The 287,100-nt window shown below is 47.7% G+C and overlaps 6 protein-coding genes across 16 annotated transcripts in view; 4 read left to right on the forward strand and 2 right to left on the reverse strand.

Annotated features, from left to right (window-relative positions):
* The first annotated feature begins 26,884 nt into the window (after window positions 1-26,884).
* Window positions 26,885-73,947, forward strand: GALM (galactose mutarotase). 3 transcript variants are annotated; one of them, XR_012667903.1, is made up of 8 exons: window positions 26,885-27,083; window positions 31,692-31,846; window positions 36,684-36,890; window positions 45,179-45,260; window positions 59,253-59,394; window positions 60,429-60,603; window positions 62,010-62,294; window positions 71,347-73,947. XR_012667903.1 is itself a non-coding variant. In XM_048842233.2 (7 exons), exons 1-7 carry the CDS (start codon window positions 26,885-26,887, stop codon window positions 62,085-62,087), a joined length of 1,038 nt encoding a protein of 345 aa, XP_048698190.1. In that variant the 3' UTR covers window positions 62,088-64,359. The 3 variants fall into 3 exon arrangements, 1 of the variants encoding a protein (XP_048698190.1); XR_012667904.1 differs by having other exon boundaries at window positions 62,010-62,218; XM_048842233.2 differs by lacking the exon at window positions 71,347-73,947 and having other exon boundaries at window positions 62,010-64,359.
* On the reverse strand, window positions 64,642-81,799 carry LOC125633232 (serine/arginine-rich splicing factor 7). 9 transcript variants are annotated; one of them, XR_007355540.2, is made up of 11 exons: window positions 81,463-81,798; window positions 75,605-75,785; window positions 74,019-74,195; window positions 73,074-73,148; window positions 72,889-72,990; window positions 72,194-72,247; window positions 68,699-68,743; window positions 68,305-68,340; window positions 67,595-67,882; window positions 67,446-67,480; window positions 66,441-66,495 (listed from the first exon to the last, which is right to left on the reverse strand). XR_007355540.2 is itself a non-coding variant. In XM_048842240.2 (10 exons), the coding sequence occupies exons 1-10, from the start codon at window positions 81,488-81,490 to the stop codon at window positions 66,449-66,451; spliced, it is 801 nt and encodes a 266-aa protein (XP_048698197.1). In that variant the 5' UTR covers window positions 81,491-81,799; the 3' UTR covers window positions 64,642-66,448. The 9 variants fall into 9 exon arrangements, 7 of the variants coding, with proteins under 7 accessions (XP_048698197.1, XP_048698194.1, XP_048698196.1 ...); XM_048842240.2 differs by lacking the exons at window positions 67,446-67,480; window positions 67,595-67,882 and adding an exon at window positions 71,932-71,987 and having other exon boundaries at window positions 64,642-66,495; window positions 81,463-81,799; XM_048842237.2 differs by lacking the exon at window positions 67,595-67,882 and having other exon boundaries at window positions 64,642-66,495; window positions 81,463-81,797.
* A 274-nt stretch (window positions 81,800-82,073) lies between these two features.
* On the forward strand, window positions 82,074-94,421 carry GEMIN6 (gem nuclear organelle associated protein 6). Its single transcript, XM_048842232.2, has 3 exons — window positions 82,074-83,515; window positions 86,676-86,821; window positions 93,685-94,421. Exons 2-3 carry the CDS (start codon window positions 86,694-86,696, stop codon window positions 94,055-94,057), a joined length of 501 nt encoding a protein of 166 aa, XP_048698189.1. The 5' UTR covers window positions 82,074-83,515; window positions 86,676-86,693; the 3' UTR covers window positions 94,058-94,421.
* A 4,673-nt stretch (window positions 94,422-99,094) lies between these two features.
* Window positions 99,095-106,028, forward strand: LOC125633229 (serine/arginine-rich splicing factor 7). Its single transcript, XM_048842227.2, has 8 exons — window positions 99,095-99,220; window positions 99,540-99,720; window positions 99,815-99,991; window positions 100,867-100,941; window positions 101,056-101,157; window positions 101,802-101,849; window positions 103,410-103,445; window positions 104,864-106,028. The coding sequence occupies exons 1-8, from the start codon at window positions 99,193-99,195 to the stop codon at window positions 104,919-104,921; spliced, it is 705 nt and encodes a 234-aa protein (XP_048698184.1). The 5' UTR covers window positions 99,095-99,192; the 3' UTR covers window positions 104,922-106,028.
* Window positions 106,029-119,681: 13,653 nt separating this feature from the next.
* MAL (mal, T cell differentiation protein (MAL blood group)) lies at window positions 119,682-147,020 on the forward strand. The gene is made up of 4 exons (XM_048842225.2): window positions 119,682-119,945; window positions 141,273-141,440; window positions 144,156-144,281; window positions 145,261-147,020. Exons 1-4 carry the CDS (start codon window positions 119,859-119,861, stop codon window positions 145,333-145,335), a joined length of 456 nt encoding a protein of 151 aa, XP_048698182.1. The 5' UTR covers window positions 119,682-119,858; the 3' UTR covers window positions 145,336-147,020.
* Window positions 147,021-197,650: 50,630 nt separating this feature from the next.
* Window positions 197,651-287,100, reverse strand: part of MRPS5 (mitochondrial ribosomal protein S5) — a 95,724-nt gene continuing 6,274 nt past the window's right edge. Inside the window, exons 2-11 of the mRNA XM_048842224.2 lie at window positions 276,778-276,915; window positions 254,365-254,490; window positions 253,149-253,382; window positions 244,840-244,874; window positions 227,887-227,977; window positions 223,191-223,237; window positions 222,236-222,293; window positions 215,520-215,582; window positions 203,314-203,450; window positions 197,651-198,227 (exon numbers count right to left, since the gene is read on the reverse strand). Of these exons, the coding sequence (XP_048698181.2) occupies window positions 198,003-198,227; window positions 203,314-203,450; window positions 215,520-215,582; window positions 222,236-222,293; window positions 223,191-223,237; window positions 227,887-227,977; window positions 244,840-244,874; window positions 253,149-253,382; window positions 254,365-254,490; window positions 276,778-276,915 (1,154 nt within the window). The 3' untranslated portion in view covers window positions 197,651-198,002. The remainder of the gene's footprint in view (window positions 198,228-203,313; window positions 203,451-215,519; window positions 215,583-222,235; window positions 222,294-223,190; window positions 223,238-227,886; window positions 227,978-244,839; window positions 244,875-253,148; window positions 253,383-254,364; window positions 254,491-276,777; window positions 276,916-287,100) is intronic.

Consider the following 287,100-nt stretch of genomic DNA (forward strand, 5'->3'; position numbering starts at 1 on the left):
TAGCCACAAACAACCCTTCCTCTTTGCATGTTGCTTTTCTTTTCTCACCCCTCAGTGTCCTGGGACAGATGCTTTCTAAATGGCTTAGATTAAAAATGAGCTAGAATGGAAAATAAGGAAAATTCTGATGCTGAGGAATATGTAACAAAAAAGAATAAGTGAGGAGGCACAGGCTCAACACAGCCACACAAAAGCAAACTACAAGAATTTTAAGCTAGTATAAAGAACAGGAGGACTTGTGGCACCTCAGAGACTAACAAATTTATTTGAGCATAAGCTTTCGTGAGCTACAGCTCCCTTCATCGGATGCATACAGTGGAAAATACAGTGGGGAGATTTTATATATACAGAGAACATGAAACAATGGGTCTTACCACACACTGTAAGGAGAGTGATCAGGTAAGGTGAGCTATTACCAGCGGGAGAGGAAAAAAACCTTTTGTAGTGATAATCAAGGTGGGCCATTTCCAGCAGTTGACAAGAATGAGTGAGGAACAGTGGGGCGGGAAGTAAACGTGGGGAAATAGTTTTACTTTGTGTAATGACACATCCACTCCCAATCTTTATTCAAGCCTAATGTAATTAATTCCAATTCAGCAGTCTCTCCTTGGAGTCTGTTTTTGAAGTTTTTTTGTTGTAGAATTGCGACAGTGAGCAGAGCAGTGATGGCTGGCATTGTGGGACTGGTTTTTGAATGCTATAATTCCTGACGTCTGATTTGTGTCCATTTATTCTTTTACGTAGAGACTGTCCAGTTTGGCCAGTGTCTCCTAAGATCCGTGAGAGTGATGGGTCGTCCTTAAGGATAGGTTGTAGATAACTTCTACAGGACAGGCCCAACAAAGAAAATAACAGAACGCCACTAGCCATCACCTTCAGCCCCCAACCTAACCCTCTCCAGTGCATCATCAAGGATCTACAACCTATCGTGAAGGACGACCCATCACTCTCACAGATCTTGGGAGACAGGCCAGTCCTTGCTGACAGACAGCCCCCCAACCTGAAGCAAATACTCACCAGCAACCACACATCACACAACAAAAACACTAACCCAGGAACCTATCCTAGCAACAAAGCACATTGCCAACTGAGTCCACATATCTATTCAGGGGACGCCATCCTAGGGCCTAATCACATCAGCCGCATGATCAGAGGCTCATTCATCTGCACATCTACCAATGTGATATATGCCATCATGTGCCAGCAATGCCCCTCTGCCATGTACATTGGCCAAACTGGACAGTCTCTACGTAAAAGAATAAATGGACACAAATCAGACGTCAAGAATTATAACATTCAAAAACCAGTCAGAGAACACTTCAATCTCTCTGGTCACTCGATTACAGACCTAAAAGTGGCAATTCTTCAACAAAAAAGCTTCAAAAACAGACTCCAACGAGAGACTGCTGAATTGGAATTAATGTGCAAACTGGACACCATTAAATTAGGCTTGAATAAAGACTGGGAGTGGATGTGTCATTACACAAAGTAAAACTATTTCCCCATGTTTATTCCCCCCCCCCCCCCCCCCCCAGTTCCTCACACATTCTTGTCAACTGCTGGAAATGGCCCACCTAGATTATCACTACAAAAGGTTTTCTTTCTCTCCTGCTGGTAATAGCTCACCTTACCTGATCACTCTCGTTAGTGTGTATGGTAACACTCATTGTTTCATGTTCTCTGTGTATATAAAATCTCCCCACTGTATTTTCCACTGCATGCATCCGATGAAGTGAACTGTAGCTCACGAAAGGTTATGCTCAAATAAATTGGTTAGTCTCTAAGGTGCCACAAGTACTCCTTTTCTTTTTGCGAATACAGACTAACATGACTGCTACTCTGAAACCTGTCTTTAAGCTAGTATGTAGCTCAAAAGAAAAGTAATTCCTATAGCAACTGGGGGCTGGTCTACACGACACAGCTAGGTCGACATAAGATGCCTTATGTCAACCTAATTATGTCAGATTTTGTCTACATTGCAGAGTTTTCTCACCAAGAGGTGGATTTTGGCAATGAAACAGTGGAGGTGTACAAACTGCAATGACACTTTTTTGGTGACAAAACTCTTCAGTTTTGGCAACAAAATGTAACCACCTCGACGAGAGGCACAGGGCTTTTTGCAGCAAACTTAAAGTGACAAAGTGTCAGTGTAGACGCTGCCATTCGTTATATTGCCATCACTGGCCTCCCACAATGCCCGCCATGACTGCTCTGCTCACTGTTTTGAACTTGGCTGCCCTGCATTCCTGCTACACAAGCATGCGCCTCTTCCCTTTCAAAGCTCTGTGAAGTTCTGAGAGCTGACCATGCTGCTCAGCTCTGGCAACAAAGGGCAAATCATTAATGTGGAATGCTGCTCTCTCCCACACTAGGAACACAGAGGGGGTGTGTGTGTGTGTGTGTGTGAGTGAGAGAGAGACTGCTGTGCTGTGCTGTGCTGTGCAGAGCCAGGGAGGGAGGTGGGGGCTGATGTCGGGGATGTCCCCCTCCCCCTGCCTCAGGGGCTGGTTGCTTCCAGCGGCTGTGTGAACTTAGAGACATCCTGTCTACACACCCACTCTCTCACACACTCCCCCGACAGACAGACGCTCTGTCTCTCATTCGCACACATATGCACGCTCCCTGTCACACACTCTCCCCCGCCCCCCTTCAGTTGAAAAGGGTCTGGCAATCTAGTAGGATACCCATGGAACCAAGGGATAGAGAAATCTGCATCATGTGGGGCTGTACCTGCCCCATGAGGCATTGCAAATCCTTCCCAAAGCACCCTGCAGCCAGTTGCGCAGTGGGGTAGCTATCTATAGTGCGCTGCTCCCTGTGTCAAGGCAGGAGCTGCTAGTGTGGTGACTCTGCTGACACAAGGAGCATAGCGTGGACATGCAGTAGCGCTTCAGTTAAAGTGTCATAATTTTTAGTGACAACATTCTGTAGTGTAGACAAGGCCTCGGTGTCTACACTACAGCCTTCCTCCTGCCCATGTAAGTGCCCTACTACACTGACATACTAACTCCTCCTCCATGAGAGGCGTCATGCTTATGTTGGTGTAGTTAGGGCGACACAGTGTCTGTGTAGACACTGCCTCCCTTACATGGGCTGTTGGCTGTCCTGTCAATTTCCTGGCAGGAGCTGTGAAATTGACAAGAAAGCCAGGCAGCTAGAGCCTAGTTGCTGCCCTGGAGAGCTGGGCAGCTTCCTTCCTGCTCTATGGTTGCCAACTTTCTAATTCCAGAAAAACTTGCCCCACCCACGGCGCCACCCCTTCCCTGAGGCCCCACTCCTGCTCACTGCATCCCCCCTCCCTCCATCGCTTGCTCTCCCCCACCCTCTCTCAAGTGCTCATTTTCACTGCAAGGCCCAAACAGGCGCATTTCTTGTTTTGACAGATGTATTATGCTCAGTTCAGGTTTTACTTGTTACAGGACGCAAGAGCTGGCAGCAAAATAATCAAAAAAGGTAATTTTTTAAAAAATGAAGTTTCACAAAGGTTTTCATGATTCTTTCCCTCCCCTCTTCCCATTTTTCGTAACCAGCTCCATGTTTTTTGTTCACTAAAGTTATTGTAATTTTATGTGTGGAATTAGGACCACACGTTATCACAGCTGCAATGGGTCCATTAAAAGCCCACTCCTGAAGCCCAAATACAAATCCATAGAGCACAACCACAGAGATGCACAGCTGTCCAGATACCTATATAAATAAATCTGTCAAAACTGTCTCCCACACCTACATGCAGTTACACACGTGTATTCATCTGTACACATCTAGCATGCACTAACTCATAGACTTCCACATTATTTTAATATTACAATTGTTGTTTAGTGTCTAGAAACCCCAACTCAGATGAGGGCTCCAGGGTGGTCAGTGCTGGACATATACATAAAAAGAGAGAGTCTGCAACAAAGACAGGTTTCAGAGTAGAAACCGTGTTAGTCTGTATTCGCAAAAAGAAAAGGAGTACTTGTGGCATCTTAGAGACTAACAAATTTATTTGAGCATAAGCTTTCGTGAGCTACAGTGAGAGCTCACGAAAGCTTATGCTCAAATAAATTTGTTAGTCTCTAAGATGCCACAAGTACTCCTTTTCTTTCTGCAACAAAGAGTTTATAATGTAGCTAGACAAAGGTGGGGAGAAATGTATGATATATAGAACCATAGAATATCAGGGTTGGACAGGACCTCAGGAGGTCATCTAGTCCAACTCCCTGCTCAAAGCAGGAGCAATCCCCAATTTTTGCCCCAGATCCCTAAATGGCACCCTCAAGGATTGAACTCACAACCCAGGTTTTAGCAGGCCAATGCTCAAACCACTGAGCTATCCCTCCCCCTGACACATTGGCTCTTCTGCAATTACTAGTCAACAACATTCACTTTTTAAGAAATAATACATTTCTTTTAGAGTTCCCTTCTCTTTTAAAAGCTTGTTATGAAATGAATACAGACATATTTTATATCATCAATTTTTTTGCGTGCAAGCCAGCAAAAGGAATAAAAGTCAAAGAATTAGGCTGCAAATTTTATTCACACAGGTAGACACACATGCAGCAATACACGCACCTCCCTACGCAAAGAGAGACCGTCTTACATACATACAATGCATGCACACACTTGCTGTTAAGGCTGATTCCCCACTCTGGCACTTCGACTGTGCTCGCAAGGATTTTAAAAATTAATACTGGCCAGATCAGTCTTGTATTAAACTTCCAAGGTTACAGCTTTTTTTTGACCTTGGATTGGTAGATGCTGCCACCCCCCAAGTGCAGAACCCCTTTGAGAGCCCAGGAAGGCGCACGTGGGAATTTCTTTCTGTGGGGTACCCTCAAGCCTTTTCACACACACCCCTCCGGGAAAGAGCTGAGAAAGAAAAAAAGGGGGAAATTAGCGTTGCCACCAGCTAACTAAACAACATGTGCACAAACCTTTTAAGACACAAAAATTCTGTTTTTAAAAAAGATAAGCTTTATTTAAAAAAAAAAGAAAGAAAATACATCTGGAAACATAGGCTATTGCTAAATCTTAAAAGAATAACTAAAAGGATTAAGCACTAAGAATAGCTTTCTAGGGGTCCTACTTAAAGGTTACAAGCAAAACGAAAGCACCTGGGGTTAGCACAGAGGAGTTCACAAGCCATAAAGAAATAAAAAGAAATAAACCTAATCACATCTTTTTAGACATTTTCTGATCTACTTACATATTTGGGGTTTTAAATGGGTAGTTTTTATGTATGATACTGAGGATTTTTCATGGGATTTTTTAGTTACTGGCTGGCTGGGTGTCCATAAAAGGGAGGTACCCCCCCCCTTCATTTATTACAGCCCCCCCCAAATTACAGACAGTGTTGGGCAGCCTGGTTTAGGTCAGGTCCACACCGTCTGGGATTTCTTCCTGGAGGTTTAGGAAAACAGAGTTAATAAGATACATGCACCTTTAATTTTACTACTAATTATATGAAGAACTAAACAGTATTTTTCACATTTTAAGGACTACAGTGACATAGAATGCAGGAACATTTTTACCCGGCTGATTTTGGGAAACCTTCCTGGGAGAGTGCATTAGCCACTTTGTTAGAGGCTTCTGAAATGTGTTATATTTTAAAATTAAAGTTTTGAAGAGCTAAACTCCACCAAAGAAGTATTTTGTTAGTTTTTTTGACTGTATGAAGACACTTCAGTGTAGCATGGTCAGTCTGCAGGTGGAAATGCCATGCCCAAATGTATGGGTGTAGCTTCTCTAGAGCATACACAATGTTTTTTTGAGACTGACTAGTGGCTTTTCCTTTTAGAAAGTTTTTTGCTGAGAAACACAACAGGATGGAATTGTTGATTTGGTTCTTCCTGCATTAAAATTGCTTCTACACCACACTCAGACACATTTGTGGTTATGACAAAAGTTTGGTTGAAGTTCGGGGCCCTTAGTACAGGGTCAAATGTAAGGGCCACCTTAAGCTGGTTAAAGGCTTTTTGACACTTTTTAGTCAATTGAACTGCATTTGGTTGTTTTTTCCTGATTAGGTTGGTTAGTGGGGTGGCAATTTGACTGTAGTGTGGTACAAATTGTTTGTAATACCCAGCCAAGCCCAAGAAGGATTGGACCTGCTTCTTTGACTTAGGGACAGGCCAATTTTGGATAGCATTTACTTTAGCCTGTAGGGGGTTAATAGTTTCTTGACCCACCTGGTGTTCAAGGTATGTTACCCTGTTTAGGCCTATTTGAAAATTTTTGGCCTTAACGGTTAATCCTGCCTCCCTTATGTGCTAGAAGACAGCTTAGAGGTGTTTTAGGTGTTCTGCCCATGAATCTGAGAATATGGCCACATGGTTAAGGTAGGCGACTGTAAATTTCCCAAATTCAGCCAGAAGGTTATTTACCAGTCTTTGGAAGGTGGTGGGTGCATTTTGCAGTCCGAAAGGGAGCACAGTAAATTCATACAGCCCTACATGGGTGATGAAGGCTAACCTTTCCTTGGCTGGGTTATTTAGCGGCACTTGCCAGTATGCCTTAGTTAAGTCTAAGGTGGAGATGGATTGGGCACATTTTAGTTTTTTCAACAGCTTATTTGTGTGTGGCATTAGATAGTTCTTTGGGCGAGTTACAGCATTTAGCTTATGGTAGTTTACGCAAAAGTGGATTTCCACATCTGGTTTGGGAACCAGAACCACTGGAGAGGCCCATGCACTCTCAGAGGGGCAGATTACACCCATTTGTAACATGTCCTTGATTTTCTTTTTTATTGTGGTTTTGGCTTGAGGAGCCATCCTGTAGGGTTGGGCTTTAATTGGGCGAGGATCACCTGTGTTAATGGAGTGGTATGCCTGTTCTGTCCATCCTGGGGTGGCTGAAAACATTGTCGCGAAGCTGGTGCACAGCTCCTGGATTTGCTGTTGCTGCTTACACCCAAGGGTTGTGGAAAGGCTTAGCTCTTCTACGCCACCGTTGCTTTTCCCTTCATAGTAGACTTTTTAAGGCCACTTAGCGTCATCTCTTTCCTGGGCTGTAAACTGGAGAACCTTGATTTTTTGGTAATAAAAGGGCCTTAGAGAATTAACATGGTATACTTTAGGTTTTAGGGTAGGGTTTGGGAACACTATGAGGTAATTAACAGCTTCCAGGCGCTTTTGGACCATAAATGGTCCCTCCCACAACACTTTCATTTTATTGGCCTGGAGTCCTTTCAGGATCATGACTTGGTTACCTACTCTGAAGGAACGCTCTCTGGCATGTTTATCATACCAAGCCTTTTGCTTTTGATGAGCATTTTGTAGATTTTTTTCGAGCAAGGGCTAGAGAGTTTTTGAGGGTGTTTTGCAGGTTGGTTACAAAGTTCAAAATGTTAATTCCTGGAGAAGATGTAACCCCTTCCCATTGCTGCTTCACCAACTGTAATGGCCCCTTAACTTCGTGGCCATAAACGAGTTCATAGGGTGAAAACCCCAAACTGGGATGATGTACAGCCTTGTAAGCAAAGAGCAACTGCTGCAAGACTAGGTTCTAATCATTGGAGTGCTCATTTATGAATTTATGTATTATGGCCCCCAAAGTTCCATTAAACTTCTTCACTAGGCCATTCATTTGATGGTGGTAAGGGGGGGCAACCAAGTGGTTCACCCCATGAGCTTTCCAAAAACGTTTTATAGTCCCTGCCAGGAAGTTAGTTCCCGAATCCGTAAGGATGTCGGAGGGCCAACCTACCCTGGCAAAAATGTTTGCCAATGCTTGGCTCATGCTTTTAGCCCTGGTGTTGCTTAGACCTACTGTTTCAGGCCATCAGGTGGCAAAATTCATGCAGGTCAGTATGTACAGCTTTCCTTTGAGTGTTTTCCTAGGGAAAGGACCCAGAATATTCACAGCTACACACTGAAATGGAACCTCAATTATGGGGAGTGGCTGGAGAGGGGCCTTGACCTGGTCTTGGGGCTTTTGCACCCTCTGGCACACCTCACAAGACCGGACATAGGTAGAAACGTTTTTGCCCATTTCCTTCCAGTGGAATGACTTTTTCAAATGGTTTTTGGTCCTATTTACCCCAGCATGGCCACTAGGGTGATCATGGGCTAAGCTCAAGAGCTTTTCCCTATACTTAGTTGGAACTAGCAACTGTCTCTGAAGATGCCAGTCCTCCTTGTGGTCACCAGAAAGGGTTTTTTTGTATAAGAGTTCTTCTTCTACAACAAACCTGGACCTATTAGAAGAGCTGAGAAGCGATGGGTTGCTCTGTGCTGCTGTCCAAACTCCCTTGAGGCTTTCATCTGCTTTCTGGTCTGCCTGGAACTGCTCCCTTGATGCTGGAGACATTAGTTCCTCGCTGGATTGTGGACTTGGGCTTGGTTTCACTGGAAGCGATGCAGGTGATGGGGATGTCTTCGTCGACTGTGAACCGCTTTCTACTGGTACACTAGATTGTATTTCAGGCTCCAGTTGAGCTTTTTGCACCAGTTGAGCGGCTGCTGTGGGTGCAGGCTTTGTGGTGCCCTTTGGTGCTGGCTCCCCTGACTTGGGTGAGGTTGCAAGCATGGGCTCTGGTGCTGACTGCTTCCTGGATCTGGCTGGGTCCCTGGAACTGGATTTACAATCACTGCCATAGACTCTGGTCTGGTTCTACCACCACTGGCTGGGTTCCTAGGCCTGTGGTATTAGGGGACACAGACTGGGTTCTTGTAGGAGGAGTTAGGTGTGGAGGCCTGTTTACCTGGCTGTGGGTGACCATCCCCACCCTTTTTGTTAGCCTCATGGTTGGCTGTCTTTTCCCAGCAGCATGGGAACAGGATAATTGTCATAGACTGCAAAAGTCCATGTTCCAGACCAGCCCTTGTACTGGACAGGCAGCTTGGCTGTAGGCAAGTTAAAAGAGTTGGTCTTAAAGAGTTGCACTGTCACTTGGGCCTTTGAGTTGATGAATTTGGGGTCCACCAGGGATTGGTGGATAGCTGACACCTGTGCTCCAGTGTTTCTCCATGCAGTAATCTTCCTCCCACCCACACTCACAGTTTTTCTTTGCTCTGGGGATATTTGCGAGGCATCTGGGCCTGAAGGCTTTTGGTTGGATCCCGGGGTGATGAGTTGCAGTTGGCTGGTGATCTTGGGGCAGTTGGCCTTTACATGCCCCAGCTCACTCCATTTAAAGCATCACCCAGCTGACTGGGCTGGGGCGAGGTGGGTGGTTGGAGAGTAGGGTGGTGGGACGAGAGGGCATTTGGGGTCTTCCTCGCTGTGTAGAGGGCTCCTCCTTGTGAGGTGGGGCCTTGGGGTGACTTTGATGGTGGGGTGTTGTTTCAGGTTGCCCATTCTGGTATTCCCACCAACTGCTACTAGCTTTCTTTTTTTACGCCACCTTCACCCATTTGGCTCCGATCTTCCCCGCCTTGATTACAGTTTTGGGCTTTTCATTTAGGGTGTACCTTTTTATTTTCTCAGGAACACCCTCTAAGACAGGGATGGGCAAACTACGGCCTGCGGGCGGGATCCGGCCCGCGGGATTGCCCCCCGTGGTGCTGCAGGCTCCGCACTGTGTCCCTGCGGGAGGGGAGGGCAGAGGGCTCTGTGCGTTGCCCTTGCCTCCAGGCTCCGCACCCCACAGCTCCCATTGGCCTCCCATATCCTGCACTCCCTCCCACACCCCAACCTCCTGCCCCAGCCCTGCATACAATTTCCCCACCCAGATGTGGCCCTCGGCCCAAAAAAGTTTGCCCATCTCCCTGCTCTAAGAACTGCTCCATTTGTATTAGGAGAGACAGCTCTTTCAGAAACTTAACGCTTGCTCCTGATATCCAGGCATCCCAATGTTTTACAGTGTGATCGGCATGTTGGGAAAATGCCACGTCTGGTTTCCACCTTAGGGCTTTGAACTGCCGACGAGCATGCTTGGGTGTTAGCCCCATCCTAATTCTGGCCTTTTGTTTAAAAAGTTCGTACTTGTTTATGTGTTTTTTAGGCATTTTAGCTGCCACCTTTGCTAAGGGTCCACTGAGTTGTGGCTTCAGCTCCACCCTATAATGGTTTGGAGGGATGTTGTACCCAAGGCCAGCCCTTTCAAAAATTTCTAAGAAGGCCTTTGTATTATCACCTGTGACGGGTTGGATCACAGAGAACCCCTTGGGAACTGCCACCTGATGTGCCAAGACTACTTCTGTCCCTGCCTTCCCTGCTAGCTTGGGACTCCAGAACCCTGCCTGGTTGTGCCAGACCTGCTTGCCGGCTACAAACACAGACCCAGGTCTGAACCACGTCCCACAAACTGCAGGCTTAACTGAAAGCACTGTAAGAAGTGTTCCTGTTTCTAACACTCAGATGCCCAACTCCCAATGGTGTCCAAACCCAAAATAAATCTGTTTTACCCTGTACAAAGCTTATATAGGGTAAACTCATAAATTGTTCGCTCTCTATAACAGTGATAGAGAGATATGCCCAGCTGTCCCCCACCCACCCCCCCGGTATTAATACATCCTCTGGGTTAACTAATAAGTAAAAAGTGATTTTATTAAATACAGAGAGTAGGATGTAAGTGGTTCCAAGTAGTAACAGACAGAACAAAGTGAATTACCAAGCAAAATAAAATAGAACATGCAAGTCTATGCCTAATACAGTAAGAAAACTGAATACAGATACTGGAACACCTCTGAGGGTGAGGTTTTCCAGTAAGCTTCCTTTTACAGACTAGTCTCCTTCTAGTCTGGGTCCAGCAATCACTCACACCCCCTGTAGTTACTGTCCTTTGTTCCAGTTTCTTTCAGGTATCCTTGGGGGTGGAGAGGCTCTCTCTTTAGTGAGCTGAAGACAAGATGGAGGGGTCTCCCAGGGGTTTAAATAGACTTTCTCTTGTGGGTGGACACTCCTCCTTCCCCCTGTGTAGAATCCCAGCTACAAGATGGAGTTTTGGAGTCACATGGGCAAGTCACATGTCCATGCATGACTCAGAACTTACAGGTAGCAGCCATGGTTCACATGCTACCTTGAATGTCCTCAAGTAGACTTCTTACATGGATTGGAGCCTTCCAAGATCCATTGTCCGTTAACTGTTTCTTGATTGGGCACTTAACTTGCACATTCCTTTCTCAAGAAGCTGACCAAATGCTTTACTAAGGCTTCTTAAAATCAAGCAAGTTCACAGCCAATATTAATAATTTTGAATACAAAAATGATACATGTTACATGGCATATGTAGCATAAAACATATTCCAGTTATGTCATATATACATTCATAAGCATATTTTCATAAAGCCGTATGCGGTGCAACGTCACATCACCTACCTTGTATGTGGGGAATTTCTTGGAATGGGTAGCGGGACCTGAAGGAGGACTGTTAGGGTGAGCTGGTTGACCCAACTTAGCCCTTTCCAGCTTGAAGCACTTCAGCTCTGTTTCTGCTTCCAAGTGCTTCACCTCTGTCTCCAAGCACTTCTCCTCCGCTTCCGCCTCCAAGCGCTTCATCTGCAGGAAGAAATTTCTGTCTTCTGCAGTTAGAACTTGATCTGGATTAAGGGCATCCCTCCATCTTGGCATCTGGATCCCGGGTAGGGGAGGGCTGACCATTCCCTCCGGGGGGGATCTCCAGTCGCCCATCCCCTCCCTGCATTTCTGTCATGGAGCTGGATGTCTGGGCTTGATCCGGGTCTGTTTTCTCTGTGGTGTGCTGCTTTGGGAAGACTGGTTGCTCTAGGGTTTCAGTGCCTAACCATAACCTCATGCACAGGGCTGCCCTACTCTAGCCTAGCTATTTCATTGCCACGAAGCTAGAAAAAAAAAGTAAACTGCTTGTTGGACTCCTTGGCTTTGCAGGCTGAACCCTTTGCAGGCCTGATCCCCCTCAGGCAGCAAAGAAAATGAGAGAGAGAAGAAAAAACCTCCCTGGCTTTGCAGGCTGCCAAAAGGGAAAATGTGTCCTTTTAAAACCCTGAGCTCTGGGCCTCTGGTTTAAAATGATCCCACCTCTGCCACTATGTTAAGGCTGATTCCCCACTCTGGCACTTCGAGCGCAGAAGGTGGGGGCCCGCAAGGATTCTAAAAATTAATACTGGCCAGATCAGTCTTGTATTAAACTTCTAAGGTTACAGTTTTTTTTGACCTTGGATTGGTAGATGCTGCCTCCACCCAAGTGCAGAACCCCTTTGAGAGCCCAGGAAGGTGCACTTGGGAATTTCTTTCTGTGGGGTACCCTCCAGCCCTTTCACCCCCCTCCAGGGAAGAGCTAAGAAAGGGGGGGAAAAAAGGGGAAATTAGCTGTTGCCACCAGCTAATTAAACAACGTGCACAAACCTTTTAAGACACACAAATCCAATTCTGTTTTTAAAAAAGATATATTTCTTTTTTTAAAAAAGAAAGAAAACACATCTGGAAACTCAGGCTATTGCTAGATTTTAAAAGAAGAACTACAAGGATTAAGCACTAAGAATAGCTTTCTTGGGGTCCTGCTTAAAGATTACAAGCAAAACGAAAGCACGTGGGTTTAGCACAGAGGAGTTCACAAGCCATAAAAAAATAAAAAGAGATAAACCTAATCACATCTTTTTAGACATTTTCTGATCTACTTACATATTTGGGGTTTTTAATGAGTAGTTTTTAGGTATGATACTGAGGATTTTTCATACCTGGCCCCAAGCTGTTTACAGCATAACTGCCTTGTCCGACTCTCCCCGGAGAACAATAACAGACAGACAAAAGGGAAGTCTTTTTTTAATTTTAAAAAGTTCTAGCCTTCCCATTCATTGGCTCTTTTGGCCAGGTGCCCACTCACTTCCTTTTACCTATGCATCGCAGTGAGACTTTTTAACCCTTTACAGGTAGAGCAAGTAGAAAACAGCTACCAAGAGGGATTTTATAGCTGCTGGCTGGCTGGGTGTCCATAAAAGGGAGCTCCCCCCATCCCTTTGTTTATTACACTTGCCTACACAGAGACATTTTTTCATACAGTTTTCCAGGGGCTGCCTAAATCACCCAGCTGGGAAGGGAGGAGGATTGGCTGGAGGCGAAAAGATGGGGGTGGTGGTGGAGGAGCGGGGATGGGGAGGGAAAGAGGCCAAGGACGAGAGCAGGGTGGGGGTGAGAGGGGGCAGTGAAAGAGAGAGGGGACGGTGTGGGGGGTATGTGGGGTGGTTGGGGATGCAGGGGGAGGCAGAAGGCTACAGGTGCATGAGGATGGTGGGGCACAGGTATATAGGGACATAATGGGAGTGTAGGAGTGTATGGAGGTGAATGGGATGCAGGGAGTGAGGGACACTGGGGTGGCGGCTCTGGGAGGGGGAGAGGATGAGTGGGAGAGGGTACCGGGCTGGGATGGGTAGGTGTCGGGAGAAGGATGGGATGGGACAGGGGAGGGATGCAATGACGGGGGGGTGGAGGTGCAGGGGGGTTGGGACGGGGAAGGATGCAGTGAGGGGGGATGGAGGTGCAGCCCCATTCCCAGCACTCGGAGACGGGGATACACATAGATTGAACTCCTGGGTGCTGGCGATGGGGCAACAGATAGACCGTGTTTCGCTGCAGGGCACGCTCCACAGCTCGAGCCTAGCTACGCGAGGAGGAGAAGGCCGGGCAGCAGCGGGAGAGGTGCGTGCCACGTGACCCCTCAACAGCTGCCTGCTGAGCCCTCGCAAGTTGCGCTCACACCGTTCCTCCCCTTCTCTGACCCAGCCAATAGGAGATGCAATTGTGGGCGGGGGATGGGGCAGCTGGCGGACCCCCCTGGCCACCCCTAAGGCTAGGAGCCGGACATGCCGGCTGCTTCCCGGCCTGGGAGCCACGTGGCGCGGTGGCAAGCAGGGAGCCTGCCAGCCCCGCTGCGCAGCACTGCAAGCCGGACAGTCAAGGGCCCAGTCAGTGGTGCTGACCAGAGCCGCCAGGATCCCTTTTTGACCAGGTGTTCTGGTCCAAAACTGGATACCTGGTCCCCCTACCATGCTCCCAAGCAGCTCGTCAAAGTTCAGGGCCCTGGGGATGGTCCAGTGGGAAATAGAAATTGGGGATAAAACTGCATCAGTGAAATACCTGACTTATTTACAAAGAACATACGAAGTCCTGTCTCTCTGAACTCTGAAGGAACCAGGAACAAAGGGAGCAGTCTCTCCCTCAGTCTCCATGTGACTGAGTGGTAGGAGTGAGCTGGCAGGTTACTTCCCATTCTGATTAACTTGTAACCAGAAGACGCTTGAAAATTGTAAATTGCTAATTTATGGTATTTGATCAAATAAAGTACAATGGTGTTGCCACCCACTCACTCCTTTGAGCATCACTGTGGGTCCCTGTACGTATGGGTGGGGAACACAAAGAGCATGAATGAATTACTGACGATAATGTTAGATAAGCAGATGAACCCAGACCCTCCTCAAAACGAATCATAGAACTAAATCAGAATATCAACTCCTTTAATGTTACAAAAGCCACAGTCTCCATCACCACTTCCTCGCCAACCTACAGATCAGAGCACATTTGCTAATCACAAACAGTTCTCTTAGTGTCAGCAGTGTAGAACAGAACGTTAGAATTCTCTATGACATTCTATAGGATGGATCCAAAAATCTAGAGAAAGGTTATCATTTTCTATTAAATTGGAAAAGTTTTGAGAGTAATTTCTATAGAATGGTGTTACATTTCTATAGAACCTTATTGATTTAATCCCTATGCAATGATATAGGACTTTTCCATAAGGGTTGTCCCGAATACGGGCCCTGATTTAATAAAGCGCTTAAACCCCACTGGAGTCTATGGCATTTAAGGATGTGCACAGGGGCTCTGCTGAATAGGGATGGAATTACTGTGATTGTTCCCAGGAGGCAGGGGGTGCCCAGGATGTGAGGCACCTCACTACCACCTGCCCTTAGTGTGAGAAAATCTTGTCTGTGCCTTCTGGGGGTCAGTTCCCTGACTCCATCAGCCATGGGCAACTCAAGCACTCCCCTCTCAGCCCACGTGGGCACTACTGTCCCTCCTGCAGGTCAGTGATAGGCACAGTCCAACTCCTGAGCCCTCCAAGCATCCTCCTACAGTGCCCAGCCCCCGTGCCACTCCCAGCATTGCCAGACCCGCTGTTCCCCCAGGAATGGCACACCCCAGCTTATCAGTGTCACCTCAGTATTGTGACCCTTAGCTCCATTTCACGCACAGCACTTACAATCATTTTTAGTGAAAACAAGAATAAGTTTATTTAACAAAGTATGGAGATGGGAGAAGAAGCAAGTCAGATTAATAGAAAGAAAGGGTTACATATAAAATAAAATCATAACATCCATTCTAGAGCCTAAGCTTAACTAACAAGAGGCCCTCTTGTCTGTAATAAGGTCCTGCTTCCCCATAGCCCTTCTCACAGCATTTGTCAGACAGGATGGCTCAGACCCTCCTTTCATAAGAACAAACCTTGTTCTGGCAGCATGTCTCCCTAGATGAAGGATGCCCAGGCATCTCTCTGCACCTCTAGATCTATTAGACCAGTCCTTTGTTCTTCACTTGTAAACAGGGTTCCCAAACCCCCAGCTGTTCATCTCTTCCTGTTAACTTTCCTCCTAAAGTCCCCCACAGTCTCTTCATTAGCATTTGACTTAGTATGGAAACAGATTTCTGTTGCAAGACACACTACACAATGATTGGCCAGGGAGTTAAGTGTCTTGCACCTCCTGTATGGTGGAATCTATCTCAAGCCACACTACCTCTGGGTGACCTGCCTTTAACTTTAAGGCTCCAAAAATATCATTTTGAATGTATGCACATCTCCTTCCATATAACCGCACACACGTTTCTCATGATGACCAGCGTGACACAGACCTCAGCAGAGCCCTGACATGACGCTCTTTGGTGAACTAGACTGTAAATACGAGGCCCAGGGGATCCCTGTAGCCCTGATGTACCCTTGTGCCCTCTGCCTGTGTCAGGGTTCCTTCCCCTGAACTCTACAGGGGGACCCGCATGAAAGACCCCCTAAGCTTATTCTTACCAGCTTAGGTTAAAAACTTCCCCAAGGTACAAACTTTGCCTTGTCCTTGAACAGTATGCAGCCACCACCAAGTGTTTTAAACAAAGAGCAGGGAAAGAGACCGCTTGGAGACGTCTTCCCCCAAAATATCCCCCCAAGCCCTACACACCCCCTTTCCTGGGGAGGCTTGAGAATAATATCCTAACCAATTGGTTACAAAATCATCACAGACCCAAACCCCCGGATCTTGGAACCATGGAAAAATCAGTCAGGTTCTTAAAAGAAGGATTTTATTAAAAAAAAAAAGAAAGGTAAAAATCATCTCTGTAAAATCAGGATGGAAAATACTTTACAGGGATTCAGATTCAAAACACAGAGGATCCCCCTCTGGGCAAAACCTTCAAGTTACAGAAAACAGGAATAAACTTCCCTCTTAACACAGGGAAAATTCACATAAAACAAAAGATAAACAATCCGCCTTGCCCAGCTTACCTATACTGGTTGCAATATTGGAGACTTGGATTAGGATGGGTTGGAGAAGATGGATTTCTGTCTGGCCGCTCTCAGTCCCAAGCGAGAACAACCACTAAGCCCTGGTCTACACTAGGAGTTGAGGTTGAATTTAGCTGCGTTAAATTGATTTAACCCTGCATCCATCCACACGACGAAGCACTTTTTTTCGACTTAAAGAGCTCTTAAAATCGATTTCCTTACTCCACCCCCGACAAGGGGATTAGCGCTGAAATCAGCCTTGCCGGGTCGAATTTGATGGACTGTGGACGCAATTAGATGGTATTGGCCTCCGGGAGCTATACCAGAGTGCTCCATTGTGACCGCTCTGGGCAGCACTCTCAACTCAGATGCACTGGCCAGGTAGACAGGAAAAAGCCCACGAACTTTTGAATTTCAATTTCCTGTTTGGCCAGCGTGGCAAGCTGCAGGTGACCATGCAGAGCTCATCAGCAGAGGTGACCATGATGGAGTCCCAGAATCGCAAAAGAGCTCCAGCATGGACCGAACGGGAGGTACGGGATCTGATCGCTGTATGGGGAGAGGAATCCGTTCTATCAGAACTCCATTCCAGTTTTCGAAATGCCAAAACCTTTGTCAAAATCTCCCAGGGCATGAAGGACAGAGGCCATAACAGGGACCCGAAGCAGTGCTGCGTGAAACTGAAGGAGCTGAGGCAAGCCTACCAGCAAACCAGAGAGGCGAACGGCCGCTCCGGGTCAGAGCCCCAAGCATGCCGCTTCTATGATGAGCTGCATGCCATTTTAGGGGGTTCAGCCACCACTACCCCAGCTGTGTTATTTGACTCCTTCAATGGAGATGGAGGCAACACGGAAGCAGGTTTTGGGGATGAGGAAGATGATGATGATGAGGTTGTAGATAGCTCACAGCAAGCAAGCGGAGAAACTGGTTTTCCCGACAGCCAGGAACTGTTTCTCACCCTGGACCTGGAGCCAGTACCCCCCGAACCCACCCAAGGCTGCCTCCCGGACCCGCCAGGCGGAGAAGGGACCTCTGGTGAGTGTACATTTTAAAATACTATACATGATTTAAAAGCAAGCATGTTTAATAATTAATTTGCCCTGGCATTCGCGGCTCTTCTGGATGTACTCCCAAAGCCTTTGCAAAAGGTTTCTGGGAAGGGCAGCCTTATTCCGTCCTCCATGGTAGGACACTTTACCACTCCAGGCCAGTAGCATGTACTCGGGAATCATTGTAGAACAAAGCATTGCAGTGTATGTTTGCTGGCGTTCAAACAACATCCGTTGTTTATCTCTGTTTTATCCTCAGGAGAGTGATATCATTCATGGTCACCTGGTTGAAATAGGGTGCTTTTCTTAAGGGGACATTCAGAGGTGCCCATTCCTGCTGGGCTGTTTGCCTGTGGCTGAACAGAAATGTTCCCCGCTGTTAGCCATGGGGAGGGGTGAGGGGCTAGCCACATGGTGGGGGGAGGCAAAATGTGACCTTGGAATGAAAGCATATGTGCTATGTATGTAATGTTAACAGCAAGGTTTACCGTGAAAGAGTGTACCCATTGTTCTATAAAATGTGTGTGAACTCAAAACCCTGGGTTTAGCAGGCCAATGCTCAACCCACTGATCTATCCCTCCCTCTGGTATTTCAGGCAGGACTGAATCTCCATTCAAGGTGCCCCTGACAGACCTCACCAAAACGATTGTCGGCCATTGATTTCATGGAGGAAGGGAGGGGGGAAGCAAATGAATACAAAACAAATCTGGTCTATTTCTTGTTTTGATCCACTCCATCTATCTTTTACATCTTTGGCTGGCAGCAGACGGTGCAGTAGGACTGCAAGCCATCCACATCTCCTGCCTGCCCTGCAGAAGATGGTACAATAGGACTGCCGGCAGGACTAAAGAGAATGACCTGGTCGAGTCACTCCTATTTTAGGTTTCAGAGTAAGTGAGCTGTAGCTCATGAAAGCTTATGCTCAAATAAATTGAATAGTCTCTAAGGTGCCACAAGTCCTCCTTTTCTTTTTACTCCTATTTTAGTCCCTGCACCCATGTCTGCCCAGGCGCTCCTGACCGACCTTACTGAGGCGGCCAGGAGCACCTCGGACATGATGAGGATGGTTTTCAGGCCTATTGTACCGTCTGCCGGCACAAGGCAATGGGTTGCTGCTGCTGTGTAGCAATGCCGTACCGCGTCTGCCAGCACCCAGGAGACATATGGTGACGGTTACCTGAGTGGGCTCCATGCTTGCCATGGTATGGCGTCTGCACAGGTAACTCAGGAAAAAAGGCGTGAAACGATTGTCTGCCATTGCTTTCACAGAGGGAGGGAGGGCCTGATGACATGTACCCAGAACCACCCGAGACAATGTTTTAGCCCCATCAGGCGTTGGGATCTCAACCCAGAATTCCAGTGGGCAGCAGAGACTGCGGGAACTGTGGGATAGCTACCCACAGTGCAACACTCCGGAAGTCGATGCTTGCCTCGGTACTGTGGAAGCACTCCGCCGAGTGAATGCACTTAGAGCATTTTGTGTGGGGACACACACAATCGACTATATAAAAACGATTTCTAAAAAAAGACTTCTATAAATTCGACCTAATTCCGTAGTGTAGACATACAACAAAGAGCACAAACAAAAGCCTTCCCCCCACACAAGATTTGAAAGTACCTTGACCCCTTATTGGTCATTTAGGTCAGGTGCCACCCAGGTTAGTTGAGCTTCTTAACCCTTTACAGGTAACAGGATGTTGCCTCTGGGCAGGAGGGATTTTATAGCACTGTATACAGAAAGGTGGTTACCCTTCCCTTTATATTTATGACACCTGTTGTCATGAAGAGCTCCTTAGGTCACAGTTACTCACATGTTTATGGTTAACCTCACACTTACATGCTTTGTTGAATTGGGACCTTGGTGTGTGGAGGTGGAGTGGGGAGCTGAGCAAACACTGGCTGAGCTCTGTCGGTCTCCTGCTGCCAGTCCACATCCCTTGGCTGTGGACACCCAGCCACAGCCCTTGACTAATCCCAATTCAGTGCTGGCCTCAAACCTGCCCCCACTGTGTAACTCTCATCTCCCATGGAGCCCACTCAAGCTTCATCCCCCTTCTTAGTGCCTGACTCGGGGAAAGACTCCCATTGATTTAATGGGCTCTGGTTCAGGTCCTTCATGAGGAAGGGCCGGGTCTCAGAATGGGATAACAAGAACAAATCCCCAGTTATGCCAGCCATACTGCTAACACCATCCTCTGGAAACAACCCACACCCCAGAGCTGAGCTACCTCCTCCCACATACTCCCCAAATGCCTACCGCATCAAAGCCAACAGCCTTCTCGTTCCAGGGTATCCAAACAAATAGCCTCACAACCCCCCCTTCTGCACAAACAACCCAAACGAGCAGGTCTCTGTGGTAGGGCGTATACCTACCTTTCAGTGCACTCCCAAGGGGACCCCACAGCCCTGCCTTCTGCTGCCCCACTCAGAGGCCCCACCCTGAGCCAGGCAGTCTGTTCAGAATCAGATCAGGGAGACAGTCAGCCGCGAGGGGCTGTCAGTCACAAGGGAGTGAGAGGCAGGGGCTTTGCCAGCAGCCAGGACAGGGAGCTCTGGGGAAACAGGAGCTGCCCTGGTTATTGGTGTGGAGTTCACTGACGGGACGCTGCATGGCCAAGGACTGTGGGTGAGTTTGAGTTTTGAGGGGTAAAGCAGAGCTTCCTAATACCCAGAGAGGGATGTTTGTGTTTGATCCGGTGCCTCTTGTGACCAGTCTTTTTAATCACTTGGGCCATGGTTCTGCCACCATTATAAATAAACAGAGAGCAGGATCTTCTCCACAGTCTGCTGTGCAGACGCTACGCCCCTCCCTTCCCAGAAACACAGCCTGCTCACCCGCACACGGCACCTCACGAACCGGAACACAGCACTTCCCCTTCCCGGCCGAGTGCTGGGGCCTGACGTGAGCGCTACCCAGGCGGGGATGGGCTGCCCCAGACAGGGGCCTGTGGGTTTGAAAGGGTTCTCTTCCCACCTGCTTGTTGGAGATAAATGGCAGGAAGTCTGCAGCCTCAGGTTGTGATGTTAATGAAATTAGGGGACGATCTGCTGGCTGCCATAATAATACCCTGCACACATTGCTCTTCCTCCAGCATCACCACTCAGTGAATCTCTGTTTGTGTTACCATAGCGACTGCAGCAGCAACATCTGCAGCCCACTCCTGATCATGGGGCTGCCTGTCATCACGGTTACATTGGCCAGCTGGCCACCATGCCCGCTCCCCAGAGGCTTCTCCTGCCTGCAGGAGGATCCCTTGCTTCTGCAGTTTTGCTTTTGCCTGGTTACCTAGTTGCTCCAGCCAACATGCTTGATTGTTCTCATCTATATCAGCTCACAGCCCAACCCATTGGTTCCTCTCCCCTACCTGTGTTTTGCCAGTATCTGTCCTCATCTCTCAGCACACAGCTCTTCTCTGTACCACTTTCTCCTCCTCCCTCCATCCCTTTCCCCCCTCTCCTTCCAAATCTCCTTCTCTCTTGCCCAAACAAATCTACAGCCCCCTCCCTTTCTCCTACTGTCAGGGACCCAGGGCTGAACAGACCCAGCTCATTGCCCTCAGCTGATTCAGCTAATAAACCTGGCCTCCTGATTGGCTGAAGGCTCCTGCCGGCACATTCTCAAACCCTGCAGCAGGCCTGGCTTCTCAGTAGCATTTCATACCTGTGGCTATGGCCTTGGTCCTGATCCAGCTGATGCTCTGTTCTGACCCTTGGCTCTGACTCATTCGCTGGACTTGGTAACTTGACTCTTGAACTGGGCTCTGGTCACTAGGCCTGGCTGCCCTTGTTCCAACCAGCAGACCAGCTTCCTCTCCAGTCCTAACAAGGCCACGCACAGCCCCATCCATAATACTTCTGAGTCCTGGAAGTAGGACCTGTCCTTTTCTTTCTGTTCATAGAGCTAAATCTATCTCTTTCACACACAGACATGCACCCCAGCTCCCTTCACCTTCCAGTGCATTCAAGATACTGCTGCTCGGGTTGTTTCCCTGGCTCATTGCTTGTCTGTGCAACTCAGCACCAATTACTGCCTCACCGTCACCTTAGACTCTAGCCCTCCCCAGGGATCTGCAAGTCTTTGATTGGTGAAGTGACAGAGTCAGTGCAATGGGGCCGGCCTTTAAGGCCCAGATGTCTGTCTGTGTTGCAACCAGCTCCATACTTCCTTCCATGCTGTGTACTATGCATGGGATGTCCTCCTGGAATTAACCCGTGAGGCTACTGCCCTCTTTCTTCAAACCCCAGACTTCTGTTATGTTTACAGGCAATAGGTAGGGTTAGTAGGATATTTTCCATCACAACTGGTTTTTGACAGAAAATGAAACAACCTTTTTCCCCCTGCAAAAAGTGTCTTTCCCATGGAAAATTTTGACTTTTCATCAAGAAACCAAATCCCCACACTTTTCAGTTTCAATGAGAAGTTGAAGATTTCTATGGAAAATTTCAGCAAAAACTATTTTCTTTTAACTCTTTTCAAAATTCTCTATGAACACTCTTTCCCCCATCTTCTGTCCAGCTCTAGTAATACGGCAAGTGGGGAAAGCTGTATTTATTTCATATTCTTCTAATGCTCCTCTAGGTATATGGGGCCATCATGCTGCAAAGTAGTGACCTATGTAACTACATGATCTTAGTTTTGTATCCTTGTTAGGGGGCTTATTCCTTCACCCACTTACTTCCCTGGTCCTTCTCGCATGAACAGAGAGCAACAATACCTGAAGTCCAAAGGTGCAAACAATTCAATGTTTATTGGGGTGAACTTCCAGCAGGCATGATTCCAGTTTCCTTCCTTAGTGTCCCCCTTCCCAGCTCTGACACCACAGGGTCTTACCTGTGGCCCTGTTCCCATTCCCCCCCTTAGCAAAACATGATTCCAGTTTCCCCACCCCCATTCCCTGTTCCCATTCCCGCCCTTAGCAAAACATAATTTCAAGTCCCCCCGCACACTTCCTGATTGACTGCAGATATAGTAAAACTTGAGTTCTGCTTAGCTATACCTTAACCAGTCATTTTACTGAAATTTAACTAACCAATCTTAACATATTGTAACATGATTATTTAACCAATTATATCCCACCACCTTAATTAGTTGACACCCAGCAAAATTAATTATACAGCAGGCAGAAACAATCACAGAATCAGACAGAGATTATACAGACAAACAATAGGGAAATGGGGACTACAGTGATAGAACAAACACAGAAATGAGGATTTCACATCCCAGCTATTGATAAGTGAGTTCTTGCCAGACAGGATGCTATCAAACTAGGTTTCCTTTTACATCTTCTAGGCTCTTCCCTTTCTCTGAAGGTGATAGGAATACAGTCCTGTTCTGATAATGCCTAACAGCCCAATAGCACCTGATTTCAATGTGACTAGTTTGGAATGTGAGGAGGTGACGGGTCGCTTCCCAGTTTATGGCTGCTTCTGGTGCTTACCCAGAGGCCTTACCTAAGAACAGGGCCTCAGACTGTCACAGTGAGAAAATGCCTTATACAGGCAGTAATTTTGATTCTTTCTTTTATACTTCTGTAACTATCTAAATGATAAACATACACCTAAATTCTTAAAGTATAGGCCTTTGCAGACAGGCCTGAATATCTATATCCTAACAGGTTTCAGAGGTTTCAGCCGTGTTAGTCTGTATTCGCAAAAAGAAAAGGAGTACTTGTGGCACCTTAGAGACTAACCAATTTATTTGAGCATGAGCTTTCGTGAGCTACAGCTCACTTCATCGGATGCATACCGTGGAAACTGCAGCAGACTTTATATATACACAGAGAATATGAAACAATACCTCCTCCCACCCCACTGTCCTGCTGGTAATAGCTTATCTAAAGTGATCATCAAGTTGGGCCATTTCCAGCACAAATCCAGGTTTTCTCGCCCTCCACCCCCCCACACAAATTCACTCTCCTCATTGTCCTTCCCTCCTCTTGTTAAAGACACAAGTGAATGTGACAGGCAAGTTAGGTGTTTGGGGCAGGAACTGTCTACCTGTGCACTGATACAGCACCTAGCACAATGGGACCTCCATCCTGACTGGGACCACAAGGCATCTCCTATTACAAAGGATAAATCATCATGATAATGTAAATGCAAAAATATCAACACTGTGACTTACAAAAATCGTCTCTCCCATCCATTTCCAAATGTGTAGCAGATGTTGCTGCTTGTTATAAAGACTGTCAGTGTCCATGCTTCACAGATAATCAAGTTTATAAATTTAATAAAATCAATAACAAGACATTAATTGCCAAAAGCCTCTGTTTTTCATACTGATTTTATTTTGATTTACTCAATGCTACAATCCAGCCACACCTGCTTGACTTTAAGTTGGGACTGCACAAGTGATATTTTAAAGAACACAAATGCTGAAAACAATGGAATCTACTAGCTAAGGTCCTGATCCTGCAACCCGTGTGAATGGCCCTTTTGCTTTACTCCCATGCATAGCCCCATTGAACTCAGAGGAGCTACTCATGTGAGTAAAGTGATGCAGGTGTTACAGGATTGGGACCTAGGGATATTTGAACACTTATTTTACTCCCTTAATGTCATACTTCCTAGAAATACCAAGCTGTTGACCTGCATGGTACTTAAATAATGCATGGCAAATACTGCCATGATATGGGAGAAGAGTATATCTTGTCTCTCCAGAGATCTCAACTTCAAAGGAGTTAAAAGCACGGTTGCCAATTCTTGTGGTTTTATTGTGAGACTCATGATATTTAGTATGTTTCTTAATTTCCAGGTCCTGGAGTCCTGTGATTAAATGGGAAATTCAGCTTTCATTTAAAAATTAAGTTTCCAGCCTTTAATGGTGGAGAATACCTTGAGAATGTGACCCTTTAAAGGCACAAACCCAGAAGGCAAACAAAAAACCCCCCTAAACATTTATTATCTTAATAAAACTCATGATTCTGAGGCCCTGACTCGTGATTTAGCATGAATGGGGGTTGGCAGTACTGAAGGAAAGTGTCTCCAATGTGATTTCTAGTACATATAACTTCCAGGTCATAGTAGGTGACATGCAGCGGATACAGATTGCCTTTCTTCTCCAGCACAGACAAGTTATAATTGTTGCCAATGCTCACAATTCTACTGTGAAAAGGAGGACTTGTGGCACCTTAGAGACTAACAAATTTATTTGAGCATAAGCTTTCGTGAGCTACAGCTCACTTTATTGGATGCACTGTAACGAGAGTGATCAGGTAAGGTGAGCTGTTACCAGCAGGAGAGAAAAAAAACCTTTTGTAGGGATAATCAAGGTGGGCCATTTCCAGCAGTTGACAAGAACGTGTGAGGAACAGTGGTGGGGGGGGGGGGGGAGGGGAATAAACATGGGGAGATAGTTTTACTTTGTGTAATGGCACATCCACTCCCAGTCTTTATTCAAGCCTAATTTAATGGTGTCCAGTTTGCAAATTAATTCCAATTCAGCAGTCTCTCCTTGGAGTCTGTTTTTGAAGTTTTTTTGTTGAAGAATTGCCACTTTTAGGTCTGTAATCGAGTGACCAGAGAGGTTGAAGTGTTCCCCGACTGGTTTTTGAATGTTATAATTTTTGACGTCTGATTTGTGTCCATTTATTCTTTTACGTAGAGACTGTCCAGTTTGGCCAATGTACATGGCAGAGGGGCATTGCTGGCACATGATGGCATAGATCACATTGGTAGATGTGCAGGTGAACGAACCTCTGATAGTGTGGCTGATGTTATTAGGCCCCAGGATGGCGTCCCCTGAATAGATATGTGGACACAGTTGGCAATGTGCTTTGTTGCTAGGATAGGTTCCTGGGTTAGTGGTTCTGTTGTGTGGTGTGTGGTTGCTGGTGAGTATTTGCTTCAGGTTGGGGGGCTGTCTGTAGGCAAGGACTGGCCTGTCTCCCAAGATCTGTGAGAGTGATGGGTCGTCCTTCAGGATAGGTTGTAGATCCTTGATGATGCGTTGGAGAGGTTTTAGTTGGGGGCTGAAGGTGACGGCTAGTGGCGTTCTGTTATTTTCCTTGTTAGGCCTGTCCTGTAGTAGGTGACTTCTGGGTACTCTTCTGGCTCTGTCAGTTTGTTTCTTCACTTCAGCAGGTGGGTATTGTAGTTGTAAGAATGCTTGATAGAGATCTTATAGGTGTTTGTCTCTGCCTGAGGGGTTGGAGCAAATGCGATTGTATTGTAGAGCTTGGCTGTAGACAATTTATTGTAGATAAGTTTCTCCCCCCCACCCCGCTGTTCCTCACACATTCTTGTCAACTGCTGGAAATGGCCCACCTTGATTATCACTACAAAATGTCTTCCCCCCCCCCCCCCGTCTTCTTCTGCTGCTGCTAATAGCTCACCTTAAGTGATCACTCTCCTTACAGTGTGTATGGTAACACCCATTGTTGCATGTTCTCGGTGTATATAAATCTCCCTACTGTATTTTCTACTGCATGCATCCGATGAAGTGAGCTGTAGCTCATGAAAGCTTATGTTCAAATAAATTAGTTAGTCTCTAAGGTGCCACAAGTCCTCCTTTTCTTTTTGCAAATACAGACTAACACGGCTGTTACTCTGAATTCTATTGTGGGTCTTGCCATATTTGGTGATTGTCTTAAATCCCCCAGCTGCCAGAGTCAGGTGCTTATGGGAGAATCTCAGCTTCCTTTTAAAGCAACAGTAAGTTTCTAAAAAGAAAAGGAGTACTTGTGGCACCTTAGAGACTAACCAATTTATTTGAGCATGAGCCGTATTGAGTAAGTTTCTAGTCCTCCTGATTGCAGAAAAAAACTTTGAAATGTGATCTCAGTGTATCATAAAAACTCAAACACCAGAAGGGAAATAAAATGAGCCCACAATGTATTATTTTTTAAATCTAATGATTTTTAAGCCAGTCTGGTGATTTTGGGGGTCTGTGTCCAGATTTTTGAACCCTGGGGGTTGGCAATCCTGCATTTTGAAAGTCTCTCTTCCCTTTTATTCTAGCTCAGGTCTCAAAACTACAGGCCACAGCGTACAGCGCTCCCCCTCTTGGGGCCAGAAGCGTGGACTGTATATCCCAGCATGCAATCCTCCACCTGGAGCTGAACGGCTGGCTGCTCGTATGTCATATCAAAATCCAGCCTTGCGTGCTGGGCCCTGCAGTGTTCATCTGCTCTCTGAAACGGGATGGAGCAGCTGATAGTCGGCTGTAGCTGAGGTTGCAGCTCAGTTTCTGATTAGCAGATTACTGGCTGGCTCCTTGCTTCAGAGGGGGGCCAGGAAAGGGTGCGGGGCAGGTTATCCCTGCCTGCTTCTCTGGCTTGGCCTGCTTGGGGGAGGATCATGTGATTTCCTGGCTCCAAGCCCTGCCCTGTTTGCAGTGTGTGTTTTCTTGCTGCTGTCTCTGCTCTCTGGATTTCCCCTCCTCAGCCCTCTGCTTACCTTGCTGTTGTGGTTTCTTGCTTGTGTTCCAGAGACGTCCGGCTGTGGGGAGCAATGACAGAGGTGACCAGAGAGGTGTTTGGACACTTGCCTCAGAAGGGAGGAAGAGGAGGGGCTGTTGAAAAGTTCCTGCTGAAATCAGACAGTGTTAAAGTGGAGATTATCTCCTTAGGCTGTATAATCACTGCACTGGAAACCAAAGGCAGGGATGGGAACCTCTCCGACATTGTCCTGGGCTTTGATCGCTTGGAAGGTGGGTTTAAATCCATTTTTTCAAAGAAATATGCATTGACCTAGTTTCTTGGTTATTTTCTTTCTGATCCTTTTCTAAGGTACTTCTCACTAGGCCCCTGGTTCTCCATGGCCCTGCCCCCAGCGTAGTCCTCTGCTGTAGTCCAAACACTACCATATCCGAGTGGTGCTGTGTTCCATCCACCCACTCTGCTGTGAGTGACTACCTTATGTTCAAGGCAATGGAGAGGCTTCTATTTCAGTGAGTGTGTGTGTGTGTGTGTGGGGGGGGGGGGGTTTGCAGGTTGCCATTTGCTTCCGTGGAAGCAAGATCAGACTCATATTACACAAGAAGCCCAACCACAAGAGAAGAAAAACTTCCTTCCCCAGCCCAGAAGGACTTTTGCTTCTTAGAACAAAGACTTTCAACACAGCACAGCATCTGGGTCTGTACAATTAGGAAAGAGACGACTAAGGGGGGGATATGACAGAGGTCTATAAAATCACAAAAAGAAAAGGAGTACTTGTGGCACCTTAGAGACTAACCAATTTATTTGAGCATCCGCGAATCAGTGGATTTGCGGATGCTCAAATAAATTGGTTAGTCTCTAAGGTGCCACAAGTACTCCTTTTCTTTTTGCGAATACAGACTAACACGGCTGTTACTCTGAAACCTATAAAATCACACTGGATTTTATAGACCTGGACACCTCCCAGCTGCTGTCAGTTTTGTTTGATCTGGTGTACTTGCAGAAGCAATGGTGGCAATCAGGTCCACAGAAAACATGTCCCAAGACTGTAAACATACAAATACTCCTTCTAGAGCAAAAGTACAGTTTTAATGTCCTTTAACTCTTTTTGCTTTACCAACCATACCACTTCCTAGCCAGTAAGGAAGAGTTATTTACCCCTTCACATAACACAAGAACCAAGGATTGCCAATGAAATTAACAGGCAGCAGGTTTAAAGCAAACATAAGGAAGTATTTCTTTAAACAACACACAGTCATCCCATTGAACTGGGTTCAAAAAAGAATTAGATAAATTCCTGGAGAACAGGTCCAGATGGTCAGGGTTGTAACCCCATGCTCTGGGTGTACCTAAATCTCCAACTGCCGGAAGCTGAGACTGGACAATAGAGGTGGAGGATTCAAAATTGCCCTGTTCTGTGCATTCCCTCTGAAGCTTCTGACACTGGCCAATGTCAGGGACAGGACACTGGGCTACATGGACCGCTGGCCTGACCCAGTAGAGTCATTCTTATGGCAATGATATACATTATTATAGTTTTGGTTACTATAGCAGCTAGAGGCCCCAATCAAGAATGAAGCCTTGAGAAGAAGGATGATCCGATGGTTAGGGAACCAAGCTGGCACTTAAGAGATCCTGGGTTAAGTTACCTGCTCTGCCACAAACTCCTTTTGTGACCTTGGGAAGTCACTTAGCCTCTCTGTGCCTCAATTCCCCAACTGTACAAGGGGATAATCGTCCTGCCCTGCAGAGCTGTGAGAATAAATGCAATAGCATGTGAAGTGCTCAGATATGGTGATGGGAGCCATAGGAGGACCTTAGATAAATTTTGCTAGGTGTGTACAACCACAAAATGGGATAGTCCCTGCCCAGTGTGTAACCTTTACCTCTAAGCACCCAAGTGTCTCTCTGTCGGTTGCACTGGGGGAGTTGCTCCTGATTTACACACCTATGCAAGCGAGATCAGAGTCAGGCTTGCGAAACTTGAAAATGGAGCAGGGGCCATGTTTTTGTTCTGTTTGTACAGCATGCAGCACAGAAGGGTTCTGGTCCATGGCTAGGGCTCCTAGGCACTAGGGTCATACAGATAATTAATAACACTGTGAATGTTGCAAAAAGAAAAGGTGGACTTGTGGCACCTTAGAGACTAACCAATTTATTTGAGCATAAGCTTTCGTGAGCTACAGCTCACTTCATCAGATGCAGCTCACGAAAGCTTATGCTCAAATAAATTGGTTAGTCTTTGAGGTGCCACAAGTCCTCCTTTTCTTTTTGCGAATACAGACTAACACGGCTGCGACTCTGAAACCTGTCAGTGTTGTCAATCCCCGGCTGCAGAGCGGGGTGCTGGGGATGGAGAGGCTGGGGACTTATGGATCAGTTCAGGGCGGGTGTGCGCAGGGCGGTCTGTGTGAGAACTGACAAGGGGGTGGAGGAGGCTGGCAACCTTGGTGCAGCCGAGCAGGCGGGGTTGGTGGACAAGAGGCGGGAATGGGCATGCAGTGAGTGCAGAGTCAGGAAGACCCATGAAGTGAAGAGAAGTAGCTTGACCCCAATGTGGAGAAAGAGGGGAACAGGTGAAGAGGCTTGGGGGGGGGGGAGGGCAGACAGAGTAAGTGATCCAAGCAGTTGTGCTTTGTATGGAGAGGAGGGACAGCGATGTCGATGGTAGGGGCCTGAGAGGACAAGCCTGTATGTTCAGGGCTCCAGGAGCGAGGGATGTGAGTGGACCTTTCTGACTAGCACCTTACTAGAGGGGAGCTAACAGGCCCGTCTGTTACTCTGCTGAGTCTAGTTCTTAAAACCATTTAGTTCCTGATTCTGCCCATCTTGGCCACTGAAATGGATGGGATTCCTCAGGCTAGGGGTTACTCTGCGTTACGCTGAGCTGGGCCTTTGGAAAGCCCATAAAATAAGGCTTGATGGGGAATGGCTGCCTTGAGGTCATTGTATCCCTAGACAGATCTGAGCGAGGCACGCAGCATGGATGAGTGCCCTGAGTCCTGCAACAAGCAGCCGCTCAGTTACCGCCTGACTGCAAATAGGTGCTTTCTTCTTGTTTTTAAGGCAAATTATATGAGCCACTTGGAGCACCATGGGGTGACAGTTGAGAGTAGAATGCCCCAGCTGTCACATTGGGACCATGTTCCTGCCTCTTCCGAAGACTGAGGAAGCACTCCGAATGCTCGCTTAGCTCCAGAAGGGAACACAGACTTGCTGGCAGCTCTGTGGCAGACACACATCAGACTGCTTTTATTTCATGCATTCCCTCCTTGCTATCTCACAAATTTGCATGAAAGTAGGCATCCAAATTCTGCTTTCCATTCTCAATGGAGAATCTGAGAGCAGAGCAGAGACCATGTATTAATCTGGCCTTTTGCCCGAGGAATGGAGTTGATTTGGATGGATGGGTTTGGTGTCTCTGGTTAATAGGGTGCGTGTGTTGCTATCGTACAGCACTAATTTGTTTCTGTGTAGGCTGTAATTTTCAAACCTCTCTAAAATCCACATGCCTAGTTAGAATGGCTCAAAAATTGGCCTGTCAGTTCAGAGTCTGGGTAAAGTCTGGGGTGAAAATTTGGTGACCGTGAATGACCGTGTTCTCTAGACTAGAGTACAGACCCTCCCAGCCCTTCACCAAAAGGAAAAAGACCTGTTTTTTAAGTGTCAGCCATCTCATAATGCACAGATATGGACCAGACAGGGGGCTCTATCCCCATGAAGCCCCCATCGCTGCACTGCCCTTGCTGAGACCTAGCATCAGAACTCCTGCAAGCTATTGGAGTTTGCTTTGTGAGCTCAGCTGCTGTGAGCCGTGTTCTTCTCCTGCAGCAGTGAGAGATTGTTAGGGAGACCATCCCACGTAATATACCACAGGGGAAGGGGAACTGAATTGGGAGCTAGAAACCGTGAATTAAAATTTCTTCCTGTGACTGTGGGGAATATTTCTATGCATTTCATCGCTCTTAATAGTAACCCAGGCTGCCTATATCCCTGTCCTGATGGGAGATGACAGTCCTTCCTCTATTTAGCAAATAAGCAGCTGCTCAAGGGCCTTTCAGCCAAAGCCAGGAATAGATCCAGTCTCTAAAGACTGGCCCAAGACTCCTCTCCTCAGAAATGCCGCCCTTTTAAGTGACTCTGCCAAGGTGACTTGCCCTAGGCAGCAACAGAGTGTACATATATTGATGGTGACTAGGGCAGGGCCTGCAAGCAGCAAAAAGACAGTCTTGTGGCTGTGGCAGTGTACTGGGGCTCAGGAGATCTAGTGTCTGTCCTGGGCTCTCCCACAGCCTGCCTCTGGGATGCTGAGCAAGCCTCTTACAGCAGCATGGTTTGGAGGTGACCGCCTGGCTGAGATCTGCATAGAGAATGCCTCACCTCCATTTAGCAGGAAGGATTGCCTTGTGGCTAATGCATCAGCCTAGTGCTGCAGGTGGCTACAGTGGATGGGGAGTGTCACCTTAGCTCTCCATTTCCTGGCTTTTTAACATGTACATCTTGTTTAGATAACTGTTCTTGTAAAGGGACCGTAAATTCCACAGTTCCCTGTTCTGCAGCCATGAGTTTTGAAACTCCTGAGGAATGAAACTCTCCCATTCTGGAAGGGCACGAGGAGTGCAGGGTAGTTGTTAGGTGTGATGGAAATGGTCGTGCACCTCCAAAATGCGCAACTGGGGATGCCTTCTAGAACTCAAATCAGTAAACAAATGGAGACTTGCAGACACCTTCTATGTTCTCATCTTAAATTAGGATCCTTGTCTTATTGCCAGGACTGTTTTTCCCCTCCCAACCCTACTTTCTGAGCTCCATCTGCCTGGCCCTAGGGATCACAGTAAAACTGAACTTTGTTTTGAATGGTGACTCATTTATTTTGTTAGGTTATGTCAACAAACACCCCTATTTTGGAGCCACTATTGGGCGAGTTGCTAACAGAATTGCTAACGGGAAATTCACAGTGGAAGGAAAAGAGTATCAGTTGGCCCTCAACAACCCACCCAACAGCCTGCATGGAGGGAACAAAGGGTTTGACAAGGTAAATCTGATCATCATCAAACTGATTCTGATCTCCCTTGTTTTCAATCAGGGGCATCCTGTTAAAGCAAGAGGTTGATTTTAGTATGCTTTAGCCCTGTGTTATTGATGTTTGAGGACAAGCTTTCTGTACCTTGAAAGTTGACACTCTTTCCAAATGGCTTCCTTATCACGCTAATATCTCCTTGTTTTAGAATGATCCTTCAGCTCTGTACAATTAAAACACCCAATCCCTGCAATTTGCACCAAGCAGCTTTTACAGCTGGTAAGCTGCCCCTAATTAGGAATATTGTCTGCTGCAGAATTGGCCACTACAGCTAGTCTGGGGCTGGACTCTACCTGCTGGATGACTGTGGAAAGCCATTTCTCCTTCCTGTGGTTCTGTTTCCCCTTGCTGTGGCAGGGACCTCTTCAGTTTTAATTTTAGCAAAGACATCTCTTATCCCAAATACTCATTATACGCTGGAGTCAAATGGACTCTAAAAAAACTAAACAAGGAGTTTTCAACAGTGTAAGTCTCTTTCTCAGTACTTGTCTACATTTGAAAACTGCCCAGTGTTTAAACTCAGTTGGATGTGCTCAAGTTAAGAGTGCTGAGTAGACAAGTTCTGGATGTGTCAGCCGTGTAATAGCTGTTAGCCATGACTAGCTGAGTGGTGTTGAGCAGAACCATTTGTCATCTAGCTGGCCGCAGTGTTGTGGTCAGCATGAAGTCATCCTAGTCACAGGTTCCCAGGCAGGTTACTGTATAGCATTATGTCCTTTCTGGTTGGAGAGATGAATGGACTTTATGATAAGCCTGAGATATTTTCCTGAAATATCTTCCAAATATTTTCTATGAAACCCATTTTTTTCACACTTACAAATTTTGATTTTGTTGGCTCTGTTCTTTTCAGTTAGCTACAGAAAAACCTGTATATAGCATTAACAAAGTCTGCTGTCAGAGCTGGCTCATGTCCTCCAAAGTGCAGGAATTGCAGCTTTGCATTGGGGACCCATGTTTAAAGATCAAGATAAAGTTTAATGCCAGGTATCCCCTTTTTTAAAAACACTCTTTGCCATTTTACCATACTTCCCATAGAAGTATCAGTGTCTTTTTTGTGACCTGTATTGGCTGCCTTTTAAAAGAACCATTTGTGTTTGATCACAACCTTGTTTTGTTATCTGTATATGTATTTTGTTCAGTTTCTAAAAATAAGTATACAAAACTTGGACTGTAAGCTCCTTGGGGCAGAGACTGTCTTTTTGTTCTGTGTCTGTACAGTGCCCGGCACAGTGGAGGCCTGATCTATCACCAGGGTTCCTAGGTGCAGTGGCAATGCAGATAGTATCATTTCCCGATATACACATGACCTCAATCACTCAGGCCCAGCCTCTTGTCTTTTGGGATGTTAGTAGAGGCTCGATCCTGCAGGGTGCCCAGCACTCTGGTCCTGATCCAGCAAAGTCCCTAAGCACCAACTTAACTTAAAGCACATGAGCTGTCCCATTGAATTCAGCAGGACAACTTATATGCTTGAAGTTAAGTATGTGCTTAAGTGCCTGGCTAAATCAGGAATAGAGTACTCAGCGCCTTGCAGGATCAAGTCCAATTTCCCTAGGGCTTCACAGTGGTGCTGGAACAGTTTTTAGAGTGGGAGTACTGAGCTGTGCCTCCCCTCACCTGTGCCTGCGTCCCTCACCGCCCCCTTGAGCTGGGGCCAGGAGCAGGGCTGTGGCTTCGGGAGGGGAGAACGCAGACACGGTAAGAGGGCTGTGGCTGGAGTCACAGCTTTGGTGTGGAACCCCGGGCTGGAGTCAGGAGCAGAGCCCCACAGCCTGGACCCTGGGTGCCGGGCCGGGTGCGGGGCCAGGTGGCCAGGCGCGGGGCCTGGCGGCTGGGACCCCAGGTCAGCAGCCGAGAGCCCAGGTGCAGTGCCAGTGGCTGGGACTGGGGCCAGCAGCAGAGCCCCCCGGGTGCGGGGCTGGCAGCCGGGACCCTGTGCAAAGCCTGTGCACCCCCTGCACCTGTAGTTCCCGCAGCTATGGGGCTCCAGCTGCCTTACAGCCGTCATGGGTGGAAAAAACACAATATTTAATTTAAAAAACGAAGTAGAAGCGTGTGTTCATTTAATAGCAAATCTCTGAGACAGCTGGTTTTGTCCATGAAGCTGCTGTTCTGGGCTTGGATGGCTGTTAATGGCTGGTGGGGTTTTGTGTGCTTGTGCTGTTCTTTTAATCCTGGGTGACAACATTCAAAAAAATTGTCAGTTTTTGCAGGAATAGAATGCTGATTTTGGGGGCCCTAAAACCTTAATGATGCTTCTTTGAATGGTCACGTCAATGATCTCCCCTTCAGCTAGTTAGCGTGTCTAGACAGGCTCTAACAGGAAGGCCTTTAATCACCCGAGAAGTGCTCTTACCACAGTGCAGTAGATGTCATGTTACTGAATAGTCATGTTATCAAAGCCGTTCTGGTATAACCAAAGGCCAGATCCTCAGCTGGGGTAAATCAGGATAATTCCACTGAACTACACATTTACATCAGTGAAGGATGTGGGCCAAAAATGTGTAACATTTTTTTTTCTATGGTTTCTCCTACTGCACAAAGAAAATGTCATCACTGAAGCCTTGGCTGCAGTAGTAGTAACTGTAAACATGTAGATTATTTCTTTTTAAACATTCTCTGAAGATTATTTTAAAGAGTAAAGAAGAGATTTCTTTAGGTGAGAGGTTTTTCGCAGGAGTGGGTGGGTGAGCTTCTGTGGCCTGCATCGTGCAGGAGGTCGGACTAGATGATCATAATGGTCCCTTCTGACCTTAGGATCGGACAGAATGTCCTGTGCTGTTGTTAAACTGACAGCTGGGAGAAGGGAGAGAGTAACAATAATTTTTGTGACTACATCTCCTACCACACAGACCATATGGTAAATAATGTTTGGCACTCCAGAAAGCTGGTAAGAAACTGATCTTGCCTTCCGGGTCTGAGTTATATGAAATAGGTCAGGGTTACATAAAATTACACCCTTGTCATGTGACAAGGAGTTAGTAACCACTGACTGGAGCAGCTGTTTTTACACTCTGGGCCAGACTCTCACTTCACCACTAGCTAGATTTGTCTACCTCCTTCCTTCTCTGGATGCTCGCTGTGGTATAGCCGCTTAGAGCCCAGGGTCAGCACTTACAGCAGTCCCACTTGCAGAAAGGCACATTACAATTGACCTGATTATTTGATTTCTATGTCTGGGTCAAGACCACACACATCTGCAAAGAGAAGAGCATGTGAAGGTCTGTTCAGCATGGCAAATAGAGAGCAGGCTGATGTAACTTCATTCCAATTAGAAGGAAGCTGACTAGGGAACTTGGAGGATGAAACTCTAGGGGGTATGAGAATACTGCGATTCAACTAGTTATTGATCCTGCTGTCTGTGTGTCCAGAGAGCTGAGGAAATCCCAGAGTCTGTGCCGTCCTGACCCAAACCCAGAAAGCAAATACATAAGATTATAATTTGCCTAGGATTTCCCCTTTTAGAGCACGTTCCTGCCATGGAGCTCAAAGCACTTTCCAAGCGTGAATTAATTAATACTCAGGATAACACTGTAAGGCGGGTAAAGTGGTTATTAGCCCTGTTTCAGGGGTAGGTAACGTGAGGTACGCAGAGATGTGAAGCGGCGTGCGAGAGTTCTCCTCACAATGCAGCTTGCTGCATTGCTGCCTCTCTTGCTCAGCTTGATGGTGCTATAAAAGACGAAAGCAAGGAAAAGAGGGAAGAAAGGGGTAAGCAACATGTGTGTGACTTTGCATCTCACAAGCTAAGCAGGATTGGGCCTGCTTGTGACCCCAAAGGACATGCTTCAGCATGGACGATATTCCTTGCTCTGTGTTGGTCACGTACCTGTGCTTCCGCATGGTGCTGTGGGAGCATGGCGCCTTTCTGATGCGATCCTAACTGTTTGTGGTCATTCTGGGTATGTCTGCACTGCAAAAAAAGACCCATGTCAGCGAGTCTGAGTCCAGGTCAACTGACTTAGCTTGTGGGGCTCACACTGCATCGCTGAAAATAGCCAGGTGGATGTTGCCTCTTGGGCTGGAGCCTGGGCTCTGAAACCTGGCAGGGTGTGTGTGAGTCTCAGAGCCTGAGCTCCAGCCTGAACAGGAATATCTACCCGGCGGTTTTTAGCCTCATTGCCTGATCCTGAGTCGGTCGACCTGGGCTCTGAGACTCGCTGCCGGGTGGGTTTTTTTGCAGTGTAGATGTACCCTAAAGATCCTAATCAGACACTTATCAGAGGGGTTTGAGAGTTATCCCTAGTGCTCCGATTGGACTCCAGCTTCAGTTGTTCTGTTCCTCCAACTTCTCCTAGTCATTTCAGTTGGATACAGTGTTTGTTTTCACTTCCTGTTTTAAGCTGTGTGCAGCTGAAGAGCTCCCACCCCAGGAGTGGGCTAAGTGATCCCTGAATGTAGATTGTAGGACCTCAAGATAAAATGCAGTATATACATCTGTTTTTAGATTATGTATCTGAAATATATAGGACCTTGAGGAAGTGGGAAATAATACTGATTGGCAGCCTCTTCTTCCTGTGTTTAAATCCAACATGTAGCACAAGAGAAGGATGTTACTCAGTAAAATATTATGATTTATATTACAGTGTCACTTAGGAGCCTCAGTCATGGATCAGGACCTTATTGTGGTAAGCACTGTACAAGCACGGAACAAAAAAGGCCCCTGCCCTAAGAAGTTTACTGTCTCACAATGGTTTCTATGTCACTGCAGCTGTAAACAAGAATTCTGTTTGCCTCTGGGTTTCAACGGGGTAGAGAAATGAAATGAGTGTCAACAAAATTGTTGTTGCAGGTTCTCTGGACCCCGGAGGTGCTGCTAAATGGCATACGCTTCTCCAGAATGAGCCCAGATGGCGAGGAAGGGTATCCTGGGGAACTAAAAGCCTGGGTGACCTACACGCTCGATGGTGGGGAACTAGTGATAAACTACCGAGCTCAAAGCAGCAACACTACCCCTGTTAGCCTGACAAACCATGCCTACTTCAATCTAGCAGGCCAGGTAAGATAATCATCCTTGGTACTTCTCCTGCTTTGGAAGCGTGACCGGATTCATCTCACTGAGCTCAGATGGTGGGCTCGTAACTCTCATAATGCCTCGTAACTCCCTCATGAGCTACGCTGTCCAGTGATCTTACTCTGCTTGCTACAGCATTGGAACAGCTAATACTTTAATACATCGTGAGGGGCGGGGAACCAAGAGCCATATGCAAGTTGCTGCACGATGAGAGAGGGAAACTCTGGGGCTGTTCGTGGAGTAGGTGGTCAGAAAAGCTCAGTCCAAGGGGGTTCAGGGCAATCAGGGACATGGCGTGCTCAGGGAAGCTAATTTGGCACCAGGAGAAGCTACTTGCATAATGACAGGTTTCAGAGTAGCAGCCATGTTAGTCTGTATCCGCAAAAAGAAAAGGAGGACTTGTAGCACCTTAGAGACTAACCAATTTATTTGAGCATGAGCTTTCGTGAGCTACAGCTCACTTCATCGGATGTATACCGTGGAAACTGCAGCAGACTCTCTGTGTGTATATAAAGTCTGCTGCAGTTTCCACGGTATACATCCGATGAAGTGAGCTGTAGCTCACGAAAGCTCATGCTCAAATAAATTGGTTAGTCTCTAAGGTGCTACAAGTACTCCTTTTCTTTTTGGAGAAGCTACTGTAACTCTTTCAGTCTGTTTGGATTCCCAAGCAAGTGCAGAAGGGACTGCGTACAGGATAGTGGCCTGTGATGTACAGAGCAGACTGGATGATCACCTGGTCTTTTCTGGCCTTAAACTCCCTGACTCTGAGAAAAAATGAAGCTTGTTGGGGTCATAGAATCATAGAATATCAGAGTTGGAAAGGACCTCAGGAGGTCATCTAGTCCAACCCCCTGCTCAAAGCAGGACCAATCCCCAACTAAATCATCCCAGCCAGGGCTTTGTCAAGCCTGACCTTAAAAACTTCTAAGGAAGGAGATTCCACCACTTCCCTAGGTAACCCATTCCAGTGTTTCACCACCCTCCTAGTGAAAAAGTTTTTCCTAATATCCAACCTAAACCTCCCCCACTGCAACTTGAGACCAGTACTCCTTGTTCTGTCATCTGCTACCACTGAGAACAGTCTAGATCCATCCTCTTTGAACCCCCTTTCAGGTAGTTGAAAGCAGCTATCAAATCCTCCCTCATTCTTCTCTTCCGCAGACTAAACAATCCCAGTTCCCTCAGCCTCTCCTCATAACTCATGTGCTCCAGCCCCCTAATCATTTTTGTTGCCCTTCGCTGGACGCTTTCCAATTTTTCCACATCGTTCTTGTAGTGTGGGGGCCAAAACTGGACACAATACTCCAGATGAGGCCTCACCAATGTCGAAAAGAGGGGAACAATCACGTCCCTCGATCTGCTGGCAATGCCCCTACTTATACAGCCCAAAATGCCATTGGCCTTCTTGGCAACAAGGGCACACTGTTGACTCATATCCAGCTTCTCGTCCACTGTAACCCCTAGGTCCTTTTCTGCAGAACTGCTGCCGAGCTATTCGGTCCCTAGTCTGTAGCAGGTGCATGGGATTCTTCCATCCTAAGTACAGGACTCTGCACTTGTCCTTGTTGAACCTCATCAGATTTCTTTTGGCCCAATCCTCTAATTTGTCTAAGGCCCTCTGTATCCTCTCTCTACCCTCCAGCGTATCTACCTTTCCTCCCAGTTTAGTGTCATCTGCAAACTTGCTGAGGGTGCAGTCCACACCATCCTCCAGATCATTTATGAAGATATTGAACAAAACCAGCTCGAGGAACAACCCTTGGGGCACTCCACTTGATACCGGCTGCCTACTAGACATGGAGCCATTGATCACTACCTGTTGAGCCCGACAATCTAGCCAACTTTCTATCCACCTTATAGTCCATTCATCCAGCCCATACTTCTTTAACTTACTGGCAAGAATACTGTGGGACACCGTGTCAAAAGCTTTGCTAAAGTCAAGGAACAACACGTCCGCTGCTTTCACCTCATCCACAGAGCCAGTTATCTCATCATAGAAGGCAATTAGATTAGTCAGGCATGACTTTCCCTTGGTGAATCCATGCTGACTCTTCCTGATCACTTTCCTCTCCTCTAAGTGCTTCAGAATTGATTCCTGGAGGACCTGCTCCATGATTTTTCCAGGGACTGAGGTGAGGTTGACTGGCCTGTAGTTCCCAGGATCCTCCTTCTTCCCTTTTTTAAAGATGGGCATGACATCAGCCTTTTTCCAGTCGTCTGGGACTTCCCCCGATCGCCATGAGTTTTCAAAGATAATGGCCAATGTCTCTGCAATCACATCCGCCAACTCCTTTAGCACTCTTGGATGCAGCACATCCGGCCCCATGGACTTGTGCTCATCCAGCTTTTCTAAATAGTCCCAAACCACTTCTTTCTCCACAGAGGGCTGGTCACCTCCTCTCCATTCTGTGCTGCCCAGTGCAGCAGTCTGGGAGTTCACATTGTTCGTGAAGACAGAGGCAAAAAAAGCATTGAGTACATTAGCTTTTTCTACATCCTCTGTCACTCGGTTGCCTCCCTCATTTAGTAAGGGGCCCACACTTTCCTTCACTACCACTCATGACTTTTGGGAAAATGGCTCTTTAATTCTACTCCCCATTGTTTCTGTGCCAGGAGACCCAGAACAACCCAACCAGCTAACAAAGCGTTAAATAACCTCTGCTTCAATGATACAAGTTTCAGAGTAACAGCCGTGTTAGTCTGTATCCGCAAAAAGAAAAGGAGAACTTGTGGCACCTTAGAGACTAACCAATTTATTTGAGCATAAGCTTTCGTGAGCTACAGCTCACTTCATCAGATGCATGCAGTGGAAAATACAGTGGGGAGATTTTACATACACAGAGAACATGAAACAATGGGTATTACCATACACACTGTAAGGAGAGTGATCAGGTAAGATGAGCTATTACCAGCAGGAGAGAAAAAAAACCTTTTGTAGGGTTAATCAAGGTGGGCCATTTCCAGCAGTTGACAAGAACATGTGAGGAACGGTGGGGGGGAATAAACATGGGGAAAAAGTTTTACTTTGTGTAATGACACATCCACTCCCAGTCTTTATTCAAGCCTAAGTTAATTGTATCCAGTTTGCAAATTAATTCCAATTCAGCAGTCTCTCATTGGAGTCTGTTTTTGAAGTTTCTTTGTTGAAGAATTGCCACTTTTAGGTCTGTAATCGAGTGACCAAAGAGATTGAAGTGTTCTCCCACTGGTTTTTGAATGTTATAATTTTTGACGTCTGATTTGTGTCCATTTATTCTTTTATGTAGAGACTGTCCAGTTTGGCCAATGTACATGGCAGAGGGGCATTGCTGGCACATGATGGCATATATCACATTGGTAGATGTGCAGATGAACGAGCCTCTGATAGTGGGGCTGATGTGATTAGGCCCTATGATGGTGTCCCCTGAATAGATATGTGGACACAGTTGGCAACTGGCTTTGTTGCAAGGATAGGTTCCTGGGTTAGTGGTTTTGTTGTGTGGTGTGTGGTTACTGGTGAGTATTTGCTTCAGGTTGGGGGGCTGTCTGTAAGCAAGGACTGGCCTGTCTCCCAAGATCTGTGAGAGTGAGGGGTCGTCCTTGATGATGCGTTGGAGACGTTTTAGTTGGGGGCTGAAGGTGACGGCTAGTGGCGTTCTGTTATTTTCCTTGTTAGGCCTGTCCTGTAGTAGGTGACTTCTGGGTACTCTTCTGGCTCTGTCAGTTTGTTTCTTCACTTCAGCAGGTGGATATTGTAGTTGTAAGAATGCTTGATAGAGATCTTGTAGGTGTTTGTCTCTGCCTGAGGGGTTGGAGCAAATGCGGTTGTATCGCAGAGCTTGGCTGTAGACGATGGATCGTGTGGTGTGGTCTGGGTGAAAGCTGTAGGCATGTAGGTAGGAATAGCGGTCGGTAGGTTTCCAGTATAGGGTGGTGTTTATGTGACCATCGCTTATTAGCACCATAGTGTCCAGGAAGTGGATCTCTTGTGTGGACTGGACCAGGCTGAGGTTGGTGGTGGGATGGAAATTGTTGAAATCATGGTGGAATTCCTCAAGGGCTTCTTTTCCATGGGTCCAGATGATGAAGATGTCATCAGTATAGCGCAAGTAGAGTAGGGGCATTAGGGGACGAGAGCTGAGGAAGCGTTGTTCTAAGTCAGCCATACAAATGTTGGCATACTGTGGGGCCATGCGGGTACCCATAGCAGTGCCGCTGATCTGAAGGTATACATTGTCCCCAAATGTAAAATAGTTATGGGTGAGGACAAAGTCACAAAGTTCAGCCACCAGGTTAGCCGTGACATTATCGGGGATAGTGTTCTTGACGGCTTGTAGTCCATCTTTGTGTGGAATGTTGGTGTAGAGGGCTTCTACATCCATAGTGGCCAGGATGGTGTTATCAGGAAGATCACCGATGGATTGTAGTTTCCTCAGGAAGTCAGTGGTGTCTCGAAGATAGCTGGGAGTGCTGGTAGCGTAGGGCCTGAGGAGAGAGTCTACATAGCCAGACAATCCTGCTGTCAGGGTGCGAATGCCTGAGATGATGGGGCGTCCAGGATTTCCAGGTTTATGGATCTTGGGTAGTAGATAGAATATCCCCGGTCGGGGTTCCAGGGGTGTGTCTGTATGGATTTGTTCTTGTGCTTTTTCAGGGAGTTTCTTGAGCAAATGGTGTAGTTTCTTTTGGTAACCCTCAGTGGAATCAGAGGGTAATGGCTTGTAGAAAGTGGTGTTGGAGAGCTGCCGAGCAGCCTCTTGTTCATATTCCGACCTATTCATGATGACAACAGCACCTCCTTTGTCAGCCTTTTTGATTATGATGTCAGAGTTGTTTCTGAGGCTGTGGATGGCATTGTGTTCTGCACGGCTGAGGTTATGGGGCAAGTGATGCTGCTTTTCCACAATTTCAGCCCGTGCACGTCGGCAGAAGGACTCTATGTAGAAGTCAAGTCTGTCGTTTCGACCTTCAGGAGGAGTCCACCCAGAATCCTTCTTTTTATAGTGTTGGTAGGAAGGTCTCTGTGGGTTAGTATGCTGTTCAGAGGTGTGTAAGAAATATTCCTTGAGTCGGAGACGTCGAAAATAGGATTCTAGGTCAACACCAAACTGTATCATGTTCGTGGGGGTGGAAGGGCAGAAGGAGAGGCCCCGAGATAGGACAGATTCTTCTGCTGGGCTAAGAGTATAGCTGGATAGATTAACAATATTGCTGGGTGGTTTAAGGGAACCACTGTTGTGGCCCCTTGTGGCATGTAGTAGTTTAGATAGTTTAGTGTCCTTTTTCTTTTGTAGAGAAGCAAAGTGTATGTTGTAAATGGCTTGTCTAGTTTTTGTAAAGTCCAGCCACGGGGAAATTTGTGTGGAAGGTTGGTTTTTTATGAGAATATCCAGTTTTGAGAGCTCATTCTTAATCTTTCCCTGTTTGCTGTATAGGATGTTGATCAGGTGGGACTGGGAGTGGATGTGTCATTACACAAAGTAAAACTATTTCCTCATGTTTATTTCCCCCCCCCCCCACCCGTTCCTCACAGGTTCTTGTCAACTGCTGGAAATGGCCCACCTTGATTATCACTACAAAAGGTTTTTTTTCTCCCCTGCTAGTAATAGCTCACCTTACCTGATCACTCTCGTTACAGTGTGTATGGTAACACCCATTGTTTCATGTTCTCTGTGTATATAAAATCTCTCCACTGTATTTTCCACTGCATGCATCCGATGAAGTGAGCTGTAGCTCACAAAAGCTTATGCTCAAATAAAAATGATATAAGTGTATCCCAGTGTCATAGGCACTTCACTTTGTACTGACACATCCCTTGGTCTGACCTCATTCTACTAGAGCCTAGAGCCCCAGCTGAGATAAGGCCCCCACACTAGGAGCTGTAGACAAATGTAGTGAGAAAGTCCCGGCTCACAGTCTAACTAGACAAGACAGAAAACAGCTGGAAGGAGAGAAAAACAAAGGCACAGAAAGGGAAGGGGAATTGTCTAAGGTCACCCAATTAGTGGACTGCAGAGCTGGGAGTAGAGCCCATGTCTCTTGAAAAAAGAAAAGGAGGACTTGTGGCACCTTAGAGAGTAACAAATTTATTAGAGCATAAGCTTTTGTGGGCTACAGCCCACTTCATCAGATGCATAGAATGGAACATATAGTAAGATATATACCACGAAAGCTTATGCTCAAATAAATTTTTTAGTCTGTAAGGTGCCACAAGTACTTCTGTTCTTTTTGTGGATACAGACGAACACGGCTGCTACTCTGAAACATGTCTCTTGAGTCACCGTGCCCTGCCACGTGGACCATACTGCCTCTCAGTTACAATTTACTCTCATTACATTTATAATCAGGCATGAAGGCAAAGATTTAGAAAATAATTCCCCCAGGTACTGCTGTGCAGTGAGGATAGCGTCTGATAGCATTGTTACATCCTTACACTTAGATAACAAGGCTCTTTGAAACATGCTTGATAGAAAGAGATATTTTAGAATGTCTGTGTAATTTAACTATATCAATGCCATTGTTTTAACAACTGCAGTGTAATCATCAGTGTATAGTTAATTGGTTAATGATAAGGCCAAGTAAACAAGTATAATTTTCAGCATAATCACATTTTGTGGAGCAGACATAACACCTTCAGTGTGTGTGTCTCTGCGTGAGAAGATATTATGCTGATTAGAAAGTGACACAAATATTTAAGGGCTTGATCTTGCTCCTATTTCAGTCGGGGGTATGGTGGGGAGGGAGTTTGCAGGTTGCCATTCGCTTCAGAGGAAGCAGGATCAGACCCGTACTTACACAGAATACCAGCCACAAGAGAAGAAAACCTTCCTTTTCCAAACCAGAAGGACTTTTGCCCTCTAGAACAAAGACTTCCAAACACAACATGCAGCATTTGTGACCCTAACACCTTCTGATCTACTTTAGTGCCAAAATGGCTTGTGGCCTTTGTTGGGTTACACTTTGCTGTTAGTTTTGCTTTTCTGATGATTTTTAAAAGCTTATTTAGGCACTTTAGATTTTTTGTTTTTGTTGCTAAACAAATGTTGTTTACATACTGAAATAAAACAGATGGTTTGTAAACCCTAGACAGAAGGTTCTTTATTTGTTTATGAAAGATAGCTGGGCTTTTACGGAATTATGAGGGTAAAACTTGGAAAGTGTGCTGAACCCCCTTCACTGGGAAAGCTAGATAGTGTTGACTTTTCTTACAAACAGGTATTGACCAATAGCCATTGACAATATCAATGGTAAAAAAGCATTTTGCTTTGGGATTTACAGATTTAATTGGGTTAGGCATTTTGGATACAACAGCTGCACAAGCTAGAGTTACTTAATTTAATTTTTGATAATTAATAATAAGATGCCATGACCCATTTGGCTTTCGTACTGGCCAAATTAGAGAATTGCATACTGAAGAAGATTTATGGATGATTTTTTGTTGCAGCAAAGATTTAATGGTTTCAGCAGTATGAGGTTTGGCATGATTTGGAAAAGGATTTGGGGGATTTTTTTTTTTCAATTTTAGCAGTTACTTTTACTTTTTTTACACTTATGCGTGTGTTTGGCAAAAGCATTAACATGTTTAGCCACAGTTGCCTGCATCTTTGCTTTCTTTTTTTTATTTTACAATTTTTTTAGGGTACAAACACAGAACAAAAAGACAGTCCTTGTCCCAGAAATCTTTCAGTCAAAGACCCAGATCCTCAAAAAAAACCAGTGGGAGTTAGGTGCCTAAATACCTCTGAGGATCCGGGCTCAAGAAAGTGTCTACCTTAGGTTTTATATGGTACCTTCTACCCTAGTAACGTCCCTGTGTGCACTAGGGGAAAAAGCAATAAGGAAGTGCAGGACAGGCAGACAGAGGGGAGTGCTGTGGGTGCGGAAATTACCGGCTCAGTCCAGTTGACAAGGCTTTTCAGTATACCCGCTGTTCTAGCAGTACATACAAGCTGTCATCCTGACAAGTATTCTGTTCTTGAGTGTGTATAGAAAATGGATTAGGCTGCGAGTGTATCGAGCAGTGGAGTGGGATTAAAGCCTTGGGATTATGAGGGTTGCTTTTGCTTCTCTCTGTTTACTGGGTAATGTGGAGACTGACTGTGCCAGTTGTAGGGAAGCTCAGAGTCACTAATGTTTGAACGCTGCAGTCCAGTGACATGGGCTCTGCTGGAGTTTGTGGTCAGTGTCCATGTGGTTTGATAACTGCCAGTGGAAAACACCCTGCACAGGTACCTGGACACATGTAAGGGGTACAGTGTAAGTATAAACATTTCTTTCATTGTCTCTCCTAGGGATCACATGATATCTACGACCATGAGGTCTCCATAGAAGCAGACTCTTACTTGCCTGTGGATGACACCCTGATCCCTACTGGTTGGTGACTTTGAGAATTGCATTTGTTTGAGGGAGGGGATTTCATAGCTCAGCTGGAGCGGGACTGGCTTTAAGGCAAGGAAAGTCATTCTTAAACATAAGTGAAGTCTCTTATTCCATTAGAGTAATGGACTGATTTTTCTGTTAGCAAACAGGAGTAACGTGGCATGAAATGGGGTCCAAAGCGACATGACAATAGCTCTTCTTGCTTGAGGCAGCTCCGCAGTTTGCACAGAACTGACCCTTGTCTCACCCAGACATAGCTGGAGAGCGATTCCCTAAGCCCTAGTGTGACTGATTGCTTTGCCTTGCAGCCCCCATTATGGTGCTGGTACCTGCTCCATGGTTAATTGAGGTTTCAACAGATGAGCCTGATGTTTGGCCTCCATTTAAAATCCCCCCAAAAGCTGCATGTGTCTCCAAATTGAGAGGTTATATCTGGGTCCCACCTGGGATCCTTCCATCAAATCTGAAGAGATCGGACAAAGTTCTGAGGGGATCAGTGGCATTCTAAAAGTCTAACACTTTTTGCCATGTACCGCACAGGAGAGGGATCTGTGACCTCATGTGTATGCCAGCTAGTGAGTCACATGTCATCTGTACAGCGACACACTAGCTCTGTGTCTAAAGATCTCATGTGCCTAGACCATGCAAAGAGCAGTTGGTGAGGTAACACATCATTCTGCTTTGTTTCAGAGATACGGGTGTGAAACAAATTACACAGCCATGTGTTCTGACATGGACATTTCCCATATGCCACATGCAAGGAAGAAAGTTGAGAGGTTGCTTTCACCACAGAGGCAGAGTTAAGGGGATTTGGCTGCCTTAACTGTGAATTTCTCTCCTTTCAGAGGTTTGGCTATTTTGGGAACTCAATTCAGAACTTCCAGGATTTCTGTCCTTTTTTTTTTTTTTTTTAAATCTAGCACCCTTGAAACGCAATTTACATTCTAACGTTCAAATGTGATTTACATTTACATTCAAACCACTGACAGTGCCTGCAGCGTTCCTCAGTGGATAAAGCACAGTGTGAGTAGCCACAGGCTGACTCACCACTCTCGGCATGTGGTGAGCGTTCCCACATGGGGCAAATAAATGAGGCAATTAACCAGTAAACAAGGTGAGTGATTCAGCTTGTCATCAGAGGACAGTTACTGGAGAGACAGGAAGGGGGAGGCTGGAAGGAAGGGCAAGAGAAGCCCCGGATCTCCAGGAGGTGAGATCTCTTCCCCGCATCGTGTGTCTGGGGAGAAGGGGAAAGCCTCATGTTGTGGGGAACAAGCCCTCATATAGCACCTTGTGAATGAAGCACGCAGGGTTGAACTTGCCATGGGAGCGTGTGAGGAGTGTTTGCAGAGAGGAATCCAGGGTGAGGGACTTCACTCTGCTACACATAGGTATGAGTAACTTCATCAGATCATCTCGGGGCATCATGGGTCTCCATGCCTCCATTGCGTAAATGAGTGGGGAGGGGAAGCCAGTGTAACCCTTTTTGCCTGCGGTTTTTGGTCTCTCTGGGTACTTGTAGGTATGTCTATGCTGCAGCTGGGAGTGAGCCCCCAGCCTGGGTAGACAGACTTGCACTAGAAGGCTAAAAACAGGTGTGTGGGCGTTGCAGCTCTGGCAGAGGCTTAGGCTCGCCGCCCCCCTAGGCTTGAGTTCGGGTGGCCAGTCCAAGTCTCCACCGAAGCCGCAGGGCCAAAGTCCCGCAGCTGTTTTGAGCGCTCTAGCCCGAGCCACGCCAGCGCAAGTCTGTCTCTCTGGCCTGTGAGACTTGCTCCCAGCTGCCTCTCATGCCCTTCTCCCCGTCTTATCCCCACCTCCTTCCTCCAGCCCGGCTGCTGGTGCTGTTGCGAGCTGAGCAGCTCCTAGTGCTAGCACCTGGTTCCTTTTCCCCTTTCCATCCTCCTGCAATGCCTGGCTTACTCAGGCTCATCTAGCAGAGTTTTCCACATGATCTTGAGGTCCTACTATCCCCATAAGCTGTGCCTGGATAATCTGTCCCTCAAAGCCTGGTCATATTACATGATGGGAATCCCTGTTATAGTCTGATTGCTTTGTTTCACATGCGATGGGTTAGATCGTCAACTACCATAAATCAGCATAACTCGATTGCTGTCTCCCTGGGGCGACACCGACTGACACCAGCCGAGGAGTGGGCCTAGCAGCTTGTACTATGAATGACTGCCTTGGTGATGAGCCGTGGCGGCTGGGAGCCCCAGGATCTTTTAAATCACGCAGGTGGGCCGCAGGGCTCCTAGGCATGCACAGGGTGGTACCGGCAAAGGCCGCCAGTTTGGCATGTGGAAGCCCTGGCTGTGCCCATTGACTATTCTGCCCTGGGGCCTGGAATTGCTGTTGGTGGGCCTGCTGCCAGCAAAGCACTGGCAGCTAAACCTCAGTGGAAACCACCAGAGCCCTCCCCGTCTAACCTCAGAGACGCTTAAATACAATGAGCGCTGGTGGGTGATGTTCACACACTGTATGGGTAACTATGTACAAGAGGAAAGGCGAATCCTTCAAAGTTTTTGGCGAGGTCTTTCCCGGTGTGGAAGTCTCCGTGTTCCAGGGTTTCTCCGTCAGTCTGTTGATTTCAACGGCGTTGTGCTGAAGTGAATCAGAGTTGAGCCAGGCCCCATGTTTCTAGGCCTTAAGGTTTTCGTTGCAAGCATAAACACCCGACTCGAGTGTAAGCTGTGCTGCAGGTTTCACCAGGAGGGCACACCCATCGCGGGTGCGCCGCTCACCCTGGCTAAGGTCCGCAGCATGGAGAAGGGAGAAAGAGTTGCAAAGGCCCTGAGTGAGTTGTCCAGGCTCCTTACTCCTCTTGGCTGAGGGAGAGAAGGAGTTAAATTTAACGGGTTCTCTGTGCCTGTGTCCTCTCCACTTGACACCAGCTGAGGCCAGACCGAGAGCACTCCTGCTGTACCAGCTGTTCCCAGAACTGGCCTTATACCCGCCACCCACCCGGCAGCCGAGGCCCCTTCCCAAGAGCTAGGATGGGCAGGAGCCAAAGATCCCAGCAGTCCTCGTAGAACACCAGTGCCTCCCTAGGGACTGGGGAGCTGGCGCTGTTCGTGAGCTCTGAGGAGCAGCGGGGAGGCCCCTGCCCAGCTAGGGCAGAGATGGCTGCTCCCGCACTGAAGAGCTAACAGGTTTGGGTGCGGGGAAGCAGAAAACTGATTAATTTGTGCAGCTGAGGTGGAAGAGACCACAGAACTGATGAGCTGGGGGTGGGAGGAAATGGAGGGGGCATGGCGTTATGGGCATATGGAGGATGAATGAGGGAAAGTTGGGGTGTCTGACATGCAGGGAGGGGTGAAGCAGTGATGGAATAGCAGGGTCTGACAGGTGTGCGCATGTTTGTGTGTCCCTCTGTCCACACAGAGATCTGACAAGGGTGTGTGTGTGTGTCCCCCTCTGTCAGCCAGGGCTTTGACCTGTGTCTGTGTCCCTCTCTGTCCATCCAGGGGTTTGATGGGTGTGTGCATGAGTGTGTCCCTCTGTCATCCAGGGGTCTGATGTGTGTGTCTGTCTGTCTGTCCCTCTGTCCACCCAGGGACCTGACGGGTGTGTGTGTCCCTCTGTCTACCTGGGGGTCTGAAGGGTGTGTCTGTGTGTCTGTCCAGGAGTGTGTGTCTATGGCTGTATGAGTGTGTGGGGTGGGAGTGTTGTGTGCGTTGGTGTTTCTGGTAAGCCTCGGCTAGCAAAATTTTGCTGGAGCTGGTAGGTTTTATTTCCTTGACGTTTTTGCAAGTCTGTATTACCATATGCCTTCCGGCTCCGCTGTGGGCAAGTCACATTGATTTGCTCCTGGGGGAGGGGGAGTGAGTAGATCTAGGTGAATCTTCATTATTAAGCCTCATGCATCTCCTCCGGATCCAGGACCCAATTCAGCAAGAGACTGAATGTAGGCACATCAGTATTCCCCTGGGCTTCAGAATGCAAAATGGCATTGACTTCAGTGGGACTGATGACATGCTTAGAGTTAAGCCCATGCTAAGTACAAGGCACTTACTTACCTTGCTGAATTGGGACCTTAGTATAATGTTTCAATGGATGCTCATGCATTTTAAGTAACATCTGTTCTTGAAAGTTAGCAATTACCTGGCTGGTTATTTAAGTTTTTAATGGTGCCTTGGCTTGATAGTCCTGTTTTCTGTATCTATTTGCCTTTTAACATTTTGGATAAGTGAATACGTTAAGGCAAAAAACTAGAGGGATAGTCTGTGCTGAGTGGGTTAGGCGGAGGTTGTGTATATTTTAAAAACCATTTTGTGCGGGGCTGTCTCTCTCTCTCTCTCTTTTTTTTCAGCACAAGTAGCAGACGCTTGAATAAAACAGTTTCTCTTTTTAAAGTGATTCTTCCTCCACTCCGATGTATTCAGTAGAATTCTACATTTAGATTGGATTGAAAGCCACAAAAATGCATGACTTGTAAGATAAAGAGTGATTCTGAGCATTTGCAAAGAAAAACTGGTGCAGAGCAACTGATGAGTTCAAAGTGAGTAGATCTGAAAAGCCAGGGCAGTCGGCAGCGAGGTGAGGCTGTGACTGCTGATGTGAGAAGAGAAATGTCTCCAAACAGAGACTTCGGAGTAACAAAAAGGTGAACTGTTTGATGGGAAGTTTGTCATTCCATTCAAAGTTACCCGCATTGGCGATAAATCCGAGCAAATAAAAACCTGGCAATGGCCAGGAAAATAGTTCATACAAAACTTGGTCACAGACGGCAGCACTGCGCCAGAGAACCGGTGGCTGTGATCCGTGGCCCTGATCTTACGCTGCCTGTCACTTACACCTGTGCTTCCAAATCTGGCTGGCAGCATGTGGCACCTGCTGTGTGGCATAATTTCCTATTGTCAAGGACTGTGCCGAGTGGAGGAAGAGTCACTTTAAAGAGAGAAACTGTTTTGCTCAGGTGTCTACTTGTGCTTAAAAAAACAACAACACAGTGCCACACACAATGGTCTTAAAAATATGCGCAACCTCCACCTCACCCACCAAGCACAGAATATCCATCTGATATCTTTGGCAGCATTTGACACCTGCTCTGTGGTATTGTTTCCTATTGTAAAGGTCTGTGCAGGGAGTGGGAAATGACGGCCCTGTGTGACTGTGAAGAAGGGGATGATTTTCAAAGGGCAGCTAGGCACCAAATTCCCATCTGTGCCTCTGAAAATCTCCCCTCAAGTTACAACTTTTTGTTAATGGGTTTGAATGCTTTGGGCTCAAACAATTCTTAAGGTCCACCAGAAGTGGAGAGATCACAGTCTGTGACCTTGTTCTCTCTATGGGCTTTATTATTAGCATATCAGGTCACTATTACAGTCTTCTCTAGCTTCTCTCTACTTCTTCCATTTGCATTTACTTATTACATATTCATGTGCTGAAGTGTGTGTTAGGGCTTCTAAAGAGTGATTATTTGGGTATGTTCTTCTACACTTTATTTGCCGATTGTCACTTGTTATGGCACTTAAATACTAATAACGTAAGAGTATGGCAGGCCCTGGTGGGGTACGGAGTGCACACTGGAGACCCCTGGTTCAATCTGCCATGAATAGCCTGCTCTGTACTCTGAATGCAGCATGTGAGATATGTTTAATTCCACCCACAGTCCTGGTGGAGTTTGGTCCATTACTCTCCCTACACTTTTCCTTGGTTACATAACCCTTGGCAGTATTCGTTGCCATATGGGTATAACTCGATGTGCAGAACAAACCATTCAGAAGTTTCTTGTTAATTTCAGAGGGTTTGATGATGCCTGTAAGGCCCAGTCTTGTGTCCCAGAGTTCCATGGTCCACAGCGTGCGGGGTGCATAAACCGCTCTCTCTCTTTAATGAGGGCATATGCCGCTCCTCACATGGCTAGCCATCTCTGCTGATTGGTAGTTAGAGATGGAGTCATGGCTCTGCCCACTCCCTGCCTCTCTGGTGGGAGCCCCTTCTCAGCAGCCCCTGCACTCGAACACACTCACTATGTGATCACATAAGGCCCCAGTCTAGCAGCTGACAGTGATTTTTAGCAAAGCCAAGTGATCTGCAATAGACATTACCTCACTGCAGCAATCGGTGACACCACACAGCCACGTGTGCAGATCCGGCACTATTCATAGCCAGCTTGTGACTTGTACACCGATGGTGCTTGAGGGTAAGCCATGAGCTGCCATCAGCAGCTGAGGAAATGCTGGTGATGATGTGACTGAGAGTATTGCACAATACCAGCATGTTCATGAAAACGCTGGGTGCTGGGAAACTCAACCACAGAGAAATATGAAGTTGGATCCTGAGTCAGCCTAGATAATTTTATGTTTCTAGAATAACTAGCTGCAGTTGGAGGTGGCGCTCATCCAGCCTTGGCCCTCATCCATTTCCCCAGTCAACTAATCACTGTGTGTGTTCTGCGTAGCAATAAGGTGATGGAGGAAATCAATGGCAGCTAAGGTCAGTTTGTGCTCACCAGTGGAGTGACAAATATCTAGCAACTCTTTGGGAACCATGGGCCAGATCCTGAGCGCAAGCTAAGCTGTGCAGGACACAGAGGGAGTAGGGAAAGGTGGCTCTAGGCAACATCTCTGTTCCCCTAATCCTGGGGCTGTGAGGTGCTTCAGGGGCGGGACAGGAGCCTGGGTCTGCAAGAGGGCAGACGCACAACCGGCAGCCGTGGTAGGGCTGCGTGCATTACCGTATGGACCCTGTGGGAATAAATACCACAGGACGTACTGCCTCAGGAGGAGGAGTCCAGGAAGTGTCTGTACAACAAGATGGACTCCCCTGTTGGCTGTAAGGGTGGACATGCCTCTTGGCTTGCTCTGGGACTCCTGACTCCAGCACTGACTTTCAGAGCTGTTCCTAGTCTCTGACTGCCACTGCTCTGACCACTAGGTATGACTGCCCAAGCCCCAGTCATGACTGACTGACTGGCTAGGCAGTAGTTTGTCTCTGGTGGAATTTACAGCAACCTCAGGGATGCTCTAAATTTTGCCAGCAATAATGTTCCCATAGGGACTGTTCTACCAAGGATCACCGGGGTCTCCAAGATGCTTCTGGCCCACCCCAGTGCCTAAGGGGATGCTGGAACAGGTAGTCAAAACTGGCTACACCTACTTTATATGCCACACAGGGACTCTCCTACAGTAGGGTAATCTACCCATAAAGCGAGCTAATTGTCCTGTCTGAGAAGCACCAAGCAGTTGGACGGGGGCCTGAAGATCTGCTGTATCCATGCTAAAAAGCTGAGGTGCTCTGATCTGAATGTTCTTCCTCTTCTCTTTCCTTTCAGTAGGAGGTTAAATCATGGGTTGGTCTCAGTTACCTTTCCAGCCTCCTTTAAGTCATTGTCTCTTGTTCCAAACCATTGGTCGTCCGGCTTGCTGCGTGGTGGAGGGATGTTATACTGCCATGATGCAGGACATCCCGCTAGAGGAGCTCTCTGAAGCAGAGGAGAGAAGGGATGTGGAGGAAGTGGTTGTGGGATATGACTAAGAAAATTTGCAGTGAGTGGGCTTGTATCAGCTTCAGTACACGAGAAATGAGCGTGGTTCACACAGGCACAAGCCAGGAGGTGCCGGTCTCGGGCGGCTTGCAGCAGCTACTCCTGCTGGAAAGAGGCAGCAGCTGACAGTGGTGGAATTGAGCAGGGGGTGATTGGAGGATGTGGCACTTGAAGTTTATGAGGATTGGCCTGGAGATTATCCCTGATTTACAGCTGGGGACACACAGAGGGGAAGTGGCTTGCCCCAGGTCACCCTGCCTCTTGTGCATGTGGGAGAAGGGAAAGAGACACCACAGATAACACCAATAGCCCTCTGTGTTGGGAACTGGCTGTCACCTAGGTCTAGCAAGCTATTAAGGCTGTGCACCTCACACCCCTCCTTGTTTAATTATCCTTTTAATCTGAGCTAAGGGGCCCAGACTAAATGTACGTTTGCACTTTGTGGGAAAACATGCAGACTCACAATGTATCAGTCACCGAATCACTGGAGATCCCAGACCTTATGGCATGGCAGGCTTAGCCTCCAGAGATGTGGAAGGAGGGATCTGCTCACTTAGTGCATAGGCCTTCTCTCCCCTGACTGAGGGCCTGAGCCAGACCCCACTGAAGTGTGTGGGAAGACTCCCATTGAATTCAGCAGGCTTTGGGTGAGGCCCTGACACTGAGCAGCGTGATGTGAAGTAGAAAGGCCCCAAGGCAGGGAGCAGTTTGTCACCTTCGAGCGCTGTGAGGAAGTTCTTGTGGTGCAAAGTTGTCATGAGTTGCTCATCTGAGAAGAGCGCGCTGCGGTTACTGGGATCACAGACACTTTAGAGCACAGGCAGGCAAACTTTTTGGCCCGAGGGCCACATCCGCGTTGGAAACCTGTACGGAGGGCTGGGTAGGGAAGGCTGTGCCTCCCCAAACAGCCTGGCCCCCGCCCCCTATCCGCCCCCTCCCACTTCCCAACCCCCTGAGAACCCCCGACCCATCCGACCCCCCGGGCTCCTTGTCCCCTAACTGCCCCCTGGCCCCCACCCTCTATCCAACCCTCCCTGTTCCCTGAGTGCCCCGACCCTTATCCACACCCCCGCCCCCAGACAGGCCCCCACAGGACTCCCATGCCTATCCAAACCCCCCTGTCCCCTGACAACTCGCCCCCCAAGAACTTCTTCCCCATCCAACCTCCCCGTGTTCCCTGTCCCCTGACTGACCCGACCCCTATCCAAACCCCTGCCCCTAACCGTCCCCGGGACCCTCTGCCCCTTATCCAACCCCCCCTGCTCCCCGCCCCCTTACCATGCTGCTCAGAGCAGCAGGAGCTCACAGCCCCACTGCCTGGACAGAGCCAGCCACATTTCCGCGCTGCCTGGCAGGAGCGGCGGGCCAGAGCGCTGGCAGCGTGGCGTGCTGAGGCTGCGGGGGAGGTGGGACAGCAGGGGAGAAGTCAGGGGCTGGCCTCCCCAGCCGGGAGCTCAGGGGCCAGGTAGGACGGTCCTGTGGACCGGCTGTGGCCTGCAGGCCATAGTTTGCCCACCTCTGTCTTAGAGAGAAGCAGTCTGAGCAAAGGGACAAAATGCAAGATTCAGCATAGAGCTTTTCAATGGCTCTTGTAGAGCTGTGACATCGAAGCAGCTCTGGGCCTGGAGGGGGTGCAGCATTTTCTACTGGGATCCCCACCAAAGCAGAATTTCCCATTGCAGTGCAGAGCCTAAAACAACACCGGAGTAAAGACAGACCGGACTCACAGTGCTCCGAATGTGAAATAACACCAGTGAGGTCAAGGACATTACACCCGTGGGAGTGGGTGGAGAATCAGGCCCTCGGTTTCAGAAGTTTAGCTCCCTAAGGCTAGAGCATTAGAAAAGTGGCTACTGAGTTTGCGTGTCTCAGTTTTTGGGTACCCAATCTGAGATCCTTGGGGCCAAACTTTCAGAGGGGCTGCCCCCCCCACAACTCCAGCCAAAGTGAATGGAAACCTGTGGGTACTTGGCACTTCAGAAAAAACAGCCTTAGGTATCACAAGCTGAGTTCCCAGCGTTTGAGGTATCCTGAAGTTAGTGTACTCATTTGAAAATGTTGGACACAAACAGTTACCAGTAGCCCGCGTTGGCTTTGCTGTCCAGATCCGTTGTAGCAGGCTTGGGGCCCAATTTACTCTTGAGGTGCTACTGATAAAAATGTAGGACCCTATCCGATGGCAATGGAGATGCGTCACTGAGCACTGGATCATCCCGTCAGTCAGGTATTGGCGCATGCACACTGAACCTGCCCCATGTGAAACCAGTGCCACAGGGCCACGAGAACAGCTTCGCTATTGAACGTGGCTTGCTCCAAAAAGTCATGTCTCTGAGTCAGCCGTGGAAGTTTTGATATCAAATTCCCCTTGCTTTGAAGCAAAATGACTTGATTCTGAGTGTCAATGTGTGTTTGCAGCACCAGGAGGAGGAGGGAGGAAGTAGATGTTCCATCTGCTTAATTATTTTACTGTTGACTGAGTTTAGAAAAATCCCCGTGTGCTCTTCCTTAGCATGAGCCGCACTTTGCTTGTTGAGAGAGCCACCTGCTGTTTTCAGTAACCAGTTCTAAGATTGCTGTTTCTTAGAGCCCTAGCTAGAGACACCACATACAACAGTCGTCTTGTCGAAGCAGGTGTGCTTGCATGTTAGCATCTTTCTACTTCTTCCAAGGGTGTTGCTCAATGGGCCTTCTGCGATAACCGAGGAGAATTGCAGAACATCAGGCCGTGCCTTGGTGGGTTTACTCTGGAAGTGTGGGGAGCTGGGGAATGTTGTGTGCACTTCATGCTGACTTGCTGCCTCATGTCTTACATTTTAAACCCCGTCCATTATGATCAGGGAATATACACAGAGAGTTGGGGGGAAACAATTCTCACACTGTCTGAAAGGCTGCAACATAACACGACTTTATTTCTTAGAATCCAGAAATCTAACACACACAAACCAAATGGAGCCAGAGACAAAGCAGGCTGCTCCCTAAGGCAGAGAAGCACAATTCATCCTACTGTAGGCTGGGTCACTGCAGACTGACTGCTGGCACACTTCCCTCAGAGCCCCCTAACCTGTCAGCAAGACCGGGAAGCCTCTTGGAACTTAATCGCTTGTAATTTCAATAGGTATAATTTTCAGTACCCTAGCCCCAAGGGAGTAGGGAGTTATCCTGGTTGTTCTGAGCTTCTGCAGAATCTCTGCTTTCACATAAAAAGAAGAGTAGGTTTCTAGCCTTTATGGTGGTGAGGGAAACTTGATAAATCTGAACTGAGTGTAACCAATGTTGTATTGATCAGGGGTTGTGAGCATCTCTCTGGCCAGGGGGTTGCATTGTGTATGTCTGCCTAGAGCAGGGGGTGTGAGGGTGGGTGAGCGTGCCTCCATTTATCCAGGGGTGTGGAATGGGTATAAGTATGTGTCTCCATCCAGAAGGGTGATGGGGAAGGGTCGGTGTGTTCATCCCAGGGTTTGAGAGCGTGTACGTAAAAAGCCCAAGTGAATGAAAATGGGTGAAGTCAGTGCGCCCACAGGAGATTTCCCTCTCAAGAATAAACCTGGATCAGTTCGTTTCTTGCTGGGAGTTTCTACAGGATACCCTAGAGAACAGCCCATTGATCTCCCCTGCCGAGCTGTAGCTACACACCTCCTGCCTCAGCCATGCACACTGCTACTTAGGCCAGAATGTACAGTGGCACAGCTAGGTTGGTTAGAAGTGTGAAAGACTCCTCACCTCCTAGCTACAGAGCCTGGTTGGCAAAACCTGCAGGAGAGAGGCAGCTACGCTGACACCCGGGCAGCCAGAAGCCATCTGGTAACGTCGGTCAGGAGGGTGGTGTCCCTCTGCCATCAGAAAAACTCTTGTCAGCGGAGCTGTCTGTACTCGTGGCTCTGCCAGCGTCACTCTACTGCCATGGGCTCTGTAGCATGGACACGGCCTCAACTGCCTTCTTCTTTTACTAAGTCTCTTTGTCTCTTCCATTTTTCTCTCCTCTCTGTCTCTCTCCCACTTTTTAGATTCTGAGAGGCTGCTGAAGTGACCCACCACGCAGTAACACTGAGCACAGCGTTCAGACTATGCCTCGTCCCGTGCGTTTGTAGCAGCCCTCTTGCATTTGCATACACAGTGCGTTGCAAGCTAAGCTATCTTTTGCCTTCCTTGCAGCTGGCTCTGGTTCCTCACCTGCCCCATTTCTTACTGTAAAGCTTAAAAGCAGGGCATGCTTCTCCCTGCCCTGCATGTCTGAGACGGCCATAGCTCAGCAGCGTGAGCTGGCTCACCTCAGCCAGCAGTGCCCCCGCAGAGCCGTGGTTAAGGGTGCATTTTGAAAGAGCTGGTGAAGCCTGAATCTGCTGCTCAGCTGAACCCTGTCACCAGATTAATGGTGTCTCAAGCAGAGGGGCATGGGTGTGGAGCGGACAGTGCCTGTTCATTGTGTGATGTCACAATACAGCAATGCCGAGCGGGATGCTGCTTCCCCCTCCCGCTCCGGCTCTGCGCTGCTCGTGTTTCTTGAACAGAGCCCCTGCGCTCACAAGCTTTGTCACTTTGCAGATCACACTGGAGTGGATCTGACCTGGCCCAGATCCTGAGGTTCTTACTCAGGCAAACATCAATGAGTGGGAATGACCCCTGTGAATTAGGCCTCGGAACGAGAGGGTCGCACATTCCATGGCTTCGGTAGGCTGAGCTCGGTGCAGCCCTCCATTCCCCCCGCACGCTCCCTGTGGGCCACCCACCAAGGGCCTCTGTTTCGGGGGTTCCCTGCAGCTCTGTGTGCCCCCTTTTATTTTCTCCTTCCCACATACTAGAGCCTCCCAGCCACCTTGCCAGGGGTTCGGTGTGCTACCCGTTCTTCCCGCCCCCAGGACAGGAGCTGGGTGCACACCCTCATTCCCCTCACCATTATTCCCTGTCTTCAGCCTGTCTGGGAGGTCAGTGACTCGGGGTGTCAACATGCCAACTCCACTGGGTTGAGGGGCAGCACTGCATTAGTATTATGGTTATGTCGGCAGGGCCGCCAGCCAGCTCTTAGGGCTCTAGACAACTGCAGAGTGCTTAAAGCTGTGGCTTTGCTAATCAGTGGCAAGGGCTCCCTGTGTGTCTCCTTCCCCCTTCTCATTTTCCAGTTTCCCCCCAGATCAATAGGGTTCTGCCTGGTGATGCCTAGGACATCCCCTGCAGGTGTGGAAGTGATCGGATGAGGTGTTCACAGACATGCAGAAAATGCCGGGAAGTGCAGTTGTGCTGAGTGTAAAGCCTTGTACGTTTGGCCAACTGTTCTGCATAGCTGGGTGGTGTTGCGTACAGCAGGATGTGAAGCATTGACTGTATTAATGCATTAGGGGCTGATCATAGAATCCTAGAATATCAGGGTTGGAAGGGACCTCAGGAGGTCACCTCGTCCAACCCCCTGCTCATCAGATTGTGCCATTCGGACGCCCGTTTGCTAGTCTGCATGAAATGAGCCTGTGAGCTCGGTCCAGGTCACTGCGGGCAGCACAGACCCCTCCTTCACAGTGTCCTTGTTGGCGTTGCTACTAAAAGCACCAAGGCGTCAATGGGAGACTAGTCTGTCATCCCTACAAGTGGTCCCTTCAGCGCCAGGTTGAGCCGTATTGACTCTGTCCTGTGGGGAAGTCTGTACACAGTGCCTGTACGGTAACTCGTTCTGTAGCTCAACAAAGGGCTTCCATCTCTCAGGCTATCCGCTTTTCTGAAGCATGAAATGCTTACTTTAAAAAGTGGTGTAAGGAGTTCTAAGAACACCCAGATGGTAAGGCCCTTATTCAGCAGATTCACTACTTAGAACATCAGCTCTTTGGGACAGGAACTGTCATTTTGTTCCGTGTTTGCACAGCGCCTGGTGCAGGGGGGCCTGGGCCACGATGGGGCTCCTACGTACTGCGGCAATGTTAATAATAATAAAACACTCAAGCACATGCTTAACTTTACGTTCCCGGGACTACTTTTGTGCTTAAAGATATGAATGGCCTTAATTGCTTTGCTGGGTTGGTAATACAATATGGGGTGTAACAGTCTTCAAGTACATAAAAAGTTGTTACAAGGAGGAGGGAGAAACATTGTTTTCCTTAACCTCTGAGGACAGGACAAGAAGCAATGGGCTTAAATTGCAGCGAGGGAGGTTTAGGTTGAACATTAGGAAAAACTTCCTAGCTGTCAGGGTGGTTGAGCACTGGAATAACTTGCCCAGGGAGGTGGTGGAATCTCCAGCATGGGAGGTTGTTAAGAGCAGGTTAGATAAACACCTGTCAGGGATGGTCTCTAATGTTTAGTCCTGCCTCAGTGCAGGGGACTGGACTAGATGACCTGTTGAGGTCCCATCTAGTCCTACATTTCTGTGATTTCTATCGCAGGGTTATCACTGACATCCTTCAGTATTTCAGAGCTGCAGTGTCCTTCTCTTTATGGTTCCTGGAGCCTCTCTGTGAGCTGCCAAAACAGGCTGTGTGCTCACAGAGAGCCTCTCTGTGCTATTTCCCCCCCAGGAGAGGTGGCTGCGGTGCAGGACACCGCTTTTGATCTGAGGAAGCCGGTGGAGCTTGGAAGACACATGCAGCAGTTTCAGCTCCCTGGCTTTGACCATAACTTCTGTTTGGAACGGTCGGAGGCTCGACGCTACTGTGCAAGGTGAGAACTCGATCGCCTCAGCTGTGTAAAGCCGTGGTGGTTCCCTGGCTTCAGGTCTTTCTGGTTTGTACCAGTTGTGCTTGAAGCACAGAGGGCATCGACTGGGGACTCCGAAGGAAGGTCCCAATTTTCTGTCCCTTCAATCTACAGGCCACCCATTACCAGGGTATTTGAGCCTCACGGTCTTTAATGTATTCTCCCTCACAAGAGGCCCGTGAGGCAGGGCCGGGCTGCCGTCCCCATGCTGCAGATGGGGAAATAAGGCACAGAGAGATTGAGTTGTTAAGGTCACAGTGGGAGCCTTGGGCAGGGAATTGAACCTCTCTCCTGAGCACTGGGCCGGCACCCTGACCACTGGACCATCCGTCTCCCCTCTCCTTGCCCTGCTGGCTCCTGTTTTTCCTGGCTCCCTGCCCCTCACTCTGTCTGGCTTACGCCTCCCCGGTCTATGCATTGCAGGGCCCTTTCCCTCCCCCACACCCTGCCTTGCTGCTCCCATCCTCTCCACTCCTGTCCCATAGGCCATCCACTGCCATCAGCCTCCTGTCAGTGGTGCTCCACGCCCTGCCCACCACTTTGTCTTCTTGGCCTTCTCCTTGCCTGGGCATTCAGACTGCACTAATTGCCAGGGAGGCCGAGTGCCCTATGAAATTGCATGAGCTGCAGGCTGATCTTCTGGTTCCTCTAGCAGGCTTCTCGTTAATGTGTCCTGAAGTGCTGGTCAGTTCTTCTCAGCCTGTCTTCTTTCCTTGCTCTCCAGCTTCCGTTCCTTTCCCCTCTTGCTTTCTGTCCTTGCTCCCTGGGTACAAAACTGCCTCTGGTCACCCCCCCCCCCCCCGCTGGTAATAGCTCACCTTAAGTGATCACTCTGGTTACAGTGTGTATGGTAACACCCATTGTTTCATGTTCTCTGTGTATATAAATCCCCCCACTGTATTTTCCACTGCATGCGTCCGATGACGTCAGCTGTAGCTTGCTCAAATAAGCTGGTTAGTCTCTAAGGTGCCACAAGTCCTCCTGGTCTCTTTGTACAGAGCTCACCATCCCCCTAGTGGCAGGACGATGGAAGTTTATACCTCTCAGCCTGGGATCCAGTTCTACACTGGAAATTTCCTGGACGGCTCGCTGGAGGGCAAAGGGGGCTCTGTGTATCCCAAGCATTCAGCCTTCTGCCTTGAAACACAGAACTGGCCAGATGCGGTTAATAAGGTAACTATTGCTGTCCTGGAAATGCGTACCAGCGCTGCGGGGAAGGGCTCCTCTCCGCTAATGGCAGTTACACACACGCTCACGGAGACGCAACAGCTCCTTAGGTCGGGCCTACACGGCTTCGTACCAGTAGATCCATGTTGGTTGGGTGTGCGCCTCCTAATGTAGGTGCAGTAACTCCAGTACAAGGGGCCTTCTACCAGCGTGGCTTGGTCCCCTGCCTGTGTGGGACTAGCGATACCCGCACAAAGCACCGTTACACCAATATAACTGGGTCTGTACCTGGGGGGGATGGTGCATCCCTTTGACTTTACAAGTGGAATTAGGGTAGTACAACTCATGTGTGTAGACAAGCCTTTAAGAAACTGCATCTCTCGGGCCTTAATTCTGGAGGCTGTAGTTAGGCAAACACCCACTGAAGTCAACCCCCCCAACTCTTATGAAGAGTGTCCTGGGATCTTTCACAGCTGCTTTTCCGGTCACGCCCTCACCTGAGCAGGAATCTCAAGCCATGCATTGATTGCGGGGTCGTGACAAAATGCCACTAAGAGCACCACAAATAACCTCCCCTTCCTGGATCTCAGTTTGGACTCAGGTTTCCAGGAATGTATTAACCAAATGCACCACCAGCCCCGCTGTGTAACAGCCCTATCAAATGCCAGAAGCTGGGTGTGTAAGGAGGTAGCTGAATGCTTTCCTTGTAGGAGGAGGAGATATTTTCACTTGCTGAATGATTGTATCTTAGCAACCAGGGGGTCGCACACTTTGTTCCTTTTGTCAGGTGAGCTCATTGCACCCACCAGGGGCTCCCTGTAGCCCTCCATTCCCCCCAACAAGCTCTCTGTGAACCACCTCCCATCCCCCTCCATTTCAGGGACTCCCTGCCATCCCTTCCCTCATGCCAGGGGTTCTGAACTGTGTCTTAGCAATGAACGCTTCCTACAGTACTCAGCCCTGGCATCCCTTCGCCCATGCCCTGCTCCCGTTCTTGCAGGTATGTGAGAGCCCGTGAAAACACACGTGGCACCCTGCAGCCAAACTGTGAACAGCAATGTACAACTCATTTCACAATGTTCCCCTCCCTCGGGAGAGCTGCGCCTGGAACAGAACAGCTGTTTTAAATGCACAAAACAACGCTGAAGCTGAGGCTTAAAACAAACGTTAAACTAAGCAGTCTGAAGTAGCTTATTTGGTCCTAGCATTTTAACGTGTCCGTAGCTAGCTAACAATAAGCTGTATCGGGTTAAACCACCTTGCCTTAGAAGGCTACTATGAAAGTTCAAAGGAGCACGAGGGTTTTAGATCTTTTTACCAAAGCTAAAAATGGCTCTTGTTGAGCAGTGATCGCACTCAGCACCAAGCTGTGAGACTGTCAGATTGAAGAGACTGTGTTTTTCTTTCCACAGCCCCATTTCCCCAGTGCGCTGCTGCGGCCAGGAGAGGAGTATAACCACACAACTTGGCTCAAGTTTACTGCAGCTTGAGGAGTCACCTCTGCAGCCACAAGGAGAAATTCATCACAAAGTGCTCTGAGTATTGGGGAGGGGAGCAGGGGAAATCACTGAAAACAGCAGCAGGAGCTTTCAAACTTCTCCAGCACAGGCAGAGGTGACAGGTGCGGGGACATCTCCTAAGGACGGAGTTTGTAAAAGCTCTCAACTCTGGCTTGACGGCTCCCATTGGAATCACTGGTAAATCTCCCCTTGATGTCAACAGAGGAAGAGTTAGGCCAGTGCTGAGGCCCTGATCCCCAAAGGGACGTGCACACCTAACTGCCATTGATTTCAATAGGAGTTAGGACCCTAAATACCTTTGAAACCTGCCCCTTAGTCCATACAAAACTTGTCTTCCTCATCTATCAATTGGACCGTGTCAAGGCCTCTTTTAAACTCCTCTCCCCTTTTTCCTTCCCCATGGAATCAAGTTTAAACCTTTTGTCCTGTCTTCCTTCCCGGCCATGCACTCTTCACTCATGGGACAAGCTTATCTTTGAGTGAGTCATTCCCACTTGCCCTGTCAATTCTGTCATGTTTGTCTCTTCCCACTCCCCCATCAGTGCTGCTTTCTGCACCATCCCTTTTGCCATTCAAGTGCTAACTAAAACCTCACTTCTGTAAACCAAAAATAAATCTACCCACTATTCCTTCTTTCTCTGTATCTGTATTTTAGGCCTGGTCTACACCAGAAACTGTTACCTGTGTATCGGTTAGGGGTGTGATGTTTTACCAGTAGTTATACCAGGAAAGGCACTAGTGTGGATGCAGGTAAACCGACATAACACAGATGTACTTATTTCCCTCTCATCTAGGTATAAAACAGTCCAACTTACTAGTGTAGAGAAGCCCCCAGAGAAAGAACTGCCTTTGTAAGGGTAGCTCATACTCATACAAGTAGGGACTGAAGCCAGGGGGTCTATGGCCTACATCCTCAAAAGCATTCAGCCACTTAACTCCCGTGGGCCTATGTGCAGGACTAAGGCCAGGTCTCCACAAGAAGCTTTAGCCAGTGTAGCTATGTTGGGCGGGGTATCTGTTCCCTATACTGGTACTTACAGACTGATCAAATTACTCCATCTTCTCTTCCGTAAACTAAACAGATTGAGCATCTTGAGTCTTTGACTATAAGGCATGTTTTTTAATCATTCTCACCGCTCTTCTCTGCACGCGCTCCAATTTTTCAATATTCTTGAATTGTGGAGACAGACCTGGACAGACTCTTCCTGTAATAGTTACATCAGTGCCAAACACAGTGATAATATAACCTCTCTAAATCTATAGTCCCATTTATACACTCAAGGATCACATTAGCCCTTTGGCAACAGCATCATGCTGGAACCTCATGTTCAGCTGATTATCCACTGTAACCCCAAATCTTTGCTTCCTAGGAGAATCCCCCATCTTGTGAGCATGGCCTTGGTTCTTTGTTCCTAGATGTATGACTTTAGATTTGGCTATGCTGAAATGCATAGTTTGCTTGTGCCCCGTTAACCAAGCAATCCAGAACGCACTCTATCAATGTCCTCTTCATTATTACCACAGTGCTCCCATCTTTGTGTCATCTGTAAAACGATCAGTAATGATGATGATTCCCACTCAGCCCCTACTTCTTACTATAATTGTTGCCTGGTTCTCTCCCACTGAACATTCTCCTCCCAGCTCTAAGCCTGCAGGTTTTCATGGGCAGTTAGTTTCCTCTTGAACTTGGTCTACATGCACAAGTTACACTACCAAAAAAAAAAAAAGTGTTAAACTCGTGCAGCAAAACTCTGTGCTGACTTGTTTCAATTTAAGGGTTTGTCATTCCAGTTTAGTTCAGACCTGTTCCCAACCAATTAACCCCAAACCAGAATCAAGGAGCATCCACATAGGAGTTTGCACAGGTCTGACTAGATTTAAATTCACACATCTTAAACCCATGCAACTTTTCATGTACACAAGCCCTTAAACAGCTGTGGTTGTTAACAGCAATAACTAGACTGGCATCATTTCCAGCTGCTCACACCACCAGATGCTCTTAAGGTTTTCCACTACTTGCCAGTTTTTGTTTGCGGAAGAGATGCACTGTTGATAATAGCCCACTTTAATCGAATTGTCTCGACCCTCCACTTGGTAAGGCAACTCCCATCTTTTCGTGTACTGTTATATATATACATACACATCTTCCTTCTGTATTTTCCATCCATGCATCTGATGACTTGGGTTTTAGCCCACGAAAGCTTATGCCCAAATAAATTTGTTAGTTTCTAAGGTTACACAAGTAGTCCTTGTTCTTTTTACTGTATTACAACACATCACTGGCCACAGCTCCTTTACAGTCTGCGCTGCCCACTGTTTGGGCACTATGCCCCCTACCACAGAAGGAGGGACCCTTCCCTTTGAAACAGTTCTGCCCGCATATACCCTGATTCCTTACGTACTCCCATGACAGACCGTTAGCTGTGCACCAAACTGTTAAATCCTAAGGAAATGCAGTCCCAGCTGCTCCGTTTTCTGTGCTGCTCTGGAGGAGTGGAGAGACAGAAGAGATGGACCAATACAGTAATTTTAGAGTCTGCGTGTTTATTGTGGAGTAGGTTTGTCTTAACAGTACAGAAGAGAAAGCGCTCATTAAATGCAATAGCATCATTCCATGTGGCACTTTTACTAGTTATACTGTAAAACTGCCAGACAACGGACAGTCTATACTGATGAATGTCATCCTAAGCAATGGCTTCTGGGTATATTTGCTAAATTATTCTAGGAGAATGTTGTCATTTCCTGCTCCTCATTTTGCAGTCTGGTTTTATGGATATTAGCAGAATATTAATCACAGCATAATTAGGATTGGGAGTGATACTTCTGTTGCTAAGCAACAATGCACTGAATGTATGGAAATTAGACACCAGAAAAATCAAGACTAGGCATAAAAGCTAGGAAAGTGGCTAGTACACTTCAGAAATAAAGCTGCCAAGTGGAATATCTTCAGAGTGTAGGGAGTACTTAGGGGTTTTAACATCTACCAGACATAAGTGGAGTCTAACATTAAATGAGAAGTCTGTTATCTGAAAATTATGGGTTACCCAAAATTTGTCTTTTGGTCCAAAAGGTCATTTTGCTATTTAAGGTACTACATTAATAACTTCTTTTAATCTGCCATTAGCCATTTCGTTAGGAGCCCAAACAAGTCTGCTCTTTCCAATTCAGTGGATGTTTAGAAAACCCTAACAGTTCTTCTTAAATGTTGAAACTGACATCTAGCGACATTACATAAAGTAGTCCAGAATAAAAATATAACCTGGAGATTTTTAATATCTATTAAGAAGGATGCTGGCAGTCTAACCCTATTTTTGCCAATCAGGAAAGACCTATCTGGACAGCCAGTCTCAGTTTCAACGTGAAATGCCGTATCCCCATGCAACTCCTGCCTACAGACCAACAAGGCTTTCAGGAGTTTCACATAAGATTCATTTTAAGCTCTTCAACCACATTTTTCCTGTGTGCGCTATAGAGTTTATCTTACCAATGTCTAAACAGGTTTTGTCTACCAGCGATACAGGCTGCTTTTATGATTGTAAAGTGTAGCAGAACAGTTCTCAACTGCACAAGTTCACTCAGTTTCGTTCAGGTTTTCTCAGGTTAGACTAACTGACCATAAATAGGTTGTTGTAGAGAGAGCAACCCAGCTGCCTTTTCTCTCGGGACATGAACCGTTATTTAAAGGTGACCTGCAGTGCAAATACTGTGCTTGTGCCCTTCTGCTTTGTGATAAGAAAGGCTTTACTTTTTGTAAACAAACTTTAGACATTAGAAATTCATACTCTCTCTACACTGAAAGATTACAATGAATAGAGAGCTCATGTAAATGGTATTACAGGAAGTTATGGCAACTGAGCGATCAAGCATTTTTAGTCAGTGTTTAAAATTTTGTCATCATCCATTTAACATCAATAACAAGTTCACATAACTAGAGACTACTTAAAATAAACTGGGATGATTACGATTGGTTTGGGGTAGGCTAATGGTAGCCACCTTTTTTCTTGTTAAGCAGTAGGGCACCACAAGGAGGGTTTTAGTTAGAAATACACATTTTATTTCAATGCCTCAATAAAAAAACTTGTCAATAAAAGAGCCCCACATTTTCAGATCACAGGATGTTAATACATACAACAAAACAAGTTGTGCACTAGTCTACTGATGTGACTTTGCAGAATTTAAAAGATCAAAATCCATGCCAATAATCAGATTGAAATACCCTTCTAGAACTAAGCCCTTACCATTTACATCAAAGACACCACAAAATCCCTTATAATAATGTAAACAAAATAACGTTCTTCCCAGAAGGTTAACTTTGAAATTTCAGTCCATTCTTACAGGACTTGCACTCCTTCTTCGAGGGCTTCCTGACGGTGAATGACTGAAAGTGAAAAGAAAACAGGAGTCAGTTGGAGTAACTTCAGTATTCATCTGGAACTGCAGATTCAACACCACCCACCATACCCAGAAAGCCCTTTCCTCCCAGCACTGATCAGCTTAGCGAGTTAGTTTTACACCTCTACCCCGATATAACGCGGTCCTCGGGAGCCAAAAAACCTTACCGCGTTATAGGTGAAACCGTGTTATATCGAACTTGCTTTGGCCTCGAGCATTTCCATTAATGGTCACTTCCCGCCCCCTGACTGACTCCTCAGAACCCCCGCCCCATCCAACCCACCCCCTATCGACACCCCCATCCCCTGACAGGCCCCCAGGATTCCAACGCCCCTGCTCCCCGTCCCCTGACCGCCCCGCCCCCAGAACCTCCGAACCATCCAACTCCCCCTGCTCTCTGTCCCCTGACTGCCCCCCAAGACTCTCTGCCCCTTATCCAACCCCTTGGCCTCGGCCCAGCACCCTTAACACGCCGCTCAGAGCGGCGTGTCGGAGCCAGACAAGCGGACGTGCTGATCCACCGGAGCGTGCAACCCCACCGCCCAGAGCACTGCTTTACCGCGTTATATCTGAATTTGTGTTATATCGGGTCACGTTATATTGAGGTAGAGGTGTACTTTTAAAACAGACCTTGCATACATACATTGTTAGACGATACCCTCAAGGATGTAAGAAATCTCAAGTTTGCTATAGTCATTAGTAGGATTTTAAAGTTTTTAATTAATAAACAATGCACCTTCAAGATTTGACAGTCATTTCTAAAGTGTCCAAAAGAACAGCAGGAAAAGAACAGAGTAAGGAGGAAAAGGAAGGCTACAAACAAGGTCTCAGTGTGGCATGTTACAAGCGACTCCCGTTCCCATGTACTCCTTCCCTCAGGAGATTTTTACCAAGCTTGGAAGAGCTGTCTCCAAGTGTTCAGAAGAGCATACTTACCCGAGTTAATGGAGAATGGTTATAAATGGCTCAGACTAAAATTGAAAAAACAAGGCTAGTGATTAATTACATAAAAACATACAGAAGTTCAAATAAGAACCGATCTGGGCTACACAAGGGAAATGTAGAGAATTTTATCCTGCTCTTACCGTGTAGGAACAGCAGACTGCGCAGCTATTTGTTAAAGTAGAGCCAGCAGCAAGGATGACAGCAGTTTGAGTCCATTCAGCCAGATGGGTGTTTGTTACAAGAAGTCTTTAGTTTATGTTTTGTTTCACACATTTAATCTGTTCCAGCTTTACTCTGAGCCATTTCCATTTCCCACTATTCTTAGTATTATTCAGATTTTTCCTCTGGCTACAAACATCACTTGAGAAACTGGGTTCAGTCCTTCTGAAGAAGGTTTAACCTTAAGCCAAAAGTAGCCACTGCACCTTCTACAAAAGAAGTTAGTCTCATTATAGTCACTGGAGTTTTTAAACAGACTGTTTAAAATGGATTCTCCCTGTGGCTATTTTCCCATAGGTTTCATGTATTTTTGCTTATCCTCTTGCATGGATCTCAGTTCAATGAAACCTTTACAGAGGATGGAAGTCCAACAGAAATAGCCCAAGACAAGCTCTTCATAGTGCACCATGTTCCCACTTTCTTCTGAGCGCCTCATTTTAGTAATCAGTGTCATATGCATTAAGGAAGCCCAGTCTCTCCAAAATATTCCTTTTAGTGCTTACAGTTAAGTAAAGGAAAAAGTTCCGGTAACTTCAGTGTTGGCAAATGCTGACTTTTCAGTAGTGATGACAGGACTAACACTGTCATATGTGCTACACCCAGTAGTCTTTAGTAGCAAGTTTCAACTTACCTTCTCTTTGGAGAGGGGGATCTGGACTTTGATCGGCTGCAAAACAGAAAGAAATACTAAGTGACAACTTAATAAAGTTACATTACATTATAACAAAACAATTTCTCCCGTACTTAAAAATAGTGAGAAAATCTCCAGAACCTTAGTCAGCATTATATATAGGTATCATTGACAACACGTCCAAAATCTTTTACAAGGATTTGTAGGGGCATCAAATTAATCCTCACCATCCCTACTAGAGCTGGAGCTAGATATGACTTTGCAGCAAACCCTTTTAGGTGTTTCAAGAACAATTTTTCTTAACTGTCACAACAATTCCGTGATATAGGGGTGGAGGAGAGGAACAAGTTGAAGTAAGAGGAATCTAGTGCAGGTTTCAGCATTACATGCTCACCTTTTAGCAGGTGAGCCAGATTTAGATCTACCATGGGACCCAGACCTACAATGGGAGAGAAATAAGGCTCAGCAAGGCACAAGTGGGATGTATGTACAGTGACGTTACCTAAACCAGTGATAATGAAATTCATACCACGTGCCAAGAAAACTGTGGAGGGCTAGTAACCAACAGGCAGAAATCCATCCGTGTGGGGGGCTTTTGCAGTTAAGTTTCAGAAGACAGCTTTTTAATTCAGTGCCACACATGCCGCAGTCATCATTCATCAACCTATTCTAGACATTACTTGAGACAGTTCGTATGAGTACATTGTCCAATCGAAGCTATGACTAGTATTTTCACAAAAACAATTGAGTGCTGTATTCCAAACTGGCAAGATTCCATTGGGATCTTCCACCTAAAAGCCAAGCTGTTTTCCAGACAGTACTCTCCTGCAACTCAACCATCATCATTTCAATGTTAACACCTTCGCCACTTGAAATCTTCAACCTTGGTTAAAAGTGTCTGCTGAAAGTGTGACATGTTTTCTAGCTATGAAAAGTTAACTGTTCTGAAAAGACTTCCAAAGGTGTCAGCTACATTGGAACAAGTTTGAAGTGCACCTCAATGTTACCAATGTTGTCCATAAAAGTAGATTAATTTTCATTTTCTAGATAGTTTAATCAACAAATAGTATTTTAGTTTTCCAGTATTCAAGCCTTTCCTCAACTATTTCAGCATTTCATAAGCTTTGATGTTGTCAGGATTGTGATCACTATGTTTAGGTAAACCTTGAACTATTACATTGAGTTCAGTCAGAAGAACACATCAAGTCATTCAACCACTGCACCCCTTAATGTCCTTTCTGAACCAAGAACTTGGTTTCTTTGAAACAAATACTGCCTTAGCCAAGTGACACTGCTGTACCTCAGTCCTAATATTAATTCTTGTAAGAATCTAGAGCTCTCAATCATCTAAAGTCACTATGATCAAGAAATTCACAATCTTCCTTCCTTACCAGCTTCACCACACCAAGTGTTGCTCAATTGCTTTTGCATAGACTTTCTTGACACACAAGACAATGAAATTTCACTCATATGGCCAATTAGTTTATGAAGATAATGCATGAAGCCTGCTACAGTAAACCATACTCTGAACTTTACTAGGGTTGCCACTTCCAGGTATTTTCAGAAGCAGAAACCTTGAAACAGGGCACTGATATTCTTTACTTATAGCAATTCCCAGTAGTGTCAGCAGTTAGTTTCTGCATTCCATCTCATGTGATGCACATCTTGCAGTGACTGCTGACCATTCCCAGGAGCATGCATCAATACTCGTGTAATGAGATATACCAGCATGTTTTCAAGGCAGATATAAGTTGCTCACTCATATTCATTTGTGTTTGATTCCCCCCAACTATTTCTGCGGTATGGCAACACTTGTGCCATTTTCTTTGCTCAGAAAATCTTTCAACAACAAGAATTAGCATGAGAGCAGTGCCTCCTTAATATAACCACCATCAGAAAAAAGCTGCTGTGTGATTCTGTGACATTTTAAAACTAGCAGCAGGATGAGAATGTTTAACTGGTTCTAGAACTTTTATAGCTCTAATGCCAAGCCTTCCCTTTGTTCTTCTGTAAAGAAGCCATGAGAATCGTCTGCTTACTTGAAAGTCTAATAGTGAATATTCTGAAACCATGCACAGTGAACAATATCAATGCTTCACTACTTTTCAGTTACTCGAGTCCTGAAATGGCCACTTAACTGCACACTTACAGTGAAACAGGTATGCTGTGAATAAGTTTAATGTTAAAATGGGAATTCTAGGTGTAATCCCTTCATCTGAGAACAAACTGCTGACTCCAAGAACACAATCCCAGTGCTAAAATTCAGTAGACAATGGTATGCAGGGTTATTCAAGAGTCTCCCTCGCTGACACGTAAACTGAGCTTGATTAGTTGTTCTCTGCACATCACTGGCATATGCCAATTAAAGTCTGGGCAGATTCAATGACGATGAAAAGAATGGCCAAGTGGAAAAGTGAACTTAGAGGAACAAATGTTAAGGCTCACTGTGGCACTTATGAGGTAACAGGTAGAAAGAGCCCACCTTAGCAGCAAGAGAAAGCACACCACACTTCTCCTCCCTCCAGCCTCCCCCACACTAGGCAGGGCTTCTCACCTCACTTCCTCCTGCATCTTACTGCACCCATGTCAGTATTTCTCCTCTCTTATCCACCGCCTCCTCCTTTGGTCCTTCCAGTTAGGATTCACCTCTCCTGCCCCACTACCAAGCAGGGCTTCCCCTCCTCTTCATCCTCCCCTTCCCAGAGAAAGTTCTCACCCTCTCTCCCACTTGTAACAGAGATCCTGTCTCTTGCCATCACCAGTACCAGGCTCTTCCTCCCCTCTAGGCAGGGGGCTGTCCCACCTACTCCCTCTAGGTGCTGCTTCCTTTACTTTCTCTAGGCATGCCCCACAACCCCACCCCAAACAGCAGGAACTACTGTTGCTGCTAGAAGAAATGGAAGAGATGCAGCTAGGAGAGAGCTCGTCTTTAATTCTGCAGCCCTTCGAGAGAGGGAGCAAAACCAACGGATGTAGTCAAGAGCAGAGAATGGAACAGAATCATCCGTAATCCTAAATTTTAATTCTATCTTTACATAACAGACAGCAGGAGACCTGGTCCACGAATGCCAGCTTTGCTGTCCATCGCACACCCATGCACGGACTGCAGCTTAGACCTACTCATTACAGAAGTATGAATGAGAACTCAGGCATGAAACATTTTACACACAATTCTTTAAATCTGGTTTGAGACATTTAATTCCTATGATCCGTTCTGTGCAAAACAATCCTCCACACTATTATGCCACCTTTTAATCTAATTCAGCTACCACAACTGACAATTGCTGCCCTGTACCGTTCAGAGATCAGCATTCAGACAGTCTGAATCAGCAGTAACCAAGAATTTGGGCACTAGTGAGTCTTTCATGCACTTGTCCCAGACACATACCCAGGATGCTACAGAATACCGAGAATCTGGCATGGAGAACCCTTGGGAGAGGAATGCTTTAAGGAGTAGCACAACAGTACACTTTGACTTCCTGCAGGTTAGAAGCAGGAAGGAATTATGATCTCAAATGGGCAAGGTGCATTTAAGTACTAGGACTTACTTCAGTTTTAGGTGACTTATGTGTTTCTCATACATATTAACTGGCATACATGCATATTAGTCAAAAGTGGTTTATGTACCGAAGGTTTGCCTATTGTTCACCATCACAGCTCTAGACTTAAGGTGTCCTGTAAAACTGCAGGTAAAGTAATAAAATATATTATAAATAAGACTATGATGTACAGTTTTAGAATACTTCATACCCCAAACTTGCTGGAAAAGCAGTTTAGACAGCACCCAGCATTTACTTAGAATTGAAAAAAACTAATGCATTTGACCACAAGTTAATTCAGCCTGCAGCTATTAGTTAGTTGCTTTAATCAATTCTGTCAAAGATCTTACCTGCTTCTTGGCCATGTAACGGACCTGGATCTTGAACGTGATCTGGATCTAGATCTAAGTTTGAAAAGAAACTAATAAAAACCAATCAAGCTCCAGGAGAAAGTATTAAAGTCACCTATCAAAGTAGCCTTGTTGCCGATTGGTGCTAAGGTAACTGTCAAGATCACAGGACCTACAGGGTGCATAGGACAATCAGAACAGACACCTAGCTTACACAGAATAAGGCTATAGGTTTAACCATGTAGTCCCAAAAGCTCAGTGCTTGCCTAAATGGTGGGGTAATGTGCTGCACATTAATTTGTCTGTGTAGCCCGTTTTTGTTTGAAACAGCACTATGTTAAAGCACACCAGGGAACCTTTGTGCGCACCAGCAGGGTCTACCCAGATCAATTAACGCACAAGCATATTAATGCTCTTTAGAGATCACATCGCAGTACTGCACATTTCTGCTCTGTGTAAACAAGCCCTCAGAAAACTATTTTTTCACTATCTACTTTAGTTCAAGAGGAACTAAAGTTAATGTATTCCCCAATAGCCCTTTTAAAGGAATTATAGTTCGGTCTTGAGGGTTGTCAGGCCCTTTTCAAAGAGTCTGCTCTGCAAACACGTAAAGTTACACTTCCCACAAATATGTTCTGAATCTACCACCTTAATAAAAACATTATCGGGTAGTCATTGTGCATAATAACAATTACCTTGATCTTTTTAAAGAACCAGACCGGGACCTGCGGGGTGAGGCTGATCTAGATCTACGAGGAGAGACAGATCTGGATCTGCGAAGGGAAGCTGACCTGGACCTGCAGGGAAAAATTTAAAAATATAATTATGCAATGTTTGATTTCTCTTAAAAAAGGGAAGCACAAGACAGTCTGAAACGCACCTCCTACCACGGCTTCGGCTGCGTGACCGAGAATACCTTCTTCCTCTGGACCTTGAATGAGATCTAGACCGTGACCTAATGTTAGGTTAGAAAAAATAAGTATTAGAAAAGAACTTTAGCAATTAGTGCACTTGAGCCTCTGCTGAAGTCAAAATTTCAGACAACTAAAAATTAGTGTCTGTCAGTTGGAAAAAACTCAGGGCCTATTTGTTTTGAGTATTTTTACTACCTAGAAAAGATGTTAAGCTGAATTACATTTAGAATTACATTATAATATAAAACACTGTAATGTGTATTTAAAATAAACCTTGCAAGTTTGCAGGTCGACCCTCTTTGGCCCAAGGTCTAGCAGATCTAGACGATCTAGAAGTATCTATAGCCGATCGCTGCATCTAGGTGTTCTCTTCAATCTAACGACGATCAAACTGACAGCCAAATGAGCCAGGGTGAGGCTTGATTGACGCAAGAAGATTTTTCTAGGTGGGAATGTGGTCAATCTGGTGTTCCTCTTTCTAAACCGGAGGGGGGGGGGCCCCAATTGAAAGCCAAATTTACTGTTACGGCGATCACCGTCTCAAATTTTCTGCCCTTTAAAGAATATGGTGAAGCTAGGTGTAGATGGCTCGAGGGGATCTGGCCTCTTATGCTGATCACCTCAAGGTCTAGGAGGATCTTAATTGTCGGATTTTGCAAGGCGCCTCAGCATGATATCTTAAGGCTCGTGACATTCTGAATCAAGGCGACTGACTCAAACGAAGAAACCTGAAAGGTTTTGACCAGGTTGATTATTAATATATTAACATTTATATGAAATAACAAATTGTAATATATACCTGTATAATTACAGCATTAAAGTTAAATTAAACTGGCATAACATTCTCTCCTTGGCTAATGACTACACCAGTTACTGGTGAAAAGAACCAATCACTCCTTTCACACGCATACCTGCTCCTCCGTCGACGACTATAGCGATGACAGTCATAAGCATAATGGCCTTTCTCGCCACATTCATAACATCGGTCATTAGGATCAAATGGTCGCCGCGCAGGAGGTCTATCGTAGCGGGAGCGACGGGGCATGCCTGTTGACAGCTCAACTCTCACTCTGGAGCCACAAATCACCCTGTAATTTGATATATGCAAAATATCAATTAATAATCTGGTATTTTTCCTTATCTAATGCCTATTAAATAAGAAAGCCAATCTCTAAAGAATCACTAAAATTTGAGAATCCCATTTCTGTAAAAGAGTACATCTTTTAAGCTCTGGTCTACACCTAACACTTCGGTCAACCTAGTTATGTCGCTCAGGGTTCTGAAAAATTCTCACCTGAGAGATGTAGTTAAGCCTACACAAGCCCTGTTGTAGACACTAGGGATGTAAAATATTAAACGATCAAATGGTTAACCGATATTAGTCTTACCGTTACTATATTGCAGTTTACATTTAAAACAGATTGCCCCTGCCCCCACGTGCGAGCACACCATGTGCATTAACAAATCCGCCTCTTCCCTATCCTCCTCCTGCTCCCCACTCAGTGGCAGCGCCCAGGCAGGACAAGCCAGGCTGCCCTTGCACGGTGATGGCTCGAGAGCCCGTAACACCAGGGAGCGGGGGCGGATGAAACGCGTTGTGCTCTCGGGCTATCAATGCCGGTTCCCAGGGTTGGGTGCCTCACTCCCCACCAGGAGCCAGCACAGCAACCCCAGCCGCGCACATGCTCTTCCACACAAACATGGGCCCCCTGCCTGGGGAGCAGCCACCACCCCCCGTTGGCCCAGCCCCTCGAGAGACCCCTCACCATCTCGGGAGACTATGCGGAGGCCCTGGACACCGTCCAGACCCCTACTGTGTGGGCGGCTACTCAGGGCGCCGCTCACTGCTGCCACGTGATGTGGGTGCGGCGGGCTGAGGGGGCAGGTGGCGCTGGGCACTAAGTCTGGCAGTGCCGCTACTAGGGAGATCTCGCCACCTCCTGGCCTGGCCCATGGGGTGGCCAGGAAGCTGGGAAGCAAGGGGAACGTGACCGGAACTAGCCAAAGTCCCGCAATGCACCAAGGGAGACCAGACCACGTGAGAGGGGAGACTGGTGTTGCCATGACACCTCCCAGTCACTTGACAGGTTCTCCCTGCCACCATAATACTCCCAGATTACGTGATGGTCTCTCCCTCTCCCCCCACCTCCCATCGCCATGACAGTGTGTGGGGCGGGGAGGGGGGGAATATGACGGGGTGCGAACTGGGGATGTAAAATATTAAACAGTTAACCGATAAAATTTTTAGTTGCTTAAATGGGTATTTTTTAAAATGATATTTACATCCCTAGTAGACACCATGAGGTTTATGGAAGAATTCTACCGTCCTTGTCTCTCAAGTCCTGGATTTACTGCAGTGATGGAGATACTGTTTCCATCCCTGCAGCAGCAAGTGTCTACACTACAGCGGGACGGTGGCAATGCTGCTGTAGCACTTATAGGTCAGACACATCCTTAGTAAGAAGTTAAGGCCACCAGAAATACAATACATTCGTACTTTCCATCCAAACCTCGAACTGCGTCTTCAGCATCTCTTGGGTCTTCAAACTCCACAAAGGCGAAGCCCGGCGGGTTCCGCGCGATCCACACAGTGCGCAGGGGGCCATAGTAGCTGAAGGCTCGCTCCAGTTCTCCCTTCCCGGCCCCAGTGCCCAGGTTCCCCACGTACACCTTGGTCTCTGCAAGAGCAAATCACACAATCATTGAGTAACTGAGTAGCCCTTTCCCTCCCTCCCCCAAGACCTGCAGGGTCGCCCCAGTTAAGCAAGGCGGCTGGTGTAAAGTTACAAACTGCTGATCATCACAATTTGCTACTGGCAGAAGTTACTGACATCTAGGTGTTCTTTTTGCTGCCCTGTCACAATCTGCTGCCTCTGACTTTCCCATACTCCCATCCCAGGTAGCAAATTATGACAGATGGGGTAGACCCATCACAACTTTCTGTGGGGGGGTGGAGGGCGAGAAAACCTGGATTTGTGCTGGAAATGGCCCAACTTGATGATCACTTTAGATAAGCTATTACCAGCAGGACAGTGGGGTGGGAGGAGGTATTGTTTCATATTCTGTGTGTGTATATAAAGTCTGCTGCAGTTTCCACGGTATGCATCCGATGAAGTGAGCTGTAGCTCACGAAAGCTCATGCTCAAATAAATTGGTTAGTCTCTAAGGTGCCACAAGTACTCCTTTTCTTTTTGCGAATACAGACTAACACGGCTGTTACTCTGAAAACTTTCTACCTCTCACCTTCCCCGTCCCCGTCAAACTGGTGGGCGCAGAATGTATTCGGGGGTATGGGGGGTTGAGACGCTTTATGGGGAAAAAAATAACTGCACACATTTTACCCACAGCAATGAACAACTAGCAAAGCGGATTCCTCCAGACATGTCAGGTCCTCAGACGGCGCTGTGCCCTTGACTCTAGATGGCGCTGTGCGCTTGACAGATTTCTGTTTAGCTTGCACAGCATTATCCAAAGTTGTTGCCATCTGTACATTCGATGCCATACTGTTTTTAATATTTAGTGAGAGTTGCATGTTGATGTTTTAAAAATTGGCATATGTACTAGTGTGGCAGGGGTGTGGGGCAAATTACTACAGACACAAAGAAGGCGGCATGATCAGGGGTTAGAGCAGTGGCTTTCAACCTTTCCAGACAACTGTACTCCTTTCAGGCATCTGATTTGTCTTGTGTATCCCCAAGTTTCACCTCACTTAAAAATTATTTGCCTACAAAAATCAAATAAAAATACAAAAGTATCACAGCTCACTGTTACTGAAATAGTGCTGACTTTCTCATTTTTACCATATAATTATAAAATAAATCAACTGGAATATAAATATTGTCCTTACATTTCAGTGTATAAAGCAGTATAAACAAGTCATTGTCTGTATGAAATTTTAGTTTGCACTGACTTCACTAGTGCTTTTTCCGTGGCCTGTTGTAAAACTAGGCAAATACCTAGATGAGTATACCCCCTGGTTGAGAACTACTTGGTTAGAGCACTCAGCTGAGATGTGGGAAACACTGTTCAAATAATTTTTCCTCCCTTCTGCCTAAGGGAAAATGAACTTGGGTACCCCACATCCCAGGCAAGTGTACTAACCACTAGGCTAGAAGTGATAAGGTAAATGGTAACCACATCTAATAGGCAGCCTCTGAGCACAACCACAGGATCAGGCCCACATGCAAAATAAGCATTGCCTCCCACCATCTTCCCTGGTTTGTGAATTGCTCTGCGTCTTGGGTGGGATACAGGTAACCAGATGCCTAGAGTAAGGCAGCAGTGTGCATGCTTAAAAGTAGACACTTAGGCACCTAAGGAACTTTTACCCTTAGAATATAAAAACCGAGTGCTTAAAGGGTTTGGTGAGATTTTTGGGAATTTCAGTGGAACTTAAAATTGGGACACAGGCATCTAAATCTTTGTGAATCTCTTTATAGAGGAAAAAGAGGACCCAGGAATTACAGGCCAGTCAGCTGAACTTTGATACCGAGAAAGATACTGGAAATAATTATTAAACAGTCCATTGGTTAAAACCTAGAGGATATAGGGGGTTATAAGGAATAGCCAACATGGACCTGTCAAGAACAAATCATGCCAAATAAACCTGATTTCCTTCTCTGGTAGGATTACTGTCTAACTGGATGGGGGAAAGCAGTAGATGTGACATATCTTGATTTTAGTAAGGCTTCTGACACAGTCCCACACGACATTCTCATAAGAAAACTAGGGAAATATGTTCTAAATGAAACTACTATAAGGCAAGGGCATAACAGGTTAAAGATGATACTCAAAGAATAATTATCAATGGTCAAATTGGGAGGGTATATCTAGTGTGGACTTGCAAAGGTCAATCCTGGGTCCAGTACTATTCAATATTTTCCTTAATTACTTGGATAATGAATTGGAGATTAGGCTCATAAAATGTGCTGATGACAGCAAACTGGGAGGGGTTGCCAGCACTTTGGAGAACAGGAGTAGAATTCAAAAGGACCTTGACAAATTGGAGGCCAGCAACTGGCTGATTAGCCCCACTCACTGCACCTGGGAAAAACACCTGTGGCTTAACTGGTTGATCCTCATAAAAGGAAGAGCAGCTCCTGGAACAGAGGAGCTGTAATACCAACCAGAGGCTAGAACAGCTATGCTAAGGAACAAGTGGATAGAGGGCAAACTGTGGGTAAATCCTTTTATCACAAAGGCTCTGAGGTAAGAACCAGGAACTTTTGGGTTGAAGAACTTATGGGTTTGAGGGACAGACTTGAAGTTTAGATCTTGTTTTGTTGAGGAGATTTGAAATAACAGAAAGAAACCACAACTAACCCTGCTAGAAACTACCTCCCTGGGCTCTGAGATGGTTCCAGGCAGAATTCCCCCAGGGAAGGGGCTATCTGAGCAAGTCTACACCCAGCTGGAAGAGGGTGCTATAAAACAGCCTCCAATCCCTTACGCTTCCACTCTATTTAAGGATGATTCTGGCCAGGTGATCAACTCTGCATTCTGTACAGGTGCTAAGACACAACATCTATGTTAGCTGAAAGGATGCAACAAAAATATCATACTGACCCACAAAGGGATGAGGGCAACCACAGTAATAGACTCATTAACATTACCATCATAATGTAAGACATTTGTATGTGTATGCAGTATTGTTGAAAACTTTCCTGGGATAAGATATGGTTTATAGTTGGGTAGCAAGCAGGTAGAGGCAGAAATTAAAGAGGAATCTTCACAGTTAAAGCACTAAACATGTGAACCAATTGGCTAATTCTAATGGGATAATAGTACCACCACTTTACATGCATTGCTCAGAGATGGAAACACTGTACACGTATGCCACCACTCTCTGCATGCACAGCATCATCTAGCACGATGCTATCAGGCCTTCATTCTCCAGCTCATGAAAGATGCCCTGATCAGGACAGGAAGGAAGAGCAAGGTAACCTGAAATGTTAAGGTTAAAATTTAAGTAAGTGGCTTAGCAGACTTAAATTGATACCACTGAAATAGTGCAAAGGCTTTTCTGTAAACTAAGACAAGTATTCCAGTACTACATGCCTACTCTTTGGATACAAAATGTGGCTAAACCTGGACTGGTTCAAATTTTAACTATTCAAAACCAGCCAACAGTCTGATTATTAATAGCTTGTTGGGGAAGGACTCCTGCAAGCATCTTTGATTGCGACAGTTAACACTGGCCACTTTACTTTTGAGTGAAAACATTCACACAGGATATATATACACACACTAATTTCACACCCTCTAGACATTCCCTTAATAAAAGCCAATAAGGCAAATTGAGGCAAACTATTAAAGCATTTTGAACTAAAGGAATTATCTGGTTTTCCATGACACCCACACAAATGGAGAGCTGAAGACCTATAGACGCAAGTACCTCTGATGGCAAAGAAGCAGAACTAACCACACAATTGGTATCTGTCAAGCTATGAATGTTTAATTTAACGGCCTAGCCAGAATCAAAGTCTGTACCTTCACTGTTACAAATGTGGGTTTTTAAGTTTGGGGTTTTAGGGTTTTTTAAACCGATTAGCTATCCTCTCCAAAAACCTACTGGAAACACAGCATTCTAATTTAACCAAAAGACAACCAATACAAAAGAGTAATGGCTTTTTTTTTTAAAAGCCTTCATTTCTGGCAGAACATTAAAATTGTCAGAATGAAGAACATCTCTGAAATGTAGCATACAGAAGGCTATCAGAAATATAAACAATGCAGTAGAAAACATTTATGCATGCAACAAATGAAATAACAAGTGTGCATTTCAGCATTTGCAGAATGGGGAATTACTTGGAGAAATAAGGAATTTTTTAAAGCGTTTTCAATAAGGGGGGAGGGAATCTCATTACTGGATGTCCAAAACTGTATTAATGTTACAGGAATGTACAACTGTTCTAGATATGAATTTTTTGGGAGAGGCAACAGGAAAAAGTATAAAACTAGTGTGCCTTACCTCAAACAAAAAGGCAAACTAAAATAACCCCTATTTTTAATTTCATTACTTTTGTGGGTGTATGACTCATGATGTTTGAATACTTGTCCGTCTTGGGGTTGTATTCTTAACTTTTTTAAAAAAAGCGGAAATTTTCCTTTGAGAATTATTTCATACAAGATAGTACAGTGCCCTGAGGGCCAAAGTGTGTTTGTGGTTTTTTTTTAAAGGTATTTAGGAAAATAGTGAGATTCTCAAAAGCATCTAGGGGCTTTCAACCTTTGCAAATCTGGCCTGTAGTGAATATTGTGGAACCAGGTTCCACACAACTGTTGATCTGAAAAAGCATAAGGGTCCTGGAGAAAGTGGCAAAACGGCACCTGACGAATGCAATCCCCATGCGTGGATTAAAGGAAACTGAAGAAGCTGATACCAACCCAGGAAATCTGTCAGCCTTGATGTCATAGGATCCTAAAGAATAAACTTAGTTCTGAATTTCCCCCTTCTCCCCCCCTTCTTTTAAAGAACAAACTGCTAATGCCACCATACAAACACAGTGCTGTCGGAGGAACCGTGAGAGGTGATTAGAAATATTGGGGTTAGGAGTTTCCGCAATGATTATTTGCTCTTAAAAATATGCACCAGGTCAAGGCCGTGCTCAGAGTAATAAGTCACCTTTAAAATGAAGTGAAAGGCAGGAATTTACACCCACAACACGCCTCAACCCCTGGGGTGCGCACAGCTTTACGCAGACCCCCCCAGCTGAGGGGGGTTTCTCGCCAACACTAAAAAGGGACCCCCCCCCCTTAGCACGGGGGGGGGGGGCAGCGACTAGGCCCAGGTTCCACCCGAACCTCCCTGCAGCAGGGGCCGCCCTGAGCGGGGGGAGGATCCGGCCCCGGGCAACGGCTGCTGAGCGGTACAACCCTGCGGGGGGGGGGGGGGGAGAGACCCCCTCGGCGACCCCCCCCCCCCTCCGGGCGGGTCACCACTGCAGCTACCTCGCGCCCCCCGCTGCGGGACTCGCCTCTGCAGCCGTGTGCGCCCAGCCCCCCCCGGCTCGCACGCGCATGCTCCCTGGCAGCCGGGGGCGCCCCTCCCCCCCCGAGGCGCCCAGGGGGAGGCGCTGCGCGCGCCGGCGCTCGCGGACAGGCCCCGCCCCGCTCTGAGGCGCCGCCATGTTTGTTGACGCCGCGTCCGTTTCGCTCCCCCGCACCCCTCCCGCAGCCCGGCGCTCCCGCCGCAGCCCGGCCCCGCACCGCCCCTACGCGCGGGGAGCCGCGGCCCTGGCCCGGCGCGCGCCCGACCTGCGCAAAATGGCGCCGCCCCAGCGACCCCCGCGCAGGCCACTCCCCCGAGGAGCGGAAAGGCGGGGGCGGCCCCTCCACAGCCAGCCCGGCACCTACCGCCGCCATAGCGCCCGTAGCGAGACATCGTCGCGGCTCCGGCCGTAGCTCCGCGCCGGGCCGTTCGTGCGCATGCGCCGGGAGCCCCTAAAGGAGCGACTGCTCTCGCGCATGCGCACGGCACCCCCCCGCCCGTTTCTGCGCGCCGGCTGAGGCAAAGCGGGAAGTGGAAGCTTGGTTTCTATAGCAACGCGCCGTCGTGCCGTCCGCCATGTTCTCGAAGGCGGCGGCGGGCGAGCGCCCGGAACTTCCGGCCCGGGGTGTCACGGGCCGCGCCGCAAGGGTGGGGGCCAGGCCCCTGAAGAGCCCCTCTGGGGGCAGGGCCCATAACCCCAGAGGGCGGGGCCCCAGTGCAGCGGGGGGGAAGGGGGTGGTAGGGCGGGGCCTGTAGCCCCAGGGGGCGGGGCCCTAGTGCCGCGGGGGCGAAGGGGGTGGTGGGGCGGGGCCTGTAGCCCCAGGGGGCGGGGCCCTAGTGCCGCGGGTTGTGGGGCGGGGCCGGACAGGGCCCCCGGGTGGGGGGCTGCGCCTAAAGCCCTAGAGGGGCGGTTCCCTAGGGCGGGAGCGGGGGCCGGGGTCGTGGGATTTAGTGTGACTCATATAACGTTACTGGGCCTTGATAATCTTCTCCCCTCGGCCTACTGCTGTCCACACCTCCAGGGGTAGGTCGGCTGAAGGGCATCGCTAAGGGCGGGGGGTTTTCACCCCGCTGAGCGACAGTTGTACTGTGGGATTACTCGTGGCTGTAAAGTTAAGCATGTGCATGTTTTCAGGACCTTGTCTGGGAAGTGGCGGTCCTAACCATACCAAAACAGGAGTGTGCATGGGGGGGGGGGGTAAGCAGGGGTACAACCCCTTCCCCCCCCAGTCAGGGGCACAGAACTCTGGGGCAGGGGAGAGCATCCTCCTCCGGCCTGGGGCTGCACAGCAAGGGTAGGAAATGGCAGCTCCTCCAGAGCTGTGAGAGGAGGGAGGGAGAGCTAGCTCCTCTGGGCTCCGGCCACGGCGAGCACAGACATTTTTTATTCCTGTGCACGCTGCTGGGAACTCACATCTTATTCAGACGCACAGAAATTGAGAGAGAATAATGACTGACTTCCCATCAAAAATCAAGTACCATATTCAGTATTGCTGCTCATAATATTTGAGGTTTTCCTTAAATACCCAGCTCCTGGAGGCAGGTGATTAGGGAAGAATCTCAGCTTTTTAATTAAAAAAAAAGTGTGCGTCTAGCTCTCATAGTTACAGAGAAACATTTGTAAATGTGACCCATATGCAGAGAGCAAACAATATCATCTAGCTCTTATATAGCCCTTTTCATGAGTAGATCTCAATAAAATAGGTTATTTTTATTGAGATAACTTTAAAAACCCCCAAAACTCATGATTATTAAGCCAAACTAATGCTTTTTCTGGCCTTGACTTGTGATTTGTTAATATTCTGGGTTGGCAACACTGTCTACACCTAAAATACTGGGTTTCCTTTAAATCTCACGGAAATTGGAAATAAAAAGCATAATGATTTAAATATATTTCATGCAGCCCACCCCCCCGTTTATTGGTAATATGCGTCCAATCCATTTTGTAAAACGCCCCAAATATATGCATGTTTTTGTGAGATACGGTTTTGTAGCCAAACGTTTCCAAGCTATTGAAACCGAAATTTACAGTTGAAAAAACCCCAGGGGGCTGGAATGCGTGGAGTTTTTTAGGAAGACAGATGCTGAGCACGTTACTATTTTAGTACAGATCCCTGTAATTTATTAAATTTTCAATTGCATATGAGCTAACAGAAGCACGTGAGCCACTCCAACAACGCAACACCGGTAGCAATGAGGAAAGCGAGAGTACTCTCGGAGGATCACTGGAAAACTACAGAACAGGGTCTTCTGGGGCCAGGAAATGAGGTCTCTGAGCAAAGCGTGCTGGGTTGCACGGTTGGCCATGCGTTTCCGGGCGCGGGGATGGTGTTGCTGGAGGCGAAGGCTGCTGGCAGACAATCTATCCAACGGGAGCTTGTGAGTGTGAGCCAGCTGTTCGCTTCGGCACTGTTGCATGTAAGTCAACAAAAGCGTGGTTGTCTGGGTGGTTTCAAGGGGTTTTTAGTGCTGCAGAGTACACTGGCCTAGATCATGCTGGCTGTCTACTGCAGGAAGCGCAATTCAGTGCCAATAAAGATTTGAGCAGGGGTCTCAGACAGTCTGCTTTTTCTGTTGGCCTGTGGTGGCGAGCAGGCTCATGGAAACAAGCTTGGTTTAAGTGAGCATGAGTGCATGAACAGAGCAGAATAGCAAGGACACTTTGCAACCAGCGGAATGTGCAGTGTAGAGACATTAAGAGGCCGGGATCCTGTAAACAATTCCACACTGGCTTAGTTTTGAATAGTCCTATTGAATATAGCGTCTGCCTAAAGTTAAAAACAAATGTCTTTGCGAGACTGAGGGCCTTAGATTGTAAACGTAGATTGTAGGGCAGGGACAATTTCTTCCTCTGTGTTTGTACAGCATCAAGTACAAATCCTGAGTGGGGCTCTGCACTCTACATGCTGGATAATGGGCATCGTTAGGAAAGGGAGAGATAGTAAGACAGAAAATATCATGTTGCCTCTATATAAATCCATGGTATGCCCACATCTTGAATACTACATGCAGAGGTGGTCACCCATTTCAAAAAAGATATATTGGAATTGGAAAAGGTTCAGAAAAGGCCAACAAGAATTATTAGGGGTATGGAACGGCTTCCATATGAGGAGAGATTAATAAGACTTTTCAGCTTGGAAAAGAGATGACTAATGGGGAGTATGATGGAGGTCTACAAAATCATGACTGGTGTGGAGAAAGTAAATAAGGATGTGTCATGTACTCCTCATAACGCAAGAACTAGGGGTCACCAAAAGAAATTAATAGGCAGCAGGTTTAAAACAAACAAAAGGAAGTATTTCTTCACACAACACACAGTCAACCTGTGGAACTCTTTTCCAGAGGATGTTGTGAAGGCCAAAAATATAACAGGGTTCAAAAAAGAGCTAGATAAATTAATGGAGGATAGGTCCATCAATGGCTATTAGCCAGCATAGGCAGGGATGGTGTCCCTAGCCTCTGATTGCCAGAAGCTGGGAATGGGCGGCAGGGGATAGATCACTCGATAATTGCCCTGTTCTGTTCATTCCCTCTGGGGCACCTGGCATTGGCCACTGTCGGAAGACAGGATCCTGGGCTAGATGGATCTTTGGTCAGACCCAGTATGTCCGTTCTTATGTTTTAATAGAACAATGGTTCAGAAAAGCAGAGGGTGAACTGCAGGTTCCATGATCCATGCAGAGGGGTCTAGGAAGTGAAGGACTCTCCCTGCCTGCTGGTGCTTTCCTCTCCCCAAATACAGTGGACAGGAAGTGGAAGAGACTCCCAGTGCTCCCTGCCTCTGCGCAATGAAGAAATGGGCTTCTCCTGGCTCTTTTGGACTCAGCCCTGTACACTCCTCTCCCTCTTCCACCCTGCACTCAGTTCCGTGGAGGGGTCCTGAGAAAAGGAGATGCCTTCCTGCCCCAAACTGAGAAACAGAAGAAGCTGTGCTGCTGTTACTGATCAATAAGCCTTTGGGAAGGCTTGAGGGAGGAGTATGTATCTGAGCTCCCCCCATGGCAGGGCACAGGAATGATGTGATAAGAACAGACATACTGGGTCAGACCAAAGGTCCATCTAGCCCAGTATCCTGTCTTCAAACAGTGGCCAATGCCAGGTGCTTCAGAGGGAATGAACAGAACAGGTTTCAGAGTGGTAGCTGTGTTAGTCTGTATCAGCAAAAACAATGAGGAGTCCTTGTGGCACCTTAGAGACTAACACGTTTATTTGGGCATAAGCTTTCGTGGGCTAGAACCCACTTCATCGGATGCATGGTGTGAAAATAAAGGAGCTGGTATAAATACATGAAAGGATGGGGGGTTGCTTTACCGAGATTAAATCAATTAACAGCAGGATACCAGGGGAGGGAAAATAACTTTTGAAGTGGTAAGAGAGTGGCCAATTACAGACGGTTGGCAAGAAGGTGTGAGTAACAGTAGGGAGAAATTAGTATTGGGGAAGTTAAGTTTAGGTTTTGTAATGACCCAACCATTCCCAGTCTCTATTCAGGCCTAATCTGATGGTATCTAGTTTGGAAATGAATTCCAGTTCTGCAGCTTCATGTTGGAGTCTGTTTTTGAAGTTTTTTTTGTTGAAGAATGGCCACTTTTAGGTCTGTTATTGAGTGACCAGAGAAATTGAAGTGTTCTCCTACTGGTTTTTGAATGTTATGATTCCTGATATCAGATTTGTGTCCATTTAGTCTTTTGCGTAGAGACTGTCCGGTTTGGCCAATGTACATGGCAGAGGGGCATTGCTATCACATGATGGCATAGATCACATTGGTAGATATGCAGGTGAACGAGCCCTTTATGGTGTGGCTGATGTAGTTTATCTCGTTAGACTGACCTCACACTTGGTAAAGCAACCCCCCATCCTTTCTTTTGTATTTACACCTACTCCTGTATTTTCACGCCATGCATCCAATGAAGTGGGTTCTAGCCCACGAAAGCTTATGCCCAAATAAATTTGTTAGCCTCTAAGGTGCCACAAGGACTCCTCGTTGTTTTTGCTGAACAGAACAGGTAATCCTCAAGTCATCCATCCATGTCATCAGCTAGCACATGAGGCTGGAAGGCAAATGCACTGCCCACAGTAGTGAGAGTGACCATGCACAAAGGGTGCTCAAATGTCCACTGTAAACTGACAAATCTTTTTCTGCTCTTCTCAGTGACCGTGATGGTAAGATTTCAGAGTAGAAGCCGTGTTAGTGTGTATATGCAAAAAGAACAGGAGTACTTGTGTTAGTCTCTAAGGTGCCACAAGTACTCCTGTTCTTTTTAGTGATGGTAAGAGTTACTTGGGCCAATAGTAGAAGGTACATAGTCATCTCAGTGGTTACATGTGCCAATAGAAGGTACACATTTTTGTGTGTTAGAAATATGTGTGTTGGTTTTTGTGTTTTTAGCTGTGTGTGCCTTTAAAAACAACAAATGAAGGAAGAAATGGAAGTGTTTTTATTTTAATGAAGAAGTCAATTTTGATGTAAAAAGTGACTAAGCTGATTAAACAGAAAAGGGAGGCAAACTCAATGCTGTGCAAAGGGTTGGAGTAGAGGCATCTGCTGTTGCTAATAACTACACTGATTGCTCTTTAGGTTCAGTGAGTGGGAAATATGAGTGAATGGCAGAGGAAAAGTCCTTTAGAGTGGCAGACTTATGTGAACAAAGAAGTAAAAGTCACAGCTGCTGAGAAACATGAATACGAAGGATGGGTCTTAACAATTGACCCAGTTTCTGCAAAGTAAGTACAGAGCTGTTATTTGCTTATAACAAAGAGAACGGTGATCTGATATGGAAAGACTGAAGCTGCTGAATCTGAAGCAAACTTGCTTGAAGCAGAAATGGCACACTGGGGCTTTGGTCCATAATTCTATATCTGTGCTAATTAGCAGGGCCAAGAGGAAGGGGATGCTAGGAGTCATAAGGATCATTCATATGATTTCAAAGGGTTATCTAATTTGAGAGACAAATAGGTTTGGGGAACAGATGGCACCCAGGAGCTTGGTTGCTCTTGATTCATGCCAAATTTGCTGTGCATTTTAAGCACTCTTAAAACATCATCACTGCTTCTGTGTAGTGCTGTGTTTTAAATATAGTATGCATTTGGCCTTCGTCACATCCAAGAGAGAGCCAAGAGGAAGTATACAAGGGAGCTTAGCATCTTAAAAATACCAATCTATTTTCCTGTTAAATATCACCTAAAGCCCCAGTTCTATACTGTAATCCATAGGGTGAACTGATTTGCACCAATGCAGATCACAATTGGGGCTGAAGATAATTAAAAGCAAATTAAAAAAAAATCAAACTTTACACTATGCTTTGTTTTTGTAATTTATTCATCTTGGACAATGGAAGTAGATAAATCAGTTTATTTTCTGTTCTCATGGGCTAGCACAAGTGATTTTAGGCTAAAAACACTGCAAGGGGATGTTTATATCCAAGCAAAGTCTTTTAGCTAAAGAGAGAATGTACCAGAGGGGAGAGGATGCATAAATTCAACATAAGGGCTTTGCATTATTATTTAGTTGGGAATTGAAAGTCGTCTACTCTGTGTCTTTATGGTTCCTAGCAAAATGGGCCCCATTTTTTGTTGGCCCTTAGGCATAAGTGTAATAAATGTGATTTAATAATAATTAGGGCTGTCAAGGGATTAAAAAAATTAATCTCAATTAAATTAATTGTGATTAATTGTGCAATTAAACAGTAATAGAATACCATTTATTTAAATATTTTTTGATGCATTCTATATTTTCAAATATATTGATTTCAGTTACAACACAGAATACAAAGTGTACAGTGCTCACTTTATATTTTTGATTACAAGTATTTCCACTGTAAAAAAACCCCAAAAGAAATAGTATTTTTCAATTCACCCAATACCAGTACTGTAGTGCAATCTCTTTATCATGAAAGTTGAACTTGCAAATGTAGAATTATGTACTAAAAAACAAAACCATGTAAAATGTTAGAGCCTGCAAGTCCACTCAGTCCTACTTGCTCAGACAAACAAGTTTGTTTACATTTGCAGGAGATAATGTTGCCTGCTTCTTGTTTACCATGTCACCTGAAAGTGAGAACAGGCGTTCTCATGGCACTGTTGTAGCCGGCGTCGCAAGATATTTACGTGCCAGATGCGCTAAAGATTCATATGCCCTTCATGCTTTAACCACCATTCCAGGGGACATGCATCCATGCTGATGACGGGTTCTGCTCAGTAACAATCCAAAGCAGTGTGGACCGACACATGTTCATTTTCATTATCTGAGTCGGATGCCACCAGTAGAAGGTTAATTTTCTCTTTTGGTGGTTTGGGTTCTGTAGTTTCTGCATCAGAGTGTTGCTCTTTTAAGACTTCTGAAAGCATGCTCCACACCTCGTCCCTCTCAGATTTTGGAAGGCACTTCAGATTCTTAAACCTTGGGTCGAGTGGTGTAGCTATCTTTAGAAATCTCACATTGGTATCTTGTTTGCATTTTGTGAAATCTGCAGTGAAAGTGTTCTTAAAATGAATAACATGTGCTGGGTCATCATCGCAGACTGCAGGTAAAATAGAGCAGGAGACACAGTTCTCCCTCAAGGAGTTCAGTCACAAATTTAATTAACACCTTTTTTTTTTTTTTTTTTAACAAGCATCATCAGCATGGAAGCATGTCCTCTGGAATGGTGGCTGAAGCATGAAGGGGCATACAAATATTTAGCATATCTGGCACGTAAATACCTCACAATGCCGGCTACAAAAGTGCCATGCAAATACCTGTTTACACTTTCTGGTGACATTGTAAATAAGAAGCAGGCAGCATTATCTCCTGTAAGTGTAAACAAACTTGTTTGTCTTTGCGATTGGCTGTACAAGAAGTAGGTCTGAGTGGACTTGTAGGCTCTGAAATTTTACATTGTTTTGTTTTTGAGTACAGTTATGTAACAACAAAAAAATCTACATTTGTAAGTTGCACTTTCACGATAAAGAGATTGCACTACCATACTTGTATGAGGTGAATTGAAAAATACTATTTCTTTTATCATTTTTACAGTGCAAATATTTGTAATCAAAAATAATATACACTTTGATTTCAATTACAACGCAGAATACAATATATGAAAATGTAGAAAAAATTTAAAATATTTAATTTCAATCGGCATTCTATTGTTTAACAGTGTGATTAAAACTGCAATTTTTTTTTAGTTAATTGCATGAGTTAACTGTGATTAATCGATAGCCCTAATAATAGACGCTTATGTACATCTCCTAGGTTGTGTTCTTGGAGATAAGTTAAGGATGAGATAGTCTGTGCTTGGAGACTAAGCAGAGCAGACTCTTCATTTAGTCCTGTTATGATCTTCTTGGGTACCTTAGTATTCAGAAGTTTGAAGAGCTTGCTCCATCATATATCTAAAGCAGTCACCGCAGTGTGCCTGAGAATTGTCCCTTACAGAGATTTGTAAGGCTGCTAAATGGAGTTCTGTTCTTCTGAAAACATAAAGCACTACAAGTGATTAGGACCTTTCCATCTTGGAGTAGCTTTGCACATGAGAACAAACATTCTTCCCTGTATCTTAGCTCTGCTTTATGCTGAACTAGAGTGTGAGGTGCAAGGCTCTGAGAATGCATTGAGAAGGAATCGGGGCAGGGAGGGGGAATATCTGGCAGGAACATTTTGAGAAAGTACAGTGAGCAGCACTTTAGCTTTTGCGGTCTAGTAAGTTAGGGGTCTGAACGTCCAGTTTGAAACACTGAGTGTGCCTGGTGCTACAGGCTGAACTCGAGGCTGGGCTGGCATAGCCCTTGCTTCTCAGTGTAGATAAGTAGAGTTCCATGCATTTAGCTTTGAATTTGTTCAGACAAGAATGAACGATGGAGGCTGTCTACTCTGTATGAGACATCGGAGCCTGCGATGTGTTGTGGAAGAGTAGAGGGCTGCTGCTTCACTGCCTTCCACTCACCAGTTCTTTGTGTTTCCTGTGCCACTGGTGACTGTCCTCCCCCTCAAGGTGGCTGCAGTGCTGTGGTCTTGTATCTGTATCATTTGTAAAGCAGTTTGGTACGAAAGGGGCTGTGAAAACTTAGACTAGCCCAGGCTAGTTGGCTAACTGGGCCAGGCTAAATCAGGCATCTTCTTTAGTGGGGCATCTCCCAGGAAACTAACATAGTCAAATAACAGTGAATGGTAATGATTATAGCTTAATTGTAACAGTGCTAACACAGAGTTCTCCTGACAGGTGGCTGGCAAAGAGGAAAAATAGCTTCTGCCCTTTTCCCCTGAGGTAGGAAAAAAAACCTCCATTATTGCCTCCCTTCTCCACAAAACTTATTTAGTCTTAGAAATATCAAGTATTTTCTTCACTGCATTTGTTTTGGGACTCTTTAGAAGATCAGAGCTGGGAAGGCAGCACTCTGAGCCACGAACTGACTGGCTCGGGGCTACAGTTACAAAGATTTCCCCCCCAGCTGTTGGCCAGATTTGAGTTGAATAGATATTTAAAACTTGTTTTTTAACAAGCAAGACCTAGATGCACAAAGGTACGTAGGTGCCTATATCTGTGGTTTAGGTGCCTAAATCCCAGTTTTGGCTCCAATGCATTCCGCAAAACTCCCACCGAACTCCATAGGCACCTAAATTTGGTGCCTAAGTTTTCAGGGTAGAAGTTGGCAAGGCATCTATGTTTCTGCTGCTGGGCAGGTGCACTGTAGCCTCCCTCTAGGTGCCCAGATGCCTAAGCCCCAGAGCTGTTCACAAACTGGGAGAAGATAAGTGGCCAAACACTTACGTCGTGGGTGGGGCCCACTCTGGTAGGTGTGCTCCGGGCCTGCCTGTCAGGTCAGGTCTAACTCGCAATTTGGCTGGAGGAGGATATGGTGGTAGTTAGTGCCTGACCCGTAACTTTTAGTCCAGTGTTTCGAGCACCCACCTGGGATGTGTGAGACCCAGGTTCAATTCGCTCCTCTACCAGAGGGGAGAGAGGATTTCAACAGGGGGCTCCCACCACTGAATGCTCTAACCACTGAACTGCAGGATAGGCTGATGGGGTCCCCTCAGTCTCTCCCATTGAAGCCGTTCCACTCTGGGTGCCCTAAGCACTGAACTACAGTCATTCCCGCTCTGTCGCCCAGTGACTATTTATGTATCTCTCCACAGTGGAAAGTCGCTGGGCCGGAGAGAGAGAATGACTCTGTAGCCCAGTGCTTAGGGCACCTACTTGAGAGGTGGGAGATGCAGGGTCCAGCCCCTCTGCTCCAATCACTCTGTCATTAGTTATCCAGAGTGGAACTGCTTCAACAGGAGAGACATGGGTCTAGTCTACACTACAGACTGATAATGGTATAACTGTTGCTCAGTGGTGTGAAAAATCCACACCCCTGAGTGACTGGAGTTACACTGACCCAGACCCCGGTGTAGTCAGCGCTCTGATAACAGGGGAGCTTCTCCTGTCACCAGAGCTGCCACCTCTCGGGGAGGTGGATTGGCTACGCTGGCAGGAGAGCCCTCTCCCGTCAGCCTAGAGCGTCTTCATCGAAGTGCTGCAGCGGCACAGCTCCATCAGTGCTGCTGCGTGATGCAGGGTTTTAAGCGTAGACCGGCCCACGTCAGACTATCCCATTGCCCAGTGCTTTGAGCACACTCCTGCGAGCCCCCTGTTAAAATCCTTTCTCCCTCTCTGTGCCGGAGGGGGAGAAGAGCTGAACCTGGGGTTCCCACATCGCAGGTTAGTGCCCTGCCCCCGGGTCTAAAAGTTGCAAGGTGGGCGGCAGCAGCTGCACGTCCTCCTCCTCTGGCTGTTTTGCTTGGAGTGAGGCAGGCACCGGACTCCTCCCGCGGGAAGTGGCTCGGGCGCCTCAGCTGCCTGGCCGCGGAGGCGGATTCCTATCTGTGGATTGCTCAGCAGAGACTTCGGTCATGTCTGTGCTGTGGTGGCATGACTGCAGTGCTGCTGCGCCATAGCACAGACGCGGCTCCGTCCGCGTCGTCAGTCCCCCTCTCTGAGAGGCAGTAGCGAGGTCGACAGGTGTAGGCCAGGCCTCCGGCACCTCTTCCCGAGAGAGGAACAGGGCCTAGCACACACCTCTCTGGTCAGCATCTCCCCTTGGCTAGCTTAGGTGGGGAGCTGCCTAGCATGCTGGCTTTTGTGGCTCCCATTCTGAGTCACCTCTCTCTCCCCATTGATTGTATAGGGAGCCTAGGTGTCTGACTCAGGCTTTGTGGATTGCAGCGTTGTTTACATGACGTTTTTTTCCCCTTAGGCGCCTAAAAGATATATCTGATGCTCAGCATTGCAACGCCTCGGGCTACATCTCCACTACAGTTTATGTCAGCGTAACTTCTGTCGCTCAAGGGGATGAATAAATCGCCTCTCTGAGCACCAGAAGTTACCGCACCAGTGTGGACAGCGCTATGTCAGTGAGAGAGCTTCTCCCGCCGACACAGCTACTGCCTCTTGCAGGGGCTGTAGTAGTTAAGGCAATGGGAGAACTCTCTCCTCTCGGCTTAGAGCAGCTACATTAGAGAGCTTACAGCAGGGCGCCTGCATCCATGCTGCTGTAAACTCTCTACTGTAGCCGTGCCCTCAATCACTTTGTGGTTCCCACCCTAAATTCCTTCCCATTGCAGTCACTCAAGCCATATCTACACTGCACTTTGTCATTAAAACTTTTGTTGCTCAGGGGTGTGCGTGCAAAAAACATTCCCCCTGGACGACAAAAGTTTTAACGACGAAATGTGCCTGTGTGGACAGCATTTTATTGGTGGGAGCCGCTCTCCCATTGACAACGCTACTGCCCTTCATTCAGGGTGGTTTTATTTTGTCGCCAGGAGAGCGCTCCCCCAGCGACAAAAAGTAGCTACGCTGCGCACCTTACAACAGCACGCCGTTGTAAGGTGCACAGTGTAGACATAGCTTCAGGCTTTACCTCTACTGTCCACAGTGATTGTCCTCTCCCTGCACTGCCAGTCACCTTGGGAGTCCTCCAGAGGAAATGAAATCTGATTTTTCCAATGTACAAACAAACAGCCCTCCTCTCCCATTCTTTTTCCCCCCCACGAAAAAACATTCTGGCACCTTTTATATAATAAACAAGCAAAAAAAGCAGAATCTCTCCTCTGCCAGCACCTTAATGGTGATGAATTTATCTCCTGTATTTACATGGTAATTAAGGTGTGGAATTCTATGTTCTGCCCTTCAATGCGCAAGATGTTAAATAGACTAGGGTATAATATTCCTGGGCACTCAGGAACCCTGTGTCAAGTTTGCACTTGCAGCCTGACTCTGGAATACTTGATTTCCCAGCCCTAGCTTTGCTGTATGGATTTTTTTGTTTTGTTTTGCATGGAATATTCTGCTATACAGTATGTAGTGTGTGTATATGTATGTATATACATATATATAGCCAAGATTTTCCAAAAACAGGTGTCTGAAATTTGCCTGATTATGTGGCATGATTTTTAAAGTGACTTCTAATGAGAACTCCTGAGTTCTCATATTTTGGAAATCTCGCTATGTATTTACTAACGTAATTCTAAGCACCCATTTTTGAGCAACACGACCTAGATTTCTCACTGTCTTTTTCTGCTTAATGACTTACCATTCAATATATGTCCTCTTTCCCGGCAGTGTTGTCCTAGTGAAGCTCACGGAGGATGGAAAAGTATGTGTCTCAGTCATCTTGGGTCACGCTGTACAGGAAGTTGAAATAGTGAATGAAGGGGATGATGAAACGAAGGAGCGGCTTGCTCACCTATTCATGCCAGAAGAGAGCAGAGCTTATGGCCACGAAGAACTGGAGAAGAGGAAGAGCAGCCTGAAGACTTGGCTGGAGACCAATCACATCCCTGTAACAGAACAAGGCGAGTCACAAAGAACACTGTGTGTGGCAGGTGTATTAACTATCGACCCGCCATATGGGCCAGAAGACTGTAGCAGCTCCAATGAAATTATTCTATCTAGAGTCCAGAGCTTGATACAAGGCCACCTTGCATCGCAGTAGTAATGGACAAGTTGACAAACGCTTCTCATCTAAAACTCTTCTATTTCAAACAGGAGGAGGTGCTCTTTTCCCCTTAGATTAAGAATTGTTCTATGCTATTGGTTGACTTGATTTTCACTGACTGATGTGAGGGTGAGCAGTACTGTTGTGCATTAGCCACTCTGGCTGATTCTGTATGTGAAGGAACAGATGGTGGAACAGTCTTATAACTGAAAGCAGGAAGCATTTGTACTACCTAATATTTTGTATAAAAAAAGTTATTTGGTATGAATGACATTTTATTCTATGGAATCCTAATTCTTTATCTAACACTGTCTCATATGAAAGATGGAGTTGATGAATCTTGTCTTCCTGGCTGTGTCCATCCTCTGTGTCTGCCTCTTAATTGCCTCTCCTCCTACCTGTGGATGATATAAAGATTGGTGGTGTGGTAAATACTGAGGAGGACAGGACAGTAATATGGCACAATCTAGATTGCTTGGAAAGCTGGTCCCATTCAAACAAAAAGTATTTTAATACAGCCACATGCAAAATTATTCATTTAGGGACATGGAATGCAGGCCCTCCCTACAGAAAGCAGCGCCTCTGAAAAAGATTTAGGGGTCATTGTGCAAAAGCAACCCAAGCTCCAAGGGCAATTGTGTGGCAAAGAGGGCTAATGTGATCCTCGGATGTATAAATAGGGGAGAAGTGAGTAGAAGGAGGGAGATGATTGTACCTCTGTATGTGGCATGGATGAGACCGATATTGGAGTACTACATCCAGTTCTGGGGTCCACATTTTAAAAAACAGTTGAAAAATTGGAGAGGATGCAGAAAAGAGCCACAAAACGTTATTTGGGGCTGGAGAAAATGCTGTAGAGAGACGGACTTAAACTAAACAGATTGAGCTCTTTATCAAAAGAAGGTTGAGGTTATGTCTTTCATTGGAGAGTTAGCCCAGGCTCTTATCCAACCCGCCTCCCAGTCACACATTCACAACCCTCTCAGCTGAGCTAAGTAGTGCTTTCCATCTGGGCTAGCTGGCCTGGTTGGGGGTTTAGGCTGGAGCTCAGCTTTCATTTGGGCTGGAAATTTGCCCACTTTGCAGTAAGGACACAGGCTAAGTCATTTGAGTGCTGACAGTCTTCCAGTGCTTTACCACAATTCCACCCATTTGCCCAGGACAGACAAGTTCTCCCACAATTCACTCGGAACAAATCAGTGCCACAGCTTACTGCAGAATAAAAAGCCATGGGAAGTCCTACTGATGCAGGTGCATGAGTGCAGAACCAGTGAGGACATGGTAACTTGGGTAGGGCTGAGTTGTGAGACTGTACCTGGGGTAGGCTGACCTAGGGGCCAATCTCTGAGTCAATTGCGTAGTGTGTGAGAGGCAACTTGATTACAGTGTGTAAGTATCTTTACAGGAAGAAAATATCAGATACTAAAGGGATTTAATCTAGCAGAGAAAGGCATAACAAGAACAAATGGCTGGAAGTTGAAGCTACACAAATTTCCTAACCTAATTTCCTTCTTTGATAGTGTTACTACAGCCCTCCATCCACTAAGCCACCAACCCTGTCAAAAATTAGGGTGGTTCGGCATGATTTGTTCTTGACAGGGTCAGATAAAAAGCTTGTCTCTCTCACCAAGAGAAGTTGATCCAGTAAAAAAGATTACCTCATCAGCTGGTGTGTCTCAGCAAGGATACTGACATTTAAACTTTCATAGGCTTCAGAGCTATTTCAATCCCTTATCCAGGGTTTGAGCCAAAATCCTTTAAAATTATTGGAATCCATTGATTTCAATTGGCTTTGAATCAGACTCCCATTAAAATAAATAGGGCATTTCACATTCCTTTCACTGCAATTGTTTGTGTATCTGACTCTGACATCAGTTTACTGATTCATTTTGAAGATTAATTTAAAATAATCACTTAAATTCTATATTAAATGAAAAACCAGAAAGGAATACAGTATTAATTAGGCTTTCATTATTCTTTCTTGTACCTTTTAAAATATGTAATCTACATAATTCTAGATCAGTTCCTAATTACTCTTCTTCAGTACAATCACAGCTGAGAAGGTTCATCTGTGACAAGCCTTTTTTTTTTATGGGTGTTATGTCCAGGAGCAGAAATATCTTTTACTTATTTTCAGTCCCAAAATTATTTTTTTTAAGTTAGATGAAACGCCCTTGGCTTGTTTAGAGCTATGGCACATGAAATAACAGGGGTGCTTTTCACCATGGAAAACCCTGATGCAGTAGACATTTACACGCTTCACTCAGCACAGGTGACTGCAGCAGATTCTACAGGACTCTGAAGTGTCCTGTCTCAAGCCATGCAACAGGATGCCCATCATTTCTTCAAACAAGTCAAAGACAGAAGTTCTCATTTAGGACTAAAGCCCCTGTTCTGCTGTTGGATCTGCATTACCCACCGGACTTGCTCACCCCGACCCAACTACAGGAGCAGAGTCTCGGGCCGGGCAAACGTGAACTAGCAGAAAGAAGCTTTTAACCCAGTAGGTGTGAACCAAGTACAGAACATGGCTGAAAAAATGTCTCCGCTCCCTACCCGGGAAATATTTAGGCACTTGCATAACTTTAAATGGGTCCTGCTGACGGCCCCCCCCCAGCTCTACTGGAGTCTATCCCTTGCTCCCCCATGCCCCCATGGAGCTCTACGGGGGGCCAGCCCCCTATCCCAGGAGAGGGGGCCTAGCCTCCTGAGCTCTACTACAGCCCAGCCCCTGCCTCACCCTCCATAGCTTTACTGGGGTTCAGTCCCCCCATACCCTAGGGGAGCTCTAATAGGGCCCTAGCCCCCTGCATGGCTCTATTGGGGCCCAGCCCCACATAGCCCTACTGGGGCTCAGGCCCCCCCACATGCCCCAGAGGAGCTCTAATGGGGCCCAGGCCCTAGCTCCCCACATAGCCCTACTGGGGCTCAGGCCCCCCACATGCCCCAGAGGAGCTCTAATGGGGCCCAGGCCCTAGCTCCCCACATAGCCCTACTGGGGCTCAGGCCCCCCACATGCCCTAGGGGAGCTCTAATGGGGCCCAGGCTCCTAGCTCCCCCATAGCTCTATGGGGGTTCAGTCCCCCCATACCCCAGGGAAGCACTAATAGGGCCCTAGCCCCTCCCATGGCTCTAGTGGGGCCCAGGCCCCCCACATGCTCCAGGGGAGCACTAATGGGGCCCAGCCCCCTAGCCCCCCCATAACCCAGGGGAGCACTAATGGGGCCCAGGCCCCCCCCATGGCTCTAGTGGGGCCAAGCCCCCCCCATACCCCAGGGAAGCACTAATGGGGCCCAGCCCCCTAGCCCTCCCCATGGCTCTAGTGTAGCCCACCCCCCCATACCCGAGGGGAGCGCTAATGGGGCCCAGCCCCCCCCATGGTTCTAGTGGGCCGAACCCCCACATGCCCCAGGGGAGCACTAATGGGGCCCGGCCCCCTAGCCCTCCCCATGGCTCTAGTGTAGCCCACCCCCCCCATACCCCAGGGGAGCGCTAATGGGGCCCAGCCCCCACATGCGCCAGGGAAGCACTAATGGGGCCCCGCCCCCTAGCGCTCCCCATGGCTCTAGTGGGGCCCAGCCGCCCCCCACCCCAGGGAAGCGCTAATGGGGCCCAGCCCCCCCCCATGGCTCTAGTGGGCCGAACCCCCACATGCCCCAGGGGAGCGCTAATGGGGTCCGGAGCCCAGCCCCCTAGCCCCCCCATGGCTCTAGTGTAGCCCACCCCCCCCATACCCCAGGGGAGCGCTAATGGGGCCCAGCCCCCCCCATGGCTCTAGGGGGCCGAGCCCCCACATGCCCCAGGGAAGCGCTAATGGGGCCCGGGGCCCAGCCCCCTAGCCCCCCCATGGCTCTAGTGTAGCCCCCCCCATACCCCAGGGGAGCGCTAATGGGGCCCAGCCCCCCCCATACCCCAGGGAAGCGCTAATGGGGCCCGGGGCCCAGCCCCCTAGCCCCCCCATGGCTCTAGTGTAGCCCCCCCCGTGCCCCAGGGGAGCGCTAATGGGGCCCAGCCCCCCCCATGGCTCTAGTGGGCCGAACCCCCACATGCCCCAGGGGAGCGCTAATGGGGCCCAGCCCCCACATGCCCCAGGGAAGCGCTAATGGGGCCCAGCCCCCACATGCCCCAGGGAAGCGCTAATGGGGCCCAGCCCCCACATGCCCCAGGGAAGCACTAATGGGGCCCAGCCCCCTAGCGCTCCCCATGGCTCTAGTGGGGCCCAGCCGCCCCCCACCCCAGGGGAGCGCTAATGGGGCCCAGCCCCCCCCCATGGCTCTAGTGGGCCGAACCCCCACATGCCCCAGGGGAGCGCTAATGGGGTCCGGAGCCCAGCCCCCTAGCCCCCCCATGGCTCTAGTGTAGCCCCCCCATACCCCAGGGGAGCGCTAATGGGGCCCAGCCCCCCCCATACCCCAGGGAAGCGCTAATGGGGCCCGGGGCCCAGCCCCCTAGCCCCCCCATGGCTCTAGTGTAGCCCCCCCCATGCCCCAGGGGAGCGCTAATGGGGCCCAGCCCCCCCCCATGGCTCTAGTGGGCCGAACCCCCACATGCCCCAGGGAAGCGCTAATGGGGTCCGGAGCCCAGCCCCCTAGCCCCCCCATGGCTCTAGTGTAGCCCACCCCCCCCCATACCCCAGGGGAGCGCTAATGGGGCCCAGCCCCCCTCATGGCTCTAGGGGGCCGAGCCCCCACATGCCCCAGGGGAGCACTAATGGGGCCCGGGGCCCAGCCCCCTAGCCCCCCCATGGCTCTAGTGTAGCCCACCCCCCCCCACATGCCCCAGGGAAGCACTAATGGGGCCCCGCCCCCTAGCGCTCCCCATGGCTCTAGTGGGGCCCAGCCGCCCCCCACCCCAGGGGAGCGCCGTGCTCCCCCCAGAGCGGACTGGGGCCCCGCCGCCACCGGTCGCTCACGTCCCCCCCCCCGCCCGCGGGGACAAGTTGTGCGACCCGAGCACGTTGCTATGGCAACGGGGAGAAGGGGTGGGCTCTCCTTCCCGCCTTCTCACAGCGCGCGCGGCGGCGGGCGGGGGTGCTGTGCGCGTGCGCCGCGCACTCTATATCAGGGGCTCGCGGCGCCTGCGCGCGGAGAGGCAGGCAGCCGGCTGGCGGGCGGGCGGTTGGAGCGGGAGCCATGTCTCGCTACGGCCGCTATGGAGGCGGTAGGCGCTGGGCCGTGCCGCGCGGGGGCCGGCGGCGGGGGGTTGGTGGCGGGGGGGGGCCCCCTCGCCGATCCCGGGGGGGCGGGGCGGGGCGCGCGGGGCTCGCCGCGGGGGAGGCGGCCGCCGCCGCCGCCATTTTGCGCACGTTGGGCGCCCGCCGCGCGCCTGGGCCAGGGACGGCGGCGGGTGGGGCGGCCAAGATGGCGGCGGCGGCGGCGCCTCGGCGGGCCGTGTGCGGCGGGGCCGCGCCTGGCTCTGCCCGCCCGGGGGCGGGGCGCGGGCTGCGGGGCCTCGGCGACCGCGTGCGTTGCTCTTGCAGAGACCAAGGTGTACGTGGGCAACCTGGGCACCGGCGCCGGCAAGGGCGAGCTGGAGCGAGCCTTCAGCTACTACGGGCCGCTGCGCACGGTGTGGATCGCGCGGAACCCGCCGGGCTTCGCCTTCGTGGAGTTCGAGGACCCGCGGGACGCGGAGGACGCGGTGCTCGGGCTGGACGGAAAGTAGGTGGCGGGCGCGGGGGGCGGCGGCGGGGCGGGCGCGGGGGGCGGCGCGGGGCGGCGGCGGGGAGTGACCGGCGCCTGTCTCGGCCCGCAGGGTGCTGTGCGGCTCGCGGGTGAGAGTGGAGCTGTCGACGGGCATGCCCCGCCGCTCCCGCTACGACCGGCCCCCCGCGCGGCGCCCCTTCGACCCCAACGACCGGTGCTACGAGTGCGGAGACAAGGGCCACTACGCCTACGACTGCCACCGCTACAGTCGTCGGAGGAGGAGCAGGTACGGGGGGGCGCGGCGCGGCGGGGTCTCTTCGCTAGGGACAGAGGCGGTCTCGTTAGCCAAGGAGCGCATGCTGTGCCAGATTAGCCTAACTGTAATGCTGTAGTCATGCAGGTGTGTGTTGCGTTTTGTTGATATTTCATATTAAATGTTAATATATTAACAATCAACCTGGTCAAAACCTTTCAGGTTTCTTCGTTTGAGTCAGTCGCCTTGATTCAGAATGTCACAAGCCTTAAGGTTTCATGCTGAGGCGCCTTGCAAAATCCGACAATTAAGATCCTCCTAGACCTTGAGGTGATCAGCATAAGAGGCCAGATCCCCTCGAGCCATCTACACCTAGCTTCACCATATTCTTTAAAGGGCAGAAAATTTGAGACGGTGATCGCCGTAACAGTAAATTTGGCTTTCAATTGGGGCCCCCCCCCTCCGGTTTAGAAAGAGGAACACCAGATTGACCACATTCCCACCTAGAAAAATCTTCTTGCGTCAATCAAGCCTCACCCTGGCTCATTTGGCTGTCAGTTTGATCGTCGTTAGATTGAAGAGAACACCTAGATGCAGCGATCGGCTATAGATACTTCTAGATCGTCTAGATCTGCTAGACCTTGGGCCAAAGAGGGTCGACCTGCAAACTTGCAAGGTTTATTTTAAATACACATTACAGTGTTTTATATTATAATGTAATTCTAAATGTAATTCAGCTTAACATCTTTTCTAGGTAGTAAAAATGCTCAAAACAAATAGGCCCTGAGTTTTTTCCAACTGTCAGACACTAATTTTTAGTTGTCTGAAATTTTAACTTCAGCAAAGGCTCACGTGCACTAATTGCTAAAGTTCTCTTCTAATACTTATTTTTTCTAACCTAACGTTAGGTCACGGTCTAGATCTCATTCAAGGTCCAGAGGAAGAAGGTATTCTCGGTCACGCAGCCGAAGCCGTGGTAGGAGGTGCGTTTCAGACTTCCTTGTGCTTTCCTTTTTAAAGAGAAGTCAAACATCCTATTCACCTTTTTTAAAGACAAGTAAAAGCATTGTATAATATTTTCAATCTTTTCACTCTAGATCCAGGTCAGCTTCCCTTCGCAGATCGAGGTCTGTGTCACCTCGTAGATCTAGATCGGCCTCACCCCGTAGATCCCGATCACGTTCTTTAAAAAGATCAAGGTAATCGGTTTTGTATTATGATTATCAGCCAACATTTCTGTTAAGGTGGATTCAGAATATTTGAAGGGTATGGTGGGAAGTAGTGTGAAACTCATTCTTTGTTTTATTTGGTGAGTAGATTCTGTGAGAATGGTTTGAGCCTTCAAGACCAAACATACAAACTTGGGGAAATTTCCCCTCAACTAAAGTGAATGTTCTGGAAACAATTCTCTTGAATTTTTGGTATTGCACGTTTAGCTGTCTTAGGGTCTGGTGTACGCTTAAACATTATGCCAGCCTAGTTATGTCCTTAAGGAGTTTCAATAAAAACACACCCCAAACAATAAAAAAAGCCCTGGAGCAATTATGTAAATAAAAATTGTTTTACATAACATAATATAAGCTTATCAATGACATGAACTTCCCAAATTTGAGTGTTTGATTTTTTGGAAAATAGTGCCTCTATCTAATGCTAGCAAACAGGATCTTACTAAGATAACAAAATTGCTGCTACAGTATTGACTGCTTGATGGAGTTTTTTTTACCTAGACAGTAAATGCTGTACATTTTTATTTTTCTTAACTTGCAAGTTCTGTATTAATACAGAAATTAATTCTTATGTGGATTTGAGTTGGCTTTCATTAGTTTCCTTCTTCAAACTTTAGGTCTAGATCAAGATCCAGATCCAGATCTGCTTTATGGCCACGAAGCAGGTAAGATGTTTGCCATAATTAATTAAAGCCACTTAATAGTATCTACAGGTTTACTTAGTCAAATGTGTGTGTTCTTTTGACCGTAGATAGATGCATATCAGGCAAAACTTGTTCATGTACCAGAAGTTTCTGTGGTTCACCATCATGCACTAAAACCCTAATGTATCCTGTAAAAATGAAGTTGGTGCCAGGAAAGTATATTACAAGGGAGACTTACATAGTTTCAAACCCCAGACTTGCTGGGGAAAAAACGCTTAAACAACATCTAGCAAAATATAAATGCACAGTAATAGAGAACTCAAGAGACTCCGGGGGTGTGGGATGTGTTTGGGGGAGAAATGACCTCTTGATGCTAAAATGTGCTGTTTCTGCCTGTTATCTCATGAACGTCCTATTGAAACTTAACTTTAGTTCCCCCGTAAATTCAAATGTCCATTTGGCCATTCTCCAGTATGCCCTGGTTCGTTTGCATATGCTAGTGGTGTGCAGCGAACAACTAGCCATGATCAATTTACGTGTCAGCTATAGGGAGACTCAAATATTAGGGCATGTTACTGAATTGTAGGACTGGGACTGTTTTTCTATGAGTCAGCTGTTGGCTCTTGTGAATGAGGTACTCCTAGAATTCAAATCCTAACATAAAGCTTCTTTGTGACATACCATATGTATGCAGTTTAGTGCTCCGGTAGTAGTGGAAGAGGTTTTTCAAGATGGGAGTTACTGAAAAGTGTCAAAGCATTGGCATTGTTCATTGCATAGTTTTAAAGATACTCTCCATTGAACTTCACCTTCAAGCAAGCAGAAGGTTCTAATGGCTTATTTACAGAAGAACAAAGGGAACTCTTGGCTGCAGAGCTCCAAAAGGATCAGTTAAATGTTCACATCTTGTTGGTAGTTTTAAAATGTCACAATCACAGCAGGAGAACTTTGTTTCTGATGGTGGTCATATTAAGGAGGCACTGCTCTCTTGTGCTAATGGTTTTTGTTGAAGGATTTTCTGAAGAAACAAAACTGCACAGAAGAGTTGCTGAGAAGTAGAAATAGGTGGGATCAAACACAAATGTGAGCACCTGACTTGAAATGTACCAGCATGTTTTCATTACATGAGTAGCGATGGATGGTGAATGCATCTCAAGAGATGAGGACAGATAAAACTTCAGTGCAGTATTTTCAGAAACGGATGATGCTCAGTTATTGCTAATTGTAGCAAGTGTCATACAGTATCTTTATAAATTTTGAAATAGAATGGTATTCAGCGCAACACTGACAGCTGCTTCCTCATGTTTATCCATCAACCAATCAGTGCTGATATTGAACAGTGATGGTGAAAGAACTCTCTCCAAATGCCTATGGAGATAAGAAACCATGCAGTGTATCTGCCTTAGTAGTAGGGATTGTGGGGATTAACTTGATGCCCATACAAATCCTTTTTAAAGGATTTTTGCATACATTCAGTGATGCGTATTTAAAATGCTGACTAAGGCATTTTTGGAGATTTTTCAGTATGGAAGGAATTGTTTTCATGTAACTTTTTTTTTCACTTGTGTCCATATTTTGCAGCCGATCAAAGTCCAGATCACCATCTCCAAAGAGAAGGTAAGTTGAATCTTGTGACTAAAGACTACTGAAAACTTGTTTGACTGAGATTACCAGAACTTTTCCCTATACTTTGTCTCTGATTTAACTGTAAGGTGTATTTTGGATGGACAGGGCTGCCTTAATTAATGCATGGGACACTGATTACTCAGGTCCAAAATGGTAAAGCTGTTTCCAAGAAAGTGGGTGCATGTTGTATTATGAGGATCTTGCCTTTGGCAATTGCTGTATTACTTCCATCCTCTACAATGGCTTCATTAACCTGAGATTGTACAAGTGGATGAGCTAAAGCATGAAATAAATTTTAAGCACAGGGGGAATCAATTTTAAGCAGTCTATTTAAAAACTCCAGTGATCATAATGAGATTAATTTGTGTTCTAGAAGGTGCAGTGGGCTACTTCTGGCTTACAATTAAATCCTTTTCAGAAGGACTGAACCTACTTTCTCAAGGGGGGGGGGTATAACCAGAGTCAAAAATCTGAATGAGAGTAGTAAAGATAGTACTTGTGGCACCTTAGAGACTAACCAATTTATTTGAGCATAAGCTTTCGTGAGCTACAGCTCACTTCATCGGATGAATCATCAGATGCATCCGATGAAGTGAGCTGTAGCTCACGAAAGCTCATGCTCAAATAAATTGGTTAGTCTCTAAGGTGCCACAAGTACTCCTTTTCTTTCTGTCTTGACTGACAGCTGTACAGTCTGTTGTTGCTACATGGTAATAGCAAGATAGAACTTTCTACATTTCCCTTTCATAACCCAGATGAGTACGTGTTAGAACATTGTATATTTTATGTAATTAATCATTAGCCTTAGTTTTTCCATTTTAGTTTGAGCCATTTTCCATTAATTAAGGATAAGTACGATCTTCTCAACACTTGGAGACAGCTTTTCCAAGCTTGACTGAAGTCTCTTGAGGGAAGGAGTGCATGGGAACTAAAGTAGCTTGTGCCTTGCCACAGTGTGTGCCTGACCTTGAGATCCTTGTTTGTAGCTTCCTTTTTATCCTTTCCTGTTAACGCTTTCATGCACTTCCGGAAAGGATTCCATACTTCAAGATGTCATTTTCATGCCCAGATAAATTTTTTAGTCTCTAAAGTGCCACAAGGACTCCTCGTTGTTTTTGCTGATACAGACTAACACGGCTACCACTCTGAAACCTTTCATTTAAAGGTTACTAATGATTCTGTAGCAAAGTTACAATTTCATATACCCTTTGAGGATGTATGTGTAAGATCTGTTTTAAAAGTAAAACTAATTCTCTACCTTCATTGGTGCCAATTATTGGGTTATTACAGAAAATACATGAGGTGGTTTTTGTTTGTTTGTTTTTTTTCCTGGTGATATTGCTATATCGGCAGTTCCAAGTCAACACTAGAGTTACTCCAACTAACTTCTGTTTTTCTTTCACTTTCAGTCGTTCACCATCAGGAAGCCCTCGAAGGAGGAGTGCAAGTCCTGTCAGAATGGACTGAAATTTCAAAGTTAACCTTTTAGGAAGAAAGTTATTTTGTTTACGTTGTTATAAGGGATTTTGTCTCTGATGTAAATGGTAAGGGCTTAGTCCTAGAAGGGTATTTCAATCAAATGACAATTGGCCTGGATCGGGATCGTCTAAATTGTGACATCACATTAGTAGATTAGTGCGCAACTTTTTTTGTTGTATGCATTTGCATCCTGTGATCTGAAAATGTGGGACTTTTTTTATTGACACATAGAAATAAAATGTGTATTTCTAACTAAAAACCTCTTTGTCGTAGCCGTACTGCTTCTGTTAATGCTTCAGTAACTTCAAAGCAAGTCATGTATGTCATTGAAGTTGACGTTATACAGGTTGTCAAACTTAAAAAATTGATAGCTATCAAACCAGTCATATCTTCTCAGTTTATTTTGAATTCTGGACTGAGGTGTATCTTTAATTTCTGCATTTGTTCTGAGATATGGATGCGGTGACACAAGTTAAAGGTGATCTGCAAAGTGTTTTTACAAAAGGTGCTTGTGCCTTTTTTGATAGGTTTTTTGATTCTGAAAGTGATCTAAAAGGAAGTGTAACTTTTGTTCTACTGGTTTTTAACTTAAAATGATCAGGAATGTAAAGTCTAGTCTTCTGTAGCTGTATTGGAGAACCAGTGAAGTATCAGATGATGTTTTGAATTCTTAAATGAAGGCGTTTTTACTCAAAATGAAATTAAATGGCTGTTTAGAAAATTTTAAACACCACTCTGGTTAAAAGGTAACAGCTCAATTGCCACTACTTTTTACATATAAAGAAGCAGAAAAGGGCAGAAGCGCAAGTTGTTGCAGGTTACCTTTAAACAGTGTATGTTGAGGGAGAAAAAATACAGCTCTGTCATGACTTTCTCTTCCGCAACCTGCTGTGTCCGATTAGACAAACTGGGGGGGAAATGAACTAAACTGAGTGGTTTTATGCAGTCACAGTCTGTTCTGCAACATACGTTGCAGTCATAAAGCAGCCTGTATGCTGATGGGCAAAACCTTTTATGGTACTGGTAAGATAATTCCTGTAGTACGCAGCAAATACATGATTGAAGAGCATAAAATAAATTGTATATGAGGAAGTATTTCAAACTGAAGCCTATTTTGTGATCTCTAATAAGTTGCAAGGGGCTTTGGCACTTCATGTGGAAGCTGAGCATGACCCGGTAAGGATGTTGTTAGACTGCCAGGAACCTTTTTTGATAAATAAACAAAAACCCTGCAGCTCCTCAATATTCTGGCCTGTTTCAAAAAAAGAACTAGATAAATTCATGGAGGCAAGGTCCATCAATGGCTATTAGCCAGGAAGGGCAGGGATGGTGTTCCTAGCCTTTGTTTGCCAGAAGCTGGGAATGGGTGACGGGATGGATCACTTGATGATTACCTGTTCTGTTCATTCCCTCTGGGACATCTAGCATTGGCCACTGCGGGAAGACAGGATACTGGGCTAGAGGGACCTTTGGTCTGACCCAGTATGGCTGTTCTTATGCAGTAGTCGAATACCATTTCAACATTCAAGGAGAACGCTTTAGAGCACCTTCACAGGCACTGATTTTGAAAGAACAAACTTGTTTGTACTTCTAATGAAATGTCTAATGGTAGATTATGCTTGTAAAAGTATAAACCTTCTTAATGTAGTAAATAGAAAATTACTTGGCCCAAAAGACACATTCTGCGTAATCCACAAGTTTCCGATAGACTTCTTATCTAATGTTAGGCTTCACTCATGCCTGTAAGACTTTTGGAACTATTAAGTAATCCCAACACTCTGAACAGGTCGGTCCCTAGACTTGTTCACACACGAAGGTTCTTGAGTACTAGCCATTGGAATGGCCTACTTTGGTAAAGTTCTCTTACTTTGACAGTTTTCATGGTCACCTGCCAGGCTTATTTCTTAAATCTATTAGCTAGTTTCCTAAGTTCTTGCCTTGACTTGATTTTTGCTGCGTCTAGTTTTCAATACGTACAGTGCATTGTGGTTTAGCAACAGGTGCATCAGCTTCCATTGCTAAGTAGTCTGTGATTCTGTAATTATGTTAATTCTTAAAAACAAGACCCCAAAAACTGAAAATGGGGGTGGGAGATAACCTTATATAATTATGAGGAAATGATTTAGCAAATATACCTAGAAGTCATTGCTTACAGGTATCCTTATTCATTGTACAGAGGAGTCTGGGCATCAAATAAAAGCTGAAAGTGAGGTCAGTCTAGAGTAGTTGAAGCATAGCAGTGTAATGGCTTGTGTACATGAGTTGCACTGGCTTAACACGAGGTGTGAATTTACTGTGGGGATGCTCTTGATTTTGGTTTAGTGTAAATCAGTGGGGAACAGGTGTGAACTAAACTGCAATAACAAGCCCTTAAACTGAAACAATGTCAGTGCAGAGCTTTACTGCATTAGTGTAAATTCATGCTTTAGGTCAGTGGCTCTTAACCTTTGCAGACTACTGTACCCCTTTCAGGAGTCTGATTTGTCTTGCATACCCCCCCAGTTACACCTCACTTAAACTACTTGCTTACAAAATCAGACATAAAAATACAAAAGTGTCACAGCATACTATACTGAAAAATTGGAAACAACTGGAATATAAATATTGTACTTACATTTGAGTGTATAGTGTATAGAGCAGTATAAACAAGTAATGAAATTTTAGTTTGTACTGACTTCACTAGTGCTTTTTATGTATCCTGTTGTAATCTAGGCAAATAGCTAGATGAGTTGATGTACCCCCTGCAAGACTTCTGCATACCCCCACAGATACACCTGGTTGAGAACCACCGCTTTAGGTTAAGCTTGTGCAGTTTTCCCATGTAGACCAAGCCCCAAGAGGAAACTAGATGCCTGTAAAGACTCAGAGGCCTGGAGCTGGGAAGAGGATGACCTGGGGAAAAAAGTAAATGCAGAGCATGTACAGAAATGGAGGAAGAGATTGGGACAGGAAGGTACTTAGGGTGGAAAAGAACCAGACAACAAATGTAGCCCTTTAGTGATACTTGAACACAGCTGTTGATTGGTGATTCACCCATTACAAGACTGTGCTAAGAGGAATGTCGGTACTGAGTGGGATGCACAGGGAAATGAAGGAGCTGTCATCAGGACCCCTGGAACAGGTTCTTTGTTCATTGCAGAAGAGGAAAACTGGGTCACAAGGAAACAAGTAATGGGGATGGCCATCAGGAAACTTGTACCACCGAAAGGAAAGAGGATAGCCCCCTTGTGGCCACTCTGACTTTTTCAGGCTCTCACCCTTTGCCTCAGTGCTTCCTCCTTTTTGCACAGCATGCTTTTGCTTTTTGTTCTGACAGATCCCTTTGGGGTGCGATGTCTGCTTCAGGAAGCAGACTCTTGTCACCCTCCTGCCTCTAGGGCTGATTGACTCACCTCTTTAAATAGAGGAAGTTTGCACAGTTTCCCAGAGACCACTTGGGTGTTTGCAAGCTTCCCTGGTTGACTTGACCTACACTGCAGCTGTGAGTTGCATCTCTCCTGGGAAGCAACTGTCATTACCAAATTGTGGTGCTTTTATGTGGTGCAAAATGCTCCTCGAGCAGCAGTGAAGGCCAATACACTCTCAGTTATGAAGGAAGCTCCCCCCCGGCAGGGCCATATCCCAGCCTGGCAGATGGAGCCAGGCTCCAGTAGAGAAGTTAGTGTGCAGGAGGGGATGCAGGGATGAGGAATGAGCCAGCTTTGGGGTTGGGTGAGGGGTGGTCAGGGAAGGAGGCCACTGAAGAGGGGGGGGGGTGTTAGTGGGGAATGGGGGGAGCCACCCAAGAAGGCTGCTGTTAGGGGCTGGCCAGGGCTGAGGAGCAGATTGGGGGCTCATTGCCTCCTTGCTACTTTCTGGTTGGTGCAGTGGGAGGCCTCAGGAAGCTAGGCTCAGCCAGAAGGAGTCTCCTGGCTTCCCTCAGGCTCTTGGTTGGGCTGCACCCAAGTGTGGCGCTTCTTTCCTGGTGCTGGGAAGGCTTAGATGGCACCTCTGTGGCATCGGGGCAAGGGGCAGAGCTCCAAAGCAGCTGCACCAGCCTACATGGCACTGAGCTCGCCCAGTGGTTCCATACCTTGAAGCATGAGTCTGAGCCCAGCCTGGAGACCTAACAACTCCTGTCCCTACAGCCAGTGCTGACCCCATTGGGCTTCAGCTCCTCCCTGCCCAGCCCTGTTTGCCACTTTGGTGGTAATTAAAAGCTGGACACTGGAGTGCTGGAATCTCCCCTGCCCTGCCTCCTTCCCCCCAAGGCCCTGCCCCCATCCACCCCTCTTCTCCCCTCCCCCTAGATGGTCGCTGTTTTTCGCCTTCTACCCCCCTGACCAGGTCAGCAGGGGCTCTTCTGTAGAGCCTGAGCTGGGAGCTACGGCTGCCTGAGGCAGGTAGGTGGCGGCCCCAGCTGAATAGGGGCTGGCAGGGGTGATGACCCAGCACCTACCTGCCTCCCCTGCCCGCGGTAACTGAACTTTGGGTGTCTGGTCAGTAGATTTGACCGGACACTGTCAGGTCCCCTTTTCGACCGGACTTTCTGGTTGAAAACCTGGCACCTAGCCACTCTACCTGTCCCACTCAGGCTAGCGTAGCCCGAAGGACTCGGCACCCACCATCCCCTAGAGCAGTGGTTCTCAAACTTGTATTGACAGGTTTCAGAGTAGCAGCCGTGTTAGTCTGTATCCGCAAAAAGAAAAGGAGGACTTGTGGCACCCTAGAGACTAACCAATTTATTTGAGCATGAGCTTTCGTGAGCTACAGCTCACTTCATCGGATGTATTGGTGACCTCTTTCACACAGCCAGCCTCTGAGTGTGACCCCCGCCCCTTTATAAATTATCTTTAACAGTATTATAAATGACTGCTCACAAGCCTCCATGTAATAACCTCATGACCCCTAGGGGCTCTCTACCCCCAGCTTGAGAACCCCTGGCCCAGAGCCCTGCTCCCAACTCAACCAGAACCACTAGCACAAGAACAAGCCTGACAGGGTGTGTTTATTGCTTGTTACTCCAGTACAGTGGGGGCTTGAGCCCCAGTGTGCTACACAAACCCACAGCTCAGAGACAGGCCCAGCCCTGAAGAGCTGTCAGCAAGCCCCCTGCAAGCCAGTCATTCCATGCGCCAAACTCCCAGTGAATTAACAGGTAGGAGAGCCTCGTATGTGAGCAGCAATCCCACGCCAAGGGCCACTGGGTCGTTACTGAGCATTCACTCCCCGGCCAGTCCGGCGCACGTGCTCACCACTTACGCAGACGGACGATGGTCCCTATCAGCAGCGACCTCCTGGTAGGGCAGCTTCTTTGTCCTGAGGGAGCTGGTGCTGGACTCGGCGCCTCACCAGCTGGGAGGTTCAGGGTCCTGAAGGAGACCATGAAACACTATTGCCTGTTGGCTCCTCAGCCTGTAACCCCCTCCCCCAGCCAGCCAGCCCCCAAGCCCAGAGAGGAGGGTGGGTCGTTCCAGCTACATGTTAGAAACAAGGCAGCAAGAGTGCTGCAGTCCTGAGGAGAACAAGGCTCCTAGTTAGTGGGGATTCCCGCAGCCAGCATAACGAGCGAGATCACACGGCCATCGGGATGTATTAATGACTTTGTGATTCATAAGGTGACAAGAATAAACAAGGAATAGACACCATTAACTTCAGTGCACACGGAGCCCTAAGGATACAAAGAACGAGTCCCTGCTGAGTGTGGAACCCTACCTGCTGCATTGGGACATACACGGTATTAAACCCTTCTCTGGTCCCTGTCCTAACTGTGGGGCGGAGGGGGCTCCCAGTGCTGTCTAACCACACCAGACCTCACCAGGCTGCTCCAGGACCCTCAGGCTCTCCTCTCCTCTCCTCTCCCTGCGGCTTTAGGGTCTCGAGTACTGACCTGCTGGGTTTGAGGGGGGCGTGGGGAGGGCTTCTCTCCCCAGTAACAGGCTGCTTTACTGGCCCAAAGTGCTTCACTTTGAATTTGGCTTTCTGATTTAGGGCCTTGCCCTTTATTCCTTGTGTACCTGAAATTCCCTGTTATTTATTACATATGATATGTACGCTACTTCAAATACAGCACATCCTCTGTATATGCCCCATGCTTTCCTCTCACCGGTAGGCATAGAGCTCTTCCAGAATTAGGCCCATTGTCATCAGTGGGGAAGAAAGTAGAAATTACCTATTCGTAATGGCTTTTGCTGGCTCCTTTTCCCGCTGCTGCAGCATCTCCCCCCAGGGAGGGTCCCTCAGATCCTCTGACTCCTGATGTGGTCTGCATGGGAAAGGAGCAGCTGTGGTGGCTGAGGAGTTTGTGAAACAACACGAGCTTTCATGAGGAACTTAGTTCTGAGGATCTCGCTTCCCTGTTTGCAGAGAATTGCACCCCTTGCCTTTGTGAGGCTCAGTGGGATGAATGTGACTGCCCCATTGTCTCGGGGGAAGGTGGGCCTGTGTGTGCTGTACTGGAGTTGTTGGCATGGTGCACTTGCTAGGCGCTTTTGTGGAGGAAGATTTTCTCCCGATGGCTGGAGAGAAATTTCCCAGGGCGTCGATAACAACAAGGAATAATGGGATGTGATGAGGCAATGGACTTGGAGCTTGAGCTCTCAAGCTATGGAATAGTCTCCCAGTGAAGGATGGCCTAGCCCCACCCATCTCTTGGGACTTTACAATTAGACTTGAAATACACCAAAGGTAGCACTCCTGCATAATCATGGAGGGACTGGATGATCTTCACATCCTCTGCATCTCTGATCTCTGTGACCTTTTTGCCTGCTTCCCATTCTCTGCAGAAAATCCTGCTCACCTCATTCCTCTTTGCACCTTGTGCTCTGCCTGGTCCAGGAGCTGTGAGACAAACAGCCAAAGGCCTGGCAGAAAGGAACGAGAAGATGGAGAGAACCAAGGGAAGGTTCCTCATCTTTATTTCTAAATTCAAACCTGCAGGAAAAGCCTCTCTGGGGAAATCCACAAAGAACCTGTTCTCTGAGCCAGCGGCTGAACTTGTAAACTCCCAGCCCCACAAGCGCTGTCCAATTGTGGGTTGCGATTCTTGAGACGGAAGGGGTGGGAACGCCATGGAAAGTGCCTGGTTAGCCTGCGGTGAGGTCTATTGCACATTACACTGGCATGCCATCTCCACACAATGAAGGAGTGACTTTTATGGGTGCAACGTGAAGTCCTGGCTCCCTCCCACCCCCAGTGGGGATTAGGCAGGGGAAGGGGGCAAAGCTCCTCAGAGTTCCAGTGGAAACATGAAGCACTACCCGCAGGAGAGAAAACTGGGCCATTAATCCGAGCCAGGAACCAAACCCACCTCCTGTCCGGATCCTGCCACTGAGCCGCTGCAGCGGTGGTCCTTCTACCATGACTCCCCCTCTCCTCTGGATCTCCTCGACGGTCCCGCTTGCGCACACACGTTCAGATTATGGTATAAGTGTCAGAGACCGAGAGAGAGGCCGCCTTCTTATCCAGCTTTGCCCTTCCCTGTGGTCCTGCACCCTGCCCTTCTAGGCCTTCTGGGCTGTTCGATGCCCATGTTCTACACACCACGTGTGTATTATGAAGCACTTTCCCTTGACCAGGACGAAGAGGGAAGTGAGCGTTAGATTCTCCCTCTCTCTTGAAGCTGGGCAAAGCAGTGTGCTCTCATGGAAAGACCACGCTGGGCTCAGAGCATGCTGATGTCCTTATCTTTGCACTCTATTGCTGTGAGCACGTCACGTGTTCCCCAGGGGGGTACCGGGGAGCGTGCACAGGCTGAGTTCCCTTGGTGGTGTTGGTGCCTGGTTTCCCATCTCTCATGTAACTGAACAATGGGAGGGTGCTGGAAAGGGTTATGGAAATTCATGCTCAGCTGGGACTGCTGCGTCCAGCTAGGGACAGAACCTGGCACTCGACTAGAAAAACACATCAAACTCCCTCTCGTCCCATGGGTGTTGGGCTGCAGGGCTTAACTCAGTCAGGTGAAAAACCAGGCAGGAGAAACGCCAGTTACAGTGTTAAGGAACTGGGCTCTTTGGCCTGTTTATGTGGAATCTGCAAACTGATGCCACCCTCCGCTTCTCCCCAGCCCTGGCACTGTCCTGCCAGCACTCCAGGAATGACTGGTCCCAGAGGAGAGAACGCAGAAGGTTATGTCAGCCCCATCTCACTCTGTGCTCTAGTTCCCCACGGCAGGGGGTCCCCAGCCATAGCCATGTGGACATTGTCTCTAGATGCTCTGACGAGAGCTCTGGGACATATACCTTTAATAGAACCAGGGTGTGCTGGAGAAGCCCCATTGTAACAGTGGGTCAGATTCTCCACTGGGAACGCCTCTCAGCCCAATCGGCACTTGCTTTCTCTGATCCCGGAGCGGTTGGATGAGCAGGTGGAGGCTTGTGAGAGAGGCAGAAAGGAAAAAGAACTCGGGGGAAGTTTTCTTGTCTCTTCAGATTTGAATTGCTGATGAGATGTTCGGGTTATCAGAGAGAAACGGCTCTTGAACCAGGTGTGAATCCAGTGGTGGTTTGCTATGGCCCTGCTGGGATGTCCAGGCATGTTGGGGAGGCAGAACACCCAGCCTGAGCCTGCTCAGAGGGGAGATTTGTGAGCTCAGATTTGGACTCCTGTTCCTCTGTCCCCCTTCAGGTTGGGGGATGTGGTTTGGGGGGAGAAGTGAGGAGATCCTCAGAACTCCAAGGGGACAGTGCAGGAAAGCCCCCAACACTCCCGCCCCCCAATCAATAACTATTCAAAAAAGGGCTCCTGAAACCAAGATTGAGACTCACTTGATGCCAGCCCCATGTGGCCTCCTGCCTGGGACCAGTCATTCAGCTGCGGTGCAGTCTTTCTCCTCTTCCTTCAGTGTCCACTGAGAGGCCCCTGCAGAGATGGTCACAGTAACAGATCTGGCAGCTATTCCGAGGTGGTCACAAAAAAGCAGCATTTCTCTGCAGCGGTCCATCCCCTGCTCTATTTATAGGATATTCCACTGCACTAAGTTCCTACACTTTTCCTCCCACCTCCACTGCATGTTTAAATATTGGAAGGGCCGAGGGGGCCGACAAAGAGCCCAGCCCGGGTGGAAGAGGCTGGAGTGTGGCCTGTGCTACGTTGACGGGCTAGCTGGCATCAAATTGTAAGGACTGCAGTCCTGGCGGGGACAAATGGCAGATGCTTTGGGATGGAGGCTTTACACCAGGGGTGATAAACCGGCCCCAAGGAGGGCTATTGTTAGCTACAAAACCCAAGGCCCAGCAGGTCTAGAACCCAGGCCTGCAGGGGTGTTAGGTAGCTAGCAGCACCATGCCGCTGCCCACAGCCGCTGTAACTAGTGTCACCCCACTGCTGATGATCCTCTGTGGACACTGATCATGGGAAGTCCCGCCTCAAGGGGCTGATGGGCAGCAGCCACATGGCCCTGATTGGCTCCCTGCCCTATATAAATCCAAGGGGTGTTCTGGGAGCTCTCCAAGTAATAGTGTGGGTCTCCTGTAGCTGCTATGGACATCTCTGCTCCTGAACCCCTGGCTTTGACCCTGGCTTGATTTGGACTTTGCCTCCTGACCCAGACCCTAAAACGTGACTCAGCCTCTGACCCTGGGTATCGACCCTGCCCTGGAACCTGACTGTGAGCTCCCAGCTACTCCCATCTCAGGTTTGACCCTGCTCTGACTGTTGGCCCTGACTGCCTTTGTTAGGGTCCTGGCATGAGAGCTGTCGTGGAATTACTGGGGACTCTGAGGGAGGGAAACTGAGGCAGGTGCATCTTTTCTGCTGTAGCTGGCTGGTAGGGAGGGGGCACTGCCCCTGTGACAGGTGGTCTGGTCTCAAAAGGACAACGCAGCCTGAGTGAGAGAAACACTTTTTCCTATTGACAGTGAGACTCCTTGTTGCAGGGATCTTGTCTTTGTCCGTTAGAGTTCCCAGGGTGTGTGTAGTTACGTGACGGACCTTGTAGGCCGCCTCGTTTGGGATAATTCTGTCTCTATCTCCCTGGCGTGGAAGCATGAGGGGAGAATGCTGCAGCAGGCGGGTGGGGAACCAGGCAGGCGGGAGGGTTGCCGGGGGGAAGATGGGGCTCACGTAGACAGAAACCTGGGACCCTGGCCCGGCCCCATGCTGCAGTGACTGTGACAAGGTAATGTAGAATTGTTCTCCCGGGACCTGCTTGTGAGTAACTGAACAGGCCGCCAGGGGGCTGTGTTGCTCCACTCCGAGGTGAGCAGAACATGGCCTGTTCCTCCCTCTGGCTTTTTCCCCGTCCCTGGAGTCGCTTCAACAATTGTGATCTATTCCATCAAAATATTGTGGGTCTTTCACTCACCCCCCTGCCTCTAGGTGAATGAGGCGATGCAGATGGTGTAGCATTAGGGTGCTGGATAATGGCCATTAGGTCTCTCTGATTTCTTGCAGTGGTGTGGTGATTTTTAAGGGGCAATAATTAAAGAGAATTCTGCTGGTCAGTGGAATTACGGCTAGGGGCCTGATCCTGTGGCGGAGAGATGGAAAGTCTCAGGCAGGTGCCAGTCTGCAGGGGGATGCTAACTGTGGAGATAAATCTTCACAGCTTTGTGTGTGGTGAGGGCAGGGTGGGTGGGGGCGATGTCATGCCTCCCTGCTCCACGTCTGAGGTCTCTCTCCATGTAAGGAGAGTCTGCCAGCAGCCTCGCTGAGGCTGTAGTCAGAGAGCAGTGCTCCGGGCGCTATGCGGTCTGGAAAGGGTGGATTGGCTGGATTCTGTCCTCTCAGCACCACCTAGACAATAGCTGCTAGATCCCAAGGAGCCAGGCTTGGAGCAGGGTCAGGGTTTGGCTCTGTGTAACGAATAATCAGACCTGTGCGGAGGAACCCTGAGTGAGATTTCTCATCTTGTCAGCACCCACCCTGGGCTCAGTGCTGGAGCACTGCAGACCTTCTCTGCAATGAGTCGAGACTCCTGCTACAGCACACGCTCCTGTTGGCACTAAACCCGCGCAACCAGGCGGGCATCTGGGCCAGATAGTCTAGCAAATCCGTAATGCCCCACACTAGCATCATTATAGGTTTCATGTATATTTAACTATGCTAGGTTAAATAGACCTGAATTTGTTAACTAATGCATCTTGGCTGCAGTTTGACAGCTCTAAACAAAAGCCCATTTCATCACCCACTGATTAAATCTTCATACAGATCCTTTTACTAATCAGTTGCCAGGTTTCCTGACAGGTAGCTAATGAACAATAAGTGTCTTGCTAGGTCTGGACGTGGACACCCCATTGCAGTACTTCAAAGTTACATTCAGAACTGACTCTTAAAAATACATTTACTAAGTGTCAGTTTTTCACATCCTGTGGTATTTGTCACGTGGCAAAGAATCCGTGTCCTTTTCTTTGTTCTGCTCAGGAATGTAACTAGAAGGAGTAAATCAAGATTAACCCTAGAACGATGTTTTTCAGAGTTTGGGTCGCGACCCAGTACTGGGTCGTGGCATATTGGGCATGGGGTCGCTCTGGTCAGCACTGCCAACAGGGATGTTAAAAGTCTCGTCAGTGGTGCTGTTAAGTCTCGTCCGCACACTGCCCCCACCCCAAGCATCGGCTCCGCAATTTTCCCGGCCGATGGGAACGGGGGGGTGGTGCCTGCAGGCAAGAGTCGCGCAAAGTCGCTTGTGCGCCTCTGCCTAGGAGCCGGACCTGCTGCTGGCCACTTCCGGGGCGCAGCGCGGTTCGTGGTGCCAGGACAAGCGAGAAGCCTGCCTTCGCAACCCCTGCTGACGGGGTTACCTCCAGCAGTTCCCTAATCCCCAGCCCTGAGGGCCTCCCCCAAATCTGGAACTCATTCCTGCACCCCAAGCCCCTCATCCCTGGCCCCAGCCCAGAGCCCCTCCCAAACCCCTCATTCCCAGCTCCATTGGGTTGCAGGCTTCAACAATTTTCTTCAGCTGGGTCCCCAGAAAAGTTTGAAAACCACTGCCCTAGAAGAACTACTTCCTCCGCATTTCCCTAGCATCCCCCGCCTGGCTTCCTATCACAGAAAGAAACTGCACTCCCATCCTCATGGTAGTCAGTAACATACAAAAGCTACATCAGTTTAAAAAGAAAAGGAGTACTTGTGGCACCTTAGAGACTAACCAATTTATTTGAGCATGAGCTTTCGTGAGCTACAGCTCACTTCATCAGATGCATACTGTGGAAACTGCAGAAGACATTATATACACAGAGACCATGAAACAATACCTCCTCCCACCCCACTCTCCTGCTGGTAATAGCTTATCTAAAGTGATCATCAAGTTGGGCCATTTCCTGCACAAATCCAGGTTCTCTCACCCCCCTCCAAAAAACACACACACAAACTCACTATCCTGCTGGTAATAGCTCATCCAAAGTGACCACTCTCCCTACAATGTGCATGATAATCAAGGTGGGCCATTTCCAGCACAAATCCAGGACCCTGCATGCCATTAGGAATTGCAATGTATGTGGTGCTGTGCAATGCACAAAGGGAAAGGGTAGAGACAGCCCTAAAAGACAGTACAGTCAGACTGGTAGACATAGAGAAACCATTATGCACTTGGCCAGCAATGACGGGGGATCTCTTTGGTTCTGTGATGTGTATGGCCACAATGATTGACTATAAAGACAGCTGGAGGTGCCAGACTGCAACAGGTGCTAGCATGAATGCTGCAGGTCCTCTGAGCAGTGTAAACCAGGGAAAATAAGGGCCTGGGAAGGTGCATTGACCCTACCTCTGCTTTCTGACTCTGTGCGCCGAGGCTTTGCAAAGGACTCTTATGCAGCTGCCTGCCAAGAACTAAAAGGATGCTCATCGCATAGACCCTGTGGAGGCCCTCCCCAGACAGACCCCTCCACACAGAACTTCACTAATGGGCCCAAAAGGTACTGAGGTCAAGAAGCTGGGTCTGCACCAGCCTTGCCCCCTCCTGTCTCATGATAGTTGGTATGTTTCTTGGAGTCCCAGCTTGTGCAGTCCTGTGACTACATGAGAATCTCCGCTTCTATTTGAACACAAATGGGTCTAGCCTTTGTGGCTGTGGAGAAGGGCTTGAAAATGTGACTGCTCCCTTCCCCCCCTGCCCTCCTCCCCAAGGCTTCAAAACGGAAAGGCCAATAAACAACCCAACATTTGCCAGTTTGGAAACGTTTAAGCCGGTCTCTGTCTGGGGACCTGATTCCTTTCTGGACACTGGGGGCTGCCGATACGAGGGTTAGGCTGCAGACCCCATTAATTCATGCCAATCTGGTCCCTTTACGCCCTGTCTTCACCTGGTACCTGGGCCTCTGGTTTCCAGGCCCAGTTGCCTTTCACTTCACCCCCTGCCCTGGCTCTCCTCGGGGCCAGGAACTGGCCACTCTGGGCTGGTGAGAATACACTGCTCTGTGGCTGGAGAGGAGGGGGATCTGTGTCCCATCGCTGCGGCAGCTGTTAACCCTTTCCTTGCGCCCATAAAGTAGGTGAGGACTTCATTCAACTGCCCCTTCCCCTTAACATGCCCATCTTTAGGGCACTTGTACTAGCCCTCCAGGGATTCTGCCTCGCAGAGGCAGCTTAGCTGCACTCCCCAACAAGGAATGAGCCCTGCCCTGGGCCTCCACCCAGAGTTTTGTTGAGTCACTATCCTAATGCAATCATAGGGCTGCCGTGGCCAGGGGCCTGGCCCATTAGCTGGCTGCTTGCCCAAAGACATGGCCCAAGATCAGCCCAGCGAGGAAAGCTACAGGCTGGGCCACTCCTCTCATGCTCCAGGGAATGTGGCTTACCCCAGCTGTCCCCACAAAGGCACTTGGTCTCTAAAGACAGGACTGAGTTTATCTGCCCTCTGCAATGTTAGGGGCTGCTGGCATGCTGCAAAGCAGCCCTTCCTGGGCAGCTCTCACTGCGCATGCTAGAACTGCTCCCAAGCGGCACCTCAGCCACTAGCCGCACCAGGCAGCCCCCAGTGCTGGAGTCAAAGGGGGTCTACAGCTGCCCAGTGGAGCCGGGACTGGTACAGCACCAGTCTCTAGATTCCCAGATCTTAAGACCGGCAGGGACCATTAGATCACCTGGCCTGACCCCCTGTATTGCACAGGCCTGAGAAGTCCCCCCAGTGAGTCCTGCACCAAGTCCCTGCCCCATGGGTAGGCTAGGATGTGTCTATTAGAGAGACCGATGGTCCTGATTTAAATACGCCCATCAGTGGAGAACCCATCACCTCCCTTGGTGACCTGTTGTGCCGGTCAGCTGCTCTCGCTGTTAAAACCAGGAGTGCTTCCTGGGCTCGTGGTGGCTATTTCAAACTCTCAGACATTTCCGCTGGGGATGAGGGCTGTCCTGGATCCTCTCCTTTCCCAGTGCAGGATTGTTCCCAGCTCTGCCAAGCTGTGGCCGTTTGCTAGGGAAACACTTGAGGAGTTTGCAGTTGCAGTGGGTGGCACTAAGTGGGGGACTGGACTCTGCATCGGGTGGGACCCTGGAAATCTCAGAAATCTCACAGGAGCAGCTGAGGTTGCAGTTCTGGAGCACTGGCCAAAAGCCAGGTCCAGATCCACTGCGGGTGTAAATCAGCATAGATCCACTGGTGTCAATGGAATGACGCTGACTTACCCCAGCTGAGGAGCTGGGCCCCATCCTTTGCGTTCTAGCTCTGGCAGCAGCGTCTGGTCCCAGCCAACGCTGGGCCAGCAGGTCTCCACCGTTAACTCTGCCTGGCCCAGGAGAGCGAACGGCATGTATCCCACGCCGCTACAGGAAAGTTAAAATATAACACTCTGCAGTCTCCTCCCAGGGCTTATAAACACAACAGGCAAGTCTGTCAAATTAGCCGGCCACACCTAGGTTAGCTCCTTCCCTCTAGGCAGGTAGCATTCATCCCTCTGATCAGCCGAGAGCTCACCTGTCTCAGGGAGGGAGGTTAGCAGGCTGCACTGGAAAGCCCCTTCCAGTGGCAAGAACCGGGGAGTCTGAGGTGGTGCAGGTGAAAGGACAAAGATGTCGTCGGCGGCTGCTGCAGTCTCCTTGCCTACCGGCTTCTCGGTCCTGACGACGTTTCCTGATCTCCTCTTTATCCCCGAATTTGTAAGTTTGGGCCTTTTTTTTTTTTTTTTTTAATTGAGTTTTTAGAACCAGAGCAACGGTTGTGAAGGTGCCCAGAGGCTTTGTGTTGCAGATTTCTGAGTAAAGTACAGTGTTAAGCCCTGTGCTGGTATGGTGCCGTGCACCTCTGGCTCACGGCTTTGCACGGTGGCAGTGTATATCCCCCCCGCCGTGCTCACTGTGCTCCTTACAGGATACAGATGGGGGCATGAATTCAGAGTTTTTCAACCTTTCTAAGCGAGACCATCATAACTGGGACAGTGGAGAAAAGAGTGGGGACTTCACGGCTGAGGTTCCCACAGCATTAATGGCAACTGGACAGCCAAATCTCCTAGGCAAATTTCAATATCTCAGCCTCTGCCTGTGCCCTGTTTCTTGATCAATGTCCTTGGATAAGTGTTGGCAGCATGGCAGAAGATAAAATGTAAAATAGGCTAAATGAAGCCTGTTGTCCCTGAAGGCAATTCAGCTGTTGATACATGTACAGTACAAGCTTTCCAAGGGGCAGCCAAAATCTAACTCAGTGCAAATTTGGAGGCTTATTTAAACGAGTGAATTTTGACTGTATACCTAATATGTGGAATGTTGTAAAAGTCTGGCGAAGATTAGACTTTCCAATAAAGGGCTGGCATGAACCCTGGCAGACACAGCACTGCAAGAGTGCTCAAAGGCAGCAGAAACAACTGTCTTGCATTTTATGATGATGGAGTAGTAATATGAGATCATGAGATTAAAGATGGTATCCGATGAATAGGCACAAGGACAAAGAATTAGACAGATTTATGTAACCTGAATATTACAGTGGGAGAAAATGATGGACTCTCCAGGTATTTAACAAACATTAAAGATGTAACTAAGGCCGCCTGAAAAGTTTCCATCTAACCTGTTTTTCGACAGAAACGTGGAGCTTTGACTAAATGAGAATTTTTGCAGAGAATATTTGTTTTCCTCTAAAAATTTTTTTTGTTTGTTTTGTAAAAAAAAAAAAAAGCTTATCTGAGATTTTTCAGCCAATAACCAATAATTCAGATAAAAATTGTAAAATTACTTGTTTGTTTTTGTTTGTGGCAGTTTTTGGGCCAAAACTTTTCAATTTTCCAGTGGAAAAGCTAAAATTTTCCACAAGGGGCGGGGGAGGATTCTGACCAGTTCTCAGTGTGACAGGTCAGCAAACAGGGGTTCCCAGGGCAAAAGACTGCTGGACCCATTGGTTTCAGTGGGTCGAAGGCTTCACCTGAATGGTTTAAGGGATTTGTTCAAGGTCTCACAGGGCAGAGACTCCTTCCTCTCCCAAATCTCACCTGCCCTGCCTCCCCACCCCACTGCCCTTGCGCTCTGTGCAGTTTTAAAACAGGAAACCAGGAGATAATGTTATATTGCTGGTAAAGCATTTGTTTGAAAAATGTAACTGAACAAGTAAAACTAGCATTTACATTGTGCTGTCTAAACAATGATCGCTCAGGATCGTTGGGTCACGTCAGGCCTGATCCTGCCCAATGCTTAGGCTCAGATCAATTTAGGTTCCTAATTCCCACTGAGACTAATGGGCGTTCTGGGTCTCAATACCTTTGAGCTCTTATTGCCTCCTGTGAGTTACACAGCCCCCTCTGCTCCCGGTGAGGCCCTCAGGAGTGGGAGGGCTCAGTGCTTTTCCAGCGTGGCTCTACAGGGCAAATGTCTAGGCACGGATGCTGCAGCTTGGAGCCGCCTGCAGCATCGGGGCCCTAGTATCACCGAGATCGGTAACTGTCGTGGAACAGTCACGCTCAGTCTTTCCCATTTTAAAGACCCACGTCTGGCTCTGAGCCGCCCTGCAGGAGCCGTAGAAGCAGCAACAAAGATCTGTCGCAGCAATGCTGCTCTGACCCAGTCCCCCTCCTCTGCCATGTCCATCCTGTGCTTCCACCCGCTTCCCTGAGCCTGGTCTGTGCCTCTGGGACATCACCGTCCCCTCGCATGCAGCTGCTTCATCCCCATGGATTTGGGGACTCTGACCCCTTGGGGCATGCGTGCAGACCAGGAGGAAGGCTGGGGCCTCTGGAGTTTCCTTTTCTCCTCCCAAATTCTGAGCCTGTACATGGTGTCACTGTGTAACTAACAAGAAAGCTTAGCTATGGGCCAGGATTCAGAATTTGCCAGCTTGTTGGCTGTAGGGCCCATCCTAGGGGTGGTCTGGGAATGGAGCACACTTTCCCTTCCCATTCCCGCTCCCAGAAAGAATAAGCTGCAGGGAAAAACCGCTCCCCCAGGGCTTGAAATCTGACCCCTGACTAGGCCTGGCCACCCAGGTACCCTGGTCCGCTGCTTGTGGGAGGCCAAATAATCAGATCACTGAACAGCCCAGAGGGTTTATTATGCCCATTTCTCTCCACCATTCAACAAACTGATAAGCCACCTGAGAACAGCCCTGGAGATAATGAAACTAAAGGAACTGCAGGTGGGGCCCAGTGCCCCTGAGATAACAAGACAGGTCCTGCAGCTTGTGGGAAGCAGAAACAATTTCCACCCTGTTGACAGAAGGCTGGGGAGTGTGATAGTGAACAAGGGCTGGGGACGAGGGGACAAGTGGTTGTAGAGCTGGACCGGATGAGTAGGGGCTGAAATCCTTAGCTGGTGTAAATCGGTGTACTTCTAAAGATTTAATTGGACTGGCAGTGATTTACACCCACTGGGGATCTCTGGTCCATGTGTGACGCTGAGCGTGGGATAAAGGACGAGAAAACTGGCAGAGGAAATGCAGTGTGTGCAGCGCCCTGAAAATCTGCTTTTGAAAACACGAGGTTTGTATTACAAACCTCTCGCTGGGCAAGAAACAGGGTAAATATTCTGTGTTGTTGAAATGCACCTTGCTGCTTTGTACATACTATTTGTTCAAAGCTTTAGCTCAAAAGCAATCTGTTTGGTGAGCGCTCGCTGTTGGAACTAGAACTGGTCAAAATGTTTCAAATTTTGAAATTCTAAAAATAAATGGGGAAACATTTCAGAAAGTGTTCACGAAATACGTCCTCGTTATTTTGAGCAACCCTAAGTCTAATGTTTAGACAGAGAATGAAAAGAAGCCAATGAAACCTGGTCATAAGGTGATGATGCAAAGGTATGTAGCTGGTTGTGCTTGTTGATGTGAAACATGAGATGAACGTGAAGAATGAAACCGCTTACAATGGAACTATTAAAAAAAACCAAATAAACAAAAAACCTTGAACAAAAATAGTACGGACTTCTTCAGAGGCAGGCTAAATACTGTCACAGGCCCTGTGGCTGGTTCACCCATGTAACTGTTGTAGCGAGCATGGGGCTGTCTGTGCCCTGCTAACATGGGAGCAGAGTAGGTGCTGCTCCCCTGAGATCAAGGGGATTACACTGGTGTAAGCTGCAGCAGAAGCAGGCGTGCAAGAGGCAGACAGGCAAAGTGACCAGCACCGCGTACATCTGTACTCCAGCTCGGCCCCCTGGCCCAGACTCTATTCGCTGGCTCCTCCTCATTGCTTGCAGTAGGTCAGCAAACCACAGGTTACGCTGATATCTTTCCCCATCTGTAATCCTCTCCCCAGCTCCTCGGACCATACCTCCTGCTCCTTGCTCCCCTTCCCCAGCCTCCCTGCACCTCCCCTCCCCGGCACAAGTTCCCTTCTGTCAGCGGGCGAGAAATGCAATCAAGTCACAAGCCCTGAGGCCAGAGGGGCTCTGGAGGTGGGAGCTGGCTGCTCCAGTCTCTGGGAGTAGGCGCTCCTGTCCCGTGTGGTCTCCATGGTGCCCCCCACTGCTGTTTGAGGGGTGGGTCAGTGTCCCTCCCCCATCCTGCCTGCTCTGCCACCTGTGACAGATTTCTCATTGGTCTCTGTAAAGCCAGGATGTCGCCCATTGCCCCTGACTCCAGGCGGGGGCCGGGGGAGGGATTGCAGCCCCGTGTGGTGCCTAGCACTTGTCAGGCCCTGTCCTCTCGCCTCCCAGGCCTGCCTGCTGCTGCTATCCTTGGGGAAAGCCAGTGTCAGAATCCAGGCCCCATAATACAGCTGGACACTGGGTCTCCTTCTCCCTCATATACCCGGCCCCATCTGCCTTTAGCCCCAGAGCCAGAGGGAAGGACTGCCCTCCCTGGGAGGGTGGGGACAGTCCTCTGCCTCCCCAGGGCTATCCTGTCCCTACACCCCTCTGCCCCAAGGGAGAGGTGTCTCGGAGCTAGGCCTCCCAGAGCTAGAGGCCAGGGCTCCAGCTAGGTGCTTCTTACAGTAGATTGAAATGGATGCCAGGGGCAGCTCCAGCCCTTTGCTCCTCAGCCCCGGAGATTTAACTGTTGTCAGTCCCTTGCCTGTGATGGAATTCGTAACTGATTCCGTCACAGCTGCAGCTGGGAACCCAAATCCCACCCCTGACTTTCCGCATCCTCCTGTCACCAGACACGCAGTCCCTTCCCTGTTAGGCTGATCCTGGACAGAGCTGCTTTTGATCCACTCCACCCTGCTCATCCGCAGCACGCTGGTCAAGTGGATTCACAGTTTCACCCACCTGCCCCCTCCATTGTATTACCACTTCCCTTCCCTTATTGTCGCCACTGCAGATTGTGCAGCCTAATCCTGCCCCGTAACCAGCCCAAACTCGATACTTTCATTATGTGTAGCCTTAAGTTTGTTTCCCTGTTTGCTAGAACTCAGTCAGCACAAAGTACAAACGCTGGTGAACACAAACAGCTGCAGAAAGTTGCTGAACCCCTTGTGAACAGAACACGCCAGGTTTTGGAGCCGCAGGAAGGAAAATGATTAAGCCAGTCTCCTGATTTGCAGGGGCCTGACTCCATCTCCTTTTGCATGGGTAACGACCCTGCAAGTGGAAAGGCAATGGAGACTCAGGCCCCCAAAGCTTCAGTAACGCTGACTTGCAAGTTGTAAGTGATTACTGTTCATAGGCCCTATTAGCTGGAAGGTGTTCTCATGCCAACAATCAGATAACTGTAGATATCAATTGTGCTGAAAACTCCTATGGACATATCGCTCCCAGCTGTGTACTTAGGGGGAGTCATGCATTGGTAACAAAATTTGATTAAAGATTAAGAGTTACCCAACACAATGTTAAAACTGAAAATTGCCTTTCTTGGGTTGATATAGCAACCGCTCTTATCAGGGGAAAACATTGACGTTTGAAGCATTTATGCAACTATTATGGCAAAAGGTCCTGAGATAAGAAAACATGATCAGGACATCTGATTTTACCATTTGGGAAATCTGGTATGTATTGTGTTGACAACTAGTTTAATTATGGGTAGGCTTGGCAGAATTCCAGTTTTATTTTTTATCATTTCCACAGATCTCTATTATTTTTGAAGCATTTCCCCCCCCCCCCTTGCATTTTATCCATTAAAATTTTCATGGTTGCAGGAAGCTCTGGGGGTCAGACCATTATTTAATGCCTATAGATGTTGACCTTATAAAAGTTAAAGCTTTATAACCATTAAAACACAAATTGGCAACATCCCATGTCCAAGTATACAAAGTAAATATCCCTAAATCAGACTCTGTTCTCAAGCAGCATTTTGCTTACTTTGCCTGTTTGTCGATTTTGATGATTATCGATGGAGATATTTTTTGCCAGTGTGTGTGTGTAAGAGGAAATTGTTGTTTACTGGCATTTAACAATAAAAATCCAACCCTTCCAAGCCTAATTATAGTCAGATATTCGATGTTCAGAGCTTTCCAGACAGTTGCACAAACTTTAGTAGCAAGGCCACGTAGTATGTCTGTGCTTCAAGCTGGAGAGGTAATTTCCAGCTCGAGGAGACGTACCTGTGCTAGGTCTGATAGAATGCAAGCCGCAGTGGTGAGAGCGGCAGCAGGGGCTAGCCGCCCTGAGCATAAACCTGCCATTTTGGTTTCCTGCTGCTTGTGCCATGGTGTCCGCCCTCTGCTTGCCGTGCACCAGCTTGATCAAAGTTAGCAGGGGCACCTCTAGTCCCCTCCAGCTTGAAGCAGACATGCCCTGAGAGAAACCAGACTGGAATGTGCTGTGGGTTGGGTGTTTTCTCTGCTTTTTAAAATCCCTCTGATGCGACCTGCCAAAGGAGGCTTTGCTCAGATGTCAGAGTAACAGCCGTGTTAGTCTGTATTTGCAAAAAGAAAAGGAGGACTTGTGGCACCTTAGAGACTAACCAATTTATTTGAGCATAAGCTTTCGTGAGCTACAGCTCACTTCATCGGATGCATACTGTGGAAAGTACAGAAGACATTTTTATACACACAAACCATGAAAAAATGGTTGATTAATCACTACAAAAGGTTTTCTCTCTCCCCACCCCACTCTCTTGCTGGTAATAGCTTAAGGAGCACTCTCCTTAAGCTATTACCAGCAAGAGAGTGGGGTGGGGGGAGAGAAAACCTTTTGTAGTGATAATCAACCATTTTTTCATGGTTTGTGTGTATAAAAATGTCTTCTGTACTTTCCACAGTATGCATCCGATGAAGTGAGCTGTAGCTCACGAAAGCTTATGCTCAAATAAATTGGTTAGTCTCTAAGGTGCCACAAGTCCTCCTTTTCTTTTTGCTCAGATAGTGGCCCCCATCCTGCAACTGGATCCATTTTGGCAGACCCCTGGGCTCTCATTGCCACAGGCTGTTGTCCTCTGCCAAACTGGTCCTTCCAATGAGCTTTCTGGATCTGGCTGAGGACAGTTTAATTTTATTCTGGTGCTGGCACGAAGTCGGCTGCCCTGAGTTGTTACATCCTGTGTGATCCCGGGAATTGCTGGGTTTTATTATCATCATTTTGGATTACTAAGGGAACACTTCCCCCTTTTTTGTAGCTACAGAAACACAACGAAGCTGTCAGGACACCTCAAATGATGAGAGCTCTCTTAGAGGGAACATTTCCAAAGACAGGTGTGGGGAAATTTAGGTGTATGACTGCTTGATCTGAAAGAGTATCCATCAGGCCCTGTGACACTCCGAGGGCCAGCTTCCTCCGGGTTTGTGTAAATACTGTCACTTTCATCTGCACAAGCCCGTGCCCCTGAACCTGGCTTTGGGCGTTCTGTTTAACTAGCCTGCAGGCTGAGTTCCTGTGATACCCAGAGGGGAGCCATTCCACAGAGAGAGCTTGGAGGTTTCCCCGCCTAGGTGCCACCTCCCCAGCCCCCAGCTCCGATCTGTGCAGCCCGTCAGCTATGCAGGAAAAGAAGGTGCAGCTGGAGTGGAGAAGTACCGCAAAGTAGCAGACTCCAAAGGCAGAGAGGATCAGCAAAAACCTCCTGAGCTGTTCTCGCATTCTCCTTCCACCACCTCGCTGCTGAGGTAGCCAAGTGAAATGTGAGAAGGTTGGGATTTCCTAAGGGAGTTAGGCGCCTAACTCCCTTAGGCTCCTTTAGAATCTGCAACCTCCATTCCCGTGATGGTACCACAGATGTGGATTAAGTGAGTTTCACTTTGCTGCCAGCTCCCAGAGGAGAGTTGGGTGGGGCAGGAGGAGCAAATGCAACTGAAAAGAAGGGCTGGAGGCTACAGTGGCTGAGACGAAACAGTAAAAGTCTAGCCTGAGCTCCTGCATAACACAGGCCCTGCGAGGCCCAGCTTGCCCCAGGAGCTTGGGTTTCAGGCAGACGAGGAAGGATGGACCAAGGTTAGGATGCTAGCCTGGGGCTCAGACCTGGGTTCAATTCCCTGTTCTGCTGCTGACTTGCTGTGTGACCTGAAGCGAGTCGCTTAGACTAGGGCTACCCTAGGAGCTGGGGGGTGGGGGGGTGATGCCCCTGCCCCTGCACACCTGCTCCAGCTAGAGCACGTGTACAAGGCAGTGTAGCCTGGGCAGCAGCCGTGGAGGCATGGCTGAGCCATGCTGAAAACAAACGCAGGAGTCCGAAGCTGGGCCCCGCCTGGCCCTATGGCTGGGAGAGCAGCGACCATGGGGAGCCACAGTACGTGTTTTGAACTCTGCTCTCTAGCTGTCGCGGGGGTGGGGGGTGGGGGGGGAGGAAGAGTTCCTGATGGGGGCAGTGACCGGGAGTGGGGGGGACGCGAAGCTGTTGAGCGTAAGTATAGCCATCAGTGCTGGGTGAAACTCTCCATATGAAACTTTTTTCAGCAAAACAGGCGGCTTCAGTGGCCTTGAGATGTTTCACAGATTTGTGCTCAATTTGCCAAATTTGGTTTTGGGGTCTCCCCCCGAGAAATTGAATAAAATTCCCCCCAAATCACCACGTTTCAACATTTTTTAAAACAAAATGTTTTGGTTTTTTGGTTCAAAACGTCTTTGTTTCAAAAATGCTTTTAACCAAAAACATTAAAATGCTTGAAATGGAACCAAAACAATTTTGGGTTGAGCAACTTATTTATTTTTTACTTTTCAAGTCACCAAAATGTTGTTTTCAGTTCAACTCAACTCCCTCCCACCCCACCCCCAATTGTTTGAGTGGATTTAGTTACCCCGTGAGCGGGGGAAGGTTTGTGGGAGGAGAGGAGCTGGGAGAGCAGCGGGGAGGAGTGAGAACAGGAGGTATTCGGGGAAGACTGGAAGTGAGAGAAGACGTGGCCAGTGTGACCCAGCCGTCAGCCACTCCCACGAAATCGCACCGGGCAAGTGTAGCTGGCAGCGCACGGCTGGGCAGCCGGAGCCCAGGCCAGAGGCCACGCTGGGATCCATTTAATAAGGGGGTGAGGCTGGCTCCCCTTGGTCCCTGTGCCAACCCTAGCACCAAGGCAGGGTCAGTTTTCACATCCCCCTTCACTGTGCTCTGCCCTTGGCCTCTGCACCCTGGATGGAGGGACAGGACAAAGGGACATGTGCTGGGGCACTGACTATGGAGGGAGGGAAGGAGGGTCGGGGCTCAGGGCAATGCCCAATGGACAGGGAGAATTGGGAACTGGATGCAGGGATGTCAGGGGAACTTGACTGTATAGGAGGCAGCTTGGAATGAAACCATTTAACCTGGGCATCTCCCACTGTTGGTTCATGGCTCAGTGTGGCTTATCCAGTGCCGGTGAGGCATTAATGGGAAGCGGCAGGAGAGAGGAGCCTCCGAGGGGCTGTGTGCGCAGAGTAACAGCGGTCCCTTTGGTAAGAGCAAATCCTGTTTCCACTAATGAAGTCAATGCTCTGGGCCCAATGGGAAGTGGAGGCGATTTCTCAGCCAGGCTTTGACCCAGTCTGAACCACTCAACTCTGCGTCTCTTTCTGAAAGACATCCGCAAGGTCTGGGCCAGGGCGGCTCCCTGGCTGTGTGACCCAGGAGGTCTGGCTCTATGGTCTGGTGGACCCTGCTGGCCTCTCTGAGTCTATCTCTCTGTAGCCCAGACATTGTTCTCAGCCACGGCCTAGGCTCCTGGCTGGCTTTTGTACCACAGCCTCCCGAACACCCACCACTTTGTAACTCTCAGCAGTTGGAGAGAGGAGGGAAAAGATGCAAACAAGGCAGGCTGGGACTGCGGCTGGGAAACCTGCCCTCACACAGGCTCAGTGTGTCCCTAGGGGGAGGTGAACTGGTTCTGGAGAACAAGGTTCTGGAGAACAAAGCGCAGCACTCCCAACTCCTTGTCTCTATTTGCAAAAGAAGTCTTGGTTTTACAAGTGTAGTTGCAGAACTGTAAAAACAGTTGTCAAAGAATGGCTACAAAACCCCAAAGGACCCTACTAGTAACAAAAGAGCAACAAAAGAAGTTTGCAACAGAATTGTTAACCCACAACATAGAAGGGACTTTCCCCACTGAAGAGCTAGTTTTGGATTCAGCAATACGAACTGACTGGCTGAAAAAGAAAACATGTGTTTCCAGGATTTAGCCTGCAATCTAAGCAACAGTTCCCTCTTCTGTTCCTTGCTGCATTTTGCTGGTCAGACCGCTAGTGGGACACTGGCAAAGTCTGATGCCTCAGCAGGACCACAGTAGAACTCTCTTCCCCGAGAAAGCAGAGAAGGGAAATCAGATTCCAGAGGATGGGGCTAGAATTCGCTGACCAGTCCTCAGAAGAAGCAGCTGAAGGGCACACAGCTGTCTGGAAACAGGCGCTGCAATGGGCAAAAGCTGGATTCTCTCTGAGGCATTTGAAAACACTGCCCTGGACAATGGCTGTAAAAGTGCTGATGGGAAACGAGTCTGTGGGATTTGTGCTCCTAATTCCCTAAGGGGCTTGGGGAACCCCCCCCCCAGCAATAATCACGTATGGCCTGTTCCCACGTACACTACTCTACACACCGTTCAGGTGTGGGCTTTTTACCGAGCTAGTTCTAAACCGTAGTGTGGCTGCAGCTCTGTTACTAGACTTACTCCCCTTCCCATACAGCTATCCGGGGATAAGAACCTTTACACGGGCACAAGTGTGCCCGCACCAGGGGCCTGAAATGCTCTAACACACTGGGATAGGTCAAGTGGTACAACTTGTGTGTCGAGCAGGGCTGGGGGGCTGTTCTGTCTTCCCAGCAGAGAAAGTTATGACCCTCCCATAATGAGGGGAGGGGAGATGTTCCCACAGGAGCCCCGATTGTGTGCGTGCGTGTGTGTTTGGCTGGAGGGCGTCTGTGCAGTCACCACATCTAGCCGTGGCTCCAGACTGGTGTCCAAGCGTCCCTAGCGCTCAGACTAGTTGCTGGAGCTCCCCGGCATGCTCGTGGCTTTGTTGCTGGTTTGGGCAATGGAGACTGTTGTTCTCTGGAGGTCTCAGAAATCATTTGAGATTCACTGTTGTGCTACCTTAGGGCTGGGGAGTTAAAAGGCTGCTGCTGAACCCGGTGCAGCGCTCCGGAGCGGGTGGCTGCCTGAGGTTGTTACAAGAAGAAAAGGAGTACTTGTGGCACCTTAGAGACTAACCAATTTATTTGAGCATGAGGTTGTTACGGCACTGAACCAGGAGCTGGGAGGGCAAGGCTGGCAGGAGACACACCTCATCATCACGCACCGCTGGAGCTGAACCAAATGGCTTTCCTGGGTCAGCTCTGGGGAGCCGGCTCCGCAGCGGGCGCATGTTGGCCCAACGTCACGGCCTTTCCTTCCAGCCCTGGGGCCCGGGGGAGATTCTCTTCCGGGTCCTACCGTGCCCAGGCGGAGGCAGGGGGCTGCGATGCCCCAAGGAAGGCGGCTCTGGTGGCACTTCTAGCTGAGAGCAGACGTGCCGCCCTCTCAGGCCTTTCCTCCTGGGACGTCCAGCCTAAGGCCGCAGGCTCCAGCGGGTCCAGGTCATACAGCCGGCTCTGAAGGCTCGGCTGACCCGAAAGACCGCACCCTCAGCCAGGGTCCATCAGCGCGGAGGAGCCCCTGCAGCTTCGAGCTATGGGGAAAAACCCAGGCAAAGGCAGCTCCAGCTGTTTGCTGTTGCATTGACTCAGACGGTGGAAGGTGAAGGGAACCTCTGGGAAGGGAATGTGATACCACATCAGCATAATGGGGCTGCCTCCGGGCGGGGGGGGGCACATTCCTCTGCCCCCCATCTGTTTACTCTCCTAACAGCCTTTCTTTTACTGATCCCTGCAGCTAGCTCCAGCCAGGTGGCTTTCATGACCTCTCAAATCAGACTCTTTACAACAGGGGTAGTGGGTGAGGCTTGATTTGTGAGGCAGAAGAGAAGGGAAATTACCCAGCCAGCAGCCGCTCTTCCATTGCTAATGGCTGTGAATGGTGCTAAGAGATGTTGGAACAGCTTCTCTGAAGTGTATGACAACAGTACCTGAGGCTTTGGGGGAAATAGCAGGGCTCTGGGCTCATTATCCTTTCCCATACTTGACAGATAATTGGAGGGGCTATTCATCAGGCTGTCCTGCTCTTTGCTTTAACAGAGTAAACTAGGTCCTTCTCTCCTGGTGTGTATGGGCTCATGTTACCTACTTACCATGAAGAAGAATGTCAGAAAACGATACTGGAACAGGTTTTGTTTGTTTTTTTTAACCTCATATTCCACACTGTGCTGGGTTTCAACTGAGCACCTACTGGCTCTTGGGGATCTTCACAGCCCCTCGCTGCCAGTGAGTCACGGATCGTCTGCAGATTCCAGCAACTGACCAAGCAAATTCAGACCCTATTTATGCAACTGTGTTGTGATTGCCGTCTGGCTTGTCGTTAGAATATACACATTTATTAGTAGGTCTAAGCTCATGAAAGAGGCATCCAGCTGGTAATCTCCATGCGTGATATGGAAGAGTAAAAATACTTCTACATAGTGCTTAGTAAAAAGAAAAGGAGTACTTGTGGCACCTTAGAGACTAACCAATTTATTTGAGCATGAGCTTTCGTGAGCTACAGCTCACGAAAGCTCATGCTCAAATAAATTGGTTAGTCTCTAAGGTGCCACAAGTACTCCTTTTCTTTTTGCGAATACAGACTAACACGGCTGTTCCTCTGAAACCTGTCATAGTGCTTAGTGTGTCTCTTGCATCAATAGGTTTTGAAGAGGTTCACTAAGTTGGGTGAGGACCAGAAAAATGTTTCCTCTGGGGTTTGCAGAAGACCTCATTCAAGTGATCAATCCAGCATGTGTGTTTCTGGACTTGTACAATGCTCCCATCCAGTGTGTTCTCTGAATGTGTCGAACTATTGGGCTTTTTGAGACTAGCCAAAGAAACGTATTCCCTTCCCAGGATAAAGTTGGGATGAAATAAAGGCATCTCGGAACTTCGGGTCTTCCTACAGCATTCAGAGGATTTCTGAATATTGTGCTGGTGTGGGAGAAATATCGTCTCTACTTTCAAAACGCTCTCAATTGGTGTCAAATATAAGTGCTGTGATTTGCTAGGGTAAGTTGGTGTCTGAAATCGGAATCAGCCAGACCTCAGGACAAAATGGTAACTTGGGTTATGTCTACACTGCAACAGCTCTAGTGGTGCAGCTTTGGCACGGCTGTGTCGCTGGAGTGTAGACACTTCCGACGTTGATGGAAGGGTTTTTCTGTCAGTGTAGGTAATCCACCTTTCTGAACGGCCGTCGCTAAGTTAAACAGAAGAATTCTTCCATCGATCCTAGCCATGTCTGCAGTGGGGGTTAGGTCGACCTAACTGCATCGCACAGGACACACAACTTTGCGTAGCCCGGGTGCTGTAGCTAGGTTTTAGGTGCAGACCAGGCCTCAGAATGATTCTAGGCTTGTTGAGCCTGGTTTATCGTGTGGAGCTCTAGCTGTTCAAAAGAGCCTCCATTTTCCCTTCTGCGGGACACTCCTTCCTTGCTCTGCCGTTACAGCACCCAGGAGTCCATTGAGCCTCCGCCTCCTCTCCTCTGTGACACAGGGCAGCAGCCGTCGGGCTCCCTGTCAAGATGAGGAGACTGGTAATACAGAGGCTAAAGCCCTGATCCGGCCAGCGCTTCCTACAGCGTGCGCTGCTCACTCCTGTGAGGAATAATGGGCGTGTAACGAGTGAGACTGCTCCCAGCAGGTGGCAGGTGAGAGAAGTCTCTTGGGCCTCCATGTCCAGTCAGTGCTTGCATCTTCCTCGGTAGCAGCAGCAATGCCCAACTGTTCCGGGTTGTGTGGCGTCCAGCCAGCCCGGGCTGCCCATCACACAGGCCCCGGCAGCACGGGGAGCTGTGCTGAGCGATCTGAAACACGTCAGGCTCCATGGGCCATTGTCCAGCCCCCAGGGCTAACAATGCGCCCGATCCCATTCAGCATGCGGAGGGCCTGGGGAGGAGTCGGTGAACTAACTCCCACCTTTCCGGGCCAGGCTCAGCCATAGGCTCTCTAGGATTCTGCCAAGGTCCCGGGTCAATGAAGCACTTAAGCACGTCCTTCAAGTTAAGCATGTGCTTAAGTCCCCTTTGACTTAATTAAGCATGTGCTTAATTGGCTTGCTGAATCGTGGCCTACAGCCTATTGATCCACTTCCCCTTGCTGTGTTTTCTCCTTCCTGTTCCTCCCACCCTCTTTCCTCTCCCGCCCTGTGCCCGCGGTGTCCAGCTGTGGTCCTGTGCCCCTCCCCCATGGTGTCCTCATTTTAACTCTTTTGGGCTCCTATATTCCATCTAAATTCATACATCAGTGTTGTCACCCTTCCCTTTGCCTCCCCGGTTGTGTTTCATCATTTCCGTTCCATGCCCGCCCCTGCAAACACTGCCAGGTACTACGCAACAGCTCCTAGGTACGTGGCACCGCAAGGGAGTGACCATGCCGGCTAGGTCTGTGTGCGCGGCCCATCCCTGCTCAGTGCCCGATGGGGCAGCGGGGTGAACTAGTGAGTGTTGCCGGGCTTTGGGCTATTGGAAATAGGGACAGTCTGGGCATTTAGATAATGCTTAGTCCTGCCATGAGTGCAGGGGACTGGACTAGATGACCTCTCAAGGTCCAGGCCTAGGGTTCTATGATTTCAAACCGATTACCACCGATTAAAACTGCTATTGGACCGACTGGTACCAGGCATAGTACCACAAGCTATCATGAAATTCCGGGCCACCGTGGTCTCGGAGCGCCGCTGTGGGGCGTGATAGCTGCCTGCCTGTGGGGCACCCATGTCTGTGTCACCTGGAAGGGCTGTGGAAAGAGCCTCCAAGGAGACCCCTCCCTCCAATGCCTGGCTCTGGGTGGCCAAGGGTGGCTGGACGCAGTGGGTCATCAGCAAACCACTAAAGCAGCAGAACCTGGAGTTGGTGTGGGATTCTGCTGGGGCCCCAGGACGCTGAGCCAGGGCATTAGCTGGGACTGATTGTCTGTCAGATGAGGTTGGAGCGACCCTTAATATGAGGGATAAAACATGCTCTGTGACTGGCAAACACGACAGCTTGCTGGAACGATGCCCTGGGGTGTGTAGGGGAGCGGTGGGAGAGGGTGTAATAATCCTCTCATGGGTGGGAAGGGTCACGCCTGGCCAGGTAACAGGTGTAGCAAACACGGACAGCCTGGAGAGCATTATGAAGCGCTCTGGGGGGACGCTGGCAAGGCACAAGGTATGCTGTTGGGGAAGCACAAAAAACGGGAGCTTTGACGGTCCAGCTAGCTAAGGGTGCATTTACAGTGGAGCTGGGAGGTGATTCCCAGCTTCAGGAGATGGACCTGGGTTAGCTCTGACCACGCCAGCCTGCTACCCGTAGCAGCCTGGATAGCCCTTTCCACCCCATGGGCTGCCGCGGCTACGCTCTGTATTTAGCATGCTAGCTCGATCAGAGATTGTCTCCTTCAGCTGGGGATCACACCCCGCTCCAGTGGAGATGAGCCCTACCTTCGCCGCAGACCCTCTGGCTCTCAATTCGGGGCGTTTTCTCCCTGTGCGGGAGAGGAATGGAAAGTAAATGAGAAACCAAGAAACCGCCAACCTGTCAAATCGGGTCCAAGACCAGTGCCCGCACACTCCCCGGCGGCGGGTGATGAAGGCGCATGGAATGCGGCGGGCACATGCGGCGTTCTGGAGAGAATGAAGGAGAGGCCCTTGCGTGCTGCTGTGTCGCCGTGTGGTTGCTGACCGGGTAGATGGAGAGCGTCCAGAGACACTGATGGCATCGGAGCAAGACAGAGATGGTGTCTTACCGCAGACCACAAGGGCCTGCTAATTATCTGGCCAACCGGCATCTCTGGACTGGTCTCGTACTGCCCAGGACCAGGTGGGAGACGCCAGAGGGATCAGCCGGGCTGGAGGGCCATGCTGCCCAACTCGCTGTGCTGCCCGGAAATGGATGAGCCCCAGTTCTCACCCCAGAGCAGCCTGCTCATGACAAACGATCAAGCCTTTGGCAGGGGAGCAGCTGAGGACCCGAGTTGCTGGGCTGGCCAACGAGTACGGGTTTGGACGGTGCATTCGGCTGGCTGCTGTTTGTCAGGCACGAGGAAGGGTCTCGTTCAAATGGGGGAGCAGCATGCCACCCCAGTGACTCTGCTGGCTGGCTTGGGGGGTGGGGGGCACATCCACAGGCACCCTAAAGGGGCTGGGCTCCTCCCAGCTGGGAAGGCCCCTGTCTCAGGCAGTAACCCTGAGAGGAAGGTCAGGGTGGGAACGGTGGCGGATTAATGATTTTGCCGCCTCTAGACCCAGAAATAATTGCTGCCCCACCAGCAGCTCCCCCCCCCCCCCGCTTCTCCCCACTCCCTGCCAGGGCTTGGGCAGGAAACAGCTTCCCGAAGGAGGGGGAAGGGGGGGACGCGGCGCGCTCAGGGACCGGGGTGGGGATTTGGGGAAGGGGACCAATAGGGGCGGGGAAGGGGTGGAGTTGGGGTGGGACCGGAGGCAGAGGGCACGAACCGGCACCGGGGGGAAGCAGCTATTATAAATTTGTCGGCCTAGGCGATATTCCCACCCAGCGGCGCAGCGTGTCTCTCAGCTGGAGCCGAAGAAAACCAGCATTTCTGAGTCCAATCCTCCCTCGGCAGCAGGGGTTTCTTCTGCCTCCAGGGGCCGTTCCCGGGCACATGGTTCATTTACTTATTCCCACCCTGCTAGAGATAAGACGTCTGTCCATCTGGTCTGCCCTTCGCGGTGGTTTACAATCCCGTGGGGCTCAGGGAGAGTGCTGGGATTCGGTGCCGTAATGGGACTTCCTTGGGAGGCACCATCAGGTTGTGAAAAATGGCACCAGGAGGGAGACTCTGGTCGTGATCGGCAAGGACCTAATGGCCGAGAACGCAGGGGCTGGCTGAAATCCAGGCTCCAGGAAGGGAGAGCGGCTGTATAAAATCAAGAGGTAGTTGGCTGGCAGCGTTGCGTGGGGAGCGAAATGCGTTTTAGCCCTCCAGTCTGTGCTCAGCTGCCAGTGCAGCCTAACGAATAACGATGTGTGTTTGCAGAGGGCTTTTCTGCATTAAGAGTCAAGTCCTAACCCGTCAAGGTTTAACGCCTCATCGGACTGGGCGCTGCGCGTGCAGCACTGGGAATGGGCGTTCCCTTGGATCAGTGAATGGACGGGGGGTTTCTAGTTGAAGGGGCCGTGGGTACAGGTCAGTAGCCCTAGGAAGATTGTCAAAGCAGTCTGCGTAGGCAAGTCTTCGCTCCTTCCATCAAGGCAGAGGGTGATCTCTGCACCCTGTTGATTTCAGTTGCGGGTGAAGAGGGCACAAGCCAGCCTGCATTTAGCTCTGTCTGGCTGGGTCAGAGAAGCGGGTGAGGATTAGAAGTGAGGAGGAAAGACCCACCCGAAGGACGGGAGTGGCTCCAGACACAGGGTTCTTTGTGCATGCATTTAAACAGGGAGGGGACGTCAGTGCAGCGTAACCCCAGAGCCCTGGAGGACATGCAGGTAAACCGACAAGTTGTTCCTGGCAGCATGCAAAGCATTGGGGGATAGCCATCAGAGGCCTGCCAAGCTTATGTGGATAAGCAGTGTGTGTGCATGAACATCAGCCTGCACTGACTCAATATGCAACGACCTTACTGTGACGGGAGCCCCGGGGTGCAACCTGGAACTGGGGTGCCACTGAGCCCTCTGTTCCTCCGACTGGGGCTCCCTCTCCCAGTGTGATGCTGTGACAAGCGGCAAACCTCTCCAGCTTCTGCACTTACACAAACATCCACCATCAGGGACACACCCAGCTGACTTCCATAAATGCTTCTCCCAGCCACTCATGAACCAACAATGGAGAGGCTCCGGCCAATTCCCCCCAGCCTAGGACCCCAGAGCTGTACAGTTCTGCCCTGCTCAGAAGCCCGACCACTGTAAATTTATTACCCAGGCCACCCCTCCCTCCGTGTGGAGAGGGTATTTAGCCTTTGTAATCTGAGCTCAGCGTTCCCAAGCACTTCAACCAAAACACACTGATTTAGGGAAAATATAAAACAGGTTTATTAATGACAGACAGACAGGTTTTAAATGATTATAAGTGGTTGGCATAAAAGGACAGCGATGGCTACCAAAGAACATAGAAATAAGCGCGCAGTCTAAATCTTAAACCTTATTACACGACGCAGTATTTAGATCGGGGTCTCAAACACGCAGCCCGCAGGGTTCTTCCCTGCTAACCGCCAAGCTCCCCACGGCCCCCCCCCCGACCCCTCCCCAGCGCTCCGTGTCCCCAGCCTAACTCCAGGCCAGGGGTAGGCAAACTAGGGCCCCGGGCTGGATCCGGCCCGCGGATTTGCCAACCCCATGGTGCTGATGGCCCCACGCTGCCCCCATGGCCCCGGCGGGAGGGGGAGCAGAGAACTCCGTGAGCTGTTCTTGCCTGCAGGTACCTCCCCCACAGCTCCCACTGGCTGGGAACGGGGAACCGCGGCCAACGGGAGCTTCGGGGGAGGTACCCACAGGCAAGAACAACTCACGGAGTTCCCTGCTCCCCCTCCCCCCGAGGCTGCAGGGACAGGGTGCCCACCACTTAGGGTGCCTACCCTGGTGCGTGCTCCTGCCACCCCGGAGCTGCTCAAGGTAAGCAGTGCCGGGCTGGAACCCAAACCCTTCCTGCACCCCGCACCCCAACTCCCTGCCCTGAGCCCTCTGCCTGCACCCCAACCCTCTGCACACCCCACACTCCCTCCTGCACCCCAACCCCCTACCCTGAGTCCCCTGCCACACCCCACACTCCCTCCTGCACCCCAACTCCCTGCCCTGAGCCCTCTGCCTGCACCCCAACCCTCTGCACACCCCACACTCCCTCCTGCACCCCAACCCCCTGCCCTGAGCCCCCTGATGCACCCCCAACCCCCTGCTACACCCCGCACTCCCTGCCCTGAGCCCCCTGCTGGACCCCACACTTCCTCCTGCACCCCAACTCCCTGCCGTGAGCCCCCTGCTGCACCCCATGGGCAGGGGTGGGAGTGGAGTGGGGGGCGGGGGCAAAGGGGGTGGGGTGATGCGGCCCTTGGGCCAACGTACGAGTCCTCATGCGGCCCTCCTGGTGATTCGAGTTTGGGACCCCTGATTTAGATCAAGCAATGTCCTCACCCCACTGGATGTTACAGTCCTTACTGCATGGGCTTCCCCCTGAGCCTGGACCAGTCTCCTCAGATGAGCTTTGTCTTCTTGGCACCCCGGCTGTGTCCAGTGTAGGTGGGGGAGGAGAAAGGTGAAGACCTGATGCTACTGTCCCTTGTTTCACACCCTCGGCCCATGTGCCTGGCAGACACTAGACAGGCATGTCCTGGCGGGCTTTGCTGAGTCATAGTGAACGGTCAGTCCCCATGTCACAGTGACTGAGCAGTTACCATTGTGTGATGCTCGCATGGCTGAGTCACACAGTTGATTAATGGGCGGTCAACACCTCCCTGAGTGTCACTAGCAAACTTACAGCATATTTCACTAACAACCATACAGCACAATTTCATAACTTTATAGACTCTCTAATAATATACATATGTGGACAGACTAGCGGGTTTCAGCAGATCATGACCTTTCATATGATGCCTTACGTGGCATGCTTTGTATGAAATATCATGACAATATTTGGGGGCGACAGGATGTCATTCTGAGGTACGGTGTGTCACACTTACTCCACTTTCAAAGTGGATTGAAGAATACGTATTAACTAGCTAGTTAGTACGTGTTAAGAATTGTATGGTGTGTGTGTGAAGGCCATGTTGGATATATCTACGCTGCAGTTAGACAGCTGCAGCTGGCCCATGCCCGCTGACGGGCTCAGGCTATGGGCCTGTTCAGCTGCAGGGTAGCATGCAGTGTTGTTGTAGCCATATTGGTCCCAGACAAGCTCTCTCACCAACAGAAGTTGGTCCGATAAAAGGTCTGATCTCCCCCACCTTGTTTCTCCAATTACAGTATAGACAGCCAGGCTCAGCTTGGAGCCTGGGACCCTCCCCCATCATGGGGTCCCAGAACTCAGGCTTCAGCCTGAATATCTACACCACAATTAAACAGCCCCTTGGCCCAAGCCCTGCGTGCCTGAGTCAGCTGGCATGGGCCAGCCACGAGTGTCTAATTGCGGTGTAGACACACCCTTTAGTGCACACAAATTAAAGTTAGTACACAGTAAATCCTTGTGTAGACAAACCCTTCTGAGCTGTATTAGCAGGAATGTTATAAGCAAGACCCAAGAAGAAATTCTTCCGCTCTACTCTGCACTGATTAGGCCTCAACTGGAGTACTGTGTCTGGTTCTGGGTGCCACACTTCAGGAAATATGTGGACAAACTGGAGACAGTCCAGAGAAGAGCAACAAAAATGATTAAAGATCTAGAAAACATGACCTATGAGGGAACACTGAAACAATTGAGTTTGTTTAGTCTGGAGAAGAGAAGACCAAGAGGGAACATGATAACAGTTTTCAAGTACATAAAAGGAGGAGGGAGAAAAGTTGTTCTCTTTAATCTCTGAGGACAGGACAAGACGCAATGGGCTTAAATTGCAGCGAGGGTGGTTTAGGTTGGACATTCGGAAAAACTTCCTGTCCGGGTGGTTTAGCACTGGAATAAATTGCCCAGGGAGGTTGTGGAATCTCCATCATTGGAGATTTTTAAGAGCAGGTTGGATAAGACACCTGTCAGGAATGGTCTAGATAATACTTAGCCCTGCCATGAGTGCTGGGGACTGGACTAGATGACCTCTCGAGGTCCAGCCCTATGATTCTATAGGAGCCACATTGTTAAAGCAGGAGAGCCAGAAGCCAGTGGAAAGCTGTGTGTCTATGGCTGTGCACAGCTAGCCAGAAAACCAGTACCAATATCACAGGAAGAGTCAAAAACTTTTTGTTTGTTTACTTATTTACATTTCAACAAATGCAATGCTGAGCTCAGTTGCTGGTCAACAACACCCCCCCCCCCCCCGATGCAGACACAATTTTTCATTGGAATTTATTCTGTTAATGGAAAATCTAATTTTCAACAACAAATGTCATTAAAAATGGAAAATTAAGAAAACTTTGGCCAGAGGTAGCAGTTGGGTTGTGGAAAATTTCTCTATTATGTCTGAGCGTTGGACTCCATGGAGAAACACTTCCCTTCATAAGTGTTTCGTTTTGGGGCTATTAAATATAGGCAGTCCTCAGACTTATGACGTTCCACTTAAGTTGAACAGCACTTACGACGCGTCTAGATTGACACCCTGAATCGATTTGAGACTATAGGTTTTGAGTTTCCCACGCTCGTCTCACAATGGAGTAGTTGTGGTTCCGAGTTACAACGTTCCGACTTACGACGCAATTGTAAGGAACCAATTGTGTCATAAGTCTGAGGACTGCCTGTATTCATGTATAAGATGGCAACTCCCCCCCCACTCCCCCCGCATGACAATAAATTGCAGAACTAGATGATTGCTGCCTTGTGAATTGCCTGAGAAGAAGTGAAATCTAGGTGTAGAACTGCTGTATTTTATTAAGACAGGGTTTGTTAAATTAATATCCTTATTTGCCTTCTTTCCCCAAGAAACTATCTTGATGTACAGCTTTCAGGTTGAGACCAATGGACTTATCGTGTCTTTTGAGCTCATAACATGACACATGATGATGAAACCTGAATTATTCTGTTCTCTCTCCCTTTTGCTTATTCTTGTAGGTCTTTGGAGGCCTTGTCTGGATTCTGGTGGCCTCAACCAGGGTAGCTTATCACTTACTGCAAGGCTGGGTTATGTTTGTTTCCGTGTTCTGCTTCACATTGTCAACTCTTCTCATGTGCCTCTATTTCTGCGGCGCTCATGGTGGAAAATCTTCCTGGATTGCAGTGGTAAGCTGATCCTGCCTTTGTATAGCTCCCTGTCACACACAGTCTGAGCACTTTGGCCCTGATCCAGCAACACTTGGGCATGTACTTGAATCAATGGGACTATTCACCGGTGTCAAGTGAAGTTAAGCATGTGTGCTGGCAGACTCTGGGTTTATATGCCTCTCACTGTGCCCTTGCAGGATTATCAAAAGCTGCTATCAGCCCTGAATCCAGAATAAGCAGCCTCCGTTGCTGCTGGCTCAGGAAGCCCAGCAGTTGTGCATGTTGCACCCTGTTCTGATGAGCAATTAGCAATGCTGTGTTTTGCATCTCACCCTATCCCCAGGAAGGGACTGTAATCCACACCCTCCTGATGTACCTCCCTTCCCTCTTCTCCTCCAAAGCCCTTTCTTTCTGGGGAGCCTTCTGCCCCCTCTGAGTTGTCAGCCATGGATAAGCTACAGCACCGCATGCGGGGAAAGGATGTTCTTGTGGACTAGATGTTGGCACGGGACTTGGAAGATCAGAACTACAGCTGGTTGGGAGTTTTCTGTCACAGGAAATAGTTTCTGCAAAATTAAAATTTTCCACAAGATAATTTTGAATTTGCTGAAATTTTTCAATTTTCTTCCAGGAAAATCAAAACAAAATATTTTGCTTTGGGTCGATTCACCGCTAAACTGCATTTCCCAATGGGGACACCCTTGCCCTGTGGGAACTGTAATTCAAACTGCTCATGTCCCCATTCGTTTAAGGGCTGGTCTCCCTGGCCGGACTACACCTCCCCTGGTGCAACACAGGGTTCTCCTCTGACTGAGCCACATGGCACACCATGTGAGATACATGATTTCAGGTGCATCATGGAAGATGAAGCATGGCCGGGGAGCTCACCCCATAGGGGAGAATGGAGGCCTGAGATGCCCAAACTACAGCTCCCATGAGGCAATGCAGTTTAATGTTGAACTGACTTGAAGTGAAATGTTTACGGGTTAGTTCAACAAACTGAAATGCAAATTTTTGCTGTTTCCAAAATGAAATGTTTTGAAAAGTTATTCTGGGGAAAATTTTCAATATTTCATCTTTGTCCCAGTTCAGCGGGGGTCAGGGGAGAGGGGGAGTTGAAAATCAGAACTTCCCATGGGATGGCAATTCCGATTATTGCTCTGCTCTGACCCGAGTTCTGTTCCTGCGTCTGTGACAGACTCCCTGAATGACCTCAAGCAAATCTCTTTGCCTCAGTCTCCCCATCTGTTTAAACAGGGAAACTACTTCCCTCTCTCTCGGGTGCTGTGAGGGGCTCAGACACAACGGTTGAGGAGTGCCCTAGAAAATCGAATAATTCCAAGTTTCCCTCCCTCCCCACTGGAACATTCCTCCAGTGGCTTGGGAGGCGGGACGAAGAGGTCCCCAATGATGGCTAGCTGAGCAGGATGGAGCCAGTCTCCTCAGGAGTCCTTGGTGGAAGAGGACAAGATGGCTCCTGGGCTCTGGGGAGTATCGTGCACCAGAGGGCTTCTTACGGCACCTCAAGAGCAGAGCAGCAGGCCCTGCCCCTCCTGCTGTCGCCCCGTATTGATGGGCCATGCCCTCCGGGGGCCCTGGCACGGGGAGAGGCATATTAGCCAGGCCCTTGTACCAGTCAAGACCATGCCGGGTGGGGATGTAACTGCTCTGCTCCTGCTTGGGGTCACTAGGCCTTCACCCCCATCCTCTCCTCCTTTCTAACAAGGCCAGGCCCTGCAGCTCAGCCTTGCTCATTACGTACAGGAACTCGCTCCCTAACCCAAGGCTACACTTTCCCTTCCAGTCAAGTCTCCCCTCCACAGGGCTAGATTGTCTCTGTTTCTTCCCCCACCCAGGATGCCCTCCTCAGCTTAGGACTCCAGCTGTGGGACTGGGCAGCAAGGACGGCTGGCCCGATAAGCTTCCCTGCAAGGCAGGGGTGGGTAGAGAAGGGCGGGGAGTTTGGAGAGCCCTGGGTGCCTACAGGGTATGGGTGAAGTAACTTACACTCTGCCCACTAGCACTCACGCGCGGGAGGAATCGGACGCTGAGTTACGGCTGGTTTCCAGGCTAGACGTGCCACTCCAGGAGCACATGCGCTCCCTTGCCCAGGGCAGGCAGCATGGCTACCAGGGCAGAGACTAGGTACTGCTGGGATTGCTGGTTTTGTTGCTTGTTGTCTCAGCGCAAGGGCACGGTGTGCGGCAACTGGGAGTTCAGCTCCCTTGCAATGGGGCCTGCTCCGAGTGGTCTTCCACACAGGCGCAACGTGAGGGAGAACAGCCTCCATATACCACAGCCCTGTGGAAAATTGGGGATTTTGCCTTGAGTCGGCTCTCTTATTTATTGTTTGTGTTACTGTTGCACCTAGATGTCCCAGTCACAGGCCAGGCCCAGATGCAAAGACCAGATCCTCAGAAGTATCCAGGCACCTAATTCCCTTTGGGAGTGGCCCATTGGGAATTAGGCACCTAAGTATCTTTGAGGATCTGGGCCACAATGCTGCTCCTCCCTGCCAAAATGTATTCACCAAAATGCCAGACTTGGACACAATCCCATTTGCACAAACCACTTTGGCCTGAGTCTTAAGTTAAATGAACTAGTTGTGTTTGGCCCACAGTGCTTTTGTCGCTCTGCCGGGAAAGCGTGTGTGTGTGTGTTTTTTAGATTACCTTCTGTCTCTGACTTGAATAGTAGTCTTGGAAGCGATGGTTAATTATTATTGTTTTCTAGGATGCTTTCTACCATTCAATGGCTGCTCTGTTTTACCTGAGTGCTGCTGTTTTACAAGCCTTTGCCACCATCCTAGCCCATGACGCTGGCGTATTGAAAACTTACCAGGAAGACATTGCAGCAGTGGTAAGTGTCAAATAGCTTTCACAGTGGAGGGGCGAACAAAATGTACCAGGAGTGAAAGCTGAATGGCCTGAATGGAGACCACCTAAGACCCAGCACTTCCATGAGGGGGGAGGGGGATAACCCTTCTCTCCCTCACTATGAGAATGAGCAGTGTTTGTTGGTTAATCATCCCCATCTATCAGACTCCAAAAGACACTGGGATCCAGGCCATTCATGTCCAGTACAGTAGCCCACCCTTTCCTAACATGCCCGCTGGTTTTAACATCTTTCTAGTATAGTATTATTGAGTGCTATGCTCTGTGGCCAAGTGACTACCATCCCTAAGCCCAGCCGGGGCTTCGTCCCTGCTGATCACAGGAGACGCCAGTGAAGATCTTTACTCGTGGCAGCTTCTCTTTTACCTGCAAAGACTCTGGGGAATATGGTGGTCATCTTAACTGAGGGCCAACTGTGGCTTCAGCCCCATTGAAAGAAATGGCAGATGGCAGCCGTTTGAGAAAGGGTAAAAGTGTGTGAGATGCCACCAGAGATTGAGACCCCGCCTATTGTGAGACATGCACAAATAGTATTGTGAGGATCAGGGAAACCGACTAAAAAGCACCTAAGTGACTCAAGGACTTAAGCCCCGTTTTCAAAAGTGACTTCTGCACTTCACAGCCTAAGTGACTTTCAGTGACACTTAGGATTCTCAAAAAGAAAAGGAGGACTTGTGGCACCTTAAAGACTAACAAATTTATTTGAGCATAAGCTTTCGTGAGCTACAGCTCACTTCATCGGATGCATTTAGGATTCTAAATCACATAGGTGACTTTGAAAATCTTACCCTTAGCAAGTCTGGAATGGAGTCATTGCTTTTGGGCTCCAAGTACTGTACTGGTTAATATGAGTACTGCTGAATGGGCAAATATAAATATCCGGTCAGCAAGCAATACCCTTTAGCAATTAACTGTACCTGACTCCAGCTTTCTTTCCATTGTAGGTATTTGCATTTTTAGCCACCTTAATGTACGTGATTCATAAAGGGTTCTCTCTGCTGAGATGGAAATCATCATAAAACCTCCAGAACTTCCCCTAAGGAATCCATCTTGAGCATTCTTCTCAGTTATGATACAAGCATACGTCATTAAATGGTTGCTCATTTTACACCGGTATACTTTGATGTACAGACTACTATACACTGCTTTGTACTTGGTAACATGACAACGAAGAAAAAACATCAGCCTGGAGATATCTATTTTTCAGCAAAATGGTTTCTTTTTGGTGTCTTCTAAGTCAGACACAGTTTTGTTGTAGGGAACTGGGAACCTGCTTTACTTCTCTCTGTTTTGTCCTATCTCCCGGGACTGGGCCAGCTGTTGGAATGAATCCAGGGCATCTCCCAATCCCCTGTCAGTGAAGGGAGCCTCAGGCTTTGGTGGAACTTTGGTCTCAACGGTTTTGCCTCCTGAGGACTGGTATGCTTTAGTCTAACTAAAGTCTTTGGGCTTAATATCGGGGTATCTGGGTGAAAATTAATTGGCCTGGAAAATTCAGGGAGGTCAGACTAGATGATCTAATCTCTGGTGGCCTCAAATTCTATGAAACTTTCAAAGGAAAGCCTCCCAGCTGAGTAACTTGATTCATTCCTGGGGTCTACAAATGAAACCATCATTCTCCATTGGCCCATCTCTTTGCCTTCCTCTCTCTTTCAGGTGACTTCCTTGGGGATTGTTTAATTTTACATAAACTACATGGAGAGTAGCTCAAATGGGCCCCGATCCTGCATTTAGCTCCATGCAGAGCTCTGCTGACTTCATGGGGGCTCTGCAAAGCTGCAGGGATCTGCTTGTAGGGTCAGGGCCATATTCTGTAGCAGCTGTCAAAGAAAGTAGATAGTGTCTGTTGGCTCTTTAGGCAAGACAGCCAGAAAAACAAGTGACATGTTCTGTCATTTTCTCAACACTGCGAGCGAGAGTGGAGAAGAAGCAGATACATGAATTGGTAAAATTCACCATGTTGAACAGAATAATTTAAACTGCGTCAGCATTTTTAAGGTCACAAATACGTATACGGGCTGCTCTGACACACTGATGCCAACAGGCCAATTGCCACTGACTTCAATGGAAGCAGGAGCAGGGTCTAACTACTCAGAACCCTGACACGCTGAAAGGTACATGCCACATTTTCACACTTAGCTGCCTAATGTTAGACACCTGAAGCTGTATTTGGGCGCTTAATTTTAGGCACCTGACTTTGAATATTTTAACCAAAATATTTTCTCTTCTGGATCCAGACAGCAGCAGGCCCAGTACAAAATCTCCTGGCACATAGAAACACAGCTCTGGGATTTATTCATCGTTAGGCTTTTCCTTAACATCTAGCGTGACAGAACAGTATTTCAGGCAGTGACTGTCAATGTTCTCTTCACCTTGCGATGAGAAACCGGAACAACTAGTCTGCTTTCCTGGGGGGATATGTGAATTTTTGCAAACTTTAAGGATATTCTTGAATTAAGAGAGCAAATTATACATCTCAAGAATTACTGTTGTCTTAGTCAGATGAGGGAAGATTATTTAGATGGTGTGCTGTGTAGTCTGTAAACTAACTTTAAAATATTGATCAGCGCAATAGGGATAATAAACTATTCTCAAACAAATTGTTTGGTTTGTTCATTAGGAAGAATCCAAAAAGAAAATCTTTTGAAATATACAAATACTTCATAGCGAATAAAAAAAAATCTTTGCCATGGATTTTCCAAAATGGTTTGTCCCTGTCTTCTTTTCATAGCCCCTGCAGAGATTTTAATGCGATTACAGCAGGGTGGATAAGATTAACTCTTAACATTGCTCAAAGATACATTTTCAGTAAATGTGCAGCCCCTAGGGAAAGTTTCCAGAGGTGACTCAGACTCTCGAAAGCCACTTAGCTAGCCAGGGTGTGTCTGCACAGCCCGTGGCAGTGAGTCTGAGAGCCCAGGTCAGAGTAGCAGCCGTGTTAGTCTGTATTCGCAAAAAGAAAAGGAGGACTTGTGGCACCTTAGAGACTAACCAATTTAGCATCCGATGAAGTGGGCTGTAGCCCGGGAAAGCTTATGCTCAGGTAAAAGTGTTAGTCTCTAAGGTGCCACAAGTCCTCCTGTTCTTGTTTTAGAGCCCAGCTCGTCACACGTGGGCTTTCACTAACACTAACATGCTAAAAATAGCTGTTTGGGCACCGTGGCCTGGCTGGAGCTCGGGCGCTGAACTTGCCTCCCTCCCTCCCTCAGCTGTTGAGCCGGAGCGCCGCCCTCAATGGCGACGCAGCTGTTTTTAGCCAGGTAGTGCAAGCGCCATGAGCCCAAGTCTGTCCACCAGAGCTCTGAGTAAGTCTAACAAAGTCAATGGGATTTAGGCTCCTAAGGATGAGATTCACAAGGGGGATTTAGGTGCCTTTTAGATACTCTGCTGCCCAGGGGAGTTCACAAGCCTGAGTTAGGCACCAGGGCTCACTGTACAATGCATGACAGAGAGTCAGGTGCCTAAAAAGGGATTCACAGAAGCCTGCCAAGCTAGCCACTAGGAAATGCGGAGGAGAGGGGTGGGGTGTCAAAGAAAGTTAGGCCCTAACTCCAGGTGGGGGGAGACACCTCCCCCGTCACACATTTGGGATTCTTGATCATAAGCCCTCCCCTCGAGTTGGGTGTCTAAGCCAGGCCAACCCCTCTTGCAAGCGAGAGCTGCCTCTGCCCCCAATAGCACTTGCTGGCTGGACGCCTGGCTAGGAGGTGGGAACCCCAGGTTCAAATCTCCACTCTGCCTGATTTGGAGCAGAGCCTGGATCTGAGACCCACGTGTCTATAGGCTATTCTGGGGTGGGTCCCCCAATCTCTCCTGGTGGAGCTGTTCCACTTCCTATGACATACTTGCATTGTGCCGTGGCACACGGCGCTAATCTAACCCGGCCATGACAAGGGGAGGGATAAGCACAAGGTGTATGGGGGAAAGATGGCTCCTTTCCAGGCTTGCTTGCAGCCGCGAGCCGTCACGGAGCCCGCAGAACCCCTAAGTTAGGAACCGGCCTCATGGGCAGTGGGCGCAGTCTCTGAGTCCGGGGGCACCACCAGCGCATTCGAGCGCGTCCCAACCCCTTCGTTAGCTGGGGTAACCCTCAGCCAGCTTGCCCAGGCTCAGACACGCTATCAGCCATAGCACTGAAAGCATTACCACGCCCCCCCCTCCCCCAAAAACAAATTGCAGCTGTCCGGGTTGGCCAGGGAGCAGAATCGCCAGCCAGGGCAGCCAAAAATAATGCCCAAACTCGCCAGTCCACGTCCCCACCCCTTTCCTCGGTATCACCACTACCAAGGCAAGTCCCAAAGCAACACAGCCGCCGTGTGGACCCAGCACCACGCAGCACCATGCCACCCTTTCCTCAGGACCTGTCTTATCAATAAACAGCTCACAATCAGCTGAAAAATAACACAAACCCCTGCGTAACAGTGGCCCACCCTCTGCAAGCTGGGCAGGCAGCAACCCCGCCATCCCCAAGGCACCCCTTCCTGGGCAGTCCCGAGGGAGCGCCTAGGGCCCCAGGCAGGACAATCACCACAGGGTCTTACACGCAGCCCCCAGCCCAGACTGAACCCACAATGTGCCTTTCTATGGGCTCCAGCACATGACTCTTGGTCAGCCGACCCCCCACCCCCCCCAGCTCCACCCCTCCATGTGAACGAGGGGGAGACCTCCGCCCCTGCTGTTAAAGGGCTGGGCCCTGCTCCGGACCCAGCCAAGGCCCTCACTTGGCTACAGCTGCTGTGTGCTGGGTTGGGCGATGCCCTGCAGCCCAGCGGGCCCACACAATGCAGGGCACGCAGGGTGCCGGCCGGGTGTGACACAGCGATGTGCGTGGTGCCGTCGGGCCAACCCCCACGCTGCAAGGAGCAAGGTTGCCCCCCCCCCCTCCCCCGGGTCCCTCCAATAGGACATATTAGTTTTAAAAAAAACAAACGAAACCCCGCAACCCAGACCATTTTTGGACAGGGTGTGTGGAGCCAATTAGTGCTGCCAACTCTCCTGCAGTTCTTGGGTGAGCTGATACTGACCCCCCGGCTGCAGGCAATCGCCGCCTCCAGCTTCCTGTCTCCTGTCTGGCACTTCTGCCCCCCAGCCCATCGGGGTGTGGGAGGGGAGAGTGGGCGGGGGCTGAGAGTGGGGCTAGGGTGACCATCCAGCCTGTTTTTAATGGGACTGTCCCGTCTTTAAGCCCGCTTGCAAGCGTCCCACCTTTTTCTAAAAACCGGGCAAATTGCCCCGTATTTTCTGCTCCCCCTGCTGGTAAGTCAGCAGCCCCAGCCCCTCCTGTTTGCAGCGGGCTGGTGGGCGAGTGCGGGCATGAAGGTGTGTCCCGCCCCTCCGCGAAAGGCCTGTCCTCCCCACCCCGGCTGAAACCCTTTCCCAGGTGCTGCCCCCCCCGCCCCCCGCACTCAAACCCCAGCACCCCCCTCCCCAGGCTGAAGCCTCCATCCCTGGTGCCTGCCACGGGGCTGAAGGCAGGAGCGACGGGGCTGAATCCCCATCCCTGGTGCCCCCTTCTCCCCCCCGGGCTGAATCCCCATCCCCAGCGCTGCCCCACCCCCCGCTGAAGGCCCGGCTCCCCCTCACTGGAACCTGGATCCCGGAGCTGAAGGCAGGAGCCACGGGGCTGAATCCCCAAACCCTGATGCCCCCCCCCCCCAAGCCAAGAGTGGTGGGACTGAAGCCGAGAGCCAGGGCTGAATCCTGGATCCCCGGTGGGAGAAGCCTCCTGAGCCCATGGCAGCATTGGGCGGGTACCGGGGGTGTTGTCCCCCCAAACTGCAGTGCAAGCGCAGGGCAGTCTAGGGGCAGCTCCCCACGTGGCTCCTTCTCTCCTCCGCACCAAGTCGGAGGCTGGAGGCTGGAGGCTGGATCCGGCCTGTGCCTGGTGCCGCGGCGCTTGCAGCCGGGGAGGTCTCCCCTCGCCTGCTGGGGAAGGGGCTTCAAGCTGCGGCCCAGCTCCCAGGCCCCTTTGCTCACGCAGCCGGTGAGAGCTGCCCGGGGGGACCCGGCTCTGTGGCTGGCAGAGCCCTGAGGGAACAGGGACGGGAGGGGAGCCCTCCCGGCCCACAGCCCCTAGCTGCCCCCTGCCGGCACACAGCCCCTCGCTATCCCTCTCTGCCCCCTGAGCTGCCCCCTGCCGGCACACAGCCCCTAGCTACCCCCTGCCTGACCCCTGAGCTGCCCCCTGCCGGCACACAGCCCCTAGCTACCCCTCTCTGCCCCCTGAGCTGCCCCCTGCCGGCACACAGCCCCTCGCTACCCCTCTCTGCCCCCTGAGCTGCCCCCTGCCGGCACACAGCCCCTAGCTACCCCCTGCCTGCCCCCTGAGCTGCCCCCTGCCGGCACACAGCCCCTAGCTACCCCTCTCTGCCCCCTGAGCTGCCCCCTGCCGGCACACAGCCCCGAGCTACCCCTCTCTGCCCCCTGAGCTACCCCCTGCCTGCACACAGCCCCTCGCTACCCCTCTCTGCCCCCTGAGCTACCCCCTGGCCACACACAGCCCCTCGCTACCCCCTGCCTGCCCCCTGAGCTGCCCCGTGCCGGCACACAGCCCCTAGCTACCCCTCTCTGCCCCCTGAGCTACCCCCTGGCCACACACAGCCCCAGCTACCCCCTGCCTGCCCCCTGAGCTACCCCCTGCCTGCACACAGCCCCTCGCTACCCCTCTCTGCCCCCTGAGCTACCTCCTGGCCACACACAGCCCCTAGCTACCCCCCCTTCCCTCTGAGCTACTCCCTGGCCACACACAGCCCCTAGCTACCCCCCCTTGCCCCTGAGCTACCCCCTGCCCACACACAGCCCCTAGCTACCCCTCTCTGCCACCTGAGCTACCCCCTGCCCGCACACAGCCCCTAGCTACCCCCTCTTCCCCCTGAGCTACCTCCTGCCCACACACAGCCCCTAGCTACCCCTCTCTGCCCCCAGAGCTGTCCCCTGCCGGCACAGCCCCTCGCTACCCCCTGCCTGCCCCCTGAGCTACCCCCTGCCTGCACACAGCCCCTAGCTACCCCTCTCTGCCCCTGAGCTACCCCCTGCCTACACACAGCCCCTCGCTACCCCCTGCCTGCCCCCTGAGCTACCCCCTGCCTACACACAGCCCCTAGCTACCCCTCTCTGCCCCCTGAGCTACCCCCTGGACACACACAGCCCCTACCTACCCCTCTCTGCCCCCTGAGCTACCCCCTGCCTACACACAGCCCCTAGCTACCCCCCTTCCCCCTGAGCTACCCCCTGCCTGCACACAGCCCTTCGCTACCCCTCTCTGCCCCCTGAGCTACCCCCTGCCGGCACACAGCCCCTAGCTACCCCTCTCTGCCCCCTGAGCTACCCCCTGCCCGCACACAGCCCCTAGCTACCCCTCTCTGCCCCCAGAGCTGTCCCCTGCCGGCACAGCCCCTCGCTACCCCCTGCCTGCCCCCTGAGCTACCCCCTGCCTGCACACAGCCCCTAGCTACCCCTCTCTGCCCCTGAGCTACCCCCTGCCTACACACAGCCCCTCGCTACCCCCTGCCTGCCCCCTGAGCTACCCCCTGCCTACACACAGCCCCTAGCTACCCCTCTCTGCCCCCTGAGCTACCCCCTGGCCACACACAGCCCCTAGCTACCCCCTGCCTGCCCCCTGAGCTACCCCCTGCCTGCACACAGCCCCTCGCTACCCCTCTCTGCCCCCTGAGCTACCCCCTGTCGGCACACAGCCCCTAGCTACCCCTCTCTGCCCCCTGAGCTACCCCCTGCCGGCACACAGCCCCTAGCTACACCTCTCTGCCCCCTGAGCTGTCCCCTGCCGGCACACAACCCCTCGCTACCCCTCTCTGCCCCCTGAGCTACCCCCTGCCGGCACACAGCCCCTCGCTACCCCTCTCTGCCCCCTGAGCTACCCCCTGCCGGCACACAGCCCCTAGCTACCCCTCTCTGCCCCCTGAGCTACCTCCTGGCCACACACAGCCTCTCGCTACCCCCTGCCTGCCCCCTGAGCTACCCCCTGGCCACACACAGCCCCTCGCTACCCCCTGCCTGCCCCCTGAGCTACCCCCTGGCCACACACAGCCCCTCGCTACCCCCTGCCTGCCCCCTGAGCTACCCCCTGACTGCACACAGCCCCTCGCTACCCCTCTCTGCCCCCTGAGCTACCCCCTGCCGGCACACAGCCCCTAGCTACACCTCTCTGCCCCCTGAGCTGTCCCCTGCCGGCACACAGCCCCTCGCTACCCCTCTCTGCCCCCTGAGCTACCCCCTGCCGGCACACAGCCCCTCGCTACCCCTCTCTGCCCCCTGAGCTACCCCCTGCCGGCACACAGCCCCTAGCTACCCCTCTCTGCCCCCTGAGCTACCCCCTGGCCACACACAGCCCCTAGCTACCCCCTGCCTGCCCCCTGAGCTACCCCCTGCCTGCACAAAGCCCCTAGCTACCCCTCTCTGCCCCCTGAGCTACCCCCTGGCCACACACAGCCCCTACCTACCCCTCTCTGCCCCCTGAGCTACCCCCTGGCCACACACAGCCCCTAGCTACCCCTCTCTGCCCCCTGAGCTAGCCCCTGGCCACACACAGCCCCAGCTACCCCCTGCCTGCCCCCTGAGGTACCCCCTGCCTGCACACAGCCCCAAGCTACCCCTCTCTGCCCCCTGAGCTACCCCCTGCCTCACACAGCCCCTAGCTACCCCCTGCCTGCCCCCTGAGCTACCCCCTGCCTGCACACAGCCCCTAGCTACCCCTCTCTGCCCCCTGAGCTAGCCCCTGGCCACACACAGCCCCAGCTACCCCCTGCCTGCCCCCTGAGGTACCCCCTGCCTGCACACAGCCCCAAGCTACCCCTCTCTGCCCCCTGAGCTACCCCCTGCCTCACACAGCCCCTAGCTACCCCTCTCTGCCCCCTGAGCTACCCCCTGCCTGCACACAGCCCCTAGCTGCCCCTCTCTGCCCCCTGAGCTGCCCCCTGCCGGCACACAGCCCCTAGCTACCCCTCTCTGCCCCCTGAGCTACCCCCTGGCCACACACAGCCCCTCGCTACCCCCTGCCTGCCCCCTGAGCTTCCCCTGCCTGCACACAGCCCCTAGCTACCCCTCTCTGCCCCCTGAGCTACCCCCTGCCTACACACAGCCCCTAGCTACCCCTCTCTGCCTCCTGAGCTACCCCCTGGCCACACACAGCCCCTCGCTACCCCCTGCCTGCCCCCTGAGCTACCCCCTGCCTGCACACAGCCCCTAGCTACCCCTCTCTGCCTCCTGAGCTACCCCCTGGCCACACACAGCCCCTCGCTACCCCCTGCCTGCCCCCTGAGCTACCCCCTGCCTACACAAAGCCCCTAGCTACCCCTCTCTGCCCCCTGAGCTACCGCCTGCCTGCACACAGCCCCTAGCTACCCCTCTCTGCCCCCTGAGCTGCCCCCTGCCGGCACACAGCCCCTAGCTACCCCTCTCTGCCCCCTGAGCTACCCCCTGGCCACACACAGCCCCTCGCTACCCCCTGCCTGCCCCCTGAGCTTCCCCTGCCTGCACACAGCCCCTCGCTACCCCCTGCCTGCCCCCTGAGCTACCCCCTGCCTGCACACAGCCCCTAGCTACCCCTCTCTGCCCCCTGAGCTACCCCCTGCCTACACACAGCCCCAGCTACCCCCTGCCTGCCCCCTGAGCTACCCCCTGCCTGCACACAGCCCCTAGCTACCCCCTCTGCCTCCTGAGCTACCCCCTGGCCACACACAGCCCCTCGCTACCCCCTGCCTGCCCCCTGAGCTACCCCCTGCCTGCACAAAGCCCCTAGCTACCCCTCTCTGCCCCCTGAGCTACCCCCTGCCTACACACAGCCCCTAGCTACCCCTCTCTGCCCCCTGAGCTACCCCCTGGCCACACACAGCCCCTCGCTACCCCCTGCCTGCCCCCTGAGCTGCCCCGTGCCGGCACACAGCCCCTAGCTACCCCTCTCTGCCCCCTGAGCTACCCCCTGGCCACACACAGCCCCAGCTACCCCCTGCCTGCCCCCTGAGCTACCCCCTGCCTGCACACAGCCCCTCGCTACCCCTCTCTGCCCCCTGAGCTACCTCCTGGCCACACACAGCCCCTAGCTACCCCCCCTTCCCTCTGAGCTACTCCCTGGCCACACACAGCCCCTAGCTACCCCCCCTTGCCCCTGAGCTACCCCCTGCCCGCACACAGCCCCTAGCTACCCCCTCTTCCCCCTGAGCTACCTCCTGCCCACACACAGCCCCTAGCTACCCCTCTCTGCCCCCAGAGCTGTCCCCTGCCGGCACAGCCCCTCGCTACCCCCTGCCTGCCCCCTGAGCTACCCCCTGCCTGCACACAGCCCCTAGCTACCCCTCTCTGCCCCTGAGCTACCCCCTGCCTACACACAGCCCCTCGCTACCCCCTGCCTGCCCCCTGAGCTACCCCCTGCCTACACACAGCCCCTAGCTACCCCTCTCTGCCCCCTGAGCTACCCCCTGGCCACACACAGCCCCTACCTACCCCTCTCTGCCCCCTGAGCTACCCCCTGCCTACACACAGCCCCTAGCTACCCCCCTTCCCCCTGAGCTACCCCCTGCCCGCACACAGCCCTTCGCTACCCCTCTCTGCCCCCTGAGCTACCCCCTGCCGGCACACAGCCCCTAGCTACCCCTCTCTGCCCCCTGAGCTACCCCCTGCCCGCACACAGCCCCTAGCTACCCCTCTCTGCCCCCAGAGCTGTCCCCTGCCGGCACAGCCCCTCGCTACCCCCTGCCTGCCCCCTGAGCTACCCCCTGCCTGCACACAGCCCCTAGCTACCCCTCTCTGCCCCTGAGCTACCCCCTGCCTACACACAGCCCCTCGCTACCCCCTGCCTGCCCCCTGAGCTACCCCCTGCCTACACACAGCCCCTAGCTACCCCTCTCTGCCCCCTGAGCTACCCCCTGGCCACACACAGCCCCTACCTACCCCTCTCTGCCCCCTGAGCTACCCCCTGCCTACACACAGCCCCTAGCTACCCCCCTTCCCCCTGAGCTACCCCCTGCCCGCACACAGCCCTTCGCTACCCCTCTCTGCCCCCTGAGCTACCCCCTGCCGGCACACAGCCCCTAGCTACCCCTCTCTGCCCCCTGAGCTACCCCCTGCCGGCACACAGCCCCTAGCTACCCCTCTCTGCCCCCTGAGCTACCCCCTGGCCACACACAGCCCCAGCTACCCCCTGCCTGCCCCCTGAGCTACCCCCTGGCCACACACAGCCCCTCGCTACCCCCTGCCTGCCCCCTGAGCTACCCCCTGGCCACAAACAGCCCCTCGCTACCCCCTGCCTGCCCCCTGAGCTACCCCCTGCCTGCCCCCTGAGCTACCCCCTGCCTGCACACAGCCCCTAGCTACCCCTCTCTGCCCCCTGAGCTACCCCCTGGCCACACACAGCCCCTCGCTACCCCCTGCCTTCCCCCTGAGCTACCCCCTGCCTGCACACAGCCCCTCGCTACCCCTCTCTGCCCCCTGAGCTACCCCCTGTCGGCACACAGCCCCTAGCTACCCCTCTCTGCCCCCTGAGCTACCCCCTGCCGGCACACAGCCCCTAGCTACACCTCTCTGCCCCCTGAGCTGTCCCCTGCCGGCACACAGCCCCTCGCTACCCCTCTCTGCCCCCTGAGCTACCCCCTGCCGGCACACAGCCCCTCGCTACCCCTCTCTGCCCCCTGAGCTACCCCCTGCCGGCACACAGCCCCTAGCTACCCCTCTCTGCCCCCTGAGCTACCCCCTGGCCACACACAGCCCCTAGCTACCCCCTGCCTGCCCCCTGAGCTACCCCCTGGCCACACACAGCCCCTCGCTACCCCCTGCCTGCCCCCTGAGCTACCCCCTGCCTGCACACAGCCCCTAGCTACCCCTCTCTGCCCCCTGAGCTACCTCCTGGCCACACACAGCCTCTCGCTACCCCCTGCCTGCCCCCTGAGCTACCCCCTGGCCACACACAGCCCCTCGCTACCCCCTGCCTGCCCCCTGAGCTACCCCCTGGCCACACACAGCCCCTCGCTACCCCCTGCCTGCCCCCTGAGCTACCCCCTGCCTGCACACAGCCCCTAGCTACCCCTCTCTGCCCCCTGAGCTACCTCCTGGCCACACACAGCCTCTCGCTACCCCCTGCCTGCCCCCTGAGCTACCCCCTGGCCACACACAGCCCCTCGCTACCCCCTGCCTGCCCCCTGAGCTACCCCCTGGCCACACACAGCCCCTCGCTACCCCCTGCCTGCCCCCTGAGCTACCCCCTGCCTGCACACAGCCCCTCGCTACCCCTCTCTGCCCCCTGAGCTACCCCCTGCCGGCACACAGCCCCTAGCTACACCTCTCTGCCCCCTGAGCTGTCCCCTGCCGGCACACAGCCCCTCGCTACCCCTCTCTGCCCCCTGAGCTACCCCCTGCCGGCACACAGCCCCTCGCTACCCCTCTCTGCCCCCTGAGCTACCCCCTGCCGGCACACAGCCCCTAGCTACCCCTCTCTGCCCCCTGAGCTACCCCCTGGCCACACACAGCCCCTAGCTACCCCCTGCCTGCCCCCTGAGCTACCCCCTGCCTGCACAAAGCCCCTAGCTACCCCTCTCTGCCCCCTGAGCTAGCCCCTGGCCACACACAGCCCCAGCTACCCCCTGCCTGCCCCCTGAGGTACCCCCTGCCTGCACACAGCCCCAAGCTACCCCTCTCTGCCCCCTGAGCTACCCCCTGCCTCACACAGCCCCTAGCTACCCCTCTCTGCCCCCTGAGCTACCCCCTGCCTGCACACAGCCCCTAGCTACCCCTCTCTGCCCCCTGAGCTACCCCCTGGCCACACACAGCCCCTCGCTACCCCCTGCCTGCCCCCTGAGCTTCCCCTGCCTGCACACAGCCCCTAGCTACCCCTCTCTGCCCCCTGAGCTACCCCCTGCCTACACACAGCCCCTAGCTACCCCTCTCTGCCTCCTGAGCTACCCCCTGGCCACACACAGCCCCTCGCTACCCCCTGCCTGCCCCCTGAGCTACCCCCTGCCTGCACACAGCCCCTAGCTACCCCTCTCTGCCTCCTGAGCTACCCCCTGGCCACACACAGCCCCTCGCTACCCCCTGCCTGCCCCCTGAGCTACCCCCTGCCTACACAAAGCCCCTAGCTACCCCTCTCTGCCCCCTGAGCTACCGCCTGCCTGCACACAGCCCCTAGCTACCCCTCTCTGCCCCCTGAGCTGCCCCCTGCCGGCACACAGCCCCTAGCTACCCCTCTCTGCCCCCTGAGCTACCCCCTGGCCACACACAGCCCCAGCTACCCCCTGAGCTTCCCCTGCCTGCACACAGCCCCTCGCTACCCCCTGCCTGCCCCCTGAGCTACCCCCTGCCTGCACACAGCCCCTAGCTACCCCTCTCTGCCCCCTGAGCTACCCCCTGCCTACACACAGCCCCAGCTACCCCCTGCCTGCCCCCTGAGCTACCCCCTGCCTGCACACAGCCCCTAGCTACCCCCTCTGCCTCCTGAGCTACCCCCTGGCCACACACAGCCCCTCGCTACCCCCTGCCTGCCCCCTGAGCTACCCCCTGCCTGCACAAAGCCCCTAGCTACCCCTCTCTGCCCCCTGAGCTACCCCCTGCCTACACACAGCCCCTAGCTACCCCTCTCTGCCCCCTGAGCTACCCCCTGCCGGCACACAGCCCCTCGCTACCCCCTCTCTGACCCCTGAGCTACCCCCTGGCCACACACAGCCCCTCGCTACCCCCTGCCTGCCCCCTGAGCTACCCCCTGGCCACACACAGCCCCTCGCTACCCCTCTCTGCCCCCTGAGCTACCTCCTGGCCACACACAGCCCCTAGCTGCCCCCTGAGCTACCCCCTGCCCGCACAGAGCCCCTAGCTGCCCCCTGAGCTACCCCCTGCCCGTACACAGCCCCTAGCTACCCCTCTCTGCCCCCTGAGCTACCCCCTGGCCACACACAGCCCCTCGCTACCCCCTGCCTGCCCCCCTCGCTACCCCCTGCCTACACACAGCCCCTAGCTACTCCTCTCTGCCCCCTCAGCTACCCCCTGGCCACACACAGCCCCAGCTACCCCCTGCCTGCCCCCTGAGCTACCTCCTGCCTGCACACAGCCCCTCGCTACCCCTCTCTGCCCCCTGAGCTACCCCCTGCTTGCACACAGCCCCTAGCTACCCCTCTCTGCCCCCTGAGCTACCCCCTGCCTGCACACAGCCCCTAGCTACCCCTCTCTGCCCCCTGAGCTACCCCCTGCCCGCACACAGCCCCTAGCTACCCGCCCCTTCCCCCTGAGCTACCCCCTGCCCGCACACAGCCCCTAGCTACCCCCCCTTTCCCCTGAGCTACCCCCTGCCCACACACAGCCCCTAGCTACCCCTCTCTGCCCCCTGAGCTACCTCCTGGCCACACACAGCCCCTAGCTACCCCTCTCTGCCCCCTGAGCTACCCCCTGTCCGCACACAGCCCCTAGCTACCCCCCCTTCCCCCTGAGCTACCCCGTGGCCACACACAGCCCCTAGCTACCCCTCTCTGCCCCCTGAGCTACCACCGACCGCACACAGCCCCTAGCTACCCCTCTCTGCCCCCTGAGCTACACCCTGGCCACACACAGCCCCTAGCTACCCCTCTCTGCCCCCTGAGCTACCCCCTGCCCGCACACAGCCCCTATCTACCCCCCCCTTCCCCCTGAGCTACCTCCTGCCCGCACACAGCCCCTAGCTACCCCCCCTTGCCCCTGAGCTACCCCCTGCCCGCACACAGCCCCTAGCTACCGCCCCCTCCCCCTGAGCTACCCCCTGCCCGCACACAGCCCCTAGCTACCCCTCTCTGCCCCTTGAGCTACCCCCTGGCCGCACACAGCCCCTAGCTACCCCCCCTTCCCCCTGAGTTACCCCCTGCCCGCTCACAGCCCCTAGCTACCCCTCTCTGCCCCCTGAGCTACCCCCCTGCCGCACACAGCCCCTAGCTACTGCCTGCCTGCACCCGGACTTACCCCCTGCCCACACCTTGAGCTATTCCTTGTCCATAGACAGCCCCCAGCTACCCTCTCCCTGCCCCCTGACCTGCCCGGGTCCTGCCATGTGGAGTTGGCTTGAGCCCTGCAAGCCCCTACCCCCCACCCAAAATAAAAGTCAGAGCAGTAACCACTTAATTGTAAGTCTGTACAGTGCTTATAATTGTTACTTGTGCTTAATGTTAGACTGATAATGGCGTCTGCCCTTTTAACGGGGGCTCGGTCACCCTAGAGTTATTTTGAACGGTTGTTCTGATTGGTTGCCATTGCACTCGTTTGCATACAAGCCGTTTTCCCAGGTGTCCCGTGATCGGCATCGGGCAATACGGTCCCCCTCAGTGGGGCACAGTGTTTCCATTCCATCCTCCTTGCGGGCAGGGGCCTCTGGGCTCTTTCTGAGCCATAAAATGCCCGTGAAGGGTGTTGGCTCCGGGCATGGGGCTGGAGGTGTGTGCTTTGCCTGTCTCCTGGAGCAGCTCACATTGGCTGCTACCTTCCGCCAAGGCCGTGGGGAAGGCAGCCAGCGGGTTCCCGCCCCCCGGGGCAGAGTTTGGCTGGCGCGCCTGGGGACGCAGCCGTGTGTGTTGCAGGGCGGGGGGCCCTGTGCGTCCCTAGCAGCCTGTGGGCAGGCGCTGGGCACTGCTGGAGGCCCCCCCATGCCCTGATAACAGGGCCTGTTTGCCGGTGGAGCGTGATGTGCTGCACCCGTCCCTGCCCTACGGCAGAGGGGCCAGACGGGGCTTCCCAGGGGGCTGAGCGGTGCCAGTGTGAGGTCAGCGTCACCCTCGCTGCAGGGCATGCGGGGCAGCCCCCAGGGGAGGACCTGTCCCTGCCCCCAGAATCGACTCTACGCCGAGCCCGAGGCAGCGTGCGAACCCGCACAACGCCCCCGCCAGCGACCCCTCACTGCCGCTCCGCAGCGCGCCTGGCTCCCAGCGTTAACACCCACGAGCCAGGTCGGCCCGAGAGGCAAAACTTGCTGGCACCCCCAGACACGGCCGCTGGAAGTCTGGGCAATGGTGCCGCCGGCTGCCACGTGCCATCACCAGAGCCACGTGGAGCCAGCGTGTGTTTAAACGCAGCCGCTGCCCGCCTTGCCCTGAGACTAAACGCGCCCGTCTCGGTGGGAGGGGCCCAAGCGCTGCGCCCCGGGCAGAGGCGGCCTTGCTGGGGCATGGCCGCGGGCTGGCGGCTCCTGTGGTGCGGACTCTGCGCGCGGCGGCTGGGTGATGCAGGGCCCATGCGGGCCGGTGCTGGGCTGGCCCCAGGGCAGTTCTGTGCCTACAGCTGGGCAGGGACGCGGCCCCCCAAAACTGGCAGTGAGCGTGGTGACACACCTGCTCCTGAAATGCGTTCAGTGGACGGGCACGTCCCTGCCACCGTCCCCTCGCCCCCCCAGACAGGCTTCTGGGTGCCCCCCCCTCCCCTCCCCTCTGGCTTTATCCCCCAGCACTATGATCACAGGCCCCTCTGCCTTCTTTCCAAGCCCCGGCACCCATGACGCGAGGCCCTGGACCTAGAGCCAGACCCTTCTGCATCCTCCCTTCCTCCCCGCACCAGTCACCAGCTTCAGCACCCTGCTCCTCGTCCTCCACCGATTGCGTCGCCGTGCCCCACCCTTGCAGCCCCTCTCCCGTCCCTCGTGAAAAGCGCTTCTGCCCGTTCATGTTAAAACCAGCAGCCGCTCCTCCCCACCCGTGGTAACGGCACCTTTGCGCTGCCCAGCGGGGTCTGACTGGCCACAGCATTGCCCCTTGCCCCCACGGGGCCTTGCTTCTTGGCTTTACGTACAGGGCCGAGTCTGGGCGAGTCCTGCAGGCGGTGGGACGCGGGCAGACACCCGGACCCAGCTGGCTTCCTGCTGCTGGCAATGGGGTGTTGCTCAGCGACAGAGAGCCCCCATGCGGCACAGCGGGTAGGGGCAGAGAGAGTCGTCCGCTGCGTCTGTGCAAGGCTCCCTCAGTGCTTCGGGCATGTCATGCTGAACGCCGTGACTGGCTCACAGCCCTCGTTGAAACCAGCAGCTGCGCCAAGCCTCCCCCCGCCCGCTTGCTCCAGGGCAGACTCGACCGAGCCCTGTTATAAACGCAGGTGGCCACCCTCCGAGGCAACAAGCCGTGTCGGGCCAGGGCTAACCCTGGTAGATTAATAGGGGTGTCTCTGGTTGCAGGCAGCGGCTAGGCTCGCTCTGTAGGTTGCAGGCAGGAAGCCAGGAGTACGCATGGTGGGTGTGACTCTGCGTGCAAACAGAGCGCGCCCGGGTATCCTGGGCACCGAGCTGGCCAGACTGGCAGACCTGTGACTGCTGCCCAAGGAACCTGCTGGCTCCTGCTTTGCTCTTCCATGTTTGGGGGAACAGGCCTTGGTGGCCATTTTTGTACATAGACAGGAATGGGCCTGACTCATGTCTCACGGAGCCACCCCCCATAGACAGACCGCTCAGGCCCCACGAGCCATGGCACTGAGGGACCCTGCCTGCGCATTCCCGTTTGGCTGTTTTATTGCAGACCGAAGGCTCCCCCAGCCCCTGCGGGGCCTGTGTGGGGCCAGGGGTTCAGCCCCCGCTCGTCTGAGCAGCTCCCCGGGAGCAGGAAGCACGACCGGTGTGGGCCTTTCAGCTCGAGCCTGGATGTTTGCACGAGCAGCAGGCCTGGTCAGCTGTGGCCCATCTGGGCGCAGTCCCTGAGACCAGGGCTGCTGCATGTCAGCCGATAAAGCACCAAATCCCCCTTCCAGCCAAAGAGCCGATATGAGGCCGAGGAGTGGTTACTGAGTCAGGGGTCACTGAGCTGGGACTGACCAAAAGAATGGGCTGCTGCCATGTCGCGCTCTCCCTTCCACGGCCCCAGGCCCTGGGCTTGGCCCTGAGCCCAGCAGGTAGGAGGAGGTCGCTGGACCAGCAGGGACTGCATTCTTCAGCTCACCGCGGCTAAAAATGGATCCCAGGGCTTTTATAGCCAGTGCTACGTAGCCCCACCTGTGACCAGTAATGACAAGTATTTAGCAGAACCACCTGCAGTACAAAGCGTTGCTTTGTTCGGCGCCGTGCCCTGAGGCCCGGGACGTATGTTCCCCTGCTCGGGACCGTGCACTGCAATCCCAAGAATGGTTACCCTGAGAGGCGTGCCGGAGCCTCGCCCGCAGGTTTCGTATTTGATTAATATACTGATGTGCCCTCAATCGCTCTTGGGGCAGGAGTGCTGAGTCACAGGGACATTATTGCTGCAGGGAAGAACGAACAGAGGAAAAACAAAGCTGTAAAGAACGAAGTTACTGCAATAGCTTCATCCCTGCACTAAAAAACAGGGGCGGGAGGGACAGAGCGGGAGACCGTGTTTGCTTTGGAAATGGAGCTAACGAGCTCCTGCAGCGCTCAGCATCTCCCTGGTCCATCTGCCTACGGGCCAGGCCCCTTTGCAGGGCTGCTTTATCATTCGGAAACTAAGCTCCCACTTGACCACATCACCCAAGCTAGGGGATGGGCGCTCTGGCTCCTCCTGCTGGCCGAGCCCCAGAGAAGGTGAAGGAGTCCGCTACTGCTGCTGGTCTGGACACTTCAGGCCTTAGCTCAGGCGGCCGTGGGAGCTGGCTTGCAGTCTGTGCGCAGGGGGCCAAACCCAGTGGGGCTGGTTAGAGCCGTACGCGTCAGCTCTCGACCCAAGCCGCTTCCGTGCCAGGCAGGTTCACGGACTGGACCTTTCTCACCCAGGTGCATGGGCTGTGGGGACCACAAGCCCTGCATCACCCAGGGAGAGCAGCCAACGGACCATCCTGCCTGTTCCGCGGGGCGGGCAACCTCTCCCTCCGCGGGCCGCTCCTGCCACCGTCCTTTCTGGAGCAGCAGGGCTGCGCCGAGCAGGGAAGGGAAAAGAAGAATTTCACTCTCCCAAGCAACAAACATCCTCTTCTAGTCACCCTGAGCAGAGGCTGCTCACTTCACCTCCCTGACAGCACCGTGAAGAAGATGGCAGAGCTCACGGCTGCTGAGTTAAGCAGGAGGCTACTGCCCTTAAATACTGTTGTTCCTTTGGCCCAGACCGTTAGCCAGTGTTTGGGACCTTGCAGGGTTGCTTCCATTGGGCGGAGACATCAATGCTACGAGTCAGGTACATTCTTGGTGCAATTTACAGACAATGTGCCCCAAGTCCTGTTCCCCTCAACATGGTAGAAACAAGCAGCAGTAGGTAGTTTCCCTGCTCAGAAATCCCTGTCGAGGACTCGAACCCCAGACGTCGCGGCTCGTTGTCTGACCGGAGAGAGACAGGCAACACCAGCAAGGTCCGAACTCAGAGCTCTTTACTGAAGAGTGCACAGAACAATAGCGAGCAGCCCGTCTCCAAAGAGAACCAGCCAGTCTCTAAGTAAAACTCATAGGTTTTTATAGACAGTCCCGTCGCGTCACAGATTTAGTCATAAAGCAGCCCACCCCTCCCCTATGTTAGTTAAAATCCTCTTTCTTTATTATGCATGCACTTCTACCCCCTTATTGTAGATAACTTTTAGCAAATCGCAATGCTTCACTAACTTTCTTATCGGTATAGGTGTCAACCAGGAGACGAGGAGTTAAGAACAGACATAACACAAAAACAGGGAGTGGAAAACAGTGCCTCCTATCTCAACAAACTGTTCCCAGAAGGTCTGGTACAAAAATGCAGGAATGCAGGCCTCCCCTTTTTTCTTACTCCCCTGCAACTTAAACAAGTATTCTTTCATTCAGGGACTTTCCCAGCAACCTTTATTGGCCTGACTTTGGCTCGGTTGGCATAATTGCTTCATATTTAATTTTTCTCACCTAACATCCCCAAGTCTGCTAAGAAGTCCTGTCACTCTGCTTCCCCTTGGGGGTCACACTCACCACTGCTTCTCCAGGTTTTCTGCACCAACACACACAGCTGCAAAACCAATCTCCTAGCTCCTGCACTGGCATTGGGTATGGAATGACTTCCATATGAGGAGAGGTTTATAAGACTGGGACTTTTCAGCTTGGAAAAGAGATGACTCCGGGGGGAATATGATAGATGTCTATACAATCATGACCCGTGTAGAGAAAGTAAATAAGGAAGTGTTTTTTACTCCTTCTCACAACACAAGAACTAGGGGCCACCAAATGAAATTAATAGGGAGCAGGTTTAAAACAAACAAGAGCAAGTATTTCTTCACACAACACACAGTCCACCTGTGGAACTCTTTGCCAGAGGATGTTGTGAAGGCAAAGACTATAACAGGGTTCAAAAAAGAACTAGATAAATTCATGGAGGACATTAGCTATTAGCCAGGATGGGCAGGGATTGTGTCGCTAGCCTCTGTTTCCCAGAAGCTGGGAACGGGTGACAGGGGATGAATCACTGGATGATTCCCTGTTCTGTTCATTCCCTCTCGGGCACCTGGCATTGGCTACTGTCGGAAGACAGGATCCTGGGGTAGATGGACCTTTGGTCTGACCCAGTATGGCCGTTCTTATGTAACTCAGCCCACACAGCTGAGCTGTGACCTGCCATGTGCCTTGGGCAGTTCCTCCTTTGTTTGTAGCTCACTAACTCAAAGAGGCTTAATTGCTCCTCCTATTATGTCAGAAAGGGGCCTTAGTTCACCCATTGACTTTAACTAGGTCTGTGATTGTAACTGGATCAAGAAACACTTGATGGCAGCCACTGATTTTCAGAAGCCCAAGAGACATGGCCCATGGTCTAGCTAGAGCACGGCGCCCTAGCGCGGCTCATGGTCTACCTAGAGCACGTGGCCCATGGTCTAGCTAGAGCACAGCGTGGGGAAAGGTCGGAGAGGATCTTCTCCTTAGGCTTGTGCCGAATCTTTGCACGGGATTCAGCACAAATATACGCTGCCCCCTCCCACTAAACGTGTGTGGCTGTAGTTTGTTTCAAATGTGTGAGAGACCCACAAATGAGGCCATTGCAAGTCAGCTTGTTCTCAGAGTGCGTATTTTGACCATAGCAGCTGAGTCTTGTTTGTTAAATATACTGTAATTCTGAACAAACCCTTAGCTCCCTAGACATTAAGGCCAGACGGGATCATTAGCTCAGCTGGCCTGACCTCCTGTATTGCATAGGCCAGAGAATTTCATCCACTCATCCCTATCTTGAGCCCAGTAACTTGTGTTTGGCTAAAGCTGGGGTGGGCAAACTACGGCCCGGGGGCCACATCCGGCCCTCGAGATGTTTTAATCTGGCCCTTGAGCTCCCGCCGGGGAGCAGGGTCTGGGGCTTGCCCCACTTCGCACGGCTCCGAGAAGCAGTGGCATGTCCCGCCTCCGGCTTCTACGCGTAAGGACAGCCGGGGGCCCCACACCCAGGAACCGCGGCCAATGGGAGCTGCAGGAAGGCACCTGCAGACCGCCTGGCCATGCCTCCGCGTAGGAGCCAGAGCGGGGACATGCTGCTGCTTCTGGGAGCTACTTGAGATAAGCGCCGCCTGGCACCTGCACCCCTGACTCCTCCCGCGCTCCAACCCGCTGCCCTAGCCCTGATCCCCCTCCCGCCCTCCAAAACCCTCAGTCCCAGCCTGGAGCACCTTCCTGCACCCCTAGCCCCTCATCTCCAGCCCCACCCCAGAGTCTGCACCCCCAGCCGGAGCCCTCACCCCCTCCCACACCCCAACCCCCAATTTCGTGGGCATTCATGGCTTGCCATACAATTTCCATATCCAGATGTGGCCTTTGGGGCCAAAAAGTTTGCCCACCCCTGGGGTAAAGTGTCTTCCGGCGAGACGTGGACTTGATCTGAAAACATCAAGAGACGGAGACGCCACCACTTCCTTTGGTACTTTGTTGCAATGGTTCATCAGCCTCCGTGTTAAACAATGGGGCCTGAGCCGCTCACTGGAAAAAGAAAAATAGCCTAACTATCATAGAATCATAGAATATCAGGGTTGGAAGGGACTTCAGGAGGTCATCTAGTCCAACCCCCTGCTCAAAGCAGGACCAATCCCCAATTAAATCATCCCAGCCAGGGCTTTGTCAAGCCTGACCTTAAAAACTTCTAAGGAAGGAGATTCCACCACCTCCCTAGGTAACACATTCCAGTGTTTCACCACCCTCCCAGTGAAAAAGTTTTTCCTAATATCCAAAATAAATCTCCCCCACTGCAACTTGAGACCATTACTCCTTGTCCTGTCCTCTTCTACCACTGAGAATAGTCTAGAACCATCCTCTCTGGAACCACCTCTCAGGTAGTTGAAAGCAGCTATCAAATCCCCCCTCATTCTTCTCTTCTGCAGACTAAACAATCCCAGCTCCCTCAGCCTCTCCTCATAAGTCATATGTTCCAGACCCCTAATCATTTTTGTTGCCCTTCGCTGGACTCTCTCCAATTTCTCCACATCCTTCTTGTAGTGTGGGGCCCAAAACTGGACACAGTACTCCAGATGAGGCCTCACCAATGTCGAATAGAGGGGAACAATCACATCCCTCAATCTGCTGGCAATGCCCCTACTTATACAGACCAAAATGCCATTGGTCTTCTTGGCAACAAGGGCACACTGCTGACTCATATCCAGCTTCTCGTCCACTGTCACCCCTAGGTCCTTTTCTGCAGAACTGCTGCCGAGCCATTCAGTCCCTACTCTGTAGTGGTGCATTGGGTTCTTCCGTCCTAAGTGCAGGACCCTGCACTTATCCTTATTGAACCTCATCAGATTTCTTTTGGCCCAATCCTCCAATTTGTCTAGGTCCCTCTGTATCCTATCCCTGCCCTCCAGCGTATCTACCACTAACTATAGAGGAATGGTTCAAAAAAATATGGGAGCCTGTGGCTATGGAAAAATTACCACACCAACTACAGACCCAGAAAAGTAGACTGAGGCCCGATGGCTACTTAGATATTTGGTTACCTTTTGTTCAATACTCAGACACAATACAGTCACCTGCAAAATCTCCAGCACAATTATCCAAGGTTTTTGAATATTAATATTTGCTAAACATGCCTGGTCAGGTAGATGTGTACATTGAGATTTCAACGAATACAATCACTAGAAACGACACAGGTGTTGTAATGATGGTCGCATGGTAACATGGAAACACCCTGTTAAACAGAAAGACTTGCTGACTATAGCCCTGTATAATCTCTCTAGAAACAAAACTCACTGTTGTAATGATTGTTTTGGTTCTGCTATTAAATGGCAAAGATTTGTAATCTTGTTAAAACTTTCTAAATCAATAGTTTAAAAAATTGCATCTGATTTCTAATTGGAATTTGGCTGTCTTCAGCTTCCAGCCACTGGTTCTTTTTTGGCCTTTCCCTGCTAGGTTAGTACCCTGTGATTCGGCACTTACACATTAACAACTCTGTTCCTTAGGATATGTCTACACTACGAAATTTGGTTGATTTTATAGAAGTTGATCTTTAGAAATCGATTTTATAGTCGATTGTGTATGTACACAGTAAGCGCATTAAGTCGGCGGAGTGTGTCCTCAATACCGTGGCTAGCATTGACTTACAGAGCAGTGCACTGTGGGTACCTATCCCACAGTTCCTATAGTCTCCGCTGCCCATTGGAATTCTGGGTTAAGGTCCCAATGCCTGATGGGGCAAAAACATTGTCGAGGGTGGTTTTGGGTACATGTCTTCAGTCGCCCCTCCCTCCATGAAAGCAAAGGCAGAAAATTGTTTCATGCCTTTTTTCCTGGGTTACCCATGCAGGCGCCATACCATGGCAAGCATGGAGCCCACTCAGCTCACTACTGCTGTTGTGAGCATTGTAAACACCTCGTGCATTATCCTGCAGTATGTGCAGAACCGGGCTAAGAGATGCCAGCATGAGGACGATTGTGATGAGGACATGGACACAGACATTCCTGAAAGCACGGGCTGTGGCAATTGGGACATCATGGTGGCAGAGGGGGCTGGTTGATACAGTGGAACGCTGATTCTGGGCCCGGCAAACAAGCACAAACCGGTGGGACCACATAGTGTTGCAAGTATGGGATGATTCACAGTGGCTGCGAAACTTTCGCATGCGTAAGGCCGTTTTCCTTGAGTTGCTTTCCCCTACCCTGAAGTGCAGAACTACCAAGATGAGAGCTGCCCTGACAGTTGAGAAGCGAGTGGCAATAGCCCCGTGGAAGCTTGCAACACCTGACTGCTACCGGTCAGTCAGGAATCATTCTGGAGTGGGCAAGTCTACTGTAGGGACTGCTGTGATCCAAGTAGCCAACGCAATCACAGATGTTCTGCTATCAAGGGTAGCGACTCTGGGAAATGTGCAGGTCACACTGGATTGGTTTGCTGCAATGGGGTTCCCTAACTCTGGTGCGGTGACAGACGAAACACATAACCCTATCTTGGCACTGGACCACCTTGCCAACCAGTATGTAAACCACAAGGGGTACTTCTCAATGGTGCTGCAAGCACTGGTGGATCACAAGGGACGTTTCACCGACATCAATGTGGGATGGCCGGGAAAAGTGCATGATGCTCGCATCTTTAGGAACTCTGGGCTGTTCGATCAGTTGCAAGAAGGGACTTACTTCCCAGACCAGAAAATTACTGTTGGGGATGTTGAAATGCCTATAGTTATCCTTGGGGACCCAGCCTACCCCTCAATGCCCTGGCTCATGAAGTCGTACACAGGCAGCCTGGACAGTAGTAAGGAGCAGTTCAACTACAGGCTGAGCAAGTGCAGAATGGTGGTAGAATGTGCCTTTGGATGTTTAAAAGCTCGCTGGTGCTGTTTTCTGACTAGATTAGACCTCAGCGCAACCAACATTCCCATTGTTATTGCTGCTTGCTGTGTGCTCCATAATATCTGTAAGAGTAAGGGGGAGACGTTTATGACGGGGTGGGAGGTTGAGGCAAATTGCCTGGCGGCCGATTTTGAGCAGCCAGACACCAGGGCGATTAGGAGAGCACAGCTAGGTGCGCTGCGCATCAGAGAGGCTTTGAAAACCAGTTTCATGACTGGCCAGACGACAGTGTGACAGTTGTGTGTGTTTCTCCTTGCTGCAAACCCGCCCCCTTTGTTGATTTTAATTCCCGGTAAGCCAACCACCCTTCCCCCTTCGATCACAGCTGGCAAAGGAAATAAAGTAACTATTGTTTTGAAACCATGCATTCTTTCTTTATTAATTAAAAAAAAAAAGTGAGATAACTGACAAGGTAGCCTGGGTGGGGTGGGGTGTGGGAGGAGGGAAGGACAAGGCCACATTGCCTATTGTAGCCACACTACAAATCAAAACTGTTTGAATTACAGCCTTCTGTTGCTTGGGCCATCCTTTGGAGTGGAGTGGCAGGGTGCCTGGAGCCTCCCCCCGCCCGCTTTCTTGGGTGTCTGAGTGAGGAGGAGATGGAACTTGGGGAGGAGGGCAGGTGGTTATACAGTGAATGCAGCGGGGGTCTGTGCTCTTAGTAGCTTTCCTGCAGCTCCACCAGACGCTTCATCATGTCCGTTTGCTCCCCCATTAGCCTCAGCATTACTTCCTGCCTCCGCTCTTCGTGCTCACTGAATGCTTTCCTGGCTTCTGCCACTGAATGCCTCCATGCATTAAGCTGTGCTCTATCAGTGCAGGAGGACTGCATGAGCTGGGAAAATGTGTCATCCCGAGTGCATTTTTTTCACCTTCTAATCTGCGATAATCTCAGGGACAGAGGTGATCGGGAGAGCATAGAAACATTTGCACCTGGGAGGAGATAAAAAGGGAGTGTAAAATTTAAGATGATACATTTCTGAGAACAAAAGGGAGACTCTTTCACAGTGAATCAAGCAATTCACAGCAGACAGCACATGTGCTTTAGGTACAAGGTCACATTTTGCCTTTTATATTGAGCGCCTGCTGGTATGGTGACACATCACACACAGCTGGGCAACAGAATTTGGTTTTCAGGCAGCCATGGTAAGCCTTTTGGTATGTGGGGTTAGCTTCTTATGCCTTCATAACACGTGGGAATGGTTTCAAACTGCAGCACCATCCTTTCCCAGAGCAAGCAATGCCGGCTGGGTTTCACATTTAAAAGGAGGGGCTGCGGTTTTCGGGTGGATGTGCAGCACACACCTCCCTCCACCCCACCGCGTGGCTATTCTCTGGGATGATCCCTTCACTCCTCCCTCCGCCGCATGGCTATTCTCTGGCATGATCCCTTTTAGCCAAGCACAAACAGCCCAGCATGAACGGGGTCCTTTTACTGTTCCCTTACAAAAATTCCCCTATTTCAACCAGGTGACCATGAATGATATCACTCTCCTGAGGCTAACACAGAAAGATATAGACCGAATGTGGCTTGAATGCGACCAAAACCCAGGACCATTCTCTGCCATGCTTTGTGCTGCAGTGATTCCAGACTGCTTGCTACTGGCTTGGCGTGGTAAAGTGTCCTACTGTGGAGGACGAAATAAGGCAGCCCTCCCCAGAAACCTTCTGCAAAGGCTTTCAGAGCACCTCCAGGAGAGCTTCATGGAGATGTCCCTGGAGGATTCCTGCTCCATCCCCAGACACGTTAACAGACTTTTCCAGTAGCTGTACTGGCCACGAATGCATCCCAATTCTTCAGGGCAAATCAAACATTAAACACTATTGCTTTTAAACCCTGTACTGTAGTTACAAGTGTGCACTCACCAGAGCTGCCTTCTCCAGCTTCAGGGTCGGGGATCCTGCCTTGGGAGGGTATTGGCTCCAGGGTGATGAAAAGGTCCTGGCTGCCAGGGAGAATGGATTCGCCGCTTGCCAGCTGCACATTCTCCTCCTCCTCCTCCTCCTCCTCTACAAAATCCTCCTCCCTGTTCCATGAGACTCCCCCCTTGCATGTGTCCACGGACAGTGGTGGGGTAGTGGTAGGATCCCCCCCCAGAATGCCATGCAGCTGATCATAGAAGTGGCATGTATGGGGCTCTGACCCGGAGCGACCATTTGCCTCCTTTGTCTTTTGGTAGACTTGCCTGAGCTCCTTGACTTTCACACGGCACTGTTGTGTGTCCCTGGTGTAGCCTCTCTCCACCATGCCCTGTGCGATTTTGGCAAATATATCAGCATTTCTTCTTTTGGATCAGAGATCTGCCTGCACAGATTCTTCTGCCCACACAGCAATCAGATCCAGTGTCTCCTGTTCGCTCCATGCTGGAGCTCATTTGTGATTCTGGGGGGACTGCATGGTCCCCCGTGCTGGTGAGCTCGCCATGCTGACCAAACAGGAAATGAAATTCAGATGTTCCCAGGGCTTTTCCTGTGTACCTGGGTAGTGCATCGGAGTTGAAAGTGCTGTCCAGAGCGTTCACAATGGAGTACTCACTCTGGGATAGCTCCCGCAGGCCAATACCATCGAATTGTGTCTGCACTACCCCAAATTCGACCCAGCGAGGTTGATTTTAGCGCTACTCCCCTCGCCGGGAAGGAGTACAGAAGTCGATTTTAAGAGCTCTTTAGGTTGATGGAAATGGGGTTGGTTGTGTAGACCCATTCATTTTAAAATCGACCTAACACAGCTAAATTTGACTTAACCCCATAGTGTAGACTAGGGCCCAGAGAGAGACAAGGTGACCTGAAGAAGAGCGCTGTGTAAGCTCGAAAGCTGGTTTCTCACTCACCACCAGAAGCTGGCCCAGTAAAAGATAGCACCTCTCCCACCCTGTCTGTCTAATATCCTGGGACAGACACAGCTACACCACCACTCATTTATGTTCAAAAGCACAGTGCTTTGATTCGAGTGCTACCAGGAACCCCTCACTCACAGGGCCACCCGGGGGGGCAGCAAGTGGGGCAATTTGCCCCAGGCCCCACAGGGGCTCCCACAAGAGTTTTGAGCAGCACTTCGGCAGCGGGTCCTTCACATTGAACACACCCGGAGTGAAGAACCTGCTGCCGAAGACCTGCCACAGCTTCTTCCGCTCCAGGTCTTCGGTGGCAATTCGGCGGCGGGGGTCCTTCTGCTCCATGGCTTCGGTGAAGTGCCCCGAAGACCTGGAGTGGAAGGACCCCTGCTGCCGAAGACCCCAGGCCCTCTGAATCCTCTGGGTGGCCCTGCTCACTCACCTTGACTTTTGTATCATAAAGTCTTTGGGACAAGTCTTCTCTTCTTTCTTGGGAACCTTGCCCCACACCTGGTTCCTCCCCACCCCCTCAGACAAAAAAAGGTCAGTGTGGAAACCATGGACAATGTTACCAAATAACATTATAATAATCAAAACCATTATTTGAAACCAAATAATGTTACCAGCTCTATTATTGGTTAAAAAAAAATCAGTGAAATTGTTCCTGATTTTTGCCTCCAGTCCCGCCCCAGATTTTGAGTTTTCAAAATTGTGTTGAAATTTACAACACCCATATTTAGGTTCTTGCCTAGAAGTATCCGGGGGGTTCTGAGCCCAGAGACTCACCTCAACTCCAGTGGGAACCACAGGCTGCTCAGTAGCACTCAACGTTATCCCTCTTTCACTGAAGGACCTCAGTGGAGATTTGGTGCCCGCCGTTAGGCAGCCGCGTTTGGCAATTGGAGCTGAAGCTCACGTCTGTCTACTTGACAAAAGCCAGGTATGTCTGACAAAAAGCCGCTAGAAATCCTGAGAAGGGCAGAAGAACATAAGAATGGCCATACTGGGTCAGGCCAAAGGTCCATCTAGCCCAGTATCCTGTCTGCCGACAGTGGCCAATGCCAGGTGCCCCAGAGGGAATGAACAGAACTGGGCAATTACTGAGTGATCCATCCCCTCCCACCCACTCCCAGCTTCTGGCAAACAGAGGCTAGGGACACCATCCCTGCCCATGCTGGTTAATAGCCATTGATGGACCTATCCTTCATGAACTTAACTAGTTCTTTTTTGAACCCTGTTATAGCCTTGACCTTCACAACATTCTCTGGCAGGGAGTTCCACATGGTGACTGTGCCAACCTTGTCCTGACATACTAAAATAGCGGTGACCTTCCCAGCTCTGAAGAAGAGCTGTGTGGGGCTTGAAAGCTTGCCTCTCTCCCCAAGAGAAGTTGGTTCAATAAAAGATATTCCCACCCGCACCTTGCTGCTCTCAAACAGTGAAGTGTCCTCAGGAAACTGAGACTTCTTGTAGCTTGATATTTTTCTCCTATTAGTATATAAGGAAATCTAAGGATAGTGGGCGAGGTAAGTCAATAGGTCAGTAAATAACTAAATATGTTGTTCTATAGTACTTTCCATTCAAGGCTCTGAAAACACTTTGCAAATATTAAGTGTCATGGAGATAAAGAATTTTTACTGACCTACTGACCGCTATTCCTACCTGCATGCCTCCAGCTTTCACCCTGACCACACCACACGATCCATCGTCTACAGCCAAGCTCTGCGATACAACCGCATTTGCTCCAACCCCTCAGACAGAGACAAACACCTACAAGATCTCTGTCAAGCTTTCTTACAACTACAATACCCACCTGCAGAAGTAAAGAAACAGATTGATAGAGCCAGAAGAGTTCCCAGAAGTTACCTACTACAGGACAGGCCTAACAAAGAAAATAACAGAACGCCACTAGCCGTCACCTTCAGCCCCCAACTAAAACCCCTCCAACACATTATTAAGGATCTACAACCTATCCTAAAGGATGACCCAACACTCTCACAAGTCTTGGGAGACAGGCCAGTCCTTGCCTACAGACAGCCCCGCAACCTGAAGCAAATACTCACCAACAACCACATACCACACAACAGAACCACTAACCCAGGAACTTATCCTTGCAACAAAGCCCGTTGCCAATTGTGCCCACATATCTATTCAGGGGACACCATCACAGGGCCTAACAACATCAGCCACACTATCAGAGGCTCGTTCACCTGCACATCCACCAATGTGATATATGCCATCATGTGCCAGCAATGCCCCTCTGCCATGTACATTGGTCAAACTGGACAGTCTCTACGTAAAAGAATAAATGGACACAAATCAGATGTCAAGAATTATAACATTCATAAACCAGTCGGAGAACACTTCAATCTCTCTAGTCACGCAATCACAGACATGAAGGTCGCTATCTTAAAACAAAAAAACTTCAAATCCAGACTCCAGCGAGAAACTGCTGAATTGGAATTCATTTGCAAATTGGATACTATTAATTTAGGCTTAAATAGAGACTGGGAGTGGCTAAGTCATTATGCAAGGTAGCCTGTTTCCTCTTGTTTTTTCCTACCCCCCCCCCCCCCCAGATGTTCTGGTTTAACTTGGATTTAAACTTGGAGAGTGGTCAGTTTAGATGAGCTATTACCAGCAGGAGAGTGAGTTTGTGTGTGTATGGGGGTGGGGGGGATGTGAGAAAACCTGGATCTATGCAGGAAATAGCCCGACTTGATTATGTAAAGAGTTGTCACTTTGGATGGGCTAGCACCAGCAGGAGAGTGAATTTGTGTGGGGGGGTGGAGGGTGAGAAAACCTGGATTTGTGCTGGAAATGGCCCACCTGTTGATCACTTTAGATAAGCTATTACCAGCAGGACAGTGGGGTGGGAGGAGGTATTGTTTCATATTCTCTGTGTGTATATAAAGTCTGCTGCAGTTTCCACGGTATACATCTGATGAAGTGAGCTGTAGCTCACGAAAGCTCATGCTCAAATAAATGGGTAAGTCTCTAAGGTGCCACAAGTACTCCTTTTCTTTTTGTGATCTTCTGGAATCTCTAGAGCAACACAGAGGATGGAAATTGTAGTTCAGAAAGGATTTTGAGATTTGGCTTAATTCCGAATTGGAACGAAAACAAACATTTTGAAAATTCTCCACAAAGGAAAATTCTGAACAAGTTTCATTTCAGGTGGATTGAAACATTTTGTCTTGATTTGGAGTTTATTTTAACTTTGTATCATGTGACATATCACAAACACACACTCACAATGAAAATACCATTTCAAACTGAAACGTTAATGTGATGTTTTCACTCTGTCAGAATTTCCCCCCTGGTTTTCTTCTAAAACAAAATTCCAGGGAAATCAACCCCATGTCAGGAAGCCTTTCTAGTTTTGGGAGCTGCATTTCCCAGCAGAATATAGTTCCAGCTCCCAGCCAGTCTGTGCTTTCGGCAGCATGGCTGTAGCTGTGCTGGGCCCAGGATATTAGCGAGACAAGGCCGGTGAGATGAAGCTTTTACAGGCCCAGCTTCTGTGGGGAGACACAAGCTCGTGAGCCTAAGACGAGCTCTGGGTGAGCGTGAAATCCCATGCATTAGCACACAGCAGCCTTCCCCTTAAGCCTCAGTTCACCTTTTCCTTCTACCGAGTGGGATCCTGCTGCCTGTGTGCAGCTGCAACCCAAGGCGCTCAGAAAGCGCGCGAGTGATGCTGGGCGAGGGAATCAGGTGGGTACCCACCTGCGTTCTGTTTGGACTCAGAATCGCTTGGCTGGTGACTGCACGTCCCGAGAGCGGGGACGGTGCTGGGGGGACCAGGGCTGCAGGACGCGGAGGAGCTGTCCCCAGGGGTAGCACAGGAGTTTTAACCAGAAGCGTTGCTCTGGGACTATTATTAATTAGCCCTACGATTTTTAAGTTAGCCAAGTTTTTTGTGCAGTACTAAACACATGCATGGACACACACACTGTGTTGTCACAAGTAAAAGCCAAAACACAGATGGAATGTTGAGTGTCAATTTGCTCCCATTAGTTCAGCTTGTCACTTTGTTTGTACAGCGACTGCAAGTACCCTGCAGTGGGGAGTCTTTGGCAAGCACAAAGGGACTTTACTGGAGGGGATTTTTTTCCCCTGACATTCTCTTTTCAGCTGTGTTTGATGTGTCCATGTTATGTCAGGGACCAAACATTGTGCTGTGTGTTCATGTCAGCATCTCAGCAAGGTGCTGGTTTATTTTCTTTCACAATGTAGCTGTTTCTTAAGCTAAAAGGAGCAGGTCAGCGTTTCAGACCACAACTAGAATAACACAGCGAATCACACAAACCAGCCATGAAATAGACCGTGTATGTTCAACACAGAGCAATCAGATGGCAGAGAAGAGGTTATTCCATCTTCCCACGAGGTATCTGCACTTTAACTGCCCAGGGGTCGGAAGGTTACAAGCTTCAACATTTCTGAGCTCTTAGAGAAGATGCTGTGGGGAAATCCTGCAAGATGCTAACGCTGCTCAGGCAACGGGAGCCCCTGGCTGGACTGGCCTTTAATGCATAACTTGGTTGATGAAATAATGTCCCATGCCCAGCACCCTGTGCTCCAGATCAAACCTACTGCAGCCTGCACGACATGGCGGCTTTTCCACACTATTCTCCAGTGCACCTTACTCCTCACCAGGAAGGTTCCTGTCATTCCAGTCTGTCTCTCTATGTGGTCATTTCTACCGCTCTCGTCCCTGTGGTGTCTCAGCACCTTCCAGCGCTACCTGGCTCCACTCAAACGCTGTTCTCTCCCCTGTCCCTGGGGGCAGGAAGGCTGCATGCGTACGTACATCAGTAACAATGAATGACACCAGTGTGAGCGCGCTATACGAAGAGCTTAGCTTCTCCAAGAGGTGGTGGCATTCATGGTCATTCCCAACTCTAGTGGGAGGGAGCCCTGGGCTGCCTGCTGAGGAAGCTCTGTCCTCTGCTGGCCTGGATCTGGCCCTAGTAGTTGTTCCGGAGCGAGATTTTTAACCCTGCCGAGAGTTGTGCTGGGCGCACTGCATCTTCCCCGGGTCACTCAGCACAGCCATGGAGGTGGTTCGTAGCTGGCCGATAGCTCTGAACCCCTAACACTCATCCTTACCCTAACCAGCACTGCCAGCAACCAAACCCTACCTCTAACTCCAGCTAATGCTGACTCTAACCCCAAACCAGCCCAGGCTCCACCAGGCCACACCCCCAAACCCAGACCTAAAACACAGGAAATAACCAGTTAAATGTCTTCAGCATCCTCCACCACCATCACATCGCGCCCCACGCTGTAGATGACATACCGACACTCCATTAGGCTTTCACCTTCAGACACCAAAAAGCACCCCGACTTCATGCAACTCCAACTCTGACCTCCTACCCCCTTGCACCCACAGAGCGACACACCCGGCAGTCCGAGAGCTCAGCCCTCTGGGAAACTATTCAGCTTTTACCTTGCTGTGAATGTGTTGAGTCAGAGTCTGACCAGGCTGGGACATGCATTGCTGGGTGGTGGTGGAAGTGATGGCCTTGAGCAGTGGCGTGTTAATCCTGTCTCTCTATCCCAGCCCTAACCCTGACCCTAGCAGCAACCCTAGTGCTAATGCTAACTTGTCATGATAAACCTGCTGCTAACTCAGCCCCCACGGAGTTAAAAGCATGACATTGTTCACATTAGGATGCATGGGGCTGCCTAATGGGGCACACGTTGCTATGTAGCAGGAAGTATTCATTGGAGTTTGTAGGGCTGCTTGGTACAATGGGGCACATGTTGCATTGCAGAGGTGTGACAGGTTCGGTCACAGAGATCCCCTTGGGACTGTCACCTGATGTGCTGAAATTCCCTCTGAGCCCATTTTCTCTGCCAGTTTGGGACTCCAGAACCCTGCCTTGTTGAGCCAGACATGCTTGCCTGCTGCACCACAGATCCAGGGTCTGAACCATGCCCCCCAAAGCCGCAGACTTAACTGAAAATGGCTTAGCAAGTGCTCCTGTCTCCAGGACCCAGACCCCAATGGGATCCAAACCATATAAATCCATTTTGCTCTGTATAAAGCTTATGCAGGGTAAACTCATAAATTGTCTGCCCTCTGTAACACTGATAGAGAGATATGCACAGCTGTTTGCTCCCCCAGGTATTAATCACTTACTCTGGGTTAATTAATAAACAAAAGTATAAAAAGTAGGATTTAAGTGGTTCCAAGTAATAATGGACAGAACAAAGTAAGTTACCAAGCAAAATAAAGCAAAACACGCAAGTCTAAGCCGAATACATTAAGAAACTGAATACAGGTAAATCTCACCCTCAGAGATGTTCCAATAAGCTTCTTTCACAGACTAGACTCCTTCCTAGTCTGGTACAGACTGGTACAATCCTGTCCCCTGGTACAGACCTGGTTAGTTCCAGCAGGCATCCTAGGTGAAAAGCAGGGGATTCCACATGACTGGGACCCCTTTGTTCTGTTTCACCCCCTTTTATAGCTTTGACACATTGCATTGCAGGGGGAAGTATTACTCGGAATGCCCAGAGACATTCATTAACCTGCACAGGGACATATTGGGGCCTATGATATTTTTCATGCACTGGGTTAAACCCGTGCTGTTGCCCAATGGAAGGCACGGGGATTCGAGGGTCCAAGAGGGCATTCGTTGTGTGTCAGGGCCCTGTTAGGTGTTTCTTCTGCCATGGCCCTCAGCAGCCTGCCGGGGGAGGAGTGTCAGAGTCCTGCAGTGGAGGGGGAGTTCTGCAGCGCTGTTCGGGGAACACCTGGTCAGAAGCGTTTCAGAGCTTTGATCAGGTGACATGTGGGTAATATTTTTAAGCTGGCCTAGTTGGACTAGAAAGAGGTAACCTTTTGGTTTCTCAAAATGCGCAGGAGCCTGCCCTCGGCCATCCAGCTGTGGTCTCAGCATAGTCGTCCCACTTCCCTGCTGCCAGCAGGACCCTTTGGGTCGCTGCAGAGCCCAACGTGGCTTTTTAATTCATTGTCTGGTTAGGTTTAGAACCGTCTCAGAAGCCCCCTGTTGTGGACTCCCCATAGAAATACATGGAAGGGATGGAGATCATGCCTAGGTCATAGCAGAATCATGTGAAATATGGATTTAGCAAAAGGAGCGAGTGAAACCTCAAGGATTAGGTCTAAATGTTAATTATTTAATGATACCCTTCAAAGGAGTTGAAGTGTTACCATTCCATTTTTGGGGGAAAAAAGACTTTTAAAATGAATACTCTTTTTGGTCACTTCATCTGAAGACCAGTCACCGCAGGTAAAAAAAATATTACAAAAATCTGAACACAGTCTCAGATTTGGGGTAGTTTCAGATAAAATCACCCATGATAGGGACATCATGACTTTGCAAGACAGCTGTGTCCTTGCTTGCTTTCTTTTGCAAACCATTTGTGTGAAGCTAACTTATTTGCATAGCGTTATTCCGACGGGATTGAAAATACTGCTCCGTTAGCAGCTTGAAGGCTGAGAACAGAGGTGACATGCAGAGTGGTGGATGTTAAATACCATAAAACTGAGGTTAAAACTAGAAAACTCTGCTTATCTTTTGTCATGTTCTTAAGTCCAATAAGTTAAAAATATAACTCCAAATTGAACACTCCTCTTTCCCAGTTCAGTAAAGTGGATGAAAAGGAACCCTTTCTGCATCCAGATTTGAGATTTTCTTTATCATAAAAGTTAACAGTTTCTACTCCAAATGCACCAGGTCATGGTCCCACATGCTCAGAGCTTCCCTTTCCCACAAGAAGTTTCCTTCTAGTGGCCTAAGGCCTGTATTCTGTGCACATTACGGACATGGAACATTTTAAGTGTAAAAGATCTGTTGTTTTTTAGATACCCTGAAAAGTACCTTGAGTTTAATTTTTTTTGCCATGTGAAAAATGTGTTTTGTCACCTTCTTCTCAGGCAAAACCTGCCACAGGGATTGTGCTCAAATGTGCCAGAAAAAGTCACCTTTGGACAGAGACCAAAAGCTGCATTCAAAGCCCACTGAGGTTGATGGAGCAACTCCTAGTGGTTTCATTGGGTTTGGATCAGGCCCCAGGGGTCACCCTCAGAGGTGACTGCCGTGGAGAGTTACAGTTCAGGAATTGCTACCAGTGAGTGCTCTAAGGAGCTCACATTTCCTTTGAGTGCTGCGGTGCCTTGTCCCTTGGATGGAGAGAAGTTGCACTCCCAACTCCACTTCATTTGCAGATAGTCTAACCTCCTGTATAGTGTGCCTGCCCTCTTCTGGCCTGTCTGCAGAATTCCTATGACCCTGTCCTGCTCCCTCACACTAACACATTTATAATGACCACTTTGCCCCTCTGTTCCACCTCAGAGGGCTCCCAGTTCATCATTAACCAGACTTGTCAACTGAGGTCAGTTCCTGAATATTTAGACCACCAAATTCTAAAATTTTATTCCTATACATGTCCTCTCCGCCCCGACCTCTTGGGGAAAAAAAAACCAAAAACCTTCACCAGCCCTTACCTGCCTCAGCCCCGAGGAGTGTCAGCTGCACAATGAGATCATGGGAACCAGTAGCCATACGCTGGCTTGAGACCATGAAGAGCAGAAGTCTAGTCCCAACTATATCTGCTCTGTCACTTTCCCTCCCACTCTTTTCCGTTTAAACTGTTCAAGGCAGGGATTGTCTCTCGTTATGTATTTGTACAGATAAAGGGGCCCTGACCTTGCTTGGGGCCTCTAGGTGCTATTGCAATATAAATAATAATCATCGATCTGATTATAGGACAGTGAAATCTGCTGCCAGTGACCTTCAACGTAGGGAAATGCCATTTACACTGAAGTAAAATGAGAGCCCGACCTATTCCTGTACTGCGCCAGGCCACTAACAATACCTGGCTCTCATATAGCACGTTTTATTGGGAGATCTCAAAGCATTTTACATTTTTCCAGATGGGGAAACTGAGGCATTGTGTGGGGAAGTGACTTGCCAGCGGCAGAGCTGGGAAGAGGCCGCAGGTCAGCTCTGTCCCTCCGCAGGCTGCTGACAATTCACGCCTGAGCGAAGCAGCAGCTGTGCCATCAAAACGCTGTCGCCACCATACAGTTTCTCAGCGGAATAACGGCTATATTGCCCTTACAACGTTGGCTGCTGACACGTGGAAAAACAAACCAGCGTCTGGCGCGAAGGATAGTGCCATCCCGGGAGACGGCAGCACAGGAACACGCCAGACAAATACGCAGGGCCCTGCTGCTCAGCTGGTGGCATGCCGGGCTCCTGGGACCGCAATGCAGGCCGCCGATTTCCATGCAGCTCTGCCCACGGACACCCACAGGCTGCAACGGCGCAGGCCGGGGCCTGTGCCAACCTGCTCATTTCCCGGCAGAGCGAAGCCCAGGCTGGGCTGTGGGTAGCTAAGAGGTTTTCTGTTGTGCCTGTTCTCTGCGTACTGCACCTTTGCCCCTCTCAGCACCGCCCCTGGATGCAGAGCACTGCAGCCTCTCTCTCCTCAGAGCAAACTGACCGAAGAGACAAGCCGGCAGACCGTGCTCCTGGCCGAATGCAGCCCAAATGGATTGACGCTGTGGAAGAGCCAAGAAGTATTCAAGTCCCGGTCATTCTGGGCCAGGCCATGGCAGGCCACAGTGGCTAAGAGCCAGGCTTGGTGTGGTATGACACAAAGGAGGATGCCCTCATGTTCAGCAAGAGGAGTTTCATGATCCCCATAGCATAGAAAAGTAAAAGGTAGAAACCATGGCTACGACGATGCCCTGCGTGTCTGCCCGGAGCACCCGCTGCTGGGAGACTGGCTGGAGCTTCCTTTTTGTGGCTCCTGTTCCTCCTCCTCAAGGTGAAGGCAGCACGGCACCGAAGAGGCTGCTGCGGCGATTAGAAAGCGATGGCGCTGCCCAGAAGGACAGAGACAATTTTGGGCAACCCCCTTATCTCTGGTTTCAGAGCAGCAGCCGGGTTAGTCTCTGTCCGCAAAGAGAACAGGAGCCCCTTGGAGACTAACCCATTGATCTGAGCGTAAGCGTCCCTGAGCTACAGCTCCTTATCTCTGACACACGCTGTTGCTGGGTTTTGCATATCTGCGGTAGCCACATAACTTTGTACTGCACCATATTTCCCTCACCCCTTCCCCGGCCGGAGACAGCCCACCCCATGCTGTGAGGAAATGGACCATACACCCATACCAACAGGCCAACACCGCCATGGGACTGAGTGAAAACAAACAACAGGGTGCGTGATAAAAGGTACTTTATGAACATATTACCACGGGGCCTGTTGTCCTACTTGCAGGGGCAGCATACTCATGGTACGTGTAGAAACCTGCAGGGAGGGGCAGAGCTGGCAGGATGGAGAGGCTGGAGGCGGCATTGGAAGTCCGTGTGCGTGCATGCGGCTGGAGAGCCGGTTTAGATTTAGAACGACAGGCCCCTCTCGTATTATTCCCAACATGCAGGACATGAAACACTCCCTAGAGTCAACTAGTGACACAGACAATTTTGTAGAGACTACTCCCAATGCCATCGCCTGTGTAAATCCTCCAGTGTCGAGAGGAGAATGTCCCTCTCAGCTGGCCACAGTGGCAGAGCGGTCTGGTGAGCTCAGATCAGCCATGAGAACCAGCTGGTGGGAATTCTGCTCCCTCCTCTGACACAGACTCATTGTGCAGCCTTGGGCCAGTCCTTTAACCTCTGCCTTTTCCCTTGCTTGCTAACTGGCTGAGCCACCCAGGCCTCTGGCAGGAGCAGCCTCTGCTCGCTCTGACCGTAACTGCTCTTCCAGCCCTTGCAGCATGGACTGCAGCCAGCCTGGCCTCGGTTCCCATGCAGCCGGTCCCCCTTTTCTTCGTTGCCTCCGCAAGCCTCCTGGGACCACTTCCAGCAGCTCTTGCGCTCCTCACCCTACAGGAGCAGAGCTGCCAGGGCCCTGGCTCCGATGCCAAACAGATCTCTCACCCCTTCCTGCTCTGGGATGTCTTGCCCCTTCCTCTGGAGCAGCGGGCGTTGACCACTGTTGGAGACAGGAGCCTGGGCCAAAGGGACCTTGTTCTGATCGAGTCTGGCAGTTCCTGAATTCCTAACTCCATGTCCCAGAATTAAAACCACCCTGACGTAAAGTAAAAAGCCCTCGGGAAAGAAACAAACATGCTTTTCCAACAGCCTGAGGCCAGGAGGGAACGTGGGGACAGCCCGCTCCCTGCGCTGCTTCTGATACAGCTGCTCTGATTGCTCCCCAGCCCCTGCAGTGCAGCCAGGCCCTTGCATGCGTGAGCCAGGCTCAGGGATTTCTGATCAGCTGTCAGGCAGATTGTGGCCTGTCTAGAAGCCACGCAGAGGCAGGCAGCATTTGTGCCCCTGTGCCTTTCTTTTGAAATACTGGATAAGGGTTTATTTTACTAGGAGAAAAGTACCCCGTCTGCAGAGCAGTCATGAGGAAGTGAGGCTGGCTCTTACTGTCAAAGGGATGACAGTATCTGGAGCCCCGGGAGCCATACCACTAGGGTTCACGTGGCTTGGGAAAGAACAGCCCAGTCTGTGAAGTCCAACTGACAGGCCCAGAGGCCAATCTAAAGCAGCGACTCTCCCTTCTCTGTGGGGCTGCAGAGAGTCACAGGGTGCAGCTTGGCAACGCATTCCTGACGTGGCCAGAGATGGCCCACGGCGAGTAGCCGGGAGTGCTGGTGTAGGACTAGTGATGTTAAAGGCCCCTAGAGTTACAAGCGTTCATAAACTTGTTCACTGCCTGGCGTTACACAGGAATAGGCCCGTTCGGGGTTATTTTTAAACAGCCTCTGATTTTACTCGGCTACTTGGCAAACCCAAAAGCAGTCATGCAAATTGGAAGTTTGATTGAACACAAGAGATTAAAACAAGCATTTATAGCGAAACGGGGGCTGAGTGATCTTGCAAAACACAGTCACACCCGATCACAGCCCCGTTCCTTCTGGAGTCCATAGATCAGTCTCTCTTACCTTCACAGCACCTTTTCTTTGACGAAAAGGAAAAAGTTAATTTTACTCCCCATCTTTCGCTGAAGGGCATTCACATATCCCGTTCTTAAAGACCCCAGGTGGAGGAGAGACAGGATAGAAAAGAGGGGGGAAACGTGGCTTTTGTTGATGTTTTTGGGGCATGGGATCACTGGTTAGCTATGAGTGGATGCTTTGGTTGGCAAGTTGACCATGACACATGCTGCTTGGACCCTGGCTAGTTACGGTCTGGTCAGGGCGGTCATCTGGGTGGATCCTTTCTCCTTAGACAAGGCAGGTTTGGATGAATGCCATGTAATTGATTTCAGGATTTGATGAAAAGCTGAGATTGAAATATGCCGGGAAGATTAAGCGTGGTGGGGCAGAAAACATCACAACAAGGGGAGAGAATGAGACAGGAACTCACATGCCTTTGCAGTGCCGGTAATTAGAGATCCCCACGGGTGGGCTGGGGGCTGGATGCCTGGACGAGGTGATGACTTTCAGCACTCACTGGTGAAAACAAATTCCTTAAAGGAAGAAAGTCTTTCCGTCTGATCTGATCCTTCTGGCGGGGGTCAGGGAAGACGAGATGAACTGAGATGAGCTGGGATGCAAGGTGGGATGGGAGATGAGAGAGAGAGAGAGAGCGCGGATGTTTTTTCAAAGTCTCTTTTTAAGAAACCAGAAAGGGGAAAAGTGGGCAGCATAGTCTAATAATCTTCATTATTTTGTCCACTAATTAGGTCTAATATCTGTCACCCCAATTTTGTTTCATTAACTTCAGACTATACATCTTTTTTTAACAAGTGTAATTTCAGCAGTCCTTGGATTATATTAACGTTGCCTTTTTGGTTTAGACAAATCCAGTTTCTTTGTCTGGTTTTCTTGTATCTTTTTATAACATTCAACGTCATAAACAACTTGACCTATTTTTAGTGGTTAATTCCCAAGTGGGCAAAAATTACAGGTTATTGTAACATTTTATGAACTTTTGCTCACTGTTTACATTTAAGTTTACAATAGGGGTACATTTTGTAGGGCCAATAGTCACAACATAATCCCTCTCTTTTATGAGCCAATTACACCTAAGGTCGGACATTTGTTCATAAAAATCACAATTATAAACAAAACAAACTTAAAACTTAATATTGCCTGGACTTAAATTGGCTTGGCATTATTTCTTATCAAATATGAAAAATTGAATTGGTACAACTATTTGAATTTTAGTAGAAACAGAATAAATCGAGCATTGATGTATTGAATAACTTCAGCCGAAGGTCGGTACTATGGTCTTTCATGTGTAGGATGGTACAGTTTAACATTTTTATCATACTAAATTCATTTGTCATATTTCTCAAATCAAACTCTGTTTTGAATAAGACATTTTTTACCTCTAGGGTTGCTTAATATACAAAAATAAACCTTTAAAGCCAGGCTGTAGCACACCCATTTTATTTTGCCACTTCATTAAAGAGTATAAAAAGGTACCTTGGAGTAAGAGAGTTTATGTGTGTATGTGGAAAAGTTCCCGGTTCTGAAAAAAAGAGAAGCAGATCCGAAGCACAGAGATCAGTTAGCATCTGTGTCACAAGAACCGGAGAGTGTATTGGCAGAAAATCGTCGATTTGGAGGAAATGTAGGGGTCTTGCAGACAGACTTGGGTAGGAGGTTGCGAGAAAGTGACAGGGAAAGGACTTGGATGAGAAACATTCTAAGAGAGACCCAGGAGGGACCAGCCAAAGGAACTCTGAGTATGTTACCTTGGACTCTGTGTACGGGAGGCTGGGTGGGAAAGAATTAGCACAGGGGCGGCCAACCTGGGGCTCTGGAGCCACATGTGGCTCTTCAGACGTTAATATGTGGCTCCTTGTCTAGGCCCTGACTCCAGGGCTGGGGCTACAGGCGCCAACTTTCCAACTGCTCACTGCTCCCCCCTGGCTCTGCCACAGGCTCTGCCCCCACTCCACCCCTTCCCAACCCCTCCCCTGAGCCTACCGTGCTCTCGCTCCTCTCCCCCCTCATCCCCCGAGCCCCCTGCATGCCACAAAACAGCTGATCGGGAGGTGCAGGGGGGGAAGACGGGATGCTGATCGGCAGGGCTGCTGGTGGGTGGGAGGTGCTGGGAGCCGGGGGGGGGGGAGCTGATGGGGGTCTGCTGGCATATTACGGTGGCTCTTTGGCAATGTCCATTAGTATCCTTCTCAGGCTGGCCACCCCTGGATTAGAGTATCAGACTGCAATTCAGGAGTATGAAGAGCTGTTACAAGACTGAGCAGACTTAAGGAAAGAAAAGGAGGCATTGGCGTTCGCCTGTTTAAACTTGAGAAAGGAAAGAGACAAACAGCAATGAGGCTCTGTCTACACTCCAGGTTATGCAGCTGCAATTTCTGTCGCTTGGGATGTGAATAAACCACCCCCGAGCGACATGTTACGTTGGCATAAACCCTCGTGCGCACAGCTCTGGGTCGAGGGGAACGCTGCTCCCGCTGACACAGCTTCTGCCGCTTGCAGAGGTGGGTTTTTATGCTGACGGGAGACTTTTCTCCCATTGGCATAGAGCGTCTTCCCCAGACGCGCGGCAGTGCTGTACGCAGAGACAGACCCTTCGTGCGCCTGCAGTCAGAAGTGCACATGAGAGTTGCTCAGAGTGATTCACTCAGAAAAGAGAAGGATGCAATAATGGAACGAGTGGAGGCCAGAGACGAATTGATTGGTACGAGGAAGAACCTGCAGGATTCTTTGAATGCTTCTGTGATGTTGAAAGGAGATCTGAGAAACTGGAGGGGAATGAGACAGTTTAAGAAGCATGGCGTGACAGGAACAAGGTAACTTTGTTGAAGACCATCGAGAATTTGAATCTGTGTCGTCTTTGCGGCTGACTGAACCCGTGTGAGAAAGGAGCCCTGAACGAAACAGCAGAGAGCAAAGCACTCCAGCCACGACAACACAGGCAGCTTTGTGGTGCTTCGTAGGGAGCTGCACTGTTTGAACCAACCGATGAGACTCTCTGACCCAGCTAACGCAGATGCTCACGTTTAGTCGCACTTACCTGCTGTGGGAAGCCACCGGAGCGATGGAAGCGAGAGAAGATTAGCTCTCACAGGCTTGGATAAAATACATTAAAGCAAACATCTGCTGAGGAGGTTATAGGCTGGCTGACATCTCTATCAGCCGTGTCAGCAGAGTTTTACACGGACACCGCTTGCTTTGCGGAGAGGACTGGATCTTTAACGGCCCAACAAATTGCTTATAATGTTAAACAGGAAGGACAAAGTATTTCTGAATATTATAAAAAGTTAGGGCAATCCTATTTTGCAGGACAGGCACATCCTCAGTGTGAGAAGAATGATTTTAGGTGCTTTTTATCAGGGGATTAAATTGCTGTATACCGAACCCTCTACCTCAAAAAGTCATCGAGTCCAGCCCCCTGTGCTGAGGCAGGACCAAGTAAACCTAGACCAGCCCTGACAGGTGTTACCTGTTCTAAAAAACCTTCAATGATGCGGGATTCCACAACTTCCCTTGGAAGCCTATTCCAGAGCGTAACTACCCTTAAAATAGTTTCCACGCTGCTTGCAAGCATTTTTCTCTTGTGACGAGTGGGAGAGGTTTCAGCCTGTCATGGAAATCAGAGATTAATTATACTCCCTAGGTCGGTAGGGAGAGGGGGCGTGTGCATGTATGCATGTGTGGGGTGTCTGTGGCAGCCAGCCTACAGACAGGTGCATCATGGATTGTACGATTAAGCTGCAAGCAGGAAATGGGAAGTTCAGCTGGGCAGGTACAGGACCTGATCCCGAGCCCTGTGCTGCAAGGTGCGGAGGGCTCTCAACTCCTGCTGCGCTCACTGGAAGAGAGGAGGCCCAATTCCATCAGGAGGCGCTCAGCACTCTGCCAGCTCGTGCTCCTAGTGTTTGCTTTAAGGGACTGTGCTTCTGATTTGGTTACTTGGCAGGTTGATTTTCTGGGTGCATTAGCTGGAGTGTGTCCTCGAGGAAACCTAAACGACCGCCTGGATTTCCAGTTGCATGCCGTGCAGTCTGCGCCTTGGTGCCGACACCCCCCAAATAAATGAGAGGTCAGAATGTGTGCAGGGGCCGGGGGTGCTGTGAGCTGGGAAAGGCGGTGGTGGGGAGCTGCCCGGCCGAGGGGGATTTACTGTTCCCGCTGCACCCGGAGTTATACTAGATCCATAACAGCAAGTGCTAGAACTGCTCATGTGCGCCCCTCCTAGAAGGGATATGAAACCTCAAGCCTCAGGGCTTCAACGGAGACGCCCCACGTCCGCAACTGCGGGGTTTGACACACGCACCTTCCTCTCAAGCAGCTGGTGCTGGTCGTGGGAGAGACTGGGCTGGATGGACCTCGCTGGAGGCTAGGGCTTCCTTGTGGTGGGTGCTCAGAGGAAGACACAGTCACTGCCCTGCAGAGCTCATAGGCTCAAATGGACAGGCAGACGCCTGCAATATTCGTTAGGCCCACTGTGGAAATGTGGGGCTGAGGCACAGGGGAAACAAACACCACGCAGTGCTCTGCAGCAGGAGGACTCCGAGCGCTGTATGATGGTGTGTTGTTATCCTTGTTTTACAGACGGGGAAACTGAGGCCCAGAGAGGTGATGTGAGATGCCCACTGTCTCTCAGGGACTCTGTGGCAGAGCCACAATCTGAACCCAGATCTCCTGGGTCCGAGTTCAGGGCCAGAACAACAAGCTCATCTGCTCTCTCCTCTTGCTGTCTCTGCGTGTTCTTCAGTGTGACTACGGAATGTGGATTCCAGTCCCAGGGGACCTCTTTAATAGGTGTGAACTTGTGAAATTTAACACAAAGCCCATCTGCCTCTGATGTTAATTATTTCCATTTCATTGGATAGTAATGTGGGTTGCCAGGACATGACAGAATTAATTCCTCCTGGGTGACGTCTGCCGTCTGATGCTGTCCTGGAGATAATTAGTGACCACTCTGACCGTTGCTGCCTTCACGCTGACATGAAGACGTAGGTTAGCTGGGTGTTTTTGCCAACTCTTTGCCAGTCTGACCTGTGTTTGTACATATCATGACTTTGGGCTCCAAGAATTCCTGATTGCCAGGGATGCTACTGGAGTTTCCTTGCTTTTAGGGTTTGAAGTCCCTACTCTCAGCGTAGCGCTCCCTGGAGCTGCACTGCTAGAAGTATTTGATGGATTGGTTTTGATAGTTATGGAACAGTCTCCTCTGCAGGTTGGAATAAATGTACCATTCCTGCAGCTGTCAGATTTCAGCCGTCTCATGTGAAAGAGCAAGAGATGTTAAGAGTAACAAGAAGGGTTTCTACATGTATGTTAGCAACAAGAACAAACTCAAGGAAAAAGTGTGGGCCCCTTACTGAATGAGGGAGGCAATCTCGTGACAGAGGATGTAGAAAAAGCTAATGTACTCAATGCTTTTTTTGCCTCTGTCTTCACGAACAAGGTCAGCTCCCAGACTGCTGCACTGGGCAGCACAGCATGGGGAGGAGGTGACCAGCCCTCTGTGGAGAAAGAAGTGGTTCGGGATGATTTAGAAAAGCTGGACGTGCACAAGTCCATGGGGCCGGATGCGCTGCATCCGAGAGTGCTAAAGGAGTTGGCGGATGTGATTGCAGAGCCATTGGCCATTATCTTTGAAAACTCATGGCGATCCGGGGAAGTCCCGGACAACTGGAAAAAGGCTAATGTAGTGCCCATCTTTAAAAAAGGGAAGGAGGAGGATCCTGGGAACTACAGGCCAGTCAGCCTCACCTCAGTCCCTGGAAAAATCATGGAGCAGGTCCTCAAGGAATCAATTCTGAAGCACTTAGAGGAGAGGAAAGTGATCAGGAACAGTCAGCATGGATTCACCAAGGGCAAGTCATGCCTGACTAATCTAATTGCCTTCTATGACAAGATAACTGGCTCTGTGGATGAGGGGAAAGCAGTGGATGTGTTGTTCCTTGACTTTAGCAAAGCTTTTGACACCGTCTCCCACAATATTCTTGCCAGCAAGTTAAAGAAGTATGGGCTGGATGAATGGACTATAAGGTGGATAGAAAGTTGGCTAGATTGTCGGGCTCAACAGGTAGTGATCAATGGCTCCATGTCTAGTTGGCAGCCGGTATCAAGCGAAGTGCCCCAAGGGTCGGTCCTGGGGCCAGTTTTGTTCAATAACTTCATAAATGATCTGGAGAATGGTGTGGATTGCACCCTCAGCAAGTTTGCAGATGACACTAAACTGGGAGGAGAGGTAGATACACTGGAGGGCAGGGATAGGATACAGAGGGACCTAGACAGATTAGAGGATTGGGCCAAGAGAAATCTGATGAGGTTCAACAAGGACAAGTGCAGAGTCCTGCACTTAGGACGGAAGAATCCCATGCACTGCTACAGACTAGGGACTGACTGGCTCGGCAGCAGTTCTGCAGAGAAGGACTTAGGGGTGACAGTGGACGAGAAGCTGGATAGGAGTCAACAGTGTGCCCTTGTTGCCAAGAAGTCCAATGGCATTTTGGGATGTATACGTAGGGGCACTGCCAGCAGATCGAGGGACGTGATCGTTCCTCTCTATTCGACATTGGTGAGGCCTCATCTGGGGTACTGTGTCCAGTTTTGGGCCCCACACTAGAAGAAGGATGTGGAAAAATTGGAAAGAGTCCAACGGAGGGCAACAAAAGTGATTAGGGGACTGGAACATGATTTATGAGGAGAGGCTGAGGGAACTGGGATTGATTAGTCTGCGGAAGAGAAGAATGAGGGGGGATTTGATAGCTGCTTTCAACTACCTGAAAGGGGGTTCCAAAGAGGATGGATCTAGACTGTTCTCAGTGGTAGCAGATGACAGAACGAGGAGTAATGGTCTCAAGTTGCAGTGGGGGAGGTTTAGGTTGGATGTTAGGAAAAACTTTGTCACTAGGAGGGTGGTGAAACACTGGAATGCGTTACCTAGGGAGGTGGTGGAGTCTCCTTCCTTGGAGATTTTTAAGGTCAGGCTTGACAAAGCCCTGGCTGGGATGATTTAGTTGGGGATTGGTCCTGCTTTGAGCAGGGGGTTGGACTAAATGACCTCCTGAGGTCCCTTCCAACCCTGATATTCTATGCTTCTATGAAAGTGACTTACTTTTCCGCTTTGCTTTTCTCTTTTACTTGGCTGAATTAAATTGTTTTCTGTAATGCAAAAGGTGGCGCCATTACACTTAAAAGCAACAAATTGTTTTGATATCCGATCTCGCCGCCTTAACACGCCAGCTGACAGGCTGCAGCTACAGAAACCATTAAGTTCATGATGATCATTCCCAGAAAATAGCTTTTTATTGTAATGTTATACTCACTACTCCACACAGGTATGCACATTTTGTACCCACAAGCACTTTTATTGAAAAGCTTCCCATTTGAAATGCCCCCAAAACTGAAAACAAAACCCCCAGTCCGTCCGTCCCCCCCGGTCTCCTGGACGTTTTCTTGGAGGCCCAACGTGTCTTCCTTGGTCCTGGGGCAGGCAACGGCGCTGGAACTCAGCCAAGGGGCGTGTCTCACTGAAGTCGAAGTGCTTGGTGCACATTCGGGACAGGAAGGTGCACCACTGCCTCCATCAGCAGAAGCGTCAGCCTGGTCTCCCTGTCTCTCTTGGTCCGCAACTTAAAGTCTCTACAAACCTGTGACACGATTCCCCTCGACACTTCAGGCACCTGGTGGGCGGGTCATGCATTGGCAATGGCTTTTTACAGACAAGACAGGTTTGAAGCCCCGTGACTGAAGCATGTCCCGGAACCAGAACCCACAGAAGGAACTGAAGCGTATGAACTCTCTACCAGGAAACTTAACACTGAAACCATCAGACACTCAAACTAAGATTAAACGGGCACCAACAACGTGCAAAGATGGACAAACGGGAGGAAAAACTTACAAAAGCAAGAGAACAGGGTCCACCAACCATCCTGGGCTGTGAGAAGGAACAGAGGTGGGTCGAGGTGGCTCCGCCCTGTATAACCTGGCACAACAGCAAGAGCAAGAATGGGTGCATGTGCTGCCTCAACAAGTACTGCCGAGGGGAAAATCTCCCGCAGGGCACGGTACGCTCACACCCCTGATGTGGAATGGACATGGGCACTCACTCAGTGAAGACGTCTGGATCCTGAGTCTGCTCTTTACTTCCTATTTGCTGCTGAAGAGGAAATGAAGTCACAAGAATCCATGCCACTTGTTACATGAGTGTTTTACACGGTCTCCATTACCTGAAGGGGATCGGACAGTGGGAGGATGATGCAGTTGTTCTGGTGCAGTGGAAATAGCTGAAGTCAGCAGGTTCAAATAAAGTTATTTGTGCAGTGACTGAGTGAGCAGTTATTGCGGAAGACGGAGGCAAATTAAAGTGCATCCAAGCAATTTTAGCTACACTGCTTGGTCTAATCTAAGGTGAAAAACTGACAAATGTTCTCGGTGGTGAAACTAATAGCCATTGCCCTTGCTTCTTATTGCTTTCCCCAGCAGTTGTACTTAAAACCACAGGGAAAATCTGTAGTAAATACAATTGGTGCAATTTTCACCTATACAGCTAAGCAACGTTTGATGGCGCGGGAAAGATTCTGATTGCAATATCTTCTTTTAGCTAGCAAAGCTCAGAGTCTATCCGGCACGGTGCTCATCCCATAGATTAGAATTCTGATGAGTGTTCACTGTTCAGCTAACCAGAGCTGGAGAAGCCTAGACTAAGTAAACCAAGTCCAAATGTACACATCTCACTGCAGTCTTTGGGAGCCCGCAGCAGTTGTATCATACTCACTTCAATGCCTTCAGTATCAGAACCACAAATACAAATTTGCAGGATACTCTTGAAAGGTGTGTCAAACAACACTGGGGTTGTGGCCGTAAAGACAAGGTGCACTAAAAACGCTCTGGGGGTGCAGTGAGGCCCCCATTACGCACACATGGAGCGTATACAATGGCTGCTGTGTTTCAGCCATGGTGATTGTTCTGAACGGAACAGATAGCGAGTAAGTCAGTTCTCACCTTTTTTCACAGAATGGCTTACAGCAGGTCATGGACGCCTCCCCTTCCATTCGCGACCCCGTAAGGGCCTCACGGCAGCAGCAGCAGTAACTGCTTACATGGAAAGGCCACATTACAAATGTGTTTCCTGTATTTTTAGCTTCCAGTGTGATTGGGCAGTTGGAAAACCAGGAGACAGCACCAGATGAGCAGCCGGCTCACCATGGACAACACACAACCGCCCCCAGAAACTGCTCCCAATGCACCTCTGGTTGCAAACTGTGGTGTTAAGGGTGCCAATATGCTTCATTCAAAGGCTGGTGTGAGTATTGTACTTTCTCCAATAGGCCTCAGGCACCCCGTTATTTTTACTGACGTAGCACCTAGGAGCCTTAGCCATGAACCAGGCCTCTGCTGTGTGAGGTGCTGTACAAAACACAGAACAGAAAGGAGGTACCTCCCTGAAAGAGCATGAGGACTGGAAACACGGAGGCTCAGCACGGGCTGTCTGGGAGAGCACTATGGAGCCATGTAGCTCTGAATATTTCAGGGGTGAGCCCGAGGACCAAACAGTTTGGATGGCCAGATAGGAGAACACTTCCCAAGATGGGGTCCCTAGTCTTTTGGAAAATATGCCCCTCACTTTTTCTGATTGCCCCAAACAGGTCACCTAGGGCCCCAAAGGAAGTCCTGCAAATGTTCCACTGAAGATACGGTGATGAATCTGAGCCACATAGGCCCTGTCATGATGCAGCACATTTAGTTCCATTGTGCATAGTGTCCATGGGGGATCCTGTCTCGTCAGCAATGGCTGAAGCACCTAGAAGTAGAAAGGAGTCCAGGATGCTGCCTTAAGACAGGACAATAGGTCACCTCATGCTCCTGACTGAGGGTATTCGAGCCAGTGTGGGCCACCATCTCTCCAGCTCCTCATCTTACTGCAAATCCAAGAGGATCTGAAGCAGAGGGGATGGTGGGCGGCTAGTGGAATGCAGATAAGGACCACACACACCTAAAAACGTCCAGTTACAGTAAATAAACTCTCTGTTTCTTCTTGAAGGGCTGGTCCCTATGTGTGTTCCACTTGCAGGTGACTGACAAGCAGTGCTCAGACTGGAGGTGGGTACGAGGAAGCCAATGGCAAAGATGTTTGCAGCACTGCAGATCCCACGGCTGCGTCCGCAGCTGAGGTGTGACCTAAGGCACAGTGTGTCGTGAACGTGTGGCTGGAGCCTTGTACCACAACCTGCTGCGGGGATGCTGTAAAGGCAGCCTGTGCTCTCGTGGAGTGAGCGGACACCTTCAGGAGAAAGATGTGGGCTAACCTGCAGCACGCTCGAATGCATCCCGAAACCCACTTCGAAATTCTTTGAGAGGATATAGCTTGCCCACGCAATCTTTCTGCTATGGTGATAAAAAGTTTTGGTGACTTTCTGACTGGTTTGGTCCTTTGCAGGTAGAGCGCCAGGACATGCCGGACGCTGAGGGAGTGAAGTCTTTTCTCCTTGGTAGAAGTATGGAACTTTGGAAAGAAGACAGGTAAGTGGAGACTTTGGCAAATGTGGAATTCAAAAACAACCTGGGGGAGAAATTTAGTATGCAAGATTTGTCCTTCTGAAAAACGGTAGAAGGAGGGTCTGCGAGGATGGCTCCCGGCTCGCTGACCCTTCTGGCCAAAGCAATAGTCACCAGAAACGCAACCTTCCTGGACGAGTGGGACATAGAGCATGTCACTAAGGGTTCAAACGGAGGTCTGGTGAGTGTTGTCAGGAGAGATTCAGGTCCCACTGAGGTGTAGGTTTGATCAGTGGTGGGAAGGTCCTGGTTAGGCCCTTCATAAAACGTACTGTAATTGGGTGAGTGAAAGCAGTGTCCATCTATCAGAGGGAGGAAGGCACTAATTGCCGAGAGGGAGACTTGCATCAAACTAATGGAGAGACCTGAGGTCTCTTGGGGCAGGAGATAATCTAAAACAATCAGACTGCTTACAGTGGCTGGAGAGTATGGACTGATCTGCGCCCAGGCAGAGAAACACCTCCATTTGTCCAGCAGAAGATCCTAGTTGAATCTTTCCTACTTCGGGGAAGGATAGCCTGAACAGGAGACAAGCAGGAACATTCTATTTCGGACACCCATCACAACACCAGGCCATGAGGTGGAGTGAGTCTGGATTGGGGTGCTTGATTCTGCCCCTATCCTGAGTTGGGAGGCTCAGGAAGGTGTGGATCTGATTTGGGGTGGGGGTGGGAAGACAGGCAGACATTGTCAGGAGCTCCATGAACCAAAACTGCCTGGCTCAGTTTGGCGCTAGGAGAATGACGCTGGCCCCGTCGTAAAGTACCTTTCTTACGACATGTGGCAGCAGTGGAATAGGAGGAAAGGCGTCATTTGCCAAGGACAACAGGAAAGAACTGCTCCAGGAGCTGCAGCCCATGGGCCCTCTAGAGCAATACGGCCACAAAGAGGGGCAGCTGGTTGAGGAGAACCCCAAAAGATTCAGTATCAGTGGTCCCTGAGGAAGCCTGATCTGGAGGGATAGAGTGTCACTCCTCAAAATGTCCATCAGGGCTCAACTTCCTCCGTGGAGATACAAGAGCGACCAGACTCAAACGAGTCCGCAAACTGCTCCTCCGGTAGGGGAGGGGCCATCAGTCCTGGAGCACTCCTGCCAGAGAGCTGGGGGTAAGATGGCTCCTGGGACACTGAAGTAGTATCCTTTCTCCTGTGTAGTAACATCCCTCATTAGGGCTGAGCTGGAGAGGAGGGGAGACTGCTGATAAGGGAGGAACATATCTTCTGGTGTTGTGTAAGTCTCTGTACGTCCTCATGTCCGGGAGGTTCTGGCAGTCAAGTCTGATGGAACTGCTGCACCCTTCGAGGCAGAGTGGTCCTTGAACAAACCAGATGGCACCAATGATGAGTCTGGATCTGCACTTGTAGACAGAACCAGTAGATGTTGGTCCTTCCGCTCTGGCGCTGGCATGACTGATAGAATAGGAGGATCTTTCTTTCTATGCACTTCACCGTCCAGTCCAGGTGTTTTCAGCAGAGCCAGTTCTTTAGGTCTGTGCACAAAGGCTCACCTGACCTCAACGGGAAGGAACATGTCTCTTCTGGACAGTCCTCAATGGGGATCTGGGCTTAGAGTGCCCTCTATTCTCATGGGAAGCCCTAGAAGAAGAGTCTTTGGACTTAAGTTCTGGAGGCTCCACTCCTAAGCACATACTTAGAGGGGTGCTGATTGTAAGTTCAGGCTGATGCACTGGGGGGGGCGGGCGGGGGAGTGTCTCTCCCCGGCTCGGACTGAAGAAGGGTCTCACAGCCTTCTCCATCAGGTAGTTCCTCAGGTGAAGCTCAGGAGATTCTTGAGTTCTGGGTAGGAACAAGCGACAAATACTGCACTTTGCAGAGATATGCGTCTCATCCAGACAGCAGAGGCAGCACTGATGTTCGCTGCTGATAGGGAAGGAGTGAGGGCAAGAGAGACAATTCTTGAAGCCTGGGACTCTGAGCATAGTCCCAGACCCAGGCAGGGAATCTCCAGGAATGGGGAAAAATATACTATGCTAATTATACTATAAACTACTAGCTAACAGGCTCAGAAGGATAAAACTACTGGTAATTGTATTTACAGAGTCTACAAAGGAGCTGAAGGAAGGGAGGACACAGGATTCTGATTCAGGCCACATGATGGTAACGAGGAACTGGAGATGCGTCGGCCTGCACTGCCTCTTATACTCTCTGTTGAGAACAGGAGACCGGCTGTGAATGGGGGGGCCCAACAGACACTGCTTACAGGAATTTCCATACTTGGGCGCATGTGCATAGCTATATGTGGAATACAGATCGGGACCAGCACCTGAAGACCTACAAACTTAGCCCCTGCTGACGACCTCAGAGCTCCTCTGCGGCCATTCTCACTGCAACCAGGAAGGCTTGGGCTAGGCTGGGAGTGGACAGTGGGGTGGGCTGTACCAATTCAAGCTGCATTGCTAAAGCCAGCCAAGCAGGATGCTCTCTCAAGCAGCAGAGGGGAGTGCAGGGTGTTTTGGGAGGAAGGATCACCCTCAGACATTTGTACTATTCACCATGTGGTGAAACATCCTCATCTGTGTTAACACAGTTACCCCAGATGGTTCCAGGACTGACTGACTTGCTCCCTGGTTGCTTTGCTGACTGCCAAATGACTTCTCCTGCAGCTCATCTTAGTGCCCCAGCTAGCCTGCCTCATTGCTCTGGTCTAGAGCAGTGTTTCTCACTGGTGGCTCACGAAAGGCACGTGTCAGGAATCATTAAAAATTTTATTACAATCTAAATAAAGAAAATCTGAATTCCCCACTTCCTATGCAACCTTCCCCTTCAAGGTCCAGGTATTCTTTGTCAACCTCCCAAACCAAGCACATAAATTAATGATACTGGGTTAGCACTGATAACTCTCTATCGCTCTTTCACGGTAAACATCAGGGGGTTGTGAATGATGATGATTTACTTCGACTGAGGGGTCGACAAGCTCAATAAACACTGGCCTAGACACGGATAGCTCCTACCACTGATTCATCGCACCTCACTCTGCAGCCCTCCCCCTATCACCATCTCCCCATCCCCCTGCCTTTCTTTTGCACGGCTCAAACCATTCCTGCTTCCTCCTGTTGTCCTTCCCCATTCCCCTCCCCCAAGTAAATCTTCCGTCTCACCTCCAGCAACTCTGCCCCAGCCCTTGGCTTCCCTTCGTCCTACACTCCTCCCTGTCAACACTTCTGCCCTTCTAATTTCACAGCGATCCCTCCCCTCTCACTCTGGACTAGATTACATGGTACAGAGGTGTGGAGAGTCAATGTACTAACATCTATCCTCGCACAAAATGCTGAGCTCTGAAAGCACATACAGAAATGTAAGCAGCTTTGGGGGAAAATGCAGCACATTAAATTATGAGAATGATTTGGTTTTATTTTAGTAACGTTTTTAATAGTTTCCCAAATATCTGTAAAGAAAAAACAGGGTTTCCTGATTACAGAGCAGGTCCAAGGACAGCAGCAGAGCACTGGTGCGTATGAGATTGGCGTGGACGCACGTCAGCCATTCATATGCAGATTGTTCATTAGCTGAATGTGGATGGCAAGAGACGTTTGCAGAAAAGCCAGCTAGGCTGCTGAGCACCCAAGGCAGAGCAGCAGCAACCCAACATGGTGCTGAAGTGCACATCTAGCCAAATCACTGGTTTGAGCTGGACTTTCTCTGGGTTTGTGCTGCTGTACCTCTTTGAATATTGGCATGGACAGATCCCAGCTCTTCACCACACTGTCCTTTTGACATTTGCCCAGGAAGAACGTTTCATTCCTTGAGCTACTCTCACTTCACTCCATTCCAGCTTGGTATTGGGAACCTCATCCATAGGTTCTGGTTCCTTCCTGACACCTCCATTAGGTGAAGCAACTACGATTGGCAGGGGGCCACACTCCTCACGGAATTCTACCACGTAGAGGCTTTTCTTATCTGCTAGTTCTTGATGGGTTTCCTGTTTGAGAGGTTAAAAAAAAATTCTATTAATGTCACAAGAAAGAATTGAACCAGGACAAGTTCAGCCTATTGATCTATCTAAATAATTTCCATTCTGTATTTACCTCCATACCAATACTGAACAACGTTTGCCTGCTTAAATGGCGTAAGTAGCAACAAAAAGTGTCTGTTTTTCAGCTGTTGTATGTAAACTAAAGAACACGTAAGCGTATGTAGAACATCCAGTGAATGGTGCGAACACTGGGAATTCTGCTGTGTGCTTCTGGCTGCAATGCTGAAGTCCCAGGACTGCTGGTTTGCTAGCACTGTAAGGTCATTCCCAGCAGTACCGCTTTCTGGAAAGGCTACTGGCCTATGATGAAGGCATGCAGTGGGATAGTAACAACAAAGAGTAACAAAATGTGGCAACATACCAAAAGCTCTGTTTATTATACATGTGATAGGGCTGAATAATCCTACCCTGCCAAGAACTGACTGAAGATTAGTTAAATTACATGAATATCCCCAGGAAGTAGATCTCACAGGGCAGGTGTGGGCAGGTAACTGGATGTTAGATGTCGTATGGTAAGCTTCCCATGGCCAAAGTACACTTGCCATTAGCCTGAAGACACAAGGCAGTTTAATAGAATCTTGTTGCTTCAATAATAACAAAGTACCTGTGATGTCCACAGCACACAATTTTCAAGGTAGTAATTTCTGTTATTCAAGGAAATTCTGTTCACTTGATTTTCAATCTTTCCCCCACCACCAAGAAAAATGATTCATTAAAGCCTCATTCTTCAGAATAGGTATTCACTTATAGCAGCAAACACCTCTGCTGCCCATTCAGCGTACCAAGAAGAAAAAACAGTTACTTACTTTCTCATAACTGTTGTTCTTCGAGACGTGTTGTTCACGTCCATTCCACATTAGGTGTGTGTGCGCCGCGTGCACGAGCATCGGAAACTTTTTCCCTTAGCGGCTCCCGGCGGGGCCCCCGAGTGGCGCTGCTGTGCCCCGCATACATACCCCCGCTGGCCTGACCCTTCCAGTTCCTTCTTGCCGGCGACTCCGGCAGAGCAGTAGGAGGGTGGGTGGTGGAATGGACGTGAACAACACATCTTGAAGAACAAGAGTTACGAGAAAGTAAGTAACCGTTTTTTCTTCTTCGAGTGCTTATTCACGTCCATTCCACATTAGGTGAATCACAAGCTTACCTCTGGAGGAGGGGAGGAGTCATGGGACAACTGCTCAAAGGACTGCTCTGCCAACCGCCGCGTACTCTCTGGCCTGCTGGTTGACCACGTAGTGGGTTGTGAAGGTGTGCACCGAGGACCAGGAAGCTGCTCTGCAGATCTCGCCTCTAGCAGTGAGCAGACTTCCTGCTCTAGGAGATGCTTGTGAGAGGGGTCCCTGAAGAAGGACGGAAAAGAGGGGTGGGAGGGAGGTGAACTGCAGTGAGTTCCTGTTCCGCACCATGCATAAGACCCAACGGTCTGACGTAATGGTGGACCACGCACGGGAGAAACAGGACAGGCGGTTCAGGAAACAAAGGGACGAATCCAGTGAGAGGTCCGTGTACTAGACCACGAGGCATCTTCAAAAGCCTGGCTTAGTGCCCGGAGGGGGTTTGTGCTGGCCTTGGTGCATTATGGTTATTGTTGTTGCGCCGTCGCCTGTTATCCCTGCCTCGCCTAAGGTAAGGCTCATGCCTACGGCATGGCGTTGAGGGGGAGGCTGCAGCTTAAAGGACTTCCTCTGGGTCGCCGGGGTGTGCATACCCAGCAACTTAAGCGTAGCCCACGAGTCCTTGAGGCTATGTAACCTCGTGTCTGTCTGGTCCCAGAAGAGCCCAGACCCTTTGAAAGGGAGGTCCTGGAGCGTATTCTGGACCTCGGGGGGGCAGGCCTGACTCCTGGAGCCACGCCAAGCGCCTCATGACCACCTCTGATGCAACTGTTCTAGCCGCTGCATCTGCCAAATCCAGGGAGGCCTGGAGAGAGGTCTTGGCTACTGCCTTGCCCTCGTCACCAGGGCCATGAACTCCTGTTGGGAACCTTGTGGGAGGTTGTCCTTAAACTTCCCCACCGCCGCCCAGGAGCTGAAATTGTGCCTGTTGAGGATGGCCTGCTGGTTCGCAATCCTCAGCTGAAGGCCCCCCAACGAGTACACCTTTCTGCCAAAAAGGTCCAGGTGTTTTGCCTCCTTGACCTTAGGGGCCAGGGCCTGCTGTCCATGGCGCTCCCTTTTGTTCACCGCCGAGACCACTAGGAAGCATGGACTTGGGTGGCAGAACAGGAACTCATAGCCCTTAGATGGTGAAAAGTATTTACGCTCCACTCCTTTAGCCGTTGGAGCGCTGGAGGCCGGGGTCTGCCATATACTCTTATAGTTAGACTGAATGGTCTTAATGAGTGGGAGCGCTATTGTGGATGGCCCTTCGGGGCTCAAAATGTCCACCATGGGGTCCTCCTGCTCAACTGTCTCCTCGGCCTGCAACCCCAAGTTTTGGGCGACTCTGCGCAGCGATCCGTGGGGCAACTCTATGGTCTATCGGTGGACGGCTGGACACCTCTGTACCTGCCACCACCTCTTTGGGGGAAGAAGAGGAGGTCAGCTGCTGCTTGACCCCCTCCGGTTGGTCCTCCTGCTCCCCTTTTCCCGTGGGAGGGGCCTCCGGCTCAGGCCGGAATGGGAGTCCATGGGATGGCACCAGGCTCGGTGCTGGTCTCTCGGGTTTATGCTGGGGGGATGCTGGAGGCCTAGATACTGTAGCCGCCAGCACTGTCTGCACCGAGTAACTTGCCCTGGACGGGGCCCCTTGGCGCTCCTGATAGGCCCAGGGGGTCCAGAAGGGCCAATGGCCTGGCAGCCCCCACTGGGGCTGCCAGCTCCCGAGGGTCCCTGTTGTCAGGGTCCCGGTGCGGGTACCTATAGCGGCCGGAGTCAGCGTTGGACTGCGGTGACGCCAATTGCGAAGGCCATGGCGATGCCAATGATCTGCACCGGCAGGAGAACGAGCGGCTCCTGGCTGAGCGGGAGCAGTACCGGTATCCCTGGGACTGGAACCGGGATCTGGACCAGGGCCAGCGTTCCCTGGACCGGGACTGTCTGCGGGAGTCCTCTGGCAAGGACCATCTCAACTCCTCCTGGTACCAGTCTCTGGGTGGTGCCGGAGAGCGGCGTGCCCTTTCCGGTGCTTCTTCACTTTGACCCGCTGCCAGTGCTGCAACCTCTTTCCGGGCAGCTGGCAAGAGTGAGTCCGTGGAGTCGGAGCTTGACTGGGACCAACTCCAGGAGCGGTGCCGGGACAGTGTCCTCGAGCGGCACACCATTGCCGGCTTACCCCTCGATGGCACCCAAAACATGGGTGCCGGAGGGTTCTCCCCACACGGGAGGGGGCTCGCCGCCAACAGCTCGATGAGGTCCTTTGCAGCCTCAAAGGTGCCAGGCTTAGAGGGGTGATCCGTTATGCCCTCGAGCCCATCGTCCGCACTGAGCTCACTTAGGTCTGCACTCGGTGGGGCTTGTGCTGCCGGGACCACTGCTGTCAGTGCCGTACCGAGGCCTTCCCGCTCTTATCGGCGCTCAGGGCCTGGGGAGGCACCGGCCTCCTGTGCGGGGAACAACCGCGCCTTCGTTTCGGCTGCACCAGGGGCCGCACGGGGGAGGTCGAGCGGTGCCGGGGCCTAGCCTGGCGCGCTGGGGCCGACAGTTTATGGTCCTTAGCCGGTGCCGGGTCTCTTGACGGCTCTGGGGCACTACGCACCGAGGAAGCCTGAGTGGGGTGGGGTGCTCCGGGCCTGGCGGCTACAATGTGACCTCCATTAACAGTTGTTTTAGACAAAAGTCTCTTTCTTTCCTTGTCCTTGGCTTAAACGCCTTGCAAATCCTACACTGTTCAGTTTGATGTCCATCCCCCAGGCAACGTAGACACGACTCATGGGGGTCACTAACTGGCATAGGTTTGCAGCACGTGGCACAAGCCTTGAAGCCGTGGGCCTGTGGCATGCCCTGTGGCCCGGGGCGGGTGCTGGAGGCCTCCAAGCACCTAACGACTTAAGTGTCCACAACAGATATGTTAATAAACTGATAACAGCCACTCTAAAGGCTAAGGGACTGCTCTTCTACGAGAGAGGTTGTTCCAACACCTTCATGGACGGTAAGAAGGAAGTGGAGAAGGTCGGGCCGGTGGGGTTATATATGTATGGTGCAGCGGCACCACTCGGGGGGCCCCACCGGACCACCCGGAACCGCTAAGGGAAAAAGTTTCCGACGCTTGTGAATGCGGCACCGCACACCTAATGTGGAATGGACGTGAAGAAGAACTCATTTAATACACATCTCTTAAAGCACTGATGCACCAAACGGGCCTCTCTTTCCTTTCACACAAACATATTGCTACTTTTCACTCCTGCTAGCTAAGGAACATATTTCCAAAAGTGGTTCAGTCAATAGGGCTAACGCTCCTAAATCACTTGAGCTTCTTACAACAGATGGATAATCTACAACAGTGTTGTTTAAAAAAAGCTGAAAGAAGCACCTGCAATTCTTTAACTAGACTAGCAACAGATTAAAGTAGAAAATGTGAGATTTTTTTTTTTTTTTGCAGATTACATTTAAAATGTCAGCTGACTATGGACTGGCCCACAGCAGTCAGGACTACAGACTCCTACCCACTAGTTCTCAGGCACTGTTGCTCAGGAGCGGCAATGATTGTGTTCAGTACACCAACAGAGACAACCCAAAATGTGACTGAAGAAATAACAGCAATAAAAGCAGGATTAAAGCTTTATCTCCTTGCGCTTTTTAAATGTCACTGACAAAAGCAAATTAATCCCACAAATTCAGATTTCCCCTTGAGGCACTTTATACTTGAATACATAAGAGTTACTGATGGACACCTATAAGTGACTAATGACTGCTGAGGGAGTGGAAAGAGGAAACTGAAATTCAAATTCTGTTTTCTCCTGGAATTGTAGAATTCATTTGAACTTTGTTACTTTTTGAACCTAGAATTTACTCTGTACTATACCACAAAGCATTGATTATATTTCACCTTCTGACCATTGCAAATATGACTGCAAGTACAGACTAAAATTTACCTGTTTTGCTAAACCCTTAAAGAGAGCTCTGGTGAGGTTAAGCAGATTATTGGATCCAGAAAGCTTGGCATACATGTCTGTAATCCCAATTAGCTTGCAGATGGTAATGATGGCTCGATGGCAATGAAGACCATGCCCTAGAAAAAAATCAGATGTGAATGACATTATGTGAAAGCTAGTAAAATCATTACAACTTGAATAAAAAAACTTGGATACCACAAACCAGCCAGTGGTAGCCTAAAAATGGCATGGAATTAGATTGTGAAGAGCGAAAGCATCCAGAATCTTCTTTTGAGGATAAAATATTGCAGATTTATTATCCTCTATATTCTTCACAGTCACGTTGATGTAAATAAGAACAAAAAAACGGCCATACTGGGTCAGACCAAAGATCCATCTAGTCTAGTATCCTGTCTTCCGACAGTGGCCAGTGCCAGGTGCCCCACAGGGAATAAACAAAGCAGGGAATCATCAAGTGATCCATCCCCTGTCGCCAATTCCCAGCTTCTGGCAAAGGCTAGTGACGCCATCCCTCCCTATCCTGGCTAATAGCCATTGATGGACCTATCCTCCATTAATTTATCTAGTTCTTCTTTGAACCCTGTTATAGTTTTGTCCTTCACAACATCCTCTGGCAAGAAGTTCCACAGGTTGACTGTGCGTTGTGTGAAGAAATATTTCCTTTTGTTTGTTTTAAACCTGCTGCCTATTAATTTCATTTGGTGACCCCCTAGTTCTTGTGTAATGAGAAGGCATAAATAACACTTATTTACTTTCTCTACACCAGTCATGATTTTATAGACCTCTATCATATCCCCCCCAGTTGTCTCTTTTCTAAGCTAAAAAGTCCCAATCTTATTAATCACTCCTCATTTGGAAGCTGTTCCATGTCCTTAATCATTTTTGTTGCCCTTTTCTGAACCTTTTCCAATTCCAATATATCTTTTTTGAGATGGGGCGACCACATCTGCACGCAGTATGCAAGATGTGGGCGTACCAAGGATTTATAGAGGCAATATGATATTTTCTGTCTTATTATCTATCCCTTTTTTAATGACTGCCAACATTCTGTTCGCTTTTTTGACTGCTGCTGCATGTTGAGTGGATGTCTTCCGAGAACTATCCACAATGACTCCAAGATCTCTTTCTTGAGTGGGAACAGGTAATTTAGACCCTATCATTTTATATGTATAGTTGGGATTATGTTTTGCAATGTGCATTACTTTGCATTTATCAACACTGAATTTCATCTGCCATTTTGTTGCCCAGTCACCGAGTGTTGTGAGATCCTTTTGTAGCTCTTTGCAGTCTGCCTGGGTTTTAACTATCTTGAGTAGTTTTGTATCTGCAAATTTTGCCACCTCACTGTTTACCTCTTTTCCAGATCATTTATGAATATATAGAACAGCACTAGTCCCAGTACAGTCCCTGGGGGGCACTGCTATTTACCTCTCTTCACTGTGAAAGCTGACCGTTTATTCCTACTCTTTTCTTCCTATCTTTTAATCAGTTACTCATCCAGGAGAGAACCTTCCCCCATATCCCATGACTGCTTACTTTGCTTAAGAGCTTTTGGGGACCTTGCCAGAGGGTTTTTGAAAGTCCAAGTACACAATATCCACTGGGTCATGCTTGTTGACCCCTTCAAAGAATTCTAGTAGATTGGCGAGGCATTTAAAGAAAAACAAGCTGAGTAGTTGGGTGGATGGATGTAAACTTTGTATTGATTCTATTGCATAATTACAGTGCATTGGAACTAATTGCAAATGTTTTACTAAAACTTGCCGTATTTTACTGAAAGGTTTTTTCTTTTTTTTAATTTTGCGCTAGTTCTCCAGTAAGATCTGTTCCATGTGACCTAGGTCTATAAATCTTTAAAAGCCTATGTGCCATAGATTTAAATAATTGTATTTAAAACCTGCGAAGACAGCTTTTATAGATTACTCCACTCTGCAGGACAGTCTTGTTGCTGAGTAAATGGGGTGAAAAAAATCTATTCCAGTACTGCAGGCTTTACTACATTAACATTTTCTTCTTCTTCTAACCTATAATCGGAAAACAAATGACAACCATCTGAAGCTATTCTTCCGCTGTTTGAGAAAGTGTTGATTTTATGCTCAAAGACGGAATCAAGTTTTCGATACGATTACATCTGAGTGGTCTTTGAAAGGTTATAAATCCTTTTCATTTGTTAATGGTCCACAATTTCCCATTTCCATGGCTCTGCTTCTTGTCTTTCTCCCACCTTAGTCAAAACACAGCTTTCTGCAGGTTTTTAATGGATGAAAATCACAGTCTTGCAATTTAGACAATCAACTACTGGTCAAGATTTGTTCCCAGCATAAATTGAGCACAAGTATTCCATCCGCAAAGCTGCAGTAAGTGTGAGGGAGGGGATGGGCTCTGGAGAGCTCCACATGATGCTATTGTAGTTGAACCAGCAGAGCCACTTAAAAGCGTAGCTTTTAAAGGAGCCTACCTACTACTGAACATTTTTCACATGCCAAACAAAGATATAAGCTAGGCACAAAAGGAAGCCAGTTGACGTTAACTCCTGCTAATTAAATAAACTTTCAGGGCTCTAAGTAATAAAACTCAAGTACAACATGTTAATGGAATAAACTGTTACATTCTCTGGGTAACTAACCAAATACAGATCAACAGATAAGAAAATAGTGGCACCCTCAAACATAACTTAAATGAAATTTTTAAAGCAAAGTTTGCATTTAGGTTTTAACTGTCTCCATAATAAAAACTTTTCTTTAACAACAGACTTTTGATTGTTTAATATTTACTATTAGACTATGAGAATTATATATTACATATATATTATAACAAATTACAGTTCTGGAAGTAGCTTAGCTAAGGAAAGTAAGAAGTTAAGAAGAGAAAAAACTAATATACTCAAAACAATACTGAGCTTAGTTTTACAAATTTTGTACTAAAAATCTCAAAATCTTTGTCTTTTGTGACCATTTATTGAGAGAAATGCTGTAAATTAGTGGGGAAGGAGTTTATAAAGTACCTCACCAACTTTAATACTGCATAAGACGAGGCTTCAGGACAGAGAAATAGGAGCTAGAGTGCTGTTACCACGTAGGGAGAAAAGATACCTTAATGGAAGATGAATCTGCATATGCCTTGCCTCATGGCATTGTTACTGCATTGGAGGTTTTGAAATGTTGTAACTTTTCCTCTATACTAAAGATAGCCATAGGATATTGCTATGGTGCTTCATGACCTTATTGCTGCATTTTACAAATTATTTGTCACGTTGCCTGTTCAGTTAATCTTAGAAATTATCTTACAAGTCATGCACCTATTTCACTGTGACTATTCTTGTAGGTTACAATTATGACTGTTTTAATGGGAGAAGAAAGCTTACTCTGCTATAGCTTTGGATTTAGCTTCTGTAATGCTAAGCATGGGCTGAGGTAGGATATGAATAGTAGGATTTTAAACATCTATAGAACCCCAAAGATCCCATTAGCTAATATGACCAAGGAACCAGCATAGACACGTGATTTACAACAACATTCTGACAATTTAACTATATCTATACATTTGATATAGTATTTTAAATGTTAAATTAGAATTATACTTCTAATTTAATCCCAAATAGGGTTTGTCCAGAACATTGTAGTCACTAGTATGAATATTTCATGCAGTGTTGAAAATGCTTCAAGAACTGTGTGACCTAGACCAATCAGTTAAACAGGAAGAGGAGATTGTTTTCTCTAGCAAAGGATACTTCAATATGTATGAATGTTTTGTGCAATTAGAACTGCTGACACTATACAAAAAGATATAACACTAAGCATATCGTATAGCAAAACAATCAACAAATGCTTTAACTGGATGAGAAAGAAAATGAAATCTTGTGTATTCTAAAACTAACCAAAGAGCAGTAACTGTCCTTTTGGGTAATGCTTCAGAGCAAAGAATGGATACTGTATCGCTAGAGCAATACTGAAGTCAAACACTTGTGTATTGCAACGAGCGACACTGTCTGAGAGCTGAGGGAACACTATACAAGTTGTCTAGCTGTGCACGTTCACATTCCTTCCAGGATGAAATGTCACATGGACAGGCCAAATATAAGAGAAACATTCTGTAACCTTTGTCTTTCGTCTACTGCCCTAGAGACATAAAATCAGAGCTAGTTTTCATAAGCTGGGTTCTAAAACATATTTCTTAATCAAGTTTTTATTTCTGGTATGTTTTCTACTCTGTAAATTGCTAATACAGTGGAGTCGCATCTTACACGGGGGTTAGGTTCTAAAGTCAGCGCGTAAAGCGAAAATAGTGTATAGTCAAAAAAAGAGATGGAAGAATGAAAGAATAAAAAAGGGAGAAAGACGACTTCAGCGTCGTTATGTGCAAACCGGAGTGCCGCGGGGTGGCCAGGAGCACTGTCTATGAGCAGCAACGCTTTAAAGTCAAGTCCTTTCTCTTCGCGGTACCGCTTGACCTCCGGAATGAAACATGTGTGGAACCAACCCAGAAATAATGCTGCCGTCACCCAAGCCTTGTTATTTGATTGCCAGAACATGCGCAGGAGATTGTTGTTCTTGCTTTTTAGGGCACGGGGATTTGCAGCCCTGTAGAGCAAGCTCGGCTTTATTAAATGCCCAGCTGCATTGCCACAAAACAACACAGTCACGCGGTCTTTAGCTGCTTTGAAGCCAGGGGCTTGTCCTTCTGATTTCGAAGTGTAAGTGAGGTTGCGCATTTTTTCCAGAAGAGCCCAGTCTCGTCAGCTTTAAAAACTTGTTCCGGAGGATAGCCCTTTTCTTCTACGATTTTCTTTAGTTGTTCGGGGTAGGCTTTTGCTGCCTCTTCATTGGCAGATGCAGCTTCACCACTAGTCTGCACGTTTTTGAGGTTGAAGCGGTTCCTAAAACTGTTAAGCCAACCATGGCTGGCTTTGAATTCCTTCTCATCAGAAGGCTGTCCCTCTTCGGCGGGAGGTTTGAACAGCGCGTAGAGGCTAAGAGCCTTTTCTCGCAACGTGTTGCCATCGATAGGTATACGTTTACGGTTCATGTCTTCCAGCCATAAGTTTAATGCCTTTTCAGTCTTCACTAAAGTCTTATCACGCACCTGGGTCGTCACCTTAGCAGTTATTGGAGCACTTGATGCCACGGCTTGATGAATTTCTCTCTCTCGAATCTTGATGGCAGGGATGCTAGACTCGTTGTGGCCATATTTACACGCCACGTTGGAGACTGTCATACCGTCTCTCAGTAAGTCCAACACAGCCAGTTTCTCCTCCAGCGTTGAAATAGATCGCTGTTTCTTTGGTTGAGCACCAGATGAAGTAGTTGGCTTGCGTCTAGGGGCCATGTTGTACGAAAAATACGTATCTTTAAACACTAGAAATCACATGTAGCACGGCGAGATGTTCACCGGATCGGCGGGCAGCGATCAATCCAGCGGGGGTCGATTTATCGTGTCTAGTCTAAACGCGATAAATCGACCCCCCCGAGCGCTCTCCCGTCGACTCCTGTACAGTACTCCACCGCCGCGAGTTATTGTTATTTTTCTTTTTTTTGCCGAGCACGTACAGTTGAATTTGCGTAAGTTAAATGTGCGGGTGATGCGACTCCACTGTAAATGATATTTTTGCTTACTATAAACAGAATAGGGCTTTGCTTTTTATAACCAGATCTAGAATTCTTCTAGAGAAGTGTTATGGAAGGACTGGTAGGTACCATTCTGGGGTCAGGAGGAAGGCCAAATGATCCAAAGGTACAAAGCATTATTATGGACTCATGATCTCTTCCTATTGGGAAAGAACAGGCCATACAGTTTAATGTGGGACACAGGCAAATGTATACATTTAGGGGGAGGTTTTTAAGGACACAAATGGGAGTATGGCACCCATCTCCCCCTTACACACCTATGTACACAGAACAAAACCCAAACATCTACATTTCCTGCTATAAGCATGATCAGTCAGGGGTTATCACATATATGAGGAATGGGGATAGACTACAGGGCAGGGTGTCAATCAGAGGTTAAACTACTGGAGGACCATTTCTGGAAGAAACATTAGATGGTGAAAAGGCTAGGCTTTGTTTTGCAATCTACTAATAATAATGCAGGAGGACATCTGAGAATAAATGCCAGTTTACCTGGGGCCCCCCGCTGTTCTTGCTTCTGGATATGTTACATAAATGTGGTACTGCAGACCATCCTGGAATGGCGATTGTGGCACCAGTTCTGGTCAGGGCCATAGGCGTTCACTAAGAACCAACATGCTAATAGCTGGAAACCAATCCAGCCCATCTAGATGTCAGTTTTGTTTAAAATAGGTTTTCGTTTTCTAAGAATATATTTAGCATCTAGACTCTCTATGAAAAGCTGTAAGTTCCTGCCTGCACTAATCTCACGTGTAATGTCGCTATTCCAGGCTATAAGGAAATATGTACGTTTTGCTTTATAACTTTGAAAATGTTTGCTCTGAACTTATGAACCCAAGCATAGGAATTTCCCCCCCAGCCCGCATTCAGGAGGTCTGTCGACTAAACAGGCCACTAAGGAACATTGTGACACAATGGTTTGGTGAATGGCCCTATCGCACCTTGGAAATGCTACATGCAAGGGAGCTCCTCTCAGACTGGAAGACTCAGGCTGTCAGCAAATGGGTGAGGGGGCTCCAGCTGTGAGCCTGCGCCTGGCTGTTAGCTTCGGCTGTCAGTGCTGGGGTGGGCAGGGAGGCAGCTGAGAGTCCCGCTTGGGGCTGACAGCCAACAGCCAGTGCAAACAAAGCTGTGTCTACACAGACACTGCATCACCCAAGCTACAGTGACATAAGTGCTACACCTCTCATGGAAGTGGAGTAATGATGTTGCTGTAGAAGGCCACCTACTTTGGCGGAAGCAGCATTGTATGTAGACACTCACAATGTAAGCTGCCTTATGTTGACCTAACTCTGTCATGTACACCAAGCCTAACTGTAAAAGATAAAACAGCGTCACAAGAAATTTACAGCTCTGCTGTTTGAACTCTTACAGGGCCAGAGACACTAAACTGAACCAAGAGGTCACCGAGATTTATCCCTAGGTTTTCCCTGAAAGACATTTCAAATTGACAGATCATTACAAATCTGTCACTCTTAGGATTTGAATCACAACTCATTTGTGCGTATGTGTTTGCTCTTTGTAAATACACACTGCTTTTTCCTAGTTAATAAACCTTTAGCTAGTTTGTTATAGAACTGTCTATAAGCGCTGTATTTGGTGTAAGATCTAGAGTACCAACTGATCCGGGGTAAGTGATTGGTCACTTGGGACTGGGAGCACCCTGAATGTGGTGTGATTTTTTATGTAAGTGACCATTTATCATTAAGTCCAGCTTGTCTGGGTGGCAAGACAGACTGGAGAGTCTAAGGAGACTGTCTGACTCCAGGGTAAGACTGTTAGAGTGATCCAGGAGTTCACGTGTTACTGTCTTGGTGAAATCAAATGGTAGAACACGCCACCAGTTTGGGGTGTTAGTCCTGTTTCTGACAGTCTGCCCTGAGATAGGCACTCATGGTTGTGAGCCACTCCAGACAGCATGACAGAGATAAGGAAGGAATGCCTTGTTTTGTTTCTCACTGGGAGAATCTAATTGTTCCAAATGAGAGCTTTACATTGATATTTTACATTAATAACAGCATCTGTTCATAACAGTTTGCTCAAGTGTTTAGTTCAGTAGCATTACTGCTGGTCTTTGGATATTTTTGCTTTAAAATATTGCAAGTTATATTGAGATTTCTTTGTACCGACTAGCCTGGAACACTACAGGGAAATTTTTACTTATTTATAAACTTATAACCTCATTAAATTCAATGGAGATGTAGGAATCTAAATGCGGGGACAATTTGACTCTGTATCTGCTGCTTTATACATAATATTCTAACCCACATTAAGATTTTACAGTCACACTAACAGAAGTCTTACTGAAAAAATAAAAGTTTTTCGCCCTAGAAAAGTAGTATAGGGTTCACACTAATTTTTAGATGCTAACAGAGTGCATGTTATGCTAATAAACTTTGTATATTAGCAACTGTTGTAATAGAACAGCATGTAAGCAACAAAATCAAATGGTACTTGCAAAGCTTCAGTGTACCAGCCTACTAAAAATATTGTTAATCTGCGAATATTGAAATAATTAAGCAATTGAACACAATGGGTAGTATTTCTGGACTACTGCAGGCCTCTGGCTCACTATGAACCAATCCCCGAGTGATTTCTACTACTCCGGAAACATAACAACCCTTGAGAACACATTGGTAGTTGGAGTCTTATTGCTACCGTGAAATTGGGGTTATAAACAAAAAAAGGGACCATATAGCTGTATTGATATCCCTACTGCATATTAAAGTTAGAGCACCGATTAGTCACTCAGCAGCAGTCTAAACCTGTCCTGTGTGAACGTGATTTCATTTGCTGACTGTATTTATTCACCTCTGAACGCAGTCATAAACAACTCATAAATGAAGTCCTTCCAGATGAAGTCATGTCTATGCCGGAAACTATAAATTTGGCCTTTAATGCCAACTTATGACATAACGTATGTTTGTTTGTTTTTAAAACAGAAGGTACTTAGAATATAAAACTAAATATGTTGAAAATAAACAACAAGCTGAATGGCTGTATGTTAAAATGCTAAGAGTTTAAACAAGCCCCTCCTAAAGATATCTGTGTTACAGGCTACGTTAGCGAGACGACAGAACACACCGCTGGAGTGCATGCAGACATGGACAGGGGCTGGTATAAGTACATTAGGCTCAGGAATTAGGTAAGTCGTGAGAAAGAACGGTTGCCCACCCTACAATAAAACTGTGGTTCTTCAAAGTGCTGCAGGCAGCGTGGATCCCACGGCAGGTGGGCACGAGCCTCATGAACGCAACATCAGAGTCTTTTGAATAGCGGCGTGTGTCATGGCTGCACGTGGCCAGTGCCTCCTGGTGGAGGACAGGACTCTCCTTAAGCGCCCTCACAGACTGAAGCCCAGGTTAGCTGAGGACTCAAAGCAGGAATGGAGGGCAGGTTGTGGAACCTACACTGATGACCACATCTCGCAGAACTCGTAGGGCAAGCAACGTTTTTTTCTTCCAGCATGTGTGAGCGTGGCTCTCCAAAGGGTCTCAGAGTTCCATCTGAATCAATCAGTTAAAAGAAAGGGGCAAGGCTGCTCCCAAAGGCAGTGGCAGCCTTAGCCAGCCCTGCCATCAACCCCACTGCCCCTGTGAGGGCACAGGGTGTACCGTGGAGGAGAGTAACAGGTGGCCTTTGGCATGCCGGGGTCTTCTCCTGGGTCGGAATTTGGGCTGTCAGCCCCAACAGTAAGGTGATATCCTCTGGCTCTGCTTGGTTTATGTGGTTTCTGACGAGGAAGCTGGTATTCCTAAACACCTAAGACTGGCACAGCCCTTGAGTCTTTCAGCACTTTGTCTGTTCTGCTGCTAAAGACCTCCCCATCCCTCTGGGGGCTTGAACTGCTGTTGATATACTGGACGTTAGAATCCATGATCTTGCCTCATCATCACAGATATGGGCACTGACCTCGCAGCTGTGTTGGATGGTGGCCACGATTTACTGACCATTTGGGCCATTCATGAGTTCTTTTAGCTTCTCTCTGTTCTCCTGTGGGATCTGAGACAGGAAGGGAGTGACCCACATGCAAGTGAGGAAGTTGTTTTGCAAACAAGGTCTGGTAGTTTGCAGCCCGGAGCGGCAGTGAGGCAGAGGGGAATGCTTTATGCCCAAAGAGGTCTTTACCCTTAGCAGACTTTGACTTCTCCTGCACGGATGATACTACTGGGGATCCTGGGTTTGAGTGGGCCTAGAAATGTTCAAAGCCCTTCACGACACCTGGTATCTCTCTTCCACTCATTTAGAGTCTAGGATCTCTGAAATACGGGACAAGAGATTTTGGAATGCTTTGAGCTCATCAGCTCTCCATGTAGGGGCTGGTGTCACTACCTTGTCAGGCAATGAGGCTGCGTCCTCAGGTGGAGATGGGGGTTGCAGCTGTCTCTCCACCATCTCCTGCGAGTGTGGAGCAATGGCTGGCTCCTGCATGGGTGGCCAGGCTAACGATACCCCTGGAGAATAAGATCTCCTCCTCGACCAGGATGTGCAAAAGGCAATCTGCTCCAGGCTTTAAATGAGGGCTCTTCATCACTTTCCTTGGGGTCACCCTCTAAGGGTAGGGGAGAGGGACTCCCACTTGATGCCAGTGAGGAGGAGTAGGTCGGCAGGGTGAAGAGGAGCATGTCTCTGCAAATGCTGGTGCCAGAGAGTGACAGGCTCAGTGCTCGTCCTCACTTTGGTGCAGAGGATGTCCCCTCCAGAGACCATTTCCTCCACTGACAGCTCCTTGGCACTGGGTTGGCTTTGGCTCTCTTTTTCCAGAACCATTCCAGTGCTGATGGAGGGTCTCAGATGTTTTGTCTTTGGAGAAGTAGTGTTTTGTACCCTTCTTACTAGATGATTCTGCATGGTCTTTACGTTGTCTGGCTTGGCCTCTCGGCATCTGCCTTTGCATCATGGGCATAGGTGCTGCACCTACTGCTGGGGCTTTGTTGATGACAAACAACTGTTTTTTCCTCCCTGATCCCAGGATACGGTGTGTGTTCCTGGGAATGCAAGTGGATGCTCATTCTAAGCTCTGCTTTTGTGGTTGCTGTTTCCTCTGGGTCCAAAGTGACTCACATGGATTGTTCTAGCAGGTGTAACTTGATCTGAGTGCCCCTGGACGTGTGGGTCCCTGAGGACAAAAAAGGTATATGGTCCTTCCCTAACAGGAGAAGCACTGGCTGTGCCTATCATCGACGGGGAGGAGTTCATCTGAAGATGGGGAGGAACCCTGATGGCTTAGACAGCCATGAGATGTGGCAGCCAGCATGAGGCCCCAAACCCATTGTACGGGGGTACTGCAGAGTTTCTGCTTCTTTGTTTTGGAAACATCCAATATGCGGAAGAAGAGGGGTGAAGACAAAGTTTCTTGACCAAATTAGTGACAAAAAGAACAAGTTCTGAAGCTCAGAAGAGAGTAGCAGGTTGCACACTCACCAGGTTCTCTCTCACAGCCACAGGCAGTAAGAGGGACCTGAGGAAGGATTGGAGCCACCCTACCCTTTATGTCCTTGCATGGAAACATGAGGAGCAAGGAGCATGCGTGGCCCTGATGGACAGTCCTATTCAAAAGACTCCAATCTCTCATGCATGAGGCACATCCAAAACTCAAAGAAGAGCACCAATATGCCAGCTTAATACAGTTCAGGAGGTGGCTTAGGAGAGCACCCACTAAGGGAGGGGACAGGGGAGCAAACAGCTGGGATGACATGCTACCAGAGCACAAACCAAGTGGGTAAGGTGGTGAGAGTATATAAGAACATAAGAATGGCCATACTGGGTCAGACCAAAGGTCCATCCAGCCCAGTATCCTGTCTATTGACAGTGGCCAATGCCAGGTGCCCCAGAGAAAGTGAACCTAACAGGTAACGATCTAGTGATCTCTCTCCAGCCATCCATCTCCACCCTCTGACAAACAGAGGCTAGGGACACCATTCCTTACCCATCCTGACTAACAGCCATTCATGGACTTAACCTCCATGAATTTATCCAGTTCTCTTTTAAACCCTGTTATAGTCCTAGCCTTCACAACCTCCTCAGGCAAGGAGTTCCACAGGTTGACTGTGCGCTGAATGAAGAAGAACTTCCTTTTATTTGTTTTAAACCTGCTGTCTATTAATTTCATTGGGTGGCCCCTACACTGGCTCTAATGGTCTTTGTCGCTAATAGTTTCCTGGCAGAAAATAGTTCTAACCTCCAGCCAGCACCAGAGCAGCTCCCACACCCAGGTAGCCTAGAGCAGACCCTGAGGAAGGCGGAGGGAGAACAAACTGAGGTAGCTGGGGGAGACAAATTGGGTGCTGAGAGGAGGAAGAGGCAGGAATGGTGGGAGGGAAACAGGACCAGGAAGAGAGGAGATCAATGATTTAAATATACCATAGTGACATGGCAATGGCTGGTAATCCTACTGTACGGCACTGGCAACAAACAGCAGCTAAAATAGGATGGCTGTATCTCTAGGACGACATTACATCAAAGAATAATGAACTTCAGTATGTACGTTTTTCCTTTGTCACAGGAACATGAATGAGCTGGTAAATAATGCTTAGAAGCTCCAAGCCCGTTTTTAGTTACCTTTGTTTTGCTTCTTCATCCGTATGGTTGTTTTTTTAAAAGTTGTTGTAATATCATGGTAAACTGAAAATAAAAATAATATGGTTACAGTATAATTCTCTAAGAATTATTCAGTTCAACTAAATTACAGGGTATCAACAGATACAGAGTCCAGAACTCTGATGAGGAGATCACAGCTTACTCTCTTTTAGGAATTTTAGCAGAAGAACACATCTAGATAAAATTCTAAAACAAAATTAACTCTTTACAACAGCCAATATTACTGCAATATTACATAGACAGAATCGACCGTCACTGGCAAAATAAAGAGAGTTAATAAGCAGGTTATGATCCCACCCTGCCTTGCACAGTGTTTATATATGGCACAAACTTACCTCCTTCCTGGGATTTAGGTTTAGTGGAAACAAACAAACAAACAAACCTCCTACCCCACACCAAAAAAACCCCGCAACAAACCATAAACAAAACAAAAAAACCCTTGAAAAACACTCAGCCTAAGATTTCTCCCCAAGCTTGGCTGTTCCTAGGGTTTCCCTGCAGGTTATCCACTGTCCCAAGTCCTTAGGTGGCTTTATTCCTGAGACACAATCCAAATCCCCTTGTACTTGCCTGGAGCTAGCTGGACACATAGGACCTAACCTCAGAGGATAGGTCTACACTGCCTTTTAAAATCTGTAGCACTGAGTCTCAGAGCCTGGGTCTACAGACTTGGGCTCGCTGGGCTCATGCTGTGGCACTAAACACAGCTGTGAAGACAGCTGGCTTGGGCTGGAGGGCTGGCGCTAGGGTCATGAAGTCTGGCAAGGAAGGGTGGGTTTCAGAGCCTGAGCTGCAACGTCTACACTGCTGTTTTTAGTGCTGTACTGCATGCCTGAGTTGGTAGACATGGGCTCCAGACTCACTGCCATGGTTTTAAAATGCAGTGTTGACGTACCCAGAGCCACTCAGCATCTCTAGGGAGGGTTCTAGCACTTGAGCTAAGATGGCTCAACAGAAGAGCCCTGTGCTGCTCTGCAGGGTCTAGAACTGCCAGCTGGTAACACGGCCCCAGACTACTGCTGTGGAATTATGAATGGCCATGGAATAAGCTCCAAGGGGACCCCCATAGCTTTATTTTATTGACTTAAAGGGACATGGTAAACTTAACAAAATCACTTCTGACATTTTTTTTTAAATGATACCGGATACAAACACCACCCAAGATTATGACAACTGGAAGAGAGAGATTCTTCCATGTTTTCATGTTGTTTCTTTTGAGCATTCTGCAGTGCTTGATGTACAGTCCATTACTCCTGCTCCCAAGGGCCTTTCACACAACATACTTCAGAGAAAAATATTTCTTAAAAGTCAACGTGATTGGAAAACCATAAAAAGAGTGGCAAGAGGAGAAGGGGAAAGGAGTTTCAGCTGAATGCTTATGTGCCTGATGCTCCTCCCATTCTTATTAACTGGAGCATCTAATTTACCCTCCAAAACCCTGCTACCCATCTCCGTTTGTGACAGGATGGTGCACAACTAGGTTTAAGGAACTAACACCACTGAGGTCAGGTGCCAGACTAGTGAGTAGCTCCTGTGTCCTTAAACTCTGGGTGTGATGCCACTGCTGATCTTTGCCCCTGATATAGCAAGACCCTTAGTGAGGTCTGCAGAGGGGCAGAGTCTCTCTGTCCTTGGATTTACAGAAGTCAAAGGCTGGTTTCACAAATGCAACACACTCTGACATTAAAGGGAGCTGCACACATCGGTAAAAAGGCAAAGCTTGTCCCAAACCAGGAACAAAAAAATCTGAGAAGAGCAATAACTGAGGTCACTAACCTAGTATCTACTTCACACGAAACACCTACAGTGAGAAAGTTATGGCTGCATAGTGAAACACTCAAAAATCAGAAAGTGCAAAAGTGAAGGTGGCCTGAGCAATCTTCACCCTGCCCTTTGTACACGTACATTAGGACTATTGCTGAAAACACACATGACTTCATAAATACGATGTCAGCCTTTTGGATAGCCTTAGACACAAGCATAGCATCTTTGCACACTACTTTTGTCAGTCTCATATACTTACACTACTGTCATTGTCAACATGGTCCAGTATTATTTTTCCAATTACAAAGCCTATTATCTCTAAGATGGTACGTATGGTCATAATTTTGTCAGCACCCGTGTACTATGTATAGGGCGACCAGATAGCAACTGTGAAAAAACGGAACAGGGAGTGAGGGGTAGTAGGGGCCTATATAAGAAAAAGTCCCCCAAAATGGGACTGTCCCTTTAAAAATGGGACATCTGGTCACCCTACCTATGTACAGCCTTCACCAGATGTAATTCAAGGACAAGACAATTACCTGCACGTTAGGGTAGGCAGCCTATACAGACCAGTATCCATTTTTCACTATTATGAATATTTTATCATCATCCTTGGTCTGTATAATTAAGGCTAAGATTTTGTCATGGATATTTTTAGTAAAAGTCAGGGACAGGTCATGGGCAATAAAGAAAAATTCATGGAAGCCGTGACCTGTCCCTGACTTTTATTAAAAATATTCATAAAATGGGAAGGGACTGGGCAGCTGCAGGTGGCTGGGGCCCCCACCACCCATGGGGACTCAGAACTCCAGGGTTCCCCCATCCCCTCCCCAGCAGTGGGGGGAAGCTGCTGGGGTGCCCCAACCACCACAGCTGGTGGGGAGCTGCGGGGATCCTCCTGACAGCCGAGGCTGGCATGGAGCTGTGGGGTACCCCCCCCCCCCCCCCCCGCCCATGGTGGTTGGGAGCTTGGGGGACCACTGCCTTAGGCAGCGGGGGTACCTTACAGCTCCCTGCTACTGCGGGAGGCATCAGGACCCTGCAGCTCCCAGCCCCCGGGGCGGAAGTCACGGATTCCATGACTTCCATGACCCACAAGACAAAATCGTAGCCTTATGTATAATACATTGTGTAATAATGTTTTATTCTACAGAGCTGTATACTAATGTTTTTCACTGACTGTCTGGCATAAAGAGAGCAGTACACAGTACTAGACGAGACTACACACGTATTCAAGGTTAGAAAATATTTTATACAACATTAAATTGTATTATTTGAGAAACAACAACAGTGAAGCCTGTTTTGTGGGCAACCTGAGCTTTGGCTTTGTTTTTTTTATATTTGAACGTTCGACCATGCAGCATTCATGTTCTCTTAATGTTGTTTTCTGTCTAGAATTCCTTGGGTCTTTCAAAGAGAAAACGGAACATGAGGAAGAATCATATGTCGCTTCACACTAGAAGACTCTGAAACCTGCTTATTGCAAAGCGATGGCCATAGTTCACTTGAATGCTATAATCCACAACGGTTTGCCTGGACAGCACCAGGATTCCTTCCTGCACACTCAGGAGCTCTGCTGGGCGGAGTCTCTCCCCTAAAGTGGCAGGAGGTGTGCAGGAGGATTGTTTCTCTTCACAGTAATGCCCAGAGCCCCAATCAGGATCAGGCCCACAGTGCTAGCATGGGACACACATATAGGAGGACACTCTACCTGCAGTGGAGCTCATCTCCTGAGAACCTGAGTTACGCTGGAGCTGCCAAAGAGTGTCAGACGCTGAGCTTCTCCTGCCCTAATGCCCCAGCTGCCAACATGCCCATTTTTCCAGAGGCCTGCGGGAAGAGACCGTGATTTGCTGGGTGCTTAGGAAAAGTGAAGCGGTTTGGGAAGGGCATGGGGCCAGCAAGTCTGCTATAGGAAGTAGGCGGCTTATACATGGTTCTCATGGGTGACTTTAATTTTCCTGATATCTGCTGGGAGAGCAATACAGCGGTGCATAAACAATCCAGGAAGTTTTTGGAAAGCGTAGGGGACAATTTCCTGGTGCAAGTGCTAGAGAAGCCAACTAGGGGGGGAGCTTTTCTTGACCTGTTGCTCACAAACCGGGAAGAATTAGTGGGGGAAGCAAAAGTGGATGGGAATCTGGGAGGCAGTGACCATGAGTTGGTTGAGTTCAGGATCCTGACACAGGGAAAAAGGTAAGCAGCAGGATACGGACCCTGGACTTCAGGAAAGCAGACTTCGACTCCCTCAGGGAACGGATGGGTAGGATCCCCTGGGGGACTAACATGAAGGGGAAAGGAGTCCAGGAGAGCTGGCTGTATTTCAAGGAATCCCTTTTAAGGTTACAGGGACAAACCATCCCGATGAGTCAAAAGAATAGTAAATATGGCAGGCGACCAGCTTGGCTTAACGGTGAAATCCTAGCGGATCTTAAACATAAAAAAGAAGCTTACAAGAAGTGGAAGGTTGGACATATGACCAGGGAAAAGTATAAAAATATTGCTCGGGCATGTAGGAATGAAGTCAGGAGGGCCAAATCTCACCTGGAGCTGCAGCTAGCGAGAGATGTCAAGAGTAACAAGAAGGGTTTCTTCAGGTATGTTGGCAACAAGAAGAAAGCCAAGGAAAGTGTGGGCACCTTACTGAATGAGGGAGGCAACCTAGTGACAGAGGATGTGGAAAAAGCTAACGTGCTCAATGCTTTTTTTGCCTCTCTGTCTTCACGAACAAGGACAGCTCCCAGACTGCTGCGCTGGGCATCACAACATGGGGAGTAGATGGCCAGCCCTCTGTGGAGGAAGAGGTGGTTAGGGACTATTTAGAAAAGCTGGACGTGCACAAGTCCATGGGGCCGGATGAGTTGCATCCAAGAGCGCTAAAGGAATTGGCGGCTGTGATTGCAGAGCCATTGGCCATTATCTTTGAAAACTCGTGGCGAACGGGGGAAGTCCCGGATGACTGGAAAAAGGCTAATGTAGTGCCAATCTTTAAAAAAGGGAAGGAGGAGGATCCTGGGAACTACAGGCCAGTCAGCCTCACCTCAGTCCCTGGAAAAATCATGGAGCAGGTCCTCAAGGAATCAATCCTGAAGCACTTAGAGGAGAGGAAAGTGATCAGGAACAGTCAGCATGGATTCACCAAGGGAAGGTCATGCCTGACTAATCTAATCGCCTTCTATGATGAGATTACTGGTTCTGTGGATGAAGGGAAAGCAGTGGATGTATTGTTTCTTGACTTTAGCAAAGCTTTTGACACCGTCTCCCACAGTATTCTTGTCAGCAAGTTAAAGTAGTATGGGTTGGATGAATGCACTATAAGGTGGGTAGAAAGTTGGCTAGATTGTCTGGCTCAATGGGTAGTGATCAATGGCTCCATGTCTAGTTGGCAGCTGGTGTCAAGTGGAGTGCCCCAGGGGTCGGTCCTGGGGCCGATTTTGTTCAATATCTTCATAAATGATCTGGAGGATGGTGTGGATTGCACTCTTAGCAAATTTGCAGATGATACTAAACTGGGAGGAGTGGTAGATATGCTGGAGGGCAGGGATAGGATACAGAGGGACCTAGACAAATTGGAGGATTGGGCCAAAAGAAATCTGATGAGGTTCAATAAGGATAAGTGCAGGGTCCTGCACTTAGGACGGAAGAATCCAATGCACAGCTACAGAGTAGGGACCGAATGGCTAGGCAGCAGTTCTGCGGAAAAGGACCTAGGGGTGACAGTGGACGAGAAGCTGGATATGAGTTAGCATTGTGCCCTTGTTTCCAAGAAGACCAATGGCATTTTGGGCTGTATAAGTAGGGGCATAGCGAGCAGATCGAGGGACGTGATCGTTCCCCTCTATTCGACATTGGTGAGGCCTCATCTGGGGTACTGTGTCCAGTTTTGGGCCCCACACTACAAGAAGGATGTGGATAAATTGGAGAGAGTCCAGCGAAGGGCAACAAAAGTGATTAGGGGTCTGGAACACATGACTTATGAGGAGAGGCTGAGGGAACGGGGATTGTTTAGTCTGCAGAAGAGAAGAATGAGGGGGGATTTGATAGCTGCTTTCAACTACCTGAGAGGTGGTTCCAGAGAGGATGGTTCTAGACTATCCTCAGTGGTAGAAGAGGACAGGACAAGGAGTAATGGTCTCAAGTTGCAGTGGGGTTTAGGTTGGATATTAGGAAAAACTTTTTCACTAGGAGGGTGGTGAAACACTGGAATGCGTTACCTAGGGAAGTGGTAGAATCTCCTTCCTTAGAAGTTTTTAAGGTCAGGCTTGACAAAGCCCTGGCTGGGATGATTTAATTGGGGATTGGTCCTGCTTTGAGCAGAGGGTTGGACTAGATGACCTCCTGAGGTCCCTTCCAACCCTGATATTCTATGATTCTACAAGGTACCGGCCCAGCAGAGGTCAAACTGTGCTTGCAGAGATCTACACGAGCTGCAAACGCTATAAGAGTTTTAAAGAGTCTGAAAGTCTAGGTGTCTTTTAGGCATTCGAGATTCAAATTTTAAATTTGGGGAAAAAATATCTCCCAGTTTAGTACATGGGGAAGAGCAGCCCATATTATGAGTCCAAGCCACGACTTCTCTTTGTTGATTTCCTATAGTTGTTGATTTGAGACTGAATGAGAATAAAGGGTAAACTAGATATTCATCCCAGATAATGGTGACTATTTCTGCACAGCAGTTGCATGGAACTATCTGACACTATCAATACGTCTAGCCAGAATAGTCTGGGGCTAAGATTTAAGAGAGCATACTGAAGGAACGAAATAACACAAGCAGAATTACAATGTAATACATTCAGGCAAGAAAAAGTTTAGTTAATAGGTTTCCTTTTGCAACAGCTGGCTGCAGGTTGGCTTTTTTAACACCAGTTTGAAACTTTTAAAGAAGAAGTCTAAAAAAAAACCTTAATACTTACTTGTGTGGTTTTGATATCGCTCTACATAGTGTAAATAGTGAATTGCTCTGTTCTTTGCCTAGAAAACAAACAAGCAAAATATTTCTTCTTACAATAATTGTTAAAGTTACATTGACTGGAGTAACTCCAATCTGCAGCTGTTCAGCCAAACAAAACTAGCCTCAGGAAAATGATAGCCTCTTTTCGTCCACCTCGATGCCATTTTGATTTTCAACAATTCTAATCAAATAAAATGTTTTCAACTAACTGGATGCAGTCCCACGCAGGTGCATCTTCACTCAGTAACAGGGGTATCCAAGTTTGGTTACTTTATCATTACTAGTTTGATGACCGCTGGGCGTTAGAACACATGAGCAGGATTCCTGGAAACCACGTGTCATTCTAAAACCTTGGGAAGACTTGAGAAAGCCACTATGCTCCAGAGAAAAACAAAAACCTCGGCCGACTGGGGTGCCAGAGCATTAGAAGTCTTATACTGTAACCTGGGACTCCACAGACAAGAGCATTTGACCTAAAAAACTGAACAAACAACAAAAACCACCTAACCAAAATAAAAACATACAAAAAAGCAGTAGGAAGAAAGTTAAATTTAAAATTAGATTTTTTAATACAAAGATACTGCAACTCTGAAATGAAAGTAACTGGGAACAATGTACATAAAGTTACCAGAGCCATCCTTGCTCACGTAGTTTTTCAAAATACAACATGTCAATTGCAAGAGACGAAGTGTGTTTCAATAGTATCCAATTTGGGACAGCCACCTATAAGTGAGTTAGAGTGTACAATACAACATACTATCAGCTGTTGTATTACTAAAATGAACAAAACTATTTCTTTTGCATACAGGCAAAACTCTATTAGCAGTGTGTACTAAACACAGATACTTAAAAACATTTCTATATTTGATTACTATAATAGGTATGAAATATTTACATTTACTTTTAAAATTACATACTTTTCTTAAAGCTGTCATCCTGTCACTTGCTTTCCCCACAGCAAAACCTGAGAGACACAGGTAGATGTGTTATTAAAAACAAACATAACATGTAAACAGTACATACTTACTCCTCTTACAGGGATTCAGCGAGAGCTATGTGATTAAACATGTCATTTCCACCACCTTACCCTCAGCACCTGTTATTTCCACTCCACTGAATTAGACCTATGAGAGGAATGGACCAGAAAAAGACCCCCAAAAATGTATCATTTACCAGTATCTAACAACTGGATGCAGTACTGTTGTATCAGTCAAAGTCAAGTTAGGCAAGGAAGGAAATTTCCCGCATCCATTTGTTCCAACCAATCCCTCAAACCTTACTGTTGTGTCCAAGGGGGACCCCTCTGTTTAAAGAGCTTCAAGACACCTGCCAACTTTTTGGAGGCAGGGGGAACAGAAAACAAAACAGGCATAATAGCTGCAATAGTAAAAAAAGAGTGGAACCAAAAACAAGAGGTAAGTGTGGCTAAATAGCAGGGTGACTGTACAGAGCCAAACATGGGGAATATGAAAATCAAGTTTTACCGACAGAGAGAAGCAGCAGCAAAGCACATAAACAAGTTAAGATAAGGAACACCGAACCTTCATCTTACATTCTAGTACATGCTGTTACTATAGCTAACACAGAAAAGAGTTAGTACAAGAACTTCACTGAATTCTGGGATCTAGTCATACTTTTATTAGTATTGTGGTAGCACTCAATAGACAATACTTGTCCCAAAGAGCATAGAGTCAGCTTAAGAGAAGACAACTGAGCATGACAGACGACGGAAGAGAGGATGAGGGTTATAGGCTGTATTACAATTACACAGGCTGACAATGTGCACAAGGGGTGGTTCCAAAGTAATGGATTTGGGACATTTTGGGTTTTGCTGTTGTTGTTTTGGCAGGTGATGGGGGGTTGTAACCCTGCTCTAGGACCTGGCCCAAAGCCCACTGAAGTCAGTGTGATCAGGCCCACCACTCATCATTAGTTGACTGACTTCTTGCATGTATCACAGCAAAGGTGGGTCTTGAGAGAGGATCTGAAGCAGGCTGTAGCATTGTGAACTCAGTTGGGAGGGGGTAGCATGGAAGAAAGCATGGAGATACGTATGGGAGAAGTGAATAATCAGATGGTCAAAGTTGGCCTCTGACACAGAAAATCGTACTATCACAATCTGATTCCAGATGGCCTTAATTCTGTGCAGATGCCATGGATGCACCTTAATTCTGGCATTTCCTAACTTCTGAGTGCTGGACTGTGCTACCTTAATGTTTGTGTAATGTAGTTTTGTGTATGTATATTAGACATACACACATGAACTTTGCAAAGTCAAGGATTCAAAAGTTAGGGAATGCCAGAACCAATGGCGCTGTGGTGCGTATGCATCATGGAATCATCTTTAACTGAATGATCACGTACTAGGTTGATCATGGAAGGGTCAGCAGCACGGAAGGGCCAGCAGCATATTTCAATATGGGCAAAACTAAGTATTTTCCTTTAGCCTTGATCTGGGAAACGGCTGAAGCACTTTGGCTGTAATTTTCAAAAAAATATTCAGCCCGCGATAGACACCCAGCAAGGAATATCTTATCCTAAATGGCTAGAGTCTAGCCAAGTTATAAGCAATTGAAGATAGGGATTTATACTGGGACCTACCAGGCAACCTTAATAATAGGCGGTGCTACCTGCTCTGCCCACAATAAAATGAGACTACTTACTTCTGTGACGTGAACTCTTTGCGTACGTCTCCAAAACCGAACTGCTTTTATTGCAGCCAGGTAACAATGCACTCACATGTAATGCCCTGTCCGCTGCCACCCTTACAGTGCACCTCAGGTTCCTACGTCCTGCTAGGTATGAGTATTTTGGGTTATTTACCAAAACCATGAGCTTGCATTTTCCAGGCTGCATCTCAGTTTAATTCCGCCCATTTCTATTCTCTCCAAGTCCCTTTGGCATTCCAGTTACAGCCCAATGTACATGGGTAACCACCCACAAGATGGGGAGGAAACAAAAGAATTTTTTTTTTTTTTAAGAAGAAAACAATTGATAAGCATTCTTGAAAATATAATGCCGTTAAATAAAGCTTGTCCTGCACGCAAAAGGCTAACTCTTTTATTATATCATTTGAAGAGTCAACCTGAACAGCTAATTCCCATGAAGCAGAACTGGCAAAGAATAAATAATCTCAGTGTAACAAAGGGCAGCGGTTTTCCGTTTGGAGATCTCATTATGACAAAACGCTAAGTCTGTCTAGTATTACTTTGTCCTCACAGTTTAGTCAAATGCTTCACCAAATGTCTCACACAAACCCTGGCTACTGAAGTGAGCAGGCACTGCTAAACGAAGGATGGGTAATATTTTTGTAACTGACCAGATGAAACAGAACCTTTACAGATGAAACTTGCATTTACTTAGAGAGGATGTGTAGTTTTCTGGCTCAACCTTATATTTCCAGTGCACGTTTACTGTCTGCTGACATCTAAGTTTGAAAATACAAAGTGAAAAATAGAAGTGTTTATAGACCTAACAGCCGTATAGAATGTTTCCCCTTTGTTTTACATAAAAAGTGTGCTGTAAACAGTACTCTGATTATTGTTCTCTTCTAAATAATTCTTTCGATGGGGCAAAGCAAAGAGGCGAGGAAGGCTTGAATAGTGGCACAGTTAAAGTAGTATAGTACTTTCCTGCGCACATAAAGCGCCTCTGTGCACCTTTTATATCAGTATAGCTTTTCCCCTACGGGAAGGGGAATAAGCCTGCATAAGGCACGTCTATACCAGTGTAACTGAATCCACGCGACGGGTTGGATTGGGTTGACCATATCAGTAAAAAAATCACCCTCCTGCATGACCGTAATAGCAGTACAAAATCTGTGTTGACCAGGCATCAGAGGTCACTTCCATTCACTAGGCAGTAACATCAGCAGCACTTGATGCATGGTGCCGGATTCCCGAGACACCCACTCACACTACATGAAGTGCTGGGCACATTGCCTTTGCCTACCCTATATAATTTTAGGAAGAGGTTTGCTCTCCAGTCCAGTGAAGTAGCAGGAGCTCAAGGGTAGACAAGTCTCTGGTGGATTTCAGCGTTTTTTACCTTTATTAATTAGCCCTTCTCCTCAGTAAGTTCAATGCAGTGTTGAAGGCATCAAAAACCATTGGAGCCTTGTCTACATTAGGGCTCCCATCAGTGCTAACACTGGTTCAGCTGAACTGGTGGGATATTTTCCCTAAAATTCTCTCGACTTAATATGCTAGATCTCTTCCCCTTTTGTTTGCAAAGACAACGTATGTGCGATTGGGGCCTTGTCTGACCTAGATTGCTAATGCCTCCTTTGAAGAAGGAATCCTCACTGTGACTTTAATGCAGCATTTCCCAAACGTTTGAAAGCTGAGACCCACTCTGAGGAAAATTAAGCCAACCACGCCCCTCTAGCCAGTCTCTAGTCTTCCCTTCTTGTATTGAGAAGCTTGTAAAAACTTGTCTTCAAATGTACCTGCCCACAGCCAATAGTTATTAGACCCCTCACAATCTGAGGTTTCTATTTTTTTCAGTTTGCTTTGTGCAACTGACAGCACTTTATCTACAGTTAGTTTCGTTGATGCCCTAATACATAGTAATTTTCTTCCATGTTGAAGAAACCGATATAAGTATCTGCAGGGGAGAAGAAAAACAAAAATGGTAAAACCCTGAGCTGCTGATGTCAACGGAAGTCTTGCCATTGATTACAATAGGGCCATGGTTTCATCAAAGTATTTTATTTTTCAATAACATTCCTGGATGTACTATTTAAAGGGAACTCCATCAGAAACTGGATTTTTTTTTTTAAAGAGTAAATTTCTATAAAGTAACAAACGTTACTGTTCTAAGCTACCTTCTTGCTCACACGTTACAGACTTATCCTATAATAAAGTAAATCAGGCATTAAATTTCAGCTGGAAAAAATAATACTTCGGACAGATTATATTGAGGTACAGAGAAAAACAAAAAGAAATAACCTTCTATCCAGTCACCTAACTGGGAAAAAACACGTAAGGGTATAGAAATCAGTACTACCACCCTGTCATACAATGGTTACAGCAAGCGTGGCATGTACTAGAGAAGGTAAAACCTATTTTCAAAACATGGAAATTGAGATCAGTTTGGTCCCCCTTTCTTAATGGCTTTAATTGTTCTAATGACCACACCAAACCACTCAGCATCATAAAGCTTTGGAGGTTCTTTTAATCATAAATAATGTGATGTCCCAAAGCAAAAAGGAACAGCATGAAAAGGAAATCACATACTCCATTTTGATCTGCCAGTGATATCGCCTTTGTCACTCAGGGATTAAATAAGAGTGGTTGTTATAACTGATGATTGTACTCTAATCTTATTAGTATATTACTTTGTTTTGTGTAAAAGAAAATGGAAGAGAAGTGTCCTTGATTGGCATTTTTTTCATAATCATCACCGATTGTACATTCCCATTGTAAACCTTGATTCTACTGTTCTTTCTCTTGGTATATTGATATGTATGTTAATATTCCCCCATCCCCCAAATTAATTTGTTATTTAAAAACAATCAGATTAACAACATTCCTTTGAACAACATGCTTCCCACAGCCCTACCCCAAGCATCATTCACTTGGCACCTTTCAAGTACATTATAATTACACTTACCTGCAGCCCCATTTCCATTTCCAGCAACCACTAGGGCACTAACTGATCTTCTTCTTCCTTCCTTTGCTGTCATATTAAATACATTTTTCACCTGATGGAAAAAACCAAAGCAGTTTGCTATGAGGCACTTTGTCTTCTTAAAAAAAAAAGTCACTTTTACTAAAAAGCTAGATTTGTAAGAGAAGACCTCAGACACATACTACATTTTCGTGAATGAATATTATATGTAATGGGAACTGACTTTGAAGATTTAAATCTGCTAAAAATTCTGTTACTGTATTAACTAGTGCACAACAACATAAAATAAGCATTACAGTGTGGCTTCACTAAAGCAAAAGGAACATTTTCTGTGATCTCCTCTGTACTGTTTAGTTACATAAAAAATGAACATCCTGTATTACGATCAGCTTCACACTTAATTTCAAGCACTCTGCTTAAGAAATATCACAGCAAAGAAAAAAAAATTAATGAAAATGTAAAGAGACATTAACATCTTGCTTCCCACCTCAAACTGACACATGTTAGAAGCTCTCTCATATAAACTGCTCAAGGCAGGTTATTACTTTATACCATTTGAAGACTAGAATCCCAAATTACTTACTGAGGGAGGCAGTGGCAGCTAATCTGATTTCCAGGGGTAAAGATATAATACAAACTCCACACATACTTCCATATACAGTGAAAATACCACTTATTTTGGAATAGTTGGACACAAAAATCCTGCAGGGGAAAGACAGCCTTGTGGTTAAGTACTGCAGTGGAACCCAGGAGAGCTGCATTCACTTCCTGGCTCTGCCAGACTCCCTCTTGAAATTACTTAATGTCTGTGCCCAAGTTCCCACCTGTAAAATGGAGTAATATTTCCCTTCTCTCATCCTTTGCTACTTGAGGTTTTATTTTTTTTTTTAAAATCACCTACTGGTATTTCCTGATTTAGTATCTCACTATTATCATATAGCACGGAGAGTTTTTTTTTTTTTTGCAGTTCATTTCCCGGGATAGGCTTTCCTTGTCCTGTTGAAAAAGGGGAGGGGGAAAAGAGATACCCTGTATGAGGGTACACCTTCTGGAAACACCAATGTGATTCCTTTACAGTATCGCACTGACAGCTGAATTACAGTTAATATAAGCATAGTCCACAAAGCACCAACCCTTTTAGTAATTGTACCAGTGTCTCAAGGAGTCAGCCTCGTGGCAGCAACATTTGGGTGAGGATTTTCAAAAAGCACTCCGTGTTGGCCTCATTCTGTCCCCCCAACATAAAAAGGAAAACTCCCACTAGCTTCAGTGGGAATAGTCCCAGAGTGAGAACTTCTGAAAACCCCTTGCTTTTCATTACAGTACTTAGGTTAAATTCAAAATGCACACATTCTAGAGATGCATCATCTTTACATACCCTAAGCTTTACTAACAGCTTGTTACAAGTTAGTCGTTTTCCCTTTGACTTATATTTAGCAGGAATGGCCTGACCAGCAAAGACCCTTGACAGAATTTGTCTGTCCTGGGCACAGAAAGACAGAAACCATGCACAGAGTTTGACATAGGAAAGAAACCCTGTATCAGTATGGAACGACAGAAAACGAGCTGAAGTAGAATGAAAGGTGCACCTCAGCCCCTCCTACTCTCGCTCTGTGTCAAATAGCAGCCTACTCTCCTGTGGGCAATAATATACTTCTGTCTAATTTTGGTTGTTGGGTTTAGTGAGTGGGTGCTGGATAGTGTTGGTGACTCGTGATCTACAGGAGGTCATACCATATGATCTGGTGGTCCCTTCTGGCCTGAAACGCTATGATTCTGACTATGAAAGCTGCTCTTCAAGCTGTATCTAAAATATACATGTTTGCTCTGCATTCAATTGTGTGTATGCTTACACCACATTCTTAACACATGCGTGCACATACAAAGGTGGATATGCATAGTCTCAAAAAGATGGAATTCTGGGATTACAAGGATCTATGAAGACCTTGTTTTTCTCCCTTATCCAGGAGGTGGCAATCACAACACATGGAATGGGCTCCTTAAGAAGAAGAAGAAGAATTTCGAAAACTGTACTTGTCAGCTGTTTCTGAGCAGCTCTGAAGGAAAATGTGTTCAGTCACCCGTCAGCATCAGAGTTCACCCATCTCTCTTCAAACTCTGTAAAGGCCTTTCAAGCTTGATAATTTGAACAGACAGCCATGACTGTTAGAACATCAGTGTCCTTAGATTCTATCTTTCTCCCTTTACCTTATTAAATCAAAAAACTCATCCCTTTTCTGCAACACAGTCTGCAGTATTCCCCTTCCTACTTAGGAGTTAGACTATGCAGCTGAAAGCACATCATTATAAGACAACGGAATTAATTAATACAGAATTAACAGCTTGTCACTTTTATAAACAACACAGCTCAAAAAAAGCAACTGAAATCAAGTCAGTTACCCAATTATTAGACCTTGATTCAACCCAGTTTTAATGCTAACCTTTAAAATCTGTACTCTGATATATGTTCAACCTTAGTCACAGTGTATGTATCTTAAATTGATTCGCCTCACTTCATTCATTATTCAGTGCTAACAAATTTAAATTCAGCTTTCTCTGGAGAAATGAAAAAAACAGAGCACCTCTTTGAAAAACCAAACCAAACCACATAAAATATTTATTTATAAAAAGGAAGGAATAGCAACAGTTTCAAAGGAGGAATAACGGCAGTACAAATCGGGATGCCATAGCCTAAAGAGAAGCTGCAGAAGTAACTCATGCTCTTATTTGGGTCTTGCCTCTAGCCCCATCAACAGAATAAACTTCTGACTCAAGTGTGGTGGTGTTTTCAACTCAGGCTAGCTGGCCTGACTGGTAATATAGGCTAAAGCCCAAGTGCTGCTTTCGCTCAGGGCTGGTAACTCATGCACTTTGCAGTGAGGATGCAGGCTAAGGTACTCGAATGCTGACAGTTCTCCAATGCCTTCCTACAATTCCCCCTGTGTGCCCAGGACAGACAAATTCTCCCACAATTTGCTGGGAAAGAATCAAGAGTGTCTCAGCTCGCTGCAGCACTAACTATGTAATGTGCCCACATAAGTTCTAGAGACACACATGAGTAAGTGCAGCACCAGGGTGGACCCAGTAACTCGAGTGTGGCCGGCTCACACCTGAGCTGGGATAACCCAACTGTTGACCATCGGGTTAATGCGGCACTGATGGAATACCCATAGAAGGAATATCAGAAATTGTTATGGTTTATTTTCATAGGAGGATCTATGAGTCAGAACCACATTCCAGGCTACCAAACTGCAAATTACTTCATAGTTTAATATTCCACTCACAATATATCAAACATCCCAAGCCAATGATTTATAGGCTGGGAGGCTGAATGATGAAAGTAGGAAGATTTGTTTATAAAAATACAAATTGCAATTGGCATCAGAAAAACCCTACTTTACAGAGAGACCAAATTCTAACCCCCAAACTATCTGAAAAAGCTTAGTTTATGGCTGAGACCTCTTGTTCTCTTATTGATAACATTTTGGGTGCTTTTCTTAAAGGTGGCTTAAAAAAACCCGATAGGAAATGCTTTTCACTGTCTCTGACGGACATGGTCAACATTATCCAGAGAAAAGACAAATTTCCATTTATTCTAAAGCCAATCCCAAAGCGATCATATTTGAAAAGCACGTTTGAGCCAACATCTCATTTGGAGTGAATTATTACTCAAGAAATTTCATGTGTACCTTATAATTTTTCAGTCAAAAATGTCAAACATCGCAGACACTGCAATTTCATGCCACATTTCACTTCTGCAATATTTTTCTTTCATCATGCCATTTGTAAAAGCATTGTCTGGAAAACCTTAACTTTCAGTGACTTACAAAAAAGTTAAAATCTGTGATTCTATGCATTAATAATGAAATAGTTAATAAGTTTCATTTTTGCCAGAAAAAAAATCCTGTTGTGGGAGAAGCAGTAATAAAATTGGTTAAAAACCCCACCTAATCTACCAGATAGATTAAAATGCATGTTTTAGGTTTTTAAATAAACACATGCTAATTATTGCTAGGTGGCTCAAGGTTAATTGAAACAATGACCTTTAAACACTAACTTACATTACAGTAACAATCTTTTATAGCATATCAAAAATGTATTTCTAATTAGAAGATGCAGACATGAATGATTAGAACAATGCAGGATCCAGGTTTTGTTAACAATGTTATGCAGATTAGAGCAGCGTTGCTCAATGAGCAACCAGTCCCGGAGGCCTCCCTGACACAGTTTAGGAAGGCAGCAAGCCAGTCCCTAGTATCAAAAAGGTTGAGAAATACTGAACTAAGGCATGCTGACACTGTATTTTCATGTTGCACCCACAGACTACTCAGCTTTGTATTTCAAGGTAGCCCAAAAAACTACAGGAATTATGCATAAGAGTCTTATGTGGCAGTTTTCTTCAAATTTCCCACTGCCGTACTACCACCAGTGCAGCTCCACTGGGGCTGACGTGCTGCCAGTGGCTGCTGGCATTTTAGCGATGGAGTCGTCTTGAACCTGCTCTGAGCAGGGGACATGCTGGTTAAAATACTGGGTGTTTGGCCACTGTTGCTTCCACCAGTGGAACTGAACTGTTGAAAGTGAAAGGGTGGGAAATTAGGCACTTTTAGTGTGTGCCAACAAGGTCCACACTGGCCAGTTTGTGTGCAACATGCTAGCATGTACTAGAAATTACACCCATTCTAGTGCAAACTAATGTAGACAAGCCCTAACTTATGTCATACCAAACTCCATATACAGACTGCAACATTTGCATGTTTGCTTTCTACCATATACAGGGTTGGCTTCTTGCTTTGAGTGTGTTATTGTTAATATCCTTGTGTTGCTTCCTGTGTACTTTATTTTCCTGTATAATATTAGGTATATTCTGTGTACCAAACTGCCTATTCAAATGCATACCTCCCTGTAACTAACCCTCTGAAACATAAGCCAGTGGTTAGAAAGGAAACAACACTATGCTTTGCTGAAACCTTCAGATTTGTATCTCACTGAAAAGGATTATTACATGTGTAGAAAGAATTCAACATTTCGGAGGGGTTGCATTATTGACCTAGAACCCAGCTAAAAGATGGCCAGACCTATACAAAATTCCTCAAATGAACTGACAATGATCGAAGAGAAGCATCGAAAAATCTGAAAACAAGAGCAAATGACCAAAAGGCAGAGTGTTTCTATAAATGGCAGAGGTAGCTTCAGTGCCAAGGAAAACCACCGGTCTGCCCTTGATAGAGGGCATTTGTTTATTATTACACTCTGGTTCCTTCTAAAGCTTCCCCTTGCCTGTGTGCAAGAGTCAAAAGAACTCTGACCTCACCTTACAAGCTTTCATGCCACCCTGATTTATTTCATGCATACTAGGTCTCGTTTTCTAATTCTGACTAAGCTAAACTACAAGACACTGCAGGACTGCAGAACACTGTTAGGCACTGCATTTACTAAGTGGCCACATGGTTCACTGAAGGCCCCATGTTCTGAGGAAAGAAAAGAAGTTAATTTTATTATAGATGACAAAAGAAAAGAACTCTTGCATTTACAGGCGTTAATAATAGCACATGTACTCTCTGTCAAGCATAACTGTAGCTATTAATCCTCATTAGCTCAAAATTTAAGTAATAAGCACCACTGCCATTTTGGGCTTTTTTTGAACCTTCCAGTCTAGGATCTCAAAGCATTCAGTAAACAACGAAGTGAGCCTGACAACATCTCTGTGAAACTGGAAGTATTAATGGCAGATGGGGAAAGTGAGGTACAGGGAGGGAGTTTAAGTCATTAGCTCAAAATCACACAGGAGGGCCAGGACTAGAAATCACATCTTGTAACAACACCCAGTCCTATGTGTTAATACTCAGAGTACGCCAGTATTTCTTTGTGATGATCTCGGAGCTGGCTTACTGGAAACCTCAGCATGTTTGTATCTTAATTCACATTTAGGGAAAAGTTAAGCCAGCTTTTTCTTTTTCTAAATGGCACTACCTCCAAATAGTACTACTCTCTTTCAATAGCTAAAGAGCCAGTGTTCACAGTAGGGTAACATTTTGTTGTTCACAAAATATTGGTAAGGCTGCATCTTTGGTCATAAAAAGGTTCTCTCAAAGCAGTATATTTAACTTCCAGAGAACTGCTGACAAAAGCAGGATAACATTAAACAGCCTTCCGGGTTAGCTTTCACCCTGACAGCAGCAGCACAGAATAATACTGAATGACAAAAATGGGAAATGCATACAAATGAAGCACTAGATATGCCATCTATTTAAAGTATGAATACTAACAAGACTTGTTTACTTCAAAACCCAGGCTCCTTACCATATAAAAGATGGGACTCAATTATCTACTTCAGTTTATAGCTGGCCTTGGATACCAAAAATCTTTGCTGCTGCGGACAGTTCTTTTAAATGACCCACCATTCTTACCATTATCAGCTAAAATTCATAATACTCTATTAAAACCACACAGCCTCCTGCTGCTCTTAAAAACATTTTTTCCTGTTCAAATGAAGCAGACATAAACAGACTAACTGCAACAGTACTGTGCCAAGCCTTGTGCCAAGGCTAGTTTTATAATTTAATCTAATAGTTATACCTTGAGTGTAAAAAAAACCCATCTAACACACACGGAAGGCCCCAACATTACCTAACACCTTCTCTGTCGCGTCCAAACCGGCAATCATCTGGGGCATGGAACTGTAAGAGCAAAAGCCACTTGCAACAGTACACCATGAAGCTAAACAAAAGCAAAGAACTCTCAGGTACTGTTAGAATATTTTAGTTTAACTACTGCAACAGAGGTGTGACTAAATTAAAATAAATTCTATTTTGACACACTTGTTAGAAAATAAACTTTGAAATCCACAAACGGCCACCCACACTTGTAAGAAAAATGTATCTCATGGTTTTTAAGAATTTTGTGCTTTGCTGATCCCCAGGATAGTCATGACCTGAAGAGCCATATGAGAAGGCGTGGTCTATTTCGTTGCTACAGAGGAGCTCCACCTGGGTGGTGGCAGACCAGCGAGGAAAGTGAGATGATGCCTCTCTCCCTCCCCTGGCAATGCTGGGAAAAGTGTTCCTGACTTGGTAGCAGGTGCTTCCACTCCATACAGAACTGTGCAGAGAGCACAGAGAAGTCAGTAAAGGGTTCAGCTGTGCGAGCACAAAGGGGAGGATGTTTCCTTGTGCCCTCTTCATTTTGGCTGCTTGGGTAACTGCCCAACTCTGAGGACAGAAAGGACATTTCCTACTAGGTATTGTTTTGTTTTTTTTTAAAACCTCAATTCAGCCTGTCAGGGTGGCTCCTCTTAGTGGGGTTTTGACCTGTCTAAGGGATCCCGGTTTACGTGCAGTGAAATTAGGGCTCAGCAGAGTGAGGACATGTTGTTCACTGTTTCATTACTTTCTGCTAAAGTATAAAAGAGTGGGGCTACGTGCAAGCAAAGCGGAGGAGCGAGACAGCATGTCACCATTGTGAGGACCCCTAGAGCCTGAGCTCCTCTTACACGAGGGTTGTGCAATCACACACAGGTGAACAGAGTCACAGAAAGTGAGGTACTGCTAGCATTGGGACTGATCTTCATTTACTAGCTAAAGCCTTTTAGGCCACACATTCATATTATTTTCTCTCAAAGCATTAATGCTCTCGGGGGAAATCCTAAACTGATCAACTGCTATGACCAATGTGTCATGCACATTTATTCTCAGGAACAAAGACTGTTTATTTCAGGGAACCATGTAGGAGCAAGAATTGCCTTCAGAACGGAATAGAAGACACAAAAGTGTTAAGTCAAAGGGAACTTCTGCTCATCCCCCTTCCTTTGGGGGAAAACAGATGGAACTTAACTGTCTAGCAATTATAACCCAGAAAAACAAGTCTACAATCTGCACCGAGTGGTATAAAATATGACTTAACGCGCAGAATGATGACATCTGGCATATGATTTATTGATTATACCACAGTCTATGATGAATCCTCAGTTAGTTTACTCACAACAGCAAAGATGAAATATCTTCAGAAAACAGCAGTTCAGCAAAACTTCACAAGGGCTACGTGAATTAAAACTCAGTGAAGCAACTCTTTTTGGACACACATCATCTATCTAAATAAAGCAAAAAACTATTTTGTGTAACCTGACAAAACATCACAACACTTTAATCAATCAAGATATTTCATATAAGTCATATAGGCTATCTGGCAATCTGTGCAGACTAAACATTTGCAAACTTTTATACATACATAGGCTTATTTTCTTAGTGAAGAAAAAGAATGGAATGATTCTAGTGTGTTATTTCACCACCCAGTAGTAAAGAGTTTGCCAACGCATCTATGATAGAGCTCCCAGTTTAGAGTTGGGAACACAGCTACTGAAGCTCACTTCAGGTGCAAATCAATTCTAAAATGTTTCCAACTCTGGAGTTATCGATTTTTAAATTTTCTCCCTTGAAACAGAGAAGGAAGAAGCATGGTCTAGTGGCTTATTACTATAGTGCCTACGAGCTCTGGTCACGGCCCAGGACCACACCATGCTAGGTGCTGCACAAACAGAACAAAAGGACAGTCCCTGCCCCCAAAAGAGCTTACAATCTAACTAGAAGAGAGACAGATGGACAGAGTAGGGAATACAAGTAAACAAGTAGATAATATCAAGTCGGGATTCTTAGGTTCTATTCCCATCTCTGCCACATACTTCCTGTGTGACTACAGAACAGTCACCCACATTTTCAAAAGTGGGCTCTGATTTTGGATGTCCAACTTGAGACAACTTGGGCTGGCTTTTCAGATGTGCAGAACATTTATAACTCCAACTGAAGTCAAAGAGAGCTGTGGATTCTAAGCATGTCTGAAAATGCAGGTCCCAGGTCCCCCAGAAGACCTCACATGAGAACAGACAAAACAGTCTAATAGCCAGGGTAGTTGTGGCAATAATACAGATAGCCAGTCACTTTCCCATTTTCTTTTTGTGAATACAGACTAACACGGCTGCTACTCTGAAACCAGTCACTTAAATAAGTGTCTTGTCACATTCAGCGGTAAACAAGGCTTGCTTTTAGGACCATCATTGTGTTTCTGCCCTTTGTTTCTCTTCCTTTCCTCCTCCCAGTGTGTCTTCTTCTCCTCTCAACACTTTCCCCCAAGCAGCAACTCCCACTTCCTTCCTATAAGCTTCCCTCCTGCACTCTTCCCTCATTCTATATGCTAATATGATCAGCAGTGAAATAGTTATGAAATGTCCACAGTAGGCTTTACAATTAATATCCCAGGGAGTCTTCATTAGGCTTTACAATTAATATCCTAGGGAGATGAATGGGGTAACGGAGTGCCTCACACAGTTTGTTGCTCCAGGCTGTTTGCTGAGTCTGATGACAACACTGCATTGGTGAAAACTCCAGGTTTCAGAGTAGCAGCCGTGTTAGTCTGTATTCACAAAAAGAAAAAGGAGTACTTGTGGCACCTCAGAGACTAACAAATTTATCTGAGCATAAGCTTTCGTGAGCTAGAGCTCGCTTCATCGGATGCAAGTTTAGTTACTGTATTATCAGAATACTACTACTTCACAGGTCTTATAGATCTCAAAATGCTATACAAAGAAGGTCAGAATCATCATCTCCACTTTACAGATGGGAAAACTGAGGCACAGAGCAGGTACGTGACTTGCCAAAGCAAGCCAGTGGCACAGCCTGGACTAGAACCCATGTGTAAGAGCCATATTCTACACTTGATCTTTGAAGACTTTGGAAGATTTGCACAAAGAGACCTGCTGTGGATTAAGGCGTGTATAATGTCCTAAGCTTATTCCCCAGACCTCAGATCATGATTAGAAATGGAGTTAGAAATCTACTAAATTTAATAACAAAACCGTTGGATACTAATCGAGTAGGAATGTTCTCGTATCGAAAACTATGATAGATCTGGGAGAGACACAGGCTTTTCATTGGGCCTATGTCTAAGAGGCCGATGCACAACTCTCTAGTTAGAAAATATCTCAGCTGCAGAAATTCATATGTAGTTAACTGGCCAGAAGTCACTGACAAGCACCATCCCGCCGCAGTTGTTCAGGACTATTGCAGGAAGATGCATCAAGAGAACCCTTAGCTGCAGCCTGTAGCTAGCTTTCGAGAATGACATGCTATCATAAAATACTAGATCCATTCTTGGTACTTATTATATTATTTACATGCCAAAGCTATGCTAGTCACATTCCGCAGGGCCCATCCAGCACCACAGGACCTCCCTGGCTGCTAGCTCTGCACAGCTTTCTGCAGCTGCCTGAGGCCACCTGCTTTTGAACAGCAGCAGCAGAGACTCTGCTGAGACCCCTTCACCATATACGGAAATCACACTCAGTCATGGGAATGAGAGTGTCCCTCCAGCCCTGGTCCAAACGGGGGAAAGCTATTCACGTGGGGAAGGAAGCACTCAGTTATAGGGAACCTGTCAGCAGCTGCAGATTACTATTTTATGGAGAGGGGATGGTACCAAAGACTCTGCTCTTCCTTCCCAGGTAAATCTGTCAATTACATTGATCTGATTTGTCTTCCCATAGGGGATCTCAACTATACTTACTGCAGGTGCTCCAGGAGCTGGGCGCATTGGGGAACTGGAGTACAGGCCTTCTGGCAGGCAAGGAATTTGTTCTATGGGTTCTTTTTCCTCTAAGTATGTGTCCCACTCCCAGCTGCAGGACAGAAAGAAGGCTTTCTATAGGGCGTTCCATGGTGCCAGAGTCTGCAGCTGCCCAATGGTGGTGTGTCTTTAAAAGCTTCATATATATACTGTGACAGGGTCGGGCCAGATGGCCACAGAAGAGTGATCCTATTGGGATCCAGGAAGTGGATGGGCGGAAGCTCGCCCACTGCTAAAGGATCCCCCCCTCAGCCTAAGAGGGGGATCCACAGGACCTGGAAACCAAGTAAAATAGAAGAGTGATAGAAGGCAGATATATTAGCCCCAGATTACGCAGGTCCCTTTTCCCTGGGTAAGGTAACAGGGGAGGTTCCAGAACAATCAGGAACTTGCTTGAACCAATTAAGGTAGGCAGACTAATTAGGACACCTGGAGCCAATTAAGAAGCTGCTAGAATCAATTAATACAGGCAGGCTAATCGGGGCACCTGATTTAAAAAGGACTTCAGTCAGTGAGGGGCGTGCAAGGAGCTGAGAGTGAGAGGGTGTGCTGCTGGAGGACTGAGTATAAATGCTATCTGGCAACAGGAGGAAGGTCTTGTGGTGAGGATACAGAAGGTGTTGGGAGGAGGCCATGGCGAAGTAGCCCATGGAGTTGTAGCTGTCCCACAGGTGTTACAAGAAATACTGTAAACAGCTGTGATCCACAGGGCCCTGGGCTGGAACCCGGTGTCAAGGGCGGGCCCAGGTTCCCCCAACCCCCTATTGGATATAAGAGGAGTTGACCTGGACTGCGGGTCCCACCAGAGGGGAAGGTCCCTGGCCTGTCCCCTGACCCACTAGGTGGATCAGCATAGACTGCGGGGATTGTTCTCCTTCCTTTTCCCCATTCTAGCCAGTGATGAGGTTAGCTGAGTGAACGGCAGGTTTGAGCCACTAGCAAAAGTGGCCAAACTAAGGGCTGCTGTGAATCTCTGAGGACAGCAAATCTGCCAATAAGCGCAGGACCGACCAAGGCAGAGGAGGAACTTTGTCACAATATATTTTGGATAAGGTCATTAGCTTAAATTCTTCTGAAAAAACACATGCTGTGAAATTTGTAATCACATATAGAATTCCAATGGAGGTGAAGAGAACTTATTTGCAATTAAAAATCAAAGATCTATGCATGTGCACAGATCCTACTACAGGTCAGTCAGCTCCACTGTACTTCAGAGTCTGTCAATTTCCATTATTTATCTCTCTTCTGAGGTGTTAATAATTGATGTATAAACATAAAGTTAGCTTGGAATTGAAACAACTTTGTTAATAACCACTCTTACCTGTTTTTAAAATAACATATGAAAGTCTGTTTTAAAGTGGCAGTAAAAAGATTATGCTTTTGTAATTATGCAGCATTTTAAAATACAAGATTTCAGAGGCCATTGTGATGGTTTATGCCTTTGCAGTACCTTTTCCTCTCCCAATTTCCTGCTGGAAACTCCCTCTGAAAAATTCTCTTCAGAGCTGTCAGGTCCCAATGTGCAGCCCCATAAAAGGATCACTGGCACAGTTCACCGCTTTGAAAAGCTGCTAGAACCTGCCATTTCACGTGGCCCCAATGTCTGGTTCACTGGCCTACAGTAAGCTGCCACAATTAGCACATAATTGACCTTCCCTCCTTACTTACCCATGAAGGAGAAGCAGAACTATTTTAAAGGAATAAAAATAGGCCGTGATTTTCACAAGCGACTAGTGATTTTGTGAGCTGAGTTTTTGGGTGCCCAACTTGAGACACCTTAAAGAGGACGAATTTCAGAGGCAGGTGGCTCAGGCCCACTCAAGGGGTCTGAGACACTAAGGGCATAGCTGTCCAAGAACTACTGAGCTCTGATGGAGGTCCGAGTGGCGAGGCTGCTCTCACTGCCCCAGCCTCACTGCAGTCAGGGGAGAAAGGGGGAGCATGCTAACAGAAGGCAAAACATTTTTGGCATTCGAACAGTTGATATCCATTCTGAAGGACACAATACCTGCATGTGAACTGGTGGCAAATGAGTCACAGACATCGACTTTGTTCTGTATCTAAGGATATCACTAAATATTGCCTATGCAATGTCATTGTTTCCATAGCAACTAAAGCATTTCAAATGGAACAGAGAGAGACTAATATAAGACAAATGGGGGGGCATAAACATGATATGTGATGGCATGGTGTTGTGTGGTGCTAAGCGTTAACGTCCACTGTTTTTGGATGAATTGCATAATTCATTAATGATATTATGATATCATAATGATATCATAATGAATTATGAACTTCACCATTGATAAATAATGAGGTCATTCCAGACCTGTGCAATAAAAACTTTATACCTCCCCACCACAAAGTCTCCATTTTTGTAATATTTTGTTTTCAAATTGAAATTAAGTTTTAAATCTTTTAAAATCATTTTCTCCTATCAGTTCCCTAAAACCATGGCTGGTGAGGAACTTGGATGGATAACCCTTAGCCTAAAGTTTTGCCATCAGTTACGGAACATTTTGATAGCAATATGGGTTTAGTAACCAATATCACTTCTCACTACCTCCTCACTTTGCACACAAGGATCACACAGAATTTTGCAAATATTAACTCATTAAGCCTTACAACAACCAACAATATTTTCCACAGAAATACACACAAAAAATGCAGAAAATAAACAATCTAACAAATGTACATATTTCACGCAACTTATTTTTGAGAACCATACTGAAAATAGCTTGTAAGGCCCTTCAACTTGTATTCTAGGAAATAGGTCGTAATTGCAGATAGCACATGTAATTTTCCTTGGCTATAACATTCTCCATCCCCACACCACATTTCAGAGGCGAGAATCATTGCTCTATAGAATATGATGTAGTGCAGAAGGCTCAATAAGAGTTTTACACTTTCTGTAGTTCCCTGATCCCCAACATTACACTGTATCACTTTTCTTGTTTCTATCTTCCTCAGAAGTGTTAAAATGCTGCGGTGTGAACTCAATAAGGATTATACATGAGTTTTTGCTCACACATGCTTTTGGATCACTTTATTTTTATAAAGTAATCTGAACTCAGCTGCCACACTAACATTCACCATTACCAAAACCTGCCAAGGCAACTCGGGAAACGTTTCTAACATTTGTTAAGGTGGTTCACGGACTTCAGAAAGTACTTACGACATACAGGATGCATTTTAATGTAACTGCTGTTAAAAAAAATTCCAAAGATGTTGAAAAAAAGCAACCAATCATGAAGTTGAAGATTCAGAACAATTCCAAAATATTTCACCATGACTAAAGACAGAGGTAGGTCTGAGGGAATCTACAGTGTCAAGGCTGAACTAGATAGTGGGAACTACAGCCAGTGCCGTATAGCTTGCTTATCAAGAGGAGATAAAAAGACCAGTGGAAGTAAATATAGCTAGGCATTAACATCTTTTCCTCAACAGTTTAAAAGGTACTAAAATCTTATCCAATTAGAGAATATATGCTGACACAAGAGCATTAAGGTTGAAGGCTAAACACAAAAAAGAAGCTTGCAAGAAGTGGAAGATTGGACAAATGACCAGGGAGGAGTATAAAAATACTGCTCAAGCATGCAGGAGTGAAATCAGGAAGACCAAATCACACCTGGAGTTGCAGCTAGCAAGAGATATTAAGAGTAACAAGAAGGGCTTCTTCAGGTATGTTAGCAACAAGAAGAAAGCCAAGGAAAGCGTGGACCTCTTACTGAATAAGGGAGGCAACCTAGTGACAGAGGATGTACTCAATGTTTTTTTTGCCTGTCTTCACGAACAAGGTCAGCTCCCAGACTACTGCACTGGGCAGCACAGAATGGAGAGGAGGTGGCCAGACCTCTGTGGAGAAAGAAGTGGTTCGGGACTATTTAGAAAAGCTGGACGTGCACAAGTCCATGGGGCCGGATGCGCTGCATCCGAGGGTGCTAAAGGAGTTGGCGGATGTGATTGCAGAGCCATTAGCCATTATCTTTGAAAACTCATGGCAATCGGGGGAAGTCCCGGATGACTGGAAAAAGGCTAATGTAGAGCCCATCTTTAAAAAATGGAAAGAGGAGGATCCGGGAAACTACAAGGCAGTCAGCCTCACCTCAGTCCCTGGAAAAATCCTGGAGCCGGTTCTCAAGGAATTAATTCTGAAGCACTTAGAGGAGAGGAAAGTGATCAGGAACAGTCAGCATGGATTCACCAAGGGCAAGTCATGCCTGACTAATCTAATTGCCTTCTCTGACGAGATAACTGGCTCTGTGGATGAGGGGAAAGCAATGGACGTGTTATTCCTTGACTTTAGCAAAGCTTTTGACACGGTCTCCCACGGTATTCTTGCCAGCATGTTAAAGTAGTATGGGCTGGATGAATGGACTATAAGGTGGATAGAAAGCTGGCTAGATCGTCAGGCTCAAAGGGTATTGCTCCATGTCTAGTTGGCAGCCGGTATCAAGCAAAGTGCCCCACGGGTTGGTCCTGGGGCTGGTTTTGTTCAATGTCTTCGTTAATGATCTGGAGGATGGCGTGGACTGCACCCTCAGCAAGTTTGCAGAGGACACTAAAGTGGGAGGAGTGGTAGATACATTGGAGGGTAGGGATAGGATACAGAGGGCCCTAGACAAATTAGAGGATTGGGCCAAAAGAAATCTGATGAGGTTCAACAAGGACAAGCGCAGAGTCCTACACTTAGGAAGGAAGAATCCCATGCACTGCTACAAACTAGGGACCGAATGGCTCTGCAGCAGTTCTGCAGAAAAGGACCTAGGGGTTACGGTGGACGAGAAGCTGGAGATGAGTCAACAGTGTGCCCTTGTTGCCAAGAAGGCTAACGGCATTTTGGGCTGTATAAGTAGGGGCATAGCGAACAGATCGAGGGACGTGATCGTTCCCCTCTATTCGACATTGGTGAGGCCTCATCTGGAGTACTGTGTCCAGTTTTGGGCCCCACACTATAAGACAGATGTGGAAAAATTGGAAAGCAGAGGGCAACAAAAATGATTAGGGGACTGGAACACATGACTTATTAGGAAAGGCTGAGGGAACTGGAATTGTTTAGTCTGCAGAAGAGAAGAATGAGGGGGGATTTGATAGCTGCTTTCAACTACCTGAAAGGGGGTTCCAAAGAGGATGGATCTAGACTGTTCTCAATGGTAGCAGATGACAGAACAAGGAGTAATGGTCTCAAGTTGCAGTGGGAGAGGTTTAGGTTGGATATTAGGAAAATCTTTTTCAACAGGAGGGTGGTGAAGCAGTGGAATGGGTTACCTAGGGAGGTGGTTGAATCTCCTTCCTTTGAGGTTTTTAAGGTCAGGCTTGAGAAAGCCCTGGCTGGGATGAGTTAGTTGGGGATTGGTCCTGCTTTGAGCAGGGGGTTGGACTAGATGACCTCCTGAGGTCCCTTCCAACCCTGATATTCTATGATTCTAAGGCTAACCTTCCATTATCAGCCTTAGGATTGTGGTTACCAACACCATCTTAATCAACCTGAAATTTCACATGCTTGAGTTTATGCCAGGTTAGCGTTTTCCCTAGGAGGTCTGAGGCACATCAGGTAAAGCATTTGGGAAATTAAAAAACAAACAACAAAACTTCCTGGGCTTTTCTGGTTTTAAAAAGAGGGAGGGGACCGACCATGCACACCTCTTGTAATTGACTTGCCTATTTGCTTCTGTTTCTTCACAAATTGAGCTATTGTATTTGCCAGGGGTTCTCAAACTTCACTACATCGTAACCCCCTTCTGACAACAGTTACTACATGACCGGGGAGTGGGGGGTGAGGGAGAGAGGAGGGAGCCCGAGCTCTGATGCCCAAGGTGGGGATGGAGATCGGGCTTCAGCTTCAGTCCTGAGTCCCAGCAAGTCTAATGCAGGCCTTGGTGACCCAATTAAAATGGGGTCGTGACCCACTTTGGGGTCCTGAGCCACAGTTTGAGAACTGCTGGTATTTGCTATATAGAACTTTGTTTTGTAGTAGGAGATAATAGGGGACATGAAGAAATACTCTCTTCAGCCAACTTGCTTTAGCTTAAGGAAGAACTATGCACAAGCGTTATTTTCAAACATTTGTCTTTTCAATGTCATACAAAGCTGCCTCTGAATTCGGTACTATCTGTATAGCACAGAAGATCAAACATCGGTTAAAAGAATGGCAGATTTTATTGTGCATCTGAAATAGAACATTGTTTCATACTTCCCTCAGTCCATCTAGCTCCCATCACAATAAAGCTGATTTATTAGAGGCTAATAATTAAAGTGTAGGATTTAATCATCATTATTTTATATTTAAAAATATAAGTCCTTGAAGATTTTTGCAACACTTACCTCAATTACCCTGGAGTCAAAGTCTTCGTAAGTTTCTGTTGGGAGAAAAACAAATACGTACTTCATTTATTTGCTCCTAATTATCAATACAGCACTAGGGTGATCTGTGATGACAGTTGATATAATATTACAAAGGGACAAAGCTTCTTATACAAATCTAATTTAAAATCTCTGCAGCATGTAGACTAGGGTGACCAGACAGGAAATGTGAAAAATCGGGAGGTAATAGGAGGTAATAGGAGCCTATATAAGAAAAAGACCCTAAAATCAGGACTGTCCCTATAAAATCGGGACATCTGGTCACCCTAACGTAGACTCTGTGAGCATTGCTTGCAATTTATGTACACTAAAGTCCATTGCTTGTCTTCTTTACAGTGCTGTGTGAAGATATTTTTAAATGATCAAATTCATTTAGAAATGCATGCTCCCTAAATTCAAAGTAAGATAGGTATTCAGCATATTTATAGAGTAACGTGCACCTTTAGTTTTCCATTTCAGGGTACACAAAGTTCAGGTTGGTTGTGGATTACTGGTCTCTGCCCTTTGGGAAACCCCAGCACGCATCATGCTGATAACCCAATTTGCCGTGCAACCTCACTGAAACAAGCCTATCAAGACAAGATCAATCCAGGGAGGTTTTGCCCCGTTTGCTTATAATACAGCATAATTCCGTAAATTTCTTAATAATCTTATTTTATATCCCATTGGGTATGATAAAATATAAAGTTTTGGAGCCATTCACTATGGTTAAGAACAACATGGAACTTGCCTTGTCAGCAAGGTTCTGTAGTATGATGTCAGAAGCAAAGCACACATACTGGGGTATCTTATGGAGCAGAAGGTGGGGATGCATGGCGAGTCATTGAGTTACAGTATAAATGGAACAGAGGTGTTATAAATGTACTGTTTATCTCATTCCAATTATTTGGGGCACTCAGCATACATTTCTACATTGAGGAGAGCAGAGTCCGTCTGCAGAGCATGGGAGCTCTATAGTTGCACAAAGACATCAGTACCGAATTAGTTTCTGCACTGAAGTCGGTGGTGCATTGGAACTATGGTTATAACTAACTACAATACTGTGATGTATTTCCATTTCAAATGTCAGCATTAAGTTTTCTGTAAAAACATGGAAAGTTTTAGTCCTAAATTATCTTGAAAATTTAAAATTACAGAGTTGTGAAAGTTTAAAAAAAAAATCATGACATTTACTTAAATGGAACAAACATTTTCCCCACCCCTCCATACTTGTAACAACTCAACAGTTAAACAGATTTGGGTTCAAACTTCTTACCTTTTCCTTCCCCCCCATTCCCCAGAAACATCTGGGCTGAGACTAAGCGTGGAAAATGCCAGATCAAATGGCAAACTTCTAAGTTATTGTAACTTTAACTTCTATAATTAATAACAGATCTCTCCGAAACAATAATTTGTTTTACACTAATGCCTTGAGACTCCGACCAAAACCAGGATCCACTGTGTAACTAAGAGACGGTCCCTGTCACAAAGATCTTATAAATCAAAATAGCCAAGACAGAGTGGAAGAAGGAAGTAGAATTATCTCCATTGTAGAGATGGGAAAAACTGGTTACCTACCTTCCCATAACTGTTGTTCTTGTAGACATTTTGGATATATGTCCATTTCACTGTAGGTGTGCGTGCACCCCATGCACAGGTGTTGGGCCAGTGGACACGGCTTGTTAAAATCTCTGGATTTAGGTGCACGCATATCCCATGTATGGAATCCACAAAGGGACCAGCACTCAAAGAATTTTATTTTCTTCAGGAATTTGTTCAGATCTCAGATCTAAACTAGGCCTGAGGCCCCCTTTTGCTTTGGGGATCAGGAAGTAGTGGAAATAGAAGCCTTTTCCCCTGCGGGAAAATGGAACTTCCTCTATGGTCCCTGCCTGAAGAAGAGACTGGACCCCCGTTGAAAGGCAATCTTGTGACGGTGATCCCTGAAAAAGGATGGGGAGGGATAGAAATGAACTGGATGGCATGCCCCCATTCCACCATGTTTGAGACCTACCAATCTGATGTTATGTGGCCCCAACACTTAGGAAACGAGATAAGCGATTGGTAAATAAAAGATGGGGAACAGATGGAACTAAGGTGGCTGGTACACTGTCCTTGAGTATCCCTTCAAAATGCCTGTTTGGAAGGTGGCGGGTGGATGGTATGAGCCCACTGATGCTGAAGAGGGCAATGGGGGACACCTCCTATAATCCCTTTCTATTTTTTTTTGGTGGATTTTGGGATTGGGAAGCAAAACTCTGGTGTCAGAATGGCTGCTGTGGAAGAAATTGCTTCCCCCCTCCCCCCGTCACTGGAGTATAGATCCCAAGGGATTTCAGTGTCGGTCACCCTGGAATCTCTGAGGCTATGAATCCTGTCGTTCATTTTCTCTGAAAACAGATGGGGGGCTTCAAAAGGGAGGTCTTGGATCGTGTGTTGGACCTCTAGGGGAAACCCAGTTGACTGCAACCATGAACACCTCTCTCATATCCAAACTATTATCCAGCAATGTTTTGGAGGGCAGTTCTGGCAACCAGTTTACCCTCCTCACTCATCACTGCAAAAACTCTTGTCTACGCTCCTCTGGTAACTTGTCTTTGAACTTTTTAACATTTTCCCAGAAGATGAAGTCATAGCGACTCGGGGTGCCTGCTGGTTTGCAATCCTGAGTTGCAGGCTTCCTGAAGAATAAAGCTTGCAACCAAACAGATCCAGCCTCTTTGAGCCTTTGTTTTTGGCGTGAAAGCTTGATGTCCCTGCCTTTCCCGCTCATGGTGGCTGCCACCACATGAGAGCCTGGGGAGTGGGTGGTGAGAGTAGAAATGTTCATAGCCCTTAGAGGGGACAAAGCACCTCCTCTGGGCTCATTTTGCTGTGGGGGACAGGGAGGAGGGTGCCTGCCAAAGAGCCATGACTGACTCCAGGATGGTTTCATTACCTGGTAGAGCCACCCTAGCCGGGGTCATTGATATCAGGATGTCCATCAACTGTTGAGACCTTTCGGACACTTCTTCTGCCTGAACGCCAAGTACAGAAGCCACTTTTTAAAGGCTCTTGAGGGGCTCTGTGGTCCTCTGATGTGGTGAATAACCTGAGGGTTCAGTAGCCTCAGTGGACGATGAAGGAGGAGGCAGCAGGCCTCTGACATGGTTGCTGGTCCGGAGCTTGCAGGGGGGGGCTGCCCGCATGAATACCAGCTGCTTGGTACCGGTCTCAGTAGCAGGTATCGAAGAATAGTGCTCTTGGTGCCCAGAACCAGTCTCTGCACCGGATTCGGTGGGGGGGGGGGGGCGGGGGAAGAGTGCTTTTGGTGCCCTTGTCTCCAGTGTGCCAGGAGGATTAAGGGCAGGACCTGGCTGGCTGGAGGGGGAATGCCCCACAGTGACCAGAATGGCCATGGGTATGGGCTTGGGATCCCTCCTTATCCAGGGCATTTACCTTTAGCTGGGGCCCAACGTTGGTTTTGCCACATGGCACCGTGGTGCCAATGACTCTGATGGGGGGGAACATGCTATGTCCTGGATGGGACAGAAAGGACCTCACCTCTGAGCCTGAGGAGTCAGATGCCTCTGACAGAGGAGGGGCTGATGCAGAAGGGACTAGAGAGAGACAGCCTGAGCCCGGGGATGGCAGTAGCGGGGAAACAGAGGAAGCTTTCCTCTTGACAAGACAGGCTTCAGGGGAGGCTTGGGTAACCATGCTGCAGGATCTCAGTGCAGCAAGCTATGAGCCGCAGGCATCTGCATGGGTTGCAGACCTTCTGCTGCCAATGATACCAGTACTGAGTGACTAAACACATTTCTTGCAGCTGCATATGTGTCTGGGGTGGCTGGGTGCGGCACTGCCTGCTGGCTCTGTTAACGTCCTTTAGGGGAGACCTCAACAGACCTGACACAGGCCCCGAAGGTGGAGATCCCCCCGGGGAGGTGATGAGCGTTCCAGGGATAGCCTTTCTCCCAAATGCTTTGTGGTATGTCTGCCTCTGTCTTGCTTTGGTACTGACACAGAAGAGCAAGAGGAAGGTCCGAGTCTTTCCTTCGGTACCGAAGAATGGGACCGAGGAACTGCAGACATGTCTGGTGGGGTGTTCTGTACCAAAGCTGATGTCGGTGGGGCGCTTTCCCTCTGTGACGACTCTGACGGGGGTCGAAGTGCTGGCTCCATGAACAAGCCCTTAAGCCTCACTGCTCTCTCGCTTTTTGGGAGGGCTTGAAGCTTTTCCAGATGTGACGTTTGTCACTAATGTGGGATTCTCCCAAACATTTAAGGCAGGATGGATGCTGGTCACTGACTGGTACAGGCTTTGTGCAGATCCTGCATAACTTAAACCCCGAAGAGCAAGGCATCATTCTGGTACTGGTCCCAGTACCAAGAAAAAAGGGTCAAGAGAGACCAAAACCAAAACACCTAGCCCTAAACTATCAAAATTGACTAAAACTAACTATACCCAACAAGCTACTAACGTACAGCTATGTAGAAAGCAGAGTGAGGGAAGTACGTGAATCACTCAAGCCTGAATTCACTCTGACAACCCTCACTAGCATTAAGGAGGAACTGAGGTGGGCGGCTCCGCTCTGATAGAAGACTGCAGTGGTGTATGGCAACAGAGGGTGCTTGAGCCACCTCAACAAATACTGCTGAGGAAAATAAATCTCTGATGTCTGTGCCCGGGGTGCATACACACCTGCCATGGCACCAACATTTGCAATCCCTGGAAAAAGAAGTGAGGCACAGAGCGGTTAAGTGACTTGCCCAAAGGCACTCAGTCTGGGACAGAGCTGGAGCCAGAACCCAGGTATCCTGAAACTCAGTACAGTGCCTTGATGACAAGGCCAGCCTTCCTCTCTCAATTAAATCTGAAACTCTTGGGGCACCATTACTCAATTCTTGAGAGGTCATAACTCTGTATTTATTCCAGGACCAAAGTTACGTACTCTATTCTTCCTAGCTCTTCACTGCTGAAGAAGTGCTGGGGGGAATGAACAGTTGTGCACAGTATGTTCCAGTGATGATCCATTCGTGTATTTCATCATTTGCATGCATGAGCGGCCTACTTGCATAACCGTTACTCAGATGACTACCCTAAGTGAACTGAACATATATGCATTGATTGGAGACTGTCATATTGCTAGAGGATGTAACAATTCTATAAATGGCTCGCTTCCACCATGTCTACACTATTATCTAGTATTATTTTAGAATATTTTGAATGATATAATATTAGACAATCTATGATGATTCAAGCAAACAACCATGAGACGTATTTGATAAAGATTTCTATACAACTACAGGGAAAAAAATCTTGCCACTTCAAATCAACCATAATATGTTAGTGCAATACTTTAAAGGGCATTCAATTTAAAGAGTGGCCTGAAAAATTTCTTTGTAATCAGTCAAATGCAGCTACAGCATCATTTTTTTGCCCTGTAGGAGTCAGGAAGCAATCTTTACAAAACTAAACATTTCACATAACATTCATGATTTAGTCTTTTCAGAATGGTGATAAGAAAACACTGGTCAGGTGTATGCTACACTTGGGGCACCAAAGTGCATACCCCTCCTTTTCTCCATATACATTATAGTAATAAATGTAAGCTTCCCCTCTGCACGTTATTTTTGAACGGAATTCCATTTCAGAAATGTCTCAGAAGGGAGAAAAAGCAAATACACGAGCATGGCAGAATTTTGAGTATTCTGTACCACTATCCCCTGATAGTGCTCATTTGGCACATGAAAGCTAGGGCAGAAAGGATACAAACAAAGCAGAAATGCAGACAGATCCTTTTGACTGGCCTGTGCTCTAACACCCACTTTGCAGAAAGGAACAATGAGCAAGTCTTTCTGGCACAGCCTTCGGCAAATGCCAAGATTCACTTTATAAAACCTAAAATTCTCTTGGTGATGGACCAACAGGACTGACACACCTTTGCCAAGGTTTCTGTTTCAGAATTTACTGAACCCTAATTAACTCCCTTATCTGATTACCGTAAACATTAATAATAATTTGTTTCTGGTCATGCCCACAACAAGCTGTATGCTTCCTAGCCATGAAAGAGGCACAGTTCCTGCCATGAAGAGCTTACATTCTAAAGGAAAAGGAATCAGTAGACTAATTCCTGCATTGACTCAGGAATCAAAACCAGGCCTCTCATATGGCAGGTGAGAGAACTTTCATATACCAACAACCTGAAAAACATACCGCTCTTAAACAAGCATTTGCGGAGCAAAGCTTCGACAGACGGCTGCATCAGACAGCAGGGAGCAAGACACAGGGAAGAAGAACGTTGCTGCTTACCAGCAGCAATTCTTGTCCTTAATGCATTGCCTGCACAGTGCCACACTGCACATACCTGGCTGCAGAACCTGTCTGATCAGCACTTGGCAGTGACGGCGAACACATGGCCCTCCGTCCCTGTCTTCTACATAAAAGGTATAAATAACCCACCCTCCTAACCTTCCCTCAAGAAAAGGCCTTGCTGACTGAATTATTTTTCCAGCTGAGTTATTTCACCACCTTACATGGCAGTATGAGAACGTATACATGGCCAAAACAGATGCTGCCCCAGCGATTAGCTGTGAAGTTGGGATTAGGCTAGAAGCGACCATTCTGATAATCTAGGATGATCCGAACATCCCAGATCAGAGAAGGTCACCCAAGGAGCCCTCCATCAAGCCTTCTGATTGAGCTAGAATGTGTATTTTAGAAAGACGTCTAATCTTGACTTAAAGTCTCTGAGTAACGGAAGCTCCACCATGACCTCTAAGGCAGTGGTGGGCAACCTGTAGATAAAGTCTGAACAGACTGAGACATGACCTCACAGAACAGGGAAGTAATGGTTCGTTTCCATGGCTTTCATGCAAATGCACCCTTGGAACATTATATGGCATTCCATGAAGCATACTACTGAAAAATACTGGCAAACTGGAGGGAGTTTATACAAAATAAAAACCCACAAACTGATTGGGGGGGCTGAAAGAAGTGACCTGAGAGAAGATTAGAAAACCTCAATATGCATAATTTGGGAAGGGCTCCATGTATTCTGCAGCCATTACATTTGCCACAGAATCTATCCCTTGCTGCAGAAATATGCTCCAGAAGCTAGACTTTAGTTTAGGAAAAGAAATTATGCTACTGGTTCTTATGGGTATGAAGAAAACTTTGAAAACATCAATCAAGTTTAATTGGTGCAATTACATCTAAGCCTGCAGACAGCTTGAAACAATCCTGCAGAGAAATGTGAACTGTCTGGTAAATCTCAATGGAATATTACCAGAAAAACCTAAACATGACAATATAAACGTCAACGTTAACTGTTTCACAGACATTACTCGGCTGAGTTACTTGTTTTCATATTTAATTTGTTAAAAACTTTTTTGTTCTAAAAGAAGCTGTCGTAGAATTTCTAGTTACCAAAAAAGACTGTTGCAGAGAAGCTAGGACAGTGGTGGGCAACCTGCGGCCCGCATGCGACCCATCAGAGTAATCCATTGGTGAGCTGCGAGACATTTTGCGGACGTTGACCATTTGCAGGCATGGACCCCCGCAGCTCCCAGTGGCCGCGGTTCGCTGTTCCCGGCCAATTGGAGCTGCGGGAAGCAGTGGCCAGCACGCCCCTGTGGCCCGCTGAATCCTGCAGCTCCCACTGGCTGGGAACAGCAAACCGTGGCCTCTGGCTGCTGCGGGGGGCCATACCTGCAGATGGTTAATGTCTGCAAAATGTTTCACGGCCCGCAATCAGCTTACTCTGATGGGCCACATGCGGCCTGCAGGTTGCCCACCACTGATCTAGGACATGACACAGAATTTAGCCTCACCTTGCCACTAACTGTATGGGGCCTTGAGTTTGCGTAAGAGGTTTAAATATGCGAGGTGATAGCCTTATACTTATCTCCTATAATTTGTATTTCTAATATGACATTTTATTAGCCATTCTTTCCTTGTTTATGCTAACATGAAATATTTATTTCTGTTACTAAGCTAATGGGAACATATGGCTACATCTTGTACTCAGGGCTGCTGATGTAAGACACACAAAAAGTGTTTTCACATTTTAAGACTCACAAAAGCTTAACTGAGAAGCAGTCAATTAGCTCTGAGCATTAATGTAACAACTGTCAGTCCAGTTAAGATTATGAACTCTTTAGTTTAACTGCCTGGGTTTGTGTATAGAAATTCTTATAGTTCCTAGTATAGAGGAGAATAATTATAAAGAAATGTAAAATGCTGGGAAAGTATGGATTCTTCTTCCCATGCCTCTCTCTAAGAAGGTAATTACATTCCCTCTTCTTACCTCCATTAGGACCTGGCTCAGGGGGTCCCAGACTGATGCCTCCCCAGGAACTTCCAGTCCAGCCTCTCTCTCGCTTCACCTTTGTTTTTCTTCTCTTCTCCCACTCATCCCTCTGCCGGATAATTTCAGACTGCACCTTCTCCTGCTCCTCTTTGTCTCGCTGACCAATTGTCTGGAGTGCCCCACTTTTCAGCACAGGAGTATTGAGACCAGGCCAAAGGAAACCAGAACGTCCTTAAGAAAAGCAAAACGTGAAAAGATTTCCCTCACATTTAATGAAAAATTAAAGATTAAAACTCAACAGTACACAAGATGAATCTAATAAAACGGAAGTTTTAATGTTCATTTATATTTCAACTGCTTTCCACATGACAGAATTTGTATTAAAAGCTGGAACTATGTGAAATGGAGTATCATTATCAAAATCACCTATGAAAAAAAAAAAGAGAGAGAGAGCATTCATTCAGTGTTGTCATGACTCCACAGAAATTAATGCCAATGTGCTAACTGCACTGTTTATAACAAGTATTACAAATAGGGTTGTCAGGCATCTGGTTTTTGACTGGAATGCTCTGCCCTGGCTCCGCACAGCTCCTGGAAGTGGCCAGCATGTCTGGCTCCTAGGCGCAGGGGCAGCCACAGGGGCTCTGCACGCTGCCCCTACCCCAAGAGCTGGCTCCGCAGCTCCCATTGGCTGGGAACCATGGACAATGGGTGCTGCGGGCGTGGTGCCTGTGGGGGCAGGCAGTGCGCAGAACCCCCTGCCCCCCCTCCGCTTAGGAGCCAGACATGCCGGCCACTTCCAGGAGCTGCCTGAGGTAAGTGCCGGTGGGCTGGAGCTCGCACACTGAACCCCCTCCTGCACCCCAACACCCTGCCCCAGCCCTGAGCCCCCTCCCGCACTCAGACTCCCTCCCGGAGCCCACGCCCCCTCCTGTACCCCAAACCTCTCACCCCAGACCCATCTCAGAGTCCTCACCCCCTCCCGCATCCCAAACCCCTGCCCCAGCCTGGTGAAAGTGAGTGAGGGTGGGGGAGAACGAGCAATGGATGGAGGGGGGATGGAATGAGCAGGGGTGTGGCCTGGGAGAATGGGCGGGGAAAGGGGATTCGGTTTTGTGCAATTAGAAAGTTGGCAATCCTAATTACAAACCAAACACACTATGAATGGTAAGAGCAACGCATTTACCAGTCCTATGGTTATTGATGCATTTACCTTCACCAATGATCTGGCCTCTATTGAGATCCCTCTTGAACTTTTTCTTGGTTCGCTTTCCTCTTCCCTTCCTTGCTCCAGCACCAGTCTCTGCCAAAACCCCTTTCCACAGCTCATTAGCTGTCACTGTAATGAAATTGCTTTCGTAAGTATGGTACCAGAATAATTAATATTAGTAACACTACTGAACAAAATATTCAAGACACTAACCCTTAGTTGATCTGTTCTGGGAATTCATAACACCCCCCCCCCCATTAATGCCCATTTAAGCAAACATGTATTCTTCTGCCTGGATCCTTCTCTCTCTCCACTACTTCCTCTGCCCCCATCTCTTTTGGGCCCTGTGTGCATTGGGTCTCAAAGCAAATTAATGGAACTCTGTTTAAACACTGTTCAAAACAACAATGGTTTCCAACATGGTTTGCATTGCCACTGCAAAGGAGGTGAAACTACATAAGTACCGCGGTAAGGAAGGTACCCAGGCGAGCACAGGGTTTAAAATCTATTCTGAATTTTGTTTTTAAATCAACACCATTCTTAGACAGTGTAATGTTTTAATGGCCTTGGTAGCACAAGACAGGAGCAAAACAAGATCATTCACTCGTAACTGACATGGGCAATAGCAGCAACTGCTCTCTGTGACACCAAGACCCATTGGTGCCAGCTGGCAAAGAGTTCGCTGTTTTGTAAAAGCAACTCTTAACAGGCCTTACCAAATCACTACACCTAGCACACCACTTCCATGGTATTTATTCATAAGCGATGTCATGTGGCAGCTCTCAAAAAAGCTTCTGGCATACTGATCCTATCAATCATTGTGAGATATACATACAGATGATATTTAAGGAGCTGTGCACGGTGAGGCATGATTTCCCTTTACAAAAACCATGTTGACTCTTCCCCAACATATGTTCATCTAGGTGTCTGATCATTCTATTCTTTACTATAGTTTCAACCAATTTGCCTGTTACTGAAGTGAGGCTTACAGTCATTACCTGGATCATCTCTGCAGCCTTTTTTACAAGTTGGCGTCACATTAATTATCCTCCAGTCATCTAGTACTGACGGTGATTTAAGTGATAGGCTACACACCACAGTTAGTAGTTCTGCAATTTTATATTTGAGTTCCTTCACAACTCTTGGGTGACCACCACCTGGTGAAGGTGACTTAACACTGTTTAGTTTATCAATTTGTTCCTAAATCTCCTCTATTGACCCCTAAAATCTGGGGCATTCCTAAAATTTGTCAACTAAAAAGAATGGCTCAGGTGTGGGAATCTCCCTCACGTGCTCTGCAGTGAAGACTGATGCAAAGAATTCATTTAGCTTCTCCACAATGGCCTTGTCTTCCTTGAGTATTTCTTTAGCACTGTGATTATCCAGTGGCCCCAATGACTGTTTAGCAGGCTTCCTGCTTCCAATGTACTTAACATTTTTTTTGCTGTTAGATTGTTTGTCTTTACTAGTTATTCTTCAATTTTTTTGGCCCGCCTAATTACACTTTTATGCTTGACTTCCCGAGTTTATGCTCCTTTCATTACATCAGTTAATGCTTTCATACACTGATGAAATACTGTGTTCTCCCACCCTTTACATCCTTCCTTCCACCCCTCATTGGGGTGTGATGCTTTACAGAGCATCACAGAACTGAACAAGATACATTCAGAAAACCAAATTAATTTCACAGCCAGCTGTATATCTTGTCTGGGCACATCTGCTGTGCCATAAGGCATGGGAAGTAACCATCTTCACGTTCAGACCAAGACCTGATACACGGCTTGCATGCATATTTACTAACTGACGTTACTACACTACCACGACATAAAGCTGAAACACAGGGCTTTTCAAAATGGCAGCGTTGGTTTTTTTGTTTGTTTGTTTTTTAAATTAAAACTCAAATGATGTGATGAAGATATTCACAACATGGTATAAAGCCAGTTTTTCCTCCCAACTAGGCCAGAATCCAGTAAAGAAGATAATCAGGAATACAGTCAGACAATTGCTTCAGCTCCTGAGAATGAATGAGCCTGATCAACAACAGTGACCTGAAACATCTCTCAAACGCCTCAATTCGCAAGAGACATCGCTGCTGTAAATGACATCTCCTGTCTCCGGCTTGACCACATTCTGGGTCTCTCTCTCTAAAGAAGCAGTCTGAATACCAGCAATCAGAGGAGAAAAATAGTTCAGTTGGACTGAAGCGACGTATCTAAAAAGCAACACAAAATAACTGCGGAAGATCCCAAATTACTGAAAAAGATACCCTGCCCTAGTCTCAATCTGGGCCCACGGATCCCCAGACAATGGCACCAGTGAAGTTATGCAATGCAGAAAGCAAGGGTGCAGCCAGCACGGAGCATCCATAACCTGCCATTGCCTTTACTCATACTATGTATTTGTAATTCCTGAGGATACACATGCATCTTCCTAACAATTTGTGGCCTTATCTTTATTTTGCATTTATTTAAATTCAGTAACATAAGACTCGTATGTGCTGGCTTCACTCTCCTACTGCTAAAACAGCTCCAGTTGCAAAGCCACACGTTTTCACAAAGATGTTAACAGGATGCAATACATAGATACGGTATGCGATAAAGGATTTATTGCCATGGGCTGCTAAAGGGTGCATTATTCATTTGTGGTTTTACCCAGGTCAAATTTTTTAATATCCCATCTTTTGACACCAGACTGTCCCTGGACCACAAGCCCAGCTGTACTTACTTTGGAGGGAGAGGAAAAGTAGAACACAAATTGGTAACACCCAAACATTATCTAGGATAGTTTTTCTGCAAACATCATCACAATTTTACAGTCCAATCTCTCAGTCTACCAAGATTAAAGGCATATTTCTCAGCTCATTTGAAAAGGAAGAATCTCAGCTCCCCCAGAGCATAAACAAAAAAGAAAGATTAGTTGAGGATGTGGAGGGAACCACATATGTATCAATATTAATATTTGGGAGCAAAGCAGTTAATTTCATAGAACGATTAAACATTGTTTAATAGGTTGAATTTTTTCCACCTGAAAACAACTTTTGCTGAATACTGTCTGATGCCAAATCAGTCACGTAGCAGATTTTAACAGCCGGGATTTAAAGAAACTAATATTGTTGATACATTTTTAAAAAGGTTAGTGAACATGCCATGATAAATGTGCTTTATTCTACAGTAGTAATGCTTGCTAGTGCCATTATAGTTAGAGATCTATATTATCTTTATGAACTCACCTTTATAGGAGTTCTATAACAAATGGTTTATTTCTAGGCCAACCTTATCAATTTTAGCTAAGAATACATTTTTATGGACAAATTTACTCTAAGTTTACAAACAGCTAAAATATTTGTACGTCATCACACACACAAAACTCCCTTACATTTTTTCATTTCAAATACTCCACCCCCATCCCCCCAAGCAAATAAAAGGGGATTCAAAAAAATTAAAATGTACAAGTCATTAGCTGAAATATGACATTGTGTCTTTAGAGGCAATAGGTTGCTTGGATGTTTTGTAATGGGATGTAGAATCTTTAGGTAACTGATACTGGTTTACTCTGGGTCCAGATATATAATAACAAAGACAAAACAGAGCTTTTTCAAGGGCTGGCCCAAGACTGTGGAATGAACTCCCACAGGAATGAAAGACCTTCCCCTCTAAGTGCTCGATCTTTCCCTCTAAGTGCAAGGTGCATTTGTTTGACCTTGCATTCTTTAAACAACACATAATATTGTGTGTAACCCCCCCATCCCCCACTGTGCGACTTCTTCGACCTAGGGAGAGGAGGAGAGAACACGATAGATGTTAGTCACGTTATTTAATGCACTAGTGAAAAGGGCTTGGATACTACAGTGCTGAGCATGGTATAAGAGCATATACAGAACAGAATTACCAGACATTGTTCAGGGATCACAGTGAAACAAGGTGATGGACTCATTCTGCTTCCTAGTAGAATTGGTTTTCACAGACCATCACCACAGCTGGCAGCCTTGCTGACAGAGTCAGAAAAGATCATGTACTGCCAGAGTATGAGATGAGTAAGTTACTCATCTACAGAGGTGGCCCTCTAGATCAGAGCTGAGGTTACAAATTGGAAAGAGTGGGGAAAGGACTGTATTTATGCTGTAATGACAAGAGGATTTCAGCTTCCAAAGTGGTCATGGCACCTAACAGGAACACTTAAAAATTCACAAATCTTACTAAAACAATCTGCTGAGATTTAAATGTTAGCTAGTATACTTAACCTTTCTACCAATTACATTACATACCTGCTACTTACTAAGCATATGTGCAATTAACGAGACCATTATACTGCATTTAATTTTTAATATACGCATTCTCTGCGACACAATTTAATTGCCCTCAAATCAATAATCTGCATTCAAGGAAGGTGTTGAATAGTCCTATCACTGGTGCACAGATAGCGTGAGACTATTCCAATCAGAGAGAACTGTTACAATCTCAATGTCAGAAAAAACTACCTTCAAAAGATGGTAACTTTGTCCCACCAAAGCTAAACAGTCAAAACAATTTGTGGTGGTTCTAAATATTAGCAATTCCTTTCACCAGGAGCCTTGAAAACCCCTATTCATTTGTTCTTAATGCAAAACACACCCAGTTTGCATGATCACTTCTTCAATTTGCATTTATAGTATTTTCCATAACTGTGACATGAATGGCAATTTCCTGCAATATCTTTGGGAGATGTTACTGTATTAAGTGTATGTACCATTGTGGGCCAGGGACTATATGTAATTCCCTGGGGGAGGAGGACCACAGCTCCTCCAGGAACTAAGCCCTTGTCTACACTAGGACTTTAGGTCGAATTTAGCAGTGTTAAATCAATGTAAACCTGCATCCGTCCACACGATGAAGCCCTTTAGTTCGACTTAAAGGGATCTTAAAATCGATTTCCGTACTCCATCCCTGACAAGTGGATTAGTGCTTAAATCGGCCTTGCTGGGTCGAATTTGGGGTACTGTGGACACAATTCGATGGTATTGGCCTCCAGGAGCTATCGCAGAGTGCTCCATTGTGACCGCTCTGGACAGCACTCAACTCAGATGCACTGGCCAGGTAGACAGGAAAAAGCCCACGAACTTTTGAATCTCATTTCCTGTTTGGCCAGGGTGGCAAGCTGCAGGTGACCATGCAGAGCTCATCAGCAGAGGTGACCATGATGGAGTCCCAGAATCGCAAAAGAGCTCAAGCATAGGCTGAATGGGAGGTACAGGATCTGATCGCTGTATGGGGAAAGGAATCCGTGCTATCAGAACTCCGTTCCAGTTTTCGAAATGCCAAAACCTTTGCCAAAATCTCCCAGGGCATGAAGGACAGAGGCCATAACAGGGATCCGAAGCAGTGCCGCGTGAAACTTAAGGAGCTGAGGCAAGCCTACCAGAAAACCAGAGGGGCGAACGGCCGCTCTGGGTCAGAGCCCCAAACATGCCGCTTCTATGATGAGCTACATGCCATTTTAGGGGGTTCAGCCACCACTACCCCAGCCGTGTTGACTCCTTCAATGGAGATGGAGCCAACATGGAAGCAGGTTTTGGGGACGAAGAAGAAGATGATGATGAGGTTGTAGATAGCTCACAGCAAGCAAGCGGAGAAACCGGTTTTCCCGACAGCCAGGAACTGTTTCTCACCCTGGACCTGGAGCCAGTACCCTCCGAACCCACCCAAGGCTGCCTCCTGGACCCGACAGGCGGAGAAGGGACCTCCAGTGAGTGTACCTTTTAAAATACTATACATGGTTTAAAAGCAAGCATGTGAAAGGATTAATTTGCCCTGGCATTCGCGGCTCTCCTGGATGTACTCCCAAAGCCTTTGCAAAAGGTTTCTGGGGAGGGCAGCCTTATTGCGTCCTTCATGGTAGGACACTTTACCACTCCAGGCCAGTAACACGTACTCGGGAATCATTGTACAACAAAGCATTGCAGTGTATGTTTGCTGGCGTTCAAACAACATCCGTTCTTTATCTCTCTGTGTTATCCTCAGGAGAGTGAGATGATATTCATGGTCTCCTGGTTGAAATAGGGTGCTTTTCTTCAGGGGACATTCAGAGGAGCCCGTTCCTGCTGAGCTGTTTGCCTGCGGCTGAACAGAAATGTTCCCCGCTCTTAGCCCCAGGGAGGGGGGAGGGTTGAGGGGGTAGCCACGCGGTGGGGGGAGGCAAAATGTGACCTTGTAACGAAAGCACATGTGCTATGTATGTAATGTTAACAGCAAGGTTTACCCTGAAAGAGCGTAGCCACTGTTTTATAAAATGTGTCTTTTTAAATACCGCTGTCCCTTTTTTTTCTCCACCAGCTGCATGTGTTTCAATGATCACAGGATCTTCTCCTTCCCAGAGGCTAGTGAAGATTAGAAAGAAAAAAATGCACTCGTGATGAAATGTTCTCTGAGCTCATGCTGTCCTCCCACACTGACAGAGCACAGACAAATGCGTGGAGGCAAATAATGTCAGAGTGCAGGAAAGCACAAAATGACCGGGAGGAGAGGTGGCGGGCTGAAGAGAGTAAGTGGCGGGCTGAAGACAGGGCTGAAGCTCAAATGTGGCGGCAGCGTGATGAGAGGAGGCAGGATTCAATGCTGAGGCTGCTGGAGGACCAAACCAGTATGCTCCAGTGTATGGTTGAGCTGCAGCAAAGGCAGCTGGAGCACAGACTGCCACTACAGCCCCTGTGTAACCAACCGCCCTCCTCCCCAAGTTCCATAGCCTCCACACCCAGACGCCCAAGAACGCGGTGGGGAGGCCACCGGCCAACCAGCCACTCCGCCAAAGAGGATTGCCCAAAAAAAAAGAAGGCTGGCATTCAATAAATTTTAAAGTTGTAAACTTTTGAAGTGCTGTGTGGCATTTTCCTTCCCTCCTGGGCTACTTTGGTAGTCATCCCCCTATTTGTGTGATGAATGAATAAAGAATGCATGAACGTGAAGCAACAATGACTTTATTGCCTCTGCAAGCAATGATTAAAGGGAGGAGGAGAGGGTGGTTAGCTTGCAGAGAAGTAGAGTGAACCAAGGGGCAGGGGGTTTCATCAAGGAGAAACAAAGAGAACTTTCACACCATAGCCTGGCCAGTCATGTAACTGGTTTTCAAAGCTTCTCTGATGCGTACCATGACCTCCTGTGCTCTTCTAACCGCCCTGGTGTCTGGCTGCGCGTAACCAGCAGCCAGGCGATTTGCCTCAACCTCCCACCCCGCCATAACTGTCTCCCCTTTACGCTCAAAGATATTGTGGAGCACACAGCAAGCAGTAATAACAGTGGGAATATTGGTTTCGCTGAGGTCTAAGCGAGTCAGTAAACTGCGCCAGCGCGCCTTTAAACATCCAAATGCACATTCTACCACCATTCTGCACTTGCTCAGCCTGTAGTTGAACAGCTCCTGACTACTGTCCAGGCTGCCTGTGTACGGCTTCATGAGCCATGGCGTTAAGGGGTAGGCTGGGTCCCCAAGGATACATATAGGCATTTCAACGTCCCCAACAGTTATTTTCTGGTCTGGGAATAAAGTCCCTTCTTGCAGCTTTTGAAACAGAGCCGAGTTCCTGAAGATGCGAGCGTCATGTACCTTTCCTGGCCATCCCACGCTGATGTTGGTGAAATGTCCCTTGTGATCCGCCAGGGCTTGCAGCACTATTGAAAAGTACCCTTTGCGGTTTATGTACTTGCCGGCTTGGTGCTCTGGTGCCAAGATAGGGATATGGGTTCTGTCTATGGCCCCACCACAGTTAGGGAATCCCATTGCAGCAAAGCCATCCACTATGACCTGCACATTTCCCAGGGTCACTACCCTTGATATCAGCAGATCTTTGATTGTGTTGGCTACTTGCATCACAGCAGCCCCAACAGTAGATTTGCCCACTCCAAATTGATTCCCAACTGACCGGTAGCTGTCTGGTGTTGCAAGCTTCCACAGGGCTATCGCCACTCACTTCTCAACTGTGAGGGCTGCTCTCATCTTGGTATTCATGCACTTCAGGGCAGGGGAAAGCAAGTCAAAGTTCCATGAAAGTGCCCTTACGCATGCGAAAGTTTCGCAGCCACTGGGAATCGTCCCAGACCTGCAACACTATGCGGTCCCACCAGTCTGTGCTTGTTTACCGAGCCCAGAATCAGCGTTCCACAGCATGAACCTGCCCCATTAGCACCATGATGCATGCATGGACAGGGCCCATGCTTTCAGAGAAATCTGTGTCCATGTCCTGATCACTCACGTGACCGCGCTGACGTCGCCTCCTCGCCCGGTATCGCTCTGCCAGGTTCTGGTGCTGCATATACTGCTGGATAATGCGTGTGGTGTTTAATGTGCTCCTAATTGCCAAAGTGAGCTGAGCGGCCTCCATGCTTGCCTTGGTATGGCGTCCGCACAGAAAAAAGGCGCGGAACGATTGTCTGCCGTTGCTCTGACGGAGGGAGAGGCGACTGACGACATGGCTTACAGGGATGGCTTCAGGGAGCTAAAATCAACAAAGGGGGTGGCTTTACATCAAGGAGTATTTCAGGCAGGACTTCACGGAGGGTTCCAATAAGAAATGGTGCACCTAAGTTATTGTTCTTATTTGAACAAGGAGGTTAGTCTTGCCTCTGATTGATACATGGCTAGATTTACCTTGCTGCACCTTCTCTGTGAGTGACTGCGGTGTGACCTAGAGGAACGAGTCCCCTAGACGGGGGATGAGGGGAGAAGCAAATGAGTACAAAACAAATCTGGTCTATTTCTTGTTTTGATCCGCTCCATCTATCTTTTACATCTTTGGCTGGCAGCAGACGGTGCAGAAGGACTGCATGCCATCCACATCTCATGGCTGCCCGGCAGAAGATGATGCAATAGGACTGCTAGCAATCCGTATCGCCTGCCTGCTCACCATAAGATGGTTCAATAGGACTGACTGCAGGACTAAAGAGAATGACCTGGTCAAGTCACTCCAAATTTAGTCCCTGCACCCATGTCTGCCCAGGCGCTCCTGGCCGACGTGGCCAGGAGCACCTCGGACATGACGATGACGGCTACCAGTCGTACTGTACCGTCTGCTGCCAGAAGGCAATGGGTTGCTGCTACTGTGTAGCAATGCAGTACTGCTTCTGCCAGCACCCAGGAGACATAGGGTGATGGTTACCTGAGCGGGCTCCATGCTTGCCGTGGTATGGCGTCTGCACAGGTAACCCAGGAAAAAAGGCGCGAAATGATTGTCTGCCCTTGCTTTCACGGAGGGAGGGAGGGAACGGGGGCCTGATGATATGTACCCAGAACCACCCGCGACAATGTTTTAGCCCTATCAGGCATTGGGATCTCAACCCAGAATTCCAATGGGCAGCAGAGACTGCGGGAACTGTGGGACAGCCACCCACAGTGCAACGCTCCGGAAGTCGACGCTTGCCTCGGTACTGTGGAAGCACTCCGCCGAGTGAATGCACTTAATGCACTTAGAGCATTTTCTGTGGGGACACACACACTTGAATATATAAAACCGATTTCTAAAAAACCGACTTCTATAAATTCGACCTTATTCCGTAGTGTAGACATACCCTTAGGTCCGTGGAAGGTGATTAAGCAAATTCACTCAGGTTGTAACACTTCCCAAGAGGTACCACCTCCTGAAAAGGTTGCATATACTGCTTCAAACTGAATTCTCCAGAGACCAAGAGATAAAGAAAGGACTTTTAGGATAAATAGTCTCTTCTGGGTATGCCTTCTTGAGCTGGACTTTATACCTTCCAGCTCTAGTGAAGACATATCCCAAGAGTTGCAAAACAGATACAGTAGAAACAACAGTAACTGCAAGATTGCACATAAAACTTACCACACGTTTCCAGCTTCTGCTAAGAGGTGATCAATGATGGGCCCTTTTTCTGTAAGCACATAATCCATCCTAGCTCTGACACTTTATGTTAGCAAGCTAATATTCAGAGACAGAGTGGGGTATTACAGTGTTGGAAAATGTAAAGTGCTATATTTCACAGAAATGGCGTAATGTTTATGGTCTGACAAAATTAATTACTGTGTCTCAGTGTTAATGGTTCTAATATACATGGATGTAAACTAGCACTAAAGTTTACAGGTACAATTTAAAAATGGTGTCCTATCTACAAAAGGTCCCATAAGGTTTATGTATGCACCAAATTTGATGCCTAAAAATATTATGTCATAACACTCTTGGTATATCACCCAAATAAATAAGTTCCACAGTAAATGCTCAAAAATTCAAAATGGCCTCTCCATAATCAAGAGTTGTTCAAAAATCAATGATTCTAAAGTAGCCGGGTGTATATTCTACTTCAAGGACAAAATCGGCCGGCAGGATGAACTACAGAATATATTGCAATACCCTCCACTCTAACAAGTGATTTTTCTGTATCCATCACCATTCTATTTAAGACTATTGTAAGCACAACACATCTATGCTGTTCTGCAAGGCTCTATTTTCAAGAGTCTGAAGCTGTGACCATTTTGAATTTACATATCTCTGGTAAGCTTTCTGCAGCAGTGCAGTAGGGTTTTATTGTACAGCACAGTATTTCAATGGTCCAAGCAGCACTGTACATAAGAAATGCTTCTAAAAGGCACCATTTAAGAACACTCAAAAATACAGAGCACATAATTGAAGTCCCATGCACTGCAATAAAAACATGCTTGACAGAGAGAATACACCTTGGGGCAATAATATGGAAGAGGGGTACTTATTGTTTAAATTGCCCTAGTCTTTTCTAAAGGAGTAAACATCTTTTGTGCACAAGTATTCCATATAGCCCCCTCCTAATGCTCCTTAATGCTGTGAACAATAATTCTTTTTATGTGCATCTCTCAAATCTCTGCTCTTCTCCCTTTCTACTGCCCCCAGCAGCTCTCGGTTGGCTTCTCCAGCTTCTCACACACGTTCTCAACTCCCCAGAACTACTGCCTCATTTTGCCTTTCAGCAGCTGTGAACTTATTTCCTTCCCTTATCAACACAGCTACTTCCTCTTAACACCCCTGCATGCTGTATCCACAGATCCACTTGTCACACCACCTGCCATCTCATACATGAATCACTAAAAACAGTTGATTTCCTCTTTATTCTACAGTAACAAGCCTATCAGAGAATCAGTTCCCTCTAACAGTACACTGTCACAATAGGAACTGCTGCTCCAGGTCTGACAAAGCACTTCCTACTGTGACAGTACAGAGTGCTTTTAAGAATATTGATTCTCTTACCTAATATCTGAGCATTAGATCTCCTAGCTAGCTACAAAAACAGCAGAAGGTCCTGAATTTTTCCACGGAGACCTAAGTGTATATGTGCTGTGATTTATTTTTCCATTTGTAATTAGTTTCTTATTGTTATACAACCAACATAAAATGGACCTAAGTATCAGATTTGCAATATAAATAGCTAAGAACCCCAAAAGATTTGGTATATAAGATGTTGCAGTTAGGAAACAAAGCAACATCGAAAGAGAAGCATAAACCAAAAAGCAGAAGCGAAGATAAGGCATTGATTGAGTGTACAATATAATCCTATTAGAGGGAAAAAAAATGGAATCTACCCAAGCAAAACGAAAAAAAAAATCACTATAATCTAAAAAGTGTCAACATTTATAGTTTATATAGTCTTGATGCCCAGAGATAAAGTATAATACTGGCAAGTATGGAAATGAACAGTTAAAGTAAAAAAAAAACAACAACCTTATTTCTGCCTCTGTATTATCCTTCACATACCATTCAATACCAGGAGACAATCTGGCAGTCCTCAACACTGCAAACAAGTCAGAAAACAAATTCTGAAATGTCTCATAATAGACATACTAAGATGCTAGTGATCCAAATCAATCTCAGATGTGAAGCTGGGAAAGCCTGTTGATTTATACCTACAATTAGTTTAGTCCAGAATGTCCAAAGTTTATCCTCCCCTCACAAGAGAGGAACTCTGGAGTCCTGCCTACTGAAATCCCTGAAGAGAGCTGTAAAGAACAAAAGATCTCCTGACCGCTCCTGGTTAGGAAAGCAAAGTTAGTGAAATGCCTCTTCCCTTTCCTCACAGAATGCTGCCGACAGTGTGCCAATAAAATTCTAAACCTAGATCTAGAAAGATAAATATATAGAATAGAGGTTACAACAGATATGGCAATCAGAGCAAAATTTCTAATATTTAAATCAGAAATGAAAAGCTCTCTGTCAGGCCAGCCCACAGGTGGCAGCAAATACAGTAAAATCACACTACCAAAAAAACCAAACAAACCAACAACAGTACTGAAATGATTATTGTTTTTGCAAGAAAAGGCAATAAAAAGCAAAAGCAAAGCTTGAAATGGAAATCAAAACAGAGCTAACTCACCCCAGTAACATGTCAGATTTCTAGTTTGATTTTTCAGTAAACCAGAGCTTGCCCCACCACAGGAAAATCAGAGCAAGAAATGCAGCGTTTTCCATTCTTAGCAAAAGCTAAGGCTGTAGTTAGAGGCTGTATTCCAACAAGCAGCAATAAAGCTGTTTATCAGATTAATGTAGAGAACACCATACTATAAACCTCATTGAATGACTCCAGGAAAGGCACAGATGAAAAACATTTGACTTTAGAATGTTTAGTTTGAATTTAACAGCATTAAACACACGTAAATTGTGGAAACGTTCCATTAACGTGCATACTTTAAAAAAAAAAGACTGAAAGGAAATCATCATGAAAGACACGATCATCTCAAAGTCCGATTGACACTTTCCCTCTCCTCATTGGAACAGCTTTTAAATACCGTTTCAGCCAACACAGATTTACCAGCAGTATACACCACACAAGAGACGACATCTCTAGACTGATTTTCATTCTAGATGATCACTACATAGCTGCCAAGTTTTGCACAGCTCCCTGTGTAACATTTTATACAAATTACTTAGTGAGCTAATTTGCATATTTAGAAGTTTGCCTATAAGAGGACTGAGGTTATGGTCAACACACCCTGCTCCAAGCAGTGACTTCAGCATGGAGCGGTCCAAACTTGGCAGCGGCAAGTAGCGTGGCCGGGGGAAGGTGAGGCAGCTGTGTGGGTGGGATGGTATGGTAGAGTGGAGTGTCTGGCTGTTAGGGTATGGGTAGCTGCCGGGGTGGTACTGGGACTCCTCCTAGGGACTGGGATCGGGGGGTGTTTCTTGGGGAAAGCCAGATGCAGCTGGCTCAGGAGGCAACAGGCAAGGCGAGGGAGTTGGGTGCCAATACTGGACAGACCAGTCACCGTGTGCTGCTGCTAACAACCCTTCACTTCTCCCAGAACTTGGATCCAGCAGGGAGAGAAGCATGAGAGAGAGCCTACCAGCCCACTTGGTAGGTGCTACTGTGGCTTCTAGCTACCAGATGACATAACTGAAGCTCTGGTGTGACAGGGCTGCCAAATGCATGACACTTGGGAGCCCAGTTTACGTGGACTGGCATAATGTGGTGTAACCAACCCATCTATGTTAACTGCAGCTATTTTTAATTATAGTTTTCTAAGATGGTGGAAATTAGTGCTGATGGGGCCTGAAACTGCTGGCAGTCCAAGTAAGGTGACCTCAAAGCCACTGAAGTTGTTTAGATCACCTGAATTCTGGGGTACATTCACCACACACTAGTAACAAAGCTGGCCAGAAAAAAAAACTAATTGACTTTTGGTTCTATTTAAGTCCTACAGCGGGGAAGAGTCAGTACAGGAGAGAGTAGTGTTTGATTGATTCTCACTACTAGTATAGCATATGACAGATCTGCATGATTAGAAAAGGGGACTGGGAATCAAGAGTTCTGTTTTCTATTCTTTAATCTGACATTAGCTTCATGTGTGACTGTCAGCCAATCACTCAAACCCAAATTTCTAAAATCTGAATCACTGTTCCACTCAGCAATGCAAAGCCTAAGCGAGTTAGATGGCTAAGTACCATTTTCAAGACTGACACAGGCTCTCAAGAACTTAAGCCTAAATCACTGAAGTCACTTCTGAAAATGGAAGTTGACCACCTAAATCACTTAAGGTTTGGAATGTTGAGCAAATGTATAATGCCTTAATAATCTGGGCCTTTGCTTCTGTGCTTCAGGTTCCCCATTCCCACTCATGAGAAGCCCTTGATTCACATCTGTAAAGCATTTTAACATCTTTGGATAAAAGGTGCTAAGTAAACTCAAAGCATAATACAGATCATCTGGCACAGAACCAAATCCTACATCTCTGAACTGAATAGACAAAAATAATTCTGAAGCAAATGATTTAAGTGTCATTTTTAAATTGCACACAAAATGCTTATTTGCAAGCACAATACTTAGCTTTATCATTACACTAAATGTCTGATCCAAGAACGGAAGCCTACCACTGAAAACAGACAAAGATGTGGATTGATTCTATTTCCCTCCATAATCCTGGGGTAATAACCCAAAATTGTTTGCAGAATTCCCCGTGGAGGTTTGAGGAAGGATAAGCACAGATTTACCCTTTAGAGGATTTTAAAAAACTTAGCCATTTAACATTAACTCTTCTTGATTGTTCTAGTCCCAAAAGAAGCATTAAGTAGAAATCTTTAAAACTAGATTCTTAAAAAGTAGCAGTCTAATTGTGAAGCTCTCTCAAAGACTATTTAAAGATGCTTGTGGGAATCTTTAAAATACTTTAGTGGGTTGAGAAGAGACCCTGGAGGCATGTGAGTTGGAGAGCAAGCACACAGTGCACTCACCTGCAGCACTAGTTCCTAGTTACAAAACTACTTAAGATAGTTAAGTACGCAGGCAGACTGCGAAGAGCTACAAAAGGCTCTCTCAAAACTGGGTGACTGGGCAACAAAATGGCAGGTGAAATTCAGTGTTGATAAATGTAAAGTAATGCACATGGGAAAACATAATCCCAACTATACATATAAAATGATGGGGGCTAACAGCTGTTCCCACTCAAGAAAGAGATCTTGGAGTCATTGTGGACAGTTCTCTGAAAATATCCACTCAATGTGCAGTAGCAGTCAAAAAAGTGAACAGAATCCCGGGAATCATTAAGAAAGGGAGAGATAGTAAGACAGAAAATATCATATTGCCTCTATATAAATCCATGGTATGCCCACATCATGAATACTGCATGCAGATGTAGTCGCCCCATCTCAAAAAAGATATACTGGAATTGGAAAAGATTCAGAAAAGGGCAACAAAAATGATTAGGGATATGGAACAGCTGCCGTATGAAGAGAGATCAATAAAACTGGGACTTTTCAGCTTGGAAAAAAGACGACTAAGAGAGGATATGACAGAGGTCTATAAAATCATGACTGGCGTAAGGAAAGTAAATAAGGAAGTGTTCTTTACTCCTTCTTGTAACACAAGAACTGGGAGGCGGGGGGGGGGGTGTCACCAAATTAATAGGCAGCAGGTTTAAAACAAAGAAAAGGAAGTATTTTTTACACACAATGCACAGTCAACACGTGGAACTCCCTGCCAGAGGATGTTGTGAAGGCCAAGACTATAACAGGGTTAAAAAAAAACACTAGATAAATTACTGGAGGATAGAAAAGGAGTACTAGTGGCACCTTAGAAACTAACCAATTTATTTGAGCATAAGCTTTCGTGAGCTACAGCTCACTTCATCGGATGCATTCAGTGGAAAATGCATAGGATAGGTCCATCAATGGCTATTAGCCAAGATGGTCAGGGACGGTGTCCCTAGGCTCTGTTTGCCAGAAGCTGGGACTGGATGACAAGGGATGAATCACTCAGTAATTGCCCAGTTCTGTTCATTCACTCTGGGGCACCTGGCATTGGCCACTGACAGAAGACAGGATACTGGGCTAGATGGACCTTTGGTCTGACCCAGTATGGTTGTTCTTATGTTCCCTTCCAAACACCCTCTACCCCTGGGAGGCTTCCCTCCATATCAGGCCAGGATTAGGGGTCTGGTGTCAGGGCACCGGGCAAATGTGTAATTGTGAGTCACGAAGAGAGACAAAATGCAGTTGATTGGGGCCTCAAAAAGTTTGGGAACCACTGACTTAGAGAGTTCCTCAGATGGAAATTGCTATAAAATGCAAAGTTAAAAAAAAAAATAGACACAAAACACACTCAAAATGGCCTTGTTCCATTTTTTTTCTGGTGACTCCACTCTCAACCTCTGAAGATTTCATTGCATAGCTTTGGAGATCTCTGAAGAGCTCATCTTTGGCCATCTCCCCTATTGTCTATCCAAGAGACTTTGGAATGTACATTACATTCTAGACAGCATGCTGTCAAATCACTAAAAAATTGCACAGAGGGACACCTCGGGAATACCCCAGGGGCTGGCAGAGCTTCTCGACATTCAGAAAGTTTGAGGAAGCGGAGGATTACTGCAGGGTTGTAAGAAGGAAAGAACAAGAGCCTTCTAGAGATTGATGGGGTTGAAACATAAGAAGCATTAATCCCAGATATTGAATGAAACCTCCATGTGTTGAGGTTTGCCCATTGCAGCCTAAAAGTTAATGGCAGACTTCTTTCCCTAAACATGAGGTGTTCATCCAATACTATTTGGATTTCCATGACAATTCTAAAACTGAACAGAAAATAACTCCTTGTGTCAAACAGTTTTTGTTGCTGTTTTGTTTGCGGGCAGGGTGGGGGGGTGAAGACCCACATCAAATCCCAGACACCAGAAGAACTATGAAAGTGCTTGAACTCTATTTAAACAGCATACTTTAACTTCCATTCAGTCCAAATGCCCAGGAGGACCCTCTCCCCCACACTGAAGTCAATGGGGCACTGCTCAGGTGCAAGGTCTGCATGCACACAATTCTTTGCAGGATCAGGACACTAGCTGCTATTCCTCAGTGTCACATGCTGAGCACCTGCTTTTTTGTCTGTCTGTTTTCATTCACTGCTATACTAATTCCCTGGCAGGAGGTTCTGTGGGGTGAGAATACCTGTACTCTCCACCTTGCAGACACAGAAGATACGTTGGTAATAATGTCTACCCTGATTAACACTGGCTTCTCACATACAGACAAACCTGAGTTGCCTTCTCTGCATCCTGATGAGGTGTCATGGAGACAGTTTATAAACCTGCCTGATTATAAAACTTTAGCGATGTCACTTTTAAAAAAAATAACTGGATTTCATTATTGATTTACTGAATAACTATAGTTTAGGTATGATTGCTAAATGTGTCTAAAACAGATGCATTCTGTATAAATCTAGCTGATTATTGTTCCTACATTACCTACGGGAAACAATTCTCACCAAGTTGTGGGCAATTTCCTGATGCCCAGGAGCTACTTCCTACTTATCACGGAGAAGATTTTAGAGTTGGAAAAAGCTATCCTAAAAGATGCTTTCCTGCTCCTGCATGCAGCACAGTGAATAATCTTGCCCCACTGTAGATGAACAATACTTTGCACTTCAAGAGCAGTTCCATCTGAGGATATCAAAGCTCATTATAAACATTAAAGGTTCAGTGATTTGCCCAAAGGGAATGCTATGTAGAGATTGAATTCTTAATCTAAAAATGTAAAGACTGAAACCATAATCCAAACCCTGATCAAATCCAACTACGAGCCTATCTAGCTATATCCTAGCTCTTGTCACTTTAATAACAAATGAAAACTGCTATGAATACTTTACTGTGTCAAACAGTTGAAAAATATTATTACTTCTGAATAGCAGCTTAAAATAGAAAATGGGATCCTGAACTTCACTAATGGATGCTGTGCTCATGGTACAATACTCTGAAGGTCACTCTGGTTGACCCCATTACAAAAAAGATTGTTAAAACTTTCCAGTGTTAAGATTTATTTATTTATTTAAATAAATAAATAAATAAATAAATAAATAAAGGGTGATAAGGAAGTGACCTCCCTGACACCAACAAGGGGATTTGGGGACTGTAGCATTAGTTAGGTCTGCAAATAGGGTCCTTTTCCTTTTTAGAAGAATGTGAAATCACTGAACTATTAACACAAAGTTAGCTTGCATAGGCAAAAATCAGTCAGAAAGTTCAAGGTTCCAACAGCACAATTAACTCAGTTATAAATATGGGCTTTCCCCGCATTCCTGTTTTTCTGACTAAACATATAGAATTTAAATCAATATACATAAAGCCAGCAGATTGTGCAACATCACTGCTGAAATTTAACTCTGGCTTTTCCTGATTTTAAGAGATCTTCAGTGTTGAACAAATGTAGTTGTTTATATTATTATTATTACTGATAAAAGTAGTCAGGAACTGTCTCTCTCCTCACTGGAACAATTTAAGTCCATCAGGAGTACACATGCTCTGTTCTCAAAACAACTTTCCACTTTTAATATGGAAAGGAATGATTACTATTTTCCCAGATTCTGTTCCTTATTAAGTTGGGTCAGACACAAATAAAATAATTAGCCCAAAGAAAGCTCATCTGGATGAAAAGGAGATATTTAGAGTATAATCTAATAAAAATGTAGATACGTGAACTGATGTTTCTAGAAAGAACCTAAATGCCAAATAAAATTCCTTTTAGTTAGCACAGCCTCCTGAACCAGCGATTGGGCTGATTTATTCCCACTTGATTTAGAAACCAGGGAGGTGGCCATCTTTCTCATGTATTATATAGCCTAGGAGAGTGGTATACTTTAATAATGAAAAGTTTTACGTTTTCCCCTTTCCCATATCCCCCCTAAGGATGACAGGGCAATAATTTTATATACAAACAGAAAAGTCTATTCTTTATGTAGCCCAGTTATACATGAGTGCTCACTACAGCATTATACTTTGCTACACAAGGAGATGTTGTGGAAGATGTGTTTGCTGAAGCAACTGAAGGGGTATGGCTGATTGGGGTTGAAGTCACTCTGCACAGATATAATTCTGGATAACAGAGAGATATTCTCTCTGGGCGTATTGCCAAGTAGTTTTAGTGTTCAGGCTGCAGTTACTTGTCTTTGCTGCCTATAGCTGCATCAGCTCAAGCCCTATGGTCTTTAAACCAATTCTCAGTCATATTAGAATTGTGACTTGTTAAAGAACATACAAGGTATGAGATCACAATTCAGTTGTAGAATTTTCTTCATGGACTATAATATAGGAATGCATTTGCTTGCAGCTGTTAAATATCACTCTTTTCTGTTATGAAGAGCTGACAGGGGGAAGTGTCCCCCGGAATTTACCAGGCTGAGCTTTTATTGATGTATGTCAAAGATTTTTCTGTAAGCTTGTGTATGCATTCAGAGTGTTTGGGGTCTCTGGGCTGTTCCAGAATGTGTATGTGTGATGACCAACTGGATCATGTTCTCTGTAGCAGAAGCTCGGTTGAGATCAGCAGAGCTCCATGTGGGTGCAAGAGGGTCTGCCCGCGCATTGTAATAACGTACAGAATTGGGACCCTACCAAGCAACCTTATTTCTGAAAGATCTGCTTTCTGTGCAGCCTGACAAAATTTTGAATTTCTTCCTCGCATATAATCAACTTCAGCTTTCATACTTAAATTACTATCATGTTTTGAATTTCTGTAGCTCTTTTCACCTAAAGATCTGAAAGCACTTTACAATTAACTGAGCATCACAAAATACCCCCGTGTAGTAGGTGAAAATTATTTCCCTTCCTTTTACAGATGAGAAAACTGAGGCAGAGAGAAGGTAAGTGGCTTGTTTAAGGTCAGACAGCAGTTTGTACTCCTGATACCTTGTCTTGGTTTCTAATCACTGGGCCAGGCTTTCTCCTCATTGTTGCCAGAACTGTGCTCCAAGAATGGCTAGACTATGCCTTATAATTATTATAAAAGCAAATTGTGTTCAATTAATAATTTCCATTGGGTATCCAGATGGCACCAACAACAAAGGCTTTGAAAGGGTTACTATCTTTGAACTCTGACATATAAAGCCCACAGATTTTGGCCCATAAGGAATATTTATTAAAACTTTGTTGAGACAATTCTCTTTCTGTTTTGAATAAAGAGACTCAGTTTTGTACCTACAAGTCTATATTTTAGTAATGAGCGTGATAGCTACAGGCAACTTCTGACTCTGATTCATACTGATGTCTAAGGGTATGAAAATAAATTGTTGCAAAGGATTACAAACATCCCCCTAAAGAGATTCTATTCATTGACGGACAGGATGGTGGTAACCTAAGCTCAGAATCCACATAGTCAACCCACAGTACAGGAGGAAACCACAGACTGTTGAGTGCCTTGCACTGACCTACATCCCAGTAGCCATGATGTACTATATATAGGGACTGCTGATCTAGAGTAAAAAGAAAAGGAGTACTTGTGGCACCTTAGAGACTAACAAATTTATTTGAGCATAAGCTCACTTCATGCTGTAGCTCACCAAAGCTTATGCTCAAATAAATTTGTTAGTCTTTAAGGTGCCACAAGTGCTCCTTTTCTTTTTGCGAATGCAGACTAACACGGCTGCTACTCTGAAAACTGATCTAAAGTGGCTCAAATTTTGGGTGCCAAACATAAGATACTGTAAAGGGCCCTGCTTTCCAGAGGGCAGAGGTTCAGCACTTTCTGAAAATCAGACACTTCCAGAATGTCTCAAGCTGGGCAAGCACAATCACTAGGCACATTTGAAAATTAGACCTAACTGCTTTCCAAGGGGGAAAGGCAAAACTTGGGACAACACAACACAGCTTTTAAAATTACCTTATCATAAACTCACTGAGATGTGCCAGTGGACAGGAAGAAAAACCCTAAATGCTGTATGATCAGAAAGGGGTAGCCAGCTGTCTGGGTTTGGACTTCAAGCTAAGATAATTGCAATTCCTCTTTCTTAAATGGAATTACAATTTTTAAAGGTCAGTCTGGAGGTACAGATGATCTTCCTACTAGGATGTTCATGTTTTTAAAAATATGTAGTGAGAGAAGTAACCCTTTAATGATGAGACAGAACAGCACTGACAGTCATTTTGGTTGACATTTCACTTGAAAATTGTGTTTAATTATATAAAAAGTGTTCATATTTACATTTTAAATATTATTTCTAATACACCTGAACTGCCAAAGGACTTGGGCACTGTACAATGTTAAATGTACAAAGCACAATCAATTTGAATGTTGAAGATCTTTTGATTAAGCTAATCAAGGAAGTCTTCTAAAGAGGAAGCGGCAAAAAGATTTTGAGGGAGAGAACTACAGGATCAGCAGCCATCTACTTTCTTTTTCAGAAAAAAGATTTTAGGGACATTTTAAAAGAGAGGAGAGATAGGTTAGGATGAATATGAAAGGAGAGGAAGTTTCAAACCCTAAAGTTCATCACAGCAAGGCATGCTACTGAAAGCCCGATGATAATAAGTAGCAGCAAAAGCATCCCTAATATGCAGGCAAGCCTCTGGAAGAGGCAAAAGGAGACAGTCTGCAATATACCCAGGGCCTACACCATTAAGGGTCTTACAAACTGACAGGGCCAACTTAAAAACTCAATTCACCATTTTTTACTGAACCACCAGACTTCCGGCACCTCATGCAACACCAACACATGTAGCTACCCCCCATATTTTATGCAGCCAGCTGGGCTGTAGGAATGACTGCAACTTTGGCTGCTGGCTATCAGATGCACCCAACAGCTTCCATTTCATCTGATGCCTGAGGGAGTTATATGCTTAAATTCTGGAGGAGATTCTCTCTTACCAGATATTAATTAGTTTAATTGTTTTTTAAAAACAGTCAAAGTTCATTTTGTCTCAGAACGTACAGAGTCAAACAATAAGCTGTCATAAAAGCAGTGTTTTTTTTTTTTAAATCCAGTCACCTAAAGACTGAAATAGCTGCTAGTGAAAAACATTCTATCCTAGAAAACATCTAATCTTGGATTTGTATGGAATCAATATGTAGGAAACTAAGAACATATCTAATTCACAAAATAATCACACTGTAATAGCTTGTTATGCTACATCTTTATCATATTAATTCACTTTAAACAGTTTAAAATAAATACATCATTTTACTAGCAGAAGTGTGTATAAATTAGAAGAATGGAGATAAGCCAATCAGTTACTTAAAACCTGATCCTGCAAACACATGTGCAAGATAAACTTAATGCCCTGCAAGCAGCTCTGTTGGCTCCAGTGGAACTATTCAGTTAAGCACATGTGCACGTCTTTGCAGGGTTGGGGTCTAATATTGTAGCTGGGCAGATGGTTAGATGGATATTGTCACCCTTTTTTTTTTCTAATTGATTAAAAAAATCCAAAGACTTCACTGGGAGTTGGACTGGACTCTGACTACACTGGGAAAGCTATTAAACTGACCCTATGAATAAGGCACTGTCCAATGTACAAAGTAAATGGAGAAGAAGAAAAAAAATTTTTTTTCCCCGTCTCCCATTAGTTTTTCAGCTGTAGTAATCTTAGTTGATGTTTGTAACTATTGTAGATGCAAAATGTTAATACAAAATGGGATTTTCATGTTGACAGAGTCAGTATAAAAAACAGAAGAGAATTAGACAAACTGCTCGTGTTATAAAAATGTGGTCTTTTTTCAAGACTTACATTTGTTGAAAAAGCTGCTTTGCCTGCATTGTTGAATTGTCACGCTACATGGAGCAGAAATGTAACAACGTGTCTGTAGAGCCCATGCCAGGTTTGTATAGCGACAGCCACTCCTATTCACTGGTAACAAGAGACAGCCTGTGGAGGAAGATGCAAAATTGTGAAGATATTTTTATTTTCAGGTGGAAAGTATCAGCCATAAAGATTTTAAAAGGTTGATTTCTTTAAGAAACCCACAACTATCTCAGCAGGCTTCCACCTTCTGTCCCTGGACTGCATGAGGTGAGGTACTTGGGGAGAAGGGAGAGTAAAGATAGGTACCACACAACACACATCGATATGTTTAAAAATAATCAGCAGAGGACTTCTTCCATATCACTGGCAGAGATTACAAACAGCCTCTAGAAAAGGAGTGATATTCTCAATCCATCAGGTATATGACAATGGTAAATAATAAACACATTCCAAGATATAGGCACCCTCTAAAGAAAATATGAAGACAAAGTCAGCCCATTGAAAAATGCTATTCTAATGCCCACCTAAAGCGTTAATGAGGATCATATCACAGTTTAGTAAGGAATCCTATAGGTTACATATCACAACACAGGTTGAGAGGGAACATTTAGAAAATCTGGCAGGAGAATGTCTCCCCATAACTGAAAGGCCCTTCCCACCTTTTGTCAATTTTGGTTGTGCTTCCAGATCCACCCGTAGCTCAAGTGGCCAAAAATGCCTCCCCCCTACATTTGGTACAAAGGTGACCATTTCTTTCTCATGCAGACCTAGCCAATTATTCACATCCTTGTCACCTGCAGACTGGATGAATGCAATGCACTGCACAAGGGGTCATATCTTGAATATTGCTCAGGAGGTGCAGCTGATGCAGAATACAGCAGCTGTTTTATTAATTGTGCTAGCTACAGGGAGAATATTAAATCAGTATCCAAGGAGTGCTCTGGCCTCCTTTTTCGGTTTTAGCTGCAAGTCAAGGTGCTGGTACTGATTTTTAAAGCCCAACATTGTTTGGGTCCTAGGTACAAGAGACTGTGCCATACAGCAACTGACAGCATCTGATCTACTCTACCTCTCTGGCTTAGTCCACAGATACATCGATAGCTACATCCGTCAGGGGAGTGAAAACCCCCACATTTCTGACTGACATAACCCCCAGTAGAGATGCAGCCATGTCAATGGAAAAGTGCTTCCGTTGCCGTAACTAACGTTGTCTGGGGAGGTGGTGCTCCTACATGGACAGGAAAAACCCTTTCTGTCGCTGTGTGCTACATCGACACTACAGGGCTATGCCTATAGAGCATCCGCCAAACAGACTTGCAGGACTTCACCCAGAGCCCCTAGATGTGAATGTCTGGTCTAGGGGGCAGAGCTTTTTCAAAGGAAGCTATATGACTTGAATTCACTTTCTAAGTCTGCTGACCCTTCAGGATACAGGATAAGTTTTGTTTTCTCAGGCTTTTGCCCAAAGTAATGGAAGTTGAGCATATTTTTATTTACACACTAGCATGGGGTTACGTTTCTTTAAATTTGAGCTGACCTGGGTCATTTGAATTTGCTATTCTTTCTTTCTAAAATAAACCACATACACCAAAACAGTATGCATTCTGAAGAAACTAAAATAAAAATGGGGACACAGTGTACTGACCTTGAAAGAGACCATTCAAATGTAGCTATTCATTAATGAACTAAATCCAAAACAAACTACTTTCTCATAAAGAAATTGGATTCTTAAATTCAATCTTTCCTACTAGATTTTAAAAGTACAAAATAAGCATTGATCATTGCCATATACTATTATCTTCCAATACTACTGATCTAGTGGTCCATTTCTCAAAGTTAGGGTAATTAATTCACCTAGACAACTGACAATTTATTAATTTAACTGGGCCCTGTATCAGCAGCAGATTTTTAAAAAAATTCCTTAATATTTTATATAAATTAATATGTTACTTTAAGTCTTCTTTAAACGAAAATAAGTTATCTCTGAGGAAAATTTGTTTGATTGCTAAAAAGTCCTTTATGAAAATATTCTGAGCTCCTGTAAATTTCTGCAAAATAAAAAGTTGCCCACAAATAGATGCTAAAAAAATAATAGCAATAGAAAAGTGACCTGTTTATTCTTAAAATCCTGTTTAAGTCATTAGGGAATCCAGTGTAAGTCAAACGTATTAAAATAACCCATTAAGCATAATATGAAACGCACACAAGATATATTGGCTAACATTCAAATCCTGCATTCCTTACACATTCCAAAGTCCTACTCAGTTAATAGGTGTGTTGGGTATGTAAAGATAATATTCAATTAAATAATCTGTTTACTAGAACCTGAACTAAACAAAAGCCCCTACGTCTGGTCTAAAGTTTTGTATTTTAAGCTGCTGCTTCTTTCCCCCCCCTTTTTTTTTGAAAATGGCAAGCAGTAAATCTACATTAGATGAACAATTCATCTTAGGACAACTGCTCATGGCAATTATATAAATGATTTATTTTATCTTTGAGTCTCATGCAAATGAGAAAGATTACTTTTAAAAAGTTAGTCATTTAATCTACAAACTAATTTCATTTCATATTATGTTGTAATATTTCTAATTTCCCTTGTTACACTCCTAAATCTTCCACAGCTGTAAACTGCTATCAATAAAATCATTTCAAAATGGTTTGCAGTACCATCCTGCCCTCTTACTTCGTTTATGAATCTTGTCACATCTCAAGTACTACTTCACCAATAGAACAATTAATTCTTCTCCAAACTTTACAGTTCTTCCAATTCAGTAATAATGAGCTTTCCATATACCTGAGCACATTCTCTACTGATAAAAAAAATTCCTCAGTAGAAATGATGATCAGCATTTAAGTAAACTCCGATTTTTCACTTCTGCAAAAAAGCTGCCTTATTTGGACAGTTTGTGGGAACACAATCAAGAGTATTTTATGTTTAGTCGCACTCAGAGGGATGTCCAATCAATAGATTAAAAAACAGCCTTTGGGATCTAGGGCAGCACAGACATTTGGGGCTAGATTTTGTTCTTAGATTGCGTATCAGAGTGAATAAGCTGTTGTGTGGTACTGGTCATTTGCATCTTAATTAGTTTGGTTGTAAGTGTCCTTCATGGATCAAAATGATCATGATTATACAATATGACACTGCACTGTAGAGCACAGCAAGAAAAATGAAAAGCATTCATTTGAAAACAAATCACAGAAGAGCAAAGGAAGCACATTCATTAGCAAATATGTCCCTGCTATGTTTCTTTGCTTTTGTAGATTTTAAATCTATTAAAAAGAAAATTCCACACGCGAAATAACAGTCTGCTTCATGCTAACGCTAAAGGGCTCATGGTAGTCAAAGAAAGTGAATGCAAAGACAATGAGATCAGGGAATAACAGTGTTTGGTTAAAAACAAACAAACAAAAAACAGTTCAAGAAGGATTAAAAGTGAACAGGGGAAGTAGCCCAAAAACGAATCTCAAAAACTAGATTAGCAAGGGAAAGGAGCAGGCAGTGGAACCAGATGGGTGATCAATATGGAAACTGAATTCAGCTAGGATGAGAGCAGGAGGATGCAGATGAGTAGAAAGTCAGTCAAGCCTCAAAAGAGAGAAGAAAAGAAACCAGATGAACACTGGCATCATAGCAATAAAAGGAAGCTGGACATGGGAGAAGTCCGATTGGTCTCAGGAGGCCTGGTGATCGGGAGCCAGCTGCCAGGGGAGAGAAGGTACTATTTCTGGCCCTCCCTACCCCCAGCAGCACTTTCTAAGCATCTTGGGTGAAATTCTGGCTCCCCTGAAATCAATGTCAAAACTCTTATTGTCTTGAATGTGGACATGATTTCACCCCCGAATGCTTCGTACAGAGGCAGCTAGCTACCAGGGTCAAATTTATGATAACTAAGCCTGGTGCACACTAGGAACTTATGTCAGTATAACTAAGTCGCTCCAGAAAATCCACCCCCCTGAGCAACGTAGTTATACCAACTTAACCCCTGGTGCAGACAGTACTATGTGGACGGCTGGCCTTCTCCTGTCAACATAGGTAGTATCTGCATCAAGTGCTACAGCGGCACAGCTGCGCCGATGCAGCACTGTAAACGTAGACAAGCCCTTACATCTAGAGAATTCTGGCCTTGAGTTGAAAATCAAAATTAGGTATCCAGGGACCCAAAGTGGCTTTGATGACAATATTCAGAATATTTTGGTCTCTGAACTGCAGTGGAACAGAGGAGGATACAGCAGAAAAGCATCATTCCCATGTTCTGAATCTCTGAATGCTGGTATTTAATATACCCACACACTGCTGTGCACATACTCCCACCGAGAGAACAGACCTTTTAAAAAGCAGAGACAAAACAGGAAAAATATTTGTGGAGGGGAAACAGTTTGGAAAGTCACATCTCTATATAAAAACATTTTGAAATGCAGATATATACATTAGTTGCCATGTCGTACACACTACTCCCTGTAACTTTTCAAAAGGGCAGCACCTATGTCCGGATTTATTTTTTTTTAAAATTCTTTCAGACTAAAGCATTTCCTACACATAGTCATAAGCTATTCCGCATTTAATTGGGACCCTGGCTCTCTTGAGACAAAGGAGACACATGTCAAGAAAGCAACACTTTGCTTTTAACCAGCAGAGAACAAGTCAGAGCAGAAAGGAATGCATACTTGATGGGTTTTCTGCTCTATAATAAAAAAAGCCAAAAAACATGCAGTCACTGCATACTTCTAGATTGTAAACATAATATACAGCAGCTAAGGTTGTGCACTAATCTTAAGGCCTGTCTTCACAGCAACAGTTAGTGCAAGTTAGTATTCGCTAGATCAGGGGCTAAAGCCAGACTGCCAGATGCTTTTGAACAGACCGTGAAATCTTTTTATTTACTTATCATCATCACTACTGTTACTGCAGTGTGAATAATGTGTCTCTGGAGTCTGGACCTTGACTAGGAAATGTGGAACTTGACAAAAAAATAAAGCCCTGCGCTTGTTAGTCCACTGGAACTAGCCTAGTGAGCGAAAGTGACCACACAACGAAACAATTCTAGGCTTCGTGTTCCCAGTGTGGGCAGGCAGACACGTGCTAGCTCTGCTTGTGCTAGGGTGCTAAACACAGCAAATATGGCTGCAGTGGCTCAGGCTAGCCACCTGTGCATGATCCCACCTTGCCATGTTCTCGTGTGGCTAGCCCAAGGTACCGCGACCACTCTGCTGTTTTTAGGCCACTTCCTCAAGCAGAATAGTGCATGTAAGTTTACTGGCACTGGGAAGCATCCTGCCAGGCACTTAAATTCACCCATGGTAGTATTTAGATTTCTAGTATTAGTATACAAGCACTTACTAAATATTGACACATTTTATAAGTGCTTGTATACAAATGCTAGAAGTCTAAATACTAAGATGGGAGAATTTGAGTGCCTCCTATCAAATGAAGATATTGGTCTAAAAAGTTTCACAGAACCTTGGTGGAACAATGATAATCAACGGGACATAGTAATGTCAGGGTACAAAATATATAGCAATGACAGAGCAGTTGTGCTGGTGAGGGAGTGGCACTACGGGAAAGAAAGCATAAAGTCAAATATACTAAATATCTTAAATGAATCAAACGGTACCATAGAATCTCTATGGATAGCAATTCCATTCTTGAATAGTAAGGGCAGAGCACTAAGAATGTACTACCGATCACCTGACCAGGATGGTGACTGTCAAATGCTCACAGAGATTAGAGAGGCTACAAAAATAAAAAACAACAATAATACAGGATCAAAATATCCCCATGTTGACTGGGAACATGTCACCTCAGGACAGGAGGCAGAGATAAAATTTCTAGATACCATTAATAACGGCTTTTTGGAGCAGTGAGTCCTGGAACCCACAAGGGGAGAGGTAACTTTTGATTTAGCACAGGATCTGGTGCAACAGGTGAATATAGCTGAACTGCTCAGTAATAGAAACCATAATGTAATCAAATTTAACATTCCTGGGGGTGGGATACCAAAGAAGTCCACCACAGTAGCATTTGTTAAGGAAACGTTAGCACATGTGACTCCATTTTGGTTTGGGGCCCACCATTGTTGAAATGCCAGCACATCATACACCAGGAGGAGTGATCCTTAGATACTGAATCCCTGTGAAAATCCTCCTCCTTGTCTCCAGCCTGCCTTGACTCCCAGTATCTGGTTTTTGTCAGTCTCTAACTCCCTGTCTCTTGGCCTTGATGTGAGGCCTCCCATGCTGATAATAAAGGTTACTGATGCATGGCTTTAAGACCATGCTGTGTAATTAACATACTGGTATAGCACAAGGAATGCACCAAGCAGGGATAGGTGGTAGATAAGACAAGGGTTTGTTTATTGGCTAAGGTTTCCGATGCATGAGGGCAACATGCTTTGCTAAAAAGTATATAACCTTTGTATAATCTGTATTCAGGGTCCCCTCCTGGCTAGCAGGGGGGGGCACCACGCTTGAGCATAATAAAGTTAATGTCTTTTGGGAACTCTGCAGTTGTAGACTTTGTTTATGTGCCTCAGCCTAGATTCGAACTGTGCGTGTCCTACCAGGTGTAATTCGCAGCATTTGTGTGCGTGTCCTACCAGGTGTAATTCGTAACACATTCAACTTCAAAAAAGGGGAACTACACAAAAATGAGGAAGCTAGTGAAACAGAAAGGAACAGTTACAAAAGTGAAATGCCTGCTAGCCGCATGGAAACTTTAAAAACACCGTAACAGAGACTCAAATTAAATGTATACCCAAAATAAAAAAAAGTAGAGAGAGGACCAAAAAAACCCAACAACAAAAAATGCCACCAAGGCTGAACAACAGAATAAAAAGAGGCAGAGTCAAAAAGATATCCTTTACAAATTGTAAGTAACATCCTAGTGAGGTAAACAGAAAGGAGCATAAACTCTGACAAGTCAAGTGTAACAGCATAAATAGGCAGCCCAAAGGAGAATTTGAAGAGCAACTAGCAAAAGACACAAAAACTCACAAAAAAAGTTTTTTTACGTACATCCGAAGCAGGAAGCCTGCCAACCAATCAATGAAGCCTCTGGAAAACAGAGATGCTAAAGGAGCACTCAAGGAAGACAAGGCCATTGCAGAGAAGCTAAATGAATTCTTGGTATTGGTCTTCACTGATATAGAGGATGTGAAGGAAACTCCCACACCTGAGCCATTCTTTTTAGGTGACAAATCTGAGGCTCTGTCCCAGAATGAGTTGTCAACAGTGGAGGTTTTGGAACAAATTGATACATTAAACAGTAATAAGTCACCAGAACCACATGGTATTCGCCCAAGAGCTATGAAGGAACTCAAATATGAAATTGCAGAACTACAAAGTGCAGTACATAACCTATCACTTAAATCAGCCTCTGTACCAGATGACTGGAGGACAGCTAATGTGATGCCAATTTTTAAAACAGGCTCCAGAGGGGATCCTGGCAATTACAGGCCAGTATACCTAATTTCAGTATCATGCCAACAGTTTGAAACTACAGTAAATAACAGAATTATCAGACACAGATGAACACAATATGTTGGGGAAGAGTCAACGTGACTTTTGTAAAGGGAAATCATGCCTCATCAATCTATTAAAATTCTTTTTGGGGGGAGGGGGGGGAGTGAGTGTCAACAAACATGTGGCCAAGGATGATCCAGTGGATCAGTGTACTTGGACCTTCAGAAAGCCTTTGACAAGGTCCCTCACACCAAAGGCTCTTAAGCAAAGTAATCTGTTATGGGATAAGAGGAAAGGTCCTCTCCTGGATCAGTAACTTGTTAAAAGTTAGGAAACAAAGGGTAGGAATAAATGGTCAGTTTTCACAATGGAGCGAGGTAAATAGTGAGGTCCCCCAAGGATGTGTACTGGGACCAGTACTGTTCAACATATTCATAAATGTTCTGGAAAAGGGAGTAAATAGTGAGGTGGCAATGTTTGCAGCTGATACAAATTTACTCAAGACAGTTAAATCCAAAGCTGACCGTGAAGAGTTACAAAGGGATCTCACAAAACTGGGTGACTGGGCAACAAAATGGCCGATGAAATTCAGTGTTTATAAATGCAAAGTGATGCACATTGGAAAACATAATCCCAACTATGCACACAAAATGATGGGGTCTACATTAGCTGTTACCACTCAAGAAAGATCTTGGAGTCATTGTGGATAATTCTCTGAAAACATCCACTCAATGTGCAGTGGCAGTCAAAAAAGCCAACAGAACGTTGGCAATCAGTAAAAAAAGGGACAGATAAAACAGTAGATATCAAAATGCCACTATATAAACCCATACTACTCCCATATCTTAAATAGTGTGCAGTTCTGGTCACCCCAACTCAAAAAAGATATAGTAGAATTGGAAAAGGTACAGAGAAGGGCAACAAAAATGATTGATTAGGAGCATGGAACAGTTTCCGCATGAGGAGAGATTAAAAGGACTGGGACTGTTCAGCCTGGAAAAGAGATGACTAAGGGGAAATATGACAGAGGTCTGTACAATCTTGAAAAGGATGGAGAAAATGAATAAGGACGTGTTATTTGTCCTTTCACATAACACAAGAACAAGGAGTCACCCAATGAAATTAATAGGCAGCAGGTTTAAAACAAATGAAAGGAAGTACTTCTTCACACAACACAGAGTCAACCAGTGTAATTCGTCAGGGGATGTTGTGAGGGCCAAAACTATAACTGAATTCAAAAAAAGAATTAGATACATTCCTGGAGGACAGGTGCATCAGCGGCTATTAGCCAAGATAGTCAGGGAGGTAACCCCATGCTCTGGGTATCCCTAAGCCTCTGACTGCCAGATGCTGGGACTGGATGACAGAGGATGGATCACTAGATAGTTGCTCTGTCCTGTTCGTTCCCTATAGAGCATCTGGCACTGGCCACTGTTGGAAGACAAGATAATTGGGCTAGATGGACCACTAGTCTGACCCAGTATGGCCATTCTTATATTCTTATGCTGTGTAGACATACCCACAGAGTTTGTATTAGCAGCTGATGAATTGTAACTCAAGTTGCTGCATCCGCAGTGCACTGTAAACTTCAGTGTCAGCAGCACTTCCGCTTCAACCCATACCCCCTTATGGGCTGGCTAACTCGAGCTTAAAGCATCACTTAACTTGAGCTACAGACTTTTATGTGTGGACGGGAATCAGGTTATGGGAAAATCTTGTATGGGTCAGGCTAACAATGCAGTGAAGACAAACCCTTATGCACCATGATTCCTCAGTAGAAAAAGCATTCCAGGCTAAAAATGACCTTAAAAAAAGCACTGCTATTCAATTTTTCTCCCCCAAAAGTAACAGCAGTGGCTGAAAATCTAGTCTCAAGATATGTACAAACATGAGTGAAATTAAAGATGAATAAAAATATTCTGATCTGGATAAGGGAAAACATACAGAAAATAACTATTATTTATGCAAAGTGACAGCCACAAGAATCCGCTTTGTAACACAAGCTGTCTTTCTGATGAAAGGCTGTTGTACCTCCACACCCACTTCCTTATAAGCTACGGCAGCAGCTCTCAACCAGGGGGTCCAGGGCCCCCACAGGGGGCCATAAGCAGATTTCAGGGGGTCCGCCAAATACACCAGAGAGCTACTGGATACGCAGAAGAACAGTTGCTGTGGGACAGGCGGGCTGTGGAATTTTTATAGCATGTTGCGGGATCCTGAGAAAGAAAAAGTTTGATAACCCCTGAGCTATGTAATATCGGCCTTTACTTTAACAGTATATCTGTTTAATACTTAGGATCCAGGAATTTGGTCATAAGGATTATGTAATGTCTGCAGGCTGTAAATCGCTTTCCATTCTAACTAGAATCTCAATATATTCTTGAGAGCAAATGTACTCAACATTCAGGAAATTTATTTCACTATGGAATGTGGTATTCTGCAGAATCTGAGCACTAATTAATTTTTAGAGTCAGCAGCAGTTTAATAATCCCCTCTGCTGCTGTAATTATTTTCTACACAAATTAAATACAGAAAACCATTCTTAACAAAGTCTGTCCTTGTAAGAAGAAAGACTGCATGAAGCTGGTTTAAGCAGCACGATCTCCATTGGTAAGATTTATTTTTCAAAGAGCTATCAAGATTTTTATTGCTTAGTTAAAATTGGCTAGGTGTTATTCCAGGGTTCTGAATGGAAAACTCCAGTCTGAAATAACTCCAGTGTTCAAGAAGTTAATGTGCTGATCAAATTCCAACATAGTTATTTTGAAAATATCTACCATATTTCATCTGCACAGAAACCAAGACGCACACTGTGTTTTGAACACAAAGAATACACTAAGCACTGAA

Source organism: Caretta caretta, chromosome 3 (genome assembly GCF_965140235.1).
Source record: "Caretta caretta isolate rCarCar2 chromosome 3, rCarCar1.hap1, whole genome shotgun sequence".
Lineage (NCBI taxonomy): Eukaryota > Metazoa > Chordata > Testudines > Cheloniidae > Caretta > Caretta caretta.

Excerpts from the sequence above, each read along its gene's own strand:
- GALM (XM_048842233.2), top strand. The coding sequence starts at position 26,885 with ATGACAGAGGTGACCAGAGAGGTGTTTGGACACTTGCCTCAGAAGGGA. Across the intron at positions 36,891-45,178 it reads ACTTCAATCTAGCAGGCCAG|GGATCACATGATATCTACGA; the intron begins GTAAGATAATCA and ends TGTCTCTCCTAG. Across the intron at positions 60,604-62,009 it reads GGCCAGATGCGGTTAATAAG|CCCCATTTCCCCAGTGCGCT; the intron begins GTAACTATTGCT and ends TTCTTTCCACAG.
- LOC125633232 (XM_048842240.2), bottom strand. The coding sequence starts at position 81,490 with ATGTCTCGCTACGGGCGCTATGGCGGCG. Across the intron at positions 72,248-72,888 it reads GGTTCTTTAAAAAGATCAAG|ATCTAGATCCAGATCACGTT; the intron begins GTAATTGTTATT and ends TTTCAAACTTAG. Across the intron at positions 71,988-72,193 it reads GTTACATGGCCAAGAAGCAG|TTTTACAGGACACCTTAAGT; the intron begins GTAAGATCTTTG and ends CTTTACCTGCAG.
- GEMIN6 (XM_048842232.2), top strand. The coding sequence starts at position 86,694 with ATGAGTGAATGGCAGAGGAAAAGTCCTTTAGAGTGGCAGACTTATGTG. Across the intron at positions 86,822-93,684 it reads ATTGACCCAGTTTCTGCAAA|TGTTGTCCTAGTGAAGCTCA; the intron begins GTAAGTACAGAG and ends CTTTCCCGGCAG.
- LOC125633229 (XM_048842227.2), top strand. The coding sequence starts at position 99,193 with ATGTCTCGCTACGGCCGCTATGGAGGCG. Across the intron at positions 99,221-99,539 it reads CTACGGCCGCTATGGAGGCG|AGACCAAGGTGTACGTGGGC; the intron begins GTAGGCGCTGGG and ends TTGCTCTTGCAG. Across the intron at positions 99,721-99,814 it reads GTGCTCGGGCTGGACGGAAA|GGTGCTGTGCGGCTCGCGGG; the intron begins GTAGGTGGCGGG and ends CTCGGCCCGCAG.
- MAL (XM_048842225.2), top strand. The coding sequence starts at position 119,859 with ATGTCGTCGGCGGCTGCTGCAGTCTCCTTGCCTACCGGCTTCTCGGTC. Across the intron at positions 119,946-141,272 it reads TCCTCTTTATCCCCGAATTT|GTCTTTGGAGGCCTTGTCTG; the intron begins GTAAGTTTGGGC and ends TTATTCTTGTAG. Across the intron at positions 141,441-144,155 it reads AATCTTCCTGGATTGCAGTG|GATGCTTTCTACCATTCAAT; the intron begins GTAAGCTGATCC and ends ATTGTTTTCTAG.